The sequence below is a fragment of the Manis javanica genome, chromosome 6, assembly GCF_040802235.1.
Source record: "Manis javanica isolate MJ-LG chromosome 6, MJ_LKY, whole genome shotgun sequence".
In the NCBI taxonomy this organism is placed as follows: domain Eukaryota; kingdom Metazoa; phylum Chordata; class Mammalia; order Pholidota; family Manidae; genus Manis; species Manis javanica.
Window position 1 is genome coordinate 49823478 of NC_133161.1, and position 243793 is coordinate 50067270.

A 243793-nucleotide genomic window follows, 5' to 3' on the forward strand; every position below is an offset into this window, starting at 1 on the left:
AGAAGAAATAAACAAAATTGAGAAGAATAAAACAATAGCAAAAATCAACGAAACCAAGAGCTGGTTCTTTGAGAAAATAAACAAAATAGATAAGCCTCTAGCCCAACTTATTAAGAGAAAAAGAGAGTCAACACAAATCAACATAATCAGAAATGAGAATGGAAAAATCACGACAGACTCCACAGAAATACAAAGAATTATTAAAGACTACTATGAAAACCTATATGCCAACAAGCTGGAAAACCTAGAAGAAATGGACAACTTCCTAGAAAAATACAACCTCCCAAGACTGACCAAGGAAGAAACACAAAAGTTAAACAAACCAATTACAAGCAAAGAAATTGAAACAGTAATCAAAAAACTACCCAAGAACAAAACCCCGGGGCCGGACGGATTTACCTCGGAATTTTATCAGACACACAGAGAAGACATAATACCCATTCTCCTTAAAGTGTTCCACAAAATAGAAGAAGAGGGAATACTCCCAAACTCATTCTATGAAGCCAACATCACCCTAATACCAAAACCAGGAAAAGACCCCACCAAAAAAGAAAATTACAGACCAATATCCCTGATGAATGTAGATGCAAAAATACTCAATAAAATATTAGCAAACAGAATTCAACAGTATATCAAAAGGATCATACACCATGACCAAGTGGGGTTCATCACAGGGATGCAAGGATGGTACAACATTCGAAAATCCATCAACATCATCCACCACATCAACAAAAAGAAAGACAAAAACCACATGATCATCTCCATAGATGCTGAAAAAGCATTTGACAAAATTCAACATCCATTCATGATAAAAACTCTCAGCAAAATGGGAATAGAGGGCAAGTACCTCAACATAATAAAGGCCATATATGATAAACCCACAGCCAGCATTATACTGAACAGCGAGAAGCTGAAAGCATTTCCACTGAGATCGGGAACCAGACAGGGATGCCCACTCTCCCCACTGTTATTTAACATAGTACTGGAGGTCCTAGCCACGGCAATCAGACAAAACAAAGAAATACAAGGAATCCAGATTGGTAAAGAAGAAGTTAAACTGTCACTATTTGCAGATGATATGATACTGTACATAAAAAACCCTAAAGACTCCACTCCAAAACTACTAGAACTGATATCGGAATACAGCAAAGTTGCAGGATACAAAATCAACACACAGAAATCTGTAGCTTTCCTATACACTAACAACGAATCAATAGAAAGAGAAATCAGGAAAACAATTCCATTCACCATTGCATCAAAAAGAATAAAATACCTAGGAATAAACCTAACCAAGGAAGTGAAAGACTTATACTCTGAAAACTACAAGTCACTCTTAAGAGAAATTAAAGGGGACACTAATAAATGGAAACTCATCCCATGCTCATGGCTAGGAAGAATTAATATCGTCAAAATGGCCATCCTGCCGAAAGCAATATACAAATTTGATGCAATCCCTCTCAAATTACCAGCAACATTCTTCAATGAATTGGAACAAATAATTCAAAAATTCATATGGAAACACCAAAGACCCCGAATAGCCAAAGCAATCCTGAAAAAGAAGAATAAAGTAGGGGGGATCTCACTCCCCAACTTCAAGCTCTACTACAAAGCCATAGTAATCAAGACAATTTGGTACTGGCACAAGAACAGAGCCACAGACCAGTGGAACAGATTAGAGACCCCAGAAATTAACCCAAACATATATGGTCAATTAATATTTGATAAAGGAGCCATGGACATACAATGGCAAAATGACAGTCTCTTCAACAGATGGTGCTGGCAAAACTGGACAGCTACATGTAGGAGAATGAAACTGAACCATTGTCTAACCCCATATACAAAGGTAAACTCAAAATGGATCAAAGACCTGAATGTAAGTCACGAAACCATTAAACTCTTGGAAAAAAACATAGGCAAAAACCTCTTAGACATAAACATGAGTGATCTCTTCTTGAACGTATCTCCCCGGGCAAGGAAAACAACAGCAAAAATGAGCAAGTGGGACTACATTTAGCTGAAAAGCTTCTGTACAGCGAAAGACACCATCAATAGAACAAAAAGGAACCCTACAGTATGGGAGAATATATTTGAAAATGACAGATCTGATAAAGGCTTGACGTCCAGAATATATAAAGAGCTCACACGCCTCAACAAACAAAAAACAAATAACCCAATTAAAAAATGGGCAGAGGAACTGAACAGACAGTTCTCCAAAAAAGAAATACAGATGGCCAAGAGACACATGAAAAGATGCTCCACATCGCTAATTATCAGAGAAATGCAAATTAAAACTACAATGAGGTATCACCTCACACCAGTAAGGATAGCTGCCATCCAAAAGACAAACAACAACAAATGTTGGCGAGGCTGTGGAGAAAGGGGAACCCTCCTACACTGCTGGTGGGAATGTAAATTAGTTCAACCATTGTGGAAAGCAGTATGGAGGTGCATCAAAATGCTCAAAACAGACCTACCATTTGACCCAGGAATTTCACTCCTAGGAATTTACCCTAAGAACGCAGCAATCAAGTTTGAGAAAGACAGATGCACTCCTATGTTTATCGCAGCACTATTTACAATAGCCAAGAATTGGAAGCAACCTAAATGTCCATCTGTAGATGAATGGATAAAGAAGATGTGGTACATATACACAATGGAATACTACTCAGCCATAAGAAGTGGAAAAATCCAACCATTTGCAGCAACATGGATGGAGCTGGAGAGTATTATGCTCAGTGAAATAAGCCAAGCGGAGAAAGAGAAATACCAAATGATTTCACTCATCTGAGGAGTATGGGAACAAAGGAAAAACTGACGGAACAAAACAGCAGCAGAATTACAGAACCCAAAAATGGACTAACAGGTACCAAAGGGAAAGGAACTGGGGAGGATGGGTGGGCAGGGAGGGATAAGGGGGGGGAAGAAGAAGGGGGGTATTAAGATTAGCATGCTTGGGGGGGAGGGAGAAAGGGGAGGGTGGGCTGCACAAAACAGAGAGGACAAGTAGTGACTCTACCACATTTTGCTAAGCTGATGGACAGTAACCGTAATGTGGTTGTTAGGGGGGACCTGATATAGGGGAGAGCATAGTAAACATAGTATTCTTCAGGTAAGTGTAGATTAAAAATTTAAAAAAAAAAAGAAAGAAAGAAAGAAAAGGGGGATTACTCCTTAACAGGATAAAACTATTGGTAAATCAAAGATCAACGCATGCTTTAAATATCCTTAATGTTGATCACTTAAAGGGTGTCAGATGATCAGCTATGGAGGTACTCTTTTCTGATAATATTCCTTTCTCTTAATTAAAAAAAAAAAAAAAGCAGTTACTGTGTGCTGACCTCCAATGAGTTCTGCACAGTGGTATAGAGGGCATGTCAAAGTGTGGGCAAAGGGTCTGTTTGTTTCTACGCAGAAGATCAAGGCCTAGCTTGGATACCCAGAAAATGAACTAAGATACGATATGAGGAGGAGCTTCCGGCATCAGCACTCTCTGGAGGACTCGTGCCGGGGGATGATCATCAAAAAGCCTCCACAGGGATCCGGACGATGCTGCGGTTGTGGCTGCATCCAGCCCACCGTCTCCTGGACTTGCCATAAGAAGGAGGAGGGAGATGTCTAGGCTGGCATGTGCATACAGTGAGACAACGAATTTGACCGGATCTGTACTGTTGGAACTCAACCAGGAGTTGGGAGGGGTGCAAGTTGTAGCACCCCAAAATCTCATGACTATAGACTATCTATGGTTAAAAGAACATATGGGATGTGAACAGATCCCAGAAATGGGCTGCTTTAATTTGTCTGATGGTTCAAGTACAGTTGGAAAATATCCATCATATCATAGATAAATTTTCACAAATGCCTAGGGTGCCTAAATGGTTTTCTTGGCTTCACTGGAGATGGCTGGTAATTATAGATTTGCTTTGTTTATGTCACCGTATTCCTATTATGTTAATATGTGTGTGCAAATTAGTTAGTAGTTTAAAACCTATACATACTTAAGGTACTATACAAGAAGATATGTCAAAGAAATAATCAATCCTCCCACGTTTCCTTCATATGCTACATCTATAGCTTTTCTTCTTCCTTCCTAATTACAAACCTTAAATAGAATTCGTGCCTCATATCGAATTTACCGAGTATCATAATTCCTCCAGGTGGTAAAGATACCTCGAGACAAGTGCTGGGCATAGAAGCCACAGGGCATAAATCTGCAAAGAAGTAAAAAGCTAACCTTTGCAAACAATATGGCTTCTCTCTCACTTACCAACTTTACATTTCCCTGTATGGCCCCGGAAGATGACTGGTTAGCCAGAGACGGGTAAGATTCCTCAAGGGAGGAACAACCTAAGACAGGCACAGTCGCAGGGGGGCCATCAGGTGAGAATTTGGGGATCAACAGAGGTGAGGCTCAGAACCTCACCCCCCCTGCTTTGAGAGAAATCTTCTGCATCCGTGGATGTCTTGCTGCCCTTGTCTAGCCTGGATTAATACTTAGTCCATAGGCACACACCTGATCATCTGATCATCTACATTTGCCTTCTTACAGCACTAAACTATGTTTTCTACCTTTATCTTGCATCTACCTACCACTTCAGCATTTTATTAAAAATAAAAATAATAATAATAATAGGAGAAATGTGGGATCAACATATAAATCAAGTACAAAAATCAAATGAATATTCATATTTGACCTGATGGTTTATAGGTCATATTGCATGATCAAAACCGAAAGTTTCTGTGATGACTGCCCTTGTACTGTTCACCATGTAAGAATTTATTCACTCTGTAAGAATTCGTTCACCATGTAAGAACTTGTTCGTTATGCTTCAGAAGATTGGAGACTGACGAGAAAAAAAAAAAAAAAAAAACCAGGCAAAGACACCATAAAAAAATAAAATTACAGACCAACATCCCTGATGAACATAGATGCAAAAATACTCAACAAAATATTAGCAAACCGAATTCAAAAATACATCAAAAAGATAATCCATCATGATCAAGTATAATTCATCTCAGGGATGCAAGGATGGTACAATATTTGAAAATCCATCAACATCATCCACTACATCAACAAAAAGAAGGCCAAAAATCACATGATAATCTCCGTAGATGCTGAAAAAGTATTCGACAAAATTCAACATCCATTCATGATAAAAATTCTCAACAAAATGGGTATAGAGGACAAGTACCTCAACATAATAAAGGCCATATATGACAAACCCACAACCAACATTAGACTGAAGAGTGAGAAGCTAAGCTTTTCATTTAAGATTGGGAAGAAGACAAGGATGCCTACTCTCCCCACTTTAATTCAACATAGTTCTGGAGGTCCTAGCCATGGCAATCAGACAACACAAAGAAATAAAAGGCATCCAGATTGGCAAGGAAGAAGTGAAACTGTCCCTGTTTGCAAATGACATGATATTGTACATAAAACACCCTAAAGAATCCACTCCAAACTACTAGAACTAATATCTGAATTCAGCAAAGTTGCAGTATACAAAATTAATACACAGAAATCTGCGGCTTTCCTATACACTAATGGCAAACTAGCAGAAAGAGAAATCAGGAAAACAATTCCATTCACAATTGCATCAAAAACAGTAAAATACCTAGGAATAAACCTAACCAAGGAAGTGAAAGACCTATACCCTGAAAACTACAAGACACTCTTAAGAGAAATTAAAGAGGACACTAATAAATGGAAATTAATCCCATACTCTTGGCTAGGAAGAATTAATATTGTCAAAATGGCCATCCTGCCCAATGCAATCTACAGATTCAATGCAATCCCTATCAAAATACCTATAGTATTCTTCAATGAACTAGAGCAAATAGTTCTAAAATTCATATGGAGTGACTTGAGACCCCAAATAGCCAAAGCAATCCTGAGAAGGAAGAATAAAGCATGGGGAATTATACTCCCTGACTTCAAGCTCTACTACAAAGTCACAGTAATCAAGACAATTTGGTACAGGCACAAGAACAGACCCACAGACCAGTGGAAAGGAATAGAGAGCCCAGATATAAACCCAAGCATATATGGTCAATTAATATAAAGGAGCCATGGATATACAATGGGGAAATGACAGCCTCTTCAACAGCTGGTGTTGGCAAAACTGGACAGCTACATGTAAGAGAATGAAACTGGATCACTGTCTAACCCCATACACAAAAGTAAACTCAAAATGGATCAAAGACCTGAATGTAAGTCATGAAACCATAAAACTCTTAGAAAAAAACATAGGCAAAAACCTCTTGGACATAAACATGAGCAAATTCTTCATGGGCATATCTCCCCAGGCCAGGGAAACAAAGCAAAAATGAACAAGTGGGACTATATAAAACTAAAAAGCTTTTGTACAGCAAAGGATACCATCAGCAGAACAAAAAGACATCCTACAGTATGGGAGAATATATTCATAAATGGCATATTTGATAAGGGGTTGACATCCAAATTATATAAAGGGCTTACACACCTCAACAAACAAAAAGCAAATAATCCAATTAAAAAATGGGCAGAGGAGCTGAACAGACACTTCTCAAATGAAGAAATTCAGATGGCCAACAGGCACATGAAAAGATGCTCCACATCGCTAATCATCAGAGAAATGCTCATTAAAAACACAATGAGATATCACCTTACACCAGTTAGGATGGTCAACATCCAAAAGACAAACAACAACAAATGTTGGCAAGGATGTGGAGAAAGGGGAACCCTCCTACACTGCTGGTAGGAATGTAAATTAGTTCAACCCTTGTGGAAAGCAGTATGGAGGTTCCTCAAAAAGCTCAAAATAGAAATACCATTTGACCTGGGAATCCCACCTCTTGGAATTTACCCAAAGAATTCAACTTCTCAGATTCAAAAATCCATATGCACCCCTATGTTTACCGCATTTTTTACAATAGCCAAGATATGAAAGCAACCTAAATGTCCATCAGTAGATGAATGGATAAAGAAGATGTGGTACATATACACAATGGAATATTATTCAGCCACAAGAAGAAAACAAATCCTACCATTTTCAACAACATGGATGGAGCTAGAGGGTATTATGCTCAGTGAAATAAGCCAGGTAGAGAAAGCAAGTATCAAATGATTTCACTCATCTGTGGAGTATAAGAACAAAGAAAAAACTGAAGAAACAAAACAGCAGCAGACTCACAAAACCCAAGAATGGACTAACAGTTACCAGAAGGAAAGGGACTGGGGGAAGGTGGGTGGGGGAAGGGAGGGATAAGGATGAAAATGGGGCATTATGATTAGCACACATAATGTGGGGGAGGAAACGGGAAAGGCAGTATATACAGAGAAGAGAGGTAATGATTCTACAGCATCTTACTACCCTGATGGACAGTGACTGTAATGGGGTATGTTGGTGGGATTTGATAATAGGGTAAGTCTATTAACCATAATGTTGTTCAAGTAACTGTACATCGACAATATCAAAATAAAATATAAATAAATAAAAATAACAGGGAAAAAATGTTAGCTATTAAAAATTTGTCCAGTTGTTGTTTAGATTGTCTTTTGTTTTTAAAACAGAGTTCAGCATTTCGAGTTAAAAGGATGGGTGCTGCATGAGCAGTTCTCAGTGCTGGCTGTCCATTCTAATCACCTGCTGAGCTTTTATGAATGATCCCGCAGGTGCATTACTGGGGTTTTCATTCAGCGGGAAAGGGGAGCATAGGAGTTTAAAATACTACTCAGTTGATTCTAACGAGGAGAATTTGTTTAAATAAACAAATTTAAAAAGGAGCAGAAAATAATTAATTCAGTAATTCTGGGGTTGGGCCCCAAACTCTTGATTTTAACAAGTGACAATGGATTCTGATGCAGTGGTCCACAAACCACACTTGGAGAAACACTGTCAGGCATTAAGTTTGAGTCATACTGGGTTCGCCACATTCAAGCCACGTAACCTGGAGTAGGAGGTGAAACTTTCTGAACCCCCGTTTCCTATTATGAAAATGAGGATAAAACAGAATCCAGCTTGCCGAGTTTCTGTGAGATCAGAGGAAACATTGCACAGGTATGAAGTGTCAGGAGGTGTTTGTGGTCATCGTGTTGTCAGTGGGCTCAGAACCTTAAGCAATCTTGATTATTGTTCTTAAGGTTTTCTTGTCCTTCTAAGTTAAATGTAACAGTATAAGCCATCAATAGATTACTCGTTGAGGGACAGAGGGGTCCTTCCAAAAAACAATGCGGCATTGGTAGAGTTCTCAGAGGTTCCTGCCAGCCCTCTGTGGGTGCTGTGTGTTTACCTCTGCCCCTCCTACTGGAGGCAAGGCTTCCCCATAGCAAGTTCACCCCCACAGGACAGAATCCTCTTCTCTATCCTGTCAGCGCTTTGTTTACCTTTGTTGAATTGAATGATAGGTTTTATTAGTTTACTAGAGCTACTGTTACAAAGAACCACAAACAGAGTAACTTAAACAACAGAAATGTATCGCCTTATAGTTCTGTCTGCTACAAGTTCGAGATAGATAAGTCAGCAGGATTGGCTTCTGCTGAGGGCTGTGAGGAAAAATCTGTTCCAGGTCTTTTCTCTTAGCTTCTGGCTATTTGCTGGCAATCTCTGCTATTCCTTGGCTTGTGGAAGCATCAGCCCATTTCCACCTTGGTTTTCACTTGGTGCTCTGCTCGTGTGTGTATCTGGGTTTGAATTTTCCTCTTTTATAAGGACATGGGTTGTATTGGTTAGGGCTCATCCTAATGACCTCATTTTACCTTGGTAAAGACCCTATCTCCAAATTAGGTCACATTCTGAGGCACTGAGGGTTAGGACTTCAACATATGAATTTTTAGGGATAGGATTCAACCAGTAGAGTGATCCATTCAGTTGGAAATTGAATATTCCTTGCACAGCCAAGATACTGATTTTTTCACTGCAGAGTGAAGTACATTCTATTCTTGACACTCCCAACCTATATTGTGAAAACACAAATCCGTAATTGTACTTGGGGAAGTAAATCAAACCCACCATCAGTGCTAGTGGTCATCCTCTCCCAGAAACAGTCTCCAGAACTAGGGGCAGCACCTTCTATGCTGACTTGGCCAATGTCCCCACCAAGACACAATGGGATGTCTCTACATGCTTGCTGGCAATATGGGGTCTTCATTTCTCTAATAAAAAAATTGTTTGAAAATGTGACTTGTCCTCCATTAGCAAAGGTAATGATGGACCTATCTTCTTGGTTATTATTAAAATAAGAGCAAGTGCTTAAAAATACATGACCACTTGAATTTATAATTTGTGATGACTAATGACATGTGGGAAAGAGAATTGACAAGATGGGTGTGAAAATAATATATGCCATTGAAGGGTCTTTAAAAAATAGTAACTATATGGACTTATTATTATTTGATTTGACTGAAACCTCACTGACATGTCGGGTATTCTCTGAGCAGCCCTAGAAGGGTTTCCACACTAGCTCCCTCAGTCTAACTACACACATTTCCCAGCAAAACACTGCTTCATTTTCCTGAAGGCAGGTGTCCTGCCATGAATACACAGCCAAGACAGTAAAGAGGTCCTTGAAAATGCACCTGATCAGCCTGCTTTTAACCATGATTTTAAGGAGGTTAGGTAGGGTAGGTGAGTGGGTAGGTGAGCCACACTTCAAGAGTAGGGAAGATATGCAGAAGAGAATTAATGGCAGGACTAAGACACTATCTTTAGAAAAGCCTGCTTGCAAAGGTTGGCCTTTGGCTGGCACGAGGGAACTAGATGCAGTGGGGGTTCCCTCCATTCCCTAACTGCTAAGAGTGGCTCACTGTGCCTAAAGAGCTTGTGGAAACAATGTGGTTTATGTTGAACATCTACTTTTTTTGTGAGAGTGTAGAGTTTTAGTATATGCAGAGAATGTCTCTGTGACCAGCCCCAGAAATCTTGGACACATAGGTTCCCTGCTTGGCAGCACTTTGCATGTATTGTCACAATACTCATTGCTGAAGAAATTAAACATGTCTCATCCTGTGTGATTCCACAGGGAGAGGACTCTTAGGAGCAGGTATCTGCTGTCCTCCAGGCTTCACCCCATGTGCCTTTTCTCTTTGTTGGTTTTGCTTCCTATCCTTTTGCTGGAATAAATCATAGTCATGAGTATGACTGTGTGCTGAGTCCTGTGGATCCTTCTAGGGAATCCTCAGTGTGCAGGTGGTCTTGGGGTCCTTGACATTGAAGAGCAGTTACAGAAGTAAAAGAAGTTGGGATTACTATAGAACATATTTTACTGTTTAAAAAATTATTTTCTGGATTAGAAGCAGGAAAAGGCACCCAAACCAGTGTGAGACACTTTTTGCCTGTCATAGAATTTCTCCTTAGAAAGCCATGGGAGAGCTGTAAGCAGGAACAAACAAGCTGACATTAATTAGAATTTTTTTTTCTCCTAAATCTTTAAGTAGCATCCAATTTCAGGTCACAACTTATTGGAAAATTCAAGTTTCTTTTGAAGAGTTCGGCCAAGCCCTCTTTACTGGAGGGATAGGTACTACAGAAATATATATAAATGTTTTTATCTGAAGCTTAACAGCAGTCCCTGGAGAAAACTTTTAAAAGGATATCACTTTAGAGAACAACAAAAAACCACTTTAAGAAAGGGAAACAAAATGCATACTGAATAATGAGCATACAGGAAGCCAGGGATGACTGTCCTCAGGGATTACTTGCTAAATCTTTGATTTCTAATATGTGGTTCTCAGAGAGTCCCTAGAGTGAATCTCTCATCCAGCCTAGGTGTTTCAGTAGTTGGAACTCTGTGCTAAGCCCTGGAATTTCTCAGTGCACTTCTTGACCAATTGACTCATTCTCAGGACACTCAGGACAGATCCAGGAGCCAAATGGTCTGGAATGAGATGTACTAATGGGAGGTCCCCGCTTCTCCCATTTCCCCCCATCTATCGCAGAGCCCATACTGCACAGAGCCTGGCTGCTCCCGCATGGAGGGCAATCCTCCACTGTCCAACTCTAGGAATGACAAGTCCAGGAAGTTTCCAAGGCTTTTGTATAACTCATTTGCTTTCTCTGAAGAATGCGCAGAGAGCGGACTGTAGCTGCATTAGCTGGGAGGACAGATCCAGCTGCGATAAAAACAAATGCATTGCTGATAGCCTCTGGTGTACACAGCATGGCCTGAGGGAGGATGCTGGGACCCATGGAGAGAGAGGAACCATTCCTGGCCTTCGAGCTGTGTACAATTTGAAATGTATATACAAGGATTATCTAGAAGCTTGCATTATCTATTGAGGGATTGGTTATTTAATAATCCCAATTTTTCTGGAACTCAGAAACAAACTTATGTCACAAAATCCATCTGCTGTCATAGCTCTGCTGCTTTAGTCCCTGCCTAGGGTACATGTACTCTTACTTTATACAAAAAAAAATTCTGTCTTCAGCTTCTTAATAAAACTGCACTCTGTGGACATCAGTGCCTTCCTTGGGAAAATAATGTTCTTTCTTTTATGATCTGATCCTCTTAGTAGCATTTTTTAAAATGTTGATTCCTCTTTCCCTTTCTCCTGACTTTTAAAAATTACTTATTGAGGTGAAATTCACATAACATATAACTAACTGTTTTAAAGTGAGCAATTCGGTGGCATTTAGAATATTCACAGCATTGTGCAACTACCACCTCTATCTGGTTTCCAAACACTTCCATTACTCCACAGTAAAATCCCATATTCATTAAGCAGTTTTCCCCTATGCTCCCCTCCCCAGCCTGTGTCAACAACAAATCTGCATTCTGTCTGTGTGGATTCATCTGTTCTGGACATTTCCTGTAAATGGAGTCATAGAAAATGTGGCCTTTGTGGAATGCCTTCTTCACTTAGCAGAAGGTTTCTTCACAGTTCATCTGTGTTGTTGCATATTATCAGTATTTCATCACATTTTATGGTGAAATAGTAATCCTTTGTAGAGAGATTCCAAATTTTGTTTATCCAGTCATCAGATGAAGGACATTTGGGTTGTTTCCCCTTTTGGATATTATGAATAATGTTGTTGTGAATATTTGTATGTTCCCTGACTTTTGCCATCTCAGTTCCTCATCTCTACAATGGAGAGGATAATGGTTCCTACCTCAGAGGACTGTTAGGATGAAGTATTTAGCATGGTGCCTGGAACATGGTCAAAGTTGGACAAATCTTTGTTATAATTGTTTTATTATTTTTTAAGACATAGAATTCAAAAAGCATCAGGAGTCCATTTGTGTCAGGGTAGAGGATTTCATACATTTCAGTAATTCTTGAGGTCACCATTGAATCAGTTCAGTAATGTGTGTCTAACAGCTAAGGTGGAGTGTGTTTGAACCACAAGCAGCCATTACTTTAAAGAGACTGAGACCAGGACATCCCTGATGCCTACACACTCCTCTCAGGGTGGAAAGTAAACCCAAAAGACCTTAACTTTAAAGAATATGTCATGATTGCTTCCAGAGGCTCCATTTGTCATGGTGGATATTTGCCTTTTCCAGTGACTGCCTTACGTGTGAATGGGCATGTGTCCAAATTCTGGCAAATGAGACATGAATAGAACCATCCTGGGGGCTTTGGAATAATTCGTATCCCAACTAACATGAACTCAGAATAACTTTGGTGTAAAACAACCCACATAACACCAGCAGTATGTTGTGATATTTCAAATGACTTAAGAAGCCTTATATTATATTTAGTTGGGTGGCCATTTTATATTCCCTTCAGGATTATAAACTCTTTTTCTTATACTTCTTGAATGTCTTTCATTCACATTGCACAGTGTTCTGCACATAAAAGGCATTTTATCAATTGTTTATTGATAAATGCAAAAATACGTTTTCCTCAAAACTATGATCTAATGACAATTAGCAAGCTGGTAGAATTATATTCCTTATGTCTGATATAATACTTTGGCTGTAAGTAAGAGAAACCCAATTAAAAATCACTTAAACAAGTGGAAGATACACTACCTCACATAACGAGTCTGCAGACAGTGGCTTCTGCATTGGTTCATTCAGTAGCTCAACAACAGATCCAGGTTCTTTCTGTCTTTCTGCTCTGCTAAGTTCACCATGAGGGAGGGTCTCCTCCTCAAGCTGGATGTGACACAGATGTTGACAGTTGCCAATATCACATCCAGAGATAGAAAGTAACATCTCTTCTTAAGTCCCATTCCATAAAAAAGACAACCTCTTCTACAAACCCCCAGACAAGTAACCTTCATGATTTACTGGCTGGAATTGGGGTACATGCCCATTCATACTTAAAGCAGTCACTGGCCAAGATAAAAGTTCTGCCATGACTGCAAATCAAAACAAAACAAAACCCGGAATCCAATTAGCAAATGTGGTAGAGTGTTTTGCGTTTCACCAATATCCACTTGCTCTCATGGAGGGAAAATTAAACTCCTTTTCCTACCACCTACAACCCCATCCCCACTACACATTGAAATCAGTCTTGGCCATACTACATATTCTGGCCAATAAAATGCCAAGAGAAGCTTTGAGAGCCACTCCTTGCTTTGCTTCACCAGCATGCACCCCTACCAGAGGCACCGGCATATTCCAGTCACAGCAGCTCCATCTGCCCTGACCCCTGTGTAAGAGTAATGAGATACAGCATTGCGGACCAGGAGGGGATGAAATGTGCACTTGTTAGCACAAATGAGAAATCAACTTTTGTTGTTACATCACTGAGAGCTTGAAATTGTTACTGTAGCATATCTCAATCCATTCCTACTGCTACAGCAAGGGAAAAATGGGAAATGGATGCTAAGAAGGCAAGGAAGAGTGTTGACATATCTCTGATCACTGCTAAATAGGAAGTAAAACCTGCATGAATGTAGACGTGAGTGATGTGACACACCTGCCATCAGCCTGTCAAAGCAGTCCCTCATGCCCAAACTCAGAGCAGCAACCTTCCCACTCCCCAGCCGCCATTCAGGGCCTCCCTGCTCTTCCCTTCCCCAGAGCTCACAGCATCTTCCCTTCTGTTACTGATCTCGCTGCACTTACTATCAATTTTTCATACAGGTGCCTCCCAGCTATGATCTTCTTCATAAACCCAGCCACCTCTCAAGGATAACCCTCAACGCCTGTAAAAGTATCCATTTGGGTCTTCCTGCTTCCACTCAAATCTGTTGGGCTCAGAAATGTCAGTTTACGTCATTTGCAATTTTCATCACTCATTCCACTGCTTGAGAAATAGCACTCAAAGGCCCTTATTATCTAACTTATCATCTGCAAACTCATAGCTCATTACTTCTAAAAAGATATTTGTTGCAGGTCCCTGTAAGGCCACATTTATTTACCATACCTAATACCAAGTTTTGAAGGAAATCCATCAATGTGGTATCATACTCATTCCTGCCTTCTTCTCCAGAAAATACTAACTATAGTTTCACTGTTAACCCTTCACTTATGCCTCAGGGTCACTCTGCCTTACATTAATTACTGAACTGATACAATGTTTGTCTCAATAATTACTGAAATATATGAAATCATCTGCCCTGACACAAATGGACTCCTGATGCTTTTTGAGTTCTTATGTCTTAAAAAATAATAAAACAATTATAATAAAGATTGTTAAACTTTGACCATGTTCCAGGCACCATGCTAAATACTTCATCCTAATGGTCCTCTGAGGTAGGAACCATTATCCTCTCCATCGTAGGGGAGGAATCATTGAATGATACAATGTAAGCTGGAGTGGTGGTTGTTATTCTTAGGTAGGATTATAGGCAATTTTATTTCCTTTCTTTAATTTCTACTACTTTTGATATAAAGTTGTTTTTCCAAGAAATAAGAATGCAAACACTGGAACCTTATTCTCTGAGAATCCGACTTTCGTCCTCGTTTGTCCTCCATTTCATTGTCCCCACAAGTTGCACTCACTCTGAGGAAGAACATGGACTCTAGGTATTGATATGCCTGATTCCAAGTACATACTCTTTGCAGACAAGTTTATCTCCAGCTCCGGGAATTCAGTTCATTATATTAACAGTCTATAAAAGCCAGTGCAAGACAGTTACAGTGTCTTCCCTGAAGTGATAATTTCATCTGAGTGTAACATCTGAGTTGCTGTGGTTCAGTAGGGAATTGTTTATAAGTAATAAGATCAGAGAACCGGGGACTTTTTTTTTGATAAAAGGCACATGACACAAGTCCTAACAATACTGTGGAGAAATCAAGAGATTGACTCAAAGGTGAAAAACCCACTTCAAAGAAAGGTAAAAATATACACCCATTGAGGATTCTTAGTTTTCATTCTATAAATAGGGAAAGGTCTATGGGAATTTGGGCTATGGTGGGATGGAAGCAGCCAAGCTAAATCCTCCTCAGAAGTTGCTTTTGATACGGTTCGGTAGAGTTGATGTGGACATTCTAAGGAATAGGAGAATATATTAAAGAGAAAAAAGGATAAGGTAAAAATCAGTTACTTACGACCTTGGCAAAATGGTAACTAAGGAGACTGCGTCTTTCTGAAGGCTGGTTGCTGTAAGAGCGTGTGTATGACCTGAGCAACTGAGCAGTCTCTGCCTACTGAGTCTGTGATGGGTGCCCCCCACCCCACAATCCACCCTGCTACCACAATTCATCATTAAAGTTCATTTCTTTGGTATTCCATTTATTCAATACATATATTAAGGCCTATTAGCTGCTAGGTGTTGACACAAGCATCGGGAGACTAAAAACATACATGGTTTTTACCATGTGGAACCTATAATTCAGTTAGGGGGACAGAAATTAATCAGAAAAATCACAAAAGTAAATATAATTACAACTGTGATAGGTGCTACATACACATACTCTTCAGGTCTAACGAGAGCATAAGGTAGAATGATTTGACTTAATTGTGAAAGTCAAGAGGGACTACCCTGCGGAATCGATGACAGAAGGAGATGTAAAGGATGAGTCAGCTGCATTAACTAAATGAAGAGACAGGAGCAGCACATTTCAGGCAGGAGCACACCCACATCAAGGAAGGAGCAAATTCCTGGAAGCAGGTCAGCGTGGGAGAAACAAGTGAGAGGGAGGGGTGACAGGGCACAGATGAAACTGGTGAAGAGCAGCCCACCAGGACCCTGAAACCATGTAAATGGCTTGTCTTCATCCTAAGAACAATGGGAAGCTGTGGAAGGGTTTTATGATAAGATTTGGGTTTTAAAAAAAATCACTCTGGGTACAGAGTAGAGAATGACTTGCAGGAGAGCTAGAGTGCCTTATGGTAAGTGGTTGGAAGTCGGCTGCAGTTTTTCAGGCAAGAAATGATGGTGGCTGGGACTATGATGGTACTGCTGGTAGAGACTGAGATGGGAATTTAGGGGGAATGTTGAAATACTAGGCGTTCTGGCTTACTCTATGAAGACTGAAGCACATCAAAGAGGATGTATCATATAAGCTCTTTTTCTGCTAACATGTTTGTTGGAGATTTGAAGGAAAATATATGGTGGGTGGTGTAGCTTGGCTCACTCACTTTCTAACCCAGCCTCCTTCTAATGTGTTTTACTGCAGTGGCTGCATAGCTGAAAAATCACATTTCCCAGTCTTCCTCAGAGCTAGATTTGCAGATGTCATTTGGAATATACCAATCAGATGCATTCATGTGAGGCACAAATTAGGAAATGAGGTTATAAAGAAGCAGGATTCAAGGCAGGCATATATTTAGTGGTGAGGCCCTTAGCAGGAAGAGTGTGGTTTTGGCAGTTCTGTCAAGTCTTTCTTGGTTTCACAGGTAGCCTCCTGATCATGGCTGGAGTGGCAGTAATCTTGGCAGCCCAGTTGGGGAGTGCCTGGCACATGAATGTTTAATACATGTGGGCTGTTATTAGTTGTCACCAAAGGTTAGCAATTTTCCTCTAGAACATTCCAAAACATTAAACATCAGATGAAAATTGACTATTAGAATTACAATGAACTGTGACCTTTAGTTGCAGTGATAGTATCCACTTACACTAAGCAGGAGCTGTGTCTAAACTAGGAAGCCTAACAGCATTGCAACTTCCTCTGTAAGGATAACTTGATTGTAATAAAGAAGAATTTTTGGTCAAAAAGTTAAAAATGTCAACAAAGACATGTAGGAAGTGACTGTTTGCTCCTAATTCCCAAAATAAATTCTCCCTTTTCTGAAGACAATTTTGGTACTGTTTCTTAGGACATTTTCCATTTTTAAGCTTTATTGTAGTTATTTATGTCCATGTCTGATCTGTCCAATATATGAAACTATATTAAAACATTGAGGGCGGGGCACTTTGGCTCTCTTAAAGTGCCTGCTAAGAATGGTCCCTTATGCAAAGGGAGCTGTCAACCTATATTTAATAAAGGAATTGGTGAATTCTTGTGCAGTCCTCAGTCATGAGGACTAATACTGTTGAAAGAATGCTTACAAGGTGTTCTTGTGCAACTAAATACTTTGACTCATTTTCTAGATAAAAGTGAAGGAGCCAGAAAACACGTAGGAGTGTACAGGGTACGGAGGGCTACATTACTGCTTCAGAAGTGTTTTCTCCACCTCTCATCAGTGGTGGGAGTGGTAAAAAGAGGACACTTTAAGATGGTAGGAGACCCAGCCTCTCACCCCTCATTAGCTGTATGATTATAGTCAAGGTGCTGTAACTCTCTACCCCTCACTCATAAAGGGGTTTAATGAGGTGATGATTTAGAGTTCATTCTTATTACATTTGTCTTGTAGGCATCATTTCAGAAGATTGGAGCTATACTCTTATGACGACTTAAGTCTTAATCTTAAAATGGCTTAAAATTCATGTAGCCCTAGCATGGTAATTCAGCATCCTCTTAATGTTGGCCCTAATCTAGCAGTAGTAGCTTCCTAAAGCACTGTGTTGAGAAGGATTCTGAGGCCCTATTTGGACTCTGTGGGGAAGACCATCTTGACTTTATAGTGATGTCTGGCATGAAGCAAAGAGGGAAGTGGCAGCAAATAAACCAATATATGTCATCCTTGATACAATCCAGTGCCCTCACTTCACATGCCAGGCACTGTCCAAATTGCTTTTACATGCACACATTTATTTAATTCTCAGCCACTCTTAAGAAGTTAGCATTACTATGATTCCCATTTTACAGATGAAGTTTAGAGAAGCAAAATATGCCTGAGGTTCACTCTGGAAATCCCTATCTTTAAGTGCTTCCATATACTGCCTTCTAATCTGTGGGCACTTACATGCCAGGCTGATGTTACTCTGCCAGGAGCAATTTTGCCTTCTGGGGGACATCTGGTGATGTCCGGAGACCTACTGTTTGTGGAGGAGGGTGTTCCTTCAATCTAGTAGATAGAGGCCAGAGATGCTGCTAACTGCACAGGACACCCCCGACCCCACGACAAAGAAGTAGGTGGCTCAAAAAACCAACAGTGCTGAGATTGAGAACTCTGAGTTAGTCTGTGTGAAAGTTGTTTTCAGACTTGATGATAAAGCTCTTCCTGTAGCCCAGTAAGGTACAATTACTTCTTTCCTTTAAAGGAAGGTGCTCTCAGCATCAGTAAGTGGTCATGACAGGACAGGAACCCAGGTAGTCTGATTCTAGAGGCCTCTGGAGTTCCTCACAATGACTCTCCATTATCATCAGCTTCTCTTACTGTCAAAACACATAAACTCCAGTAACATCAGCTTTCCTATTATTAATTTCATTAGTTAAGAATGTTCAGCCAATGGAAAAATTCCCACTGTCTCCAAAGATAAAAAGTATTTGTTCAACAGTTCAAAGAAAAATGTCTTTAGAAGCTCTTATGATAGAACCATTGATATCGCTGGAGTAGACATTCAGATCTTGCTTTAAAATAAAACCGAGGAGAGAGCTAATTTAGGACATAACAAGCTTTTTCAAGAAAAATTAGCTTTGTGTGGGATTCAACTATTTTTCCTTTTGTTTTTAGGAGCTGGCAAGCCTGGACGCTTATTTAGGAATAGAAGAGGAAATGAAACTATGAAAAGACACAGTATGATTCCTCTTTTTCTTGGAGGCAAGGCACATATGAATATGAATAATACTCTCCACCTGTCCAATTAACTGCCAGAGGTACAAATAGAAAAATATATATACACACTTGATTATTTGGAAGAAACAGAAGAAAAAAGCAAACAACGGGGATTCTAATTACAACAATAAAACTCTATGCAAATAACTTCCTTTCAGATTTAAGGCTTTTCTCTCCCAGAAACAATGCTAATGAAACGATGAGGCTGGGGCATAGAGAGAGCAAAAGAAAAGGAGAAATAAATGAGCTTGAAGGAGGAGGGGAAGGAAAGAGTGAGCTTCTCTCTTGGAGTGGAATCCTGAAAAATGGAAGAAGAGTTGGGAAGACAGTGTAGGCTGCTCAGACAGTCCGGGCTGGGCGTGGGCAAGGTGTCCCCTTTAATTCGTAATGAAAGATCTGGGCGCCTGCCAGACACAGTCATCCACCACCCAGCGTTCGTTGGGCGCCGGGGATTTAGGAACCTCCCAGAGATTCGGTTTTAAATCTTCTCCAGTAAGGTACCTTGGCGTGCCGACGCGGGCATCCTGACGGTGGGTATGTTCAGCCAGCCGATCGGGATCTTCCAGCCCTTGCTCACCGCCTGCCATACCCAAGGTAGACAGTCCCAGACATTCTACGACGGGCATGGTTCCAAAAAGCGGAGCACCCAGCGCGATGAATAAAATGTGAATAGCACGGCTCGGGCAAGAGCCTCAGAAATCTTAATTTAGGATCGAGTGCGCAGACGGCAGGTGGCACTGGAATTTAACATTCTGAAGCCCCTGTCTGTGCCAGGCACTGTGCCTAGTGAACCACACTCCTTGTTCAGCTCGGTGAGGTAGGTTAGATGGGTCTTCAGGGATGCTGAATATCTTGCATTTGCCCTTCCCTTTGTCTGGAACGCTCTTCCTGAGACCGAGGTGTGGCAGCTCCTTTTACTGGTTCAGGAATCTGTGTAAAAGTCACCTTGGTGGAGAAGCCCTCAGCGGGCTTCGCAGCTCCCTATCACACACATCACTTTTGAAAGCTCTGCTCAGTCATAACCTTAGTGCTCAAAGTTCATCAGCATTTACTCTTTCGTTGACTTTTGTATATGTTCTTTGTTTACGGTCTGTCTCCCCACTAAAAAGTAAGGTCCGTACGAGCAAGAACCTTGGCGTGCCATTCATACTGTTACATGACAACATCAGCTCCAGGCGCACACAACAGGCGCTCAGAAAATGTTAAAGCGCTTCCATCCCGCCACCTGAGGCACCTGACTCATTTACAGTAGCCAGAATGACTTCACGTGATCAGTCGCTCGCATTCCTGCTAGGATCCGAGAAGGCCGAGGAATGAGTGGGCGGGCAGTCAAGTCGGTTGGACTTCTTCGTCTGTCAAGGAGCTCCTGCATTTTAACATTAACTGTGCTTTTCCTCCCCACCCCCTTGCACACGAACACCATAGAACAAAAAGACTACACTCCTCTCGGATCCTTTCCTGGGACCTTGGCACTAATGTGCATCACTGCCTCTGGATGTCAGGGTCACAGTCTCGAGCCGGGGCCCCATGCCGATTCTGTCCTCGGTCATCCCGTTCCAGCAATCCTCCCATCACCACGTATTTTCTCCATTCTCGATCTCTTCGACTCGGTCTGACTTCCTCAAGAAGTCGAGTCCACTTTGCCTGTTCCATCACTTGTCTGGAACCTTCTACTTAAACCAGCGCTTCCCAAGCCCCTGCCTCCCAACTTTTTCCTTCTTCTCTGGCCCGGAAACGTCAAGCGACGACACTTATTGAGCGCCTACAGCACGCACGCAGAGCGCCGGCCGAGGGGAGTCCCTCCCCGTCCAGGTGGCAGCTCTCACCCCCCTCCACCCTTCCCACCTGTGGGGGAACCCGGAGTCTCTTCTCCGTAGACTGCGTCATGGAATCCTCCCGCTACTTCCAGTGCATCGCCCCACCCCTTCCCCGGCGACGACTTCTGATTGGTGGGAGTGTGGGTCCCTCAGCAGCCCCTCCCGCCCTCCGAGCACCTCCGCTCTCTCCTCGTGTGGTCCCTCCCCTAGGGCGGGCGCAGGCTCCTCCTTGTCTCTCCTGCCGCTCGCTCCCACCCTCCTGCTAATCCGGCGGCGCGCGGAGAAGTTCTGGGCAAAGTACTGAGAACGGGCCGCGCAGTCGCTGCGCCGACGAGCCGTCCCCGGCTGGGGGACTTGAGCGCTAGGCGGCTAGTGGGCTCCACGGACGCCGGCCCCGCCGTCCGTCTGCCAGTGGCCGACCCTGTCTCCGTCTCTTGCGGCTGGTACAGGAACAGTCAGCTGTGCTTTGCGGGGGGACCGGAGGAACCTGGATTGTCTCCTCCCGGATCTGTGGGCCAACCCCGGAGCGGAGCAGCGGGGAACGAGGCGGCGTCCTCGGCGCCAGGGCGCACAGGTAGGCACCGGGACGGCCGCCGCAGTGGTGCTGGGATGTGGTGGGGGCCCGGTGGCGGCGCGGGCCCGGAAGGGCTGCGATTTCTGCGGGCGCCACCAGCCTCCACAGACCGAGTCTTCCTCCAGTCTCCGGGCCGGTGCAGCCGCGTGAGCCCGGGAAGTCGCTCTCGGTGCCGGCGCAAGCCTCCCGCGAGGTAGGGCCCCAGGGCTGCCCACCCTAGAGCGCCTTCCTCAGGAGCGCTGGGGCCGGGATTGACGGCGAGAAGGCTCGGAGCGCGGCGGCCTGGATGGCGGCGCCGGGGGATGTGGCGCGGAGGGGCTGTCCTGGGCAGCCGGGACCGAGGCGCTAGGGCGAGAGGCACAGGAAACCTGTTTTAAGAGGGCCGAGTGTGAGGCTTTACCACATCCGCGGGATGGGGCGTGCCGGGGGACGCGCGCGACGCTGGCCTGCTCTGCTCCCCGGCGCCCCGGCTGGGGGCCGAGGACACTGGCCCCTTCTGACTTCCCAGGGTCCTAGGAAGCGTTTGCAGCCTCTAGTCACTGATAAACTGGTTTTGTCGTAGATCGTCCAGATATTTAAGCCAGGCGCACTCCGCCTTCCTTCGGAAATGCAACTTGCCAGTCACTTACTGTACATTTGTACTGTGCCTCCTCGGTCTCGCAAACTACCAGTCTCCTTAGTCGGGACTCTGAGCTGAGGGTGCTGTGAAGCTGTCGCGTGTGACGTGTCTGGGAACCTGAGGCCTCTCAGGTGTTGCACTGACCCTCAGGAAGCTTGAATGCTGGGATGGGGGCATTTAGAAATAGTTTAAGCTGCCACTGCAAAAGTGTAGGTCAGATATCTGATAATCCAGTCTCTACAACAAGCATCATGTAAGGTGAGGTCCCCCTTCTGGCCAAAGGAGACCAGTCAGGCAGGCCTGGGCCGAAATGCATCCAAGCTAAATGACCTTCTCCTCCACCAGCTGGCTAGCACTCTCAGCCTGTTTGGTGTTCCTCATAGCCTCATGGTGTTCCTCTCTGAAATTACCTCCGTGGGCTGTTTACTATCTGCCTTCCACCACATCCCAGAATGGACGTTCCAAGAAAGCAGTAACGTCTTCATACTCCATCCCCAATGTCAGAAACAGTGCCCCACCCCCCACAGTAGGTGTGCAAGAAACATTTATGGAATAAATGAAAACTTCTCAGTGAAATGTGAGGAATGGTGACTTAATTAAGCTGGTTGTGATTTTCATGTTTGTTTATCCTTTTTTTTCCTACTCGGAAAATTAACAAATGCCAATAATTACTATGGATTGAACACTTACTAAGAACTGGATATGTACTAGGAACTTTGTATATATTGCCTCATTAAACGTTACAATAGTTGTATTAGCTAGGTATTTCTAACCAGATGGGAAACTGTGAGTCTTTAGCAGGTTAACCAATTCCCCAAGATTATCCTGGCATAACTAGAATTTCAGCCCATTTCTCACTATTGTGTTGTGATGCTTCCAAGAAACTAAAGAGGTTTCCATCATCATAGCCAATAGACATTTAGCTTTATTTGTAACAAATGCCATATTGCTTAGCCAAAAGAAGATCTGTTGTTCTATCATTATGGAGATATAATTTGAATAATAGCTAGTAGTTACATTGTAGGCTAGTTACTATCAGACTGCTATAGGCTGTATTATCTCATAGTCTTCACCATCTTGATAATGTTGTGAAGTTATTGCCATTTTTCAGATGAAGTAACTGCATCCAGGTTCAGGAATTTACATAGGGTCAAGAATAAACTGCTGAGCTAGATTTTGTTAATATTCTTTCTGCTTCGAAAACTTTAGTTCCTTCCACTACACCAAAATGTCTCCTGCTTAAACTATGTAATTAGATGTTAACTTGTTATGATAGAGTACAATGATACAATGTTTTTAAAACCATCTGAGGTTGGGCTATAAACTTTCTGCTGCCAGTATCAAGTGTTTGGTTGTACTATTGTCTGAATTGTTGAGACTCTTACTACCATTGATTTTTGTGGTTGATTTTATGGTTTGTGGGCCTGGTAGGTGGGAGACTTTTAATATGGGAGGAAAGGAAATTCTAAAGAGAAATCCAATGGGTTTTGCTACCCCTGTGGTAAGTGAATTCAGAGCACAGTAGTGCTTTATGCCTCTTAAGGAAAGTACAGGAAAGCCAGTTAGGTCCTCTGTTTCCTGTGTATAATGGAGAGTTAGAAACCACAACTAATTCCAAAAGCTTCTGCAACAACGTTTTAGTGAAATAACTACATTTCAACTCTTTGTACTCTTGCAGTGAAACTGAGGGCAAGGAGAAGTTAGACAATAATGTCACTGTTATCTGTTAAAGGACTAATGGCAAGATAGGGATGGAAAGGAATTAGGGATCTCTTTTTTCTTTTATTTCTCTTACAATTTTAGGGGATAGTACAATGTTTTCCCTGCATGAGGGTTTGAAGAACCCAGAGTTTTATTTATAACATGCCTCTCAGCAGTGCTGTATTTTCTAAATTGTGAATTCCATTTCAGGGGGTTCTCCAGGGAGAGTTGGAGAATCCTCCAACCTATAAAGCCCACAGAAGAGATGGGGGTGTGGGACACTAAAGAAGTTGGAAGCTGTTAAGTTGAAATAGCCTTCCATACATAATTGAGAATTGTTTATGGTTTCTTGTGAATTCCGTTCCTGTCTTCATCTTACTCATCAACTTTTTAGCCCACTCCTCTGTAAACTTCCTTCTTGATTTCCCAGTCCCGACTGCTAAGATCATGTTATGCTCTCCCCAACTTTTGTCTCTTTCTTTCTTAGTGTCTTTCATCCATCTCTTACCATTGTCCCTGCACAGTCCTAGTTCAAGCTCTTAGGGACTTCTGTTCTCTGTCCTAATGTTGCTCACAGGTGGATTTTTCTCCCTCAGTTTCTCCTTCATATCATAGGTAAATTCTTTAAATCCTGTCATTACATTGCTAACAATTCTTGAGTGGCTTATTTGGTTAATAATAATAGTAATGTTAATAACAGAAGAAGTGGCTGCTGAACTTCTTGTGCCAGGTACTGTCATAATGCTGTATGTGAATTCTTGTGTTTAATCCTCAGAGCAACACCAAAGCAAATGTTATTATACTCCCAGTCTCCAGATGAGGCTAGGTAAAGTTAAGTCTGCAACAGCTATACAACTAGCACAGGGTAGAGCTGAAACTCAAACCCAGATCCTTTCTCTCCCCATTTAAGTGTAGATGCCTCAGCCTGAAGTCAGGATCCAGCAGCCTGGGCTGGGTCTTTACCCCATTGTACTCTAACCCTGTGCACTGGCAGCCTGAATTTTACTTAGCATTTTGTCTTTGTCCATGCATTCTTGTTGTCTGCCTAGAAAGCTCTTTCATTGTCTCTTGTGAAAACCCAGGTCTTTCAAGGCCTAGTTTAAAAATCACTTCTGCTAGAATGATCTCTCTAAACTCAGTCTCTCAGCATTTAAAAAAAAAACTAAAAACATGAGAGCCCCTAGTAGGTTTCTGACCACTGAGTACGTTAGTTATTTATTTATTCAAATGTATTCAAATATGAAACAATTATGTTTGGTTATATTCTGTTAGACTACTCTGTGAAGAAAAGAATTGGAATGTGGCATTTTGTTTCTTTTTGATTCACAATAGTGTAATGCCTCTGTCAATTTATGATGAAATAATAGAATTTCTAGTTATTTAAATCCATTGAAAGCAGGTATTCTATTGTTTTCACTGTAGAGATTTTGCAAGGTCTCAAACCCACGCTCAAAACAAACATATTTGAGTATGTAAAATAAATACCTTGTACCTTATATGTAGTATTTTGTTCATATATATGGTAATGTTATTAAAGATTATTAAAGCTGTTACAAAATTTAAATTAATTTTTCTCAATATTGTACTGACCAATATAGTTCACATTTTTAACCTGACTTACTAGATGATCTACTCTGTGAATCAGCTCCAGCTCACGCTCATCACTCATTACCTAGCTCTGTGTGGTCCTGTCACATTGAACTAAATTCAGCACCCTACCTGTATCCTCAAGGCCATGCATAATATGTTCTGGCCTCTCAGTTTTTGCATAATCTGGACTCCATAATCCTTTTCTCCTCTCCTATTTTCACCTAATTCCCTCTCATCCATCATGTTTCAGCTGTGATGTCACTTGTCAGACATCTTCCTCTGCCACCTGTACCTTGAGATTGGAGGACACTCATAGCACTCTGTGCCTACCCATTTTATAGGGACCAGTTATCATACTGTTTTGTAACTGTTGGTCACTTGATTGAATCTTCCCTGAAACCACTGGCTCTCATTTGGCTAACATTAGAACCACCTTAGTATCTTTAAAAATTTTCCCTACCTAGGCTCCACACCCAGAGTTGCTGGATCAAGTGGCCTGGGAAAAGGAGGGTTGGTCACTGAAATTTTCATTTTTTAAGGAGTTTTCTTATTATTGTATCTGGGTAGTATTCCATTGTGTGAATGTAGTATACTTTATCCAGTTACTTCTTTCAAAAAAAAATAACATCTTTATTGAGGTATAGTTCACGTTTCATACAATTCATTCAGAGTATGCAATTCAGTGATTTTTAGTTTATTCACGGTTGTGCAATCATCACCATAATTAATTTTAGGACATTTCATCACCCCCAAAAGAAATATGCAACCATTAGTAGTCTTCCCCACTCGCCTGCAACCACTACTCTACTTTATGTCCATATATGTGTTTGCCTTCTCTGGACACTTCTTATAAGTAGAACCACACAGTATGTGGTCTTTTTTGTTCTTTCACTTACCATGTTGTATTCAAGATTCATCTCTGCCTAGTAGGATCAGTACTTCACTTCTTTTTATTGCCTAATAACACCCCATTGCATGTATATAATGCTTTTTATTTACCTACTTGCCAGTTGATAGAACTGGTATTGTTTTTTTATGCCTTTCTGGAGCAATATTAATGTGCTGTCATGAACTAAATCTGAAGTTCCTTTGAGTCTTGTTTGTTATTGTGTTTTGGGATTACAACAGTACCTGGTAATAAAAATCTGGATGAGTAAAAAGTGTTTATGTTGATGTCATTAAATAGAGATCCACATGGTGGATTGTTTAGATCTTATCTGAGCAAATCAATTGTTAAAAAGATTATGAAATAATCAGGAAATTTGAACGTGGATGAAATGCTATGGTTTTTAGGATTTGCTTCAAAATAATCTGGGGGTGGGGAAGGAGTGTAGAGGAAACAGTTGTCTGTGAGTTCATGATGACTGAAGCTGGGTGGTAAGTTCATGGATTGTTTAATGCTGTTCTCTATGTCTGCTGTCCAGTACGGCAGCCATTGACCACAAGTGGATGTTGAGCACTTGAAATGTGGCTAATCCTTACTGAGATGTAAGTGTAAAAATACACACTGAGTTTTGAAGAGTTGATATGAAGAAGAATGTAAAATTATCCCTCAAATTTTTTACTAAGGGTTAATATGTTCAAGTGATAATGTTTTAGCTATACCATGGTAATATATAATTAAAACTAATTTCACTTCCTTTTATGCTTTTTAATTGGCTACTTAAAAAATTAAAATTACGTATACTGTTCATATCATATTTTTGTGGACAGTGCTGCTGTGGACTCTTATGTTTGAAAATCTTCATAATGAGCTTAAAAAATTGAAGACATCTGAATTTTAGAAAAAGTTTGGAGTTAAATATTTTCATAAAGGACTTCTCTTATATGAGAAGATTGGCAAATACTGATTTATTCAAAGATGATTCTGTGTAGAAAATTATAGCAGGCAGACTGTGTAGCCTTCCAATGTCATTACTGGGTTTATTTCATCTATGTGAAAATTTAAAGTTTCTTTTATAACCAATGGAATAGCAGCATGAAGGGGCACAAGAGATACTTCTTTAGTTATTTATCTGATTCTTTTGTTTTGAAGTTTATGAGATATATCCTTCATCTTGGAAAAATGTAGAAAATGTAGTGATAATTTCATTGTTCTTCGTCACATTGTTTATACCCTGAAATTGCATTTTCCTGGACTTGCTTTAAAGAACTCTGCCAAAATCTGTTTGTTTGGGAGTCAGAATATAATTGTTTCTAGACTTGGCAAGACCCTTGGGATATGATTCTTAAATAATAATGTGTGGATTTAAAACTGAGAAGCAAATTATTTTCATATAAAATTTCTTTAGATAAACATTATGCCACTATCTAGATGTCTGTGTTTATTCACAAAGTAATAGCAGAGGTAATAAACACTGAGGGGTTGTGGGCTAGACAAATGACCTTAGAGGATATTCTTACTCACCTGTGATTTCTGAGATTGTAAGGGAGTGTACTTGAATTGAAAAATGGCTTGACTATAAAGAAGAACAGAATCAAATTGCGGTGAGGAGCCCAGCAAGAGATCATCAGGGGATCTGTGCCTGTCAGTATAAAATCAGGTTTATCACTTTGTTTACTCTCTGTCATTAAGATATTAAAATCTTTTTTTTAATGCGTAAGTCAAACACTTTTCCATTTACGTATTAAAATGCAGTACTATTAAAGATTCCCATACTTGTTTTCTGTCTTAATATCAAATATTGTAATACAAGAAACTCAGAGTTCAGTTTGTCTTATAAAACAGTCTTCTCCAAATCATTTGTGGTAGACAGTGATCTGAAATAGAAGTAGAAGCTAATACCTTTTTAAAATCTCACAAACATTATTAAACTTGAAGTAAATGCCTCCCTAGAATGAAAGAATGCAGCATGATTTTTGTTCATACATTTAATATGTATTTAATGTACAAACACTAATGAAAACACACTATCCCCCCTATACATTGAGGTTTTAATGTGCAGGGGATATAGTGATGAATTAGATGTGGAATCTCCCTTCAGAAAGCTTACAGGTTAGAAGGGGAATAGAGGTATTAAACAGTCACAGAGAATTTGTTAATTATAATAGGGAAATGTAGCTCAAAGAGAATGAGTCAGGATTTTAATTGGGACCCTGGGGAGAAAAGTCCATTTTTCTGTCTGTGAGGACTCAGGCTGCTGCTGGTCTGAAGAAGGAAGAGGAAAGGGGAATCCTCAGAGGATCACACAGCGAAGCCCTGCCCTTTTGGTGTGTTTCTGTTAATTGCCGGAGGCCAGGAGGAACTGGGGAGGAGGAAGGGGTTTTTAACTCCTTTTCTGAGGTTTTGAACTGCTCTCCCTGATGCTACACTCAGGTTTGTTTATTTCCTCCTGGGAACCGAATCCAAAGTTAAGTTTTTACCCCCTTTGTAACTGAAAAAGTGCTATCTAACAACCTATTCTCCTGCACAGCCATTAAAGTAGCATAAAATATGTGCTGGCTCCAATTCCAGTTGTAGCTCAGTTATCTAGCATCTGAGGTGAAATGAGTTAGGGGTATTTGAAGGCCTCAGAGAATATAGGGAAGACTCACTTTGTTTTTTTTTCACAGGTTCAGAGCTGCTTTAAGCAAATTTCTAGTGTATAGAGAATTAACTGAGATGTCCTCTGCTGCTTGTTGGAGTTGTTAGAGAATGGAGAAACCAGCTTGCCTTTAAAGGTGGTGATGATAATTATAAAGAACAGTAGTAGTAACAATGACAGCCAGTAATGGGAGCACTTTCTGTGTGCCAAGAGCTAAGTACTTTATTTACACTTTACTTAGTACATCATCCAGTAAGTTACAAGGTAGCTGTCATTATTCCTGTTTACCAGGGACCAGGTTAGGGAGCAATTACTTGCTCTTAGGTTGTACAACATCCATTTATCCTTCCTCATTTCCGTTTGAGGGATCACTTCTTGCCTTTGCAGATAGTCTGTTGGGACCAGAACAAGGGGTCCTGTTCTCCTCAGCCATTGGGTGGTCCTGTGAGTCAGGCCAGTCACATGCCTCTTGCTGGACTCTGGTCCAATCCCAAGGGTCATGGAGATTCTGCCGCTGAGGGTGCGTCCAGGTCAGATCATTCCTGTCCATACCACGTTGTGTTCTGGCTTCCAATCCCATGAAGCTGTGCTTCTCCAGCCTCCCTTTAGTTCCTTAAACTGGTATTTTCCCAAGACATTTTCTTTGGTTTCATTTGCCAGATTCTGTTGCTTCCACTCAAAGAACTGCCATAACAGGCCTAGAGAGGCTTAAGTAGGTTAACCACAGTCACAAAGAGAAACAAGTGGCAGAGCTGGGGTACAGTTAGGCCTTTCTACTTTTACCCCAAGGCCTTGACCAGAGGCCTCCTCAGTGTCTGGAGAGCACTGGACTGGGAGTCAGAGATCAGAGATAGAGCCAAACCAAGGGACACCTCTAACTCCGTGGCCTTTGGCCAATTACTGTCTTTTTAGGCTAAACTGGATGGACAAGATGAAATCTCTACACATACTTAAATGACACCCAGCTCAAGAGAATTTCTTCTTTCATGAGGTTTTTGGACGTACTATATCCTAGTTTATAAAGGCTTTCAATTTGAGGTTGAGGTATGATCTGAGACAGTGGCTTTCAGAGTGTCGTTCCAGAAGTTGCTCTGTCAGCATCACTTGGGAACTTGTTAGAAATGCAAATTCTCAGTCCCTACCCTAGACCTGTTGAATCAGAAACTCCGGGGAAGGGACCCAGCAATCTGTTTTTACAAGCCCTTCAAGTGAGTCTAACACACAGTAAAGTTTGAGAACCACCAGATTAAGGCATTTTTATTTTATTTAAAACAATTTATTATGTAAGGTGCTACCCAGAGGCAGGGAACATGTAAAAATTAGTCATAGTCTCTGCTCTCAAGGAACATTCATTCCAGTTGAGGACACAGATATAAAAACACAATTGTGAGAGACCAGGAGACAGGGAGGGGTGTAATACTTGCCTTAAACAGTGTTTTCAATTGCTGCAGGAGCACAGAAAGAGCAATGGGAGACACTTTAGCAGATAAGTGGGAGTTTGAGTCAAGCCTTGAAGGACGCAATAAGATTGACACAAAGGAAGGGAATGGAGGGCTATGTACAAAGGACATTCCAGGCAGAGAATGCAGGATGAGCCAAGGTGTAGCATTTTAAGGAGTGATGAACTGTCCAGTTTGAGGAGGACAGTTTTAAATGGCAAAAGTGACAGTATGTGAGAATGGAGAGGGGCTGAAGCCCAACTGGAGTAGATCCTGAATCCCATAGTAAGGGTTTGGACTTTATTCTATAGACAGTGAATAAATAGGTGACATGGTGGATGCTCTCTTAGAGAAGGTCAAAGGCTGGAAGTGCAAGCATGATGAGACCTGAACTGGGGTGGTCACAATGGTAGAAGATAGCAAAGACGACTTAGAAGTGTTGAAAAGTGAGGATGATAGCCCCTAGAAACTAGGGGACTGGGAGATGGGGTTGAGGGAGAAGGCAAAGATGATACTATGGGGTGTAATACTTGCCTTAAACAGTGTATTGAAGTGTTATAGGAGCACAGAAAGAGCAATGGGAGACACTTTAGCAGAGAAGTGGGCATAGAGAGAATAAATGGTGTTGGTATAATTAGGTTAAAAATAAAGCCATACCTCATCCCTTCCAGCAAACTAATTCCACATGGATCAAAACTTTAGCATTAACAACTAGGAAAACAAAGTACCATTTTAATGAAAGTGGAGTTGGAAAACCCTTTCAAGCTATGACACAAAATCCAGAAGCTTTAGAGATTGATTCATTTGATTACATATAATTTTTGCTGGGCCAAATTTTTTTAGCTATGTCAAAAGACAACCAACAAATTTAGAAAAGTAATTCTAATACATGCTGCAAAGATATAATTACATCAATATTTAAAGAACTACAACAAATCAATAAGAACAGTTTATAAAAATGGCATACAAATAACTTCTAAACATATGCAAACATTAACCTCACTCATAAAAAGGAAATACAAATTAAAACTTAGTGAGATGCTATTTTTCACCTACTAGATTGGCAAATATAACAAAATGTGATAACAGTGTTGGCAATACCTGTTTGAGGAAATAGGTATTTCTGAGTGGATGGAACTTCAGTTTCTCCAGGCTCTGTGTAGAACCAACCATTGCAGAGGATCCATCAAAATTGCAAATGCATGTACCCCTTACCTGCCATAACAGTTCTATGAATTTCATACTACAGTTACATAAATGTACACAATGATATATGTGCAAAGTTATTTATTGCATCATTGTTTGAATAATTAAAAGATTTAAATCACCTAATTGTCTATCAATAGGGACTGATTAATAAATAATGGACAGTTAAAAATGATGCAGCTTTATTTCTACTGGTTTGGGACAGTCTTGATATTTAGCGTTTAAAACAAAGCAAGCTATGTAGTACATACAGGCTTATGGCATGCATGTCATCTATACCAAGGTATGTATGGTATGCTTCAATTTGAGTAAAAGTATATCCACATATAACATTTTCTAAGTATATGTACAGAAACATGTACATATGTACTCATATGTATACATACTCACAAACTGGTGGGCTGAAGCCATCTTGCGCTGGCTTATGAGAACCAATTGTGTGCATTTCTTCCCAACTCCTTGGTCAATGACTTTGTGGTGGTAGCTTGAAATTGGCCATGGTAGGAGTATTTACACCATGGAAATTAGGAAAGGCAAGAACTCAGGGCTTTTGTGTGTTTTTGTTTCTGTTTTTCCAGAGAGCTGGTTGATAAACATTTACTAATGCCCACTGTATCATAAATATAAAATGTCTCTTGGAGGATACACAGGAGGTTGATAACACCAGATTCCCAAAGGGAGTATGGGTGGCAAAAGGACACATGAGACTTATATTGCACCTTTTGAATTTTGTTCCAAGTAAGTGTATTACTTATTCTGTAGTAAATATATAAAGCAAACAGGAAAAGTAACTGCAGAGTTTCAGGCCTATGTGACCATTATTTAATGTGCCATTGATGAGTATAGGGGAAAGTGGAAAGATGAATAGGTCTTAAGGAAAAGGAATGCTCTAGGTTTTGAACCTGCTGAGCTTGATTGTATAGGTGGTATCAGTAGAGATACAGCAGGTAACTCAGAAGAGAGGGCAAAACTGGTGATCACTTCTGGGAGTCAGCAGTTGAGGTGGAATGGCAGTTGAAGTTTCTAAGGGAGGCCCAATCTGTACAACCTTTTGGATGGGTTCCAGGAGAGAAAGGGGGATGCCCGTGGTGTCTTGGGAAATGCCACCCAGAGGGTAGGTAATGGAGGGATAACTAGTCACAGAGGAAGGAGGACCCTATCATGTTAATGACAGTAGCTTTCTTCTATGGATTGCCTACAAAAAGTGAGGTACTGTTCTCGGCACTTTTTGAAAGGACATCACCTGATTTAATTCTTGCCACCACTCTATGGGGGTGGGTGTTATTTCCCTGATTGCTAGTGAATGGGGGAGAGTAACTCCAAAGAATAAACCAGGAGAGAGCTCCTGGGAAGGATGTTAATAGAGCAGGGCCTTGCCATGCAGTAAGATTTTAAAGGTTATGACATTTCACGCAGAGGGGAGTGATGAGTGAAGACCAAAGAAAGCTATCTGAAGTAGTGGGAGGGTGGATATTCCCGGGAGCTTGAGAGTCATGCATGGTTACTCCATTCTCTTGCAGGTGGAGAACCATACATGTTTTCGAGCTAGAGAATAAGCTTTAATCAGTGTGAGTGGTAGTCAAATAAAAAAAATTATGTTTATTACTGGAACACCTACTGTGTTCATTGTGTTTTCATTGGTGGGAGGAGAGCTGGTAAAATTACCATAAAACTTTGAGACAGAGCATGTAGATGGCCTATGAGTACAGGTATTCAGTGTCTGCAAACAGGAACTGATGGCTAGTTCCAAGTCACTCTTAGTTTTTTAACTCAAGCTCAGTTTGTGTGGTAGTATATTGTTTATCTCTTCTGTTTATCTGTCAGTAAATTATGGGATGGGGACTATATTTTCCAGAAGACTGTGAATGGGGAGTAAGGAAAGTGGAGATGAATGAAGAAATGATTATTTGTTTACATAAATTTCTATGCATATGACTGATTTATGAGTTGTGCTGAGAAGTAATATTCCTGTCTCAAGACTCATGCAAGTCCTGCTTTTATTCTTTAGAGAGACTCTATTTGTAGTTCCTTTACCTTCTAAACAGATATATGTACACAGTGTAAAATTTCACCCTAATTAGGTCTTTCTCTAGCCCAGTAATGTGAAGTTTGTTGTGCATCCTTACACCTATAATGAGGTGTCAGAAAGGAAATGGGGAGTAGCTGCGGCATAAACGTGGCTCAGAAAATGATGGCATGGACTTCTTCATGCCAGCCTGCTAAGGCATCATACTCCTGACTTGTAAAACCTGTTTTTCTAGTCTTTGAGCCCCTGGGCCAGACTAGCATTCCAATTAATTAAGGACCTAGGAGCCTCTTTTGTTTTCTGTCATCCAAATGTTCTGCTTTCAATAGGGGTATGTAGATAGGTCTATATAGACATTTATATAAGATACCTGCTTTTCCTTATCCACAGATTAAGACACCTTTGTCTGACAAATGCCAGGGACCCAGAAGAACAGGAGGTTGGAATTTGGGTCTTTGTAAAATGCGTGCTTTGTGGTCCTAAGAGGTGCCCCGATATTCCTTCATTGCTAAGAACTTCACAGATTCATTGGAGAAAATAACCATGTTCTTCAATCTTGCTCTAGCTAGTTAACTTGTGCTGAGGTTTAGCACATCATGGACTTCCCTCCATCCCTGTCGACAATACTGTTTCTCCTCCCCTTTCTTGGGAGTTGTGTGAGAATTAGCCAAGTGTTACTAGATGCAAGGGGGTTCTGGAGGAAATGAATGTGGTTGCTAGTTGGTCTGGAAGCCAGCCGGAAGAGTGGGGCCTGTGTGAGTAGGACTCAGTTTCTCTGGGGCAGTGATTCTAAACTTGAGCAGCATCAGATGACCGCAGGGTTTGTTAACACAGATTGCTGAGCCCCCACCCCGAGTGTCTGATTTGGTGGGTCTGTGGTAGGACCCAAGATTCTGAGTCTCTAACAAATTCTTAGGTGATGCTGATGGCTGCCCTTTGAAAATCTAAGCAATGGTTCAATAGGCAAAAGGCTGAGCCTCTACCAGCCCTGAGTCCACTCTGATTTGGGGAAGAACCAGATTGGTTCTCAGGTCATCATAACGCTCATATTTTGTATAGTACTTCCACTTTGTACACCTCTTTAATATACTTTGCTTTTCACAACAGAACAACCCTGGGGAGTAGGCAAAACAGGTATTAATGTTATTGTACATTTGGGAAAAATCAGACTGAGGACCATGGGTGGTAAGGTGTGTGACTTATCTGAGGGGCAAAAGAGCTGAGACTGGCATCTACATTTTCTTACTGTAGAGCTAGTGAAAAACTTAAAGATCATCTGCTCTGATAACACTCAAAAACTTTGTCCTAATCACCCTAACACCCACAAAAAAAGCTCTTCCATTTAGAACAGTTTTAGATTTACCAAAAAGTTGTGAAGATAGTATAGAGAGTTCCCATGTGCCCCTTCACTCAGTTTCCCCCTTATATTATTATAAGGTTCATTTGTCACAATTAATGAGCCAATACAAATACATTTGTATTAACTAAAGTCTGTACTTTATCCAGACTTCCTCCTTTTTTCCTAATGTTCTTTTTCTATTCTAGGATCCCATCCAGGGTTCCACATTGTGGCTAGTCATCATGTCACATAAGGCTCTTCTTGGCTGTCACAATTTGTCAGGCTTTGCTCGTTTTTGATGATCTTGACAGTTTTGAGGCTTACTGGTCAGGGATTTTGTAGAATGTCCCTCAGTTGGGATATGTCTAAGGATTTTCTCAAGATTAGATTGGGGTTATGAGTTTCTGAGAGGAGGACCACAGAGGTATAGTGCCATTCTTATCACATCATATTGTGGGTACATACTATCAGCATGATTTATCACTGTTTACATTGACCTTGATCACCTATTTGAGGTTGTCTCTATCAGGTTTCTCCCCTATGAAGTAGCTCTTTCCCCAGCCCATTATGTGTAGCCCATACCTAATGGAGAATTGTTCCATCTCTTTGACGGCACAGTATCTACATAAATTATTTGGTTTTTCTTCTGCATGTCAGATTTGTCTATTCTCCCCCATTTTTAAATGTATTCAATTAATCATATTTATAGGACTATGGATTCAGTTATTTTACAGTTTGAATTATAATTCAGTATTACTTTATTTTTGTTACTCAGGTTGTTCTGGCTTTGGCTAGTAGGAGCACATTCAGTGGACTTCTGTGTCCCGTTGACATAGGCCCATCATTGTCAATTTTCTTTTTTTTTTTTTTGGGTTAAGTTTTTTTTTTTTTTCTGAGAGGGCATCTCTCATATTTATTGATCAAATGGTTGTTAACAGTTAACAACAATAAAATTCTGTACAGGGGACTCAATGCATGCACAATCATTAATTCACCCCAAGCCTAATTCTCATCAGTCTCCAATCTTCTGAAGCACAACGAACAAGTTTTTACATGGTGAACAAATTCTTACATAGTGAATAAGTTCTTACATGGTGAACAGCACAAGGGCAGTCATCACAGAAACTTTCGGTTTTGATCACGCATTATGAACTACAAACATTCAGGTCAGATATGAATATTTGTTTGATTTTTTATACTTGATTTATATGTGAATCTCACATTTCTCCATTATTATTATTATTATTATTATTATTATTATTATTATTTTTAATAAAATGCTGAAGTGGTAGGTAGATGCAAGATAAAGATAGAAAACATAGTTTAGTGCTGTAAGAAAGCAAATGTAGATGATCAGGTGTGTGCCTATAGGCTAAATATTAATCCGAGCTAGACAAGGGCAACAAAACATCCACAGATGCAGAAGATTTCTCTCAAAACGAGGGGGGTGAGGTTCTAAGCCTCACCTCTGTTGATCCTCAATTTCTCATCTGATGGCCCCCCTGTGACTGTGCCCGTCTTAGGTTGTTCCTCCCTTGAGGAATCTTACCTGTCTCTGGCTAACCAGTCATTTTCCGGGGCCATAAGGGAAATGTAAAGTTGGTAAGTGAGAGAGAAGCCATATTGTTTGAAAAGGTTAGCTTTTTACTTCTTTGCAGATTTATGCCCTGTGGCTTCTATGCCCAGCATTTGTCTTGAGGTATCTTTACCACTTGGAGGAATTATGATACTCGGTAAATTTGATATGAGGCACTTAAATTCTATTTAAGGTTTGTAATTAGGAAGGAAGAAGAAAAGCTATAGAAGTAGCAGAGGGAAGAAAACATGGGAAGATGGGTTATTTCGTTGACATATCTTCTTGTAGAGTAACTTAAGCATGTATAGGTTTTAAACCACTAGTTAAATTGTGCACACACATTAACATAATAGGAATACAGTTACATAATCAAAGCAGATGTACAATTACCAGCCATCTCCAGTGAAACCAAGAAAGCTGGTTAGGCACCCTGAGCATTTGTGAAAACTTATCTATGATATGGTGGATATTGTCTAACTGAATTTGAATACTTTGAGAAAAATCAGACAATTTAAAACAACACATTCCTGGGAACTGTTCACATCCCATATGTTCTTTTAACAGTAGATAGTCTGTAGTCTCAAGATTTTGGAGCGTTGCAACTTGCACTTCTCCTAATTCTTGGTTGAGTTCCAACAGTATAGATCCAGTCAAATTTGTTATTTTACTGTATGCACAGACCAGCTTAGATATCTCCTTCTTCATTCCAATGGCGATTCCAGGAACCAGTGGGATGAATGCAGCTATAACTGCAACAGCGCCAGGATCTTTGTTGATGTATTTTGATGATCATCTTCTGGAATGACTCTTCCAGAGTATGTTGATGTTGGAACTTCTTCTTCATATCGTATCTTATTTCGTTTTCTGGGTAGCCAAATTGGGCTTTGATCCTCTGTATAAACACAAACAGACCCTTTGCCCACACTTTGATATGCCCTTTATACCATTGTGAAGAATTTATTGGAGGTCACCACACAGGAACTGTTAGTCCATTCTTGGGTTCTGTGATTCTGCTGCTGTTTTGTTCCTTCAGTTTTTCCTTTGTTCTTATACTCCACAGATGAGTGAAATCATTTGGTATTTCTCTTTCTCAGCTTGGCTTATTTCACTGAGCATAATACTCTCTAGCTCCATCCATGTTGTTGCAAATGGTAGGATTTGTTTTCTTCTTATGGCTGAGTAATATTCCATTGTGTATATGTACCACATCTTCTTTATCCAATCATCTACTGATGGACACTTAGGTTGCTTCCAATTCTTGGCTATTGTAAATAGTGCTGTGATAAACATAGGGGTGCATCTGTCTTTTTCAAACTTGAGTGCTGCATTCTTAGGGTAAATTCCTAGGAGTGGAATTCCTGGGTCAAATGGTAAGTTTATTTTGAGCATTTTGAGGAACCTCCATACTGCTTTCCACAATGGTTGAACTAACTTACATTCCCACCAGCAGTGTAGGACGGTTCCCCTTTCTCCGCAGCCTCGCCAACATTTGTTGTTGTTTGTCTTTTGGATGGTAGCCATCCTTACTGGTGTGAGGTGATATCTCATTGTAGTTTTAATTTGCACTTCTCTGATAATTAGCGATGTGGAACATCTTTTCATGTGTCTGTTGGCCATCTGTATTTCTTTTTTGGAGAACCATCTGTTCAGTTCCTCTGCCCATTTTTTAATTGGATTGTTTGTTTTTTGTTTGTTGAGGTGGGTGAGCTCTTTATATATTTTGGATGTCAAGCCTTTATCAGATCTGTCATTTTCAAATATATTCTCCCATACTATAGGGTTCCTTTTTGTTCTATTCATGGTATCTTTTGCTGTACAGAAGCTTTTCAGCTTAATATAGTCCCACTTGTTCATTTTTGCTGTTGTTTTCCTTGCCCAGGGAGATATGTTCAAGAAGAGATCACTCATGTTTATGTCTAAAAGGTTTTTGCCTATGTTTTTTTCTAAGAGTTTTATGGTTTCATAACTGACATTCAGGTCTTTGATCCATTTTGAATTTACTTTTGTGTATGGGGTTAGACAATGGTCCAGTTTCATTCTCCTACATGTAGCTGTCCAGTTTTGCCAGCACCATCTGTTGAAGAGACTGTCATTTCTCCATTGTATGTCCATGGCTCCTTTATCAAATATTAATTGACCATATATGTTTGGGTTCATGTCTGGAGTCTCTAATCTGTTCCACTGGTCTGTGGCTCTGTTCTTGTGCCAGTACCAAATTGTCTTGATTACTATGGCTTTGTAGTAGAGCTTGAAGTTGGGGAGTGAGATCCCCCCTACTTTATTCTTCTTTCTCAGGATTGCTTTGGCTATTCGGAGTCTTTGGTGTTTCCATATGAATTTTTGAATTATTTGTTCCAGTTCATTGAAGAATGTTGCTGGTAATTTGATAGGGATTGCATCAAATCTGTATATTGCTTTGGGCAGGATGGCCATTTTGACAATATTAATTCTTCCTAGCCACGAGCATGGGATGAGTTTCCATTTGTTAGTGTCCCCTTTAATTTCTCTTAAGAGTGACTTGTAGTTTTCAGGGTATAGGTCTTTCACTTCTTTGGTTAGGTTTATTCCTATGTATTTTATTCTTTTTGATGCAATTATGAATGGAATTGTTTTCCTGATTTCTCTTTCTATGGGTTCATTGTTAGTGTATAGGAAAGCTACACATTTCTGTGTGCTAATTTTGTATCCTGCAACTTTGCTGTATTCCGATATCATATCTAGTAGTTTTGGAGTGGAGTCTTTAGGGTTTTTTATGTACAATATCATATCATCTGCAAATAGTGACAGTTTAACTTCTTCTTTACCAATCTGGATTCCTTATATTTCTTTGTTTTGTCTGATTGCCGTGGCTAGGACCTCAAGTACTATGTTAAATAACATTGGGGAGAGTGGGCATCCCTGTCTGGTTCCCGATCTCAGAGGAAAAGCTTTCAGCTTCTCGCTGTTCAGTATAATGTTGGCTGTGGGTTTATCATATATGGTCTTTATTATGTTGAGGTACTTGCCCTCTATTCCCATTTTGCTGAGAGTTTTTATCATGAATGGATGTTGAATTTTGTCAAATGCTTTTTCAGCATCTATGGAGATGATCATGTGGTTTTTGTCTTTCTTTTTGTTTATGTGGTGGATGATGTTGATGGATTTTCGAATGTTGTACCATCCTTGCACCCCTGGGATGAATCCCACTTGGTCATGGTGTATGATCCTTTTGATATACTGTTGAATTCAGTTTGCTAATATTTTATTGAGTATTTTTGCATGTACATTCACCGGGGATATTGGTCTGTAATTTTCTTTTTTGGTGGGGTCTTTGCCTGGTTTTGGTATTAGGGTGATGTTGGCTTCATGGAATGTGTTTGGGAGTATTCCCTCCTCTTCTATTTTTTAGAACACTTTAAGGAGAATGGGTATTATGTCTTCTCTGTGTGTCTGATAAAATTCCGAGGTAAATCAGTCCAGCCCTGGGGTTTTGTTCTTGGGTAGTTTTTTGATTACCGTTTCAATTTCTTTGCTCGTAATTGGTTTGTTTAACTTTTGTGTTTCTTCCTTGGTCAGTCTTGGGAGGTTGTATTTTTCTAGGAAGTTGTCCATTTCTTCTAGGTTTCCAGCTTGTTGGCATATAGGTTTTCATAGTAGTCTTTAATAATTGTTTGTATTTCTGTGGAGTCTGTTGTGATTTTTCCATTCTCATTTCTGATTCTGTTGATTTGTGTTGATTCTCTTTTTCTCCTAATAAGTTTGGGTAGAGGCTTATCTATTCTGTTTATTTTCTCAAAGAACCAGCTCTTGGTTTTGTTGATTTTTGCTATTGTTTTATTCTTCTCAATTTTGTTTATTTCTTCTCTGATTCTTATTATGTCCCTCCTTCTGCTGACTTTAGGCCTCATTTGTTCTTCTTTTTCCAGTTTCGATAATTGTGATGTTAGACTATTCATTTGGGATTGTTCTTCCTTCTTCAAGTGTGCCTGGATCGCTACATACTTTCCTCTTAAGACTGCTTTTGCTGCGTCCCACAGAAGTTGGGGCTTTGTGTTGTTGTTGTCGTTTGTTTCTATATATTCCTTGATCTCTATTTTGATTTGTTCGTTGATCCATTGGTTATTTAGAAGCATGTTGTTAAGCCTCCATGTGTTTGTGAGCCTTTTTGTTTTCTTTGTAGAATTTATTTCTAGTTTTATACCTTTGTGGTCTGAAAAATTGTTTGGTAGAATTTCGATCTTTTGGTATTTACTGAGGCTCTTTTTGTGGCCTAGTATATGGTCTATTCTGGAGAATGTTCCATGTGCACTTGAGAAGAATGTATATCCTGTTGCTTTTGGATGTAAAGTTCTATAGATGTCTATTAGGTCCATCTGTTCTAGTGTGTTGTTCAGTGTCTCTGTGTCCTTACTTATTTTCTGCCTGTTGGATCTATCCTTTGGGGTGAGTGGTGTGTTGAAGTCTCCTAAAATGAATGCATTGCAGTCTATTTCCCTCTTTAGTTCTGTTAGTATTTGTTTCACATATGCTGGTGCTCCTGTGTTGGGTGCATAGATATTTATTATGGTTATATCCTCTTGTTGGATGGAGCCCTTTATCATTATATAGTGTCCTTCTTTATCTCTTGTTACTTTTTGTTTTGAAGTCTATTTTGTCTGATATTAGTACTGCAACCCCTGCTTTCTTCTCGCTGTTGTTTGCCTGAAATATGTTTTTTCATCCCTTGACTTTTAGTCTGTGCATGTCTTTGGGTTTGAGGTGAGTTTCTTGTAAGCAGCATATAGATGGGTCTTGCTTTTTTTATCCATTCTATTCTCTGTGTCTTTTGATTGGTGCATTAAGTCCATTTACATTTAAGGTGACTATTGAGAGATATGTACTTATTGCCATTGCAGGCTTTAAATTCGTGGTTACCAAAGGTTCAAGGTTAGCCTCTTTAGTATCTCACTGCCTAACTTAGCTCACTTATTGAGCTGTTATATACACTGTCTGGAGATCCTTTTCTTCTCTCCCTTCTTATTCCTCCTTATCCATTCTTCATATGTTGTGTGTTTTGTTCTGCACTCTTTTTAGGAGTGCTCCCATCTAGAGCAGTCCCTGTAAGATACCCTGTAGAGGTGGTTTGTGGGAAGCAAATTCCCTCAGCTTTTGTTTGTCAGCGAATTGTTTAATCCTGCCATCCTATTTAAATGATAGTTGTGCTGGATACAGTATCCTTGGTTCAAGGCCCTTCTGTTTCATTGTATTAAATATATCATGCTATTCTCTTCTGGCCTGTATGGTTTCTGTTGAGAAGTCTGATGATAGCCTGATGGGTTTTCCTTTATAGGTGACCTTTTTCTCTCTAGCTGCCTTTAAAACTCTTTCCTTGTCCTTGATCCTTGCCATTTTAATTATTATGTGTCTTGGTGTTGTCCTCCTTGGATCCTTTCTGTTGGGGGTTCTGTGTATTTCTGTGGTCTGTTCGATTATTTCCTCCCCCAGTTTGGGGAAGTTTTCAGCAATTATTTCTTCAAAGACACTTTCTATCCCTTTTCCTCTCTCTTATTCTTCTGGTACCCCTATAATATGGATATTGTCCCTTTTGGATTGGTCACACAGTTCTCTTAGTATTTTTTTGTTCCTGGAGATCCTTTTATCCCTCTGTATGTCAGCTTCTATGCATTCCTGTTCTCTGGTTTCTATTCCTTCAATGGCCTCCTGCATCTTATCCATTCTGCTTATAAATCCTTACAGGGTTTGTTTCAATTCTGTAATCTCCTTCCTTGCATCTGTGATATCCCTCTGGACTTTATCCCATTGCTCTTGCATTTTTCTCTGCATCTTCGTCAGCATGTTCATGATTTTTATTTTGAATTCTTTTTCTGGAAGACTGGTTAGGTCTGTCTCTCTCCTCTGTGATCTTTGTCTGCCTGTAGTTTTGCCTTTTCATGGTGATAGAGATAGTTTGCAGAGCTGGTACGAGTGACGGCTGGAAGAGCTTTCCTCCTTGTTGATTTGTGGCCTTCCTCTCCTGGGAGAATAGCGATCTTTAGTGGCTTGTGGTGGGCATCTGCATGCAGTCAGGGCTTCTGCTTCCTGCCTGGCTGCCATGGAGTTTATCTCTGCTGTTGCTGTGGGTGTGGCCTGGCTCGGGCCGCTGCTTCAAAATGGTGTAGCCGCGTTGGAGGGGGAGCGGCCGGGAGGCTATTTATCTCTGTAAGGGGCCTCCGTGCTCCCTGCTGCCCAGGGGGTTAGAGTGCCCAGAAATCCCCAGATTCCCTTCCTCTGGACTAAGTGTCCCGCCTTGCCCCTTTAAGACTTCCAAAAAGCACTTGCCAAACCAAAACAACAACAAGAACAACAACAAAATAAATAAATAATTAAAACAAAAGCAAAACAAAAAAAACCCGCACGCTTTTCTTTTTCCTCAGGCGCTGGCCTCAGGCACCCACTCATCGGTCTTGCTGCCCTGGTTCCCTAGTATTGGTGTCCCTGTCCCTTTCAGACTTCCAACAAGCACTCGCAAAAAAAAAAAAAATGGTTACTCCCGTTTCTTTATTCTCCAGCATCAGCCTCAGGCACCTGCTCACCGGTCCTCCAGCCCTGTTTCCCTAGTATCCAGGACCCCACGCATGCACTGTGCCTGCGCTCTGGTGCGGATGGCTGGGGCTGGGTGTTCAGCAGTCCTGGGCTCCCTCTTCCTCCCCACTCCGACTCCTCTCCTCCCGCTTGGAGTTGTGGGGGAGGGGCACTTGGGTCCCGCCGGGCCAGGGTTTGTATCTTACCCCTGCGAGGTGCTGGATTCTCGCAGGTGTGGATGTGGTCTCAATGTTGTCCTGTGTCCTCTGGTCTCTATTTTAGGAAGAGTTGTCTTTGTTATATTTTCATAGATGTATGTGGTTTTGGGAGAGTTCCGCTGTTCTACTCACGCCGCCATCTTGGCTCCGCCCTCCATTGTCAAGTTTTTGAGCACGTCCTTACTCTCTGGCACTACAAGATGCTTTATACTCATTGTGTAAAATTCCCGTCTCAGCCCTAGAATCATGTTTTTAATGTTTGTCTTGATCCACTAAATTGATTTCAGCATGTACTACCTGAGTCACCACTCACAGTGAAAAACACTGATCTCTTTCCAGCTATGACATATTAGAAATAAGGAAATCTATACCTTGAAAGATGAAATGTCTTATCTAAGGTCACATGTAGTTGGTAGCAAAGTTGGGGCCAGGACCAGGTCTAGTCCTCTGGATTTCTAGTCTTGTGCCTTTTCCACCATTTTATGAGGCCAAATTCTTCCATTTTGAACCTAGCTCAGCATATTCCCACCTTGCCCATGTCTTTATATGTAGGCATTCAGATGTGAACTCAACTGGATGAGCTGCTGTCTACTCAGGACACCTATCAGCAAAAAGGGGCAAAGGGCACTGGCCAGATTCTTTGTGAAGATTGCCATGGCAGGTCTGTGTTTTCTGATCAGAATGGGGTTTGCAACTGAGGTCTGACCACTCATGACGGGCCTGTTTTGTAGGGAGGCTTGTAGAATCCACACACTCTTCATTTGGATTCTCCTCTTCTCCGTGGGGAAGGCACAAAGAAGTGAATTCAAGCAACAAAACCCTCAAATTTCATTTCATCCTATGAACTCCTTGGGATCCCCAAAGATAGAGCTGAACAGAGTTTTGGTGTTCTAAAGGCTCAAACAACAACCTGGTATTAGTATCTTGTGTGGATAATCATTTACACCAGGAAGCTTATTTTACATTGTGGGAGGAAATAATTCAGTTATTGAAAGCTTCCTAAGATGTAGGGAATAATAAAGGACAAACTTATTTCAGATCCATCCCTCAGAATGTTCCATTTAAAAGCTATTTAAAATTTTTTTGAAAATGGAACGTGGGTGCTCTGGCTGAAGGATTATACCTGTAAGGGAATCTAAAGGAGTAAAGCAGCCGTGATACATTAGGACATTTTGTTTGCATGTCACAGAAACCCATACAGCTTAAGAAAAATTTAAAATTTATTGGATTATGTTGTTAAAAAGTCCAAGACTGGGTCTTGCTTCAGGCATGGCTAGATTTAGGGCCTCAAATCATGTCATTAGGCCCTGCTGCTTGCCATAGTCTAGCCCTTTTCATCTAGCTTCCTTCTCAGGCAGACTTTCTTCACATTAGTACCTCTCAGCAGCTATAGGCTTACTGTTTAGATGCTCAACAACTCTGTTCTGCCGATGTTTGTTGCCTGTGTTCTCCCTGCCTTTGTCGTGACTCTAACCCTGAGCCAGGTACTGAGGCCAGATTTATCAAAGCCGTCACTCAACGGGCATGGGTCCGGTGTTCCCTGTGGAACCACGGGAAGGGATGGTTCCTCATAGGAACTTTGAGATGCTGGTACCAGAAGGATGAGTTGGCTGGACAAATAAAAATAATGGATATTCAAACTTTACAGTGTTGTGAACACTCAAGGTAAATGCTCAGCTCTGATGCTACCCAAATGTTTATTTAGTCCCTTCCAGGCTGCTCATTTATTTTGTTGACTTGTTAGTTCTTCTAGAGAGACCTGCTAGTCATTCCTTGATTAATGTACTAACTTTACTGCCAGCCCTTGTTAGGCTCTAAGCAAATGCTCTTTTTTCTGTTCCTATTGCTAATTACAAGACTAATTTCAGCTAGTCTTGGCTAGATGGTGAATCCTTTCTTGGAAACTGTTTAACCAGATCATTGTTAGGCAATTTATGACTAGCTTTGGCTGAATGGTCTGCAGAGATGCCTTTAATAAATCTGCTTTGCTATTTGGGGAAAGGAGATAACTTCCAATCTTCCTTTTACTCTTGATGCCATTCCTAGCTCAGATCATTAGTGGTTAATTCTAATCCTTCCTCCTGTAAGGGGGAAACAATTTTTTATATTAGTATTTCATGAGCCAAGAATTATTAGTTTGAGATTTAAAGAAAATTTTCTTGGAAGTTTGATTATTCAGATCCTTCGCTGATTTTTCTTTATTGCTACCTGCCTTCTGCAAATTTCCCTGCTTATTAGCACCTTTGCCGAAAGGTGGACAAGATAAAATGAAGGAGTATAATTAAAACCTTGACAGAATCCTGTCTTTTTATCTTGTTTCTTTTGGAGGGGCTACTTACTTGGTTATGTTTCTGTGCAAAAGTAGTTTTGTACATTGACCCACATGAACTGTGATGGATTATCTGTGAATTTCAGTAATCCTTTGTTTGGTGTCTCCTTTTCCAAAAGGAAGTTGAAAATTGGCTTCAAAGTCAGCTTCCTCTGGTGGTTGCCTAGACTTCAGATTATTTCCCTATGTTCTTCTTGTGTCCTACTGGGGTCAAGTTAAAAGTGAATTAATGCCAGGTCAGAAGAGAGCAAATGTGTGGGTCTGTTCATCAGTCTTGGAGTGCCTGTTATTTCTGTTTCCCAGCCAAACAGAAAATGTTTTAAAAAATCTGTCTCCATTGGCACAGATAATTGATTCAACTATACATTGATTTTATTTTGTCCATTTCTGTGGTTATTTGAAGCCTTGCTTGACTAGTTTGTTACCATTGAACTTTTTGTTCCTTTTTTAAACATCCATAGTATTTGTATCTGGGCCATGGACAAGATGGTCAAAAACCATTTTGATTAGGTTCTCATTCATTTATATACTTACACAAACAGGGCATGCTTTATGTTATGAGAATATTTTTAGAAGACTAATGAGGTGGAAGGATTTGTATTTCAATTCCCTTGGTTTTCCTCTGTTCAGACACCTGCATTTGCTATTAATTACTATTTCCATGGCACTCTCTCTTTCTTTGTTGTTCAGTGTTTTAAAATAATAGTGGGAGGGAAGCTGGGCACTGAAGCACATAACTGCATTGGAATAAATAGTCGTTTTTTTTTCTTAATAGTTCAACAGAAGGCTCATTTAGTAGTAATTAAAAGAAAGTAATTGCTATTTTAGTACTATTTTAAGGAGGCTCTGGGTTTATTTTTTCTATCTTTTTCTGTAATCTGTTTATTCCCTATAGCTGATCTCCTTTGGTCACCTCATTTTTTTCTTAATCAAACAATTCTGTGGCTCCAGCATTGTTTTAGAAATCGAAAATTGCTCTCTTTGGGATCTCTTTTTAGTAGTAGGCTCTTGGGTCATCTAGTATATAAATCACTTGGGTTTGCAAGTGGCTAATAATCACCATGACATACAAAACATTTATCCGTGAACGGTATTTTAAAAAGAATTTATCTGTTTTGGAGGTTTAGCCTGTCACTTTTATTTTGGGTAAACTTTTTATTGAAGTGTAACATACATGTTGAAAAGTACACAGAGCATAAACATATAGTTCAGTGAGTTTTCATAAGATGAACTCATCTGTGTAACCAGCATCCAGATCAAGAAACAGAATATTACAAACTCCTTAGAAGCCCCCTCAGATGTCCCCAGACCCTATGTCTACTTCAAAGGGGTATTTTGATTTGTAACACCATCAAATAAGCTCCGTCTGTTTTTGTCATTTATGTAAATGGAATCATAGACTCTGAGTCTGTGAGATTCACTGATATTTTGTTGTGAGTTGTAGTTTGTTCATTCCCATTGCCTTTAGAATTCTACTGTAGGGATATACCAGAATTTATTTATCTATTCTACTATTGATTACATTTGGGTTTTCTCTATTTTTGGCTACTAGGATTAATTGCTACTGTGAATATTCTTGTGCAGAGCTTTTGGTGAACAGTGTGTGCGTTTTTATTGAGTATATACCTAGGAGTAGAATTTCTGGTTTACAGGGTTGGCACACATGTAGCTTTAGTGGATCCCCCAAACGGTTTTCCAAAACAGCTATGTCAATTTGCATTTCCTCCAGCAGCACAGGAGAGTTCTAGCTGATCTATATCCATACTTGACATGTTTTGTCTTTTTTTCATTAGCCATTCTGTTGGATGTTTAATGGTATCTTGTGATTTTTAAATTGCATTTCCTTGACTAATAAACAAGTCAATCTGCTTTTCATGGGTTTACTGGTTGGTGGTACATTATTTAAAAAAAATACTTTGATATTAATTATGTTCTTTAGTCATCTAAGTTACAGCCAGGATTTCAGTGTTAAAACAAACAAAGAAACGTTAAACCAAAAGCCTTGAAGAATTTATCAGCATTTATTAAGGCGTGAAATGAACTTGTAGGCCAGAGAACAGGTCTCCAGATCTTCACTTTGTTTTATTCTCTCATCACTAGATTTCTGACATTGTTTTAGAAGTTTAAGGACACAATATGCAATTAGAACTTCATGGTCTTTATTTCTAATTCAGTCTTTCATTCCACATTAGTTGAGTGAATGTGTTGATGTCACAGGGAGTGCTAACATAGAGAATTTGGTTTTGAACTTTAAGAAGTTCATGTGTATGTAGCAGAGTGAAATGATGCTGTTATGAAGATCTAAAAATGTGTCCTGGATACCCTGAGGATGGAGTGGTTAAGTGTTGTGAGAGGAATACAGGAACATTTTATAAACATTGAAATGCCTTTGAACTTGACTGTCAACAAATTTTGTGACTGAAGCTGGAAGGAATGGACATATCCCCAAATATGTCCCATTTGGGGAATAGTAAGTAGCTCAGAGTGGCTGGATCATACATAGGATGTGCAGAGGAATACAGAGGAAGAAAGTTAAAGGGAATTAAATACATGTTCTTAATATTCAGTGAGACTATCAATCAAAAAAGGACCAAAAAACTCAAACTTGGAAAAAGCAAGTTAAAACACATGGAGATAGCATTTTTCACTAACCTTTTGGCTGAGATTTAACAACAATGTTGACAAATAATAGAAGAGATTATATTGACAAATGTGTAGAGAAATAGTCTCCATGTATGGCTGGAAGGAGAATATATTGCTATAAATCTTTGTGGAGGACAATCTGGTTGTCTTTTTTAAAATTGAAAATTTGTATACTTTTTAACTCAGCAATTCTCTTTCAGATGTACCCTACAAATATGCTTAAACATGAGCAAAAGGCTGTAATAGTAGAAGATTGGACATACCTAAATGTGGGAGATAGGTAAATCATGGTCCCTCTGTTCAATGGTTTCCCATGCAGCCAATGAAATGAACGAGGGGGCTCTCTCACTGATACATCGATATGAAACAATCTCCAAGATATATTGGCAAATTGGAAAAAAGAAGATTTAGAACAGTGAATAGTGTAATAGCACTTATGCAAAAATTGTGGGAAAAATCACATGTATCTGAAAAAATAAATATGAAGTTGATTATATTAGTTGCTTCTTGACTGGTGAATGAGGTAGTTGGTGAAAAGAATGGGGGGAAACTTTGTACTATACACCTTTTTGCAACTTTTGAATTTTGAAAGGTGTGAATATATTACCTATACAAAAGAAGTACAGTTGTTCCTCTCCCCACCCAAATAGGAAATGAGACCATAGAGGACTTTGAATTGCAGTCTGATAATTGTATTTTTTAATCTGTTAGGGTTTATCAAATCCTTCAAGTACATTCATTCTCTTTTTTAATCTTTATAGTAACCAACTGAGGAAGCAGGGTTTATTTCTGTTTTACAGATGAGAAAGCTGAGATTCAGGTATTTAAGCATTTGGCACAAAATCTTTCAGTGGTTAATACTAGATTTCAGAACATCAAGTTCATGCTTGAGAAATAACTTTCATTTACTAGAATTTTATTAGAAGGACAAAAGGCAAAACACTGGAGTATTTTTAGGCAAAATGAATATGTACTGAGTAATATTAGTTGAAACTTAGTGATTTGAAAAGTATTTATATGCAATTTTTATTTAGACCTTTATCTGCATACACTATTACTACTGTGATCAAGTTGCAGCTGTTCAATCCAGATTAGAGCTTGGTTTCGAACTATCACTGGGTGGAAAAGTTGAAATTCATTAAGTAAAAGGTAGTTAAAGGGTTGGTAAGTTTTTGCTTAATGCAACCTGTAGATTTATTTGTTTTGGGAGTCTGGAAGGATACTCTTTTTGTCTTAATGGAAAGGATTTGTTTCTCACAAGTTGATGATGGCAAATTTTTTGTTTTTGTATCTTTCTTATCATGATTCCAGCTAAGACCACATGAGTGGATTATGTTGCTTCAATAGGATTGGGCCCCTTCCTTTCAGAGCATTAAATTCCTCTTTTATCAGAAGCAAAGGGACTGTTCAAATAGAGTAAAACTTTCTAGAATGATTTGAGTAACAGTTCTACCCACTTGGTTTTATTAGACCTTCATGGTACCAGTCAAGACATACAGGACATGACTTATTCCAGTTACACTGATGACAGAGTATTCTGTTGAGTGTTTAGTATTGGTGGGCATGGTAGGGAGGGACGCATTGATGAGGAAAAATAATATGAAAGGATATATGTAAAATCTCACCACTTCAGTTAGTGGAGCTGGCCATGAACCCAGGAATTAGAAATTCAGTAGAAGAGCCTCTTTTGAAAGGGAATTTCAACACACCAGAGGAACTCCATGAGAAGAAAGTAATGGCTGAGGGGGAAAAGAGTTTTAAAGAAAAAAACAATAGAGGAACAAGTAATGTATCCTCATTGAAAAATAAAATTTGATTATTAAAATGAAATTACACAAGTAGCTAAAAGACAGATGGGAAAACCACAAAATGTAGAAAAAGGTCAGATTCTCTAGGAAGAATACAAAGAATCCACATTTTAAGTCTAACAATGAGACCAACTTTATAAACAGAAAAGCTTTTTGTGAGCAATATGCATCTGTGTGGAAGACAAAGATAAAGGCAGATGGTCATTTGATAGTAAAAAGAATATGTGAAAAAGGCAGCAGGGATTCCAGTGCTTTAAGCTGCAGTTCTTCATCACAGCAAATCATGGAGTGAACAGGTAGGAAGAAAGCCAGAAAACTGATGAAGGCTTTTAAAAACAATTAGCTATATTCTAATCTGAGTGGCCTGATGCCTTTGTCAATAAAATAATCCACCCGCTGGCATCTTGTGCAGATGTAGAAGTATCTCAGAAGGACAGAAAAGGGCAGGTTGAGAGGCCAGCTGACATCACAGAGGCTGGGTCAGGGATCGCCCTGGGGTAGGCTTTGCAGTATTTCAATGACACGGTAGTTTTTTTAAAGTCTTTACATGACTAAGTGGGTTCCCAGATGATGGGGGTAATCAGCATGGAATTCACACTCAGGTGTTGTCTGTGGGTCACTGTCATCCTGGAAGGAGTCAGTCAATATTTTCCATGTAGATTGATTCAAGGCCTGGTAAAAATGGACATTTTAATTAATGATCTGGAATATGAGGTGGAAATCATGCTATTAGTTTGCAGATGGTGCATCCAGTTGGTAAATTGGAGGTAGTTGGGGATTAGCCTGATCTCACAGCTGCAAGTGCAGGGTTTTCTCTGCAGGGCCAAGAGCTAGTTTGAGACTGATGTGGGGCCATAGTGACTAAGCTGCCCAGCAATGGGCATGCCCACAGAGCTCAACGATCACATGTTTTCAAAGACATTCATTCTGTAGATGCTCACTGAATGCCTGTGAATGTGCCAGTATTCTTGTGGGTCCTGGAGATAAAACAGTGAACAAAGCTCTGCCGTCATGGAGTTTGCATGATAAGCAAATAAACATATAAGCCAGGTGATACCAAGTACTGTGGAGAACATTAAGGAAGGGCTAAGGGGCTAGAGAGCACAAGGAACTGAGTGTTGTTATTTGATTTTAAGTAGAGTAGGCAAAGGCCTCCCTGATAAGGTGACACTTGAGCAGAGACCTGAGGAGAGAGAGGAAGCACAGACTACACAAATGTCTGAGGAAGGAGTGGTCCAGGTGAAAGAAAACAGTGCAAAGACCCTGGGGCAGGAGGATGTGTGTTTGAAGAATAACAAGGAACTGAGTGTGGGTTTATGCAACAAAGTGGAGAGAAGTAGCAGAGGAGATGAAAGAGGTAAGAGTAGGCTTAAATAATTGAGCATGTATAAAAAAAATGTAGAATATTTGTATATGAGGAGGAGTCAGAAGAGGTAGGTTTGGAAGGTAGAATGCATATGGGGGATTGGATGTCAGAAGATAGTGGCAGAATAATTAGATGGATTATCTTGAGTAAACATGTAACCAGGAGCAGCTTTGTGGGAGGTATATACAGGTAAGGAAAGGTGGCATCTACTTGTTATCAGAACAAAAGGCTGGTCCAGGGAAAGAGAGTACTTGTCTAGAATCATCTTTAAACCAAGGCGTGACTGAGACAGAACCATTTAGGCATGTGGAGAAGGAAGAGAGACTGGTGATGGAGACTTCCTTCCCTTTCAGAGTAGTACAAAGAGGATAGGAGAGAGGAATGCCTCCCTGTTCCTGGGGGTTACTGGGGCTGTCCTAAAGGCCAGAGCAGTGGAAGGGACTTGTGGAGTCAAAGGCTTGTCTGTGCCTAAGCTGGGACTCAAACAGAATGCTTTTGACCCTGAGTCAGTCTTTCCATTAGAGAAATGTATGAATACAAAATGAGGAAAATGATTCTGAGAAAAGCAGAATGTAAAATTATATATACAGTATGTACCCAATGAAAAAAATAAGTTAGAAAGGTGACTAGAAAAAATGTGGAGATGAAATGCAACAAACCTTTGATAGTTACCACTAGATGCTGAAATTACAGGTGATACCCATGTGTGTTTTTAAATACTTCTCTGCATTTTATAAAATTTCTAAATACCATGAACATGTATTACTTTTCTTAATCATAGAAAAGAATAGGCTTAACCTTCAGGTTAAGGTTTTGTTTAGATAAGAATTTCCATTATTGCATACTTAGGTACTGAGGAAGATTATGGTAACCGGACTTTCTGCCTTTCCTCCTGTTATTGTCCCTTCCCCTGTTTGAGTCAATCCACCTGTGCATGGAATCCCAGCCTTCCTTGCTTATTCAGGGGCCTTGCTATGGATTTATCCTCTCTCTCCTGCATTATCAATTTCTGCATCTCCTGAATTATTCCTATAACATCTACAAGTACTAAATATATCCTGAATTCAGTCCTTTCTTACCAAATCTCCCTGGTACAAGCCACCATTATCTCATCTTTGGACTGCACTAGCTTCCTAACTGACCTCTTTGTTCCTTCCTCCTCTTCACCCCAGCAGCCTGCCCTCCATGCAGGAGCAAGGAAGAGTCACTAGAATGGAAGCCCCATGAAGGCAGGAACTCCATGTCTTGTCCACCATTGTATCCCCAGTACCAGAAAAATTTCCAGCATACTGCAGGTGATGAGTATGTTTTTGTTGTTGGAATAAATGAATCCCTGAGTGCCACAGTGGCACTCACTCTCATTATGGGAAAGGTGTGTTTTTTGCCTTATTACTGGGGAACTAACTGGTAAATTAATGTTAATGACCAACGGACATCATGGGTCTTTGACATAATTATGGAGGGCTTGACTACAGTTTCCTTATCTGTCCAATTGCTTTATCTTTCACTCTGTGCTGATCCATCCCATTAATACCATTGGCAAGAACCCTTGATGAGAGGGACCACTTAACAGCACCAGCATGGTATTTCTTATGCTCTTTAAAAAAAAAACCTGTCGAAGTATCTTCCATCCCTACAATTTCTAGGTAAGAGTCTGGTCACTGTATTCCTGCTAAAAATTTCCAGGTTTAAATTAAAGAAAGTGTGTCAATGCAGAATGATTTTTTGTTTCTTTGCTTAGGGTTCAAGTTTTTAATTATTTTTACTGTGCTTTTTGGACAGAACCTAAGTTTATTTGCAAGGGGTGGGGTAAAAAGGATTTCAGGACTTGCCTTTTACACCCCACCCCTGCCTTATTTTCTGATCTGTGTGAGAGAATTGGCCAGGTGGCATTGAATTACATGGCTGGAATGGTGAAAGTGCTGTTTGTCTAAATACTTTTTCTTTGGAGAGAAATGCCCAGTTTAAATGGGTCTGTAGTGGATGTATTTATATGAATTACAGTAATGTAAATGATTCTTGGCATAAGAGTAGCTGTAATGACATTCATAATTACATGGAACTTTTAAAGCTATTTTGGTTTGATGTCTTACCTTGTGACTGAAAGATTTTGACATCCTTATGGAGAAAGGATTAAAAAGAACAATCTCTCTTGGTGTAGAGAATAACTTCATGTCTAAAGATAACCTTAATTTGCAAAGAATTATACAAAATGTTTAACTAGAAAGACTTCTTATAACTTAATAAAGCAGCTAGATGATTCCTGGGGTTCCGGATGGTGTTTTGGCTTGATGGAGTATATATTTGGACTTCATCTCTCCTTTGTTTGCTTACAAGAACTGTAGTTCTTGGGGAATGTAGGAGAGTGGAATACCATGAAAGAGGAGGAAAGGTCCCTTGGATGGAAAAGCGTTTCATGTGATCTAGTTGGTGCTATTATCTCCAGTGTTACCCAGACCCTTTCTTTGAGTGAGGAAGTGTTTCAGACTGTCAATCACTGATGCTGTGTTAATTAGCATGAAGATTATTTTTTTTGTGAACTGTTTTGTCTTAATATTTTGTAGCAAGAGTTATGCTGGGATTCATGATGACTTCTAGTCCAAGCCATTGGACATACAACAGCAGGCCAGATGGCATTGACCATATATAAAATGGAGCCTCAATTATGCCTTGATATAAAATGACTTGGAGTTTTATTTTTTTTCATTCAATTTATTCATTCATTCATCCATTCATCCATTCATTCAGCATTTATTGAGCATCTTCTGTGCCAAGTCCTGGCAGTAGATATAATAGGGAGTAGATATAAATTTGCAGTTTTTGTTTAAAGTGAGCTTTCTTCCTGGGCTTTGAACTACTTAATCAGTGATACAGTTTGACTGCTCTTTAATGTCCCTAATCCTTTTTCTGTTCATCTATTTGGTTTTCAAACAGAATAATAACAAGTGTTTAATAAATAAGCTTCTATTTAAGATGAAGATTGAAAATTTGGTCATAATACAACAGCCATGCAATACTTTAATAAAAGACATTACCAAGTTCTGAGCAACCTTTCCTGTAGGGATAGGAAATTAGAACTTGCTGGTATAATTTACCCTGAAAGAAACCCCAGGGAAGAGAGGTGCTTGTTTGGAAAGATAAGGGCTAACTCTCTGGCAAAGCTGACAAATGGTTAGATATCAGGATTGATATCTAACCAGGATTGAGCTGTATGTAGGCTTCCAGAACAATTAGAGTGGTGAAGCAAAACTGCTGAGGTGAAGGTTTTAATCTTTTCTTTTAAGGTAATACTATGTTTGAAAAAGCCCAGAGTTATTTTAGGTGAGATGGAGGAGGGGAAAGGGAATTTAAATGTTTTAAATCTGCAAATCCCAGTGATAGTCTTGTTTATCGATTAAGTTAATGGTTTGCAGATTGTTTAGGACTGGAGAATCCTGAGAATCACCTAAGCATAATCTCTTTAAGGTTGATGTACTTCATGGAGTTAAGAATGTTTTATGACTCTGTCTATGAATATCTGTATGTCTAGCATGAATTACATTGAACTAGATGAAAAATTTTAGCATTTAGTATCTTGAGGTTGCTCATGTGAGGCTTTTCTTTATCAGTAGAGCAACACCTAAAATTTCATCCAATTTCATGTATTGTTAAAGGATGTTAAAAATGATTCTTCAGACATGGAAGATTAAACTGTACCTACTGAAGTTTCTGAGGTTTCAGTCTGCTACAGTGTATTGTATTGAATGTCAAGCCAGACACACAGTAGATCTGGGTAACCAGGTATATATGGTTAGTGGTTACATGCTATTGGGCAAATCTTGAGCCTAAGGGCCTTAGTTTCTCTAAAGTAAAGTTTCACTAAAGTTTAGTTTCACCAAAGTAAAGGTTGAACTACTTATCTTTTGCTTAGCTTCTAAAATTTCATTCCTCAATTCTGTTTACATTTTTTATCCTAATCCAAAATAAATATTAGTCTTGTTGAATAGAATTTTGTGTGTCATTCTGGTGCCTGGGTAGTTCAAGTGCCTCTTGACCGCAGCATTCTAGAATTTTATCCACATCTGAGCTCCTTTTACAAAGTGTGGAAGAATGGCCTTGAGAAGACCTCCACATTCATTCCTGTTCTTCCTTTTATTCAGTGATACCATCCAGTTAATAGTGTCCCCAAGAAATGTTGCTATCAACAATACAAAAGCTCTTTATAGTCTCATTCATGCTTGAATAAAATGATTCCCTTTTATGTTTTATAAAAATGAAAACATTTGAGGTCTGGCTGGAAGTGTTTATTCATTCAAGCTTAAAGATGTACCGTGGGTGTTAAGCCTGATTTTGGAGAGCTTTTGCAGAAGGTTTATGTCTAGAGTGTTTTGTGTCTGTTTGTGTTTGTTTAGACTGAAATTAATAAAGAGCTTTTCTTGTAAACCATGAGGATAATTAATTCAGGCTTCTCCCCTGTGGTGCTTTTTGTCAGCCCTTTCATGGAAGAAGAAACTGAAAGAATATTTTTTCTTTAAGTTCAGTTCTTCTGTCTTTACCAGTAAACTTAGGGAACTTGGGGGAAAAGAAGAAAAGAGAACATTCTGTGTGTGTGTGTGTGTGTGTGTGTGTGTGTGTGCAATCAGAATGTTTAGGTCATAAAGATTAAGTCTTCTGGCTTTTGTAAACTAAATTTCTTTGCCCTCTCTAAGTGTTTTTTGTTTTTTGTATCCTTATTCACAGACTCCATGTATATATTAATATTACTGAGTGGCCTTTTTTGTTTGCATTTAACTTTTCAATTTTCCTTTTTTTTGACCGGTAGGGATATGACTTTACATGTAAATCCTCCATGCACAGTTTAAAAAGTAGTTACGGTTTACTTTTTACTTGAGAAAGGAGTTGCTTTTATTTAAAAGCATTTTTATTTTTAAGAAACTTGAAAAAAGATCACCTCAAGACCCACTTACGTTAGGCCATTAAAAAAGATTTTCACTGAAGATTTTAAATGATTGACAATCTATTTCCACAATGCCTGATTTCTTCATTCCTCTTCTCCTCACTTTTTATTTCCTGATGGCACAATCATCAATAATTGGTGTTAGGAGAGTTTTTCTTTTTCTTTGTTTTTTAGAGACTTTTAAGATATATTCTCTTAGCAATTTTCAAATATTCCACCCAGTATTAACTATAGTCATCATCTGTACATTATATCCCCTGACTTACTTATTTTCTAATTAGAAGTTTGTATCTTTTGACCCCATTCACCCATTTCCTCCATCCCATCCTCTGGCAACAACCAGTCTGTTCTCTGTATGTATGATTTTTTTCCTTTCTCTGCTTCTTTCTTCCTTCCTTCTTTGATTCCACATGAAAGTGAGATCATATATTCTTGTCTTTCTCTGTCTGACTTATTTCAGTTAGCATGAATCCCTCTAGGTTCATCCATGTTGTTGTAAATGGCAAGATTTCCTTTGTTATGACTGAATAATATTCCATTATATATATGTACCACAATTTCTTTATCCATTCATCCATCTATGGATGGTTAGGTTGTTCCCATATCTTGGCTATTGTCTATAATGTGACAGTGAACATGGGGGTACATAAATCTGTTCTAGTTAATGTTTTTGTTTTCTTCAGATAAATATCTAGAAGTGGAATTGCTGAACCCTATGATAGTTCTATTTTTATTTTGAGAACTTTAATACTATTTTCCATACTGGCTTCACCAATTTTATATTCCTACCAAGAGTGTACATCCTCACCAACATTTGCTTTTTCTTCTTTATGATGATAACTGTTCTAACAGATAAGAGGTGATACCTCATTGTGGTTTTGATTTACATTTCTCTGATTAGTGATGTTGAGCACCTTTTCATGTAACTGTTGGCCTTCTGTATATCTTCTTTAGAAAAATGTCTATTCAGATCCTTTGTCCATTTTTAATCAGATTGTTTTTTATTTTGCTATTGAGTTGTATGAGTTCTTGATATATTTTGGATATTAACCTCTTAGGAGATTTGCAAAAAGTTTGAGTGTTTTCTATTTATGGGAGTAGGGGGTCATGGTTCTTGATTTAAATATTAAATGGAACAAATATTGTGGGGTTTTGATATAATTTGATAGAAATGCAGCTTTGATCTATGAATTAATTTTTAAGACTTAGCTTTATACAAATATGAAACTAAATTTTTTTCAGCTGAGGTTTGATGTCTTTTGATTTTGTAACTTGACTGTTTGCTGTTGGGCATTTGACTTTAAATAGTCTTTTCTGGTGATCTGAGTTCCTAATTAAATAAACACTTAATTCTGAGCTTATTCTGAGCTTATTCTAAACACTTAATTCAAAAACTTATTCTGAATGGCCCTCTTTCTTTCCTTTTACTCTTATCTTTGGCCAAGAAGTTATATGTTTTGTTTGTTAAATTAAATTGTTTATATTTTGCCTTTGAGATTTTTGGTGAGTTTGGTTTTTTTTTTTTTACCTTTTTTGATTTCAGGACTAACTGTAAGGACTGAAATGAACATTGGTGCAGGCATTTTGATTCTTGAGAAATCCCCTTTTACCAGCATGTGTGTGTTTGTATGTATCTTTGTGTGTCTGTATTGGGGTGGGGTTAATATTTGTTCCTGGAGTCTTGATTGCATTACTAAATATTTTCTTTGGTAAAGAAATGCAGTAAGGTAGAAGTTAGGTGTTTCCTTAGGAACTTCTGTGCTTGTGCTTAGTACTTTTCAGAATAAATACTTCTATTGGTCTGGCTTGGGTACTTATCATTTATAATAGCATTTCTGTTGGAAAAACAAATTGCAAATTCTGAGTAGTTGATTGATGAACATATTTTTGAAACAAAGCTCTGGAAAATTGGTGGTTCTTTAAATAGTCCAGTGAGGCCGGGCTCTCCATTTGGGGTTGTACTGTATGTTAAGGACTTGTCAAGTAAGTTCATTAATGGATTATCATCATTTTTAAGCAGAACACCCACCAACTAGGGCAACTGTCTGTGGTTCTCTTTTCTTCTTTGTCTCACTTGAGAGTCCTGGTCCTATATTTGCCATAAAGTTTAGTGACTTTGTTTTATAATATCAGGGCTTATTGGTCTGATGGATCATTAAGCTTCAGGAGGAGGAGGCAGTTTGCTCTTTTAGGTAGAAGAGGTCACCCCCATGATGATATATAAAAGAAGATCCCTTGGAGTCTTAGAATGTAAGTAGGAAGGGATTTGTGGTTCCATTTTCTCATTTCACGATAAAAAAACTGAAACCTAGAAATAACCTGAATGACCACTGCCTTGGTTTGGGTTCCCATGAAAGCATAGTGGGAAAGCAAGGAGTTGAGTGTTGATAGTGTATTTAGGAGGCAATCCTATAATGGCCATTAAATGTGAGACACATCCAATATTTAGCATTTCCTAGAATTGATGAAACACAGTATATAATGAATATTATGAAGCTGTCCTGTAGGTCTTTATATTTTATCATGGAAAGATATCCAGAATGTGTTACTCAGTGACAACTGCAGAATACATTACATACAACAATATATAAAACATGATTAATGTAAATAGATTACATTAAGCTAATGTCAATAAATAGAACAGTAAATGCTAGGTACATTTACACCAAACTGTTAACATGAATTCTCCCAGTGTGGTGAAATCACTAATGATACATTCATAGTGAGAATGTATCTGATACAGTGAAACTGACAAAGAAGAAATAAAGAAGTAGCAGCAAAGTCATATAGCAGTAAATCACCAGAGAAATCATGACTTGTGGAGTCTTTTCGTAAATCATTGACAGATCATTGACAGATCATGAAAATCAGGTACAAAACCTTCTTCTGAGTATTGTTCAACCAAGCTGTTTCTGTTGATTAGGGAGTGTCATTGGTTTCCCTTGCAACCATACATTTTGGATACACATGTCAGAAAGCTTTTCCTCTGGGAGTCCTCTCCCCCATATGCCCTCACAGTTAAGATGTTTTTCATCCCTTCCCCACCCTTGATGATGGGGAGTCAGGGAGTCTAGCTGGCTTCAGTATAGGCCTAGGCAGACAAATAACCCAGATAAAGAAGTAAAATTAAGGATCCTGAGACTTTTAATAGATGTTTTGGGTGTTATTTACTCAAAGAAAGATGGAGACATCCTCTTCTGTAAAATGGATAATAGAATCTTAGGGTTGGAAGAAGGGATCTTAAATATCATCCAGTCCAAATATCATCTGATTCTGTAATCTGCACAATTTTGCTGACAGACATTATTTAGCCTCTGAAAGGTTTTTTGATGACAGAATTCGGTGACAGAATTTTGTGAAACCCATTTGGCTATTAGCTATCAAATTGTTAGAAGGGTGTTTTTTTTTAAAATAATAAAGTAAGTCTGCTTGTTTTAACTTCTACCCAGAAGGTTCAGGTCTACCTTCTAAAGTAGAATAAGTCTGATGTCCTCTGTGCAGCAATACTTCAAATATTTGAAATCAGCTACTTTGTCTGGATACTCTTTTTTAGGTTAACATTCGCAGACATGAAATCGCTTGAGAGTTTGCTGCCTCTTTGTGTCTTGGTAGCTACAGGGAGACCGTGATTCTCTGCCATCTGTCTTTGTTCTAGCTCAAGGGATTTCTCTGTAGGTCTGTGAGTTTGCTATATGGTATTTGATAGGTTTTCTTATTTCCAGGAAAAGATTTAGAAGTGAATGAACATTGGATATAAAAAAGAAATCCTTGTTATTATTCTTAAAGTTCAATCTGTGATATAGTCTCTTGCATCTTTGATATACCGTCAGTGAATGGAGTTCTTTGGGACTGTTATAGTGTCTGCCTGTCCACTGTCAAATCATCAACACCCACCCAGAATCTCATGCATGATATGTATGTGATGAATACACACACATACACACACACACACACACACACACACGTACACGTGCACACACACAATTGTATTCCAGAAGTTTAGTTTATGGCTTATTTTTTAGGTTCAAATTCTGTTTAAAAATATCCTTTGTTTCACAGGAAGAAATATTCTTCTATTTCCTTAGAAAAGTGACTTCTGATGTATTTGGCAATATTTGATTTTCTCTCTCCCCATATAAATAAGTTGCTGGTATGGTTAGGGATATAACATGCTGAAAATGTGACTGAGATCCATTCCTTGTTAATGACTGTGGAAAGGTATTTTCTATGACATGAAAGTATGTAACTTTCAGGGGTAGCCACTGCAGGAGAGAAAGCAGCAGTTGGAAATGCTTTTCTGGAGGTTTGTGGTAAGGCCAGATTGCATATATCTTGTGGATTGATTCCTTCTGTAGACCATTGAATTATATCTGTAAGAGCCCTATTCAGAGTTTTTTATGTGTCTTTTCCTCTATTTTAATACATTTTTTGGAAGGAGAATAGTGAATGGTAACATTTCACACATTTATGGGAATTAAGTTTTGCTTTTACTTTATAAATCCTATATTATGGAATTATGGAAGTCTTACTTAGAACAGACATTAGAATCTTTGATTCCAACTTCTATCTCATGTCATAATCCTCTCTTAACACCTTGACTAGACCATCATCAGGGATATTTTTAGACAGCTCTAAGCCTCTCTAGAATTTAGCAGTCAAGCCTCTTGTGGTACAGATTGTCTTCTTTATTTTAGTGATTTAGGGGTATGAATGGGGCAATAATAATAAACAGTAAGACTTATCCTTTTTACTTTGAGCATAAGCCAAGCAGTAAACCTTTATTGAGTGCTCTTGAGTGCTGTGGGAAAGAGAACTAAGACAATTCTTACCCTCACAAAGCTAATGATATTGATGGAGTCAATGCTGCTCTGTCTGCCACCTTTCCCCTGCTTCTACAATTCAGCAATCCAAAGTATATGATGAGAAGTGAAATGAGCAGAGGAGGGAGAAATCATTGCTACCTGGAGTGGGTAAGGTAGACCTGGAGCCTGCCCTTCAGAAATGGGCAGGGCTCCTATGCTTGCTTAAGAACCCAAAAGTCCACAAGCTGTTCTGTGACACTCTTGTTAATGCTAATCAATTAGTTAAGCTTGGCTTATTTAACAAAAGAAGATGTTTGGACTGAACAAAGTAACAAATAATACTTCCCTCATAAGGACTCATATCTAGAATGTGGTAGTCTACCCAACCACATTTCTTAAATAATTGAAATTTATCCCTTTAAAGAGCTGTGGTAGTTTTATAAAAAAGGCCAGAAATTCTCCTCACATTGATAGGTGAGGTCTATCTATCCTTCTCTTGGCTACAAGCCAGCTTGTGACTGCTTCAACCAATTGAATGTGGCAGAAATCACACCATGTGACTTAAAAGGTCATAAAAGGCCAAACAACTTCTGCCTGCTTCTCTTGGGATACTAGTTCTAGGGAAGCCAACTGCTATATAGAGATAGACTTTTATGAGATTTCCATGCTGGAGAAGCCATGTGTAGTCTTCTCCAGTTCCAGTCAACAACCTACCTTAGCTTCCAGCAGTCAACCAGCATCAACTACCAACTTTGTGAGGGAGCCATCTCCACATCCACTGAAATGGGCCTTCAGATGACTCCAACCCCACCTGGCAAGCCTTTCCTGAATTCTTGACATCCCCACCCCGCCTCCAAATTATGAGGCAAGTAAAACAGTTGTTTAAAGTTGTTAATATAATTTGTCACATAGTAACAGTAATTAGAACAAGTAGTAAAAAAATAAAGTATTTTAGATCAACTGTGTTGTTCATATCTCTAAAATGTATTATCTACATTTTTGAACAGTGTAGACGTAATTTGAACCTATTATGGACAGTGAACATCTTTCATCTTACACTGTGATTAATGTAGTAGTTATGGCCGCCAGCTATACAATGAGTTGCAAAGAAACTCTAGACTGCTCAGCTTTCCAGAAGTCTTACACATACTTTTAAGTTTTTTCTTTTCCCTTGCTGCCAGTAATCATTTTCTGAATGTGCCACTTAGAACATGTTAAACCACATTCAAAAACATTTTGTTCACATTTAGGTACTACATTTTATGAGAGATGTTTTAAAAAAATCTTCAGTGAGTGCTTACTTTATGTTAGAGATGGTTCTAGGTACTAGATGAGATGCTAAGCTTCGAGAGAGCAGCACCGTTGTTTGCGATGGGCCCCCAGTTCCGTGCATAATAAATAAATAAATACCTAGCTTTTGTCAAATGAATAGATATGGGACACTGTGTTAGATGGCCTGGACTGACAGTGAATTATGTCCCTCGGGGAGTGACTAGAATGGAGAAGGGGCAGAAACTTTTCTGTGGGAGAATGAGTGAATTAAATGGAAGTGTTCAGCATGGAAAAAATGAGAGTTGCTTGGAGGAGGAAAGGCTTGTCATATGGAAGAGAAATGGTGCTAAATTTGAAATCAAGTGGATTTTCTTTTGTCTCTTTAGTACCAAATAATGCCTTAGGTGGCATTTATCAAATAATTTGGCAGTGGCTGTTTTGGCTTAAGAATGTTGCTTGCTCTAATACAAGAAAAAAGCTCATGATGAAATTCACCAGGAAAAAAAATCAGATGTTGACTCATTGTGCCAGAATTATTGCTTCATGTTTTATAGTTGCTAAAGTATTTTTGATGATATAGATATAGGTTGTTCACTAATTTAAAATGTCACTGTTAAAGAGAATAAGAAGGCCTCATGGAGGAGTTCTGTACCTTGCCAGATGAGCAAAATACTTGTTCAGATACCACTTTGTGCTACAGACGTCTGAAGCACGCAGAACTCTTGACATTCATTCTCCTATGGGAAGGAGAGGGAGGGGTCAGGTTTATTGGGAATGCTGATTTTTAAATATTGCCATGGCATTTAGAATACCTGACCGTATCTTCTTATGAGCATCAGCACTGTAGTCTCAGTAGTTAAGTCAGGTAAGTTTAATGCAAATAAGAAAATAGAAGCTCTTGCTCAAAGTTTCGTGATACTTTCAGGAGGTAACTCCGTCACTTTCATAACCGGAATGTCATATTTTAGAATACAGAAAGTCTTAGCATCCCTCAAAGTCAAGATCATTTTTTAATCTTAGGTTTCTCAACCCCAAAATTATTTTCTTAAATCATTCTCAACTTCATATTGACAAATTTTAATTTCTTCCTTGGTTTCCTTTGTATATTAAAGGAAATTATTGATTACTTAACAATTTTCTATCCATACTGGGAAGACTGATTGAGTAAAGGATTCTTAATTTAACTATTATTAACCCTTCTAGTTTGTGTTTATCCTGAAACACACAGTAAACCATAAACTGACTTCCCTGGATATGATGATGAGTTATCAAGGAAGATTCAGAAGGGGCCAACCAAAGTCACATCTGTTTGTCATATTTATTCTGGGAGGTGACATTTTCAATAGTCCATCCCGATTTACTTGTGTCATAGTGAAGATATAGTCTGCATGAGAAAATATGAACGCTCTTCTCAGAGTCACATTTCCATTTTATTAAATTCTTAAATAAATTTATTTATAAATTATTTATATTATAAATATATAAAATTATGTATATAATATATAAATTATAAATAAAATCATTTATAAATTAATTAAATTGCCTGATTTTTTTCAAAATCGAATCTGTTTCTAGGCATGGCTCTAATATTAGATGGGTTTCCGTAGAGATAGGAATAGATACAGTGTTACAGTGTTAACCCTGATCTTATCTAGTTTAATAGAGTTCTTAGAAAAGTATATGCTTACTTTGGTCATTAAAATTTCTACACATATAGAAGTCATGGAGATAAGCTTTGAGAGAATAAATTTATGGTCGTGAATTTGGTGCTGCTGTGTTGCAAGGGTGATTTTGAAAGTGAGGGAGAGGAATGTGGGAAATAATGGCATTTTTAGGTATCACTACAGATAGGTCTTCCAAAAGGAACAGATCATGTGAATCAGTTTACCTGAATTCCAGTTCCAATCCCAATCTCAATCCCAGAAATTTAAGGAATTCATAGGCGTGCCAAAAGACAATGAGCATAAACAGACATTTTCTATTTAGGATAAGAGAAAAAGGATTCTGCTTTCTCAATTATAAACAAAAATGTAGAGGGGGCCTGAGAGGGAATTTGTGACATCTTGCTCAGAGAAGAATTGAGCAAGATATTGTTTTGTTTTTAATATTAGGCTTTGTTTCCTCCAACCTATGCTATGTATAGGTATGCCCAGTTATGCTGAAACCTAATTTGTAAAAGTGCATGCTGACGTCATACATAAATAAAGGGACAAATATGACATAAGTACTTGAGAACTGTTTTTACAGCCTTCAGGATGTTTTCTTTAGTCATGCAGTTCAACAAACGTGTACTTTAAAACTATTTTATTTATTTCTCTGAGGGTGCATATGCCCTATTTTTTTCTGGTTCATTTTTGCTCACTTCCTGTTGATTTTTAAACTTTATGGTGATAAACTTGCTGATTACTAAGCATCAGTTTCCAGAAGGCCAACAAAGTGGGTCCTAGGAACAGGGTGAGTGGGAGGGCCTCCTACCCTAGAATCTTTGTTGTGGGGGTGGGGGAGCAATTGAGAAACTAGGGTCCTTTTTTATTATCTTTGTTTTAGAATGAAATGACTGAATGAATGAACAGACTGAAATGTTACCTGTCATTTCCTTTAAATCTCTAAGATTAATAAGCAGATATGTAAAACTGCCTCTTTGGCATGAGCATTCTGTGTTGCTCTGTCATGGCGTACTGTAGTCTGACCCAGAGCATTGTGAAATGCGAGGGCCGGGTTCTCTAGCATGAGTGTCGCTACAGAGCACAGCGCACGGTGCTGCATGAGTGTAACCATGGAAGTGGCATAAGTAGGTTAAGTCATAAAACCCTGGGCTTAGTGATATATATATAGCACTTCAAATAACCAATAAATGGAGGAAATTGGGTAAGTTATGGAGGAGAACTTTCTGAGGTTACATTTTACATTTTTGGTTGTTGTTATTTTTGGTGGCTCATCTGATGGCAGTCTGACCTGAACTGACATGAAACTATTTATGGTCTTTATTCGAGTTGACAGGAATGTTTGTATATTTTGTTTAGTGTAAGTCCAGGTAGAGGAAATCCCAGGGCAAAATACCTCTAAAACTGAAATCAGTCAAAGGGAGAAGTAAAGTTTAAAATCCATTTATTGCTTACAAACTGCAGTCTGAGGCCATCTTTCTTCCTGTTCCAGCAGAAGCCAAACCCAGCACTTTCCTTACCTCTCAGGTTCAGATAAGCCCTCTGTTGCCCAGGTAATTACCCACTGATATGGAGATGAACAGCTTCCCACCCCTGAGGAACACCTGTTAATATGCAGATGCACTAAAGGCCATACTTCTCTCTACCCCTGAGGATGCACTAAAGCCAGGTGAGATATTCTGGAAATATTACAGCTTACCGACAATAAGAAAAATATTAATGTTTGACTATGAGATGCTGATCCAGGTCCTGCTGGAGCTATTACATGGTATACATATTGTATTACCTAAAATTAAAAACAAAAATAAATTCTAAATATTTCTGGCTTCTCTGAAACCTCAGGTTTCAGCAAAGTGACTGAGGAAAAAAATGGCCATCTTAACAGGAAGAAAATTGACCATTACCATAAAAACCCAGAAACTTCTGTGCTTTGTATTTGTCCTAATTTCACATTTAAGGAATCTCTCTTGTTAAATTGATAAGACCTGATAAACCAGGAGTTCCTATTCTGATGACCGTGGGCATGGACTATGGATTATCACGGGACAGAAAAGAGGTCTGCAAACGATCTAAATCCAGGAAATGAAAGAAGCAAAGTATTTGGATAGGAGATGGGCAGTCAGGGATTTAGTCACCCTTGATTTCAAGTGGATTTAGTGCTGTGGTCAGGAGGGATAGCCTTATTTTGAACTATGTATTCATTATACAAGCTGTATATAAGAGTGTCTATACTTAGATTGACTATCTAAAATTTGGAATAGTTAATTCCATATTGTGTGAATTCTGTTTTTTTCAAGTAATCTATTATTTTCTTTATGAAGTTGTGTCAGTGAACCTTTTGAGATTTTTAAGGGAAGATTCCTTGAGATAGGTGGACTCAACATACATACAGTACATGGTACAGATAAGCAGCAGCCCTACAGAACAAGCTTGTTCCTTCCTGTTGTGTTGTTACACAGAGAAATGTGAGCAAGATACAGTCTAGTGTCCTTAGAGTGGTAGTGTGAATGCAAATAACTATGAAGCCAGTCTCGCTTGCTTTGCATTTAGGATGAGTAGAGTAAAGTGTGAGAGAAAGTTGCAGAGGGAGGTTGGGTTAGAATCAGGGGCAGGGCCTCAAATGCCACCACTACATTGTTAGGCTTTATTTTGTGTATCATTTGTTCACAAGTTTTGCATGTAGAAGGATTCCATGTAATGATGTGTTACACTTCAAATAACTAAGTATTATTTGATAATAGATTAGATGTCTCTTCTACTAGACGTTAATATGGACAAGTGGAAGTTGGTTCCAAAAGTTACGAAAAAATGTGAAGGGAAATAGAGGAAGTATATCTAGTACATCTATTTTTTTTATCTGCAGTTTGAGAAGATTGCATCATTTCATTTTTGTGGTGGGAATACTTCAACCCATGTCATGGGATGTAGGGGCTGTAAGAATTTGACTTGAAAGCCAGTATTCTGGGCAATGATGAGTCACTGCAGGTCTTTGCACAGAAAGAATGATGTGATCAAGCGATGCTCCAGGAGGATTAATTTGGTAACTGACCATAGGAATGGTTTGAATGAGGAGAGCCAAGCAGTTGCCAAGCTAGGTTGGAGCTATTGCCATCATCGAGGCAGGAAGCAGTAATTGCTACCTGAACTTGGCAGGTCATAGTGGGAAGATAAACAAGGGAAATGCTGGAAGCAGGAAACTTTAAGAAATACCTTAAATGTAGTTGATTTGTTTCCACTTTTCTTATTTTATTCCTCAAGGAATAAATTGTTCTAAATTGATAAGAAGCAAGATGTAGTTAGAGGGAAGTTGTCTGATCTCAGGGTTGAGAGCCACATTTTACATACACCTGTAAAAGGTTATCTGCCCGAAACTATTGTCTAGGTTAGTAGAATTCTTCTTCTCAAGGAATCTTTGGATTCTACAAGTGTTCAGAAAAAAGAAGAAACATTAAGAAGAGTGGTTTGGGAGTGTCAACTCTGAGTTTGTAGCTCTCTCCTGTTTTTCTTTGAGATCCTGGCCTGTGCTGTGCCTGCTTTGGGGCTAACCTGACATCGTCATACAGTGTTCCCCATCTTCTGGGTTTTATTGACCTTTCCTTCCACATCACCTCGGCAACCTACTCAGTGGGCACTCTAGTACTCCCTTCTGAGATGGTTATTTCAGAAATACCCTTTCCTCTGACAGAGCACCTATATTGCTATCAGCTTTTTCTCGCTAAACATGTTCTTCAGACTCTGTGAATTCATTCCCTTGATCCCCACCTTGTTTTCTGTCTGGCCTTTACTTCCCCCACTTATTTCTCTTCTTCCCTGAGGTACCTGGACAGTGTAGCAACCATTTTAATTAATCTGACTGGTACAGTAATTTCCTCACCCCACTGATCATCTATAGAAGTACTCATCTCTTTCTCCAACTCTGCATCAACACAAGTATACTTCTTTCTCTGTACTCACTCTGTAACCAGTTACCAGCTCCCTTACATGTGTATGATTTTAAGGTTAACACAACCTTTGATGTTACTTGGAAATTTTTGCTGATCCAGTTTATATCCTTTTCCATATTCTGAAGCAGCTATTCCAGTCCTTTATTAGTTTCTTCAAGGATACAACTTTCACCCACAACCTCTGTAAGAATATAGTACTTTATCCTCCATTTACCCCATGGTCTCAGGCACGTAGGCTGGTGAAAATCCTGTCTGGACTTGCCTCACCTTATCTCTAAACATTCCGACCTGCCCCTAAGGCAACAGGCCAAGCGGTACTTTTCCACTCCTCCACTATAAAAGGCACAGTGCTCTGTATCATGCTGCTGCTCTCTCCCTGGGGGCAGCCATTTTCTCTTTCAGATAATAAAATCTCTTGAGTGGGCCCGTGTCTCCTGAGCTGTTCTGGGGTGAGGAGGGTCATGGCGAGATACCCTTTCATTGGTGCCATGACTCGGATGAGGTTCTCCCATTGACTTTGCTCTTCCTCCGGGAACCTGAGCTGCTTTGGGAACCCTCACTGCCTGATCCTCCTCCATGGGCTCACCGTCCATTTCCCCGGTTGCTCGTCTTCTCACCTAACACCGGCCTTCAATTTGGTAAGTCTCCCCTTCATGGTCGACTTAAATGTCCCTTTGGAACCTGGGAAGTGACCATTGAGAGTCTGGCACCCCCAAGGGCTCCTCTGGGACAGGGGCACCCCCACCCACGACTTTCAGAGTCACGGTTAATCCTCATAGTCGACCTTTCCTTGCCTTCCACCTTTTCCCATGGTGAGAATCTCTAACCCTTGGGGTTTGATATCCTTCTCATCTAACAAAATTCTGGTACCAGTATCAAACCTCCTCAGCGTTTTCACCTCGACCGCTCAGTTAGAGGTGGTGACGACCCCCTAACTGTGTCTGGTCTTCTCCATGACCTTCTCAATCACTCTGGGACACCTCAGCGACTTGTGAATGGTCTCATTCTCACCATGGGATCTGGCCCCTCCATTCCCGCAGATTCACCACTAGGGTGCTTACTCAATAATCTAAAATCCCTCCACCTCACTCCAGACCTCAAACCTTTTAAGCTTATTCACTACTGTAATGAGATCTGGCCACAATATTCCTTGGACAATCAGTCTAAATGGTCTCCCAATGGCTTTTTAGATTCTAAACTTCGCCATAACTTATACAACTTCTGTGAGTGCACGAGCAAATAGAAAGAGATCCCATATATCCAGGCTTTCTCCTACCTCCGAACCAAGCCCACTCTCTGTCTCTCTTGCAATCCTAAATGTCTTCTTCTCACTCTAAAAACTTCACCCCACCACCCACCAGTTCCCACCACGTCCTCTGACTTTGACCCTGCTGATGAACCTCTTCCCTCAAATCCCTACAGCTCCCGCTCAACCACCAGTTCCTCTCCCGCCCCAACCTCCTTCTCTGCAAGATCAAAATCCCAATCCTCCCAGCTCCTCTAGCGCCATTGTAGCAGCCGCAGCACCTCTTCCTCCTCCACAACCAGTTCCCCTTCCCTCACCCAGTCCTGTGCTAAGCCCTCCAGTCACTTGCTCTCAAACCCAGATCCTACCCCCACTACGGGAAGTAGCTGGTACAGAGGGCATCATCTGGGTCCATGTCCCTTTCTCTCTTTCCGACCTATCTCAAATTGAGAAAAGATTAGGCTCTTTCACCTCCAACCCAGCTACTTACATAAAAGAATTCCAGTACCTAACTCAGTCATATGATCTTACCTTTCATGATATTCACATGATCCCATCCAACACACTTTTACCTGAGGATTGTAGGCGAGTCTGGGAACAGGCTAGATATCATGCCAGTGAGGTTCACCAAACTACTCCAGCTCATCCAATTGGTGCTGAGGCGGTTCCTGACTGAGACCCTAATTGGGACTATAATACGGCAGGGGGAGTCACCAGTCGAGATCAGTTCATCACCTGCCTCATGGCGGGTCCCAGGAAGTCAGCCAATAAAGCCATTGACTATGAAAAACTCCAAGAGGTTATTCAGGATAAAAATGAGAATTCGTCTATGTTCCTAGACTGTCTCACTCACTTTTACAATATACAAACCTAGACTCTGAGACCCCAGATGGGAGACAATTATTAATGATCTACTTCTTCGCTGAGAGTCTCCCTGACATTAGGCTAAACTTAAACGTCTGGAGAAGGGACCCTTAACTCCTCAGGCAGAAGTCCTGGCAGTGGCCCTCAAAGTATGTAATGGAAGAGATGAAAAGGCCCGTAAACAAAAATATCAAATGCTGGCTAAGGGCTCTCAACCTACCCCAACCACTGGTGCTCGGGTGTCCTCACTTCCTAAGAAGCAGCCAGGAGGACCTCCTGGTCCATGCTTCAAATGTGGTCAAACGGGTCATTGGGCTAGAGCCTGCCCAAAACCCTGGAAGACCCCCGGTCCATGCCCTAGGTGCCATCAGGAAGTACACTGAGCTGTTGACTGTCCTCGCACACTGAGAGGTGCCAGGCCATCCAGCTCTAACACTCCACACATAGACCTTCTGGGTCTGGCAACTGATGATTGAGGGGGCCCGGGACTCCTCCACCCAACCATTATCATCACTGTACAGGAGCCCAGGGTAACCATTGTGGCAGCAGGTAGGCCCATCTCTTTCCTTTTGGACACTGGGGCCACCTACTCAGTCCTGAAGGAGTTTTGGGGACCTACCTCCCTCTTACTCCTCTGTAGTCGGGGTAGAGAGCACACCTTAACCTTTACAAACTCCCATGCTTCACTGCATCTTTAGAGGCATTGTCCTCTCTCACTCCTTTTTGGTGATTCCCCATTGTCCCATCCCCTTTATGGGAAGAGACCTATTACACAAGGTTGGAGCTTCCATTACTTTCGCTCCCGGACCACGCCTCAACCCCAGCTCGCCTTCAGTTCCACTTTTACTCGCCCTCCAACCTGCTGCAAACCCATCTCCCTCTCCTATTCCTCTGCCACCCCATCTGGTCAACCCTGTAGTCTGGGATACCCTCACCCCCTCTATCACCACCTGCCCCCCGGTAATTGTCAGACTTAAAGACCTCACCTCTTTTCCCTCTCAACCTCAGTACCCACTGCCCCTCAAGAGTTTGCTGGGCCTGCAGCCAATTATCCAGGAACTTTTATATACAAACGGCTACTATGACCAGCCAATTCCCCTTTCAATACTCTTATACTGGCAGTTAAAAAGCCTAATTCTTACAGGCTTGTCCAGGACCTAAGAGTAATTAATGCAGCTGTTGTTCCCATCCATCCTGTGGTCCCTAACCCCTGTACTTTATTGTCCACCATTCCTGCTTCCACCACTCACTTTTCTGTCCTTGACCTCAAAGCTGCATTCTTCACAATCCCCCTCCATCCCAACTCTCAAAATCTATTTGCTTTCACCTGGACCAATCCTGCCACCCAGACTTCTACTTAATTGACCTGGACAGTCTTTCCCCAAGGCTTTAGAGATAGTCCCCACCTTTTTGGACAGGCTCTAGCACAAGACCTCAAATCCCTTACTCTCTCAAGCTCCACCCTTCTTCAATATGTAGATGATCTTCTCCTGTGCTCCTCCCTACAAACCTCTCAACAGGATACTATTCTCCTTCTAAACTTTCTCTCAAAACATGGCTATTGGGTTTCACCCTCCAAAATTCAACTGTCCGCCACTCAGGTCACTTACCTGGAAGTTCAGCTCTCCCCAGGCTACAAGGCCATTACTATAGACAGAAAAAAACTTCTCCAAACCGTGTCCATTCCAAACAACAAAGATGAAATTCTCTCTTTTCTGGGTCTTGCTGGGTTCCTTCATTCATGGATCCCCAACTTTTCACTCCTGGCTGCCCCCCTATATGAAGCATCCCAAGGACCTCTTACTGAGCCCCTCTTGATGCTCGTGGCTAAGCCCTTCTATAGACTCCAGCTGGCCCTTCTACAAGCCCCCGCTCTGCACTTGCCTGACCTCACACCACGCCCCTTTTCTCTATATGTCTCAGAAAGGCAGGGCTTCACCCTGGGAGTTCTGGGACATATGTTAGGACCCTCCTTTGCCCAGGTTGGCTACCTTTCCAAAAAACTAGATTCTACTATTAGGGGATGGGCTCCTTGCCTGCGAGCCCTAGCAGTGACTGCCGTCCTCATTCAAGAATCCAAAAACTCACCTTCGGGTCACCTACAACTGTTCTCTTCCCCCATCATCTTTCTGAACTTCTTACCTACAAAGGCCTGCGGACTCTTTCCCCTGCAGGATTCTATCACTTCAGGTTGCCCTAGTTGAGGATACCTCCCTCAATTTCAAAACCTGTCCTCCCCTTAATCCTTCCACCCTTCTTCCATTACCTCCCGATCCACAGGCAGGATCACAACCCCCCTTTCATAACTATTTACAAGCTCTAGATGAACTCCTATCCTGTCCCTTCCACATTCAGGAGGGCACTGTTCCTCAAGGCACATATACCTGGTTTACTGATGGCATTTCCTTTATCCATGAGGGTGTTCGATGGGCAGGATATGCCATGTCTCTCTGGACAAAACTATCGAGGCAAAGCCCTTACCTCCTAACACCACAAATCAACAAGCAGAGCTGATCGCCTTTACCTGAGCCTTCACTTTAGTGCAGGGGTCCTCTCTTACTATCTATACTGATTCTAAATATGCTTTCCATATCCTACTGTTCCATGCAGCAATCTGGAAAGAACGGGGACTCCTCAACACCAAGGGCAGCTCTATCACCAACACCAAACACATCATACCACTGACAGAAGCCTCACATCTTGCAACAGCCACAGGCCTAGTACATTGCCGCTCCCATCGGTCAGATTAGTCATCCATCTCCCTTGGTAACAACAGGGCAGATGAGGTAGCCCGAAAGGCAGCATTAGCCCTTGTAATAGGTGCCCTCATTCCAGGCCCTAAAAAATCTGTTTCCACAACTACCAGCCCACCTTCCACTGAGGTCATACTCTCCTACTTACATCACTTGTTCCACCCTAACCTCCAATCTTTACAATGCTTTCTTAAAACTTACCTGCCTCTTTCTCATTCAGAAACTGCCTTCCTCAAAACACTCACCACTTCATGAGAGATCTGTCAAAAAGTCAATCTCAAGTCACCTTCTCGACCACCCACCTTTCCTACCCATCAAGCATGAGGGCTCATTCCTGGGACTGATTGGCAGCTCGACTTTACTCACATGCCCCCAGTAAAATGCCACTGGTATCTTTTAGTACTGGTGGACACATTTTCGGGATGGATTGAAGCCTTTCCCACAACTAACAAATGAGCCCAGACTGTGCCCAACGTCCTACTGTCTGAAATTATCCCATGCTTTGGGATGCCTACTGCCTTACAATCAGACAATGGCCCCGAATTTATCTCTCAAATCTCCCATCAACCACTAAGGCCCTTAATATTCCATGGCATTTTCACATCCCCTATCACCCACAATCCTCAGGTAAGGTGGAAAGAACCAACAGAACCCTCAAATCTATTCTTACTAAATTATCCCTGGAGCTCCACCTTGACTGGATAAAACTCATCCCCTTGGCCCTACTTTGACTCCGGGCCTTACCAAAAAAACCTGCTATACCTTCTCCTTTTGAACTCATGTATGGCTGCCCTGTGCTTCCTCCAGGTCTCAATTCTGAACCTCCTATCCTTCCTCCTCATCTCATCAACCCTTTACTTCAACACATTCACTCTACTCTGGTCCCATGCTGACCTCTATACACCAAAACCTCAAGACTCCACTTCTCCTACTTTTTATCACCCAGGAGACTCTGTGCTCCTATCCCCACCACACCAAGTGACACCATCCCTAACTCCCAAATGGCAAGGACCATACACAGTAATTCTTTCCACGCCAACTGCAGTTAAACTCCAGGGTCTTCCCCGTTGGATACACAACTCCCACCTTAAGCCATTTGTTTCCCCTTATTCCCCTCCCACCAAATCTCCCACAGGTTCCTACTCCTCCACCCTGACGGGACCTCTTACTCTCCGCATTTCATGATGCTCATCTACATTTCCACTCATCACTGAAGAAGTTTCCGCCAGCACGGAGTCCTAAGACCTTCCTTACAACCGCCATGCGTCATGCTTCAGGATTGTTAACCCTGGTCTCAACACCTATTCTCATGCACCAGACCTATCTTCCCAACACCAGCCTTTTCTTCTCTTTCAGACTGCCCAAAAGATTCTACCATCAAGGATTCCCTTTGCCCTACAGGTTGCTTTTCTGCCTATACATATGTCCCCAAGGAATGCTATAATTCAGCCACCCTATGTAAACATAGCAATCAGAAATACTGGACAGGGAAATCCAAATATAAGGCTAGGATAAGCCAGTGCCCCTGGAGAAATAGGGGAAATAGTGCCTCTTCCCGCAGTTATTGTTGGAGCTTCTTTACTCATGCAGGCATGTCAGACGTGGGTGGAGTACAGGATCAAGCCCACTGGGAATATGTCTTTACAGAATTGCCCCAAATAACTTCGCAATGTGTTCAATCCCACCAGGTGTCCCCTCAATCTGTCAATCAGATGAGAACCCATATCTAAAGGCCCTCTCCTAACTTAAATAGTTAATACTACCCATCACTTACTTAACCTTACCAATCCCTCTCTGGCTCAGGGGTGCTGGATGTGTTTGAGAGCAGGCTTCTCTCATTTAATAGCTAGTCCTCTACAATTCAACAGTTCAATGCAGCTCAGTGAGACTTCCCCAGACCTGGCCAATGTCTCACCCAGGCTTTCTAGAGTGCCCCTTTTTCAGTTCTCCCAGAGGTGTTTTACCTCAATGGGAAACACCTCTGTAGGAGAATAAGAGAAAGAATAGTGTAGACAATCTCACCTACTCACTATCCACAAAGGCTCACCGTCCGCCAGTCCCTGAAACCTCCCTCCTATGTGAGACAACTGTCTCTCTTTCTCTGGATGGAGAGGCACATGCACTTTGGTTCTTTTATTTCCATTCATAGACATTGTCCCAGGGGATGAGGAAGTCCCTATACCCCTCATGGGTAATGTAAGACCCCAACACAAACATGCTATTCAATTTATTCCCCTACTAGCCACCTTAGGGGTCATGGCAGGCGTAGCCACTGGAACTGCTGGAATAACCACATCCAGTACTTGTTATCAGCAACTAATCAACTAATAGGGGATATTCAACAAATAGCTGAATCCATATTAACCCTTTAAACCAAACTGCATTTTCTAGCTGCTGTAGTTCTCCAGAATCACTGTGGATTAGATCTCCTAACAGCGGATAAAGGGGGACTCTGCCTATATCTGCAGGAAGACTGCTGCTTTTATGGTAACCAGTCCAGAATAGTAAAAAACAAAATCAAACAGTTACAGGAAGATTTGGAAAAGAGAAGACAACAGCTATCCCCAATCGCCTCTTGGTCTATCCCTAGTCACTATTGCAAATCTTCCTCCCATTTGCTACTTCCCTTCTCCTAATCCTTCTGATCCTGCTCATAGCCCCTTGTTTTATTAATTGCATTCAAAAAACACTCCACTCCCAAATTCAAAAAATTTCTAACCAGACCTTGAACCAGCTTCTATTACAGGATTACCAACCCCTCTCCAAAGTCGATGATCCTTATTAAACCTGGAACACACCATCACCACTTCAGACCAAGGGCTCATCTGAGGACCACCCCCCATCAGTACAAAAATGAACATCATTGCCCCTAATCAGCAGGAAGCAGTTACTGAAGACTGACCTTCACACTTTCCCCAAGTCATCTACCACTTATAAAGCAGAAAAGGGAGGAATATAAGAATATAGTACTTTATCCTCCATTTACCCCATGGTCTCAGGCACGTAGGCTGGTGAAAATCCTGTCTGGACTTGCCTCACCTTATCTCTAAACATTCCTACCCACCCCTAAGGCAACAGGCCAAGCGGTACTTTTCCACTCCGCCACTACAAAAGGCACAATGCTCTGTACCACGCTGCTGCTCTCTCTCTGGGGGCAGCCATTTTCTCTTTTGGATAATAAAATCTCTTGAGTGGGCCTGTGTCTCCTGAGCCGTTCTGGGGTAAGGAGGGCTGTGGCGAGATACCCTTTCTACCTCATTCTTAGCATTTGAATTTGTCCCATTTTATCTAGAATCAGAGGTCATTAAGAAGCTTCCCAACTTAATGTACAACTCCCTGAATTACTGATATTTTCCTCTTTCAGTGATGAAACTCATTCCATTCTAAATCCTGTTTCCAAAAGCCTCCTGATGCCATCCTGGCTTGTCTGTAACTTTTGATACTGTTGACCATTCTATCACATGGTATGATTTTGACCGCAAATAATAGGAAACCCAAGTACAAGAGGCTTAAATCAGAGATTGCATAAATGAAGCCTGGAAGTAGGACAGTTCCAGATTCATGGCTCACAGTGTCATGAAGGACCCAGTTCTTTAGTCTTTCTTCCGTGCCATTTACAGCATGTTAAGTTGCTTTGTCTCTAAACGTGCCCTTGGGTTCCATTGGCAATAGGATTGCATCATATACCCTTGCCTAAGCCAGTCAGTGGTATTACCTGAATAGGAATGTGATTACCTGATAATGCTGAAATCCAGAGGATTAGAGTGAAAAAGCAAAGTAACAAAGACACCACTGGAAAAGTTCAGAGGCAAAACATTATTACAAGTTGAGCAGTGAGAAGTTTATTTAAAGGAAAAATGGGCACACTTGGAGAAAGGGGAGTGTGGGCTACCTCAGAGAAGAGGTGCCTCTAAGGGTTTAGGGTCTGGGGTGTTATAGGTGGTTGAGGATTTTCAGGAATGTGACAAAAGGCCTATAGGTGTGGACTTGTTAAGTGGTCCCAGAATGTTTATCCTTGATGAGACATTAAGTCTCTTTTCTTATCAGTCCTTCAGGTAATTCTGCAAAATTAGCTTAACACAAGATATTTATTGCTCTGATTTCTTCCCAGGATAGCAGCTTCCTAGTCTGAGAGCATATCAGTTAAGACCACCTCCCCTGTACCCAGGGTAGGCAGAGTTATTGTCTGTTTGCTAAAGAGTATGTTAAGAATCTAAGTTAACTTTCTGGTTTTTTTTTTTTTTTAATGCAATTTTAGTCTTGAGGTGGAATCTTCCTGTCTTTATTATGCTGTTTATACCTGAGTCTTTTAGCTAAAGTAAATCTTACAATGGCATGATCTAATTAACACAATGAAGACATGGGCTGTGCTCAGATACTTTTCTTTATTTGGGGAATATTCAAACATTCCAGGCCAAGTTGCCCATGGCCTTTTGAGCTTTAAGTGATTAACTCATTAATTCCGAGTCTGGCTTTCTAGTTTTAACTGGTTATCTCTGAGTTGTCTAGTGGGCTTTATTGGCCTTATTCTCTTTCCATCCCACTCATATCTATTTTTCTACCTAACAAACATATGTATAAATAATTGTGTATTCAATCAACTAAATTCTGAAGAGTTATCAAAGTGAAAAACCTACAACTGTTACATGTGTCATTATGGGTGAATCTTAAGAATAATGTTGAACAAAAAAGTCAAGTTGTAGTTTATATACAGTATGATGCCATTTATATGGTTTGAAAAAAATACAAATAAGAATGTATTAATTACTATCCTTCTCTATTATAATTGCTGCTCCTGCTCATTATTTTTCATCTGGTAAACTGTTAGGAGCTCAATTTCATTTCCCTTTTCCATTCTTTCTATTCCAGCTCACTTTAAACACTGCCACTAGACTAATCCTCCTCTGCTTAAGAACCCTCGGGTTTCCTATTGCATATAGCATAATGCAGTTCAAACTCTTAGCATGGTATTCAGGATTGTTTCTAGAACTATCTTCTTTAACATCTTCCCTATCCTGCATGTACCTGTCCTCTAGCTGATCCTCAAAGTTCCTTTGCCTGCAGGCGGTCTTTCTGACTGCAATGACTCTCTTCTCTTCCTCCACTCTTTTTCACTTGGCATAAACCCAAATACAAACTTTCAAGGTACAGATCCAGGGTCATCCCTTGTCCAAAATCTTTGCACTTGCCTGCTCCTAGGCTGAATTGGTTGTGTAAAGGAGGGCAGAGGGCATCAAGAGTCAGGAAAAAGGACTAATAACATTTAACCTAACTGCCTAAAGCATGGGCCACCCAGTTTTGAATAAACAACCCGAGGCTAAGCTTAGAAATGCGCCTGCTTTAAGTTAGATAACTAGAAGTGGGCAACAGCCTGGGGGCGTGATCCACGATAAGTCACATAGACGTGCTTGGGTAAGCAAGAGATAACAATTGAAGCGGTCAGGCAACTGGAGTGTTCCCTAAAAGGTTACAATATAGAATGTGTTTTAAAATTATTGGTTGTAGAAATGCGCGGGCTTCGGTGTAACGGCTGTGAAAATCCTATATAAGCAATACCTAAAGTTGCCTGGGGGTCGGCAGCTCGGACTCGGCCTGCGTGTCAGGGGAGGTGCTGTCAACCCCAGCTTGCTGGCTGAATAAAGACTTTGCCTGTACTTACATCTCCATGCCTGTGTGCTTTGTTCTCTCGGGAAAACCCTGAGTTCCTGGACCCTAACATTTGGAGGCTCGTCCGGGATCCGTGCGGCTTCCCTGAGAACAAAGGACAGCTGGAGGCAAGGTCTAATTGTCCGGATGGGGCAGTGCAATTCGAGGGTTGCCCCCTCGTGTCTGCATAAATCCATTATAAAGTGGGAGTTGCCATCCCATGTATGGTCTCGGGTTAGTGACCCCGAGTGAGAGAGTCCGGGTTGGTAGTCCTAGCCCCCAGGTTAGCGACCCTGGGTGAAGCCCAGGTAACCAATCCTGGCCCTAAGGTCCGAGTGACTCAGCCTTAGGAAGGCAAGTCCGATCGGCAGAAAACTGGCGCCCCAGGAGGAAAAGATCGAGCTCGTCACCCTGCGGCGGTCCGAGTGGACACCTTTCGGGAGAATAACGAGAGTTTTTGAGGATCCTGAAAGTGGTGAGTGTGGTGCGCACCAGAGTGAGAGAAGGACCGGTCCGAACAAGTGTGATCAGATGTGGTGTGTGTGCTTGGTGTTTATTTTACTGTGTTTTGGTTTCAGTTTATATTTTTTTATGCGCTTCTTATTTTAAGTTCCTTGTTCTAAGGCTCTCCTGCTCTCTCCGTTCCTCCTTTCTGCCACTACATCATTCCCCGCGGGCATGGGTCGGGCAATTAAGAGCCATTAGGGCGCCCGCCGCTAGAAGACTCCCGTGACAGGATAAGGGGGTCACAGCCGTGAATCCCAGATAAATTCGCGTCCCCCGCAGAAGGAAAACTGCAACGACAGGCACCCTTTCACAAGCACATATAACAGTCATCTTGTTTGAAGTGGCATCTTCATCCTTCGCCTTTGTCTCCCTCATATCCTTTTTCTTCTTCTTTTTCACTATGGGTCAGGCTCAGGCTACTCCTAAGAGTCTGATCCTTTCCCATTTCCCGGAGGTCAAGAAACAAGCCTTAAATATGAGCCTTGGCATCAAGAAGGGTAAGCTTGACACCTTTTGCTCAGTCGAGTGGCCTTCCTTTGGAGTAGGCTGGCCGACCCAGGGATCTCTTTCCCTGGACCTTATCGGCAAAGTCAAAACCATCATCTCCCGACCAGGCCCTGAGGGCCACCCTGACCAACTCCCCTATATCTTGGTCTGGGAAAATCTAGCTGAGAATCCTTCATCCTGGCTGAGGCCCTTTTTGGTGGGGAAACCTCATACTGACCCCCTAAAGACCTCCGTCCTAGTTGCTCAGGAAAAATTAGAGCCCTCTGATTGCAGGGCCAGAAATCCTGTGCGCCCAAGTGCGCCGCCTGTCCTCCCCTACAGTTCTCCTCTGTACGCCCTTCTGCCGATTGAGCAGCCACCCCCGTATGCGGAGGAGGGGGGGCGAAGCTGCCAGGAGGATAGAAAACAAGGCTGGGGAACCCAGTGGGAACCAGGCGGCTGCAGCTTCCCCAGACTCTTCAGCAGAGGAAGGCAGGAGGCCGGAAAGAGCTTCCCCACACTCCCCCACCCTGGCCCCACGCTGGGCGCCAGGTAGAACAGGAGGAATGCAATTAAGGCCTCAGGGGGCCAGGGAACAAGAAGGGGAGGCTCCCTCCTCCACCTCAGAAGGAGCAGTGCCGGTTCTGCCTGTGCGCACCATCGGTACAGGCATCGCTCAACAATATCAATACTGGCCCTTTTCATCTAGTGACCTCTATAATTAGAGGACTCAGAACCCTCCCTTCTCAGAGGACCCCAAGTGTCTTATATGTTTAGTGGAGTCCATTATGTTTACCCATCGTCCCACATGGGACCACTGCCAGCAATTGCTCTGCACTTTCTTCACGATGGAAGAGTGAGAGCGTATCCTCAATGAGGCCAGGAAAAATGTCCTCAGAGAGAATGGAAGACCCACTACCCTCCAGCCCATCATCGACGAGGCGTTCCCACTTACGCGCCCAGATTGGGACTTCGGGACTGCAGAAGGTAGGGAGCGTCTCTGGGTCTACCGCCAGACTCTGATGACCATTCTCCGGGCGGCCACCAGACGGCCCACTAACCCAGCTAAGGTAAAAACTATTGTTCAGGGGGAAATGGAAATCCCAGCCACGTATCTGGAAAGGCTGTTTGATGCTTACAGGCAGTACACCCCCATAAACCCAGAAGCAGAGGAACACAGATCAGCTGTAGTCCTCTCATTCATCAACCAGGCAGCCCCCGATATCCGGAGAAAACTCCACAAGCGGGAGGACCTGGGAGAGATCTCTATTAGAGACCTGCTGCAGCAGGCAGAGAAGGTCTTCAATGCTAGGGAAACTCTGGAAGATAGAGAAGAAAGGCTGAGGAAAGAGAAATGGGTAATACAGGAGAAAAATAGGAAGGAAGACAGAGAATTTCAGAAGAGGGAAAACAAGAAGCAGAGGGAGGAGATGGCCAGGATATTCCTGGCCGGGGTGAAGGAGGGCCCTAGGCCACCTCGAGGAACAGGACCCCGCCAATCCCGACTAGGATGAGATCAATGCGCCCTGTGTAAGAGATATGGACATTGGAAGAGGGAGTGCCCCCAAAGGGGGGAACAAGGAGGAGGGAACCCTGTTAAAACCCTGCACCTAGGAGAGGAGGATTGACGGGGACGGGGCTCGGCACCCCTTCCCGAGTCCTGGGTAACCCTGTGTGTGGAGGGGACTCCCATTGGGTTCATGGTAGACACTGGGGCACAATATTCAGTTCTCAACCAGGCCCAGGGTCCCCTGAACCCAGGACGCACAAGTATAGTCCAGGGAGCGACAGGGTCCAAAAAAATGTGCCTGGACCACTAGCAGAAAAGTGGACCTAGGAAGGCATCAGGTCTCTCACTCATTTCTGGTCGTACCTGAGAGCCCCGCACCGCTGTTAGGTAGAGACTTACTAACCAAGGTTGGAGCGCGCATTCATTTTGAACCCGAAGTGATAAAAATCATGGACAAAGAAGGGCAGCCCCTACAACTGGCGCATGTGTTAACTCTGTCCCTGGCCGACGAACATCATCTGTTTCAGGTGTATCAAGAAAAGGGGGGCCGGGGAGAAATAGACTCTTGATTACAGAGGTTCCCGTCCGCATGGGCCGAGACCGGAGGAATTGGTCTCGCTAAACACCTATCCCGGTCGTTGTTCAACTCAAAGCCGCGGCTCTACCCATCCGGGTCCGGCAATATCCAATGCCGGAAGAGGCTAGGAAAGGAATAGCACCCCATATCCATAGACCATTGGAGACAGGAATCCTTAAAACCTGCCAATCTGCATGGAATACGCCCCTGCTTCCAGTAAGGAAGCCTGGCAGTGGAGATTACAGACCGGTGCAGGACTTGCGAAAGGTCAATGAGAGGGTAAAAGACATCCATCCTACAGTGCCCAACCCTTACACCCTACTCAGCTACCTGCCACTTGCACATGTGTGGTATACTACTCTGGACCTGAAAGACGCCTTCTTCAGTATCCCACTCTCTGAAGTTAGTCAGCCTTTGTTTGCCTTTGAGTGGCAAGAACCAGGAGGAAGAAGAAAAGGGCAGCTTACCTGGACTAGACTGCCACAGGGCTTCAAGAACTCTCCCACCTTATTCAATGAAGCCCTAAGCCAGGACCTGGAGCCCTTTCGCAAGAGCCACCCCCGCGTGACACTGCTGCAGTATGTGGATGACCTGTTGCTGGCTACAGAAACCCGTGAGGAGTGTGAAGAAGCCACAGGGAACTTGCTGGCTGAACTAGGTGAACTAGGATATTGAGCCAGCGCCAAGAAAGCCCACATCTGTCAGAGGTCAGTAGTCTACCTGGGGTACGAAATATCTAATGGGGCCAGGTGGCTAACGCAGGCTATGAAACAAACTATCCTGACTATCCCCATCCCCTCCTCACCCCGGGGAGTGAGAGAATTTCTTGGCTCAGCGGGGTTTTGCAGGCTTTGGATTCCAGGGTACGCAGAAATAGCCCGACCGCTATATGAAGTGACCAAAGAAGGGCCGGGCTGGCAATAGACTCAGGAACGACAAGAGACTTTTGACAGACTAAAAAAAGCTCTCCTCTGGGCCCCCACCCTATCTCTGCCAGACCCAGAAAAACCCTTTATCCTGTTTATAGATGAAAAGAAGGGAGTGGCCAAAGGAGTCCTGGCTCAGCAGCTGGGCCCATGGAAGAGACCTGTGGCCTATTTGTCCAAGTGGCTAGATTCACTGAGATGGGCAAAAAGACTGTGGTATCACGTTAGATAAGAGGGCTAACATGGAAGATAAAGTACTATAAATCTTGGGGACATGAGGAAGAAGGCTCAACCCTCACCATTAAATTAACCGTGTTAGCTCCCACCGCCGCCGTAGGTACCAATCCGGTTATAAATCCCCAGAAACCTTCAATCCAAGATAAGGGCCTGAGCAAAAAAGATGAGAAAATGCCGACCAGGACGCTTGCTCCAGAACCCACGAGAGGACCAGGTCCATCGATCTCTGGGTTATGGGCCCAGCACACTCCCTCCGGGTTAGATAATCCCATGTAGGAAATGGTGCAGGCAGTAGTAGAGACTCTTAACCACACCACTTCCTCCCTCACCGATCCCTGTTGGCTATGCTACCCAGGTTCACCCCCCTTCTATGAAGCAATCGGGATAAATAGCTCCTACACTATCAACAACTCCCATCCCACTTACTGGGACAGGAGACCGTGGAGACTTACAATCGCTCAAGTCTCTATTGCTGGTACATGTGTAGGCACAGTCCCGACGGCCCAGAGCCAGTTATGCTCCTCCTATAATAGCACCCCGTGGGAGCAAGGAAAGTAGATTATACCCTCCTTGGGTTGGTGGCTCTGTTCAAAGACAGGCCTCACCCCGGCCCTATCCACCTCTGTGTTCAATACTAATAATGAGTTTTGTGTGCTGGTGGCCATTCTACCTCGCCTAATATATCGTTCTCATGACTCTCTCCTTTCTTATTGGGAAGAAAGGCCGAATCCCCACCGGAGCAAGAGGGAGGCTGTTACTGCCCTGACCATTGGGATCCTCGTCTCCCTAGAGATAGCAGGGGAAGGCACTGGGGTTGCAGCCCTCGTGACATGGGAAAAAGGGCTCACAACCCTGAGGTTGGCAGTCGACAGGGACCTAGAACAGCTCCGACAGTATCAAACCTGGAGCAATCCTTCACCTCCTTGGCAGAGGTGGTCCTACAGAACCGAAGAGGGCTGGACCTCTTGTTCTTAAAAGAAGGTGGGCTATGCACAGCCCTAAAAGAAGAATGCTGTTTCTATGTACATAAGACAGGTGCAGTTAGAGATTCCTTAGCCAAACTAAAAAAAGATCTTGACAGGCGGCGTAAAGAATATGAAAGCAGCAGCAACGAAGGCTGGTTTGAATCTTGGTTCAAGCACAAGCCATGGTTTGCTACCTTCCTCTCGGCCGTTGCAGGGCCACTGGTCATCCTGCTGCTTTTGCTTACCATCGGCCCGTGTATAATAAATAGGCTGCTTAAGTTTGTGCAAGAGAAGTTTGACACCGTCCAACTCCTGGTCCTTCGCCAAAAATATCCGGCCCTAGATACCGCTGCGGAAGATTCCTTAGTCTGATCAAGAAAAGGGGGGAAATGTAAAGGAGGGCAGAGGGCATCAAGAGTCAGGAAAAAGGACTAATAACATTTAACCTAACTGCCTAAAGCATGGGCCACCCAGTTTTGAATAAACAACCCGAGACTAAGCTTAGAAATGCGCCTGCTTTAAGTTAGATAACTAGAAGTGGGCAACAGTCTGGGGGCGTGATCCACGATAAGTCACATAGACATGCTTGGGTAAGCAAGAGATAACAATTGAAGCGGTCAGGCAACTGGAGTGTTCCCTAAAAGGTTACAATATAGAATGTGTTTTAAAATTATTGGTTGTAGAAATGCGCGGGCTTCGGTGTAACGGCTGTGAAAATCCTATATAAGCAATACCTAAAGTTGCCTGGGGGTCGGCAGCTCGGACTCGGCCTGCGTGTCAGGGGAGGTGCTGTCAACCCCAGCTTGCTGGCTGAATAAAGACTTTGCCTGTACTTACATCTCCATGCCTATGTGCTTTGTTCTCTCGGGAAAACCCTGAGTTCCTGGACCCTAACAGTTGTTTACTCCTCCATCTGCTCCCAGGACTTCATTCTCACTGCTGGTATAAGATCTTGGTTTATTATATCCCAGTATTGACATTGTTAAGAGCAGGGTCTTTTTCTTGGGTATCTTGACATCCCTGGAACCTTTTTGCATGATATATATAGTACATGGTCTGTGGTCATTAAAGGTTGTATTGAAAGAATGTAGTTGGTGTATTTTTTTCGTAAATTGTGGGAGGAAAAGTTAGCCCTATATACAGTCAATATTCAGTGTCTCAGTGTCCTTGGAAAAATTCACACATATTCTAACACTCTGAGTTTCAGTAGGAAGTCCTTTTCAAGTTCATCTTCAACTGGAACCAGTAGCATAAGGCCCCTTCATTGTAAGGTTGATTAATATTGTGTTTATGGGAGTGATAGGGAGGATTGTATTGAAGATATTAATTAACTTTTCAACCAGAACAAAATCTAAGAATGAAGTAGGTGGTGATTTAAAAAAATCTGTACTTGGGAATATACGTACCTCTTTTTGGGTCTTTTATACAACTTTATTGAAGTAATTATTACTGAAAAATATCAGAAAGCATGAAATAGAATTTTTATAAGAAAATTAAATATTGGTGTTTTTGGATTTCTTTCTCTGGGCATCTAGAGATGCATACTTATAAAAAATGGGTCATCCTAATCTGTCTTAACATGTGTCAATGTGAACCAATAGTACTTCATCACCATTCTTTTAAAATTCAGATGTAAATTATATTCTAAAGTATATAAATAATGAGTATACAGCATAATAACCACCCAGATCAAGATAAAAACATTTTTAGTACTGTAGCAGTCTCTGTTAGTTCCTTTGTGGAGCAGTCCTTTAGGTTAGTTGTAGTGGTGGTTACATGAATATATATATATATATTCAATAAAGTTTTACAGAACTATACACAATACACATACATGCACACATGTGCACAAAATGAATACATGTCAAAAACTGGTAAAATTTGAGTAAACTCTGTAGTCTAGTTAATTGTATTGTCCCACTGTTTATTTTCTGTTTCTGAGGAATATGTAAGTTATATGTAAGATATTACCATTGGTGGGAGCTGGGGGAAGGGTATACTTGCACTATTTTGGCAACTTTTTGTGATTCTGTAATTATTTTTTTAAGTTAAAAAAAATCTCCCTCATCCCTGTTCATTATTTTGTAATGGGTGTCCTATAAGTTATTGTAATGGGTGTCCTATAAGTTATTATTATACAATAACTTATTTAACCAATTCTCTATTCATTTTCCAGAGTTTTCATTATACAAACGTTGTGATGAAAAAAGTTGTACATATTTCTTAAAAGGGTCTTTAAAAGAGAAAGGCCTCTATAAAATTCTTGTGACTCATTTTTCAGTGACTACATATAATTTTCAAGATTATGCATTACGTAAAATAGAGATGCTGGGGTTCTTGTTCACGAAGCCGAAGAATGTGCTTCACAAACACTCCAGGTAGGAGAGCAAGGTACAGGCTTTTATTTAGAGATAAAGTGAGAGTATAGAGCCTCCTGGCTCAGAGTCAGTGGTTGGCTCATTGTCTAGGGGTTTTATGTGCGGTTGAGGATTTTCAGGAGTGACGGTAAAGGGTTAGGGGTGCAGACTTGTTGAGTGGTCCTAGAATGCTCATTTTTGATGAGTAATAGAAGAAATTTTCTGCTCTGATTCTTTCTCAAGATAGCAGTTTCCCTCTGGGAGTATGTCAATTAAGACCGCCTACCCTACCCTCAAGATGGGCTGGGTTGTTGCCTGTTTGCTGAAGTAAGTTAAGAATCTTACTTCTTAACTTCTTGGGCTGTTTATAGTTGGGCTTGCTTACTAAATTAGTCTTTTTCCTAGGTTGCAGATTACTTGGTTAGGATCAGAGAAGGAAATACAGCACATAGGTACGGTTAAAATAAGCTGGGCCTTTTAGCAGGCTAAGGTAGATTTTAGTGTCATGATTTAAATTGATACAGTGAAGTCACAGGTTATGCTGAGACACTTTTCTATATCTGCAGAACACTCAAAACATTCTAGGCCAAGTTGCTGCTGGCCTTTTGAGTTTTAACTGATCTCACTGAAGATGTCTATATTCCTAGTCTGGTATTTTTACCCTAGAGAATTAGTGTGATTCTGACTTTGGGTAATGCTTATCACAGAGTTTCAATAGGGACTTCTTTGCACATTGCTACATTGTTCTGACTGTAATGATCTTGCTCTGCTTTTTCTCCCGAGGCCCTCACCCTACTCTGCCTAATCCCACTGTCCCTGTCTCAATAGGAAAGTCTCTTGTCATTCCCTGTGCAGTAGGAATAATGAACTCTCCCAGGAAGAAGGCATGTCAGTAAAATTGTAATTTGTGGCTTTTCCATTTGCCTATTGCCTTATGTCCAGGGGTGTTGAACTCTGTACCAAGGAATGAAAGATAAAAATCAAAGTGCTCCTAATTCAAACAAAGGTCATTTACATTACTTCTGAAGGTTGAAATACTTCTAGAAAAGATTCATGCAAAGGTAATTTGCATGACAAACTCAGTTTTATAGTCCTTATTTAAAGGATAAAGCCATCTGAGTAGTTATTCTGAATTTTCCTGGTATTGTTCATCCTGATTTCTGATCAGATTTTTAGAAGAGCAGCCTGGCCACAGGCTTCTGAAAAACACAGTATACTTTATGTTACTCCTCAGTGGAAAAAGGATAAATGTTTTTTTGTGAAGCACAAGTTAAATGAGAGTTGTTTTCCATTTTGTCTCAGTAAGTACCTTATACTCTAATAGTTGCTGAAGGTATATTTTGTTTCTGTTTTTTGACAGTAGTTTTCATTTCACTTCCATTCTGTTACTGATAATTTTGGCATTGTTCTGAAGAACATTATTATTTGTCATTAAACTCAGACGAATGAGAGGAATATAATGAAAAGATTATTGTTTCTCAGATGCCCAGCAAAGAAGGCTTGCACTTTTCAATAAGATCACTGTTGAGCATGCTTTGTTTATCTGTGTAATTTCTGATTAAAATTTTGTTGAGGTAATTGCTACTGGTGTGTAGGTAAAATTGTAGTACTTCCAGGATATTTCACCTGGCTTTAGGACATCTGCATATCTATAGGCATTCCTCAGGAATGGAAGGCTGTTCATCTCCAAATCAGTGGGTAATTTACCTGGGCCACTGAGGGCTTATGTGAACCTGAGAGGTTAAGTGGATGGCTGGTTGGCTTCTCCTGGAGCAGGAGAGAGAAACGGCCTGGACTTCGGTTTGTAAGCAATAAAGGGTTTTAAACTTTATTTCTCCCTTTGACTGATTTCTGTTTTAGAGGTATTTTGCCCTGGGACTTACATGGTGTTTAACAAATGAGGCCTGCATTGAAGTGAAGATACTTATTTTTTCACATGATCTCACGCGTGAAAAAGCCTGATCTCACATGACCTTGTTTTCCATCATTTCCAAACTCTTACTTCTGACTCCAGCTGAGACAATTGACTTTCTCTCAGATTCCCATTTTGGAGTAATTATGCCTATAGTCTGTCTTCTCTCCTCAACCACATCACATTCCATCCCATCCTTCTTTTAAGTTTTGCTTTTCTTGTATTATCTGTGGAGCTTTTTATAGACTAACCCAATGTAATGCCAACAAATCTCAGCTTGTTAATTTGCCCTTTCTGTTTATGCCATGTAGAACTCTTACCTGTATCTTTGTATAGGTATGTTTGACTCTCTTTGGCTGAAATTGCAAATTTTGATAGCACAATAGATAATGTAGCTCTGTGAATTATCCATATGTTTACTGTTCTAATACCTATGTAAACATTTTGACTTTAGATGAGAACTGGGAGCATATGTAAATACCTGCCTCAACCAGAATTTAAGGTAAATGGATTTGAAAAAGAGAATTTTCTTCAATTTGCACAGCATATTTAAAATTTTGCCCAACTATCATTTTTCTTTGGGAATAAGAGTATAATCAGAAACATCATTAATGACCTAAGTGGTCTGTATTGGGGATTAATTTAGTTTGAATTTTTAGACTGGCCTATGATTGTATCTTTAGTTTTCTGGGTGATTTTGTTCTTCTTTACATGTTCTGCTTCTTTTAAACTATTTATAAACTTAAGGTACTGTTATACATGTGAAATTTTTCACTAAATTTTGGGACTCAGAGTTCACTGAGAGGGAAAGTATTCTAAGGGGCTTGTGTTTGCATGGTTGCTTTTTACCTTCATGGGTCTGTTGCTTTTGAACTCTAGGACAGTTTTAGTAAATTGTGAGCTGAATTGCCTCATACTGGACTTCCTTTTTGGGAATATGTAAGGTAGCACTAATGATCTTTCCTTGAACCTGTGTAATGAATGTCCTCTTTATTCTCCATTTTAACCTTGGGACTTGAAACTACCCCTCAGCTGGGCCGTGTTCTGCAAGAATTTGCCTGCATGGTCTGTTATTACTCCGTGAATCATTGCTGGCCTTGTTAAACTATTTTGGGCAGCAGCCTTTCCATTCTCCTCCCATGAACCATGAAGACTAGAGTTGCTGCAGCAGCATAGGCCCAGAGTGAAATTTGAATGTGAAAGGAAGAAGGTGCACTGGTTTCTAACAGCATTCTACCTTATGAAATAGTAGGGCGCCTGTTCACTGAGGCCATTTTGTGTATTGAAAGTTTTTCTTTTGTTTTAAAAAGTGATCTTTTGCTGGAGTCCAGCTCCAGTGAGTCCAGGAGTCCCTGAAGGATGGACAGGGTGAGTGACTGACTGAAATGAATGAGGACACAGTCACTAGCAAAAGCTGAGCCTGGCCTTTAATAAAAAGTAGCAGCTTGGTTATATACTCTTTGATTACATAACGTAAAGTACAGATATTAACCATTTAATTGACACATGGCACAGTTACATGAGTTTGGAGAATGAGATTAAGTCATTTGGCAGGTCTTAGCAGTTAACTTGTTTCTAAGTAAGCTTTGTTCTTAGTTATTGTGGCCAGAAAATCTTACAAAGGTTAGGTAGGTGCCAGACTTGGTTTCTTTACATATGACTATCTAGAGTTCACTATTCTATAATTTTTATGTAGGGTCCTCATTCTTTCATAGTTATACTCCCATTCTTTATCTCTGAAAGGAAAAAAAGAGGCTCCCTCTAAAAGAACATGATGACTTTTTGGTAGGCAGGGACAAATTTTATGGACTGTGCCTCAGACCCATTTGCAGTAAGACTTACTGAAAGGAAAGGAGCGACAAACAGCAGCAATTCACCGGAGAAATCCACTTTATTAGGGAAAGGTGCTGGGTTATATAGGAAGGGGCATGGGTGATTGTGGTGTTACTTCTACGGGGCTGTTGGCTGTTGGCTGGGTGCTGGGATTGGGAGGGGGCGAGAGGTGATTGGGCTTCAGGTGGCGCCAGCGGGAACCGAGGACCCCGAAGAGAAGCTGGAAGTTTGCCATCTTACTGGTGGGGGCCCTTCATTCCCCCCTTTCTCCTCTATGGGGTTGTGGACGTTGCTTTCTCTCTGACTGCTTCCTGCTGAACGGGAACGGAGAAGGGAGTGAGGGCTTGAGGATTGGGAGGAAAGGGTTGATAGGACTCCCCACAGTAAGGACGAGTAGATGTGGACTTCTTCAGGTTGGAAATCAATGAAGGTTCTCTGTAACCATAGGTCGAGGACCTGTTGATTCCAATGGTGCCAAGAGGATATGGGTGTCAGGAGCCAGGCATCTGCAGCCATTGTTTCCAGGAACAGTTTCCAGTGGAGAGAGGGGACCATCTCAGCGTGTGGTGAGGAGGTCACGTGAGGGTGAGGGATCTTCTGTGGCCAGAAGCTGGTAGTTCCTGAGTAAAAGCTGGTTGAAAGCTTGATTAGAGATTTTTCTGACTTGGGATTTGATGAACTTTATTATACAGGGTAAGAAGAGACAGGCGAGAAGAATGATTATTATGGGGCCTGCAATGGGCCAGAGCCAGGTGAGAAGGGGGTTTGTTAGTATTGAAGAGAATGGGTTGGAATTGGAAGCAGAGTGTAGGCTGGAGGCAAGGTCAGTGAGTTTGGTGATGTCAGTTTCTACAATGCCAGATTCATTGATGTAATAACAGCACTCTTCCCGGAGGAAGACGCAGGTGCCGCCCTTCTCGGCTGTACGCAGATCTAAGGCCCACTGGTTTTGAAGGGTGACCTTAGCTAGCGAAGTGACCTGTCTTTGGAGAGACGCTAGGGAATCGGCAGTGGATGTCAGGGCTCCCTCAAGTTTGGCATTGAGATCTCTAACTGCCCATAGAGAGTGACCCAAGGCTCTTCCTGAAAACCCTGCCCCAATGGCTGAGGTGGTCAAAGAGATACTGACCATGATGGGGAGGAAAGCAGCCCTTTTTGTGCGTGAGGGCAAGGGAGGTTGGAGCTCAAGAAATTCTGCCATGCTGTAAAGTGTAAGCTGTGGGATTAGGGTGACGAAAATGCAGGGTGTATCGGAGTTGAGACGCAGTGAGTTGAAAAGACTGCCATTACACCAAAAGAAGTGTCCCGGTTGCGTAAAAGTCTTAGAGCCGGAGGTAGGGGTGTAGATAGAGAGGCAGTGAAGTGTGCTGGAGGGGGGTGGAGTTGGGCCTACACAGTGGTGGATGGTGAGATTATCTGCGTATTCTGGTTCCCATAGGGGTGTGTCTGCCAGGGGGCGGAGGGGTTGTCCTTCTGCATGGAAGGAGTAGTTGGAAATATTAAGGGGCACGGCGGCCAGCAGTGGGCGCTGTAGTGATGCGCACAAGAAACAATTGGCGGTGTTGAGGGTGTGGTTGAGAAAGATGGTGGTGTCTTGAATGAGCTGTAACCAAGAGTAGGAGGAATAAGAAGATGAAGAGGCGCCGTCAAGAGTTTGGATAATGACTTTTTCGGAATGTCTGATATCTGATGCAACTTGAGAGATCTGGGAGCGAGAGGGAACATACTCTCGAGAGATATGAAGGGTACCATGGGGGGTCGAGGACCCCTTGTAGTAAACTGAGGCTGTTACTCCAGCAGCCCATCGAGAGTCCCAGGGATCTGGGATTGATAAGGAGAATGAGCCGTTGGGATATTTCATGAAACGGTTGGAGGAGTAATACTGTGGGTACTGGAAATTATCCATGTAGTGAATGGCGCAAGACCAGTAGGGACATCCCCCGTAGGTGTCTTGCCATCGCCTGCGATAGGCTTGTCTTTGGTCATAGAGGAAGCAGAGGTAGGGAGAATAAAGGTAGCTGTTATTGAACACTTCGGTGGAGGGAGGAAAGTGGAGGTACAAAGGCTCAGTGCAGCCTTTCAGAGGGCAGTCTGATGTGGCAATGAGGGTAGTAACTTTTGTTTGATGCTGTGTATAAGTCTGACTTTGAATCGCCATACAAAGGAGGTGGGGAAGACAATAGAAATAAGGAAAAAAAGCGAAAGAGCAGTAAAGGAGAAAAAAGGCCTGATTCAGGTATGGATGGCAAAGGGGGTGAACGGGATTTTGGAGGAAAGAGGACAGTAAGGTCAGGAGTCTGGAGGGAGGGAGAGTGTGTAAACTTTTGTAGGTTAAGAGATCTTTTAGGTGATGTGGGGACAGAATGGTAAGGGGCGCCCCGAATGTTAGTTTATGAGCTTCTTTCTGCAAGAGCTGTCCAGCGGCTAATGCCCGTAGCCAGGGGGCCCATCCCCGAACTGTGGGGTCTAATTGCTTGGAGAGATAAGCTACTGGGGCAAAGGATGGGCCATAATATTGGCCTACGACTCCTAGAGCTTGACTGGACCTCTCATGAATGTATAATGAGAAGGGTTTTGACAAATCAGGGAGATGGAGAGCTGGAGCTTCCACAAGGGTTTGACGGAGCTTAATGAAGGAGTGTCAGGGTGAGGAGGATAATGATTCTTCAGGGGGGGCCCTTGCTGAGGTCGTATAGGGGTCTTGCCAACAGGGAGAAGTTAGGGATCCACTCTCTAAAATACCTAGCCAGGCCTAGAAAGGAAAGGATTTCTGTCTTGGTTTTGGGAACGGGCAGGTCAGAGAGGAGCCGTTTTCTGTCTAACGTAATGGACTTTCTTTGTTGAGATAGAAGGAATCTGAGGTAAGTGACAGGAGGGGAAGATTTGAGCTTTGATGGGGGATACTCGGTAACCTCTGGAAGCTAGAAGGTTAAGTAGGGAGGCAGTGTCAAGTTGAGACTGTTCCCATGAGGGACTTCAGAGTAGAAGATTGTCCATGTATTGTGATAAGGTGGACTCGGAGTGATCATGATGAAACTGTTTGAGGTCCTGAGCTAGGACCTGTCCAAAAATATGGGGACTATCATGGAAGCCTTGTGGCAAAACTGTCCAACTAAGTTGTTCAGAATGTCTCGTGCATGGGACCGTCCAGGTGAAGGTGAAAAAATCTTGGGAGGAGGGGTCCAGAGGGATAGAAAAAAATGCGGCCTTGAGATCTAGGACTGAGAAGTGGGATGCCGAGGCAGGGATCTGCGATAAAAGGGTGTATGGATTTGGAACTAAGGGATGGATAGGGACAACGGCCATGTTGATGAGGCGAAGGTCTTGGACGAGGCAGAAAGATCCGTTGGTTTTTTTAACAGCTAATATGGGGGTATTAAATGGGGCGTGAGTGGGTCTGAGGCAATTTTTGTTCAAGAGATCTTGAATGATGGTTTGGAGGCCTATGAGGGCTGAAGTGGTTAGGGGGTATTGGGCCTGACAGATATACTGAGAGGGGTCACGTAATTTAATAGAGGCAGGGGGACATAGGGCCATGGAGGGGCTTGTAATGTCCCAAACTTTGAGGGCGGAACTGGAGCTTTCATTGGGTAGAGGGGTTCGTCAGCTATGAGGGTCATCAGAAAGGGAGTACTGGGGGCTGTGGGAGTGGATATAGTTATGGAAATGAGGAGGGAAAGGATGTCCTGTCCTAGTAAAGGGATGGGACACTGGGGCATAACCAGTGTGAGGGCCATGCCCCTGGCCAGGGCTCGGTCCCGGGGCTGATCCACCGCAGCTCCCTTGCCCAGTGGTAGTTCTAAGACCTAGTATTTTAGCCTCGTCACCAGCTGGAGAAGATGGCGCCTATTTCCTGCTCACCACCCTTTCCCCTCTTCCCTGTTGGGGATTGGCCCAGCAGATTTCCGTACCCGTGCACAGCTTGTGCTGCCCGCTTAGAGTGGCGCGTGACACCTATCCGCTTAAAGGTCACGCATGATACTGTCCAGGATTGGTTGGGTGACTGAATATAAGGGAGCCCGCCGGGAGGGAGGAGAGCTTCCTAACCACTGCTGTAACCACCGTGAGCGATTAGACAATAAAGCATAGAGAAGAATCAAGACCTTGGGCGTGTTGCTTCGGTCCTTGATGGGTCGCGACAAGTGGTGCTGAACCCCGGGAATCGCTAAACCTCGTCGCGACCTGATCCGCTGACCCTGGTGCCTGCCAATGAAGTAGAGCTTGTAACTCTTCAGGAACATCGCTGGACGCCGTTCGGTTGGCTGGCCAGACTGGGAGAGGGAACCAAGGAGGGTGAGTGGATCGGCGAGTAAACTGAAAGTATACGTGGCAGGGCAGACAGCAGGCAGTTGCGGTGGGTGTTTATGTGTAGTGTGTGTGTCCTGTTAGTGTTTGTGACATTGTTTATTATAATATATGGAATGAGGAGGCGCCAGTGAAGGTTCGCAGAGCAGCAACGAAATCAAAAGGTTCGCAGAGTGGCGACGAAATCAAAAGGTTCGCAGAGTGGCGATGAAATCAAAAAGTTCGCGGAATTAGCGACGTAGTCCATCTAAATTATAACTAGGATACTTGCCCCTTTAGAGAGAGGATGGGGACGGAGGCCTCTAGGGTTAGGGCCGAGGAACCTCTGAAAGCGCTCCTTAGAGCTAATGGAACCCCTTTGAAAACGAAGACTGCCAGGGCATTCCTGAACACTATAGAGAATTATGCCCCATGGTTCTTAGATGAAGGAAAGATCACCAGCCCTTTATGGGACAGGCTGGGGGATGACCTACGCCGGGCAGACAAGAGGGAGCCCCTTCCACCAGGGACAATCCCTATTTGGGGTCGAGTAAAAAATTGCCTGAAGGGACACAAGCCAAGCTGCCGAGAGGCCATCCAAGAGGGGGAGGAAATATTAGAGGAAGTACGAGAAGAGCGTGCCTCTGCAAAGGCATCGGAAGGGGGATCTGAACAGGGACTGCCATCTGATGAGGATGAAGATGGGGAACTTTCAGGGGACGAGCTAGAGAACAGGTTTAATAGCAGAGCATCACGCCCGTCATTATATCCCTCACTTGACCCGTTGAGACTCCAGCCAAGGGAGGAGGGGGAGGCTCACCACACCGCCCTAAAAGCAGATAATGCCAAAGCAGGGCTAGTAACTTCCTCAGCCCCCATCAAACCCTCACGATTAAAACCAGGACCATTCACTTCATGGCCCGAGCCGCCACCTTATCAGCACTGTCACTGTAAAGATGGCTGGGTGAGGTGGGTATGCAGAGAAGGGCAGGCAGCATTCCCTGTAATAGAAGACCCGAACACTCAGCAAAGATATCATCAACCCATAGACTTCAAAATAATCAAAAGCCTGAAGGAGGCCGCCACCACCTATGGGCCTCAGGCCGCCTTTACAGTGTCTCTGGTAGAATCAGTGGCTTCTTTGAACCTAACCCCAGATGACTGGGCCAATGTCGCCAGGGTGTCTCTCTCTGGAGGCCAGTATCTGACTTTTAAAACTGCGTGGCAGGAGTTTTCCCAGGATACTGCATGGCGTAATATTGCAGCAGGGAACCATCAATGGAAACTACACATGTTAATGGGCTCTGGACCCTATTTAGGGCAGCACAATCAGGTCAACTACCCTCCCGCGGTTTACTTACAGATTTCCACAGCCGTGGTCAGAGCTTGGAAGACCTTACAAGGCACAGGGGATCTACAGGGTCAGCTTTCTAAGGTGTTGCAGGGCCTAATGAGCCCTATGCAGATTTTCTCGCGAGGTTGATGCAAACTGCCGGTAGGATCTTTGGAGATGCAGAAACAGCCATGCCCTTAGTCAAACAGTTAGCGTATGAGCAAGCAAACAAATGGTGTAAGGAAGCCATTCGGCCATGGAAAAATAAAGACTTAAACACCTATATTAAGGTATGTAGAGACATAAACGATAGTGTAGTTCAAGGGCAAGTGATGGCCGCTGCAATAACTCAAGGACTGCGCAATGCGCGCGGCGGAGCCACCCCTCCAGGGGCATGCTTCTATTGTAAGCAGCCAGGTCATTTGAAGAGGGACTGCCTCGAGCTAGGGGGACCAGGAGGTAATGCCGCACCCATCAGGCAACCTCGACTGTGCCCTAGGTGCAGAAAAGGGAACCATTGGGCAAATGAGTGTAGATCAGTGGCCGATGTAGAAGGACGCCCACTGCCTCCACAGCAGCCAAAAAACGGGAGGCGGGGCCCCACACCTCAGGGCCTGCAAATGTATGGGGTGATTCAGCAAATCCCCCGAACACATCACCTGACCGATCAGAGCACTCACAAGGAGGCGGAGAACCAAGGAGAGCCACAACAGGGAGTGCCGGACTGGACATCCGTGCCACCACCCGCCTCGTACTGACCCCAGAAATGGGAGTTCAAGTAGTGAAGTCCGATTACAGGGGGCCCTTAAAGAGGGGGGTGGTGGGACTCCTTTTAGGCCGCAGTTCCACCACTAGAGCAGGCTTGATAGTCCATCCTGGAGTGATAGATCCAGATTTTGAGGGAATAGTAAAGGTGATGGTCTCCTTCCCACGAGGCATTACCACCATAAATCCAGGACACCGCATCGCTCAAATTCTCATGCTTCCCAGTAACCATGACAATTTTGACAGTAAGAAGGTCATAAGGGGGACCTCTGGCTTTGGGTCATCCGGGGCTCCACTAGCTTGTGTCACGCTAGAATTAGGGGACCGGCCTATGTATGTAATCCAAATTAGAGGCAGGGAGTTTGTGGGGCTGTTAGATACCGGGGCAGATCGCAGCATCATCAGGGAAGAAGAGTGGCCTAAAGACTGGCCTCTAAATCGAGCTGCACAAACACTGAGAGGTCTGGGGATAGCCCAGGCACCAATGTACAGTGCAGCCACACTGCCATGGAAGGACTTAGAGGGGCATCACGGTGTTATTCAACCATACATCCTAAAAATGCCTATGTCCCTATGGGGACGAGATGTGTTAACACAAATGAATTTTAAACTAACCACAGAGACTTTTTACAGTGAGCAGTCTAATGCCATAATGAAAAGACAGGGGTACGTGGATACTAGAGGACTAGGGAAGGATCTCCAAGGGAAAGAACAACCAATCCTTTTAGCAGGGAGACCGCCCAAAGGGCCCAGAGGACCAGGATTGGATTTTTCTTCAGGGCCACTGAGGGAAAACAGCCTATAGAAATAACATGGCAGTCAAAAAGGCCCGTGTGGGTACCTCAGTGGCCCCTCACCAAAGAAAAGAAGGAAGCAGCCCACACTTTAGTACAAGAACAGATAGCAGCTGGTCACCTCCAGCCCTCTACCTCGCCATGGAACACACCTATTTTTGTAATTAGGAAAAAGTCTGGCAAGTGGAGATTACTCCATGATCTCAGGGCAGTGAACAGACAGATGGAGCTTATGGGACCTGTACAATTAGGCCTTCCTCTCCCTGCGGCCCTGCCCAGAGGATGGAATTCAATAGTGATAGATATCAAAGACTGTTTCTTCTCCATCCCGCTTCACCCCAGAGACTGTCAAAGGTTTGCCTTTACCATGCCAGCAGTGAATCATAGTTGTCCCGATGAGCGATATGAGTGGATAGTATTGCCACAGGGCATGGCTAATAGCCCCACCATGTGTCAGATGTATGTAAAGAAGGCCTTACAAACTTTCAGGAAACAGTTTCCCCTCATAATCATCTATCACTATATGGATGACATTTTGCTGTGCAGTGAAGAGGAGAGACAACTGGAGTTGGCTCTCTGTTTCCTGCAGGAACATTTTGAGGAGTGGAACCTTAAAATAGCCCCTGAAAAGATCCAAACATCCAAAGTAAAGGAATATTTAGGAATGAGATTGGGAAACACAATGGCCAGGCCATTAAAGGTAACCATAAGGACGGATCACCTGAAAACTCTAAATGATTTTCAAAAACTACTGGGAGACATTAATTGGGTTCATCCATATTTGAAACTCACCAGTGAAGAGCTAAGTCCCTTATATGACCTCCTGAGGGGAGAACCTGATCTGGCCTCCCCTCGATCACTCACTGAAGAGGCGAGAAAATCTATAACATTGGTTCAGTCACGCTTGCAGTTAGCGCAAGTCGAGCGGATTGATTACTCCAAACCAATTGCCTTCATAGTGCTCCCTAGTAATCATAGCCCCACAGGTGTATTGTGGCAAGAGGGCCCTATGCTATGGGTCTACTTGGCACATTCGCCCGGGAAGATCCTGGATTGGTATCCCCAGAGTGTGGCCGAGCTGATCTTGAAAGGTGTCAGGGTATCCACAGAGACGTTCGGTGCCCCTCCAAATACCATCATTACCCCATATACTGCAAAACAAATTGAATGTCTTACCACCTGCTGTGATGCATGGGCTATCGCCTGCACCATATTTAGTGCCACCTTCGATAATCATTATCCAAAATCCCCCTGGCTCCAGTTTTGCCTAGCTAACCCGATCATTTTCCCTAAAACTACCAGGAGGGAACCCATTTCTAGGGCTAAGGTAATCTTTACCGACGGCTCTAAGGATGGCACCGCCGCAATAGTTACCAATGAACAATCATGGACCCTCACATTCCCGGCGACATCCACCCAGCAGGTAGAGCTGCTGGCAGTGGTGCAGGCCTTTAAATTATTTCCCTACGAGCCATTTAACCTCCTGTCAGACAGTCAATATGTAGTTAACTCAGTTACCATTATAGAAAATGCAGGGCACGTTAGACAGACATTGCCGGTCGCTGGAACACTTAGAAGCTTGCAACACCTTATCTGGGATCGGGTCCATCCTTTCTTTATTGGACATATCAGGGCTCATACTCCACTCCCAGGCCCGCTTGCCGAAGGAAATAGGAGAGCGGACAAACTAACCCGCAGCCCATACATCCTGGCTTTATCCAATCCGGTAGAACAGGCCACTAATTACCACAAGCTCTTTCATGTTAATTCCACCACCTTACGGATGAAATATCCTATTACAAGGGAGCAAGCGAGAGCCATAGTTCTCGGCTGTAAATGGTGCGTTGCTCTCCTACCCCTACCATCTCAAGGCATAAACCCAAAAGGACTACTACCAAACCACCTGTGGCAAATGGATGTCACACACATCCCCGAATTTGGGAACATGAAATATGTTCATGTGTCCATTGACACATGCTCAGGAGTAATCTTCGCCTCCTGCCACATGGGCGAAAAAGTCCGAGATGTTATTTCCCACTGCCTACAGGCATTCTCTGCCTGGGGCATGCCTAAACACCTGAAGACTGACAATGGACCAGCATATACATCCCGACCATTTCTGACATTTACTCAGACTCTAAACATTGCTCATACAACGGGCATTCCATACAACCCTCAAGGACAGGGTGTAGTAGAGCGCACACACAGAACACTCAAGGCCACTCTAATAAAACAAAAAGGGGGAATAGGGGCAGACTACAAATCCCCTAAAGATAAACTTAATATCATCCTATTTATATTAAATTTTTTGACATTGGACATAAACGGCCAGAGTGCGGCTGAAAGACACAGTCAGTCTGCCGACGCTGACAGGAAACCCAAAGTACTGTGGAAAGACGTGCTGGAAGGTAACTGGAAAGGCCCAGACCCAGTACTTATCTGGACCCGAGGCTCTGTTTGTGTTTTCCCGCAGGGCCAACACCAACCTATCTGGGTACCGGAGCGATACATGAGGCGAGTGGAAAACTCAAGGACGGAAGAACAGAATACTGATGCTGATAGCGCTCACGATCCTAGGGTGGACCCTGCCGCCAGCGAGACCCAAGCAGAGACAGCTATTGGGAGTAGTAAAGGCATGGCCATTGCCACTGCCCCTGAGTAACCTATCAGCAGAGACTTTGAACAGCCTGTCGCAAGATCTTGGTGAACCAGCGTGTGGACATTCTCCAGGAACAACTGGATTTGCTCGATCAGACATGGCATTTGGGCTGTGTCAGTTTCTACACTGGACTGTGTGTTTCCAGCATTCCGTTCAACAACTTCCCTCGGGCTGCAAACCTATCCCGACAGCTGGGACACTTGCTGAACACAAACTGGTCTAGCAGACTCGAGGAGCTTACCGCGCAGCTAAGATTAGAAATCATGAATGTTAGCTCCATGTCTCAATCAGCTATGACAGTGTTTGATGCCGAAAGGCTTGGTCTGGGGTGGGAGTTATGGGTGTGATTGTGATCGCTGGACTGCTGCTTCTTGGCAGGGCAATTTGCTCTGTGCGGCGGCAGCAATTACAGGATAGACGAGTGCTGTTGCAAGCGATGGCTTCCCTGGAAGAAGGCGTCTCCCCAAATATATGGCTTCAGATGTTGGATCAGTAGCCAGAGATGGGTAAGATCTGGAGCTGTGCATATCAACCTAAGACAGGGCACAGACCAGAGCTGTCTGCTGCCTGAGGACGGGTAAGAACGCTGCAGACTCTGGGCAACCTAAGACAGGCATGATCCAAAGGCCACGCATTATATCAAACAAAGAAGGGGGAGATGTGAGGGCTGGGCTCCTGGCCAGGGCTCGGTCCCGGGGCTGATCCACCGCAGCTCCCTTGCCCAGTGGTAGTTCTAAGACCTGGTATTTTAGCCTCGTCACCAGCTGGAGAAGATGGCGCCCATTTCCTGCTCACCACCCTTTCCCCTCTTCCCTGTTGGGGATTGGCCCAGCAGACTTCCGTACCCGTGCACAGCTCATGCTGCCCGCTTAGAGTGGTGCGTAACACCTATCCGCTTAAAGGTCACACATGATACTGTCCCGGATTGGTTGGGTGACTGAATATAAGGGAGCCCGCCGGGAGGGAGGAGAGCTTCCCGACAACTGCTGTAACCACCGTGAGAGATTAGACAATAAAGCCTAGAGAAGAATCAAGACCTTGGGCGTGTTGCTTCTGTCCCTGAAGGGTTGTGAAAACTAGGAAGGAGTGGGAGAAAGGTATGGGATTGTCTAGGATTGTGCATAAAATGGGGGGGTTTAATGGGAAAATCTGTTTACCTCCTACCCCGACCATAGGAGTAATGGCAGGCGTGGTAGGGCCCCCGTATTCCCGCAAGACTGAGAAGGTGGCTCCTGTATCTAGGAGGAAGGAGATGGGGCGACCGTCTACTATTAAAGTAACACTGGGCTCCTGTTTGGTGATGGAAATGATCGGGCGAGAAGCGCCCGGGCCCTGTCAATCTTCCTCTGCCAGCCCCACTACAGCGGGCTTTGGATGGGGGTTGTTCGTACAGCCTCCCCTTCGGGTGGTTGGGCAATCAGACCCCCAGTGGCCCTTTTTGTGGCATCTGGGGCATGGGGTGGTAGGAGATCTGGGGGAGGGGCACGGCCTTGACTAATGTCCCTCTTTTCCGTACTTGAAACAAGCTCCTGGGGGGGCTTGTTTGTAGAGGGGCGCCCAGGTTGTGGTTTTATCAGCTGGGCCAACGTTTGAAAATTAGGCTGATCAGCCTTTTGTTTACGGCGCTCTTTCTCCTCCTCCTGGTTATGGAAGACTTTAAAGGCTATTGTTAGGATCTTAGTCTGTGGTGTAGCGGGGCTCTGTTCTAACTTTTTGAGTTTAGCTATAATGTCGGGGTAGCTTTGAGGTAGGAAGTATGTCATAAGGACATGTTTTCCATCAGGCGTTTCTGGGTCAAGGCTGGTATACTGTAATAGGGCTTGAGTGAGTATATCTAAGCTACGTCCTGGAGGGGGGTGGGCGATAATTTTGGGAGGCCCTCAGGACCGAGTCTGAGGGGGACTGAAGGGTTCTGGCTCAGTCTGTGGGGGAGTGACGCGGTCTAGCCGCGCCTAGTCGAGCAGGTCCTGAAGTGCGGAAGGGTGGCAAAGAAAATAAAGAAAGATAGAATCGGACCGATGTGTCACCAGCCAGCAGCCCAGCTGCTTGCCTCTGCCACTCTAGTTGGGCTTGAACTCATGACTCTGAGGTTAAGAGTCCCATGCTCTACTAACTGCGCTACAGCAGGGCTCCAGTTAATTGCTTATGGAATGCGTAAACAGAATGTTCTTTGTTCTCTATTCCTGCCACATTGGCAAGTGTGGGAAGGGCATAGCTAGAAGCAGGGACGGTGTTTCTGCACATCTTCAAGGTTTCCCTATTTTCAAAGTGAGGCGTCTTGGCTCATCTTTGAGGACAAGATATGTTTTTGTGGACAGATAACTTCCAAGGACTGCACCGGTTGTTCTCTAGCTTGTGCTTTCCCATGCTGCGTTCAGACATGGGGGAAGGTGCTTTCCCATTCTCCCTACAAACATGTGAGAAGACAAAGGTGGTCCCTAACAGGGGAGAAACAGGTGATGAGGGCAAAGACAGAGGACGCCCCCGGGACCTAGTTAAAGGGGGGCTGAAAGGCTCAGGCTTAATCTGCAGGGGACGAAGGTGGAGGAGGTGAGATGGGGGAGGAGATGGTGGGGGAGGAAGGGAGAAGGGCTGTTGTAGGAGAAGAAGGGGAAGCGAGTGAACTGGAGGCTTCTGTGGGGGTGGTGGCTTGCAGGCTAGGAGAACTTGGGAGGGGGGGGAGGAGGAGGCAGAAAGCTTCCATATAGGGAATCTCCTTCCATTTTTTCAGGCGCTGGCAGTAGTTAAAGAGATTGTGAGTGATGTTAGGATCAAGAGTTCTCCCTGTGGGCCTTTGGTTGTTATTGTCTAGGGGGTATGTCGGCTAATCTTGGGAGCAATATTTACGGAGAAGTTTTGGTTTTATATCAGGCGTCAGGGAGAGGGTAGCCAGATGCTTAAGCAGGCATTCAAGAGGTGAACTTTCAGGGAGGGATGAGGAGGCTCCCATGGCTAAAGGACAGAGAAGGAGACAAACAGGGGAAGATGAACGGAGATCCTCGGACTGGAAGCAGACCGCAAGGAGACAAAGGGCATCCCTGATGATCCTTGGTGGTCTGCGGAAACTCGTATACAAGTCGGAATTTCTTAGGAAGTGTGGGTCGTCACCCAGACTTCCCTAAGAAGGCAGAGTGCCGGAGTCACGAGGTACCTAGTACTAGAAGTTTGTGGCAGACAGAACAGATTTCGGCAGATGGAACAGAAGGAGGAGGGGGGGAAAAAGGGAGCGTTCTCATCTGCAAAGGAGTCACCTCATTTATGGCTGTTGGAGAGGTGGCCTGAGGGTCTGCTGCCGCTGTGAAGGCCTGAGGTGGGGATTTATGGCTGTTGGAGGAGGGGCCTGAGGGTCCGCCGCAGCCGTGAAGGCCTGAGGCGGGGATTTATGACTGTTGGAGGAGGGGCCTGAGGGTCCACCGCAGCCGTGAAGGCCTGAGGCAGGGAGAGTTCCCTCCTCGTCCCCGAGCATCAGGGCCTTGCCGGACGATCACGGTCAATGGCACTGCGATAGCTCGGGGAAGAGTAGCCCACCCCGGGGAAATTTTGCTTAAAAAGTTTCAGCACTGATGGAAGGTACGTTGAGTGCGTTTATGACTGTCGGGGGAGGGGCCTGAGGGTCCGCCGCATCCGTGAATGCCTGAGGCGGGGATTTATGACTGTTGGAGGAGGGGCCTGAGGGTCCGCTGCAGCCGTGAAGGCCTGAGGTGGGGAGAGATCCCTCCTCATCCCTGAGTATCAGGGCCTTGCCGGATGATCACGGTCAATGGCACTGCGATAGCTCGGGGAAGAGTGGCCTGCTCCGGGGGGAAAACTTACCTAAAGGCCAGAGAGGAGTGGTGAGTGTGATGAGCCAGCGCCGGAAAAGGTGGACGAGGACAAGCTGCTGCTGGTGTCAGGGGGAAGACGGGGCCCAGTTGGGGTGTCCCGTCTCCCGGGTTTTGGCACCAATGAAAGGAAAGGACCGACACACAGCAGCGATTCACCAGAGAAATCCGCTTTATTAGGGAAAGGTGCTGGGTTATATAGGAAGGGGCATGGGGTGATTGTGGTGTTACTTCTACGGGGCTGGTGGCTGTTGGCTAGGTGCTGGGATTGGGAGGAGGGCGAGAGGTGATTGGGCTTCAGGTGGCGCCGGCGGGAACCGAGGACCCCCCCAAAGAGAAGCCGGAAGTTTGCCATCTTACTAGTGGGGGCCCTTCACTTACAAAGGAGATTTTTCTGATCTGGAGTTAGGTAGTGCCCTGTTCTCATTTGTTTTATAGTTTGCCAGGTTGTTCTTTGGTGGGCTAGCCAAAGAATATCATTTGTTCTCTACCCACCTGTCGCCATTAATCATTCAATACATTATTCGGAGGCCATGTAGGGGTGGAGGAAGGAACCTTGACCCAGGTAAATTTTTTGTATCTTTTTTTCCATAAGCTTGGGTCCAATACTCATGGAGTCTCACTTTCCCATCATTGGGGGTAGTCACAAGGGCAGTAGTGGTTTTTTCCAATTTCCTTTAGGGCTGGTACCTAAAATTTTCAGGGAGATTTGGATATGGCCTCTTCCCTGAAGGGGCAGCTTGAATTGAAACCAAAATAAGCAAATTTATTAGGAGGGGCATTTTGAGCAAGAGGGATATTGGGGTTGCTCCTCTGGGAAGGCCGCTGTGTAGTCCCTTCCATCTGACTGCCCAGACTGTGTCATCAGGCTGGTGGTTTGGACCAGCTCCTGACAATCTTTCCTTCTTTTGTTTTAAGAAAGCTCATTCTTGAATGTATAACATTTAAAATGCTTGACTGTAAGGCAGTTTAGTTTCCTTCCTCTCCTTTCTCTTTCATTTTCATTAGCATATCCACGACCCTGGTTTGTGTTCGTGGTCTTCTCTTGCTCTTGCTCTGTTTCAGCTCTCTAGGCCCATAGCATGAACCCTGACCAGGAAAGGCAGGGCAGTGTGGTGGATGAGAAGGTGGCCTCCAGTCAGTTAGGCCTGCATTTGAATCCCAGTGATGGTCAAATGACATAACTAACCCCTTTAAAGTTAAAATAGGGAGAGAGTGCCTAACTTTACAGGGTGGTATAAGGATTAAAGAAGAGAGGTAAGAACCAGTTAATGGGGAAACTGATGTTAGAATTATTCAGTAGAAAAGTCCTCTGGCCTTTGTTCAAGAAATATTATGATTCAGACAGTCTAAATGTTTCATTTTAAAGATCAGTCACTGGAGACTCAAGGACATTGTGCTTGCCTGGCTGTCACATGACTATACATGGAAGAGCGAGGATGAGAACCTGAATTTTCTAACTTCTAATTCATTATTTTTCCATTATACCTCATAACTTCTCCATATGTTGCCAGATTGGGCCTACATTTGACCTATTCTCAGCCTTCCTTCTGAAGGTATTTGTTGTTCATCAGAAATACTTTTTCCATATGCCATTTCATACTTAAGAAAGAAAGAAAAAGAAAAGAAAGAAAGACAGTATATTTGTCTCCTGTTGTCACTATAACTAATGGAATTGTTTCAAGCCACAAATTTAGTGGCTTAAAATATAAATTTACCTCCTTCCAGTTCTGGAAGTCAGAAGTCTGAAATCAACGTGTCAGCAGGGCTGCATTCCTTCTGGAGGCTCTTGTGGAAAATCTACTTCTTTGCCTTCTTTGAGTTTTAGAGGCTACTTGCATTCATCCCTTGGGTCCCCTATCACATCTCCTTTTCCATCATCACATCTTATCACAGTGCTTTCTGCTGACTGTGGTCTCCCATCTCTCTAAGGACCTTATAATTACAGTGGCCCCATGTGGATAATCTGGATAATCTCCCCATCTCAGGGACCTTCATTTTCTTTACACATTACGTGATTTGTTTAATAAGAAATTCTAGGAGAGACAAATTCATTTATAGTGATAAAAATCAGAATAGCAGTTGGCTCTGATAGAAGGGGTTGACTGGAAGGGGGCATGAGTGGAAGGGGGCATGAGAGCCACCTGGTGGGGTTCTGGAATGTTCAGGACCTTCATTTAATTATATCTGCAAAGTCCATTTGCCATATAAGGTAACATTCCCTGGTGTAGGGATTAGGATGTGGCTATATTTGGGGGCCAGTATTCTACCTACCACAGACAAACATCTGCCTTGAAACCCAGAATTCTCAAATTATCTTTTGTTTTGACCTATTGTTCTGACTGTTTCTAAATTAAATCACATTTATCAGTCTGTTTACGTTAAATTTTTCTAGCCATTTGCTTTCCTCTCTTTGTACACCATAATGAATTCCTTCCTATTAGAAATGGATGACATTACCCGCTGATGTTCATCCTCCTGGGTGTACCCTGATATTGAAGAGGCAGTGGTTGGGGAATAGATGTCTGGGAGCATTCCCACAGATCACTTTCTACTTCTGAACATGTACTTCCTGTGTGAGTGTTAAAAGTTGTTTGAAATTTAAAAAAAATCATCTTCAAATTCTAACATGTATGTATTTGCGGATTAGGAGAGGTTGCTCTTTTTGGATACAGGTCATATTTGAACTATCAGCATTTATTTCATTGGTGAATTCGTTTAATCAGGGGTCCTTCATCTAATCCTATAGTCTCTAAACCCTAAAAGTCTTCATGGAAGGCCTTCATGAAGCTGGACCTCTTGGGGCTGTGCAAAGTCATATGATAGTTTTTCTAGAAAAAATGACCCCATAAATTTCATTAGATTTTTGAAAAGATTGGTGACCTGAGAGATGTTAATGATCAACTGAATTGATGGCAGTTGGATTATTTTCCATTTCCTGAATAGGTAAAAGGCCCTTGGAAGTACACTGCATATATTTTTTAATACGTGATGTGATCTGTTTTTTTTAAATTTTTATTTTGGTATCATTAATCTACAATTACATGAAGAACATTATGTTTACTAGGCTCCCCCCTTCACCAAGCCCCCCCACAAACCCCATTACAGTCACTGTCCATCAGTGTAGTAAGATGCTGTAGAGTCACTACTTGTCTTCCCTGTGTTGCACAGCCTTCCCCGCACCCCCCGCCTCCCATTATACATGCTAATCATAATGCCCCCTTTCTTTTCCCTGGCCCTTATCCATCCCTTCCCACCCATCCTCCTCAGTCCCTTTCCCTTTGGTAACTGTTAGTCCATTCTTGGGTTCTGTGAGTCTGCTGCTCTTTTGTCCCTTCAGTTTTTCTTTGTTCCTATACTCCACATGTGAGTAAAATCATTTGGTACTTGTCTCTCTCTGCCTGGCTTATTTCACTGAGCATAATGCCCTCTAGCTCCATCCATGTTGTTGCAAATGGTAGGTTTTGTTTTCTTCTTATGGCTGAATAATATTCCATTATGTATATCTTATGGCTGAATAATATTCCATTATGTATATGTACCACATCTTCTTTATCCATTCATCTACTGATGGACATTTAGGTTGCTTCCATTTCTTGGCTATTGTAAATAGTGCTGCTATAAACATAGGGGTGCATCTGTCTTTTTCAAACTGGGCTCCTGCATTCTTACCAGCACAACCAGCTCAGCAGCTGGGAATCCCAGGGAACTCTGGGCGCACTAACCCTCTGGGCAGCAGAGCAGCTCCAAGGCCCCTCACGGTGATAAACAGCCTCTCGCTAGTTCCCCCTCCAGCACGGCTGGAGTGGAATTCCTAGAAGTGGAATTCCTGGGTCAAGTGGTATTTCTATTTTGAGCATTTTGAGGAATCTCCATACTGCTTTCCACAATGGTTGAAATAATTTACATTCCCACCAGCTGTGTAGGAGGGTTCCCCTTTCTCCACAGCCTCGCCAACATTTGTTGTTGTTTGTCTTTTGGATGTTGGTCATCCTTACTGGTGTGAGGTGATATCTCATTGTGGTTTTAATTTGTATTTCTTTGATGACTAGCGATGTGGAGCATCTTTTCATGTGTCTGTTGGCCATCTGAATTTCTTCTTTAGAGAGCTGTCTATTCAGCTCCTCTGCCCATTTTTTAATTGGATTGTTTGCTTTTTGTTTGTGAGGTGTGTGAGCTCTTTATATATTTTGGATGTCAGTCCTTTATCAGATCTGTCATTTATGAATATATTCTCCCATACTGTAGGATACCTTTTTGTTCTATTGATGGTGTCCTTTGCTGTACAGAGGCTTTCAGCTTGATATAGTCCCACTTGTTCATTTTTGCTTTTGTTTCCCTTGCCCGGGGAGATATGTTCCTGAAGAAGTCACTCATGTTTATGTCTAAGAGATTTTTGCCTATGTTTTTTTCTAAGTTTCATGACTTACATTCAGGTCTTTGATCCATTTCGAATTTACTTTTGTGTGTGGGGTTAGACAGTGATCCAGTTTCATTCTCTTACATGCAGCTGTCCAGTTTTGCCAGCACCATCTGTTGAAGAGACTGTCATTTCCCCATTGTATGCCCATGGCTCCTTTATCAAATATTAATTGACTATATATGTTTGGGTTAATGTTTGGGGTCTCTATTCTCTTCCACTGGTCTGTGGCTCTGTTCTTGTGCCAGTACCAAATTGTCTTGGTTACTGTGGCTTTGTAGTAGAGCTTGAAGTTCGGGAGCGAGATCCCCCCCCACTTTATTCTTCCATCTCAGGATTGCTTTGGTTATTCGGGGTCTTTGGTGGTTCCATGTTAATTTTATAACTATTTGTTCCAGTTTGTTGAAGAATGCTGTTGGTAATTTGATAGGGATTGCATCGAATCTGTATATTGCTTTGGGCAGGATGGTCATTTTGATATTAATTCTTCCTAGCCAGGAGCATGGGATGAGTTTCCATTTGTTAATGTCCTCTTTATTCTCTTAAGGTCCCTTCTTGCTAGTTTGTGGCCTTCCTCTCATGGGAGAACAGCGACCTCTAGCAGCTGTGCGCAGATTCGGTCTGATTATTGCCCGGCTGCTGTGAAGGAAGCTCGGCACGTGGTTGCTGTGGGCGTGGCCTCTGCTGCTATGGCATAGCCGTGCTGGAGGGGGAACCGGCGAGAGGCTGTTTATCACTGTGAGGGGCCTTGGAGCTGCTCTGCTGCCCAGAGGGTTAGTGCGCCCATAGTTCCCTGGGATTCCCAGCTGCTGAGCTGGTTGTGCTGGTAAGCCTCCATCCAGCTGTGGGGTCCCTGTCCCTTTAAGACTTTCAAAGGGCACTCGCTTTTCTTTGTCCTGGGGTGACCTGCTCACAGGTCTTACTGTCCTGTTTCCCTAGTATTCAGCACACCACGCGCTGTGTGTCTGTGCTCTGGTGCGAATGGCTAGGGCTGGCTATTTAGCAATCTTGGGCTCCCTCTCCCTCCCCACTCTGACTCCGCTCCTCCAGCCGGGAGCTGAGGTGAGGGGCACTCGGGTCCTGCTGGGCCACAGCTTGTATTTTACCCACTTCGCCAGGTGCTGGGTTCTTGCAGGGGTAGATGTAGTCTGGCTGTTGTTCTATGTCTTTTGGTCTCTCTTTTAGGGATAGTTGTATTTGTTGTATCTTCAAAAAGATATATGTTTTTGGGAGGAGATTTGCGCTGCTCTACTCATGCCTCCATCTTGGCTCCATTCCCTGAGGTGATCTGTTTTTAAGCTGCAACTCAACTTTCAACCTTCCCCCTTCATATTGAAATAGTCCTCACATTGAAGCCTGTGTCTTTTTTTCTGTTAGCAATAAAAGCTTTATTTTGTTTCTGCTGGCATATTCTGAGATATCTTTAGAAAAAATTATGGGAAACCTTTGTTAAGTGTAATCTGAATCTTGGATAGGCAGTATATAATTTGTTTGTTTAGACAGGAATTGAAGATAAAAAGTGTTGTGGTTTTCTTTTTTCCCCCATATACTCCTGAACACCAGATATTTCCTTTTCAAATTTTTCTTTCAGTACATATTTCTTTAGAACTGGGAACTAATTTCCTTTAGTGTTTTGTCATGCATTCCCCCCTCACCTTTGATCACTATTGACCCTTTCTTCTAAGTCCTCAAGTTTCCTTCTGAATTTAAGGATATTTTCCTGCCCTTGTTGTTACTTGTCTTTCCCCTTTACTTTACATCTACCTTGCCTTATGGGAATCCAAAGGATGGGCACTAATTTTTGGAATTTTCTTAGTTTCCATACATTGCTAGATACATGAAGCTTAACAATAGGAAGGAAATGTTGTCTATGCATAAGGCAAAATAAACAAAGCCCAAAGATTTGCTAATTGAATCACAACTTAAAGCTTAGTGAGCAAAACATAAATAACCAAAGGTGATTATTTCTGCTTGTTGCACCAAAAAGTTTTTAAAAACAGGTACAATTTGGAATTAAGCTCAGATAACTATGAAAGGGAATTCATTAAGGGTCACTGATTTGACAAACCAGCCTCAAAGCACAGGCAAAAAGAAAGCCTTATTTTGAATGGAATCCCCATTCTTGATGGGTTCTTGTTCCTTTTTTTTCAACATGTGGTATTTTGGAGAGAAGTATTACTTTGGCATTAAATAGGGTACATATGAATTATCTTTGAAAACCATCAGACCTTATGCAAGAATATGCATAACTGTTATGAAAGGAATATGTTGCTTTTGATAAAACTTGTTTATGTTTATTTAGAACAAGAATTTTAGTCTCATTTGGACTGACTTAACCATTCTACAAAAAGAAAAAAAATGAGTTAATGATAGATGGTCTTTGCTACATTATGTAACTATTAAGCAACAGAGTTGGTTAAAAAAATTCAAGACTCCAGAAACTGACCCAGTGACCTTTCATTGTATCATATTTTCAGTGTTCTGTAGAAAGAGGAAAAGATTAAATGTTGAAGGAAACAGAAATTTCATACCTTGGAAGTTAAACCACAGTGAGGTGTAGCTATATCCACCAACATGGCTAAAATGTAAAACTCTTGACAATACCAAGTGTTGTCTAGGATATGGAGCAACTGTAGTTGTCAAGCATGGCTGGTGGAAGTATAAAATGACACAGCTACTTTGGAGAGTGTTTTGGCAGTGTCCAATGTTAAACATACTTATCCTATGGCCAAAGAGTTGTGCTCCTACCTGTTTACCCAAAAGAAAGGCCAGTATGTGAGTGTTCATTGAGCTTTATTACAACAACTAAAGCTAGAAATAGCTCATATGTTCATCTGCTGGTGGATAGATAAATTGTAGTGTATTTACACAATGGAATGCACTCAGCAATGAAAGGAAGGGACTGCAGATACAAGTAACACTGGCTGGAACTCAAAAACATGATGAGCAAAAGAAACAAACACAAAAAGAGTATATTCTGCATGATTCCATTTATAGGAAGTCATGACACAGACAAAACTATTTGGTAGTATAGAAAGCAGAAGGGTGAATGTTGGAGCTGACTGCAAAAGGGAACTTTTTGGGTGAGGGAAATGTTCCCTGTTGCTTGGGGTAGTAGCTACATAGGCATATATATATTTGTCCAAACTCATCAAACTGCACAGTTAGAAGAATGCATTTATTATATGTAAATGATACCCCAATAAAGTTGATTTTTAAAAACTAGGAGGATAATGAGAAGCTGAGATGTTTAACAGCAAAACATAGTTAGTATAAAACATGAAATATTTTCCCCATGCCATTGAATTTTCTCTGGTCTCATTTTCTTTCTCAAAATTGTGGTCCTTCTGTCCCCTTACCAATTGTATGAGAACATAGGCATAACTACAAGCAAGTGTACCATTCTGAAAAGAAACTGAACAGTCTGCCCATGCACATTTCCATGAGCAAGTTCTGTGCTTGAGGATATTTTGCCAACTTAAGCAGTAATCATGAGAATTTAGAGCTTCAATTATCAATTCTTTAGTTACCAAATTTTACCAGCATAACTATATATGCAAATAAAGTATCTGTAGAAATGCCAAGTGCTTTTCTCTTCTTTAGGAGAAAGATTAGAGGATTTATAGACTGAGTAGTTAAATTTATAGCCATAGTCTCTTCTAAAAAACCTAAAAATGAAAATGTTGGCATCACAGTTGATTTCTGAGTCATATTTTAAATCCTGTAAGCCTGTAGTTTAGCAAAATTCTATTCAGAAAACTCTAAACTGCATATACAATATATCTCTGTCTTGCCAACTCCGCTGCCACCTTCTTTCAGAGATTCCTTTCAGTGATGTCTAAGACCAGAACTGAACTCATATGAGTCCCCTTGAAATGAGTTCGGGATATAAGATGAAATCAGCATTGCTTCTGAGTCAGAGATTCCCAAGATCTCTCTCTTTAGTGTGCTTGAGGATTATTAACTAACTTGTAGAATCTACAGCACATTATGGAGAATCGAATCAAATAAAAATTAGTGATCATACTCATTCAGATTTTCTTTTGCTCAACTAAAAATAATGCCACCGGTATTCTTTGTTGTACTTGGGCTATATTGCTTTCACAATGGCATGTATTAGTTAATTCAATGAAAATTCATTGAGTGCCTATTGGATGACCTGTATTTTGCCAGACAGCAGGATGTAAAGATAAAAAAGAACAGTGTCTGATTCCAGGAGCTTACAATTCAGTAAAGAGACTGACATGCAAAAAAAAAAAAAAAAAAAAAAGCCCACACCACTTTTATTATAATACATATAGTTGCTAGAAAAAGTTACATGCAAGGGCAGCCTGGTGTGGCCAGCCTGGGAATGTTAAGTCCATCTGGTTTAATTTGTCATTTAAGGCTGATGTTTCCATATTGATTTTCTGTCTGGATGATTTATCTGTTTATACAAGTGGGATATTAAAGTTCCCCTACTATTCTTGTATTGGTGTTTATTTCTCCCTTTACATCTGTTAACATTTGCTCTCTATATTCATATGTTGGGTGCATAAATATTTACAAATATTATGTCCTGTTGGATTGACCCCTTTATCATTTTATAATGACCTTTTTGTTTCTTATTACACTCTTTGTCTTAAAGTCTATTTTGCCTGATAAAAGTATAACTACCCCAGATTTCTTTTGGTTTCCATTTGTGTGGAATATCTTTTTCCATCTCATCAGTTTCAGTCTGTGTGAATCTTTAGGTCTGAAGTGAGCCTCTTATAGATAGCATATAAATGGATGTATTGTTTTTTTTAATCCTTTCAGCCACTTTGTGTCTTTTGATTGGAGAATTTAGTCTATGTACATTTAAAGTAATTATTGATAGGTATGTAATGATTGCCATTTTGTTAATTGTTTTCTGGCTGTTTTTTAATTCCTTTGTTCCTTTGTTCTGTTCCTTTGTGATTTGATGATTATCTGTAATGGTTTGCTTGATTCCTTTATCTCTTGTGTCTGGGAATGTTAGTGAGGAATGGCTAGAAAGGGCCATTTGAGCTACAGCATGGATGATGGTTACTCTACAATGCCCACAGTGGGGGTAAGAGTGGCTGCTGCAAAGGCTCAGAGATAGTTTGTGGGGAACAGCAAGTGGATTGATGTTGAAAGGTGCAATGTGAGGTGGATTGTTATGGGAATTGAGGCTTATGTGTGACTTTTGAGACTTCCTTTTGTAAATTGGTAGTCCTTAATTCTGTGCATTTTAATTATCTGGGAAGTTTTTTTAGAAATGTTCACAGCTAGATCCCAGCTAGAATTATATAGAATCTTCAGGAAAAGGATGTGGATGTATTTTTCTTTACCATGTCCATGGATGGTTCTCATTTGCAGACAGATTATCTGTTATTTGTAGTATCCACTGAAAAAATTTGTATGGATTTGTGTAAGTCCAGGGAGAGGAAATCCTGGGGCAAAATACCTCTAAAAACTGAAATCAGTCAAAGGGAGAAATAAAGTTTAAAACCTGTTTATTGCTTCTGAACTGCAGTCCAGTGCCATCTCTCTCACCTGCTCCGGAAGAAACAAGCAAGCAAGCAAGCCCCTCCCCATAACCTCTCAGGTTCAGACATGCCCTCAGTTGCCCAAGTAATTACCTATTGACATGGAGATGAACTTCTCTCCACCACTGAGGATATGCAAATGCACTAAAGCCAAGGGAGATATTCTGGAAATGTTATAGTTTTACCCACAGTATGATAGGATTTGACATGTTCAAACTGAAAATTGGAGAACTTTATATGAGCTGATGTGCATCGAGTAAACACTGCTTCTGTAGCTGCAAATAGGTCACTATCATTTTCCTCAGTTCAGAACATCTAGGAGGTAATTGTTCTAGACATAAAGAAATAACAGGTTCCTGTTACCACTGCATACCAAGCCCTGTTATAGGAGCCCACCTAGTAATTGTGTCTGCCTCTTCATCACACCAGGGCAAAACTGCAGGCTGGTAAGATTTCACTCTATAGCTATTTAAGGATCATTTTAATGTAGTGGAATAAGTTTTTTATCTTTCTAGCTCCAGGTGTGCTATCCTGTCTTGAAAGTGATCCACTGAAACCAAAACAGCTATTCTACTCAGTCTTCCAGGTCACAAATATAGGTGAAATAATGGCTAGTGGAGTTGGACTTGTCGAACTAGCCAGCTCTGTGTACTCTAACCACATTAAAATGTACCAGAGAAAGCCTGATTTAAACACGCCTTTAGTAGAACCCACCTCTCTTCCTGTTTTTCTTCTCCTCTATGCATTCCAGTGCTGCTGTTTGCTACAAATGGTGCTAGAGAAAGGCAGTGAAATGTTCCCATATGAATAAGAACTGCTAAGTACATTTTTAGCCCTGAGAGGCTAGAGAATACTCCTATAGGGAAATTTTCTTCCTTAGGAATTTAACTTGGAAGGAAAGCCATCCTTGTAGAACTCATTTGAGACATTTTGGTACTCATTTCAAGCAGGCCTGCCTATTGGCCCTTGGAAAGGAGACAGTTTTTTATTATTAATTGAGAGGCCAGCAAAGAGAGATGTGGAAACTGTCTTAGGTCTTAGAATATTTGTGCTGGAATTGTGGTATTTCTTCCATTTTTGAAAAGGCATGTGGCCACGTACAACTTACTACAGGTGGGCATCATTCCTAGTGTTCCAAGGCCCAGATAACAACAAAGTCAGATAAGTATACTTACCTTACCACCCTTCATCTACGCATGTTTCTGGGGTTTATGTTGAAAGGGGTAACTTAGAGGAGTTTGTTATTATAGGTGTAGGTCAATGAAGAGCCTACCAGGATAATTTCTGTTTCACCTGTTAGCTCCTTTTAATTGGACCCTGTGCTCATATATATGGCATTTAAAACTCTAAACTCTGGTCATGCCATTCACTAATCTTTCACATTTTTTGAATGTTAATTATATGTATAGGTCACTGTTTTTATGCTATAAAGACCTAAAGACATACATAAAAACTGTAAATTGCTATGCTGCTCACCTTGTCCCCTCTGTGTATATGTATGCATGCGCATAAAAAGGAAGTGAAAAAGAGGACACTAGTAACAGATTCACCATTTGTATTTGTATTCTAAATTGTATTCTGATTTGTATTATCCCTAAAGAAAAGAAAACAAAAAATCCACCTGTGCCAGGAGAAATCTGATTCCTGGACAGAACCTTGAGCAGTACAGCTGTACATCTAAGTACCTGGAAGAAAGTGACTCTTACTGGAAGTGGACCAGCCCTCTGACTATCATCAGGATAGTGAGCTGCTTAGACAGGCCTCAGGGCAGCTGATGCAGCTGGAGATCACTGACACCATTAAAACATTTGCAGTTGGAACTGGCTGCCTCAGAAAGTAATAAGTTGCCCATCAGATTATAAGCACTAGTTAAGTGCAGTGAGATATGAGGTGGGGCAGACATTGAGGAAATGTTTAGTAAATAAATGTCAGCATTACTGATGCTGGGGTTCTAGTTTGCAGAGTCGGAGAATGAACTTAGCAAACACTCAAGGAAGGGGAGCCAGGGAGAGGCTTTTATTGAGAGATACAGTGAGAGGACAGAGCTCCTGGCTAATGCCAGGAGGGGATAAGAGAGCCCAGGGTGGTGTGTTGTGTAGGGGATTTATAGGCAGTTGAGGATTTTTGGGAAAAAAGGCTTAGGGGTGTGGACTTGTTAAGTGGTCCCTGAATATTTAGTATTAACTTAAACTTCCTGCTCTGATTTCTCCCTGAGATACCGGCATCTTGGTCTGGGAGCATATCAAACAAAGCCGCCTGCCCAGCCCCCAAGGTGGGCTGAGTTATTGTCTGTTTGCCAAAGAGTAAGTTAAGAATTTTACTTCTTAACTTCCTGGGTGTTAAAATGCAATCTTATCTTTAAGATGGAATCTTTCCTGCCTTTTACTATGTTGTTTACAGCTGGGTCTACATGCTAAATTAGTTGCCCAGTTTGTAAAATCACCTCATCAGTTCTGAAGGAGGAAAGAGCCTGTAGGCCTGGGACTTTTAGCATCCTAACGTGAATCTTACACATGATTACAAATGATTGGCATAATAAAAACATGTGCTACTCTTCTTTATCTGGGGAATATTAACTGATCTCACTGAAGAATGACTTGAGAGCTTAATGCTTAAGTTTTGGTAGGGAGTTTCCTTGCATGTAGTTACACTGCTTTGACTGTAAATATCCTGCCTTGCTTTGTCCAGAGGCCCTTTCCCTATTCTGTCTAAGCTCATGGTCCCTGTCTCATTACAATATCAGCAAAAAACTTAACTGGGTTGCCTTGGTTCTTTGAGTCTAATTCTGTGTAGGAATCCACGCTGGGTACCAGAGTAATAGGAAAGTCACAACTTGAGAAAAACAAGTACAAAAGTGTGAGGGATAGACTCTCACTACATTTCCTCCCTTCATGTTAAGTAATTAAATATGTCATCTTGAATATAATCTCATTATAAAAATGTTGAAAATATATAAAATTATTAAGAAAGAGGGGGAAAACTCCCTCTGATTTTGCATCCAAATGTAGCCCTGTCATCTCTTTGGGTATTTCCTGAGATCTTTATTTTCAGTATGCACTTTTACATAGTTCTGTGCACTTTTATATTTAGCATTTTTCTTTTACCGTGAACAATTTACATGTTACAGTCTTTTATTTTTTATTTTGGTATCATTAATATACAATTACATGAGCAACATTATGGTTACTAGACTCCCCCCATTATCAAGTCCCCACCACATACCCCCATTATCAAGCCCCCACCACATACCCCATTATAATCACTGTCCATCAGCGTAGTAAGATTCTGTAGAATCACTACTTGTCTTCTCTGTGTTGTACTGCCTTCCCCATACCCCACCCCCTACATTATGTGTGCTAATCATAATGCCCCTTTTTCCCCCTTATCCCTCCCTTCCCACCCATCCTCCCCAGTCCCTTTCCCTTTGGTAACTGTTTGTCCATTCTTGGGTTCTGTGAGTCTGCTGCTGTTTTGTTCCTTCAGTTTTTTCTTTCTTCTTGTACTCCACAGATGAGTGAAATCATTTGATACTTGTCTTTCTCCACCTGGCTTATTTCACTGAGCCATAGTACCCTCTAGCTCCATCCATGTTGTTGCAAATGATAGGATTTGTTTTCTTGTTATGGCTGAATAATATTCCATTGTGTATATGTACCACATCTTTTATCCATTCATCTACTCACGGACACTTAGGTTGCTTCCATTTCTTGGCTATTGTAAATAGTGCTGCGATAAACAGGGGTGCATATGTCCTTTTGAAACTGGGCTGCTGCATTCTTACGGTAAATTCCTAGGAGTGGAAATTCTGGGTCAAATGGTATTTCTATTTTTAGTTTCTTGAGGAACCTCCATACTGCTTTCCACAATGGTTGAACTACTTTACATTCTCACCAGCAGTATAGGAGGGTTCCCCTTTCTCCGCATCCTCACCAGCATTTGTTGTTGTTTGTCTTTTGCTTGGTGGCAATCCTTAACTGGTGTGAGGTGATATCTCATTGTGGTTTTAATTTGTATTTCTCTGATGATTAGCTATGTGGAGCATCTTTTCATGTGCCTGTTGTCCATCTGAATTTCTTCTTTGGAGAAGTGTCTGTTTAGCTCCTCTGCCCATTTTTTAATTGGATTATTTGCTTTTTGTTTGTTGAGGTGTGTGAGCTCTTTATATATTTTGGATGTCAACCCTTTATTGAATATGTCACTTATGAATATATTCTCCCATACTGTAGGATGCCTTTTTGTTCTATCATGTTATAGTCTTCATAAATATTTTTAGAGGCAATATTATTCATGGTATGAAGTAGGATATTCTAGCCTTAATTTGCTTAACTTCTCCTCTCCTGCTGGGCTTTAAGGTTATATACACTTTTCCCTGTTACAAATACTGAGTAAGAATACTTCGTAACATTTTGATAACAGTTGCTAAATAGATTTCCCTAATATGTTTACTTATTTATACAGCTGATTAACAATTTGTGTCAAAATTTGCCAATCCTTCCTCTCATTGGGTACTGATATTTAAAATTACTTTTCCAATTTCATACATGGGAAATTGTATCTGAAGCTGGATCAGCTAAGGGAGGATTTTATTGGTGTGATGCAGGGGTAGCTCATAGGGCCCCAAGGCAGAAAGCAGGAAGTGAGGTGGAAGCTGGCAGGGCCTTAAACAGGGCAGAGATCTATCAAGTCCTCCCTGTTTCCCACTAGATTGCCCATGTACTCGCCTCTCCATCTGATTCTCTTTGTGTGTCTGTTTGACCCTGGCTCTGTCTTGCACTTGTATGTTGTTTGTCTGTCCTTCTGTGTGTCTCACTGTACACTTCTCTGTGTCTCTGGTCTGCTTGTCTCTTTTGTCTTTCAGCCCCTTGCCTGTCTTCCCTGCCATCCCATTTTCTAATTTCTGCTTTCGCTGCACATGGTTAGAAGTAGCGTTTCAGCAGTTCCGCTTGCCTTCTAAGTTCGGTTGTCATCAGAGTTGGCCTCAGTTCCTGTGTCTACCTTCCAAATTCTGGACTAAGACAGTCTGGTTGGCTGAGCAGTGCAGTAGCTGCCTTGGTTAGGAAGGGGTGGTTTTCAGAAGGGTTCTAAGGAGGGGAGCCCCTCTTATAGGTATCTATACTAAGACTGTATAGTCCTGACCCCCCAGTCATGATGAGCTCACTCTGCAGAGATAATTCAACAAGTGTGCCTTGTATTTTTGTGGGCCTGTTAGAGAAAGAAGTGAAATTAGTGAAAATCCTCTCTTGGTTGATGTTCTATTACATTTGAGGGAAACTGTCTCCAAGGAGTAGATTTGCTATCCCTGAGGTGAAGGAGAATTTTCTTAATTTGTCCCATCTCTGGTAGAGTGTGTGTGTGGGGGGGGTGGGGGCATGCTACAGGGTATCTCTGTAGGTCATAATTACATGTTTTCGTTTTCTTTCTGCTCCTAAAACTGTAATTCAACTCTCCCTTCTTCTTGTTTCATTCTTTATTGACCCTGAGGTAGGTAATATAAGCTTACTTCATATTTGGAAAAAAATGTGTGGTTTTTCCTAAGAAGGGTTACCCATCACTTTCACCCTAGAACCTCTGGGTCAGTGAGAGTGTGGCAGTTTGTTGGATGGAGGTTGGGGACAGAGATCCTTGACCTGAAAATCTGAACCAGGGCTGGGGCATTAGGTACAAATAGGGTTGACAGCAAGGCCGTGAGTCAGAACCAGGTAGTCAGGCTAGAATGATGTCAGACTGAGGACTGGGGGCTGAGCTGGCAACTCAGTGTAAGATGAGAGGCAGGAGAGGGGACAAGGATGCTGGGAGAAGGGCTGGGGAAGGTGGCCTGAGTTACTATACCTCCCAACCCTCATTTGGAGCCATTACAGTGATGAATCATGTAATACTTTCTGTATGAATGTTGTTTTTCAACAAAAAGATTTTTGAAAACCTCATAATTTGAACTTTTTTTGTTTGCTTTCATTTCCAGATAAGCAGACATTTACTGAAATTAGAACTTCAGGGAATAGCACAAAGCCATAGACTCTCCTGCCTTAGAGATCCTTGTGAAGGAGTCTTATGTCTGAATGGGAGTGGGGTGGGATTCCCACTGTGGACCATGGTCTGTATTGGTTACCAGTTAGGATACATACATGGCAGTGTTTCTGAGAATTAGAACTGTAACCTTTTTTTTAATGTGGGTCTGAGTCATTGCTAAATGTAAAGCAAGCATTCAGAACAAAGATCAACTGTTTCTGAGTTTGAAGGTCTTTTTAACGTCACATCTAGATTTGGGTTTTAGTCATTCTGTTAGGGTTTTAATTAGAACCCTCATTGCTTGTAAATGTTCTAAGCCGGTACTACCTATCAAGATAGAAGAAAGCCTTTGAGATCTTGGAGGACTCTGTTTCATTTCTGGATGTGATTGTCAGTGACCTCTCAAATGAGTATGGTTCTCCGTGATGTATCTGAGCTCTAGGATGACTAATGTGGCAAGCAGAGCTGACAAGTCTTGTCATAATTTGTATAGTGTTTCCACGTGTTGAAGTTGACTTTGACCTTTGAATTTTGTTATTTCATTCTTTCCTTTCCATTAGTTCACTAGAGCATATAGACTGAGAAGGCTTTACAACGTGGACTGATCTGAAATTATAGCTTCCCAGGTTGATACTTTTTTCCTCATTTGTTCTCAATTGAGTATACTATTTTAAAGTAAATATGAAGAAGTTCTCAAAAACCTTCCCTAATAGAGTTTATCTTTTTCAGAGCACAGAATAGTTCTTTGAATCTTAGGACTGGATCCCAGTGTCATGTATCTGACTCAGCAAAACTGGATTCACCTCAATGCCAGTAGTTTTGGTGGGAGAAGATGGATAACTGCATATCTCATTCTAATTGATTCAAAGATTATTTTTAGTAGGGGAGAATTTTTAAATTGATATATAATTTACACATCACAAAATTTACTCTTTTAGAGTTTATAAGTGTAATTTTGTAAAGTACATTCCACAACATTGTTCAACTATCACCACTATCTGATTTCAGTACATGTCCATCACTCCAAAAGAAATCCCGTACTTTCCCATGTCCCTCTACATCCAGGCCCTAGTGAACACTGCTTTCCGCTTCTATGAATGTGTTTTGTTCTGGGCATTTGATATAAATGAAATTGTATTATATATGACTGTTTTGTTTTTTAAATCTCTTTTCCTTCACTTAGAATAATGTTTTTAGGGTTCATCCATGTTGTAGCACAACTCAATGTTTTATTCCTTTATATAGCTGAATAATATTGCATTGTATGGTATCATAGTCAATTTGGGCTGCTGTAAAAAATTGCCATAGACTGGTTGGCTTAAACAAAACATTTATTTCTTACATTTATTTCTCTGAAGTCCAAGATCAAGATGTTGGCTGATCCACTGACTGGTGAGAGCATTCTTCTTGTTTTGTAGGTGGCCATCTTCTGGTTATGTCCTCACATGGCTAAGAGCAGAGATAGGAGGCAAGTTTTCTTTTTATAAGGGCATTAATCCCATTCATGATAGTTCCACCCTCATGACCTAATTACCTCCTAGTGGCCCTACCTCCAAATTCTATCCTATTGGGGAATTAGGCTTCAATATATGAATTTTGGGGTGACACAAACATGCAACCATTATATATGGATATTCCACTTTTTGTTTATCCATTCATCAGTTGATAAATTTTTGGGTTTTTTCACCTTTTACTTTTTGATGATTGTGAATTATGCTACCACAAACATACTTGCACAAGTTTATGTATGGCATATGTTTTCAAGTCTCTTGGGTATATACCCAGAATTGTTGCCTTATATGGTAACTATATTTGACATTTTGAGGGCCTGCCAAGCTGTTTTCCAACGTATACATTCCCACTAAAATGTATGAGGGTTTTAGTTTGCTCAAATCCTTGCTAATACTTGTTATTGTCTGCCTATTTGTTTGCTTATTTGTTTATTTATTATTGTAGCCATCCTAGGAGTGTGTGTAGTGGCATTTTTTTGTAGTTTCAATTTGCATTTCTTTTATGGTTAATGATGTTGAGCATTTAAAAAATGTTTTTATTGACCATTTGTGTGTCTTCTTTCGAGAAATGTCTATTCAAGTCTTTTACCCATTTAAAAATTTGGGTTATTTGTTTTTTCATTGTTGAGTTGTAAGAGTTTTTTATGTATTCTGGATACTAGATCCATATCAGATGCATGATTTGCAAATATTTTCTCCCATTCTTGGGTTGTCTTCATTCTCTTAATGTCATTCTTTGAAGCATGGAAGTTTTAAATTTTGATAAAATTCAACTTACTATTTTTTTTCCTTTTATTGATTTTGCTTTAGGTGTCATTGATCTAATCCAAGGAGGAAGTTTTATCCCTACATTTTCTTTTAAGAGTTCTATAGTTTTAGATCTTACATTTTGGCCTTTGGTCCATTTTGAGTGAATTTTTGTATCATTTTGCATGTGAACACCTACTGTTGCTACCATCATTTCTTTTTTTGGTATCCTTAATCTACAATTACATGAGGAACATTATGTTTACTAGACTCCCACTTCACCGAGTCCCCCCCACAAACCCCACTACAGTCACTGTCCATCAGTGTAAGATGCTGTAGAATCACTACTTGTCTTCTCTGTGTTGTACAGCCCTCCCTGTGCTGCCCCCCAGATTATACATGTTAATCATAAGGCCCCTTTTCTTATTCCCCCCCACCTATCCCTCCCTTCTCACCCATCCTCCCCAGTCCTTTTCCCTTTGGTAACTGTTAGTCCATTCTTGGGTTCTGTAATTCTGCTGCTGTTTTGTTCCTTCAGTTTTTTCTTTCTTCTTGTACTCCACAGATGAGTGAAATCATTTGATACTTGTCTTTCTCCACCTGGCTTATTTCACTGAGCCATAGTACCCTCTAGCTCCATCCATGTTGTTGCAAATGGTAGGATTTGTTTTCTTGTTATGACTGAATAATATTCCATTGTGTATATGTACCACATCTTCTTTATCCATTCATCTACTCATGGACACTTAGGTTGATTCCATTTCTTGGCTATTGTAAATAGTGCTGCAATAAACATAGGGGTGCATCTGTCTTTTTCAAACTGGGCTCTAGCACCATTTTTTGAAAAGATTGTTCTCTCCCCATTGAGATGTCTTGGCACCTTTGTCCAAAATGAATTGACAATGTATGTGAGAGTTTAATTTCTGTGTTTTTTATTCCATTCCATGTATCTCTATGTCTGTCTCTATGCTAGTACACACTGTCTTGATTCCTGCAGTTTTGTAGTAAGTTTTGGGAAAGTGTGAGTTCTACAAATTTTTGACCTTTTGATCTATTTTGTTCTATTTTTTAATGTTTTGATATCTGATCTTTTACCTCACAAGCTTTGAGATATCTTTTCTCTGCCATCATATTAGAAATGTTACTTTGATGTGGGCAAAAACTTAGATTCAAGTCTAACGTCACTATTCTTGTACAGAAAGTATAGATTTGGAGTCAGACGTAATACGAAAGTTTCATCACTAGCTCTTTCTCAGTTTTTATAAAATGAAGCTTAAAACCCAAGTCAGGATAATTCTGAGAATTTAACAGTGAACATATATAAAAACATCTAACATGCTGCCTAGGAAATAGAGATCCAAAATAAATACCTGTTGCCTTTCCCATGCCCTACTCATGGATGCAAAAACTTTGTTAGTACCTTGTAGCATGGTTCTGAATTCTTTCCTGAAAGTCAGATGTAGGCCAATTAGATACTGTTTTCCCCAGTCATATGGATTAATTAGTATTACTGAATTTTCTAGTCTGTTCTGTTGTATTGTTTTTAGTGTAGTGTTTCAGACTTTGTTCACTGCTTTATCTCCACTGTCCAGAATTGTGCCTGACCAGTAGTATGTGATCAGTAAACAGTTGTTAAATGAATACAGATGTTGATGCCATTTTCTTGTTTACATGGATGAATATAGTACATATTGGAGATATGTTTTTAAGTAAGTCAACACAACAGTTGTGTATTTAATTTCTGAAATATTTTTCACAAGATTTTTTTTTTAGCAGTTTGTCCAGTGAATTTAAATGAGTGCTACTCCCTGGAGTGGCACCTTTTTCCTTCAAGTGGTGGTGTTCCCATTTAGATGTTTCCCCGTAGGGTAATTTCTGACTGAAATACAAAGGATTAAGTCTGAGTAGTAAACTTTAGAAAGCAAGGGGAAAGGGGATTGGAGAAGTCCGGCTTGGGATAAGATATGAAATAATGAGAGAGACTTTTAGGGAAGGTTGGGTCAAATAGGGAAGTGTGTTCCCAGTATCTGGACATTGTTTATGTTTTTTTAATGTAATAATCATGGTTTCTCATCTCTAAAGTTTAGCATGAAGCTATAAGCAAAGAGTATCCAAGTGTTATTACAGGCTGATTCATAACCAAGAAATGCTGCCTGTACATGGTAAGCTATTATGTACATGATGAATAAAACAATTTTATTTATTTATTTATTTATTTATCCCCCCCCCCCCCATTTTTTAGACATCTTTATTGAGACAAAATTCACAGACCGTAAAATCACACAATTCAATGATTTTCGTATATTCACAGAGTTCTGCAGCCATGACTCTAAGCCGAGAACATTTTCATCAGCCCAAAAGAAACATCCACAGCCATTAGCAGTCCTTCGCTAGTCCCACCCACTGCTTCCCTGGCCTAGGCAGCCAATTATTTACTTTTTTTTTTTTTAACACTGAAAGTGGCTCACAGTATATTTTTAATGTGAAATCCCATTGTTGAATGCTCTCAAAGTATCTCTCACTTCATAGGATTTCTTTATTTATAATTAAATAATTATATATTTAATGAGAGGGAGGAAAATAATTCCTGTCTGCTAAGGAGTTTTCTGAAACCAGCATGGTGGTTGATTGGGTTCCCTTTTTTTTTTTTTTTTTGAGAGGGCATCTCTCATATTTATTGATCAAATGGTTGTTAACAACAATAAAATTCTGTATAGGGGAGTCAGTGCTCAATGCACAATCATTAATCCACCCCAAGCCTAATTCTCATCAGTCTCCAATCTTCTGAAGCATAACGAACAAGTTCTTACATGGTGAACAAATTCTTACTTAGTGAATAAGTTCTTACATGGTGAACAGTACAAGGGCAGTCATCACAGAAACTTTCGGTTTTGATCACGCATTATGAACTATAAACAATCAGGTCAAATATGAATATTCGTTTGATTTTTATACTTGATTTATATGTGGATCCCATATTTCTCCCTTTATTATTATTATTATTTTTATTTTTAATAAAATGCTGAAGAGGTAGGTAGATGCAAGATAAAGGTAGAAAACATAGTTCAGTGTTGTAAGAGAGCAAATGTAGATGATCAGGTGTGTGCCTGTAGACTATGTGTTAATCCAAGCGAGACAAGGGCATTAAAACATCCACAGATGCAGAAGATTTCTCTCAAAACAGAGGGGGTGAGGTTCTAAGCCTCACCACTATTGATGCCCAATTTCTCACCTGATGGCCCCTCTGCAACTGTGCCTGTCTTAGGTTGTTCCTCCCTTGAGGAATCTTACCCGTCTCTGCCTAACCAGTCATCTTCCAGGGCCATACAGGGAGATGTAAAGTTGGTAAGTGAGAGAGAAGCCATATTGTTTGAAAAGGTTAGCCTTTTACTTCTTTGCAGATTAATGCCCTGTGGCTTCTATGCCCAGCATTTGTCTTGAGGTATATTTACCACGTGGAGGAGTTATGATACTCAGTAAATTTGATATGAGGCACGAATTCTATTTAAGGTTTGTAATTAGGAAGGAAGAAGAAAAGCTATAGAGGTAGCAGACAGAAGGAAACATGGGAGGATTGATTGTTTCTTTGACATATCTTCTTGTAGAGTAACTTAAGCATGTATAGGTTTTAAACTACTAATTAAATTGCACACACACATTAACATAATAGGAATACAGTTACATAACCAAAGCAGATCTATACTAACCAGCCATCTCCAGTGAAGCCAAGAAAACTAGTTAGGCACCCTAGGCATTTGTGAAAATTTGTCTATGATATGATGGATATTGTCCAACTGTACTTGAACAGTCTGAGAGAAATCAGACAAATTAAAACAACCCATTCCTGGGAACTGTTCACATCCGATATGTTCTTTTAACAGTAGATAGTCTGTAGTTGTAAGATTTTGGAGCGCTACAACTTGCACTTCTCCTAATTCTTGGTTGAGTTCCAACAGTATAGATCCAGTCAAATTTGTTGTTTTACTGTATGCACAGGCCAGCTTACATATCTCCTTCTTCATTCCAATGGCAAGTCCAGGAACTGGTGGGATGAATGCAGCTACAACTGCAGCATCGCATGGATCTTTGTTGAGGTTTTTGATGATCATTTTCTGATATGACTCTTCCAGAGAGTGCTGATGTTGGAAGTTCTTCTTCATATCGTATCTTAGTTCATTTTCTGGGTAGCCAAATTAGGCTTTGATCCTCTGTATAAACACAAACAGACCCTTTGCCCACACTTTGATATGCCCTTTATACCATTGTGTAGAACTCATTGGAGGTCACCACACAGGAACTGCTTTTTTTTTTTTAAGAGAAAGGAATATTATCAGAAAAGTGTACCTCCATTGCCGATCATCTGATACCCTTTAAGTGATCAAAATTAAGGATATTTAACGCATGCATTAATCATTGATTTACAGTTAGTTTTATCCTATCAAGAAGTAACCCCCTTTTCTTTTTATCCTATCAAGGAGTAATCCCCCATTTCTTTCTTTCTTTCTTTTTTTTTTCTTTAATCAACACTAACATGAAGAATATTATGTTTACTAGGCTCTCCCCTATACCAGGTCCCCTTTATAAACCACTTTACAGTCACTGTCCATCACCATAGCAAAATGTTGTAGAATCACTACTTGTCTTCTCTGTGTTGTACAGCCCTCCCCTTTCTTCCTCCCCCCCTATGCATGGTAATCTTAATACCCCCTTTCTTCTCCCCCCCCTTGTCCCTCCCTACCCACCCATCCTCCCCAGTCCCTTTCCCTTTGGTACCTGTTAGTCCATTTTTGGGTTCTGTAATTCCGCTGCTGTTTTGTTCCTTCAGTTTTTCCTTTGTTCTTATACTACACAGATGAGTGAAATCATTCGGTATTTCTCTTTCTCCGCTTGGCTTATTTCACTGAGCATAATACCCTCCAGCTCCATCCATGCTGCTGCAAATGGTAGGATTTTCCCTCTTCTTATGGCTGAGTTGTATTCCATTGTGTATATGTACCACATCTTCTTTATCCATTCATCTACCGATGGACATTTAGGTTGCTTCCAATTCTTGGCTATTGTAAATAGTGCTGCGATAAACATAGGGGTGCATCTGTCTTTCTCAAACTTGATTGCTGCGTTCTTAGGGTAAATTCCTAGGAGTGGAATTCCTGGGTCAAATGGTAGGTCTGTGTTGAGCATTTTGAGGAACCTCCATACTGCTTTCCACAATGGTTGAACTAACTTACATTCCCACCAGCAGTGTAGGAGGGTTCCACTTTCTCCACAGCCTCGCCAACATTTGTTGTTGTTTGTCTTTTGGATGGTAGCCATCCTTACTGGTGTGAGGTGATATCTCATTGTAGTTTTAATTTGCACTTCTCTGATAATTAGCAATGTGGAACATCTTTTCATGTGTCTGTTGGCCATCTGTATTTCTTTTTTAGATAACTGTCTGTTCAGTTCCTCTGCCCATTTTTTAATTGGATTGTTTGTTTTTTGTTTGTTGAGGCGTGTGAGCTCTTTATATATTTTGGACGTCAAGCTTTTATCAGATCTGTCATTTACAAATATATTCTCCCATACTGTAGGGTTCCTTTTTGTTCTGTTGATAGTGTCTTTTGCTTTACAGAAGCTTTTCAGCTTAATATAGTCCCACTTGTTCATTTTTGCTGTTGTTTTCCTTGCCCAAGGAGATATGTTCAAGAAGAGGTCACTCATGTTTATGTCTAAAAGGTTTTTGCCTATGTTTTTTTTCTAAGAGTTTAGTGGTTTCATGACTTACATTCAGGTCTTTGATCCATTTTGAATTTACTTTTGTGTATGGGGTTAGACAATGGTCCAGTTTCATTCTCCTACATGTGGTTGTCCAGTTTTGCCAGCACCATCTGTTGAAGAGACTGTCATTTCACCATTGTATGTTCATGGTTCCTTTATCAAATATTAATTGACCATATATGTTTAAGTTCATGTCTGGAGTCTCTAATCTGTTCCACTGGTCTGTGGCTCTGTTTTTGTGCCAGTACTAAATTGTCTTGATTACTATGGCTTTGTAGTAGAGCTTGAAGTTGGGGAGTGAGATCCCCCCTACTTTATTCTTCTTTTTCAGGATTGCTTTGGCTATTAGGGGTCTTTGGTGTTTCCATATGAATTTTTGAATTATTTGTTCCAGTTCATTGAAGAATGTTGCTGGTAATTTGATAGGGATTGCATCAAATCTGTATATTGCTTTGGGCCGGATGGCCATTTTGACGATATTAATTCTTCCTAGCCATGAGCATGGGATGAGTTTCCATTTGTTAGAGTCCCCTTTAATTTCTCTTAAGAGTGACTTGTAGTTTTCAGGGTATAGGTCTTTCACTTCTTTGGTTAGGTTTATTCCTAGGTATTTTATTCTTTTTGATGCAATTGTGAATGGAATTGTTTTCCTGGTTTCTCTTTCTATGGGTTCATTGTTAGTGTATAGGAAAGCTACAGATTTCTGTGTGTTAATTTTGTATCCTGCAACTTTGCTGTATTCCGATATCAGTTCTGGTAGTTTTGGAGTGGAGTCTTTAGGGTTTTTTATGTACAATATCATATCATCTGCAAATAGTGACAGTTTAACTTCTTCTTTACCAATCTGGATTCCTTGTATTTCTTTGTTTTGTCTGATTGCCGTGGCTAGGACCTCTAGCACTATGTTAAATAACAGTGGGGAGAGTTGGCATCCCTCCCTAGTTCCCGATCTCAGAAGAAAAGCTTTCAGCTTCTCACTGTTCAGTATAATGTTGGCTGTGGGTTCATCATATATGGCCTTTATTATGTTGAGGTACTTGCCCTCAATTCCCATTTTGCTGAGAGTTTTTATCATGAATGGATGTTGAATTTTGTCAAATGTTTTTTCAGCATCTATGGAGATGATCATGTGGTTTTTGTCTTTCTTTTTGTTGATGTGGTGGATGATGTTGATGGATTTTCGAATGTTGTACCATCCTTGCATCCCTGGGATGAACCCCACTTGGTCATGGTGTATGATCCTTTTGATATACTGTTGAATTCTGTTTGCTAATATTTTATTGAGTATTTTTGCATGTACATTCATCAGGGATATTGGTCTGTAATTTTCTTTTTTGGTGGGGTCTTTGCCTGGTTTTGGTATTAGGGTGATGTTGGCTTCATGGAATGAGTTTGGGAGTATTCCCTCCTCTTCTATTTTTTGGAAAACTTTAAGGAAAATGGGTATTATGTCTTCTCTGTGTGTCTGATAAAATTCCAAGGTAAATCAGTCCAGCCCTGGGGTTTTGTTCTTGGGTAGTTTTTTGATTACTGTTTCAATTTCTTTGCTTGTAATTGGTTTGTTTAACTTTTGTGTTTCTTCCTTGGTCAGTCTTGGGAGGTTGTATTTTTCTAGGAAGTTGTCCATTTCTTCTAGGTTTTCCAGCTTGTTGGCATATAGGTTTTCATAGTAGTCTTTAATAATTGTATTTCTGTGGAGTCTGTTGTGATTTTTCCATTCTCATTTCTGATTCTGTTGATTTGTGTTGATTCTCTTTTTCTCTTAATAAGTTAGGCTAGAGGCTTATCTATTTTGTTTATTTTCTTAAAGAACCAGCTCTTGGTTACGTTGATTTTTCTATTGCTTTATTCTTCTCAATTTTGTTTATTTCTTCTCTGATCCTTATTATGTCCCTCCTTCTGCTGACTTTAGGCCTCATTTGTTCTTCTTTTTCCAGTTTCGATAATTATGATGTTAGACTATTCATTTGGGATTGTTCTTCCTTCTTCAAGTGTGCCTGGATCGCTATATACTTTCCTCTTAAGACTGCTTTCGCTGCGTCCCACAGAAGTTGGGGCTTTGTGTTGTTGTTGTCATTTGTTTCTATATATTCCTTGATCTCTATTTTGATTTGTTCGTTGATCCATTGATTATTTAGAAGCATGTTGTTCAGCCTCCATGTGTTTGTGAGCCCTTTTTTTCTTTTTTATTTCTAGTTTTATACCTTTGAGGTCTGAGAAATTGATCGGTAGAATTTCAGTCTTTTGGAATTTACTGAGGTTCTTTTTGTGGGCTAGTATGTGGTCTATTCTGGAGAATGTTCCATGTGCACTTGAGAAGAATATATATCCTTTTGCTTTTGGATGTAGAGTTCTATACATATCTATTAGGTCCATCTGTTCTACTGTGTTGTTCAGTGCCTTTGTGTCCTTACTTATTTTCTGCCCGGTGGATCTATCCTTTGGGGTGAGTGGCATGTTGAAGTCTCCTAAAATGAATGTATTGCAGTCTATTTCCCTCTTTAGTTCTGTTAGTATTTGTTTCACATATTCTGGTGCTCCTGTGTTGGGTGTATATATATTTAGAATGGTTATATCATCTTGTTGGATGGAGCCCTTTATCATTATGTAGTGTCCTTCTTTATCTCTTGTTACTTTCTCTGTTTTGAAGTCTATTTTGTCTGATATTAGTACTGCAACCCCTGCTTTCTTCTCACTGTTGTTTGCCTGAAATATGTTTTTCCATCCCTTGACTTTTAGTCTGTGCTTGTCTTTGGGTTTGAGGTGAGTTTCTTGTAAGCAGCATATAGATGGGTCTTGCTTTTTCATCCATTCTATTACTCTGTATCTTTTGATTGGTGAATTCAGTCCATTTACATTTAGGATGACTATTGAGAGATATGTGGTTATTGCCATTGCAGGCTTTAAATTTGTGGTTACCAAAGGCTCAAGGTTAGCCTCTTTAGTATCTCAGTGCCTAACTTAGCTCACTTATTGAGCTGTTATATACACTGTCTGGAGATTCTTTTCTTCTCTCCCTTCTTATTCCTCCTCATCCATTCTTCATATGTTGTGTGTTTTGTTCTGTGCTCTTTTTAGGAGTGCTCCCATCTGGAGCAGTCACTGTAAGATGCTGTGTAGAGGTGGTTTGTGGGAAGCAAATTCCCTCAGCTTTTGCTTGTCTGGGAGTTTTTTAATCCCACCATCATTTTTAAATGATAGTCGTGCTGGATACCGTATCCTTGGTTCAAGCCCCTTCTGTTTCATTGTATTAAATATATCATGCCATTCTCTTCTGGCCTCTAGGGTTTCTGTCAAGAAGTGTGACGATAGCCTGATGGGTTTTCCTTTAAAGGTGACCTTTTTCTCTCTAGCTCCCTTTAAAACTCTTTGCTTGTCGTTGATCCTTGGCATTTTAATTATTATGTGTCTTGGTGTTGTCCTCCTTGGATCCTTTCTGTTTGGAGTTCTGTGTATTTCCATGGTCTGTTCAATTATTTCCTCCCCCAGTTTGGGGAAGTTTTCAGCAATTATTTCTGCAAAGACACTTTCTATCCCTTTTCCCCTCTCTTCTTCTTCTGGTACCCCTATAATACAGATATTTTTCCTTTTGGATTGGTCACACAGTTCTCTTAGTATTGTTTCATTCCTCGAGATCCTTTCATCTCTCTCTATGTCAGCTTCAATACGTTTCTGTTCTCTGGTTTCTATTCCTTCAATGGCCTCTTGAATCTTATCCATTCTGCTTATAAATCCTTACAGGATTTCTTTCACTTCTGTAATCTCCTTCCTGGCATCTGTGATCTCTCTCTGGACTTCATCCCACTGCTGTTGCACTTTTCTCTGCATCTCTGTCAGCATGTTCATGATTTTTATTTTGAATTCTTTTTCAGGAAGACTGGTTAGGTCTGTCTCCTTCTCAGGTGTTGACTCTGTAATGTTAGTCTGCGTGTAATTTTGCCTTTTCATGGTGATAGAGATAGTTTGCAGAGCTGGTATGAGTGACGGCTGGAAGAGCTTTCCTCCTTGTTGGTTTGTGGCCTTCCTCTCCTGGGAGAATAGTCACCTCTAGTGGCTTGTGCTGGGCAGCTGTGCGCAGACAGGGCTTCTGCTTCCTGCCCGGCTGGTATAGAGTTTATCTATGCTGTTGCTCTGCGCGTGGCCTGGCTCGGGCCGCTGCTTCAAAATGGTGGAGCCCCTTTGGAGGGGGAGCAGCCGGGAGACTATTGATCTCCGTAAGGGGCCTCTGTTCTCTCTGCTGCCCGGTGGCTTAAAGTGCCCAGAAATCCCCAGATTCCCTTCCTCTGGACTACGTGTACTGCCCTGCCGCTTTATGACTTACAAAAAGCACTCTCCAAACCAAATAACCACAGCAACAACAACAACAAAAAAGATTAAATAATTAAAAACAAACAAGCAAACAAAAAAAACACACAATTTTGTTTTTCCTCCGGCGGCGGTCTCAGGCGCCCGCTCACCGGTCTTGCTGCCCTGTTTCCCTAGTATTGGGGTCCCTGTCCCTTTAAGACTTCCAAAAAGCACTTGCCAAAAAAAAAAAGAAAAAAGGAAGAGGGAAAAAAAACCGGCCGCTCCTGTTTCTTTGTCCTCTGGTGCCGGCCTCCAGTATCCGCTGACTGGTCCTGCCGCCCTGTTTCCCTAGTATCCAGGACCCCACGCATGCACTGTGTCTGGGCTCTGGTCCCGATGGCTGGGGCTGGGTGTTCAGCAGTCCTGGGCTCCCTCTCCCTCCCCGCTCCAACTCCTCTCCTCCCGCTGGGAGCTGGGCGGAGCGGCGCTCGGGACCCGCTGGGCCAGGATTTGTATCTTACCCCCTTTGCGAGGTGCTGGGTTCTCACAGGTGTGGATGTGGTCTCAATGTTGTCCTGTGTCCTCTGGTCTCTATTTTAGGAAGAGTTGTCTTTGTTATATTTTCATAGGGATATGTGGTTTTGGGAGTAGATTTCTGCTGATTTCTGCTGCTCTACTCACGCCGCCATCTTGGCTCCTGCCTCTTGGATAAAACAATTTTAAAAGTAAATGTTTGAATCATTTCATAGACTCCAGGGATAATTGAGTTTTAAGGCTAGACAGGATCATCAGTTGGAAGGAATGTTGGTGTCACCTCAAAATATAGACTCCATGGTTAATCAGGTATGGAATGAGTTCATCCAAGTTAACAGATTTGGCTTTTGTTGATGTTTGTTTTTACTACAGGACTGCTCAGAGCCTTTAATGTGCCAACATGTATCACACAGTGTCTTCAAGGATTGTAAGAGCAGTAGTCTCTCCAAGGTGACTGGTCTGTGGGTACTTATTTTTTCTCTACAGAGGGCCCTGTGGGACTGGCAGTTCTAGAACACATTTAAAATAATTATGATCCAGGGTAACATCTTTTATTTTTCAGGCAGAAGCTCGATTTCTTAGTCTTCTAGAGTTGCTGTTTCTAGGAAGGGCTATGCCTGCTGGTACATTCCATAGAAGCTGACTGTGTCCATTGTCTAACTAAGAGAACTGTCCAAAAGTGAGAATTTAAATTAGAACTTACAATCAAACTCCTGAACACTTGTGTGTATAATTTATTAAGTACTCTATCTTCCAGGACGTGAATGTTTGTTTGCTTATTTTTAATCTGTTACTTTTATAACTTGGTTCTTGTGGTGTCTAGTAATCCCTGATCTAATGAATTTGAAAATCCAGTGTGTTGGTGTGTCATCACTGTGGAATAACAACAGCACAGACGGGACTCCTAGTGTCAGTAGTTTCCAGCCATTCCTCTACTTAAGAGACCCAAGACTCTGTTTTCTTACCTACATTCTTGGGGGTTTCTGCATCCTACTTGATGACTGTAGGGAGGCACGACATAGGCAGATCCTATGTCTAGGAGCATAATGTTTCTCCAATAGTAGAAACACAACCAGAGGAAGAAAGTTCAGAGAATGAGGAGGATTGCAGGGGGTATTTAAGTCAGAATCTGTATTTGGTGAATGTTGGGGAAATAAGGAAAGCATAGATCAGGGGACCATTTTAGGAAAATGAACCATGCTGATCAGAAAACTACTGTTTTATTTTACTTTATTATGTTCCTTTTAAAAAAATTAAGCAAAACAAAAAATATTCAAAGGAGAAAATTAAATATTACCCAGTATCAACCAGGCAATAACCAGTGTTAACATTCATTTTGGGCTTGCCCTGATATACCAGGAGAGCTAGAGGAATGGAGAGATAAAGGATGGGCAGAAATAACTGTGTACGACTGAGCTCAAACTAAACATAGTTTTAAAAGGAGAATATTCTATTTGATTTTACTTGGATTTAACAAGAGGGAAAAAAATGCATCTTCTAAAAAATTTTTCCTTATCTGAAGAGAATTAGTTGTCTTAGTTCACAAGAGAGATGAAACCCTCTAAGAGTTTGGGAGTCAGAATGGGTTGAGCATGCTACAACAATGTAATAAGCAAAAACAGCTTTGCCCAATGTCCCTCCCTTGATTTCAGGTGGTTTCATATGTTTTATTTTAATTTTGTTAGGATTTATACTTTCAATATGCAGTGGCTGTAATTCCCCTGGTTATTCCCCCACTTATTTAATCTGAGTCAATGCACTGTTAACGCTTAGTCTTTTTTTCATGACTTTGTAATTCATGATAGTTGGACATTAAGTGGGCTTCATCTTCATTAAGATTTTTTTTGAAAGAGCTTCTGGATGCCGTATTTCCTGAGTTGTTTCATCTTTGGGAATTATTGCCTATTGCCTTTATTTTTGAAAGATAACTGTTCTGTTGCCAAATTGTCTTCTAATAAGGTTGTGCCAGTCCATACTCCACTAGCAGTTTATGAGAATGCCTTCTTGAATGGGAAACTTTTAAGAATTTGTTTTCCTGAATTGGTGTAATTATATTAGGCAGTGGCTGAAGTAAGTTTGAGTTGGCAAATCAGATACCAGGTTATGGAAACACTTGAATGTTGAGAAATTGTATGTTTTTTGGTTGAATTTCTCATTTCCTTGCCAAACTAACAGCTTTCCTACAGGCCAAATGATCGTTATGGGGCAGCTTTGTGCAGCTGTTTTTAGGACTTTGTGAATTGTGGGGAACCATTTTAAAGGCTTTCCCCTTTCCCTCTGCACTGTCTGTGAAAAGGCACCTAGCTGGCTGAGGGTAGATTTTTGTTGCCATCTGAAGATAGTAGAAAGTGGTAAATATTATTATCTACAAGAAAAATTGGCATCTGATAACAGTTTGAATTGATAACATTTTCTTTGTTCCGAAATATCTTTTGCCTCATGTTGCAACTTACTGTCTTAAAACTGAGCAGCTATTATAAGCCTTTCCTAAATGACAAACTTCATATATCTTTTTGTAACATTTCTAATGGTTTTTTATTGAAACTGCATGATGTGAAGAGTCTGATCCATCTAGGGAAGCTCATCTCTGTACTGGCACAGTTTAAAGTACATGTAAATTTAAGTTGGGCTTGTTACTAAAAATCCCTGCTGACTGCATCTCATAAACAAATCGTCTGTTTCACACTTTAAATCATTCTCTCCAAGTGATGGAGGGAATGGGAAAGAAATTTTCCCAGATGATACGTTTAAATTTTGGCCGTCATCCTTTATGGCGATTCATCTGCACACCAGCAATTGGCTTTTTCAGAGTTGGTAGGGGGAGAGCGCACCTGAGAATTTAAAGAGGCAGAAATGTCCTGAGGTGTTCTCACTTTGTGCTGGAGGAAAGGAGGGAGAAAATAAGTGGTTTAGAATGGTGTGGTCTGAAGCTGTGCTGTCCCATATGGTATCCATCAGCCACATGGGACTATGTAAATTTAAACTACTTAACATTAAATAAAATTTAAATTCAGTTTCTTAGTTACACTGGCCACATTTCATGTGCTCAATAACCATGTGAGATTAGGAGGCTGCAGTATCAGATGACACCTTAAATTATTGAATAACTCTGGTTTATATGCTGATCTTTTATTTCATGATCATACAGGGTTTTTACAGCTCTGATGAGTTGGCATCCTGTCTTTTCATCTTCCCTCCCTCTGATTTCAGTCATTCTGCTCCAGTGCAAATGATGCACTCTCTCCATATTGTCTTGCTGGTGTCCTCTGGTTTCTAGGCATGTGTAGCCCTCAGGGCATCGGGTGTATGGTCCAGACTACATGTTTACACTGCAGGATTAACTAGACAACTGCCCAAGATCCAAGAGTTAGTCTTAACCAAATGATTGAATGATGCTTGGAATTTTGATTCTTTAACAATAAAATTACCTTTAGAAATATTCATATGTATCTACTTAGAACTTCTACTTTCAATTCCCTTTTCCTCTACTGGTTGTGTGGAGACTATAGTCCTAGGTTCTGTTGTAGTTGTACCCCCAGTGACTGACCCTCTGACTTTAGTAGGACAGTTTCTCTGTGGTTCAGTGCCAGTTGAGAACTCACTCCATACCACTGCTTAAGGTATTGGAGATAAATGCCCAATGATAAGTGAGACATGTTGAGGTCTGTGTTAAAATATGCATTTAAAGGGCTTTTAAGGGGTTTGTCTTTTCATTTTTGTGCCCCGTTTTCGGTTTCTGATGTCCCACTTGTGGTCTATCACTATTAGACACATACCCATCTTGATCAGCAATTGTCCTGTACACTGGACTGTGTGCTTCATGTAAGTGACTTTCTAAGGGAGGTCTGGCTTCTTGGCCAATAAACCCTTTTCCAACTCTGGAAAAGGAGTGGGGTGCTCTGGTAGGAGAAGCCTACTCTCCTGGGGATCCGGAGAAGGGGGCATTGCTGCTGATTGAACTATGAGTCTTTCAGACCCCATGTTCTCTTGCTTCTGACCTGACTGGGCTGGAGGTCAGCCCAGGGTTCCTGCCTAGTGTTGCAGTTATCTAATGCTGTGTAACAAAGCAACCCCACAGTTTGGTGGCTTAAGATAATGACATTTATTTAGCCCTCAGCTCTGTAATTTGGGTAGAGCTCAGTGGGGAGAGTGGGACTCTGTTTTACTCAGTCTCAGCTGGCATCGTGAGAAGCCTGGGGTGGGAACAGATGAAGGCTTGCTGGTTCTCAGGCACCTGTCTGGGAGTTGGCTGCTGGCTATTAGCTGGATATGGGGAGGGTGTCTTGCTTCTTTTCCAAGTGGGCCGCTCCATGTGTTCTTTCCCATTGCCTAGTTTGGGCTTCCTTACAACATGGTGGCTTAGCTGAAGGGCAAGCATTGTGGAAGAGACAGAGCATCAAGTGGAAGCTGTATTACCATTTCTCACATAGCCTTAGAAGTCACTTAGCATTTCTTTGGCCATAATCACACACCCACCGAGGTTTAAGGGAACAGAATATAGACCCCACCAATCTATGGTGAAGTGTCTGTCAATTTTTTAGAAGTGCTTTGGGATGAGGTATATACTGGTATCATAATCTTTGAAAAATACATCTTTTACACCCCATCATGATGAATCAGAATGGGCATCAGCTCTCTCTAAGCCATAAATAAGTCTTGAGGTCTGACCTGAGTCTGGAAACTGGGGCATTTCTCATTTTCAGGAGGTATGATTTTCATTGCTCTGTGCTGGAGCTGCTCTGCCCTTGGGGGTCAGGGTTGGGGGGTTGCCATCTGCATAACATGGGCACTTCTTTGAATAAAGATACTATCTGAATACAGTAGTCCTTCCCGTAAGAGTGAGTGAAACTTCCTGTAGTCCTTTACTCCCACCTTCATTCACTAAGCTAGTGATTCCTTGCTTTCTTCTGGGTCTCTCTCAAGGCATTGTTCATTATTGCCTCTGCAATTCTGGAAGGACACGCCCAAAATATAGCTCTGGAAATCTGTTTTATAGAATTTGTTTTAAGCTTGGATTCTCAGTCAAAGGGTTATTTTTAGTTAGGTTGACGAAGCTGAAGCATGTATGTCTGACACATTAACCACTGGGTATTTAGTTTCTTGTTATTTGAGAATGTTCACTTAGTGCTTGTGGAGCATTATTCACTCTTAGCTTAATGTTTACATTTCTGAGAAGAAGATTAGTAGATTTTTATGGGAGATAGAGAAGTTTTTTGAGTTCATATTAACATTGTATAGTGATTCAATTGATATTCTTTCTAGATAAGTAATGAAATGCAGTGTGTGGTTGCCAATTGTTAAAACTCTACCCTGCTTCCACCAGCAGTTGTCAGTTAAGGAAAGATAACAGCACCCACTGATAAAATTCAAACCACAAGTTCTAGGGTGGTGCTCTCCTTACCTTTTAAACTGCTAAGTCACATCCTGCTTTGCATTTTAATTTGGTGTAAATTAGATGCAGTAGAGGTAGGTTCGGCATTAGATACTAAAATGAAATTAAAATACAAAATAAAAGAAGGCAGTTCTGTGGAGTAAACCTTTCTATCATTTCTGGATGCAGAATTTAGGGTTGTAGTTCTCAGCCCTCACTGTGCATCAGAGTCACCTAGGGAGTTTTTCAAAAGCCTTTGCCTGGGCCCTGGGCTCACTCCAGAACGTCTGAATGAGTTGGCTTGGAGTGGGGCCAGACTGGTATTCTGTAGAAGCTCCTCAGGGTGATCCTGTCATGCAGCCAGACTTAAGAAATGAGGTGTCCTTCCCGCTATCCACCTCACCTCTACCTAGTCAAGTCTTACCTACTTTGTTAGGGTTCCCTGCAGGCCACCTCTTTCAAGCTTCTGCCCACAACTCCAGCCCTCCTGAGCAATCTCATTACCCACAACACCTGCTAGATATCCCACCCTAAACTGTGCTCTGGTGTTCGTTTACACACATTTTATTTTCTTGATCAGAGTGGCATCCTCCTTGGATTAAGCTTCTGTCACTTGGCTTCCATGGTTTGGGGATTAGACAGCTGTGGGTGCTTACTAGGTACTTTATAGATATATATCAAGTTGGATTTTCATCAGTGTGGCTGTTCTTTAGCCTCTTGTCTTTTCACTGCAGCTTCCTTTATTAGCCTACATTTATCCCTAAGTGTTTCTTCCTCTTGAGACATGGCAGGATGAGTAAGAGTGACTAAACTGCAGGAGAAGGAAACTCAGCCCATTTCTGAGTTTACCATTCAAGAAGGGAGGGATTGGCATATAACTTGTGGGCACAACCTCTCCAATTAGAACATTCAGCTCCTCTGTGCTTGAGAGCTCTCTGGACAGCCTGGGTGACAAATGCAGCATGAAGGGTGCTGTCCTGCTGGAGAAAGTGAAATGCTTTGAGGAATGGACCTCCATCACAAAGCCTCCTGAAGATTATGGAACTGTATTAGGAGAAGATAGTATACTCTGAGAACCTGAAAGCAGTAGCCTTCTTTGCTTCGTCAGTGAAGATTCTTACTGCTGGTGTTTTAGGGTTCCTGTTTCTGGCCCAGGAAACTGACCAGGGGAGGGATGGATGGCAAATTCCTGTTGAGAGGTGTGGAAGTGACCCAAGAGTCCTAATTTTAAGGCATGCTACCTTCTGAGGGTATATATTATTTGCACTAAACCTCTGTAACTTGAAAGACCCCAAAATTAAGTGAATTTACCAAGATTAAAGCTTATTTCTCTCTGATATAACTGTCCAGGTATGGTTATTCCTGGGCTGGCACAGTGACACTACCATCCTCAACCAGTGGCTTTCATTTCTGGGTCCACTTGTCACCATCTGTCAGTCCTCAGGAATTGGGAAAGGACAGGGAGCACATGCACATCTCTTTCAGCACAGCTTCTGCTCACGTCTCATTGGTAGAACTTACAAGGCTCCCTACCAAGCTGTAGAGAAGGCTGGAAATGCAGCTTCTAATTAGATGACCTTAACCTTATGTCCAGTTAAGACTTGCGAGTTCTATTATTAAAGAAAGGGGGGAATGGATATTGGTGAACAACAAGCAAAGAGTTTCATGATAACCTGCCAAAATACAGATCTACCAACAATCGCTCCTGTTCATTGGTTTGGATAAAAATAGACTAACTGTCAAAAGAAATCTCAAATGTTCCCCAAGTCCCATGAAGTCATGGTAGGGACTAACGGTCTCGAGGGGGACATGTGGCATTTCTACCTTTCAGGGGAAGGTAGACTATGAGTTGGAAGAAGATATGAAAAGTGTACAAATAACTGTAGAACAGGTAGTGTTAATAAGAAGTTTGGTTTGTGGGGAAGGCTCTTGGCATCGTGGGACAAGGTGTGTTTGGCAAAAGATTTGCTAACCTGATCACAAGCGTTGAACTGAAATTTAATGGGAGGGAAAAAAACATTCAAACTTGATTGGATGGAGAACAAATGGCATAACAAAGATAAAAACAGTTAACAGAGGAGGAGAACTTCCATGATTCACAAAAACACCTGGGAAACAGGAAGCTTCTACTACCTGTAGCTCTTGGTTGTCATATTGCCTGCAAGGAATAAGCAAAGTAAATTTGAAACATTAAAACTTGGGTATATGTAGGATCACCGGATTTGTCTCACCAAGAAGGTGAGGCTGGTTCTTAATGAGAAAAATGTGATTCTAGATGGGAATAAATATTTCACTTTACAAAAGCAGGCCTATGAAAATCCAGACCCTGCAGGTGAATCACTGGGTAAGGGGGAGAACCCCCCACAGAAAGAAAGGTCATTGGAGGAGGATCAGTATTACACGTTGTCTGACACAGGTGGTAGATGATGCTCTCTCCCCACAGACTGTAATTCTAGAATGGATGCCAAACGTGCTGATAAAACCTACTGAGAGTTTCTTTCTGTTAACTTCAGATGAGCTCTTGCCTTGTTTTGCTGAGCTTTTAATTTTTAAGAAGGCAGAGAAAATAATGCAAGGAATGTTCTCTGGATTTCTTTCTAACCAACAAAAAATTGGCCAGTGATATGAAGTGATAGCCAGGAGATGAAATCCCTAAAGAAGCATGCTTTGGGCATAGCCATGTACTCCAAAAACATTTCAACAGTTCAGACAGAAGCAAGCAATGATCTCTTTTGTGGCCAATGACATAATGGGAAGGAGACCTCAGTAGGGAGGGCTAGGTGAAGTGTTGTGGAGCACACAGATAATCCCAAATGATTCCAGTGAAGAGGAAAGGAGGAAAGCTCCTATGGAAATACACAAATATGCTCACACGGAGAATTTTTTTTTCCTGTTAACTCAGTTAATAAAGGATATTTAGTCTGGCTTAACAGTTATTGCTACCAATCTTTGTATGTTACTTTCCCACTGAATGTAAAGATGAGTAGAACACAGTCCCCACATGAGATGTAGGCCTAACATCTGGTCAAGCTATGAAGAGTAAGTCAAAATGCAGGAAACAAGACAGACTTTCAAGAGAGCACACAAGTAAAGCAGGGGTTCAAAACTAGTGGTGGGGGCTGGTTCAGAAGTAGTTTCCTGGACAAGGTGATGCTTCAAATGTTGTCTGGAGGATGGAGGAAATTTCCCAATATGGAGGAGAGAAAGTGGGTTACAGTGTGCTTTGCAGAGAACTCGTAAGGACCAAGGCACAGTGGTCTGACTGCATGAGAGAGTAGAACATAAGGCCTGTATATGTGACTTTGGAGACAAGGTTTGAGTGTCACAGCTAAGATATCATTGAGCAAAGTCTGCCAAGTGCTATGTTGAGTGCTTTATATGCTTGCTTCAGTTGGTCTTTACAAAAACTTAGCCCTATTTGTCCCTTTTTCATATGAGGAAACAACTCAAGAGCTCAGCAACACACAGTTGGTAGATAGAGCCAGAGTCTAAAGCCAGTTAAATTTAACCGTATTGGGAAAAGCTTAGGATTTTTAACCTAGTATCATGACCAGTAGTATGAATTTGGATTAGTACAGATGTTGGAATCTTTTGGGGAAGGTGAACTGGGCAAAGGAATGCAAGGTAGTTGGAAGTGATGGGAGAGAAAAAGTGGAGACTTCCCAGTATAGGGTTTAAAATGGATTGGTGGTTTTGGGGATGGAACAAATAGAGGGTGATGAGTTGAGTTCAGAGCAAAGCTAGACTCAACAGTTCTGGGGGCTCTGGGAGAGGGAGTTGAGTGTACCAGGAGAGGGTGGGTGGCTTACTCAGAGTCAGGAAAGTTAGTTCAGGCATCAGCATGAGGGAGTGATGATTCGCTCATGAAGTAAGCAGTAGGCTTCACATTCCAGTGATAAATCCAGGGGCCATCCACCAGGCTGTGGACTGGAGGAGGGTAAAGATAGAAGAGTGGGTAGATAGCTGCCTTACCGAAGTCATGGACATGGATGAAATGACCAACAGCTAATGCTCATAGAAAGAAGTGGGGGAAAGAATGAACTATGATAAATGCCTACATAACTGGGAGGGGAAAAGAGCCAGCAAGCTACACTTTAAAGTTAAGTTGAACTAATTAAGAGAGTTACACAAACTTGCCAGAATAGTCTGCAGAACTAACATCAGGAATGAGGTTGCAAAAATGGTTAAAACTACAAAACAGCTTTGCAGACATATCCAGAGCCAGATAAACAAAAAGATAAGCTTCTGGGTGTAGAAACTTTCTCTTTACAAAGCATCAGGAGTCAAAAGAATTGTTCCAATTCTATTTGTCTTCCTTTTTTTTTTTCCCCCTAAGGAGAAGTAGTAATTGAAAAGAATACACACAGAGAAGAGGAAATTGAAACCCAAGACAGGTGAAAACATAGGAAACGTGTACCTTACTCTGTTAAACAGGTTCTCGATATCAGTTCAGCCCAGAACACCAGGGACTGAATTACTTCAGTTCTCACAGAACCTCTAAGAGTACACTTTGCTAGGTGAAAGAGCTTGACATAGGTATCAGAAGCCTAAAAATGGTTTGATACTGTCAAGATTATTAGAAAGAGAAAGAGGATTTCTGAAAATTCTAGACCAGTGATTCTCAACCCTGGCTGCACATTGGAATCTAAGGGGAGCTTTTGCAAAATACAGTTGCCCAGTCCCACCCCCTAAAGTTTGTTATTAAAGTGGTATAAGGATATTAAAGTACCCTTAGGATATTCTGACAAGCATCCAGTGGTAGGAATCACCATTCCATAATGAGTTCTGTCCATCTGCTGCAAAATTCTTGCATGTAGGGTTACAAAACAGCTGAACTGTTCACATTTAGAAAAGGAGCCAGTTTGGATTCACTGAAGACAAAAATGCAGAATTACTCTAGTTTTCCCTTGTGATTGGGTTACTGGATCATAAAAATGTCAGACACAGTAGATCTTATTTCTACCAGTTGACACCTGAGGACTGGGGTAAAGTCATCCCCAGCTCAGGAACTTGTCTCAGGATGGTTGGGATGGAGCAGTAGGTGAGAGCTACAGCACTGGGAACCACAAAGATAAAGAACATTCCGTGAGAACATGGTAGCTGATGAGGATGCAGACTGATGAAGTAAAGCCAGCAGCAAAAGCTGCTATCCAAGGGAAATCTGTGATTGACGATGGGTGTAAGTGCTGTTAGTGGAGCCCATGTGATAAGGCAGAGGGGCTCAGCATTGGAGCCAACCCATAGGCATCAAAGTAGCTAGCTAGTATCACCAGGCAAGAGTGTTTATGTATAGCAGGCCTCTTTCCCATTTTTAATTAATTAATTAATTGATTGATTGGTTGATTGATTTTGATATCATTAATGTACAATTACTTGAACAACATTATGGTTACTAGACTCCCTCCATTATCAAGTCCTCCCCCACATACCCCTCTTTCCCATTTTTTAAGGGGAATGTCAGATTTCTGAAAAGTCTATTTGAAGTATTCATTAAAGTATCCATCTTGTGATATACTTATGAGCAAGGTGGAAAATTACAGTCTGAGTCAACAACAGCTTCCCTCTGGTGAAGGACAGGAATCATCTAGCTGTGTGATATAGAATTTTCATAATAAGTGATTGCTCCTAGAAATCCTACCAGCTTTGAATTGTCTGCCTGTAGACTTCTGAATGGCTAGTGGTCTAACATCAGGAATGAGGTTGCAAAAATGGTTAAAACTACAAAACAGCTTTGCAGACATATCCAGAGCCAGATAAACAAAAAGATAAGCTTCTGGGTGTAGAAACTTTCTCTTTACAAAGCATCAGGAGTCAAAAGAATTGTTCCAATTCTATTTGTCTTCCTTTTTTTTTTTCCCCCTAAGGAGAAGTAGTAATTGAAAAGAATACACACAGAGAAGAGGAAATTGAAACCCAAGACAGGTGAAAACATAGGAAACGTGTACCTTACTCTGTTAAACAGGTTCTCGATATCAGTTCAGCCCAGAACACCAGGGACTGAATTACTTCAGTTCTCACAGAACCTCTAAGAGTACACTTTGCTAGGTGAAAGAGCTTGACATAGGTATCAGAAGCCTAAAAATGGTTTGATACTGTCAAGATTATTAGAAAGAGAAAGAGGATTTCTGAAAATTCTAGACCAGTGATTCTCAACCCTGGCTGCACATTGGAATCTAAGGGGAGCTTTTGCAAAATACAGTTGCCCAGTCCCACCCCCTAAAGTTTGTTATTAAAGTGGTATAAGGATATTAAAGTACCCTTAGGATATTCTGACAAGCATCCAGTGGTAGGAATCACCATTCCATAATGAGTTCTGTCCATCTGCTGCAAAATTCTTGCATGTAGGGTTACAAAACAGCTGAACCTTGGCCACTTGGGTCTCTCTCGATCTCCTTTTCCTTTCTTCACTAACCAGTATCTTTGGTACACTACTTTCTGATTCTGTGAGCTACAGGTTATGTGTGTGTCCCTCCCTCCCTTCTCACTGTTCTAGGATGGTTGAGGCAATGTTTGGAGCTGTCAGGCTAAGGCTAGGGCTCCCTCAAAAAGAAATGGAAGGCATACTAGAGTAGGAAGCTGAGTAGGAAACTACCGACTATCACAGCATCTTGCCAGCAGTCCAGAAGCAGCTTGTATAGCTTTCTAGAAGATAACTTAGTAAAGTAGTGTCTTATTTCATAAAATATTTGAAATGGTTTCCAAGAATACACACACTACCCAAGGAAACAGTGGGTAGTTGGAGCACAGTGACAATGAAGGTAAGCCAAGCACACAGAAATGCTCATCTTCTCCTATTGAAGTCTATCAACATTAATCTGACTCCATCCATCCTTGTCCTCCAAACAGAGAGGGCTATATTCTCATATACAAATTCTCAGTACCTTAAAGCCATGAGCAAGCTCATCATTTAGGAGTGATAGTCTGATACCGAGACCTGAACATTTTCTCATAAAGGACTTTAAAAGAAATCTTTGTCTTGTGGTATGGTCATTCTGAGGAGCAATTTGGAATACCTAATAAAACTAATAAAACTAGTTTTACCTTAAGATACAGCAGTTCCACTTATTTTAGAAAATTACACCATAGCCTAACAAGGAGTAGATCCTGTAGCATTGTTTTTCATAGCAAAGAAGCAGAAACAACCTAAAGGAAGAATTAAAGGCAACAAGGCAACAAGGCATATTCTTGCCATGGAACTGTGATGCAGGAATGAATGTGAGTGTGTAATAATTTTGAGTGAAAATATGCCAGCTTCAGAAAGAAATGAATGGTATGATGTTACTTATTATGCAAAAATTTTAAAAAGCCAGACAAATGGTGGGTGTATATGTTTGTATAAATAATGATGGAGACCTTATTAATCTTGGGTGGTAGGAAGATGGATATTTGTATATATCCTTTTTATTTGTTTGAGTAGAAAAGAAAAGCATCCACTATCATGTTATACATGAGAGTGACCACAACATCCTTCACTAGCTAACTCATTGAGAGGTGACTGCTCTTCTATGTGCTTCTATAGGGATTAGTACATCTAATTATGTCAACACCCATTTGGGGAGATCCTTTAATTATTTCCATTTGTCAAGTGAAGCACTGAGGATCACAGAGGCCAAAACCTTGGTTAAAGCCACTTAGTAAAGCTAGCTTTGAAGCCAGGCAGTTTGAGTCCAGAGCTGTGGCCTTAATTATTACACTACTCTACAGAATTTCCCAGTGTCATTGGGTGGACTGTTTGGTTATTTGTTTATATATATATATATATATATATATGATCTCTAATTGGAGGCCAAGGGCATAACCCCAGAGGGCACTGCAGGAAAAACAGTTCTTCGAATAGTGCAGTTCCACCAACTCATCCATCTGCTCCTCTGGCTTGAGCTAGGTGCACACATTTTGTCATCCTTTTAGATCATTTAGTGGTGCCTGTCAACCCTGGTTCCACGTCAGGATCACCTGTGGAGGTTTTAGGACTACCAAAGCCTGACCCTACCACAGGTGGTGGGTTCCACATTCTCCTGCAGTGAAGCAGAGTTGGGATCTGGCCTGCCTATCAGTGTTTGTAAAAGTTCCCCACATAATTCTGATGTGCAGTCAGCGTTGAGATCCACTGCTCTATGAAGTCTGGACAGTACAGGAGTCAAGGTTATGATGTTGACAAGAGCCTAACATTAGGTAGCAGTAGATATTTTATGTTAGTGATCAAAGACAGATCCATATGTGGTGACCCTGGTGACCAGGCTGCAGTTAATGTCTTATGAAATTTAGGCTCCTAATTAGGATAAGGGTAAGCATATGTCTCTGTCCACCCCACTATGCCCATGTGGATCTGAGCAGGATAGGATCTGTCTGGCTAACTCTTGTCTTTTAGTTTTTCTGAGAACTATTTGATAAATTTTGCCCTAATGATTAAGCATGGGATAGGGACTGGAATGACAGATATCTGGTGTTTGCCATTCCTGACTTACAGGAGTAGCTAAGCAGTGGGACAGAATCTTACCCAGAAAAGACCTCAGTGTCTACTCCAGTCCCCTAACAAATGTATACCAGAGACCTCAACATTTTATGCCATGGGTAAATTATGAACCCATGGTAGTGGTTCTTAAACTTGTGCATCAAAATCACCTAGAGAAGTTGTTAAAAAAGGTTGCTAGGCCCCACTTTCTGATTCCACAGGTCTGTTATAGGGTCTGAGAATTTGCATTTGTAACATGTCCCACATTGTGGTGATGTTGGTTTGAGGACCACTTTTTGAAAACCACAGGCCCAGGGGAATAAAAGAGGGTTTTGGTTTGCTACCCTCTCTGCTACATCACAAATACACAAATGGAAGGATTGACTCACGGTAAGTTAAGAAGGGCTGAAAACTACTGATTACATCAGGGGTTCTCAGCTCTAATATGCACAAAAATCACCTGGAGAATGTGTAAATGTTCTGATTACCATGCTCGTCCCTAGATATTCTGATTCAATTAATCTGAAGTAGAGTTTACAAAATATGCATTTTAAACAAGACCTTGAAGAAGGTGGATCTGGACACTTTGAGAATTTGGACATGACTGTACAGTTAGAGGATTACTGTGGGTGACAAATTTGGACCCAGAAATGTTAATTAATGAATAAATTGACTTCAGACTCTGGGGAAGACATCATTGCCCTTGGACTTCTTCTTAGTAATCTCCCGGTGTGACTTACTTGGGTGAGGACAGAATTCACAATCTACACAATCTGTGATATTTTATGCTTTGACAAAGGAAAGGGCCAAATACCTTGAATGACAGTTGGTCCCCAGGCATATCTTGACTGACTGGGATCATGGATCAAAATTAATATGAAGTAATTCAATAATAGGAAAAGAACAATTAAGTCCTGAATTTCAGCTAAAGGAAGAATAGGAGTCCTGTTCAGAACTAAGGAAGCCCAGCTTCTCCAGTTCTTCCACATCAGAGTCCTAGAGGACTAGAAAGACAAGTGAGTGCTGGACAGAGGTGTGGGTGTCCCCAAAGGTAAGACAAAACTCAGGCAATATGAACAGTTGCAGTGTGTGTTAAGGCAAGGGAGGTGAGTGCTCCCAGCATTCCTGCTCTTGCCAGACCACACCTGGAGCTTGCTTATAGGTCTGGCTCTGTTTTTAGAGAAACATAGACAAATTGACATATAATGAGTTGGATGACATAAGAAATGGCCTATGAAATGTGATTGGTCTGGAGAAGAAAATATTTGCTGGCTTGGAGGTGGGAGTGGTGGTTGTTCCAATGCAGGTTGTGGTGAAAAACAAAGATTAATCTTGTTTTTTCCAAGACACAGGGTAGATCTAGTACCAGTGTGCTAGTGAGGCAACTTTCAACTTTAAATGAAAAACAATCTAGAATAGGTATTTAAAAAAAAATGAAATGGGGTGCCCTGTTTCTATCATGGGAAGTGGTCAAGCTGTGATGATCTGGCAATGTTACAGAAGGAATTCTTGCTCTGGGTAAGAAGTTAGGCTTGAATTCACTCTTAGGTTCCATGACTGTGCAGTGATTGAATTTGTGTGCTTTCCATTCTAGCAAGTAAATGGTTTGGGCACAAACTTAAAACCTGGTGCCATTTTTGAGCTTTTTGCTTCACAGAAGCTGCCATACTTCAAATATGTGTCCACATGCATTTCTGTTGCTGGATTGAGTTCTGAGCAATAACTAATTCTTCTCTGAAGAAGTGGATTGCAAAAGGCATATAACACCTTTTGCATGGATTGTGAGGGGTTAGAAATGGATACTCTGTTTAAAAGTGTGAGAGTAGGGGCGGAGCCAGGATGGCGGCGTGAGTAGAGCAGTGGAAATCTCCTCCCAAAAACACATAGAGCTATGAAAATATACCAAAGAAAAATCTTCCTAAAATAGAGACCACAGGACACAGGACAACATCCAGACCACATCCACACCTGCAAGAACCCAGCGCCTTGCGAAGGGGGTAAGATACAAGCCCCGGCACGGCGGGACCCGAGCGCCCCTACCCCCGGCTTCCGGCGGGTGGAAAGAAACCGGAGCGGTTTTTTTTTGGCAAGTGCTTTTTGGAAGCCTTAAAGGGACGGGCCCCCGTTGCTAGGGAGGCAGGGTGGCGGGACTGGTGAGCAGGTGCTGGGACCGGCGCCTGAGGACAAAGAATATCCCGCGTTTCTCCCTGCGGGACCGGCGGGCAGGTGCCTGAGACCGGTGCTTGAGGACGGAGGAAATCGCGCGTTTTTCCCCTTTTTTTTTTCTGTTTTTGGCGAGCGCTTTTTGGAAGCCTTAAAGGGACAGGGACCCCGGTGCTAGGGAGGCAGGGTGGCGGGACTGGTGAGCGGGTGCCTGGGACCAGCGCCTGAGGACAAAGAATATCCCACGTTTTTCCCTGCGGGACCGGGGGGGGGGGGTGCTGGGGGCCTGAGACCGGCACTTGAGGACAGAGGAAAACGCGCGTTTTTCCCCTTTTTTTTTCTCTTTTTTGCGAGTGCTTTTTGGAAGCCTAAAAGGGACAGGGACCCCGGTGCTAGGGAGGCAGGGCGGCGGGACTGGTGAGCGGGTGCCTGAGGACAAAGAATATCGCGCGTTTTTCCCTGTGGGACTGGTGGGCGGGTGCCTGAGACCGGCACCTGAGGACGGAGGAAATCGCGCGTTTTCCCTTTTTTTCTCTCTTTTTGGCGAGTGCTTTTTGGAAGCCTTAAAGGGATAGGGACCCCGGTGCTAGGGAGGCAGGGCGGTGGGACTGGTGAGCGGGTGCCTGGGACCAGCGCCTGAGGACAAAGAATATCGAGCGTTCCTTCCCTGCGGGACCGGTGGGTGGGTGCTTTTTGGAAGCTTTGAAAGGACAGGGACCCTGGTGCTAGGGAGACAGGGCAGCAGGACCAGTGAGCGGGTGCCTGGGACCGGCACCTGAGGACAAAAAAAAAAAAAAATCGCGTGTTTTTTCCTTTTTTTTTTCCTTTCTGTTCCCTCTCTCATTGCTGCTGTTCTTGTTTTGGTTTGGAGAGTGCTTTTTGGAAGTCTTAAAGGGGCAGGACAGGTCACTTAGACCAGAGGCAGGGAATCTGGGGATCCCTGGGCACTCTAACCCCCTGGGCAGCAGGGAGTACAGAGGCCCCTTACGGAGATAAATAGCCTCCCAGCCGCTCCCCCTCCAACGGGGCTCCACCATTTTGGAGGAACAGCCCCAGCCAGGCCACGCCCACAGCAACAGCGGAGATAAACCCCATAGCAACTGGGCAGGAAGCAGAAGCCCTGTCTGCGCACAGCTGCCCAGCATAAGCCACTAGAGGTCGCTATTCTCCCAGGAGAAGGCCACAAACCAACAAGAAGGGAAGCTCTTCCAGCGGTCACTTGTACCAGCTCTGCAAACTATCTCTATCACCATGAAAAGGCAAAACTACAGGCAGACAAAGATCACAGAGACAACACCTGAGAAGGAGACAGACCTAACTAGTCCTCCTGAAAAAGAATTCAAAATAAAAATCATGAACATGCTGACAGAGATGCAGAGAAAAATGCAAGAGCAATGGGATGAGATGCAGAGAAAAATGCAAGAGCAGTGGGATGAGATGCAGAGAAAAATGCAAGAGCAGTGGGATGAAGTCCGGAAGGAGATCACAGATGTCAGGAAGGAGATCACAGAAGTGAAACAATCCTTGGAAGGATTTATAAGCAGAATGGATAAGATGCAAGAGGCCATTGAAGGAATAGAAGCCAGAGAACAGGAACGTATAGAAGCTGACATAGAGAGAGATAAAAGGATCTCCAGGAATGAAACAACACTAAGAGAAATATGTGACCAATAGAAAAGGAATAATATTCGTATTATAGGGATACCAGAAGAGGAAGAAAGAGGAAAAGGGATAGAAAGTCTCTTTGAAGAAATAATTGCTGAAAACTTTCCCAAACTGGGGGAGGAAATAATCGAACAGACCATGGAATAACACAGAACTCCCAACAGAAAGGATCCAAGGAGGACAACACCAAGACACATAGTAATTAAAATGGCAAGGATCAAGGACAAGGAAAGAGTTTTAAAGGCAGCTAGAGAGAAAAAGGTCACCTATAAAGGAAAACCCATCAGGCTAACATCAGACTTCTCGACAGAAACCCTACAGGCCAGAAGAGAATGGCATGATATACTTAATGCAATGAAACAGAAGGGCCTTGAACCAAGGATACTGTATCCAGCACGACTATCATTTAAATATGATGGTGGGATTAAACAATTCCCAGACAAGCAAAAGCTGAGGGAATTTGCTTCCCACAGACCACCTCTACAGGGCATCCTACAGGGACTGCTCTAAATGGGAGCACCCCTAAAAAGAGCACAGAACAAAACACACAACATATGAAGAATGGAGGAGGAGGAATAAGAAGGGAGAGAAGAAAAGAATCTCCAGACAGTGTATATAACAGCTCAATAAGTGAGCTAAGTTAGGCAGTAAGATACTAAAGAAGCTAACCTTGAACCTTTGGTAACCACGAATCTAAAGCCTGCAATGGCAATAACCACATATCTCTCAATAGTCACCCTAAATGTAAATGGACTTAATGCACCAATCAAAAGACATAGAGTAATAGAATGGATAAAAAAGCAAGACCCATCTATATGCTGCTTACAAGAAACTCATCTTAAACCCAAAGATAAGCATAGACTAAAAGTCAAGGGATGGAAAAACATATATCAGGCAAACAACAGTGAGAAGAAAGCAGGGGTTGCAGTACTAATATCAGACAAAATAGACTTCAAAACAAGGAAAGTAATAAGAGATAAAGAAGGATACTACATAATGATAAAGGGCTCAGTCCAACAAGAGGATATAACCATTCTAAATATATATGCACCCAATACAGGAGCACCAGCATATGTGAAGCAAATACTAACAGAACTAAAGAGGGAAATAGACTGCAATGCATTCATTGTAGGAGACTTCAACACACCACTCACCCCAAAGGATAGATCCACCGGGCAGAAAATAAGTAAAGACACACAGGCACTGAACAACACACTAGAACAGATGGACCTAATAGACATCTATAGAACTCTACATCCAAAAGCAACAGGATATACATTCTTCTCAAGTGCACATGGAACATTCTCCAGAATAGACCACATACTAGCTCACAAAAAGAGCCTCAGTAAATTCCAAAATATTGAAATTCTACCAACCAATTTTTCAGACCACAAAGGTATGAAAGTCGAAATAAATTATACAAAGAAAACAAAAAGGCTCACAAACACATGGAGGCTTAACAACATGCTACTAAATAATCAATGGATCAATGAACAAATCAAAATAGAGATCAAGGAATATATAGAAACAAATGACAACAACAACACTAAGCCCCAACTTCTGTGGGATGCAGCGAAAGCAGTCTTAAGAGGAAAGTATATAGCAATCCAGGCACACTTGAAGAAGGAAGAACAATCCCAAATGAATAGTCTAACATCACAATTATTAAAACTGGAAAAAGAAGAACAAATGAGGCCTAAAGTCAGCAGAAGGAGGGACATAATAAAGATCAGAGAAGAAATAAACAAAATTGAGAAGAATAAAACAATAGCAAAAATCAACGAAACCAAGAGCTGGTTCTTTGAGAAAATAAACAAAATAGATAAGCCTCTAGCCCAACTTATTAAGAGAAAAAGAGAGTCAACACAAATCAACATAATCAGAAATGAGAATGGAAAAATCACGACAGACTCCACAGAAATACAAAGAATTATTAAAGACTACTATGAAAACCTATATGCCAACAGGCTGGAAAACCTAGAAGAAATGGACAACTTCCTAGAAAAATACAACCTCCCAAGACTGACGAAGGAAGAAACACAAAAGTTAAACAAACCAATTACGAGCAAAGAAATTGAAACAGTAATCAAAAAACTACCCAAGAACAAAACCCCGGGGCCGGACGGGTTTACCTCGGAATTTTATCAGACACACAGAGAAGACATAATACCCATTCTCCTTAAAGTGTTCCACAAAATAGAAGAAGAGGGAATACTCCCAAACTCATTCTATGAAGCCAACATCACCCTAATACCAAAACCAGGCAAAGACCCCACCAAAAAAGAAAATTACAGACCAATATCCCTGATGAATGTAGATGCAAAAATACTCAATAAAATATTAGCAAACAGAATTCAACAGTATATCAAAAGGATCATACACCATGACCAAGTGGGGTTCATCCCAGGGATGCAAGGATGGTACAACATTCGAAAATCCATCAACATCATCCACCACATCAACAAAAAGAAAGACAAAAACCACATGATCATCTCCATAGATGCTGAAAAAGCATTTGACAAAATTCAACATCCATTCATGATAAAAACTCTCAGCAAAATGGGAATAGAGGGCAAGTACCTCAACATAATAAAGGCCATATATGATAAACTCACAGCCAGCATTATACTGAACAGCGAGAAGGTGAAAGCATTTCCACTGAGATCGGGAACCAGACAGGGATGCCCACTCTCCCCACTGTTATTTAACATAGTACTGGAGGTCCTAGCCACGGCAATCAGACAAAACAAAGAAATACAAGGAATCCAGATTGGTAAAGAAGAAGTTAAACTGTCACTATTTGCAGATGATATGATACTGTACATAAAAAACCCTAAAGACTCCACTCCAAAACTACTAGAACTGATATCAGAATACAGCAAAGTTGCAGGATACAAAATTAACACACAGAAGTCTGTAGCTTTCCTATACACTAACAGTAAATCAATAGAAAGAGAAATCAGGAAAACAATTCCATTCACCATTGCATCAAAAAGAATAAAATACCTAGGAATAAACCTAACCAGAGAAGTGAAAGACTTATACTCTGAAAACTACAAGTCACTCTTAAGAGAAATTAAAGGGGACACTAATAAATGGAAACTCATCCCATGCTCATGGCTAGGAAGAATTAATATCGTCAAAATGGCCATCCTGCCGAAAGCAATATACAGATTTGATGCAATCCCTCTTAAATTACCAGCAACATTCTTCAATGAATTGGAACAAATAATTCAAAAATTCATATGGAAACACCAAAGACCCCTAATAGCCAAAGCAATCCTGAAAAAGAAGAATAAAGTAGGGGGGATCTCACTCCCCAACTTCAAGCTCTACTACAAAGCCATAGTAATCAAGAGAATTTGGTACTGGCACAAGAACAGAGCCACAGACCAGTGGAACAGATTAGAGACCCCAGAAATTAACCCAAACATATATGGTCAATTAATATTTGATAAAGGAGCCATGGACATACAATGGCAAAATGACAGTCTCTTCAACAGATGGTGCTGGCAAAACTGGACAGCTACATGTAGGAGAATGAAACTGGACCATTGTCTAACCCCATATACAAAGGTAAACTCAAAATGGATCAAAGACCTGAATGTAAGTCATGAAACCATTAAACTCTTGGAAAAAAACATAGGCAAAAACCTCTTAGACATAAACATGAGTGACCTCTTCTTGAACGTATCTCCCCGGGCAAGGAAAACAACAGCAAAAATGAGCAAGTGGGACTACATTAAGCTGAAAAGCTTCTGTACAGCGAAAGACACCATCAATAGAACAAAAAGGAACCCTACAGTATGGGAGAATATATTTGAAAATGACAGATCCGATAAAGGCTTGACATCCAGAATATATAAAGAGCTCACACACCTCAACAAACAAAAAACAAATAACCCAATTAAAAAATGGGCAGAGGAATTGAACAGACAGTTCTCCAAAAAAGAAATACAGATGGCTAAGAGACACATGAAAAGATGCTCCACATCACTAATTATCAGAGAAATGCAAATTAAAACTACAATGAGGTATCACCTCACACCAGTAAGGATAGCTGCCATCCAAAAGACAAACAACAACAAATGTTGGCGAGGCTGTGGAGAAAGGGGAACCCTCCTACACTGCTGGTGGGAATGTAAATTAGTTCAACCATTGTGGAAAGCAGTATGGAGGTGCATCAAAATGCTCAAAACAGACCTACCATTTGACCCAGGAATTCCACTCCTAGGAATTTACCCTAAGAACGCAGCAATCAAGTTTGAGAAAGACAGATGCACTCCTATGTTTATCGCAGCACTATTTACAATAGCCAAGAATTGGAAGCAACCTAAATGTCCATCGGTAGATGAATGGATAAAGAAGATGTGGTACATATACACAATGGAATACTACTCAGCCATAAGAAGTGGAAAAATCCAACCATTTGCAGCAACATGGATGGAACTGGAGAGTATTATGCTCAGTGAAATAAGCCAAGCGGAGAAAGAGAAATACCAAATGATTTCACTCATCTGAGGAGTATAGGAACAAAGGAAAAACTGAAGGAACAAAACAGCAGTGGAATTACAGAACCCAAAAATGGACTAACAGGTACCAAAGGGAAAGGAACTGGGGAGGATGGGTGGGCAGGGAGGGATAAGAGGGGGGAAGAAGAAGAGGGGTATTAAGATTAGCATGCATGGGGGGGAGGGAGAAAGGGGAGGGTGGGCTGCACAACACAAAGAGGACATGTAGTGACTCTACAACATATTGCTAAGCTGATGGACAGTAACCGTAATGTGGTTGTTAGGGGGGACCTGATATAGGGGAGAGCATAGTAAACATAGTATTCTTCATGTAAGTGTAGATTAAAAATTAAAAATAGAAAAAAAAAAAAAGAAAGAAAGAAAGAAAAGGGGGATTACTCCTTAACAGGATAAAACTATTGGTAAATCAAAGATCAACACATGCTTTAAATATCCTTAATGTTGATCACTTAAAGGGTGTCAGATGATCAGCTATGGAGGTACTTTTTTCTGATAATATTCCTTTCTCTTAATTAAAAAAAAAAAAAAAAAAGCAGTTATTGTGTGCTGACCTCCAATGAGTTCTGCACAGTGGTATAGAGGGCATGTCAAAGTGTGGGCAAAGGGTCTGTTTGTTTCTATGCAGAAGATCAAGGCCTAGCTTGGATACCCAGAAAATGAACTAAGATACGATATGAGGAGGAGCTTCCGGCATCAGCACTCTCTGGGGGACTTGTGCCGGGGGATGATCATCAAAAAGCCTCCACAGGGATCCGGACGATGCTGCGGTTGTGGCTGCATCCAGCCCACCGTCTCCTGGACTTGCCATAAGAAGGAGGAGGGAGATGTCTAGGCTGGCATGTGCATACAGTGAGACAACGAATTTGACCGGATCTGTACTGTTGGAACTCAACCAGGAGTTGGGAGGGGTGCAAGTTGTAGCACTCCAAAATCTCATGACTATAGACTATCTATGGTTAAAAGAACATATGGGATGTGAACAGATCCCAGAAATGGGCTGCTTTAATTTGTCTGATGGTTCAAGTACAGTTGGACAATATCCATCATATCATAGATAAATTTTCACAAATGCCTAGGGTGCCTAAATGGTTTTCTTGGCTTCACTGGAGATGGCTGGTAATTATAGATTTGCTTTGTTTATGTCACCGTATTCCTATTATGTTAATATGTGTGTGCAAATCAGTTAGTAGTTTAAAACCTATACATACTTAAGGTACTCTGCAAGAAGATATGTCAAAGAAATAATCAATCCTCCCATGTTTCCTTCATATGCTACATCTATAGCTTTTCTTCTTCCTTCCTAATTACAACCCTTAAATAGAATTCGTGCCTCATATCGAATTTACCGAGTATCATAATTTCTCCAGGTGGTAAAGATACCTCGAGACAAGTGCTGGGCATAGAAGCCACAGGGCATAAATGTGCAAAGAAGTAAAAAGCTAACCTTTGCAAACAATATGGCTTCTCTCTCACTTACCAACTTTACATTTCCCTGTATGGCCCCGGAAGATGACTGGTTAGCCAGAGACGGGTAAGATTCCTCAAGGGAGGAACAACCTAAGACAGGCACAGTCGCAGGGGGGCCATCAGGTGAGAATTTGGGGATCAACAGAGGTGAGGCTCAGAACCTCACCCCCCCTGCTTTGAGAGAAATCTTCTGCATCCGTGGATGTCTTGCTGCCCTTGTCTAGCCTGGATTAATACTTAGTCCATAGGCACACACCTGATCATCTGATCATCTACATTTGCCCTCTTACAGCACTAAACTATGTTTCCTACCTTTATCTTGCATCTACCTACCACTTCAGCATTTTATTAAAAATAAAAATAATAATAATAATAGGAGAAATGTGGGATCAACATATAAATCAAGTACAAAAATCAAACGAATATTCATATTTGACCTGATTGTTTATAGGTCATAATGCGTGATCAAAACCAAAAGTTTCTGTGATGACTGCCCTTGTACTGTTCACCATGTAAGAATTTATTCACTGTGCAAGAATTCGTTCACCATGTAAGAACTTGTTTGTTATGCTTCAGAAGATTGGAGACTGACGAGAATTAGGCTTGAGATGGATTAATGATTGTACATTGAGCATTGACCCCCCTATACTGAATTTTATTGTTGTTAACAACCATTTGATCAATAAATATGAGAGATGACCTCTGAAAAAAAAAAAATAGTGTGAGAGTAAGCATTTGAATCTCTAGGTTCTTTCACCCCTTGATTCCCAGAAGGGAGAGAATACAACAAAAAATGGTTTGTGGAGGGGTTGTTTGCCCTTAGGGAGTGGGCTGGAGACTTTTTTCACTATGAGTCTCAGTACTTGTCCCCCAGAAACAGATACCAGCGTCCCTGGATGAGGCCATCCATCCAGAGAATTAAGGCAGATTGGCCAGCATTTAGCTCAGAAGTCCAGGATGAGCTGTCTGAGGGCAGTGTGATTAGAACCTGCCCAGAAATCTCTAATCATTTTGGAGCTTAGAACCAAATAACCAAAGCCCTTTGGATCACTTAACAGTTCGGAAATCAAGGTGTTTCTGAGGGCATCATTTCTAAGAAAAGATGCATGTCCAGGATTTGAATAATTTTCGTTTACCAAAGAAGAGCAGAAGATGGTAGACCAGAAATGGATATTCCACTATAATTTTTTTTTGGTGTTAATTCAGGACATAATTTATCTATGTATTTTACTGGGAGTTTTTAGATTAATTGGAACTATATGCCATCTTGTTCTGATGTGAGTTGTTTTCAAGAATAATGGAATCAAAACTTGTTTCTTAAGCAGTTACATGACCAAGAGTGTGAGTGCAGGGACCTCCCCAGGCCTAACAAAATAATAAATAGCTGTGTTACATGGCACTATTTCAAACCTACTAGTTAATATGAAGTTGCTTTTTTGGACAGCCAGTGGTGATGAATAATGTGGCTTTTATCTTTTTGCATTTATGTCTTGTTCCAAAGTATGCATGCTGCTTTGATGATTTAAAAATTTGTTCACACTTGTGTTATGAATTTAGGGAAATGTTAATAAGTGGAAAGACAAACATGTTTTACAATTCTATAGACTCCTTATTTGTTTTGGGTTGCAAGAGGAGCATAGGATCTTATCTTGTGCTGCATATTCCATTTTCAGGAAACAAGGAGAGGAGGAAATGGAATGAACATATGTTGAGTGTATATGATGTTCGATCGAGATACCTTATCCTCATTTTCTCATTTAATGCTCACAATTCACCATTTCTTATGTAAAAAAACCTGAAGATCAGAGGGTTTTTCAGGGTGCACAGAGTTTGTAATAAGGTAGCACCAATTCAAACTTTGGTTTGGCTTCTTCTGAAGCAAATACATCTTGGTATATACATCTCCTTTGCATCTTTTCCCAAACTGTGTATTCTTTACTAAGTGAAAATTTCTAATGTAAGTCTTAAAATCAGCCTTTGTTTCCAAAATGCTTGGCAGTGCCTCGGGCATTTATTCTTCTTCATGCTTGGTAGAAATCAGAGTTCTCTTTCCCTAATGGAAGCCTCACGACAGCATAAGTTTGTATGTCTCTGCCCACTGGACTTTGAGCTGGAACACTGTTATCACCTGGGTCTGATCCATCAGCTTCCTCAGGTGGGTGGCAGTGGTGAGAGAGGACCCAGGTCATCTCAGAGGCACAAGGAGGGCATGTTTGAATTGACCTAATTGCACTGGGATTTTCACACCTGTTGGTTTGCCTACCAAGTGGTTTATTGAAGTGAAAGCAAGTCCCAGACTGAATTCTGGCCCACATCAGTTACTTGTAGTAAGCAGAAGGCACGAGAGCAGTGGTGCACCTGTGCCTCTTGATAAACTGGGGAAGTCCCCACCCGCCACCCTGGGCCATGTTGGCAAGCGCTTGCAGGAGAGGCTTACCAGGGCAGGTACCATAGCGGACAGCATGAGGTGCGGCTCCCCAACCAGTCAGATCGGTGGCCAGGACATGGAGGAAACTTCTGGGAGGCTTCACACACTCTATTTCTTGATCCAGGTGGTGTTGGTATCTTTGCAAATTTAAAATTTCATAGAGCTGTCTATGTGTTTAAGATTTGTTCACTTTACTTTATATGTTAAATTGTACCTCTGTAAAAAATAAGAGGAGAAATAAATTAAGTTGTGAACTGTGTGAGCAGGGAAACGATTATATTTTGTTCAAACCAATAAACCCCTTAAGTTGGAGGTTTACCAGGGATGGGTCACTGGGAGGGGTGAGAGCACCGTGGGTCTTTATCCACCTCAACATCTCACATACCCCTGAGTCAGTGGCCTTGACTCCTGTACAATATGTGTGTCCCTTAAGGGCTTTATCCTCACCATTTCACTAAGTCAGCACTGTGATGTCAGGTAGTTAGAGTAGAAAACACCAGGCATGTGTGTGAATCTGCTTTATCAAGGTCTGCTTTCTTGGGGCTCACATCAAGGCTTCCTTATGGTGACACACAATGAGGTCCCCAAGGTTGGACACAATAGCAGCCTTATTTCACGTGACTGTCTTACCCCTGGGGTACCTTAGTCTTAGGCCACTGCTACCTTCATTCTTTATTCTGCCCTGATTCAAGCATATCCTTTCCCCAGAATTTGACTTACTTTGCCCTCTAAGCTGCCCTTGGTACTTTCAACTGAAGGGTCTAAGGGATGAAACAGATACATTTCCCTAGGCAGTCACCCCAGATTCACCTGGGATGGGTGTGGGAGGGGCTGTGTATTTCCACCCCTTCTTTTCCCTGAAGGAAAATGAGGTATCTAGTCGTTCTTACAGAGTCCTTATCTCTAACAACTTAAATGAGTATGGGCTTTAGTCCCTCTCAGCCCTGGCCCTGGTAACTGTTGCCTCCAGAGTGAGGTTTGGCAGAATTAAGCGGTAAACATGACCCTTTTTCACAGTCGTGTTGAGACAGGGTGATGGTGTGCCTGCTTTGGCACAGTTTCAGAATTCCTGTGACTCTTATGGCTCAGGTGCTCTCCTCTCTCCCTTCTGTATGCATCACACACCACCTCTCATCCTGTGTTCTTACTGTCAAAATCTCAGCCCCAAAAAACCCAAAAGCCACTCACACACATGAATAGCATCCCTTAGCTGGTATTCCTCATGCTGTCTGGAATTAGTTGTCATAGCAGTGGCTGCCCACACACCTTTCCTCCTTTGGGGTTCCCATCAGGTTTTGTTTTCTTTGTTTCCTCTTACACAGCAACGACCAATGCTGCTAAACACAAACTGTTAATACATCCTCACAGCCTCTCTCCACAGTTTTTAACTAGATTGCATTTGCTTCTAGCTTCAGGTATAGTTGGCATGTCCTGTAAGTAAACCTAATTTTATGAAGAGGCTGGTGTTGGCTTGCTTTTTGGGGGCTTCTATGAAAGCAACACGGGAATTGAGTTTTACAGCTACAGGCACCTTAATTTCATTTTCTTAGATTCTGGTATTTCTTTTCATTGTCTCAGTTCAGTTTATGGCTTTAGCAGACGCATTTCTGAAAGAACTAAGTGTAACTAAAAGTCATAGAAGATTTGAGTACTTAATAATTAACCAAAAGTTTGATATCTAACTAGCTGGTTCCTGGACTATTATGTAACATCTTTCTCTTGAGGTTAGACCATAAACAGTGAGAACCGAATCGATTAGATACATAATTGAACTTCGTGTGTCAAATGAAAGTCTGGCTCTCTGAGCCCAAAACAAACATGTTAGTCCCCATTAACTCAGGGCTGCTGCTTCAATCCTGAGTTGCTGCAGGGTGGCGGGTAGGCAGCCCAGCCAACTACCCGTCAGGGATATCCCTGTCTCTGCCCAGGTCAGTCCTCCTCCCCACCATAGCTACTTTGCCATGTGGAGACGCCATCTTGGGAAGACATGAAGCGTCACCTCTTCAAAGCTGGCTTCTGATGTGTTCCCTCCTGAGTCTTTTCATCCAGCTCCTCAGTTCTCTTAGGTTCCAGAGACAGGAAAGTAGCTATTATTACTTTCCTCTTACCTCTATCAGATCAGTAGCTAGATCTGGCATGCTCATTTCCAGCACCTAAGTTAAGGATCTAAGCCCAGATGCAGTCCCTTGCCGGGTGAGTGAGTGGGCAAGTTACTAACTTCTCAGAGACTTGGGCTTCACCTCTGTAAAATGGAGAGAGTACTTTCCATCACACTACTGATTGAATGAGACAACGTGTAGAAAACTTATTGTAGGGCTTGGCAGAGCATAGTGTGGACGCAATAAATTATCATTTTTATTACTAATATACTAATAAGTGATAGAGAAAATTCTGCTGTTACCCAATTTTTGTCACCCCAGGTCATAGTTTTTTAGACAATGTCTCCAAAACCCTTTGGTAAAACAAAACTTCTATCCTGTCCCCCCAAAAAACAGCGATTTTTAAAAATTGTAGTGGAATACATATAATATAAAATTCACATTTTAACAAATTTTCAAGCGTATGATTCAGTGACATTTAGTACACTCACAATCTAGTGCAATTCTCACCCTTGTCTAGTTCCAGAACATTTTAATCACCCTCAAAGGAAACCCATAGCGATACCCTATTCTCCAATTCCCCCCAGCCCCTTAATTTGGCTTTTGTCTCTATGTATTTGCCCATGCTGGTTATTTCATATAAGTAGAACCATACAATATGTGGTTTTTTGTGTGTGGCTTCTTTCATTTAGCATAATGTTTTCAAGGTTCATCCATATTATAGCACGTATCAGTAATTCATACCTTTTAATTCCTGAATAATATTCCATAGTATGCATATACTGTCTTAGTGTGGGCAGCTTTAACAAAGTACCACAGACTGGGTCACTTATGGGAAAGAAATTTATTTCTCATAGTTCTGGGGGCTAGAAGTCCAAGATGGGGGTGCCAGGATGCTGGGAGGGCCCTCTTTGGGTTGCAGACTTATCACTGTATCCTTACATAGTGGAAGGGTAGGAGCTCCGTGGGGTCTCTCTCTTTCTTTTTTTATTGAAGTATAGTTGATATACAGTATTATATTGGTTTCAAGTATACAACACAGTGATTCAACAGTTAGACACATTATTAAATCCTCTGATCCTCTGTGGGTACTCTTTAATAAGAATACTAATTCCATTCATAAGGGCTCTGCCCTCAGGACCTAAGCACCTCCCAGAGGCCACACCTCCTAATCCCATCACATTGGGCATTAGGATTTCAACATACGAGTTTTGGAGGGGGACACAAACATTCAGACCATAGTGTACACCATATGTAGTTTATCCATTCATCAGCTAATGGACATTTGAGTTGTTTCTACCTTTGGCTATTGTGTTAGCATGGCTGTGAATGTTCTTATACAAGTTTTTGTTGGAATACCTATTTTCAATTCTTTTGGGTATATACCTAGGAGTGGAATTGCTAAATCCTGATAATTCTGTTTAATTTTTTACAAAGCTGCCAAACTATTTTCAACTATGGCTGCACCATTTATATTCCTACCAGCAATGCCAGAGGGTTCCAGTTTCTTCCAATACATGTTACTCTTTTTTTCTTTAATTTAATTATACCTAGTGAGTATGAAGTGGTATCTCATTGTGATTTGGGATGGTTTTTATAGTACTGATTTTGTATGTGCCTGGACTCAAATTTTCTTACTACTATTCTTAAGACTGTCATATTGCAAAGCTACATGAAAAACCACCTACATATAATTTCAATAAGAAATAGATGTAAAGCATGTTTTCCCTTTACAGCCCCTGATGTGTCTAAGCACTGTGGCTCTGTAACCTGCAGTGTAAAGAAAATAATCAGTGGCTAATTAAAAATGATGTCTGATGCCTCTTACCCTCTCTCTAATTCTTTTCTTTGGTTTTTAGGCATTTCCTCTGGGTCATCCAAAATGCTTTTAAAATGTGTGGACGTGTGGAGTAAGAGCTGAGCCACCTGCTTGTGTGGGACTTTCATACTCTCTGCTCCACTGTCTTCTCATGACATTTTGACTGTATCAAGACCACGTGACTCTGCTCATGATGAGTGATGAGAAGAACCTTGGTGTGTCCCAAAAATTGGTCTCACCTTCAAGGAGCACAAGTAGCTGTTCCTCCAAGCAGGGAAGTCGACAGGTAAAGTTTAACTAATGCAAATCTTAAGATGCAAATTTAAATCAAGAAGCTTACAGATTAAAATGTGGGCATTTACTTGGGAACTTCTTCTCAGTTTAAGAGCATTTGCTTTCAGTTGAATCTTAATTATATGACAAGAATAAATTTTAGGTGATTTTAATAATGCAGCTTGAGTGCCTACCAGATGGGAACAATTGTATTTGACTCTTTGCATTGTTTTATTCAATCCTTGCAACTGTCCTTCAACACAGATATTAGTATCCCTATTTTCTTCATGAGGAAGCTGAGTCAGACCAACTGAGTTATTTGACCAAGGACACACAGCCAGTTGGCAGAACAAGAAACCAAAGCTCAGTTTGTTTAATTCCAGAGCCCATACTTTCCTTTATACCCAACTAATCAAAACAAAAAAACAATAATTTTTCCAGTAATTATGAATTCTCCCACCCTCCTTTTCCTTCCCTTTGCCAATCACAGATTGTTCTGTTAGTTACTTTGATTTTCACCTGCTTTATTTCTCTAGTGGATGAGGGAATGAACCAGCAGAGAAGTAGTCAAGAGGAATTAAGTAGGAAAAAGAAAGAAGTGAAACAAAGGACTGAATAATTAACTCCTAAATAACTGTCAACTAATTATATGTTGTTTCTTTCCTTTCTAATAAATCTCTGTTGGCAGAATTTGTTGGGTTTAGATCAATGGCAGTAAATGTACATAATAATTCTTCCACCTTTAGTTAAGAGTGGGCTGTCAAAACACTGTAGATTCACAACTAAAGTGGTCTCTGCCCCTTTTCAGTGTTTGCTGATTGATTTGGTTTTCAACATGGCTTCTTTTGAGGTGTCAACATAAAGAATAAGAAGAATGTGTGCCTAAACTTTTTTCTGACTTAGAATGGTTGGTCATTTAGCCATTCATTCATTAAATGGTAATTTTTCTATTTGGGATCTCCCATTTAAATATGCATGTAATGTTGCTTTATAAATATAAACACTTATTTTTACTCTGTGACAGAAAAGATAGAGAATTTATTCAGTTTATTCCAATTTATCTTGAGTCTAGTTATAAAGCCTATGTTTAATTTTCAGGGACCATTTTCTTAATCTATCTGCTTTCCCATCATTCTATCAAAGAAAGGTTTTCTGTCACAGCATTGGCTTAGCTTTTCTATCTGTGTTGACTACCCTGACAATCCATATCTATTCTGTCCTCCCAAGCTGCATCAAGATTGTCTTTTGGTCTCAAAGGTTCTACAAAGGAAGCTCTTACTTGATGGCCCTCAGGGAACGCAGCCTTATCCAGTGATTTCTCAGATGCTTAATACAGTGGTGAGACTGTGTTTCCACTCACTTCACTAGAAAGTACAAGTTCAACATTTAAAATTTAAAGATTTATGTAATAAATTTAATTTGAGGAATGTTAAAATATAACTGGTAAAGATAGTCTGTACAACAACCTGCTTGTTTTGAAGCTTCAGTTAAAGTCATTTTCAGGCTGCTCTGTTCTTTTCATTTCATCTGGAGGGTGTTGATATTATTGGCCATCTTTCTTAATGCTAGTTTTCTCATGGGCTTTTGGAAAAGCACTCAAGCATCATCTTGAGTTTGCTTCCCTCATGTTCTTTCTTTGCACTCTCTCTACCTATCAGGGATTTGCTATTACCTACTTCTACTTCGGAGGACCCCAGTCCAGAGTCAAGTCTTATATTTGTAGCTAGGGGTTTCTGTTCCATGATGATAGAATATCCAGGATCACACAGGATGGTCCAAGAACTGGTAGTGAGGCTGTGTCTGCCTTCTGCCACCTCCCTGTATAAACAGATTTTTAAAGCCCCCTTTCATTGCGGTGTGGGGCCTACCCCTCCACATTCTCTGGTTTCCAGCAGTAGGCCTAGCTTAGGTCCCAACTTTTTCCTGGGGATATTTTTAGCCCCATTAGTCCACAGAATTAGGGCTCCTACACACCTCTAATATATTTAATCATATTTTTTTTTTTAATCACACAGACTAAAAAACCTGTATGTTCATAACTTTGTATATTTTTGGAGTGGGGTGGTAATAGGGAAGGGACACTAAATATAGGAACTTACAATACAATCTTGGCTGAAACGCTTGGTCTTCTTAAGTCATTTTCCCATAAATTCTCACCAACATTGCCAGTTGACATTAAGAGTGTCCTATTCCAACTGCATTGGCGTTCTTTCAGCTCCTTGTCCTTGTTTCTTGAACTAAATTTGAACTTGTCCTTCCTATTCCAGAGCCTACTCACAGTGTAGATTAAATTAATGAATGAATAAATGTGAAGTTGCTAGGTAGAAAAATAACTATGACAAAGCTCTGTAGATATATTAAGTAGCTTAAAGGATATCTAAATGGGAAGAGAGCATTGCTATTTCAAAACTCACAAACTATGAGTAATTTCCTCTTCTCTTTTTCCCACTGCCCCCTTACGTTTCCTTCCTTAGAACTTTCAAAGTAACACATTTCAGAAACCAGATTGAGCTAGATAAAGATGAATAGATTTAGTCTTTATTGAAGGAGTCCTCTGTGCCCTAAGCTTTTTTTATTCAACCAATATCTGTTGAGAACCTATTGTTAAAAGACCATGGGCAGGGAGAAGTGAAGCTGCCAAGGACAGGACAGCTGAACGAATCACTACAAATAGGGCATTAACTTGATTGGGAACACTGTGTATTGTAAAGAGAGCATGGCTTCCATTCTTTTCTCATGTACTGTTAGCATTTGCTTTATAAATCAGAAAGTCACTCCTTTTGAAATAATTGGCAAGTACTTCACTCATGATTGCAGGGGATTTGAATGGAGAGATCTGCTAGATGAGTCTCCATACAGTTCTGCAAATTGCTCATCACTCTGTTGTACCTAGGCTAATCTAAGGTGGGTTTGAGCTCTCCCAGGGTCACCTGATGAGAATTTATCTATGCAGGCTATTAGATTATGCTGTACTCCAGGGAACCCAGGCTGCCTGGGTTTGGTGCCAGGACCATAAGACATGGGTGTTGAATGGGAGAGAATCTGCCAAGGAGTGAAAAGTGGAAAAAAATGTAATGTGCAGGTGCTTATAATCTCAGCTGTTCGGGTATTGAAAATGCTCAGTCCCACTTATTTCTTCTAATTCACCATGTCTTTAGAGATACTGAGATTTACAAGCTGCCTTTTATAAGAATGGGCTGTATAAATGCCACCTTAAAGACCAGGTGGGTAGGAGGGAATTGGGAATGTCATGACTGTGTCACATTCTGTGATGGTTACAGAAGATGAGAAGCCATAAGCACAAACTTGCACTGGGAGTTAGACAACTTGACTTTAAATCTTGGACAGTTTATAAGCTGTTTGACTTTGGGCAAGTTATTTAACATCGCTCTGCCTTGGTTTCTTGTAAGGTTGTGCAAATTGCTTAGTTAGAGAACCTACATGCAGTAAGTGGTATGTATATGTTAAACCATAAGAAGGAGTTTTCTAGCAGTACCACAGGGTGACTGCTTCCTGCTGCCTCCTTTCTGCTTGGAGGAGGAGGCACAATGCAGTTAGAGGGCTTGGCCTCTGTCTAGGCTGGGCTGAGAGCAAGAGTCAGCTAGGGGCTTTAGATGTTAACAAGAATCTGATAGCATCTTTACAGCTCTTAATATCCTTTCATGCTCTCCTTTGGAGTTTCAAAACAACCCCAGTGAGGTCTGTTACTGTTTTCTACACTTTAGATAGAAAACATGACTCAGAGATTTTAACTGACTTTTCAGAGTCACACAGCTAGTAAGCTGTAGGGGAGCAGGCAACCATCTATTTGGAGAACACCAGATTTCTTTAGGTACTAGAAGGCCTCTTTAGAAGTTCATTTAAGTTCTATGTGCCTTATGTACAAATGATTGTTATTTAAACAAACCTTCATAAACCAATGCCTCTATGAATGCAAGGACAAGAAGAACATGGATGAGTGACGTGGCTTTAAGGATCCCTAAGGTCTCTTTGTCTGGAACTGTTCTTTATCCTGGCAGACCCAATGGAGAAAAATAATTAACAAAATTATTTTTAATGTCTATTATTTTAAAATAATTAACACAAATAATATATTTCTGTCTTAGTTCTCTAGATTCTCATTTTCTCGGCCTCCTACTTACTACCTAACTTTTGGTCACACCTATGGTTGTGACATTATACACTGAAAGTAGGAAGGCAAAGATACAAGACTCAATTCTCAATTTATTTCCACTCTGAGTAAGTCTTGTAAAGTAGAAACAAATGTTTGATATGGTAAGAGATAAAGACAGCTAAAATGACATATTTGACTCTCCAGGCTTCATGTTACTCTTCATGTCCACAAATGATACGCCATCAGCTACATTCCACACTCTGAAGAGCAGGAGAAACTGAGCTTTTAAAACACTTCCAGAAGTTGCTGAATTGTTGTGTAGATCCATATATTATAATGCAGTTCCAGGTGACAAGCACAGAAATATATTTTGGTGGGTTTTAGAAATACTACTTTGATAGAAACTGCAAGGGCTACTTTCAACTTCCTAACTAAGAAGATTCTACTACCCAGTCTGTAGTATTTTGTTTAGCAGCCTGAGCCAAGACAGACAGTTTTTGCCAGAGCCTCCAGAGTCAGCATTGCCTTGGTAACACCTTAATTTTGGACTTCTAGCTCTGAACTGTGAGAGAATAAAGTGCTATAGTTTTAACCCACCTAGTTGTCAGGGTAGCCTCAGAAGTCCTGCTCTGTGTCCAATTTTCTTTGAGTCCCAGCTCAAGTCCTCCTCCTAAGGTGAGTGAGCCCATGGTGATTGTGCCTGCCTGAGAACAGCTGCAGCAGGCTTGCTTGACTCTCCCATTCCTCATTTTATACATTTTCAATCTGTAGAGTCAATTTGGACAATGTTTGTTGACTTCTTGTGGAGGCCAGCTGGTTTTACATCTTTGTATCTCCAGTACCTGGTACTGAGCTCATAGACCTCTGAGTAAAGGATGTCCTATTAAATAGAAACTTAGTTTTGAGCTAGAATGTAATCTCCTTAACACTAAAATCATTCTCTGATCTATAAAACTCTCAAGGATTCTTATCCTGCCACTAGACTGTCATCATGAGAACCAGTTATTCTTATGTAGTACTGTGAGGAAAAAAATCACTGATGATTTGGATCCAGAATAGGAAAAGTTCATTGTGCTAAGCTTGTACCACCTACTCCTATGATTCTAAATGAGATATACATTAATTAGCGAGAATATGTCTGTAACTGATTGCAAATTTCAGTTAGCTCTGAAAAAACAGTTTTGAGTACACTTGTCAGTGAGAACACTTTTTTTTAGCTAGTACTCTCCAGCAATGGATTGGGTTTTCTTGAGAAGTTGTGGCTGCCCTATAATTGGAGTGCTAAAGTGTTAAGTCTGAACAGAGAGTTTGTGATTTTCACCAGTGTTCAGATGCCAAAGAGCAGAGCTCTACAATATGCTGAAGAAAGGATGATTTTTTAAAATTAAAAGGTAGTAAAGATAAAATATTAAGACAATGCTGGAAGGTATAAAATGAAGAGCAAAAGTTCCTCCGCCAGCCCAGTCCCATTCACATAGGAATCTGTATTGGGGATTTTCCCTGTCAGTACCACATGGTACATGCCCAGGAGCTCCTCCACAGGGCTGTCTTTCCCTGTGGGAATAAGGTAATTCTTAGAAAGTGGTAGCAGAAAGGGCAGTGAGTTGGAGTTAAAGACTGGATCCTGTTCCTCAGAAGTCCTTCACTCATTTTAAGTGATCCCAGGCAAATCATTAAACTTAGATTCCTTATATCTAAAATGGAAGACCTGGGTTGATGCCTTCAACATTCCCTTTCAAACTCTGAGGTTTAAAAGAAATACACCATGACTCTATGGGAGAAAACAAATCATGACAGTATATTCTAGGTGGGGGGAGACCCACAAGAGACTCTTGAGCCCCTTGGGTAGACAGACTTACCTGTCATCACTGGCTAACACATGTGTGTGAGGTGTGGGAACATGCTGCCAGTGACAGGCATCTTCTGCTTGTGGAGAAAGCAATGCTGCGGGCTGAAGGGCTGAAACTGGCAGGGAAGTAGGTGGCCTTGGATGGAGTCTAATATACTTGTAGGCACGCTTGTCCAGAGTGGATGTTGATCAGGGAGGTTTTGTGTGTGGTCTCTAGTGCACAAATGAGGCCCACCACCTAATAGTTTGTGAATTTGGGTAAACTACTTTGGAGATTTTCCTCATCTGTAAAATGAGGATAATAATACCTTCATTATAGAATCATTGCAAGTCACATACAAGATACTCAGTAAATACTCTTACATAATCACTACCACAATAGTAGCTATTAAAAACTCCACCACCACCCTGGTAGGCTGCATGGCTAGAGCAGAATGACATTGATGGGTTGAGTGTCACCATCTCTTATAGCTAAGGTTCTCATGAGTCCCTTGGTGACAGAGTATTACAGAGAGAAAAAGTGCATAAAAAATGCTATCCATAGTTGTGAAGGGCTTGCATACAATTAGGGGGATATTTAACAAATATTAATAACCCACAAATTATTTGAGGAGGCTACAAAAATACCAGTGTAATTGCAACCATAAATGCTAGGTGACTGATCAGCAAGGTAGAAATAATCATTATATGTGCATTAAAGTTTTTTATTAATATATTTTAATTACAAATCCATCTGTGGTCAACATACTTGGAAAGAATTTTCTCTTATTTGGAAACACAAGATAAGAATGACCTCAAGTGGAGTCACCAAAAGAGCTGACAGCTCATATGTTTTTTCCCCCCATTGAGGCACCCCATTTTTGGTCTGTTGACTACGCAAGTAATTAAGACTTAGAACGTTTTGGAGTATAAGTCATCTGGATATTTGCATCTCCATCCCTGGTGGGGGTCAGCAAACTACATCTCTGCGGTGTGCAGGGAGAGGAAGGGCAGTGCCTGTAGGCAGGTCATGACTGTATTCCCCATGTAGCCCTCAGAATGTGGGTTCTTTGCTGTTCAGTCTCCTTTTTAATTTTCTCACTTAGATTCTGAGGTCAGGGATTGTACCTGAGGTTGGTAGACTAAAGCTAATGCTGCTGTTTCTTGGTTTGTTTTTTAGGAGACTTTGTCAGCCAATATTTTATTATTTTAGTTCATATTTTCTTTATTTAATTTTATCTTAACAAATAAATACCATCTTAAATGTTTAAATGCACAACACAATATTATTAACTATTGGCACAATGTTAAAAGCAGATCTCTAGAACTTCCTCATCTTGCATAACTGAGAATTTATACCTGTTTAATAAGACATGAGTTTATGATCTGGAAAGGATCTTATAGCTCAGTTATTCTGACCTCCTTCCTAGTCTGGGAATTCCTCTGCAGTACCTCTGCTAGCTTCTGATGCAGCTCTCCAGTGACTAGGAATCTTGCTCTTTCACAGAGCAGCCTGTGCTGTTTTTGTTATTTTTCATCACTCTAATAGTAATCAAATAGCCTGTCCTTATGTAGAGCCTTATGGGATCCCTTATGGGATCTAGGGCCTTAACAATTCTCATCCATTAGCCCTGGTTTTGCTCTCAGAACCTGTCAAGTCAAATCCCAAATTCTTCAAGAGAGCCTGCTGTCCTGGAGGGTGCCTACTGTGAGGGGCCCGTCCCCAGGAGGGGCCTCGCCTGTGCAGGTGCAGACCTGAACTGAAGTCTGCGTTTTGATAAAGATCTTCTGTGGGTGATAAGCACAATATAGCTTGAGAGGCACTGGATTAAATCACAAACACTGCCACCCCCTTATCCCTGTCACCCCCCCGACCCCCATAATGTGTTCTTTTTTTGAAAAATTGCTATTGCTATCAGGCCTGCTGGTGTTCAAGAAAATCCTAGTTGAGTAAGAAGCAATTGATAAGAAGCAACAACTCTCAGCTATTGAAGATAAATACAGAATTGGTCTAATATCAGTTAAAGCTATCATTATATTAACTGGAAATCATTGACAAGTATGTCCATGTGTTCACAGTATAATAATAAAGGATGGCATTGATGATCCTGAGATTGTAGAAGATCACAAATGCCTTTAAAATCATTAAAGACATGTTAAATTATGCTACACGTGATTTAATGCTGGGTATTGCCTTGAGATTTTTTGAAAACCTGCTGAAGAGACTAAATAAATAATCAGAACACCCACTCTCCACAGCCACAAAACTTCCTTCCACAGACTCTTCAGCTGCAGGAAGAATGAGTTTTAAATAGTTTTCTATTCCTGACCTCACTGCAAGGGCTGAGAATCCAGCATTTGAAAGGTGCAGAGGAGATGCACACTGTGGAAACAGCTGTGCTGGACGGAAATGCCTTCAGTTCGTGCACTCAGCAATATGGAAATGAACTTTGCCAGCTTGTGTGCATGAATAAATGCTTAGCTGCCTTTCCAACCACAAAGCAGTTTTCTATATTTGGCACTTTTTAGACATTTAGTAAAACAGACTGAATTTAATGCCAGCTGACAGTGCCAGACTGTCTTCAGTTTAACTCCTCAGTTAAATGAGCTTTAATTTAAGACTGACACTCCATGGTGGGACATCAGCCCAGCTGTGTTGGGCTAAGTCAGCAGGGCTTGATCTGCCCAGGGGCCCAAGTCCACCTGTACTGTGTATCTGAGGACATTCATCTCAAGGTACAGGTCCTGTTCCCAGGTCACAGGGAGTGTGGAGGGCAGGTGGGCCACTCCCCAACACCCAGTCCCTTCATCCAAGAGGAACTGGCATATCTGCTTTTATCTGCTCGGAGTACCATTCACCCAGACACGTACATGTTGTTAAAGTCTTTCACCTAAGGGCTCTATGGGGTGCTTTTATATCCTCCCTGCTCCTCAGACTCATTCATTCACTAAAAACTTTTTTAGGGCCCTATTCCCAGGTAGTGAGATTATAATGAATAAGACCAGCCCTGTCCTCATGGAATCCACATTCTGGCTAGGGAGATAGGCAATTTAAGTGGGTTTGTGTAAGTGCTGAGTAGGAAGGGAATTTCTGCCTGGAGGAAGAGATCTGGAGCTAAATGAGAATTCACTGGCTGAGAAGTAACTAAGGTAGGCATTTTGGATACAAAAAAATCAAATGAGCAAAGACTTGGTGGCATGATTTGATATCCTGTCCTAGTTGGTGGAGCTACAGGATAGGAAACATGGTAGCTCTGAACAGGATCTGAGACCTTGCTTATCTGCATACATAGGGGAGTGCTTCTTAACTCCTTCCAATTGCTTCAGGATCCTGGCCACTTCTTGGATTTACCCACCATAATGCCCCTGCCCCATGGCAATTACTTCATCATCATAATTTACATATTTAAATTGCAGTATATAGAACATACAATATGTATAATACTATTGTGTGTGTATAATACTATTGTGTGTATGTATATATGTGTACATATAAAATATAACATATATAGCATAAAATTACAGCCTATAAATAAGATAGCAGAATGATTAAAAATGTAGGTTCTGAAGTCAAGTGGCTTTACCACGTGGTAGCTTTATAGCATTGGGGAAGTTATCTAATACTATCTTCCACATCCATAAAATAAGGACACTAATAAATCCACCTCTGCAGGATTTTGCAAGGATTACATGTAGTAACATCAATATGGTGTTTAGCACACTACCTGAAAGATAGTAGATGTTTAATAAATGCTAGCTATTGCCATTGCTTCATTAATTCAACATATTTATTCATATCTACTATATACTATTAGGAAGTGAACAAGACAAAAAAAGTTTCTGCTTTAATGGAGCTTAAAAGTATTCCTTGCTCATTTTATCTTATTATTAAGGATAGTATTTCCTGAGGCACCTTCCTTTTGTATTTAAATATCAGGCTGTATAGAAGTGTGGATACAACTTAATCCCACCTTATTAGCCACTATCCAGTGCCATTTAATTGGTTTGAGAACTTAATCCATTTCCTTGGTTTGAAACCCCAACAATTAATAAATCTAGGAGAATTCTTTTATTTCCTACTGTATATTTAGTTCTTTACTGGGATTCTAAGCAAGTTGGAAAGATAGTCTTTATAACTATTTGAGGAGAAAAGACCAGAGTCCTGAGATTAAAAGTAAAAAAAAATAGTAAGTTAACTAAACATGTAATGCAGAGTAATACTACAGTAATTTACAAGAATATAAGATTGATGTGGCTCAGATAATTTAGGAACTTCATGGAAGAAGGTAAAAACTGAACTAAAATTTTGAAGGGTTTGTGTGGGTGGAAAGGATCAAGGGAAAGTTTTGGGAGTCTGCAATAATAAGTAAAATAATAAGTAAATAAATAAAACACATAAGTGGAAGTGAACACTAACATTTTGTTATATTCATTTTTATAATGTATAGACGGTAGGACACAATGGGGCCTCATAAAATGATTGTAGAAGTGGAGAGTCTTGGGAAACCAGGTTCGATGAGAGCCTACGTCAGGCTGGTGGTTGGAGAACAGAGAGGAGGGGACATAAAAGATACACCCAGTCTAATTCTCTTCCTCCACATGGGCTCATCAGTAGGGATGTCCTGTGTCATTGGAGTTCCCAAGAAATCTAGTTCTAACACAAATCCTTGAAACATTTTTGAAATTTATTTCTTGTTTTTTTTTTAAACTACCAGTATGATCTCATTCCATTTTTTCTTTCAGTTTTTGTAAAGTATGTAGTAACATCTAATCCCTCTTGGCATTTGCATTTTACACAACTGAATGTGGTAAGCAGATGTACATGATTGTCTAGTCTTAGCACAACATGTTGTCTTCTGCTTAGGAGTCTTAAAATAAACAAATCAAATAGATTTAATTCCTTTAGAGTGTTTTCCAGAAGATTTTGAGCCTTAAATTTTTATTTAACGATGATACATACACATCCTCTTTCACAAATATGAATGCACTGTATTTAATATGTAAATAGTCATTTGACCCAAAGATATTGGGTACACTTCAAATGCATGCCGGTTTATGATGTTACAAGAACATAAATCTCTTTGCAGTATTATTTCAGGATAAGGTTTATTCATTTGCCAGTTGGATGCATAATGTTCACAGAACAGCAGGTTAGGCATTGTGAAGAAATCATAAATGAACTAGATAGTTAATAATCTCAAGGAATCTATTATACAGTCTGGGGATGATAACATTTCATATATAATATCATAAGTAAGTGATGAACCGTTGGAAAGGTAAGGTGGAATACTGATTTGAGTCTCTAGGGATTAAATAGTGTGTTCCTCTTAAGAAGGTTTCCTGAAGGACGTGGAATTTTTTATTTACCTTAAAGATTCATTAAAAATTTGACAGGTAAACCACTTTAAATTTTGAGTGGTTTTCTCAACTGAAATAAATATGAGCAGAATTTTTTTTGTGTGTGTGGCTTCCCATCACTTAATAATATGCATTTTCTGTTGTCTGGGTATAATTAAATGGCAATAATTGGCAATAATTGCTATAAAGAAATATCGTATGAAATTATTCCTTTTCTATGTTCCATCAGAGAAATGCAAATTAAAACCACAGTGAGGTATCACCTTACACTGGTTAGGATGGCCACCATCCAAAAGACAACAACAAATGTTGGCGAGGATGTGGAGAAAGGGGAACCCTCCTACACTGCTGGTGGGAATGTAAACTAGTTCAACCATTGTGGAAAGCAGTATGGAGGTTCCTCAAAAAACTCAAAATAGAAATACCATTTGACCCAGGAATTCCACTCCTAGGAATTTACCCTAAGAATGCAGGAGCCCAGTTTGAAAAAGACAGATGCACCCCTATGTTTATAGCAGCACTATTTACAATAGCCAAGAAATGGAAGCGACCTAAATGTCCATCAGTAGATGAATGGATAAAGAAGATGTGGTACATATACACAATAGAATATTATTCAGCCATAAGAAGAAAACAAATCCTACCATTTGCAACAACATGGATGGAGCTAGAGGGTACTATGGCTCAGTGAAATAAGCCAGGTGGAGAAAGACAAGTAGCAAATGATTTCAGTCATTTGTGGAGAATAACAATGAAGCAAAACTGAAGGAACAAAACAGAAGCAGACTCACAGACTCCACGAAGGGACTAGTGTTTACCAAAGGGAAGGGGCTGGGGAGGGTGACTGGGGAAGGAGTGAGAAGGGGATTAAGGGGCTTTATAATTGGTATACATAATGTAGGGGGGGCATGGGGAAGACAGTATAGCAGAGAGAAGACAAGTAATGACTCTATAGCATCTTACTACATTGATGGACAGTGACTGTAATGGGATATGTGGGGGGGACTTGATAATGGGGGGAGTCTAGTAACCATAATGTTATTCAAGTAATTGTACATTAACAACATAAAAAGAAATTACTCTCTTTCTGAAAAAGCCCTCTAGTTTAAGAGCTGAATATAAGCTTTGCTTTTTTCCATTGAAGAGTTCCCTTTTACAACTCCAGATCCTGGGATACTACTGCCAAATTTTAAAATTCCAGAATGTACCTTTAACTACATTCACAGTAAAGTTCAATCAGATATAAGGCAGATCCACCAGAATTGCTATGTAGAGTTCAGTTGCTAAAATAACAAGGTGTCTTGTTACCAGTTGTACTGAATGTGAGGACAGCACAGAAAGTGAGCCAGAGCATCCAGGATTCCCTGTGGTTCACATGCCCTCCCCATTAGACTGTTTCCTAGGACTTGAGTTAAATTATTTCTCCCTGAGGCTGTTCTAGACTGTCCATGTCTTCTCTGGCCTCTGCCTGTACCCCCCACCCCGCCTATAGGTTGGATATTTGACTAAGTACAAGTTAGTCACCATGAAATCTTGGCGAAAAGGGTATGTTTGTCTTTTAAAGAGCTATCTACATCTACATGTTCAATGCAGCATTATTCATAATAGCTAAGACATTGGAAACAACCTAAGTGTCAATCAAGAATGGATAAAGAAAATGTGACACACACACACATGAATATTATTCAACCATAAAAAGAAGGAAACCTCACCTTTTGCAGCAGTGGATAGACATGGATGGCATTATGCTAAGTGAAATTAGAAGACAAATATTGTGTATTCTCACTTACATGCAGAATCTAGAAGAGCTAATCTCTTAGGAAGAGAGGGAAATGGTGGCTATAAGGTACTAGGGGAAGGAAGGGGAGGGCTAATGGGGAGATGCTGATCAAATGGGACAAACTCAGCTATAAGTTGAGTAAGTTCTAGGGATCTAATGTACAGCCTGGTAACTATAACAATACTGTATTATATACTTGAAAGTTGTTAAGAAAATAGATCTTAAATGTTACAACCACAAAAGAATTGGTAATTATGTGAGCAGATGGAGGTGTATCAAATCATCACATTGTAATTCATAAACTTAGATATGCCAATAATAACTCAGTAAAGCTGGGACAGGAGGGTGTGTGTGTGTGCAGGGGGGACATTTTGTCAAAACTTAATAATCTTGTGTTGGAAATGTTTTTCTCTGATCTGGATTGGTAGTCACTAGAGGGTGTAGATATATAAATTCACCAATTTGTACTCCTAAGTTCTGTGCATTTCATGTATTTCATATAATAATAAAAAAGTATAAAGATAATAAAAATTCATTATCTCTGCCATTGAAGTATTACCAATTTCGGTGTATCTTGGGAAAGTTTTGCAATGGTTTGTGCATTTTCAAGCATTTCAGAATAAATTTTCAGAATTTTTAGTGTTTCTTTTATATTCCTTTTAAAATTATTTTTCAATTAATTGAAATAATGTAATTGCCAATAATGGAAGATTAATTTTAACAACTGTTTGTACCTCTTCAAAACTGCAAACAGTTGAACAATAATTTGCCTGAAATACGCAAAAGGTTTTGAAACCAAAGAAGGCATGGACAGGGACAAGATTTCTGGGAAAAGAGGCAAAAATACTCGTTGAAAAGGCACCTTTTTGATGCTTTAGTAATTTCCAATATTTAGATTCCTGGAATTTGAAAAGATACTAAACCATTAATTTGACCCACATTGTCACATTTACCAACCTGCATCCACTCTCCTACTTTGGAGACAATTTGTAAGCCAGTCAACCCATTTTCCCACATGATGTCTGTAGCTTTTGGTTAAAATTCAGACTGAAGTCTAGCGGTAAGTAAACAGTGACTGGGATGATGTCAAAGAGACAAAAATAGAACTTAGAGTAAAAGCTTTACATTTAGGTGGGGTTGTCAAGGTACAAGCACCAAAAGAGAAAAACATTTCCTTCTAGGAGAAAGCTTTTGGGAAGAAAAATCAAATTTGATGCCATTAAATTATAGCGTTAAGTCTGAAAAGTCTAGGAACTGTAGAAAAATTAAATTTTATTTCCATCTCCCCAACTAACCCAGCCAGGTTCACCCTCTTGGATGGATTTACGGATAGGATGAAGAACAACATTGTATTACTTTTAAAGAAGGACATTTAGCATGATCTCTTTTTTGGAACAGGACAGCTGGGAAGTAGTGGAAGGACTAAGAGGAGAGATGAATTACACCCAGGAGCCACCAGTTCAGAAAGGATTTTTGCTTAAGAAGAGGAAATGGCCCTTGAAAGGCTGGCACAAGGTAAGATGCTGGCCTTGGCCTCACCTGTATTGGTACCCACCACCCCCGTCAGCACCCGGTTCTTAGGCACTTTTGTTTCATTTGAAATTGAAAGTTGGGCTCCAGGGAAGGATGGACATTTAAATGCAAGTCTTACTGAATTATACTTTATTTTCCACAGAGATTCTTCTATCTGGACAAAGGAATCTTGAAATATGCCAAGAGCCAAAGTGATGTAAGTCTTCCGATTAACTCAATATGCCGCTGAAGGATACTGAAGGGCTAATTACTGTTAGCTTATGAATGAGATTGTACACATATGGGATTGCATAATCATTCCTTCACAAGGAACAGAGGTGCCAGTCCCCCACTGGCTCAGCTCTGTCTGGATGCCATGTGGGCTCCGTCCACCCACCAGGTGGAGGTGTGAGGACCCCTCGCAACACCGGCTGGGTATCCAGGTATCTGTTCTGATGTTAGCTTGTGTTGAGGGGTTTCCTGGGTGGGGGAAGACATTTTTGCAGTGAGATAGCAGAACCAAAACAGGCAAATGGCTGCCCCAGTATTATAATGCTGAGGGATTTGGTAGAGAAGGCTTTTGAAGTTGATGTGAGGATCTCATCCCTGAGGGCTCGGAGTGATTGTTAGTCCCACTCCTTGTAGCAGTCCTTCTCTCACCTGGCACTTCTCTCCTCCTCTCTTCCTCTCCTTGCCACCTTGTAGGGTTAAGTATAGAAAACTTGGTATGATGCCTGACTCACAGTAGCCTACCTTAGCTTCCTGCCCCATTCCTCTTTCTAAATCACTTCCAGATGAATTTAGACACTGGAAACAAATTCCATGGGGGGCCCTGTAGTTGACAGGTGAATTGGGAATCAAGCCACGGAGCTTACTGTCTTGCCTCTTCACTCTCTTGCTTCCTCACTTATTGGCTGTCTAAACTGCTTAATACATAACCCTCACAGCTTAAATAAGATGATGCATGTACAGCACTTAATTCAGTACTGCTTCACACTGAGTGTCTGTTAAGTCATAGTTACTATGTTTACTACAAGTCATAGTTATTTTGTTTACTACTCAGTGGATGTTAAAGGTGAGTCTACTGGAAAGGAGTGTCAAGGATGTTTCCACTATTTTTAACACCGTGGATCTCAAATGGCCCTCTTCCTGCTTCTGCAGATAGAGAGAGAGAAGCTGCATGGCTGCATTGATGTTGGGCTCTCTGTGATGTCTGTGAAGAAGTCATCAAAATGCATCGACTTGGATACTGAAGAGCACATCTACCATCTGAAAGTGAGACTGCTTCCCAGCTGCTGTCCTGTTGCACAGAGTTCCTTTATACTGGGAAGGGACTGGCAGTTGTAGCACTTGCCTTTTGAATATTTCAAAATACCCAGCCAACATGTAGGCCTTTATTTTTTTTATTAAGGTATCATTGATATATAGTCTTATGAAGGTTTCACATGAAAAACATTGTGGTTACTCCATTCACCTATATTATCAAGTCCCCCCCATACCCTATTGAAGTCACTGTCCATCAGTATAGTAAAATCCATGTAGACCTTTATTATGAAAGTATTTCTAGTGGACGCTGTTGATATTTGGATGGGACAGTACATTGTGCAGGACTGTCTCTGTCACTGCTGAAGGTTTGCCCCCTTATCCCCTAAGTACCTCTTCCCTGTGACTGGGACAAAATCAATAGCAAAAAACTTCATGTATCCAAATAAGCCGCCCTCTTTCCCTAGGCAGTATCATCTTTAGTGAAGAATCATGTACTGAGGTTAAATTATGTTTCTTGAAATGCAGTATTTAATATTTAGTCTGTCATATAACTTTGGCCAATTTTATAGGGATTCCTTAAAATTCTCACATTACAGTGAAGGTCAGGAATTTTTCCCTGAAGTGTGGGCCTCCCAAGTTGTGACTACCATCTTCTGCCCACTATCCTGCAGGTGGTATAGATAGTTAAAATATGTTGTAAGAGCTTTGGAGATCCAAGATCTGGTCCAGATTTTGACTTGCCCACTTACTAGCTATGGGCCTTTGGCAAATTATTTAACAAAAGTCTCAGTTTTCTCACTTCCCACCCCAAATGGGAGTTGTTATCTTGTAGGGCTGCATGTAGAAAACTTGGCATAATGTCTGATCCATAGTATGCTCAGTAAGTTTAGAAGTTGTATGTAATTATTAGGTGGTATGCAAATTTTAGAAATTTAGAAAATTTTAAGACTCTATTCTTACTTGGGAAAGTTACTTGGAGTATTGAGAATGGGGGCTGAGATTTTGCAAAATAAAAGCATGAGATTATGAGCTCCATGTCTTCAGGTGTCCCTGCCTCCCAATGGCATGCATGTGGTGCTTAGGTAAATGCATGTGGTTGATGGCACAAGGCGGTCAAATCCATACTGTTTCCTAGTCTAAGCCCCTCTACCTGTGGGTGTAGCTAGTTAATTCTGTAAAGTGGGTGTCTCACCTTTGACATCATTGATGTGGGGGACCTAGTGAATTCTTTGCTTGTGGGGGCTTGTTCTGTGCATTGAAGGATGTTGAGCGGCATCCTGGGCCTCTACTCTCTAGATGTCAGAAAAAACCCCCCTTCAGTTTTGACAACCAAAAAATGTCTCCATACATGGCCAGCTGTCTCCTGGGGGGTAAAATCACTCCTGGTTGAGAACAACTAATGTGAACCAAAGGAGGGAGAACCTATAATCTTAAAAAAAATTTTTAAGAAAGAATATCCACCCCCTACCCTAATGGTCAGTTGCCTCTGGAATAGTTTAAATTATTTCTCTGTGTACTTACAATGACTCTTAGTTCTGTGTTTTGATATGGTTAGGAATAGGTTCTTGTTCATTCACTGTTCTAATTAATAGAATCAAAGTATTACTAATTCCTAATTCTTAAATAACTAGAATACCTTAAAATACAGTGAATACTTATACTGTGATAAACACAGTTTAATATTTCTCTGTGTTGGTTGACTTTATGTTCTGTTTGTGTTTTTTGTTCATTCTTTTGAATATCAGTTGTGACTCTTGACATAGGTATGTGTAGCTATCTGAGGGTTCTGGTTAATAGCCTCAGAATCAGACAGTTTTTAAATTTGGCTATCCAGTCTCATTCTCTTATAGATGAGGGTCTGGGCAGCAGGGAGGTTAAGTGGCTGTCCACCCATGGTCCTGTAACTACTTGAGGGGCTGGAGCAGAACTCTGGTCAGTTATTTAATAAAGTGCTTTCAGTCTTCTACCTTATTTAGCCAATAAAAAATAAGTCCAGATGAATGGTTTGGGGGCACTGATTTTTAAGGGTCTCTGAGACTAGATCAGTACAAAGGATGACATAAGATTCCTGTAAAATTCCTGTTAACCATGTCTGGAAAATTAAATACATTTCAAGAACAGACTTTAGGGGGAGACAAATAGATATGGGTCTGTTTGTATTGTTTCTTCCTGCAAATGACACATTCAGTAGTACCCAAAGGGGTGTAAGTTTGTGTTACTTATAATAAACACAACAAACATAAGAGCCAACCTAGCAATTCCTAAATGAGTGATGCTGTTGACATTCATTCACATCCTTGCTCTCAGCAGTGGCCTTAGTAAAGATTTTAAAAGAATTGATCTGGATTTTTCTTCTTGGAAGTTAACCTACCAAGCATCCTTTTGGGTTTTTTTAAATTGCTGCTTCATGAGTCTCTTTGTCTTAATATATAGGTATTTATCATTTTTCATTTTGTAAATGTTAATACACCCTCATACACACAAAAAATACTATTAAGAAATACCTAGTACATAGATATTTGTTATATTCCTTTTAGTACTTCTATGAACATTTAAGATGTTTAATAATAAAAGTTTGTAGTTATAAACATTATTCTTCATGGAAATTAGACTGATAAATACTCATTTATGGAGGGTCTGGCTAGATGTTTACATATGTGTGTTTGAAAAACCCTAGAAATCATCAATAACACTTTATCAGATTTGTTTCTGTTTCTGAGAGCAGGAAAAATGTTCTTTGAACTAACCTTCGCATTTATTAACATATATTCTTCAGCAGTGTGTTGTCAAAGATTAACAAGGTTAAATATTTTAGGAAGAATCTATGTATTCATTTCAGTTCAGAGAAGACTGATCTGAAAAGGAGATTATAAAACAGTTTATAAAGAAAGATGTTGCTAATATTTTCAGTAGGGATCGGAGAAGCTGGGACAAGAGAACCTGGAAGAGCTGGAAGAGACAGATAAATAAAAATTACAATTTATTTGTTATTTAATAGACCAGGTGCTGTTTTGCTTTCTTAATAATAGCATAACAGTGGGACCCTTTTTTCAAGAAAGTCTAAATATGTAGTTTATGAAGACCATTGTTACTCTTCATTTCCTCCTCAAACTTGCTCTCAGAGACCACATAAATGTAAACTAAGTCAATAAGCTTGTATTTCTACATGGGCCAGTGTGAAAAGAGAGGGTATCAGGAGTGACCTCAGTTTGATGAATAATTGTTCCTTTCACTGAGTAACACTCATTTCCTTCTTTCAATGTAACACAATTTAGGTAAAGTCAGAAGAAGTCTTTGATGAGTGGGTATCCAAACTTCGCCACCACAGAATGTATCGTCAGAATGAAATCGCCATGTTTCCACATGAAGTTAATCACTTTTTCTCAGGAGCTACTGTCACAGACTCTATGTCTGGGGTCTTGGACTCAGTATCAAGTAGGAAGGTAATAGTTTGCCAAAGGTGAATCTAAGAGAAGGGAATGGCTTTGTGTGTGGGAGTCCCATCTGGAGGACAGTGCGGAAGGAAAGGTTTGTGGGGAGGAGCAGGGTAAGCTTGAGCTGGTATTTAATAATCTGCCCAGTCAGTCAGAACCAGGGCCAGGAGAGCATCTGTTGTCACTGGGAGTAACTGAAGAAGAGCACATAAGGAGGAATTTAATTGCCCTAAGGGCTCCAGCTTTCTCTTAACCACTTCATCTTTGGTTTTCTTATCTGGTGGTAAAGTACAGTAGATATGCTTAATAGCCATACAGGATCACAAAATTTCCCAACATTTACATCATGATTTTGGTATAATTATCATTTGACAGAAGAAGAAATTAAGGACTGCCGTCCAGTCCTAGCATGGTGTGGGCAAGTTCGGGTGACAACCAGAGCTTAGATTCTCCAATAGAGTGCTTTGCCAGAAGCTTCTTTCCGATTACAGGCAGATGGCTTCTATTAGTGGCTAACCTACTTTGTTATCCTTTACCCTAAAGTGTTCCCACTGGGATGTATTTTCATTTGTAATGTGCTTTTGTTGTCTGTGTAACAGCATAGCAGTTTATCAAAGCAAAATTCATTTCAAACTGGAAGCAATTTACCATTTTCTTGTGGTGGTGAGACCCGAGTTCCATTCTGGTTACAGTCTTCAGAGGACATGGAAAAATGCTCAAAAGGTAGTGACTTGAAACCTCTGCTTCTCCCTGACCTGGCTTTTAGATATTACTGGTTTAGTATTTACACCTCAGATGAATTTATACCCTTCCTCATCACTTGCCTGCATTTCCTTTCATATTTTCTTTATTAAGTTTGCACTTGTGATTGACAAAATACACCTCCCTTGCAGAGCTCTGTGTCTTTACCTGGTATGTATGCAGACAGATTTCCTTTTCTGTTTACATTTTGACACCTGATTTCCTGATGGGCCTACTAAGTCACAGGGGTGGGGTCTGCACAGCTCTCTATTTTTGTTAAATGCCCAAAATATTTCTGATGCACATGCTAGGCTGAGAATCACTGTTCCAGAGGTGATTGGGTGAACCAAATGAACATCTCCACAAAACAGGTGTTCTCTACTCTGACTGCACATTACATCTACCAAGAGAGCCATTAAAATACAAGAGTACCCATGCCCAGTCTTCTGTCCAGAAGAATCTCTTTAAATTGGTCTGGAATGGGACCCTGGCATCATTAATTTTCCAGACTTCTCCAAGTTGTTCTTATAAGGAGCCAGGGTTGAGAACTTTTGCCATAAAGAAACCAGTGTTCTCAACCTTCATTAGCTAAGACTCACCCAGGGAACTAAAACCCAAAAAAGTCAACAGTGGGATTGGGGTATTTTGATTTAATCATTTTAGGATGGCACTTGGACATAAGTAATCTTTTAAGATTTCTCCAGTTGAGTTTTAAAATATAGCCATAATTGAGAACTATTACTAGAGAAAGAAGCCAGGTGGTGGCCTTGAAAATTACATTTTCTCCAATTGAATGCAGATATTTTCTGCCTATAGCTTCAGAGAGGTTTGCTTTCCCAGTAAACATCATGAGCTTCCCTGAGTGACAGTTTGGGACAGTAGTCCTTGAAGTGTTGTCTCTGGACCAGCAGCTGTGGCTTGGCCTGTAACGTATTAGAAATGCAAATTCTCAGACCCAACCCAGACAGACTGAATCAGAAACTGGTGGTGGATCCCAACAGTCTGTGGTTTACCAAGTTCTCTAGGTGATTCTGATGATAGCAAAGTTTGAGAGCCACTATCTTAAGGCATTTGACTCTCAATTCCTCAGCAGAAATAGCCACCATCATCCAATGAGTAGCAGATTAAGAACCATCTTCTGAGTGACTGAGGAACCGGTCTGAGAATACTTTAGGTCCTCTCAGGTCAGTCTGTGTAGGATGATCGTGGTCTCTTGTAGGTCTGTAGTCGATAAAGTAATCCTTAGAGACCAATGCAGCTTTCATTTTAGTTTCATTCATTTAACTTGGGAGGGGTCCTTATAAGTGGATAGTGACACCTGGTTATTGCAATATTAGAAATGATGATGAAAGTGATGATAGCTATTTTATTTAGTGCTTATAATGTGTCAGCACACTAAAACATGTTGTATATATTAACGCATTTAACTCACAACTTGTCTGTGAGCTAGCTGTATAAATAATTTCCACTTTCCAGATGACATGACTGAGACACAGAAGTTATGTAATATGCTGAAGATTCACAATTCATTAACTGTAAACAACCCAAAGGTGTCTGGTTCTCCAGATCAATGCCCTTAACTACAGAAGTCTACAGCTTCTCCTGTAAAAGGGGGAGTAAAGCATCTCATCCTTACAGATATAAATCAAATAGTACAGACAAATAAGAAAAGTAACCAGCACCAGCATAGTGAAGCCCGAGTGCTGAGACAAGTGCTTATGAATCCTCCTTGTGCCTTTCTCCCACAGACCTGGAACACTGTCATGCCTACCTGGTGGAAATGAGCCAGCTTCTACAAAGTATGGATGTCCTGCATAGGACATACTCGGCGCCAGCTATCAATGCCATCCAGGTTAGCCAGGTCCCTCTCCTGTTTGCTTTCTGGTGTTCTGCTTGCCTCTCTCCTCCCCAGACCTCAATTAAAATTAACAGTGGTATGTTGTCTGGTCAGTTGCTTCAGCCACATTTAAGGGATGGAGGCAGTTGCTTGGCTGTGCATGTTTCCCTATTGGTTTGGTGGACCTTACTGTCTGTACTCTTTCCCATTTTGAAACAAGGGTGGAGCTTTTGAAAGTCCTAAAAAGGAAAAAAGATCACACAGGAGGTGGCGGTCCCGGGCTATTGGCAAAGATGCTAAAGGAACGCTGCAGGTAACCATCGCTTCTCCCACTAGCCTGGTTTCTTCATTGGCCCTGCTGTCCCTGCCACCTGTGGGGGGTTACTTGGTCTCAAATAGAAGAGACAAGTGAATTTTCTATAGTTATTGTCTCAAATAACCTGTGTAGAGAGATGAACTCAATCACTTAGATTTTCAGGCTACTAGAATAAGCATGTAATAGATATTGGCTAAGGGAAAATGGCACAAGGTTGGAGGGACTGCAGCAGTTTCTAGGTCTTTGGTTTCTCCCTATTTAATGCTTAGCCTGCCTGCCCCCTTCTTGCTTGGATATGCAGTCTGCCCACCTCTTCTGCTGCTTCTCAGAGGATTCATCATCCTTCAGAGCCCACTGCTGGCATGGGAGCAGGACATTGTGCAGACTCTTTTTTGCCTCTTGTCTCCAATCTCCCAATCCTGCATGAGAGGTTCACTGTGTCACACTATTCACTGACTTTCCCAATGCACAGCTAAGCCAGTGGCCAAGTTTTGTAGCTTGGCCATTGCATATTAAATTGTGACACTGTTAGGGTCAAAACAAATCGGAAACTTATGGATAAGTCATCTGCTGTTCTGTTGTATACTTTTTGGTTCAAAGCACTTTATGGATTGAACTTAAATACTTTCAAAGTAAAGAGTGATTTACATACAAACATGTGAGAAGTTAGTTCATTTTGTAGAAGCATAGGTGCAAATAAAGAAAATATTTTTAAAAACTATCCGCTATTAACAATCTACATACTGGTGATTATTGCCAGGAGAAAGAAATTGAGTATAAAGGAGAAAGAGACTGGCACCTTTAGCTGTCATTTTCAACCTATAGCTTAATGCTTCTATCTTTTCCAAAAGAATATGTGATTTCTCACCCATTTTTATTTTGTGAGAAGCCAGGGAAAGTTGCTGTAGAAAGTGCTTTCCTGAGTTTTCACTTATTTTTCTTATCACTCAGTAGAAAGACTTTCCTATAAAGTATTCTTCTCTTACTACTTCCCAATCTTAGAAACAAATAAATAGTCTAAGCAACTTGTATCTAAAAAGAAATATTTCCTTTTGATATAACTTCAGGTTCCTAAACCTTTTTCTGGCCCAGTAAGACTGCATGCCTCCAATCCTAATTTGTCAACACTAGATTTTGGAGAAGAGAAAAGTTATTCAGATGGCTCTGAAACCTCATCAGAGTTTTCTAAAATGCAAGAAGATCTTTGTCATATTGCCCATAAAGGTAAGTGAGTTTTCTTTCTTCCTAATGTGTTTGATGAAAATGTTAAATGCATGTTGGAATGTGAGATGTCCTTGGAGAGAGAATCTTCGTTGGTTCATTTTCTGTTCTACTAGGATTTTGGACAGCCTGATTTTTATTTTATTTCCCTGCTAGTATAGAGCATATTGGCAAGATGTTTCCTTTGAACCCCTTAGGGGAGATATTGAGAGCATTAAGTATACTTTAAAAGCTGAGAAATTAATATACTGCTAATAGAAACGTAAAGTGGCACTTTTCTGGAGGGCAATATGACATGATGTTTCAACTTTAAAAAAATCTATATATCCAGCAATTCCACTTTGAAGAACTCATTCATGGGCATTAATTTAAAATTTATCCTAATAAAGATATTCATTGTAGCATGTTTATCTTATCAAAAATTAGAAATAAATGTTCAGCATCATAATCCTTTGAGGAAATGCAGATTAAAGCCATGATGAGATGTTACTGTATCCTACTAAAATAACTTTAAAAATTTTTACAGTACCAAATGCTGGTGAGGATACAGAAAATCGGTGTCTCATACATTGCTGGTGGTAATGCAAGATGGCACAGCCATTCATGACAATAATTCACTAGTTTTATATAAAACTAACCATGTACTTACCATGCAGCCAAATGTTCACATTCCTGGGCATTTATCTCAAAGAAATATAGACTTAAGTCCACACAGAAACCTATACAGAATTGTTCAGAGCAGGTTTATTTGTATTAGCCAAAGACTGGAATAACCCAAAAGTCCTTCAACAGATGCATAATTAAGCAAACTATGAGGCATCCATGCAATGGAATATAGTTCAGCAGTAAAAAGTAACAAATTACAGATAGACACAGCAACTTGGATGGATCTCTAGGACATTATGCTGAGTGAAAATAGTCAATCTCAAAAATTTGCCTATTATATGATTCCACTTAGGAACACTTGAAGCAATACAATTATAGAGATAGAGAAGAGATCAGTGGTTGACAGGGGTTAGGGACAGGAGGGAGGGAAAGAGGATGAATATTGATGTAATTATAAAGGGGTAGCAAGAGGAATCTAGGTGAAGATAGAAAGTTCTGTATCCTGATTGTAATAGTGGTTCCATGAATCTACACATGTGATAAAAGTGCATTGACCTGTACTTATACCCATATACAGAAATGAGAGAATGGAAAATTAGTGAAGTCTGATTAAGAGCTGTAGATTATTCCAGTATCAATTTCCTGGTTTTGATACTGTACTATAATAAACTAGTGAAGTCTGAATAAGAGCTGTAGATTATGCCAGTATCAATTTCCTGGTTTTGATATTGTACTACTGTAGTTATGTAACATGCTGCCACTGGGGGAACTGGATACAGGGTTCCCAGGACTTCTTTGTATTGTTTTTGCAACTTTCTGTGAACTTATGATTTAAAAATAAACTTAAAAAAAATTAGAAATAACCTAATGCTCAGCAATAGGAGGATTGGATTTTTAAAAAATGCAGTATAATGATATAATAGAATACTCAATAGCCACAGTAATATAAATGGCTACCTTATGTTAGCACATAGTTATTGTATCACATATGCACCAGGCTAAGCACTTGACATGCACTATTTCATTTCAGTCTAGCTGCAACCTACGGAGGAGGTATTACTGTAGTCACCACTGCACAGATAGGAAACCTGAGACTTGACTCCTACCCTGCCTGCCCCCAGAGTCTGTGGTCCTCACTGGCTGTCTCACTGCCTTTACAGGTGGGGTGGCCAGAGTTATGCAAAGATGTTAAGAACATATCATTGAGTAAAAATAAAGGTCATAAAATGTTGGTTGATCCCACTTTTATGGAAAAAATAAACTACATAAATCTGGCATATATAGGCACACTAAAAAGTCTGAAAGGATATATACTGGCATTTTAATGATCGAGGCTGCAGTTACAGAACTTATTATCTTCTTTCTCTTATCTTTAAAAAAATGTCATACATTTACCATTTTTTTTAAAGGAGAAAATGGGTTTAAAATTGCTAAACAAGAGGGCAGTGCTTGAAATGGGAGGACGGAAGCTATACCCTCTGTTTCCTTTTTCTCCTAGCCCTGTGATTTTCATCCTTCACATTATTGATTCTTTCAATCTCTTTTCTCAGACCCTACAAACCTAATACATGTTGGTTATGAGGAAACAATTTCATGCTCATTATAAATTCCCACCTCAAACTCTTGTCCACATTACTGTTACTCCCATCTGTAAAATGGGAGGAATTACCCGCCCCATCCCTTCAAAGCTCTTCCTACCCCCACCTCACCCTCCATGTGTTCTTGAATATTCAAGGAGCAGTTGTAATTAGGGCATTGCATTTTGTGGGAGGAAATTCCAGTAAAACACCATTGTTTTTTAGTAATATGAACTGTCTTTTTAAAAATGAGAAGCTAATGCCTCCCTGCAGAAGGAAAATACCTGAATAGCATCTCCATTGCACATGCTGCTTCCTCAGCAGGACAGAGGTTGCCATATTAGGCTGATCCATTGATCCCATCCCTCCCCTGCAGAGGGCTCAACCTTGTGAAAGTCTATAATGTGCCTCAGATAGGTGGGTTTTTTTTCAGGCTTTGTTGAAGACAGCTGGGTGCAGAGCTGCCACATACCTAGACTAGGTCAGAGTATGTGTTTCCAGAAAGATCCAGGTGCTCTTCCTCAGCAACAGCCTGTGCCCCTTGGGTTTACAGACAAAGAATGCCACAGGAGCCTAACAAGCTATGTTTCATTCCTGTGGCTTAAAGTACGCTTGCAGAGACTGAAGGATCTCTGGGAGTCCCTTTTACACAGGCTGTAAATCAGAGCTTGATGAAATAAAGACAGTTCTCAGGTTTGCCCTAACTCCGGTGACCTTGCATGCCTTCTTACTTCCATACATTCAAACTTGAAGCAACTTGACCTTTCTTCATGTGTAAGCTTGATTTTGTTGCTGATAGTTCTTATTGTACTCTGACTATATCACTGATTTACTGACTGATTTTGGAGCAAGTGAACCAAAGCAGGAATTTCACTGATACTGTAAGATAGTCTTTATTATCTACTTTTTCTGCAGTGTATTTAATAAATCAAAATTCTCTGTTTTTTTGTAGAAGTTAGAACATATGGTAGACAATCAATATATACCCATCATAGTAGAAAAAGTTCTTATTTATTATAGATTGTATATTTGATTTTTATAGCATATCATTGAAGTAATTCTCATTGGTTCATGTGTCTGGCTTTGTGTGTATGTTGACATGCATGTGAGCAAACAGAGATGCAAAATGTACTAAAACTTAGAAGTTTTTAAGTAATTTACATTGCACATATCAGTATATTTCCCAAAATATACTTTATGGAACACTTTAACCAAAAAATGCTTTAAAAAGCAAAAGAATTCCAGGATTAATTATATTTGGAAAACACTGCTGACTGTGGTGCTCTTGTATATACAAAAGAGACAGGAAATATTAAGGACCCTGAGAGGTCCTGAAGAAAAGTCTATTAGCTTTAACTCAGTGATTTTCACTGTTATTTGGGAAACTTTCTTCCTCTTCCCCAATAGCTATTAATACCTTGGAACTAACTTTCCTGAGAAACGTACTACAGGAAACTTGCAAATAATAAACATTTTTGGAGAGCTAACCCTCTCTGTTGACTGAATCAGAAGACAGGCATTCCAGGCCACTTCTGTTACTGACTATGGAATTTTGATTTCATCAGTTAGCTTATCTGGGCTTGAGTTGCCTCCTCTGTTAAATGTCCTAAAGTAGTTCTGATTCTCTTGAGTCTCAAATTCTGTAATTAGTTTCTATGATTTATTATTTTGTACTGAGTAGAAGGAATTCATAGTGCTGCTCATTGTTACAAGCAGGTTTTATGAGTGTTCTATTTTGTAGCAGAAACAGAAATGAGTTGAATATAGAGAGCAGTTTTAGGGTGAAAGAGCAAGGAATAGGGTAAGACCAGAGACAAGGTGCTCCAAATGAAAGTAGATATTATGTTCTACCTTGGAAAGAAAAAAAATGAGGTTTCATGATGGTTATGCTGCCACGTCCTGTAGGTATTTTCAGTGAGGGAAATCCTCATTTATAAATGTAAAGGTTAAAAACAAAACAAAATTACTACATCAAACTAAAAACCTTCTGTGCAGCAAAGGAAACTATCAACAAAACCAGCAATCTGCTGTATGGAAGATATATTTGCAAATGATATACCTGATAAGGGGCTAATATCCAAAAAATATAAAGAACCCATTTAACTCAACACCAAAATATCCCCAAATAGTCTGATGAAAAAATGGGCAGAAGTCCTAAATAGACATTTTTCCAAAGACATACAGATGGGAAACAGACCCTTGAATAGAGAGAGGGTCAGCATCAATTATCATTAGGAAGTACCAATCAAAACCATAGTGAAATATCACATCACACCAGTCAGAATAGTTAATATCAAGAAGACAAGAAATAAAAAGGTGGTGAGAATGTGGAGAAAAGGGAACCCTTCCTTGTACACTGCTGGTGGGATTGCAAATAGTGCAGCCACTATGGACGAAAATATTGGAGGTTTCTCAAAAAACTAAAAATAGAAATCCCATATGACCCAGGATTCTACTGGGAATTTACCCCAAAACAACAAAATCACTAATTTGAAGATGTACATGCATTTCTACATTTATTGCAATATTATTTACAAAAGCAAATATATGGAAACAACCTTTATGCCATCAACAGGTAAATGGATTAAGAAGACGTGGTACATATACACAATGGAATATGTAACTCCGGGGAGAGGAAATCCTGGGGCAAAATACCTCTAAAAACCGAAATTAGTCAAAGGGAGAAATAAAGTTTAAAACCCGTTTATTACTTACAAACTGCAGTCTAGTGCCATCTCTCTCCCCTGCTCAGGAAGAAGCAAGCAAGGAAGCCAGCCCCTCCCCTTAACTTCTCAGGTTCAGACATGCCCTCGGTTGCCCAGGTAATTACCCATTGCCATGGAGATGAACTTCTCTCCACCCCTGAGGATATGCAAAGGCACCAAAGTCACCTGAGATATTCTGGAAATGTTACAATTCTACCCACAGGCCACCCCTCCAGAAATCTCACTTTACAATCTGCTCAGTTTACCCTTCTTCAGCAATGGTTTCTGGGTGAGAAAACTGGAGCATTGTGACCAGACTAATGACATAATAGCAACAGCAATAAAATCATGACAGTCCTCAAGCCAGAGGATTCAGATAAATTCAAAGTCTTAATGCAGATTAAGTCCACAGCTCGTCCATTCCATAGGCAGGCAGTAGCTGAGGGTTCAGAGCACTCATCATGTGGCAGCTGCAGCCAGGGGGCACGTTCAGGCCACAAGGACTGTAGGAGAAAATAACCTTAAGGGCAGTAAGATACATGTTTTAATTACACCAGCATAGGCAAATCTTGTCCATCAGGTAGGATACATGCAAGAGAGTGGTCTTGTGATAAAACAGTGGCAGGAGTGGGATCTCGTCCTGGTCTAGTATACCAGACTTTCACTCCCCTCCCTATGGGAGTTACAAATTGGTCAATATACAGGGCTGTGGGAGGTACATGCACTGGCCATAAAGATAAAACAAAACTTCCTCACAAGATGCTCTTACCTCCTGGATGTTTTGGGTACACTACCGTGACCTCTGGTGGCCATTCAGCTTTTACTCCAGGAATACACATGAGACCAGCTTCCAGGCCTTTCCCACAAGGTGCCAGAAGGGCCAGCCATCATTGGTCCACGTGTTGAAATATCCAGGGCCAGGTCCAGTCAACAGGGTCTCCAGGGCTTACTGCAGTAGGAGCTGGCAGCAGTATATTGCTCTGCTGGCCATATCCTGGCTTCAATAACTTTTCTTTGGTTTGGACGTACAATTGTATAGGAGAGGCAGCAAGGTGTGTGAGCATATCCACAGGGCTCAAAGCTCCTTTACATGGCTTCTCATTCAAATGCCTCAGCACTGTCCATAGGCAAACTGACCAACCCCATAGACTACTGGTGTCCGACTTCAGGCCAGATTTCAGCAAACTGTTGTACCTCTCTATCATGCCTGTCCCAGTAGGATTATATGGTACATGAAATTTCCACTTTATTCCCAATTGCTGCACCCATTGTTGTAACGCATGTCCAGTAAAGTGGGTGCCTTGATCACTCTCAGTCACCTGTGGCTGGCCATAGGCTGCAAAGAGATGCTCCAGGCCTCTCTTGGTGGTTTGCTGATCTGCACCATGTGCAGGAAAAGCAACCAGTAGTACAGTGGCTGTGTCCACACAAGTCATGGCACACTGATGTCCTTCTGATAAGGGCAGAGGCCCAATATAGTCTATTTGCTACCTGACAAGGAGTGTTGGTCCCCTTACTATTGTCCCATGTTGCTGTGGGACTCGGTGTAAGTCCCTCTTAGAGCACACAGGCACTCCTTCCAGGCTCTGCTGACTTCTTCAAAGGTCGATGGCAAGCCTCACTGACAGGCTACAGCCCATATTGTTTTTTGCCCCAAATGCCACAAATGCTGATGTAGCCACTGGGCCACATCAGAGGCAGGCTTTCCTTCTAGCCAGCACACCTGGGCCAATGTGTCTGCTTCATCATTCCCTGGGGATGCTAAAGGCAAATGGCCAGTCACATGATATACAGTGAAAGTCTTAGTTTGACCAGAGGCCCATAGGTCTTGCCACAACTCTTGCCCCCAAAGGGGTCGATGACCAACCATCCAGTTGGTATGATATCATGTCAGTAGCCACAGGGTCAAGCCCTGATAGACAGCCCAGCTTTCAGTACAGACAACTATGGGGGAAGGCTCCTGGGTGATCACGAGCCATACTGCCCATAGCTCATCCCATTGACTACTCTTCCCCTCTCCATCCTCCATTCATACTGTCTCAGTCTTAGGATGGAAAGCCACAGCCCTCCACTTTGTGGGCTGCCCATGACTGGAGCCATCTGTATACCAAGCATCTTCAGGTATAGGGGCTTTTCCCTCCTGATAAGGAATCTCTGCTACCAATGGCTCAAAAGCAAGTTCTTCCTGCTTTCCACTGGTATAGGTCACTGGCCCCAATAAGTGCTGGAGTTCTCCACTTAAGGGGCTAGTAGAGAGGGTGCTGCGTTGCTGTAAACATGCGCCCCATTTGGCCAGTGTAGGTGTCCGTGCCAAGCCACTCCATGGCCTTTGGATCCAGTCTCGCATCCACCCCACAATGGGATAGGTGGTTATTACCTTGGTCGGAGCTGTTCCAGCAATGGGCTTCGTAGCCAGCAAGGCGTGGTACACAGCAGCCGGTTGCTTCTTTATCAAGGTGTACCAGACTTCTGCTACTTTCCATAGCTGTGACCAAAATCCAATAGCTTGGCGTGTCCATTCAAGCTGCTGCCAAAGACCCCATCCATAACCATCTTCGTTTACATGAACATCTAGTTCACAGGGCCTTGTTGAGTCCATTATGTTCAAGGCCCGTATGGCCTTGACTGCCTGCCTGGCAACAGTAAAAGCAGCTGCACATGTCTCATCCCAGTCCCACCTGATGCCCTTTCGTACCAACCGGTATAAGGCCTTCAGAATTTGTGCCAACTGCAGGACAAACACTCTCCAGTAGCCCAAAAGACCTAAAAAACTCTTGTAATACTGCCACAGTGGTAGGGGTGGGGAAAGCCTGGACATTGTCTGTAACGGCTTCAGGAACAACTTTAATTTTACCCAGCCAGACAACCCCCAAGAATTTCAGACAAACCAGGTCCCTGAACCTTGGTGCTGTTCCCTCCGTGCCCTTATTGTTTCAATCTTCCCCAGATCTGCTAAAGTACAAGTAGCCTCACTTATGGGTTGCCATAGGTGGGGGGCAAGAGTATTCACTAGGGACCCAAAGAGAGATGTGGGAGCTGTATGCAGCACCGGATTTCTCATTCCTATAGTGAGCACCACCTCATCAGGGTCCTGGGGGTCCGTATTATAGATAATATTTTTCATATCCATTTCCCACAGTACCAGTTAGAGCTCTGAATAAGTTTTCTAAGGTCCATATTATAGATGATATTTTTCATACCCAATTCTCGCAGTACCTGTTAGAGCTCTGAATAAGTTTTCTAACTACTGGGAAAATATGGTAAATCACCCTGATTAGGCCAAACTATGCTGATGGCAGCTGTCAGCCATTCCAGGAGTGTCTGCTTCCCTGAGGTGTGACAGGCATTTTGCAACCACTGCGGGAGGGAAGGGTGAGTCGTCAGGGAAGCCATTCTACTCATCTCAATACCCGACATAACAATGCTTTCCACCCCCATATCCCAGAGACATAAAAGCCGTGTAGGCAGAGATTCTGATGGCCTCTGCCTATACCAGATGCCCATGTCCACCAGCTCGTCCTGGGTATAGGGGCGGAGCATGGAGTGCTCCACAACCTGGGGAGGGGGCTGCTCCTCCCCCTTAGTAGCCCGTGGTTGTTTCGTTTTTATTGTCTTAATTACAGCTGGGTGGGCCTTTAAAACAGGAGAAGATGGTACGTCCGGCTGTGGCCTGGGTAGCAGATCCGCCAATGGCCCCACTGCCTCCTGTTCTCCCTCGGGCTCCTCCTCCAACAGCTCCTCCTCCACCATTTCTGGGAGTGAGCCACTACTCTTTCCTCCCCGTCCCCCACAGCCTCCTGTAACGTGGCTTTTCCTGCTGTTTCCCCTCTCTCCGCTGCTAAGGAATCTTCTAGGAGCATAACCTGCTTTTTCAGTAACTGTTTCTCTTCTTTAACAGCATCCCATAGGTTATTGCCCAGCTCCTCCGAGTGAGGCTGAAGTGTGTCTTTCTCCCGCCTAAGTTTCTCTCTCTCCTCACTAACCCTCTTGATAATCCTCTCTTTCTCCTGTATAACCTTTTTCATTATCTTGATGAAAAGAGACCCTACACTGTCAGCTGCTACACTGCCCCCAAGTTCTCCAAGCAGTCTTCCAACTCAGAGGGCTCATTCTGCAGCTTCTGGTGTTTCCACCATCCCCAGTTCTGGGGAAGGCCTCACCCCTCTAGGAGGTACTTTACCCTAGACCAGTTCCCCGCTAGGGGTTCCCAAATTGGAAGCCCCACAGCTGAAGGAATAATAACAGGTGAAGCAGCACCCTCTGCTGCTGCATCCACTGGGGCCTCCCCACCATCCACAGGAGCAGCCTTCCCAAAGGTTGCACCCATTATGACAGATTTCAGGTTCAGAGGCATCCTACTGACTTCCAGCAGATGTAAGTCTGAGGAGAGGAAATACTGGGGCAAAATACCTCTAAAAGCTGAAATCAGTCAAAGAGAGAAAGTTTAAAACCTGTTTATTGCTTACCAATTGCAGTCCAGGGCCGTCTCTCTCCTCTGCTCTGGAGGAAGCAAGCAAGCAAGCAAGCCAGCCCCTCCCCTTAACCTCTCTGGTTCAGACAGCCCCTCAGCTGGCCAGGTAATTACCTGTTGACATGGAGATGAACTTCTTTCCACCCCTGAGGATATGCAAATGCACCAAAGCCAGGGGAGATATTCTGGAAATGTTACAATTTTACCCACAGAATATTACTCAGCATATACACAATAGAATATTATTCAGCCATGAAAAGAAGAAATCCATTTGCAGCAACATGGGTGGACCTGGAGGGTATTATGTTAAGTGAAGTAAGTCAGACAGAGGAAGACAAATACCTTATGATTTCACTTATATGTGAAATCTAAAAAACAAATAAGCAAAACTGAAAGAGACTCATAAACACAGAGAACAGACTGGTGGTTGCCATAGCTGAGGGGGGCGGGGAGGTGGGTGAAATAGGTGAGGTGGGAAAATAATTAATGAAAATGTTGATATCTTGATCTGGGCAATAGTTAAATAAATGTATATATATGTCAAAATTCATTGAGCTGTATTTTTAAATGTATTTTATACATTTACATATACACAGATACTAAGATCTGTGCATTCTGTTGTACATATTACAATAGAAAAAAATTTTTTAAGTAGAACAAAATTAAACTATATTCCATTATTTGGTATTCTTTCATTCCTGAATTCTTTTCCCATGTTGAATTTTAATTGTTAAGTGGTCATTTTCTGAACTGTTTTGAGCTTATGGAAGCATTTAATAAAAAGTCAAGTATGTCACAGTGATACCACTTTTGTAGATTAAAAGCTAAGAGATACATATGACTTAATGAAAAGCCAGATCATTTAATCAAACATAATTTAGAATTCAGCATACAATTGCAGGGCAACTGTGTTTATGTAATTTATCAGTAAACAAGTAGGACCATTTAATTGAACTACCTTATGTATCTAAACTGAAGCACTGTTTGGATAGAATATGGGTTAGAAAGTATTTTACAATCATGGATATCCTGTGAGATTTGAGTTAAAGGAAGCAGATTACAGAAACTCAAACTACCACAGATATTTTAGGTATATTAACATTTTAAAGAAAATTGACCAAAAGTTGGTTTTTATTAAAAAGAGAGAAAGAAAAATAGCGATTCCTGCTGTGGATTGAGTGCTATCTGATATTGTGTTTTCTCACTGTTTTCTTAAAGCACTCGAGATGTGGGTATTATCTACATATATACAAATGTGGAAATGAAGGGTTTGTCTAAAATCTAAACAGCAACTAAATGATAGAGGTAGGATTTCAGTTCACATTTGCCTTATTACAAAATGTCTTTCCCTTATACCACACTGCCTTGGTAGAGGTGGTGTCTGTGCCATTCCTAACTGTCTTCCTCAAGACCTTATTCTTTTGTGATACTGAGAAACTGTTAGAGAAGGAGCATATTGAACAGTAGAGCTCAGGTGGGGTACAGGTGTCCTTCAGTACCACCTATCGAAACATGCTGTCTGTGTTGTTACCATTTAACTCGATAAAACAGCATGGAAGCCTGTAGAAATGCGAAGGGTAGTGATCATCAGGAGTCAATTGTATGATGCTTATGGTGTTCCATTCCGTCAAAAGCTCAACCTGTGACCCCCTTTATTAGGACAGTGAAGGGGTCTGAAAAAGGCTAATGACAGTCTGGATAAGCACATGAGTAAACAGGCATGCCATAATTGAACACCCCGTGAAAGTGGAGGCAGTTCTGTTTGCCAGTGAGGAGACACTGAGGGAAAAGTCGACTAAGGAACAGGAAGGATTTTCTTACCTCCGGAAGAGTCTAAAAACAGAGTGGACCACTTTAGGAGAAAGTACATGCTCTGAGAAGCATGGGCCCTGAGATCCTTTGGCCAGGAAATTTGAAGATGGAGAGGACTTGGTTGTTCTATGTGGTGGCTGGCCTTAGCCATCTTTAGGGTTTTTTTTGTTTTTTGTAACTCTGAGCGTGGAAGACTTTCTGTGTGGTTTTGTTTATTATCAGATATCCATAGATGTGATAAACTCATTTGGTTTTTTTATTTTTTTAAAGCTTTTTCTTTTTCTCTACCATCATTTTAGAAATTATAGTGAAAACACTTATGTCACAGAGAATATTCCTGACTTCTGGGATCCTGTGTCTTTAACAATTAATATAAGTATTATCTTCCACGACCAGCCTATAATTGTTCCTCTGTGTATAACTGTTTTGTTTTATTAAGGTATCATTGATATACAATTTTATGAAGGTTTCACATGACCAGCATTGTGGTTACAACATTCACCCATATTATCAAGTCCCCCCACACACCCCATTCCAGTCATTATCGATCAGCATAGTAAGATGCTATAGAGTCATTACTTGTCTTCTGTCTGCTATACTGCCTTCGCCATACCCCCCCCCTACATTATGTATACCAATTATAAAGCTCCTTAATCCCCTTCTCACTCCTTCCCCAGTCACCCTCCCCAGCCCCTTCCCTTTGGTAAACACTAGTGCCTTCTTGGAGTCTGTGAGTCTGCTGCTGTTTTGTTCCTTCAATTTTGCTTCATTGTTATTCTCCACAAATGACTGAAATCATTTGCTACTTGTCTTTCTCCACCTGGCTTATTTCACTGAGCATAATACTCTTTAGCTCCCTCCATATTGTTGCAAATGGTAGGATTTGTTTTCTTCTTATGGCTGAATAATATTCTATTGTGTATATGTACCACATCTTCTTTATCCATTCATCTGCTGATGGACATTTAGGTTACTTCTGTATCTTGGCTGTTGTAAATAGCACTGTGATAAACATAGGGGTACATATGTCTTTTTCAAACTGGACTCCTGCATTCTTAGGGAAAATTCCTAGGAGTGGAATTCCTGGGTCAAATGGTATTTCTATTTTTAGTTTTTCCACAATGGTTGAACTAATTTACATTCCCATCAGCTGTGTAGGAGGGTTCCCCTTTCTCAGCATCCTAACCAGCATTTGTTGTTGTTTGTCTTTTGGATGTTGGGCATCCTAACTGGTATGAGGTGATATCTCACTGTGGTTTTAATTTGTATTTCCCTGATAATTTGTGATGTGGAGCTGTGTATAACTATTTTTAATGTCCTATAATTGGGCCTAACCAGTCATTTAAGAAATATAGTGTGTAGAAATTTAAGGGACTTCAGAGTCCCCCTGTAAGGTGGTTTGAAAAGTACTTTTTACCTTAAAAAATTAAATATAATGATTGTATGAGTTTGTTTCTCCTTATTTTATGTCTGCCATAGTCTTGTCAGCTATACATTTGAACCAAATAGTGTATATTCTTCCAACTGAGAATTTTTAATAAGAATTTTCTAGTTTGGTTGAATGCCTTGTTTTACTGCAGGCCATCTGAAAGCTAGAGGAATTGATTTGGTATAGTGGCAGCCAGCTGAGTACCACATTTATTCAATTTAGAGTAGTAAACATGACAGTGAAAAACAATTTTTTTTGTAACTGTGTGGTGACAGATGTTAACTAGACTTATTGTGGTATCACATGGCAGTGTACACAAATGTTAAATCATTATGTTATACACCTGAAATGAATACAGTATTAATATCAATTATACCTCAATTTAAAAAAAGAGTTGTAATAATAAACTAAGGAAATTTTAAACACACACACACACACACACACACAATGTGAGTCAATATTCCCCCAGCGACTCAGATGGGCGTAGGTATAGGTGCAGTTGGAAAGGTTGGAGTGGAGTATCTATCTAATAATAGAGCAGAAAGTTCAGTGAGTTAACTGTGGGAATTGTTGCTCCACAGCTGAGGCTGCTTTAGTTCTCATCAATAGATTCTGGTCCATCTCTAATTCTTAGAGCCTCTGCCTTGCATGCAATATTTTATAAGCATTCTCCTGGCAAGACACTAAAATACCTCTGAAAACTGCTGCGCATATTTCTCTTGAAATATGACTGAAAGCAGTCACCACCACTTTCATCCTCATGTGTCTTTTTCATCACCATCACTATTATTACTGCAGTAATATTATATGCCATGCATTAGGTTAAGTGCTTTGCCTGCATAATCTTAATTTTATCCCCATAATGATCTTATAAAGTAAATGTTATTATTATCCCCATTTACAAATGAGGAAACTGGAGTTCAGGTCATCATATACTTACCCAAAGTCATGCAGTGAGTCAGCGATGGAGCTGGGAAGAATCCAGGGCTGGTTTGGAGCAGACACTATTGGTCACTCCGTTGTGCTGCTCATTATTTTACTCAATTGAGGCATTTAAATCAAAGTACATTTGATTTAAAGCTAAGTATGTTTCATAGACATTGTTAGAACATTTTTGTACCTGTGGACCTTTGACGCCTGCCTTCTGTCGACAGAAGCAGCATGAGTTGTGTGTGTTTATGTGTTTAAACAAATTGCTTATTTGTATCGTGACTTGTGGAGATGTTCTAAATCCATCACTAAATGCTACGACTTCAGACAAGTTCAGCAACAACCTGTATTAAACAAGTTCATTTGTTCTTTGTGGCTGTGAAATGAGGAAAGTCAGTAATGCACGTTAGGTTATGTGGTGCTGAATAGGCCACTCTTGAATAACAAAACCTCTAAAACTGTGTAATCCCTTGGAATCCACTAATATGCCAGGCCACTTGAGAAGTATGTCTCCATCTCTTCCTTCTTCCCACCCTTTAAAACAAAATATGATAAAAGAGATTGGAAAGATAATACTCAAATGTGATACCCATGATCATTAATTTAGATGGCAGTTTCCTCAACTCTAGGAGATAATATATGAGGTGATGAATTTTTTATTAATGATTTTTAAAACCTCAGTTCAGCATCTGAGCACCCAAGAGTGCTAAGCTGTCACTGTACCAGAGTGCTCACTGAAGTGAACAGAGTCGCTGAATGCTAAGTTCAGAGGTGGGGAATTCAGTCAGGATCAAGCAGCTAGAAGACTAACAAGGAGGAGGGTAGGTACTCATCATTTTGAAATAATTTCAAACTTACCGGCAAGTTGCAAGAATAATAAAACGAACTCTCATATATACCTTCCCCAAATTCATCATTTTAAATATTTTGCCATATTTATTTTATCTTTTTCTTTCTACACACACATGTACTTGGGTATGCATGCTATTGCTTTCACATTTATTTTTCCTAATGTTTATTCATGTGAGAGGCAGAGTCATACACCATGTTTTGTTTTATGCCTTGTAGTGTAGTGTGTATTTCCTAAGGTTAGAATATTCTGTTACTTAACCACAGTTCAGTTATGAAATTCAAGAAATTTAGCCTTGAAACAGTACTTCATCTATTCTACCTTCTGGGTATTCAAATGTTATGAAGTATCCCAATAATGTCCTTTAATAGCACTTTTCCCTTTAGTACAGGACCTAGTCCATGGCCACATCCTGCATTTAGTTGTCATGTCTCCTTAGTCTCCTTTAATTGGGAACAGTTCCTCAGCCTGGCTTTCTCTTTGATGAAGCTGACCCTTTCGAAGATTACAGGACAATTAAAAAAAATAAGATGGTCCTCATTTTGGGGTTGTCTTTTGTTTCTTCATTCTCAGATTCAGACGGTGTTTCCCTAGCCAGAGTACAACAAAAACAATGGTGTGCCGTTTTCAGGTTATTAGACCTAGAGGCATACAGAGTCCATCTGACATTCACGGGTGATTAATTTTGGCCACCTGGATGAAGGTGGTGTCTGGTTTCTCCACTGCATTGTTACCATTTTCCCTCTGACAACCAATAAGCTTTGCTTTCAAACGTTTCCAGTCTTTGGGGGATACAAACAAAACTAAATCTTGATCATTGAAATTCAGAAGTATAGTCATTTCAAGTGTTAGAATGTCTTGATGATAAGTCATAAAATCATGAAATTTTATAGTGCATATTGGCTTTGGAATTGACTAATATATGTGATTTTTACATTTTAAATTGACTTTATATTTAGAGCAGTTTTAGGTTCACAGCAAAATTGAGCAGAAAGTACAGAAAATTCCCTTATACTCATCCCCACCCAACTCCACACACACTCACACACAACCTTCCTCACAGTTAAAATCCCAAATGTCCATTCTTATCACTCATAGTTCACAGTTCACACCGGGGTCACTCTTAGTGTTGTACATTCCAGGTGTGTTTTTTTAAAGTCAATTTAGAGTGTACATTTTCTGTACTCAAAATATTAAGGGCTGTTATTTTTCTAAGTTCTTTTATAAGAAATATATCTCTCTGTATCTTGTTCTTAATTATGCCTCTTCCTGTGTTCCTTTTTGTAACGATTATATTTTTATAGTTTACTTCACTTTAAGGTCAGCTTTTAATACCATATCAACGGAGAGAGAGAAACTGAAGCAGCTGATGGAGCAGGATGTCCCCTCCTCCCCCTCTGCCCAGGTCATTGGTCTGAAGCTCGCCCCGTCATCCGTAAGTCACATGTCTGTGTCACAGAGATGCCTGACAGTGTGTCCAGGCTCATGAATTTTTCATATTTTCCACATCTATGGTTACATTAAAAATTAATGATTTCCATGGTTGTGCTGAAAATTCATGAGAAAACCAAGCAAATTAACCAAATCATATTCTAAACTTTCATCAGATCTACTTCCTCTGAACACCAAAACTGAGGCTACCCCAAATTTTAACAGCTAGTATTTTACTGAGCATTAGATACTTTGGTTTCTTCCTATTTTATCTTGATTTCTCTGTTTCTGTAAATCTTTTGTTGTGTGTCTGTTTATGTCTTACAGGTGTTTGTTAAAGCTTACAAAATCTGACAGTTTGGAGATTTCTGTGTATAAAACTTAACAAGATTAGATTGACTTTCCAAATGACAGCAGAGTAAAATTTTGAATTCACATGCGTATCTTCCCTGCTGTACAGTGCTGATCCTAGTTACTACTCTTTGAAAGACTTGAAAGTTATTTTATTTTATTTGATAGTACAAAACACTCAGTTTTCTTCCCCCTATGGGCACAAAGAAATGAGTTATAATCATTATGACTTGAGAACAACAGAGAAATCACTGTCAAGCTTCCAGTGTTTTTCAGTAAGATGTTCTGTCATTCCCTCTCTCCTTTTTTTTATTGATTCCAGTTGGGCTCCATTTGAAATGCAGTGTCCTAGAACTCTGTTTTGAATAGCAGATGTTGTTTGGTTCCTTATTCTGTATCTGTTGAAAAGGTGGAGAACTTTTAAAATATCTTACTTATTTGCTCCTATTTTTTGCTTGTCCTTTGTAATTCCTGCTATAAAAAGAGAGAGTGTGCTCATGTGTGAAATTGCCATCTGAAGCAATACTGAACTTTCTGTTGAGGGTCAGGTGGGGGAGAGAAATGTTAGGGTCTTGTTTGCAGAAGCCAGTTCAGGCTTTGAGAAAATTAGAGAATATTGATTCATGTTTTCTATTCATCATGTTACTGAGAAAAAAAAGTAATGCTCTTCATGTAATATTAATGGTAAATATATTACTAGTAGTATATATTGTTATTGTAAAATGCTTAATGAATATTTACTCACTTGTTTCCAAATGTGTTATCTTTGAAAAAAATTTTGAAATAACAGTCTTAACTCCATATACAGAGTCTTAATGTCTCTGCCTTGAGGAGCTCAAGTTCTCTCAGGTCAGAAAAGAAATACCCCCTTTTGGATTGTAGTGGACCATCAGTTGTACACTGGTTACTACTTTGGTTTGAGAGAAGCAAGGTGGTTGGTGTTTTTTTAAGTTCATTTTGTAGTGGTAAAAGCATTTCTTATTGTCCCCAGTAGGTTGGCTTTTAGTGCCTCTAGAAGGTACCTCTGTGGGGCTCCCCCACGTCCCTTTCATTCTGGGCTTCCTCTCTCCTGCCCTCCTCCCATGGAGGTCTGGCCTCATGTTGTTAATGTTTCTCTGGTAGAGGCCATTGAGACCCATTTGGCCATGGAGCACTAGGCCAAAGTTCTTACCTTCACTAAGGAATTCACTTTCATCCATGTTCAGGGTTTTGGAAACTCAACATAAAACAGGATGATCCTTTCATTCCTTTTTGGCTTAGATTCCTGATTAAACCTGAAGACTTTTTGTAAAAATAAAACTTTTACAGTCATCTCAGGGCTATCAACATAGATATGTATTTACCTTTTTTTCTATCTGTGGCTTACAAAGGAAGGAGAAGCTACAAAAATAACACATTTTTCAGGCCATATTAAGATTCTAGCCACTGGTATAGATTCTAGCCACTTAAGCTAAGATACCAGCAAAATATTGGCCAGAATAAAGTGATTGCTCATCACTTTATTCTACTTTGGAAGAAATTGATACATATAGTTGTGTGAATTAAGAAACATTTGTTTACTATGTCCTAAATGATGCTGAAGAATTTCTAAATAACCCATTCCTTGCATGGATACTAAAAAGTAAAGCCAAAATCCTTGTTTGAATTCCAGGCACTGGAATAGACAGCGCTACATCCTTCTGTGCTCTCAGCCGATAGACCCTGTAGGCCCTGATAGATGAGAAAGGTTCTGATCTTCTTGGAAGAGAGTCAGGAAGACAGACAGACAGGATGAATATGTTTGAAAGCACCTGGGGAGCTGATTTGAGAGGGTCTAGGGGGACATTCAGGGACTTTTCCTTCCCAAAGATGCATCATTTGGAGAACAGTTGGTCATGGAGCACAAAGGATGTCAGCATGAAGGAAACATCTTTCTTTACCTTCAAGCCCATTCATTCCTACTTGGGAGGTTGGGATAGGGAATCAGACCTGCCCAGGGAGAAATAAAAGAGGTCTGGTGTGGGCTTACATGTGCTCACATCTCATATACCCCCCAGCCCCAGGACCCTGGTTCTTAGCCTTTATCCAGGTAAGTAAAAGTTAGTTATAATAATAATTATTATTGCTATTATTTAAGACATTATTTAAATAAAATGACTTAGTCATGAAGAATGAATAAAACAATTGGAAAAAAATGAAATTAATCCCACAAAATCCTATTTTCTAGTACATTTTCTAAGATCCAGTTTAGTGTGAAAATTAAACAACATTAAAATATGTCCAACCACAAAGGGTGGGACCAGCCTCACCTTTGAAGATGAGAGGACCTTGGGATCAGTAGGGAGGGATCTGGCCTCTCTGGGGATGAGGAGGGGCCAGGAAACCCTTAGTTGTAACCAGAGCTGACATGTTTGTGATTTCTTTCTCCACCAAAAGGAGAGCTTTACTAACCCCTCCTTCCATCGCTGGGAGTGTGGTCAGGGAGGGGCCACTACTTGCAGAGTAATATCCTTTCCCCTCTCAGCATCTCAGAACTCATGTCCCATTGGATGGCATTCAAGCAAAAGCCCAGGAAATGCCCCCTCGGGCGCCCTCACTACTGTGCTTTTCTGAAACATTCATTCATTAACAGAGCCCCACTATTTTTAACATGTTCCAGGCCCTAGCACAAAACACAGATCTTAAAGAACGTTTATGCAGAATCCATGCTGTGTCTCTGCTCCTTGACCCCCCTGCAGCTGCCAAGTTGGGTGACAGTCTAGCAGAGGTGGGTAAAGCTTCTTGTCTGGTAATGTGTCTGCGACCACCACCCCTCACATGATGCCCTCTGTCCAGCCACTCTGTTTCCCTGTTTTCCCTTTGTAAGTGGTGCTCCCACAACTGCCGCAGAGGCTGGGAGTCATGCAGTCTGATGTTTTTCTTGAGTATGCTGCTAACTGCATTTAAAAACTGCTTTTCCCCCCAGAACTCCTTGTCCCTTTGTATTTCTTTACCCATTTTCTTCTTAAGTATCATCCTTTTCACTAGGTATTACTGGAGTGGGAACTGCAGAAAGACAAACATTTTCTCCTGTCACTTCTGAAGACTCTGCCTTTCTCTGACCTATAGCATCCCAGCTACCTGCCAGCGTCCTTTGTGCCCTCTGTGAGAGCCACTCTCCCTTTTGTTCCCTACTCCTTTTCCTGTGATTTTTTTTCTTTTAAAAAGCATAGCTGAACCCTCTGAGGGAAAAAAATACTGTGTTACAATTAAAGTGTCTCAGTTAATAGTATGTTAAAAATGTCTTTTCTCAAGACTTGGACTGTTAATTCAAAATATTCTTTGAATGTGCTTAAACTGAGAAATTTCAGAAAAATATGAGTGGAGTACTTGCAAAATAAGTAGAAAAAAGTAGTGAAGGTTAAAACTGGCTTTAGATATCTCTTATGGTACATGCTTGCCACAGCTGTGTTAAGTTTTTCATTAACAAATGTCTTAGGCATAGTACATTTAAAATAAAAATAAGGAAGGTAAAAGACAAGAAGGTATGTGTGTAAATTTGTTAGACGAGTTTCTAATGTTTAATCTTACCCTATCTTTGTCTTCTCCTGTACTCAAAAGAAAACAAAACCCTTGCACAGTATCTTCACTCCCTGGAAAGCTGTGTGTCAGGTGATGAGAGTACAAGAGGCTGAAAGCAGTCAAGTGCACAGCCTGTGAGGCCTCCTCATCTGCAGCCATTTGAATTAGAGGTGCTGCCACCTGCTGACAGGGGCCCTGTCTTCTGATGAGGGAGATGTGCTCTCTCTGCAGTGGCTGCAAGGCCTCTTAGTACTTCTGAGACATATGTCAGTGGTTGACTATCACACTGCCCTTCACACTCACCCCCAACAAGAGATCTTTTCAGTCGTTTTAGCCCACACCGGAACTGGGTTACTTGCAGGATTGACAACCTAACTATGACCTGTGATGACCTCCATTTTAGGCCTGGGCAAGGAAATATGCTCACAGATGGACTCTCTAGAATCTGCACGTTTGCTAAAGCAGGACCCAGTCTGCATGACTGGCCATCACTGAGGATTGTCTACTGCCAAACTCTGTCACATTCTGGAGGGCTTCCTGCCTGTTTCCAGGCAGTACTTACCTTTTAAGTGGCATTATTGCCTAATTACATGTTGATCCTTCATTTATGGTTTTATGAATTTAAGTTCAGTGTGTATACTTGGGGCTATTTGTGTTCTAGAAAGGAAACCAAAATCACAAGTCTTTTAAAATGCATGTTTTTAAACTGATCTCACAGATAATGTACCTGAAGCTTAAATGCTGTAAATTGTCCTTGAGGAGAAGCGATAACATCCTTCAAACTTACACCTCCAAGACAGCCTTCTGGAGTCTTGAATTGATGATGCAGGTGTCTCACTGATCTAGTTCCTCTATCTGTGATCTTCTGTTTTCCATGTTTTATCCTGCTTTTCACTGAGTGACTCAGGCTGACTTTCCAAGTAAGGGAAGAGCCATTGTTGTCTTCAGGAAATAAGAGAGTGAGTGGAAATAGTTACTCCAGATCCTGAAAACTTGACTACAGTTTATTTTTCTTAGGGAGCACACAGGCACCTCAGACCCTGTGTCAGGGATTGGCAGCTCCTGTGGGGGGCACAGCCCAGTGCCCTGGTTCTAGGACCTCACTTTCTTTGCTTACCTTCTGTTTCCCTTTAATTGTACACATTTCCCACCTTTGGAGTTGGACTTGGCTGCTTGGATTCTTAAATATCCCCTCTCCCATGAGGAATTACTCCCACATGCTATCAAGTCCTCCTGCTTTATATTTCTGATTATGAACATTTAATATTACCAGCTTATTAGTTCTTATATTATTTTAAATTCCAAATGAAAGGCTAAGTCACTTTGAGGGATAACATGCTACTAAATTTGAAGTCCACTTAAGAGACTAAGTAGGCAAGAACTTAACAGAAAAGTCTAAAGAAGAAGAAGAAGAAGAAGAAGGGAACTTAATTCTTTCAATTGCCTGTCTGATAGCTATATTCCATATGCATTTGAATGCATTTGCTCACAAAATTCTAACCACAACTCTGTGAGGTAGGTGATCGTAGTTTCATATTAGAGGCAAGGAAACTAAAGCCCAGAGACATTAAATAGCTCCCCACCAGGGCACACAGCTGGTAAAAGACAGACATAGGATTTAAATCCATATGTAATGAGTCCAAAGCATGTATTTTCTCAGTGCTAAAAGTGAGGGAAAGACATGCCAAGCCAGAAAATATAACAGAGAGAAGCTCTGATTGTGCGTATATGGTGGTGCTGGTGTGAGAATGAGACAGAATAACTATCCTAGGCATAAACACCATTTCATATATAAAATAAATAAATATATGAATGAAGAGTCTCAAAAGACAATGGGAAAGGGATGGCTTGTTCAGTAAATAAAGTTGGCATATCTCAAAAGCAATTTGGGGAGCAGTTTAAATCTTTCTATTACACACTAAATTGAATCACTAGTGAATTAAAGTTAAATACAAAAACACAAACTGCAAAATATTGATTTAAATAGTAATCAAATGGCTAGCGTAGAGCCGATTTCCTAAATTTGGAAGGAATAGAAAAAATTACAAAAAAAATGTTGGTAAGATTTGAATTTTTTTTTGAAAAAAAAATGGTATGTATGAAAAAATGATGCAAATAGACTAGAAAAAAATTTTCAGTGAAAACGATAGACTTAGATAATGTTAAATAGGCAATAATGTCTTTAATATGTAAATAGTTAATAAGTAATAGCAAGTAACTTAAGACTACAACAGATAAATGGGAAAAAGGACACAATTCACCAGAAAAATCAAATGCAGATATTATTCTTCTACTTCCCATTTTTTAATACTTGTAAATTCATAAAACTGTGCAAAGAAATGCTGAGGGAGGGCCCATGCTCCTTGGCCTACCCTCCCCCGACACATATTGATACCTCTATAGCTCATTTTTTAGAAAGGCAAAAATGTTCATCCTAATTGTTAAAGAAGAAATTAAAATTAAGACAAATTAGCACACATTTTTTCTAAATTGTAGTATTCCATGCCCTTAAAGATGCAGAGAAAGCAGAGGTTCTCTTATTTGTTCCTGTAATTAGGTATATATATATTTTGCCTTAAACATTTTTAATAATTATACTTCTGAGAACTGATTCTAAGAAATAGTGAGATGCAAGCAATGATATATTTACAAACATGTTCACCATCTTTACAGATTTGGAAACACCCTTAATCTCCAATAAGTGAAATGGTTATTCTGTGGTTATTCCAATAAATGAAATGGTTATTATATATAATAAAATATTATCTACCAAATAAAGCTCATTGTCTCAAAAAACTTAACAGCCTGGGGAAATGTTCACAGAATAATGTTAAATGAAAGAACAGACAATATAAATACTATGTATGGGGTGATCTCAGTTTTTCAAACTTAAAAGATATACGTATTTTTTATTAAGAATATTAAGTATTTTAATATAATGTTTTACATTATTTTAATATAGTTTTAATTTTAACATAAAATATTTTAAGGTAAAATATACCAACAGGTTAATAAGAGCCACAGCTGGGTGATGAGACTTTTAGTGTAACTTAATTACATTTTTATGTATTTTCTAATTTGAATACATATTACTTCACCTTCAGAACAAATGTTAATCAAAAAAATCATGATACAGTGTTGTTTGGGGGAAGTTTATATATTTATATATACATATACACACATATATTATTACAATTATTTCAAAACAAAAAGCAAAGCTCTATGTATAAAAAGAATGGGAGAAAAATGTCAAAATGCTTATAGACGTTGTTTTAGTGTCATAGGATCATGAGTTTTCCCAACCTTTGCTTTTCTGTTTATCTTTTTCAATGTAAAAAATAGATAAACAACCACTCAGATCTTAAAAATTTGTGGGAAAATTACGAATTGAACTGACTAGGTTGATGTTTTAATAAACGAGGTCCTACGTGTATAAGATGTTGTGCTGGGGGCTTGTGGCTGCTGTAGTCTGGTTGAATTTTCAGTGGGTATTAATAAGTTTCTGAGAGAGTGGAACACTGGAAGAGGCTAGGGCTAGGTGTGTTATTTTCATTGCTGATCAGCTAAGAAAACCTCTCGCCCTTTGGTCTAGGAGGAGGAAGATTGCAAGAGTGTGTAATAAATTAATGAGTAGAATAAGTAAATAAATCATTAGAGTCTTATTTGGCATTGACACACCAAAGATGCAGGACAATTCTGTTGTTTCACTGCACATTAAAGGAGCTCAGTTATTCACCATGGCGTCTGCTCTTTTGAGAAAAGAGACCTTTCCCTTGAAGGGGACAGCTGTGATACTTACAGATCCTAAAGTGATCTCTTTGTTAGGGCAGAGAAGCAGCCTGCTTTTCAGGAGGCTGTATGAGTATTAAAATGAGTAGGCTCTTTCAACAAATACCTTGGCTATTTTATGTAGGAAGAATCCAAAAGGATGGGATACACATTTAAATATGCTCCTGAAGTCAACACTTTGTAAAGGGACCACTAATTACTAATTATTGAAATATGTTGTGGCCCTCCTGTTTTAGCATCCCCATCTCAGGTATAATTTGTTTATGAGACTGAGGAGTATGTCCTAAATTTAGAAACTTCTTGGAAAGTCATAATCTGCCTTAACTTTTATTCCCCCAGTTATTCAGGATACATTTATCAGACACATAATGATACAGAAGCAGGTCCTTTATCAGCCTAGTGAGAAATGTGAAATGTCAGGAAGTTCAGGGCAACAATCTTTTCTGATTGGAAGAGATCGAATTATCTTGTCCTGAAACTCATTTCTCAAGGTGTGTTCAGGTGTCATCTTCTGGGAAGCCCTCCCCAAACCAAGGGCCCTCTAAGAGAATCAGTCTCACCTTCCTTTCCACTTCCATAGCCCTTCCTATTCCACAGTCGTGGTCTTGAATGTTGGGGTACATTGTCTGCCCCACTCATTCAGGCCAGATGTTGTCTTATTCATTGTTGCATCCCTTCACGGCCAGCACAAGACAGTTGCTCGGTTTGTTGAGTTGAATTGTATTTTTACCTGCATGTTACATAGGAAGCACATCCCAAAGTATTTAGGTCCTTCCCAAAGGAAAAGTCTCGACCCAGTGAAGTAGGGAATGGCAGGCCCATACAAGATGAGAAAATCGTGATACTCCATTGTGTTGTTTGTAGAGAGGCACAGAAAGGGGACTCTACTGCAGTCTTTGTGGTTGGTGAGAGAGAGGGACAGAGAATTTATCTCATTCATCCATGAATAATGAATGATCTGCCACCAGGGGCACTTCTGGACGAAAACACACTATTTGTCAAGGGACACCTCAAAAGCAGCACATTGGCAGCGTGGAGACAGAAGAAAGCTGTGTTGCTCTGAACCAGCCATGCAAAGACATGCATTAATTACAATTCAGAGAGAATTTTAGGATGAAAAGAAACATCCTGCAGTGGTAGAGAATAAGAGGATATGATTCAGAGAGGGTTGGATTTTTTTCCCTCTTAAATGTAACAAAGACTGACCTGGACAGTCTTATTTTGCTTTGAGATGTGTTGCATGTGCCTGAGCAGTGTTAGTGCTGGCAAGTGAGGTGCCCGTGTTGGGGAGACCTGCATTTTTCATTTCGCTTTGTGTCGAGTTTGCTTCTATTCAACTTTGGAGCTGACCACTGCTTTGAGCACTTGTTTGCATGGGCCTGTGACCTTGTGTATTGTGCAAAGAAATCAGTTGTTTGCTTCTCTTGAGACTCCTTCTAAATATGTGCATCTTTGTTTTTGTGTTTTTAAATAGGAAAACTCCAGAGATGACAACCGAGCTCTGGTGCATCAGCTTTCCAATGAAAGTAGACTCTCCATCACTGACTCCCTTTCAGAGTTCTTTGATGCACAAGAAGTTCTGTTATCGCCAAGCTCTTCAGAAAATGAGGTTTGAGCACTGTTTTCAGTTAGGTGCCTCAAAATCTCTTTTGTTGCTTTACCCCTTCAGTAAATACCTGTATATACAAACACTAATTTCAACAGTCCCTTTCTACCCGTACATTATAAGGATCATCTTATAACTTATACACCAAAGAGCAAAAGAACTTAGGGGCGATGCAAAAGTAAAAGGTGTTAGGCACTTCCTCATTTCTGTTATTACTTCAATTATGGGTTAATGATTTGACTATTAACTATTTGATAATGTAATATTTCTATTACAGTGCCAGAAAACAGTCTCTTGAATATTTTTTAATCATTGAATTTGACTTATATTAACTTATAACATATAATTATTATATTATTATTATTATCCTAACATGGTTATTATAATAAGTCATTGATATATATAATGTTTTAAATTGATGCATAATAATCATATTTTCCTAAATAAACAGGTATTATAGTTTGCATTGCTGTGTGTAAATGTGTGTTGATAATTTTACCCCTCCAGTGTAGAAGTACTAATCTTGTTTATTAATTTCCATAGAAGATTCTTTTTTCTTTTTTCACAAGTAGCTCAAAGACAAATCATAACTCATTTTACCCAAACACCAAAAAATACTGAAAATGCAGCCTAAATTAATAAGAATTTTTATACTAACTAAAATCTTGAGTTTACTAGTGAGAATGAGTCAAGAAGGTATAACAATTTTCATAACAGGTGTTTGCTGTGAACACCTAGGCAGACTGGTATGTGGGTCTCTATGAAAACAGCATCCAAAATTATTTGAGTTTGCAATGTGGGTTTCAAAATGTTTGATGATTTGGTCTAAAGGTTTTATGAATCTGGCTTGTTCTTGCTCTAATGTATATTGTTTCTCCTTTCCCATAGATTTCTGAGGATGATTCATATGTCAGTGACATAAGTGATAACCTTTCCTTAGACAATCTCAGTAATGATTTAGATAATGAGAGACAGACCTTGGGTAAGATTTAAATTATTTGATCTCTGAGAGTTTCCATCTTCACAGAATACTAATACACTATATATGGAGTTCCTGCTGGTGACAGAGAACTGAAGCAAGTACTATATAAGAAAATTAAGACATGGTCCCCACTCTTGAGGTTTCATAATCTAGGTGGGGAGACAGAACTCAAATGTAAAAAGTGTATTCCTTCAAATAAATTTTCTGCTTGTGCAAATTTCTATTTTATAAAGTAAGGACTACACCAATTATCATATAAATATCAAAAATTGAGTGCAACAGACATTTCTTATGTGATCACACATTCTCTCTAAAAACATATTAGAATATAGATTTTTATTTTTAAGTATCTACTAGTTGTCATGATTTAGGAATTCTGTAAGGCTTATATAATACAAGTTCTGGTCTAAGTGGTAATTCAGCTTCAGATTTTCAAGATAACATTTGAAAGTAACAAACCTATTGCCTCCTAGAAGGAGGGACCCTCAAGGTATCCTAAGACGTCCTTTTACTATTGGTTGATCTCAAGAATGAAAAATAATGCCCAGGCAATGTTAGTTTGAATTATGGCTACCTGAAGCAAGTGACCATCCCCAAACAGCAGGAGTTCAGTAAGTAGACTGAAGCCTGTTTAGGAAGGTGCCTTTAAGAAGAATCTGTGCATTGGATTGTTCTCTGCATGGGTCCTGTAGCATCAAATACTCCCAGGCTTGGTACTCACTGTGCCTCAGAGTTCCTAGGTTTGTCTTTGCCATGCATTCAGTACCCAGAGCACCACCTATTTCATATCTACACAGAGGACAGGGGCCATGTCAGATCCTTTTTGATATTTCAGTGCTTCCCTGCTCAGTAAGTGTGTATGAAATATGAAGACTATGAGTTGTTATCTGAATGCCAAATAGTGTACTCTTTGGGGACCACAACAAAAGCAGGTAATTTTACCGTCCTCTGAAAGAACATCTTTCAGCATCACATCTGCTAGACGTCAGCTGCTTCATTATGCTCTATCTAGCTTGAAATGTTTCTGGAGAAATGAACCCTTTGGTGGAAGAGTCTGAGAACCAGTGGTTCAAGGAGAATACCAGTCATACAGGAGCTACTTGTTTTTTCTAGAAAACACACTAAATGGCACTCCTGTTTTGCATGAGGAAGATGGACAAATGCTGAAGCCCTCCTTCTCTTTGAGACCTTAGGGAGGGGGCCAGACACAGGGGGAGCACAGGGACCAAGGGTCAGTTGTCAAAGTTGGGAACAGAGGACTTGCCCTAGAACCTATGGCTGCAGCTGTGCTGAGTTGTCACCAGTCAGAAAAAATAGCACATAAAAGGTAAGGGCTGGTTCTGTCTTATTCCACAGTCATTTTGCTAGAATGCTGACTAACATTGCCTTAGCTTGAACGAGGACTGGGCCAAAACTAGCTTTCTTCTATGGCAGGATTTGGAAACAAAAAATAGATGTCCTCCAGTCTTTGAAGAAGATTAGGTTTCTAAATGTCAGTATTCTACTGAAAATATAGAATGTAGAAATAACCTTTGCATCTGATGACACAGTTTGGCCTACAAAAGGAAATAGGATTAGATATAGGTCTTGATAAATTATTACACTAGAATTTCTCTGAACCCATCATAAATGTTAGGTATTTGATGCTTCCTATTAATTTCTTCCCCCCAAAATCAGTAGACACATATTAAAATCTGTCACTCTAATGAGTGTGGCGAGGTTAAGTGGTTAGAAATGGAGATTCCTGGACTAGATTTCCTTGGTTAACTGCAGCTCTGCCACTCATGAACTGTGTGTTCCCAGGCAAGTTACTTAACTACTCTGTGCCTCAATTTCTTCATCTGTAAAATGGGGATAATAATACTGTTTACCTCAAGAAGTTGTTATGAAGAGTAAGTGAGATAATATATATAAAATGCTTGGAAAACTTGCTTCTACCAAGTAAAAGCTAGATACATTATTAGCTGTTAATAATAATAGTCATACAGTGTTCTTCCAAAATTTAGATTAGTGTAATTAAAGAAAATATTTTGAGGTTACATGGAAAACTCTTCTTAAAAACTAGTGTCATTTGTACTTTTGTAAATCAGGTTTTTGCCCAGGTTTATCATTTAAAAAAAGCATTCAACAATTAATTGGATGCTTAGATTAACATGTAACTACGAAGTATGGCCCATTTCATACTTCTTTGTTCATCAAAGCAGCCTGTTTATTCAGTGATTGCCTTTAAGTGAGCAAATGTTAAATATTTATTTTTAATAAATTAATATGTACAAATAAAATACCACTTTCTCATATGTTGGTGTAATGCAAAAGATTTTACTTGAAAATAGGCTTAGTTGGGATGGGAAAAGAATTTAGGAGCGTGAAACAATAGAAGTGACAAAAGAAAAGATTGATAGGTGTAAATACCTGAAATGTAAGTGTTTTATTCATCAAAAAACCACAGGGAACAAATTGAAAGGTAAATGTCAAAGGGGGATTAAGTTGTGAAACAAATAGAGAAACAAAATATTATTACTTAATATATAAAAAGGAAAGCAAACAGTTCATAAAAGAAATGTTCATGAAAGCAGTTCAAACTTACATGAGTTATTTTTTAAATGTAAGTTAAAATAAGGAGATAATACTGTCCATGTAGCAGTTTTCCAAAAATTAGAAATGAATGATGACAAGCCTGCAAAGGCCTCCAGAGATGGACACTCACATATGCTGCTGATAAATGGGAAATTGATACAACCTTTTTGAGGAGCAGCCTAAATCAGAGTCTAAACATGTTTATTGTGTTTGATGTAGTAGTCCCACTTCTATATATCCTAAGAAAATAATCAAAGATACAGTAAAATATCTAAGAATATGAACATTCACCAATTTTCTTTTGTGTCATAGTAAAATAGTGAAACAAATCTAAAAGTCTAACATTAGATTAATGATTCAGAAATTATGGCATATCCTGTAACATGGAATATTTTATTGTCATTAAAAGTGAGGTTTTAAGAATTTTGAATAGCATGGAAATATAACTTATTTTGACTTAATAAGCAGAACAGAAAACTAGAAATAAATTATCAGCTATATGGATGGAGAAAACACTAAATGAAAATATTCTGAAATATAAATGGCTATTATTTCTGGGCAGAAGGATAATGGATGACTTTTATTTAACCTTTATATATATATAGTTTTCCTATGATAAACATAACTTTTTATCAGAATTTGAAGTGGTATTTTAAAAAGAGTTTAAGAAGTTTGAAAGTATAAACAGTAACCTGCTATGGGCATAGAAATCCAGTTTCTAGTTTTATTGTAAGTGTATATAAGCTAAGGGACCTAGATTTTGAGTATGAACTTGAAGATCTCCCTGTGAATAAAGCCCATGAGTTTTAATGAATGTAATTTTTGGTATTTAAGTCAGCTGCCAGAATTCTTTTTATTTTTGGATTTTCAGTCATATTCTAGAGAACTGAGATGAATAGTAAAATTTAGTGCTGCTAGATAAGGTATTATTCATGGACTTTTTTTAAATGATAAAAATAAGGTGAAAAGCCTTATAGAGACCACCAGGCTTATTTACCTTTCAGAGCCTGTTCTTGAAAGTGGTGGAGAAGCAAAGTCCAAAAGAAGAACTTGCTTGCCGGCGCCGTGCCCCAACACCAGCAACATCAGCCTATGGAACATTCTAAGAAATAACATAGGGAAGGACTTGTCTAAAGTGGCCATGCCAGTGGAGCTAAATGAACCACTGAACACGCTGCAGAGACTCTGTGAAGAGCTGGAGTACAGTGAGCTTCTGGACAAGGCCTCACGAGTTCCCAGTGCCCTGGAAAGGATGGTGAGCAATTCAGCCTTCCAACTGCACTGTCCAGCCTCATGGACCCGGCAGAGCTAAGTTGGACAGAGCCAGGGTCTTGTCCTCTCTGGTTTTCATTTGAATTGTTACATGGCTTCATTTCTCTGACATCTGTTTCCTCTCTGCCAGACCGGTTTCAGTCAGATTTTCCATTTGGGGAGTTTCTCTGTAACATCCAGTGCCTGGGGGTAGTTCTGCTCTGTGCTTTTGTGCTTTGTCTTTCTCCAGAACCTCTATGTGATAGTTCTGATATACCTGGCTGGAAAACATGTCTTGAGGTCTGTCTGTGTGTATATTTTTACTATCCTGGGTGGACAGAATTTAATTTCTTGAGTGCTTTTTCTTGTCCAGGGTAAATTTTCCCTTGAGAATGTTTTTATTTTTGGAATTGTCCCACCAGCAGCTAGATTTCAGAAAATAATGTTCAGTAAAGAAGTTTTCTTGTAAGAAAGATGCTTGTTTGTCCCCATCCTCCCCCCTTATTCTGTAGAGGAAAAAAAATAAAACTCATTCTAGAATAATTCACCTCCTATTCTCTACTCAGTATCACTTTTAGATCACTTTAGGTAGGGGTACTTACTGTGGTGGTAAAACTGGTCAGATTAGCCCTTTCTGTGGCTGTGGCTGACTTTGTTCTTCAAAACAGAGTGCCTGTTCCTCTTTTTGCTTCCTTATGTTTTACCTGCTCAACAGGAAGGTCACTTTGTATGGCAGGCTGGGACTTCAATGTCTTCCCCCTAAATTCAGGGTCTCTGTCCTGGGCATTTGATGATGGGCTAAAATAGAATTGACATGCCCCCTCCACTACACAGAGCTGTCCATAAGTCACCCTCTCACTAAGGGAGGACACCATTCTTTTCCTAATTCTAAGCATTCTGCAGTTTTAACCTTCATAAACTTCATTCCTTTAGTGATTTGAAGATTAAGGGAAAATCTAACTACTGGTAAAGAGAGGCATCCCATAGTCATTCCACACACAATCTCCAGGGACTTTCCACACACAGTCTCCAATCAGAGACTTTCTTGATAATAATGATAATAAGGGAGAAAAACAAGCTGTGTATTTTTAAAAAATCTTCTTTGTTACTCTTCCCCAGAGAATTTTTGCTGAACAAAGGGAGGCAGATAGCTTCTCAAGCAAGTGTTAAATGTCCACATTTGCAGACAGCTCTTTTTCTTTAAAGGAAATGATTGGCTTTGAAGATGAAAATATTCTTTAAAAGCGTTTCATTCTTGTGGCAATTTAGAGACCCTTAGGATGTCAGCCAATTGATGGGTATAATTGACCTTGAGAAGAAGTTGGAGGAAGGGCTTTGCATTCCAGCACAATACTCGAGGAAGGGAAAATACAGGAAATCTTTGAGTAGAAACTGTCTCCCTTGGGTTGTCTTTACTGTGGGGAGGGTCAGCTCAGCCCCTTCTTGGTTCTCTCTTCATGTTGTCCCCTCGCTTTCTCAAAGGAGAATGCTTCATTGTGCCTGCTCCCTCCCTCTCTTCTCCCTCCAGCTTTATGATATCAGGTCCTTTTATACATTTTGTTATATTTTAACCTGTGAAGGTGATTCAGGGTTGATTCAACATTCCATATAGACAGTGGAACCTACCGTTAACAGGTAACAAATATATGAGGAAGCAGAGAGAGGAACAGATTTCAAAACAAAGACTGAATTGAACATAGTGAATTGTTTTTCTAAGCTATCCGGCTGCTCTAGAGTGTTCTGTAGTGTGAGGTGTTAAGGTGGGTCCTATTTGCAAAAGACTAAGAAAAGTGATATGACTAGTAAACATTTATGAAAGACATTCCCCTTTTTTTCTAATATACGAACCTTCATGAAATATGCTGGGCAAAGGAAACATCAAGATTGTTTTCCAGTGTTAGGGAAACTTACACTATCGTGACTTAGGTGTAATTTTTTATTGTCTTTCCCACCTGCAAAAAAAAAAAAGAAAAAATAAGATGTCTCCAGGGCCCTGAAGGGGGATATGATAATACTGAGAACCTTGCAGTAAGGGCCATGAGGATCTTCTTCATCTCATGTCTACCTCTAGTTTTTCCTTCCTTTTCCTTTTTGGGTTTTCATTTTCCTTCCAGAAAAGCAGAGCTTTTTTTTAAAAACAGCACTGTGCTCTGTCCTGTGGCTTGTTGCCCAGGCATGGGAAATTACTCACAGATTTCTTTTTGTCAAAATGAGTTTTTAGATTTCTACATATCAAATTGGGAATGGTTAAACTTAGGATGCTTATTCCTGAATTTTGAGAAGAGTCTGACTTTTTCTTTTTTTTTTTATGCCCATCCTCTCTGAAAGCCTTAGCGTGCAATCAAGATTCTCAGATATTCTCAGGTTTGGTGTTACTAGACTCAGCTTAACAGTTCAAAAGCAGTGTAGTTCTTTGGTAAGTATCACCATCTTAAAAGTGTTGATGGACTTTTAGACCTCAGAAAAAATGGATAGTTTGAAAATGTTTGGCTCGTTTGTCTCTGGGACAAAATGAACAATATTTAAGTTAGTTTGGTTGTCCTTAAACCAGAAGCAAATCTTTGGCTTTCCAAAATAAACCTTAGAGAGAGAAATAAAGGTTTTATTTTGTTCATGTCTTTGTAAACATGACCTTTGTGGTGACAGAGAAATAATGAAGTTCTCTCCTTCCTCTCCGTAGGTGTATGTGGCAGCCTTTGCTGTGTCAGCATACGCATCCAGCTACTTCCGGGCTGGGAGCAAGCCCTTTAATCCTGTTCTTGGAGAAACGTACGAGTGTATTCGCGAGGACAAGGGCTTCCGTTTTTTTTCAGAACAGGTGGATATACGTTTGTGTTTGTTGTGTGCACTCTTTTTGTCCACTTGCATTAGAGAAGTTGCTTATGCCTCTCATTACATGTGCTTTTGAAATATTTATGTTCCACCTCTCACTAGCTTCAGAGCAACTGAGATAATTGCAGTGCTTTTACACATAAAGAGAGGGATCAATTTCCCTTCCACTGAAACCTAGCCACCACCAATGGGCATAAAGGTGTAGCATTGCTGAGCATTTACTTGGCCATATGCATTGCCAGTGCCCTTTCTGTTTAAAGTCAGGGTGAGATACGTTTTCAGAGTATGAGGCATTTCCCCAAAGTGTGATTCAGAGGTTTAAAGTGTGTAGCATTACTCTTTCCCATCGCTATTCTAGAGGATGAATGCCCCCATCAGAATGGGTAGCATCAAATAAATCCATTATTCGTGATTTTATTTAAGAGGAATCATTCATTCATGTAATTATTCATTCCATCAAAAAAAATACTTCTTGAACATATAACCCATGCCTGGCATTATTCCTGGTTCTGGGAGACTGCAGTGGGATGGGATGGGGGCTGGGGCAGATAAGAATATCTTTATACTTATGACATACTTTATACTTAGATAGCCTGAGTTCCCTGAGGCTCCAGGAGATTCTTACCACCTAAGAATTAGCAAAGAATAATATTCAAGAATGTGTCTCCGGAGCCCCAGAGCCTAGGTACAAATCTTAGCTCAACCTCGCCACTAGGTTTATAACCCAGGACAAGTTGCTTCATCACTCTGTGTTTAGTTTCTTCTTTAAAGTGGAGATGATGATAATGGTCCAGACCTCTGATGGCTTTGTGAGGACTAGCAGAATGAGATACTCTCTACAAAACACTTGGAGCAGTGTCAGATAGGTGAAGTATCAAGTGTTATGTGAGTGTTTGCTGTCATTGTTGACCCATGAAAGCATAATTTGCAAGAGTGGAATGTTTGAAACATCCAAAATATCTGTCAGTAAGAATTATTAGGTAAACTAGGGTGCACTGATAAGAAAAAAAATACTTAACCTTCCTACTAGTTAAGACAGCAACCGAACATGTCCACCCTCCATATATCCCTAAATGTCAGCCTAGAATCCTTAAACATGATTGTTTCAATACCTTTCTCTTCTTCCAATTATTAGAAAACTGAGGAACAAGGGGTGGGTTGCTAAAATATAGTTTTCCTTCTTGTTATCTTATTGTCCTCTTTATCAATGGATTTGCATTACTGAGGGGTAGGAAGGGAAAGATGGTATGGCTGAGAGACTTAGGAAGATGGTGCTTATCTTAATAGTAAATTATAAGCAGTGGTTTCTGAAACTCAAAGGAAAATGAATATGCAATAATTCCAAAGCACATTTGCAGTAGCTTTCCAGTTAGAAGCTAAAATGAGAAATACTGATGTTGGGGAGGTAGGGGTTAAATCAGTAGTTAAAAGGGTAAGAAAATCTAATGCAAATTCAACTTGGTTATTTAAATACTAACCTAAAACGGAATGAGAATAAGTGAAAATACAATTTGGTTACCATGGCATTACATGCACTCATGTGAAAAAAAAACATCAAAACCAAAAATAGCCCCAGACTACAGCAGACAATCAGGACAGGATGAATAGGTAAGAAAAGAGTAGTAATGTGAGCTTGTATAAAGCTAAGCTTCCATCCCATGAACCCCTGAAGACAGGGCAGGGACAAGTTGAGTATCTGCTTATGTATCTTCAGTGGTGGCATGGAGAGAGGCAGCACAGCTCATGGGCACATGTGCACAGAGACAGAAAGGAGCGTTACATAACTTAGTCTCTAGTTCCATGAAATGGATGCCAAGGAAATAAGCAAGAAAGAGATCTGGTCATTGTTAGTAGCAAAGGGTGTGCTGGGTATAATGACCTGCTTTCAAATCTTAACCCCACCACTTACTCTGTGTGTGGCTTTGTATAAACTACTTAAGCTTCCTGAGCCTCGATTGTTTCTTTATGAAATAAGAATGATCATGCTTAGCTCATGGGTTGCAGTAAGGCTTAAGTGAAATAATATACTGATATAAAAAGTACTTGCACTCTTCATTACATGGTCATTGCTCTCATATTTAGAGGCGACTTCAAAATGCTTTTTAATATACAGTGTTAAGAGTAGTAAGAACAGTGTAGATAGAAATAAGATACACTATGTCTACTCTATTCAAGTGGTTTGAAGGGGGCATAATGTTGCCAGTGAGTCTCTGACAGAAAGCTAGCCGTGAGACAGCGAGGAGTCCTCATGGCGGCTGGCTTCGTCATGGTGCTACCACCAGTTCTGATCACGATGAGGTGCTTCATCTGTCTGGAATATAGGCTTGTGGCCTCAGTTAATTGGTTCTTTTAATACACCCAAGAATATACCAAGAGACACACCGAGTTTTTCAGGGATAAGTCACACTAGCTAAGCTTAAAATAGACTGATACATAAACTAGAACGCTACTGTGTGCATTTATTATGAAAAAGAGCCCTGCCCTGGTCCTACCCTGGGGATCAGAAGGCTTTGCTGCATGACCAGGCTTACATTCCCCATAGACAGATTGCTTGAGAAGCCAAAATTGTGATCATCAGGTGAATGTACAATGAGGAGAGGCAGCTGTTTAATTCAATGTGCTGGCTGCCCACTGCCCCAGGCGTGGAAAGGATTTTGGCCAGGGCCCTCCTTTTCCAGGTCAACAGGAGACACATCCATTTAGCCCCCCAGTCCCCATCCTGCCCTTGTTTATGCTGACCAGCTGACCTATTGTTCATGAAGGCCTTCTGATTTAGCACATCTAAAGACAGTGCTAGAGCATTTATTCTGCTTCATGCTGGTACCTGCCTGTGTAGCTCTTTCTGTTTCCAACCCAGGAGACATTCTGCCTGTATGGAGATAGCATGTATGCTGTTACCCGTTGTGTGTAGGTGATAAACTACAGCCTCCAGGGCTTGGGGGAAGCCCAAACCCTTTTTTTTTCCTTTCTTGTGCAGCTCCATCATGAGTAGAGATTATGGAATGACTAATGTAATAAACTGGGCAGGGCCCCCAAGTTAATATTTTCGGGAGGAATTTTATTCTAACAAGGACATTAATGGACTCATATATCTCTGAGTGAAAGGACCTGGACAAGAACAACGGTAACTTGACTTTTCTCCTGAGTTTTCTAGACATCAGAGTCAGGTGACTTGAAAACTGGCAAGTCCCCTTTTCCTTCAAGCCCTTGGGTTTTGTTGCTTTGTGGTTTTGGTGTGTATGTGGATGTTCAAAGTGGTCAGTGGCCAAGGAAGTTGATGTAGTAATTGCCACTTCACAGAGTTCAGTTACATCACAAGCCTGCTCTTCTATCTTGTTTCTAAAAGACCCAGAATTGCAGTATCAAAATGACTCACGTGGTCAGAAACCAGAGAAAGCATTTTCTGGTCAGTTTTTCCCCCTAACAGTTAAGCAGAGGTTGCAGAGTGCTTTATGCTTTTCGCGTTTGTACAGGGTCTTTTCTGATCTGCAGAATACCCCTGTGTAGCAGGTGAGGCTTGGCTCGGTTATAGATGAGACCCAGGCCTAGACCATTAGCACCCCCCAGTGCCCCTCAGCCAACACACTCTGTTTCCATTCCAGTGCGCTTGCTTCCTCACTATTTTTTGGGTCTCATGTGTAGGTTTAGTTACTGTGCTCAGAGCTGTCAGTCATCAGCTGCTGATGTGAAAAGAGCCTTTTGCATACTGTTCAGATCATGGGATTTTGCCTGTCATTGTCACTTAAACATTTCATCCTCCAAACTCCTGTAGGACTTTGTTCCCAGCTCCCATTGCGGGCTGAGGAGTGGCCTTGGTGTCTGAGGAACATTCAGGAGTAAATCATCAACATTACTGGCCTATGTTCTAACCTCTGGCTGTTCCACTTTCTCAGGATAGGAGATGTCTTTGTGCCAAGAAGTCTGATTCAACCGTGGCTTTCTAAATAAGCCCAGAAAAGGGGGACTTCAGAAAGAAAGGGCTTCCTTTCTCTCCTCAGGAACTGAGTATCCTGCTGGCAGGTTGATCTCATTTGGTTCCCTTCTGCCTGGCAGAAAGCTAACAGTGGCCCTGAGCTTTAGGGACTGGAGATGCATCAGAAAACTCATTTTAGTTAGCTAAGCTTCCCTCTTTGTGCCTTTGGAAAAGGCTTGGTGTCTCAAGGATATGCAGTTAAGCTATTATTTGAAGTGTCTTTTCCTAATTACCTGGAACTTCTGGTGTCAGACCACTGTCAAATCATTGTAACTGTTTACCTACCCAGCCACATACTGTGGAGAGTTTGTGACAGAAAAGCCAAATGGACTTGTGAAAGTTTCTAAAGTACAAGAGAACCTAAATGAAGTCTTTTTTCCTTTGATTTATGGGTTTGCTTTTCTGTGACTCATCAGGAGAATTCTGATATACATTCTTGGATAGACTTTAAATACCACACCTATCACGTCTCTCCAGGCACACTCACTTCACCTCTTCAAATAGTTCTTTTGTCTACTCATAGGCAGTTATTTATTACTGATTAAAGTGACATCTTATTTAAAAACATTATCAAAAGGGAAATTCAAGCTGTTCAAATAAAACTAGCAATAAGTCAAATATAAGTGAACTAAACCCATGCTTCTCCATTTCTAGGCTATCATTTAATGTGTTTCTGTTTCTGTTTTTGGCAAGAAGCCATGTTTGTCAGTAAGTGATTAATTGAACATAGAGAAGAGAAAATAATTGGCGAGTGCATTCTCCCCCAAATCAGGCCAGTATCTTGGCGTCGTCCTTAATAACTTTCTCAGATAACCCATATCCTGTTCACCAGCTAAGCATGGAGCCTCCCCCCAGAAGCCTTCCTTCTGAAGCCAGCCACGTTCCCTGTGTCTTGTCAGCAGTGCTGACCACCAAGCTGCCTGTGGACGGCTCTCCTGTTCCCATGGTCAGTCCCTTGCCCCTCATCCAGAGGGATCGCTGCAAACAGGGGCAACATCTGTCAGCCCTCCAACAAGCTCCCATGTCACCTGGAATAAGATCCTAAGTCCAGGCCATGACCCACAAACTCCTCCAAGCTGTAGAAGTCATACATTGATGGGATATTTTTCTAAATCTGAAAAAGAAAATAACAGAATACAGAAATATTGAAATAGTTTGTCATCTGCCTCTCCCCCTTACCACCTGCCTTTTGTATAAAGTGCATTCAAAGCATAAATCAAAAGTGATGAGGATAGGGTGAAGAAAGAGCTCAGATACACAAATGAAGACAAGAATTTTTAACCACCAGAGGGACTTAATGACTTTGAGCTTATAGAAAGAAACATACATATAAATGCATGCATAATAAAAACAACATATTACTAATTTCCTGAATGTTTGGGAAACCTTACCAATCAGAAATTGCTCCTATTTGATTGGGATGGAGAGGAAGTGATGGAGAAGAATACTAAAAAACAGTCTGAACTGGCTTTACCCAGTGGGCTGATAGAGAGTGTCTGCTCTGGGACTCGGCCCATTCCAACTCCAACTCGAGAATCTAATGTCTTTCTGGGTTACATCTGGGTTACAATGTGAACAAAATAGAAACTCAACAAATCCCACACTAACACAGGTTAGATTGTGCTCATTTTATTCTCTACTCCAGCAGATTTTAGAAAGATTGTCCTCAATGAAGATTAAATTATGAACCATGAATTACCCCATTTCTATGAGCATTCAGGTTCGTCAAAGCCTTAGCATTAATATTTTCCAATTGGCTGGCAACCACTGATGGTGAAATTTGAAGACTATATCAAAATATTAGAATTACAGCATTACATTATAGAAATATGGACCTTATTTTACAAAGAAATAAATGAGACTAAGAGTTTTGAAAGGTCAGACTCAACAAATTCTTTCTCTTAAGTACCCGTGAGACCTTAATGGTGCACGGAGGCTTTAGGGAAGGACCAGAGCCCAACTTTTGAGAGCAGCTGGAGCATAAAAGAGCATTGGATTTGAAATGAGAAGACCTCAGTTTAAAGTTCTTCCCTTGTCACTAACTGTGTGGCAGGGGATGATTCTTTGATTTGTTTCCTTATTTGTAAAGTAAGCATAATGAAGACTCACGGTTACCATGAGAACTGCATGGAAATACCACTCATGAGAAATGACCCTCCTACTTCATAACAGCATATGACCCTGGTGTTTTTACATGTTGTCATCAGTGTTTAGTTTGCAGAGTCAGTGGTATCAGCCCTGTTTTGCAGATGAGGCAGCTGAGGCCCAAAGGGTTTAAAAACTTGATCAAGGTCATACAGCCAAAGGTGATACTGCCCAGTTAGGGCCTTATCTGTGGGACTCCAAAAGTTCTCCCTCATTCCCTGATGCTAGTGCAGCCCATGGCAGAAGCTCCAGAAATACTTCATGAACAAATAGCTGTTGTAAGGAAATAAGTCAAAGAAAAAATAAGGCATAAATTTAATTTCCCTGGAAAGCTCTGTAAGCTTCTTAAAAGCAATGTACACCAAATAAATCATTCCCAAAGACCTTTTTAAGCTAGAATAAAATAAGCAAAATCATTGGTATTCGAATGCTGAGATTTATTCATTCAGAAAACATCCTTTGAGCCCATCTAAAGGCACTCGCTAAGCAGTAATACACTAATTGGACACAATAGTTTTAAAAGGCCAAAGTTGCATATGGGACATACATATACTTTATGGTATGATAAGGCTTCTTTTATAGTTAATATGGACAGAATATTTATCCCTGTTTCATGGAATTTAAAATTATTACAGTAAAGATTTATAGCTTTATACTGTATTTGGCTTTGATGCTTACATTTGGCCACTCCCAATAAAATGCCAAATTCCTGATCAAGGCTGTGGTCCCTATATTTTTTACTACATAGATTCTGTGGGAATAATACTACATTATTTCTGCCTTATAATATTCTACTTTAAAATATGCCTACATTATGAGGAAGGGGGAACATCCCATAGCTCCGCCCCCACTGCACGGGGTAGGGGGAGGTTGGTGGGGAGATATTGTCTTGCCCTGGTTTAGTTTTATAGGATCCCAGAGTTTAACAGTCCCCCAGAGAGTTTGCACTGAGAGCTGGTGGAGGAAGGAGGCAGAGATGGGTGCAGCATGTTGTGATATAAAGTATCTTCAAGGAGTTGGATTAAAAAGAAGACAATGAAGGCAAGCGGCTAGTTGCATTTTAGGAGTTAGATTTCTAAATTGTGCTGGAAATGAAAGTTACCCCTGAGAATCCCATAGGCTTTGGGAGGTGCTGCATTCTTAAGAGTCCATCTCATATTGGATCTAGGATGTATGTTCACTGAGACCTGAAAAATACCTGCACTATTTAAATCTGCCTCTACTTTCTTTGGGTTAAGCTGATATAGTTAAAATTACATCAGTTAAATGTGTATATGGCATGACTCGAATATCCTGTCCTGCAGTTCCTAACCTAAAGGAGTGGCACACAGAGAAATGGTTTTCAAGTCATGATTATTGCAGCTGAGGGTCTTGAGCAAGATGGGTGGCTAGGAATTTATCACATTCCTTCCCCTGAAAACCATTGTTGTGAGCCCCAAATGCTGGCTTTTACCTCGGCTTCTTCTCTACCAGTGTATTTGGGAAACATGACTTCATCTTTCTGGTTTCAGTCTCCTTATTTGTAACATGAGGGCTTTGGGCTAGATGCTCTAAATATAAAATATTCTACTAAGAACCAGTGAAGTCAGAGAAATTTCTGGAAATGCTGCTGGCAGCAGTACTTTGATTTCACTGATACTAATTATAACAACTACGTGTATCCCTCATGTGCCTTGAGTTATGAAGATAATAAGAAAATCTAACTGAGGAGCCATTTTTTTCTTCAGCTTCTTCATTAGGAATAAAACAGAAACAATGACCCCAGCAACAAAAGGCAGGGGAATGTGCTACTGCCTCTATTAGAGAGGATTCTCTTTTCTAGAACATAATTGCATTATTTACTCAAGATATTTTTATCTTGATAGAAAATGAAAAACAAATCTTTTTCTTAGCAGTTGACTAACATTTCTTCAATAGTTGTTTAGCTCTTTTCTTACAGAAACATTATTTTTTAAAATTATTTTTTATATTGAGGCACATACAATACAATGCACAAGTCTTAGTGTACAGCTTGATGAATTTTGACATGTGTAGACACTCATGTAGCCATTGCTCATATCAAGATGTCAGACATTCCCACCAGTTTTTTCCCCTTCATCTATTTCACACATCCCCGCATCCCCCTATTCTTTTCAAAAAATTATCTCAGATCGTTCTTTTTGTAACTGATTTGAAAAGAGGCTGAACTTCTTGATACGATTTGCAAAAGAGTAAAATCTGCTGAGCCAAAGAGCATTTTGTGTTGCTTACCTGTACATTTAAAAATATGTACTAGTTGACTTCTTAATTAAAACGTTTATAGGAACTTTCAGAACAGCTGCAGAGATTTTGACATTGGTAGCCAGTGGATTGTAGGGTTTCTGAGCAGGCAGTCCTTGTATGTTCCTGTTTTTATTTTCACATCTTTCAGAATGAGTCTCTGTCCTCATCACTCACCACTGGCTGCTTTCTCCAGGGCTTCTGGAGGCTTTCATTCATCCAATTTCTTCTCACCCACCCCTAAGTGAACTTGAGCAAATGGGCGCTGACTGTATCACTAGCACCCTCTTGAGGACAGACATGTTAAAGGAAAATTAAAACAGTTTTCATTCATTTAGACACAGCACTGTTACATCTCCATGCAAGGGAGAAGGAATGGTGTTCATGAGACACAAAGTTAATTAATTTTTTGTTTTCTGGTCTTTGTTTCCATCAGGTCAGCCACCATCCACCTATCTCTGCATGTCATGCTGAGTCTGGAAATTTTGTTTTCTGGCAAGGTAATGTGCAGATATATTTGACCTCCATCATTTTTTGTAATATTATAAATTTATTTTAGTCAGGAACTACTGTAAATGCTTAGTTCAAAAGTGGGCCCTGAACTTACCTTGTTGGAAGGATTTTTACCACTTGGTGTTCTTGCTCTCATCTCTGACCAATAACTGTTACTTGTCTACTTCATAGTTAAGGATTCAGGAGAATAATTTAGTTGTTCCCTTTAAAAAAATTCTCACTCTTTGTCTGAGCTACCACCATTTATTCCTTTCACTTTTTCTCTCTTTTATTCCAGCCGCTTGAAATGCCTCACATATTTTAAGGGATACTAAGTATTTCCAGTTATTTGTCTAGAGCCTAGAGAGTAGAAGGGTTTTTTTCTTTGAAAAATTTAAATTTTATTTCTAAAATTAGATTTTACATTGCTGACTTTTTTTTTCCAGCTTTGGGGTTGTTATTCCTATATTCTGTTTATATTTTGGATTTGGGAGGGGCTGGGTTGTTCTGAAGAGTAAGTAAGGCTTGCACACACTTCCTAAATGGATTAACAAATTTTGCTGATGTATTTCTTTATTAAAAAGTTGGTGTGTACTATAGAAAAAAAATCTGAGCATCCCAGGTTTTCAAATAATGAACACACATCAGCTTTTAAAACATTTTCCTCTGCTAACAGTAATAAAACCTGATTTGCCACACTGTCTTTTTAAAAAAAAATACATCTATAAAATGTTAAAGATATGAAAAAGTGTTTTGTAAAGACTCTTCCTCCACCCCAGTTCCCAGCCACCCAGTTCCTTTCTCTAGAGGCAAAATCAGTGTTACCAGTTCAGGTTATGAAAACCAGTGTCCTTTCTGAATCTTTGCTACTAAAGTTTAGAATTGAAGCTTGATTAGAAATTTTTCTAGCTTTCACTGAAACTCTCTGCAAATAATTCTTATAAGATCTCTCACCCCCTAATCGCTAAGTGTCATTGACCCTGCCAGCACTTCATTTAAGTTACGTACCATGTAATCAGAAGAGTCTTCTTGAAGTACCTCTCGTGTGCTCTTTATGTTACTCATGGCTTCCCTCCTCATCAGCCTTTTCCTGGACAATCCCACCTGGTCCCATAGGTCCATGACTCCCAGATCCTGCTTTCTTATCCAATCTGATGTTTTTCTTTTATTGCATTATTTAGACCATTTACATTTTTGTAATTATTGATGTAGTTGGGTTTAAATGTGGCCTCTTGTTATTTATTGCATCTGTTCTTTGTTCCCTCTTTCCTCTTTTCTGCCTTTTAGGCTGAATACTTTCTATGATTTCATTATCTCTTTTTGTCTTATTAGCTATACCTCCTTGTTGAATTTTTAATTGTTACTTTAGGAACACATTGTATTTCTTTAATGTATCACAGACTATCTTCAAGTAACATTATGTCACTTCACGTTTAGTATAAGAAACTTACAAAAGTATACTTCCAGTTCCCTTCTCCCAATCTTTGTGCTTTTGTGGATATACATTTTATTTATGTATGTTATAAACCCTGTAATATGTTATTACTGTTTTTGCTTTAAACAATTAACTTTTTGGGGGTAACAGCTTTGAGATATAATTTATATCCCATACAATTCACCTAATTAAAGGGTACAATTCAATGGTTTTTAGTATATTAACAGAGTTATACAATTACCACTAAATCAATTTTAGTACATTTTCATCCTTTAAAAAAACCCTTTAGCCAATATTCCTCACTGCCCCAGCTTCCAAATTCTGTCAAACTCTTCTGTCCTTAGGCGATCACTAATCCACTTTTTGTCTCTGCATATTTGCCTAGTCTGGATATTTCGTATGAATGGGATCATGCAGTCTCTGGCCAGGGGCTTCCTGGTCTCAGTGCCACCTCTCTCCTGGACCATGGTCATGGCACCCTACTTGCTTCCCTGCTCTCACCTTTACTTCCCTACAGTGGATTTTCGTGCAGCAATCAGAGGGATCATCCATCTCTGCCATTTTTTTTTCTGTTCTCTGTTTCCCTGTTGGCACTACCATTCCTACAAGTTAGAAAAAATGAAATCATCCACAAATTATCTCTGTCTTCACCAGTCTGCATTTGATTTGTCACCCAGTTCTATTTCTGCTTCTCTAGTGGTTCTAGGATTATTCCCTTCCACTCCATCCCCCACTGCTGCTGTCTTGGTTCACTTCACCCTCATTTATCCCTGGAGCAGCTACAGTAGCCTCATAACTTGTCACCTTGCTTTTCATTTCTGCTTCTGGTCCATTCTCCATATCGCTCCCAAACATTGTTGCAAAACCTGTGTCTAATCATATTAGTTCTCTGTGTAAACAATACCTTATTTCCTCCCCAGTGCACACAAAACAGACTTCTTAGCCTGGTTTTTGAGCCCACTGAGTTTTTGTATTCAGTCTATCTTTCTGCTCTTCCCTGTAGACAGTCTGAGACCTACAGGACAGAACTACACCATATTCTCTTATGTCCCCTTGGACAAGCTGTGTCTTCTGCCTTAAATTACTTTTTCTCCACCTGGTGAACTCTGGCTTGTTCTCCAAGGCCCAGTTTACATGGCCTCTGCAGACAGGCCTTCTCTGCTGCCTTGCTCAGGCATGGGAGTCACTCCTCCTCCTCGGGCTCCATGTCGCCTCACCGTGTGCACAGTTGCAGCCTGTGCCTCACCGAGGGGGCATTGCTTGTTTTCACTTCTGTTTGCCTTTCATACCATGAGTTCTTCCAAGGGAGGGACTTCATATTATAAGTTTAGTTTCCCTGATTCTGTTCTGAGTACTCTGTTGGTACTTAAAATGAATGAAAATTATCCCATAAGACAATGGATTTTATTATGAAGAGATTGTTCTGTATCGTGATTAATCATTTATCCAGCCTAAGAACTCTTTGATCTACCTAGCTCTCTTGATAAATATGTAATAATTGGTATTTCATTTCAGATGTGAGATGGAAAAACAAATTCTGGGGCAAATCCATGGAAATTGTTCCCATTGGCACAACCCATGTGACTCTGCCGGTGTAAGTTCTTCTGTGATTAGGAACTTCATGGAATTTAGGGCCAAGACAGAGATTTAGGAACAGCATATGGCTGGCCACTGTCCCCTGTAGTGTCGAGCATCTGTTCTTATCTTTTAGTTGGTTTCACAGTAGGTTCAAATGTACTTCATTTTGATAATCTTGCATTTTCTTTCACTCAAATGGGAATGCTTCCTGGAGGACAAAGTTCCTGGAAGCGAAGCTGTTTTAAAACTTATTTCCACTTTCTAACAAAATTAAGAATGGTAGTTTTTCTTTAATATTGGTTGCCATGCCTTGCTGCCACTATTCCTTTTATGAAGGATATGGCCTTGATCCTATAGGGATTATTAATATCATTTATAAAGCAAAATGGCTGTGAGCATGGCCTCTGGAACTGGGCTGCCAGGACTTAACATTTACTCCACCACTTACTAATTACAGCTTCTTGGGCAGGTTCCTTAACCTTTCTGATCAACAGTTCCCAATATATAAAATGGGAATAATAAACCACCTACTTCACAGGGTTGTTGTGAATGTAAAGCACTTAAAATAATACTTGGTTCATAGTATATATGCCACATAATGTTTGGTCTTCTTACCATTGTCCTCATAATTATTATTTAGCTCTGAAAGTAGTATCTGAATACTTTCTCATTGTAAAAGATTTAAGATCAATGGATCTTAAGATTTGTATATAAGATAGATGTGTGTATGTATATATACATAAAATACATGTGTATGTGTACATAAATATACGTGTGTGGAAACAAATATGTATGTGTGTAGGGAGAGCAAATTGTAAAAAATTCCCATACCTTTCCCATTGGCACTTCCCTTTCCTAGTTTGGTGACTTTAGGCAAGTCACCTCTGGCTCTCAGTTTCCTCCTCTATCAAAGGAGGGAATGGGTTGACCAGGCGACCACCAGCTTCTGCTGAAGTCCCTGGCAGCCTCCAGAGCACCCCAGTGTGACTGCTGTCACCCCCTGGTGGGCACGTCTCCTTGGGTCGTGGAAGCTCAGAATGCCCAGGGCAGCTTAGGCACTCAGTATTGGTTCAGAAAGGAAGGAAGGAGTAATTCATTACATGGCTTATTTTTTAAAAGAGCAGTGTTTGCATTTGCTGCTGGCTCTTCTGGGAATTGTTACTTTTACTTTTTCCTCCTTTTTAGTTTTGGAGATCATTTTGAGTGGAACAAAGTGACCTCTTGCATCCATAACATCTTAAGTGGGCAGAAATGGATTGAGCACTATGGAGAGATTGTCATCAGGAACCTGAGTGATGATTCCTGCCACTGCAAAGTGAATTTTATAAAGGTAACTCAGGTGACCTTGTGAGCTCTGACTCTGTAAAGACCTTGGCAGAGCTGGGGTCTCAGGGCTCAGGGTATTCAGGGAATTTTATCTTTGCCTTCGGGTCAGTAGACAAACAATGCCAGGGGCTCCCTGGTTACCCCCTGCCTCTCTCCCCTGGACCAGGGCCATAGCCTGTCTTGGCCTTCCTCCTTTCATCTTCTTCCCCTGCTGTCGGTCCTCACTGCAGCCAGAGGGACCTTCTGAAACCTAGGTCATCATGCTACAATATGGATAAACTTTGAAGATATCATGCTGAGCAAAATAAGCCAGACACAAAAGAACCAGTATTGTGTGTCTCCATATTTATGAGGGACCCAGGGAGTCAAATGCATAGAAAGTAGAATGATGATTGCCAGGGGCTGAGGGGAAGGAGGGCTAGGGAGTTATTATCCAGTTGGGTACAGAGTTTCAGTTTGAAAATTTGAAAAGGTTCTAGAGATATGTGATGGTATTTGCACAACATTGTGAGTGTTCTTAATGTCACTGAATTGTACACTTAGAAATGGCAAAATGGTAAATTTTGTTATGTATGTTTTACTACAATTAAAAAAAGAAAGTTATGCTGTATTTCACCAAAATCCTCCAACAACTTCTGTCTGCCCTTGAATAAGGCCTGCATCCTTACAAAGGTCCACAAGGCCCTGCACAGCCTGTCCTCCCCACCCCTGCACTCACACTCATGTACACATAACCACATGCACAGGTACATGTGCACAAATGTGCACACACACACACACACAGCACACACACACTCCCCTCCAACCTCAACTCCTAGCATCCCCTCATCCTCTTCCTTCTTCACTGTCCTCTGGCCTCATCGGTTTTCTTTCTCTCTCCTTATTTCCTCTTGCTTGGGCCCTCTCCCCAGATCCTTCCATCAGCAACCCTGTCTTGTTAGTCACTCTCTATTCCCTATTTTCTTCAAAGTTTTTATTAACATCTGTAGGTAGCTTGCTCACTGTTGGTTTGCTTGTTTTCTTTCTGTTGCCTGCGTTCTCCTCACTATGCCTGACTCCATAAAAGCAGAAGCCTGGTCTAATCTTGTTCACTTTGTGATGCCTGGAAATGGTGCCTGGCACACAGCAGAGGCCTATGAACATTCATAGATAAATAAACAGATTGGCCTGAGGCAAAAAGCACCGAATGGTCTGCTACCTTTCCAACTGCCTTGATTGGTGCCTTTCCACCTTCTCTTGCTCCTTAAGAGTTTCTCTTGCCCTTAAAAATCTCATATGCTTAATATGGCTGTAAAATGTTACCCTCCTCAAGGAACATTTGCTTTTAATTAAGATAAAAATCACAAGCCAAGAGATTAGGTTTTAGTTGCAGAATTCCATGCAGTATCTCTGCACCACCTGTAGCTGGTCGGGGGCATCATGGAGAGGTAGTTTGGGTTCTTTATTAGACCCTAGAAATCAAACTGGGTTATGGACAGATAAAATGCTAGTAGTGATTTGGAGTAAGATGAAAGTGACCCTGCCTTAAAAACTTCATCTAAGCTCTCTGCAAAAAGAAACAGAAGACATGTGAAACCTTCATAAGAGTGTATATTAATCATACCTTAATTAAAAATTAAAAAAAAAAAGAAGCAGAACACAGCATGGAATAGGTAGACTAGATAAGAGCCATCTAGTTCTTAACATTTTCCTCAAGGAAATGTGCGTGACTCACATTTCTACCACCCACCTGGTAGTCGTTCACTTAGGACCAGAGAATAGATTTTTGTAGCTGTGAAAGTGACAGGAATTGGGAAGTTGGATACGCCTCTGGCGTTGAAAGAAAATGTGAATGCAGGTGCAGACATCGCTTGGGAGACACAACTACCTCCCTCTGTGGTGTCCCACCACGGTGCCAGCACTGGACGTGTTGGCAAGTATCTCTAGCAGAAAATCTGACTGTTGCTTCGGAAAAAATCTAAGAGCCTAGTTGGTGCTTGTTTCCCCTTCCTCCCATTTTTACGTGACTGGAGAATGCAATATTACATTTCTGATACGGCCCGGAGATGGTGCTCTACTCTGCCTTTCCTCCCATTTTCCCCACAGACGTGGAATGGAGAAATGAAACCACCTGAAGAGGCCTGAAAACGCCACTCAACTTTATGATTTCCAAACATGGGTTCTGTTTTGGCTGCAAATAGTACTAGGATTCTTGATTTATGAATGAATGCTTTCTGTTCTCTTGTAGAGGGTTTTAGGGCAGCAAGATAGTTGGGAGAGCTAAAAAAAAAAAAGCAACTCTAGGGAGTTAGAGCTCCCTCTGCTGGCCACCCTGTGGGACTGTATAAAACCCACAAGGCTGAGCTGAGCTGAGCTGACCTGGTCTCACTCAGACCAGGACCAATTTACAATGTGAGTATGAATTGAGTAAGGTTCCTATGGGTTAGATGAACAGATCTAGACTGGGGACAAAAGTAATAGAAGAAACTGAAAATTGATTGGTTTACAAACCAGCCTCTTTGGTTGGTTTACAAAGGACTGTCTAGTTCCTTTAGAGAAAAAATTATAAGAGTTGTATTTCTTTTAAATTGCAATAGTCAGAGCCACAGTGACAGCTGTCAAACATCTGTTCCAGGGGAGGGGGCTTAAGACCCACTCACACCACTTGGCTGATGTGTGAGAACTGAGCAAAAGTAGGGGAAAATATATCTTTCACAAATGTTAGTTGTTGAGTTACAAACTATAAATAAAGGGTTAGCTGATAATTTGTATTAAATAATTAACACATGATTTTTTTTTAAGTCGGGACCCAGAACTGTAAACTGTATGTGATGTAGAATCATTCTTGTTTTTTTCTCTTTCCTTCTTTTTCTCTTAATATCTGTAATAAGTTGACACTAAAATATAAACAGAGAAGTCTCATTTGAATCCTAGGCAAAATACTGGAGCACTAATGCCCATGAGATTGAAGGTACAGTATTCGACAAGAGTGGAAAAGCAGTACATCGGATATTTGGAAAATGGCATGAAAGCATCTATTGTGGTGGCTCCTCTTCATCTGCTTGTGTCTGGAGAGCCAGTTAGTATCAGCCCTGGGCAGAGGGTGGGGGGTGGGGCATGGCCAGAGGGACTGCAGGTGGCTGGCATCAGTACCTGTTGTCTCTAGCCTCTGCCTGCTTTGAACCGTCTTCAGGTAGTGGTCCTACCTAATCATATTTCAAACTCAGCCTCATGCTTATCAACAAAACCTTAGTTGGTCTAAGTTCTGCTTTTTAATCTCAGAACAAAGCCGTTGCTAATCCAGGGTCACCCTGAGGAAGCCTTCCAGTCCGTACACATCATTCCTGAGCCTATGCTGAGCACTAAGAAGGAATGTCAGTGAAGCACAAGAAGTCATTCTAGAGTAGGAATAAAGGGAAAACTTACTAGACAAGCAGAGTGGCCTGAGGTTCTACAAGAGCTAGGGGTCCCCCAGATATTCCCGGCACCATAAACCACTCCAACTTCTGCTGTAATTCCAGAAGGATGTTGTGTCCTTTGAGCAGCTGTGGGAGAAGGACTAGAGAAGCCAAACCTTCATAATATGTCCCCAAAACATGTTAAGACTTTAGTTCATCTTCTAATATGATAAATATATTTCTAAGGCATGGTCATATTGTACCATAGTTCTGAGATACCACCATTGGTATGTTTTAGGCTGATCAAAACAAAAAAGAAAAAACATTCTAAAGGTGGCTTGAGCCATTAGATGTATGCTGTTTCTTAACAATTGAGGGGATGGATAGCCCCAGGTTTGTTACATAGGTAACTTACCTATGTCAAGAGCACAGATCATTGAGGACACATTCTAGCCACTCCCCAGTACAGCAGTGATATTTCCTCTCATGGATGTAAAATGGTTGTCATGCTTCAGTATCATTTCCTCAAGTGGCAGCTCACTAAGAAGAGATGGAAAGACAAAATAGCTTTCTTCTCTTGTGCCTTCCTCTTTTCAGGAATGAACTATTACCTAGGATCTCCCAGCAAATGTCTTTATAAGTTGTCATCCTGAAGTGGGTCCAAACTCATCCCTAAACCAGTCATGGGCAACTGGGTAGGCAGGAGAGGTTCAGATGGGCTTAGATGCATCCCCCAGGGGAGGGCACAATGCCACCTGAAAAGATCAGCTTTCCATTGGCAAGTAGAAAAGGGAAATGACTAGAGTAGGCAACAGCAGTGCCTCCTTCAGTGAGTAGCAGTCATCTCTTCCACCATCACAGAGATTCCCATGATGCTATAGAATGAATTGACACATGTGGCCACCTTCCTGGCTTCAGATGTTCAGAGGCACTCTTGAGATTTTGCAAGTGAGACACTTGCTCTCCTTTGCCTAAAGCATAGCTCACAGATGAGAACTGCCATTCTCTCTGGATGTTAAAGTAGTAGCTTGACAAAAGAAAACTCGGTAAGCTGTTATTCTGGTTGTTATTCACTGACTTTATGTTTCTGCCTTGGCACCCTGCTCTTCTTCAAGAAAAGCCACTGTCTTTAGTTTGGTGGTTGGGAGACTGGAGTGGATTTTAGAAAACAGTGGGAAATTTTGCTATTATTTTCACCCTATGATATATAGAGAATTAGATTTAAAATTAAACAAAAAGGACTTCTGAAGCTTTAAAAAAATGGGTCTGTAGTAGAGTTCGTGGAAAGCATTTGTATTGATATTTGTATATGAAAACAACTAGAGCTGAGGCTGTGAGTGGATTCTATTAGCCTATATTTGATTTACTTGATGTGTAAATTTGTGTATTTTTAGCTTCATTTTTGGCTGAAATTCAAGTTAGGGAAATATACTTACCTTAGTCTGCTTGTGCTCCTAAAATAAATATCACAGACTGGGTAGTTTAAACAACAGGAATTTACTTTTCTCACAGTTCTGGAGGCTGGGAAATCAAAGATCAAGGCGCTGGCAAATTTGGATTCTATTGAGAGCCCTCTTCCTGGCTTGCAGACAGCTGCCAGATCAGGGCCCAGCCCCTCTGACCTCGGCCTTAATTACTTCCTTAGAGGCCCCAAATACAGCCATACTGGGGTAGGGCTCCAACATATGAATTTGGGGAGGACACAAACATTTGGTCCATAGCAGTTAGTTCCTGGCACCCCCTCAGCCATTCCCTTCTCACATGCAAAATATATTTATCCCATCCCGACAGCCCCCAAGTCTTAACTCATCCCAGCATCAACTCTTAAGTCTGAAGTACAGAGTCTCATTTGAATATCACCTAAATTGGGTATAGATGAAACTTAAGGTATGATTCATCTTCTCCAGCTGTGGAACAAAAATGTGCTTCCAAAGCACAATAGTGGGATAAGCAGAGGATGGATATTCCATTCCAAAGGGGAGGCATAGGAAAGAAGAAAGAATGGTAGTTCCCAAGCAAGTCCAAAACCTAGCACAGTGGATGCTACTGGATGTTAAGACTAGAGATCATTCTCTCTGATTCCATGCCCTCCAGACGTACTGGGGCAGTGGCCCTCCCTCCGTGGCCCCCATGGCCCTGGGTGGTGGCAGCCTGGCATGTTGAAACTATGACAGCGGCCCCACCCTTTGAAAGGGAGAGGCAGCCTTGCCCACTGGAACTATAGTCTGGGCCTGTGGTGGGAGTGGCAGCCTGGAGGATTTCTGACTCACCTTCAGAGTCATCTTCTTTTTACTTGAAGGATAACACATATTTGCAGCTGGATAGCATTAGGGAGCCAGCTTATGAAACACCAATAGTCCAAGAGCTTAACTTCATTCTGTCCTATTCTCTCTGTCTCTTGTGGTTCTGGCTGGCAGTATTTCTGCTGGTATAATGCCGTCCCTATTCCTGGCTTCTACTGAGATGGTTTTAAATTTAAATCTGTAAGATTTGGAGAGGCAAGAGTTGGTGTAAAGAGGGGCAGAAAAGAAAGGAATAACAATGACCACTTGCCCTGGGTTCAACAGTATTCTGGGTACTGGACAGAGTTCCAGGAGAATTTGACACTTCTTAAATGAAAAATGGATTCTCTAGGGTGAGAGTCTTCTTAGCCAGGAAAAGTGGGTCTGGAATTCTTTTTAACAGGTTTATTTTAGTAACAAATTATTGTTCTAGTTTCCACAGTATAGAAACTTCATGGCATTGCATGAATTTGCTGTATAGCCACACTTAAGAGGCCTTATCCTTGTAAGCAGAAGAAAACTTATAGAGAAGAAAATTTAGAGAGAAATATTCAGTACCTATTTGTTAGCCAGAATATTTTTAGTAGAAATAGAAAAGTTTAGAGTTGAAAGAGAAAAATTGTAGCTGGTCCTAGATGAAAAAGGTGAAGGAATTAAAATATAAAGAAAATGAAATGCAAGTTACAGACGAATGGCTTCTTTTTCTTTTAGATCCCATGCCGAAAGGTTATGAGCAGTATTATGGCTTCACACAGTTTGCGCTAGAATTAAACGAAATGGATCCATTATTGAAGTCTTTATTACCACCTACTGACACTCGATTTAGGCCAGACCAAAGGTAAGGGTTTTAAAATCTTTATCTCCAGAGATGTAAAACTCTTTATAAAAAGTCTTGTCCCAGGCTACGAAAAGAGCCTGAGTGAGATAATGTCATCACGAGTAGAGATCAAGGGGGACTTTGAGTCCATGGAGGGAATGGAGCCCAGCTTAATTCTGTGTGGCTTGACCTTTATTCATTAGTAGAGCCCTGTTTCTGTTGACATAGCAAAAAAAAAAGTGTTTATTTGTAAGAGTCTTCCTGCATATAATAACATAGAACGTGTTGTGTATTCAAGAGTGAAAAAAAATCCAGCTGCCTTACTCCTCGAATTTGAATTATTTTGGTGCCCTGAGATCTAACATCTGATCCTAGGTTTGCTGCTGACAATCTGTGTGACATATGGTAAATATTTTTAGTCTTAGCCTCAGTTTCCTGTTCTGTAAAATGGAAATAATTATCTCTGCTCTAAGGCCTTTCTAATTAAGACTTAAAACTCAGGAAAAAAATGGATAAACATGACTTTATTTAAAAACAAAACATCCTTCTTCATGGTAAAGTAAATATATATATATACTGAAAGTCTAAAGATAAATGACAAACTGGGAAATCTGTATTTGCAACCCATTTTATGAATTGGTTCTAGAAATTAAGATCACAAAAAATTCTTGAAATCATTAAATCATTAAAATCATTTAAAACATGGACATAGGGAAATGAAGAGTTCACAAAATAGGAAATACAGATATCCCTTAAACACATGAAAAGATGCTCAATCTCATCAAAGGTATTCAAGTTATTAAAGCCACATTGACATACTCTTTATTAACCTATCATATGGCAAAGATTCAAAAGTTTGATGTGATCTGAGACTATGTGAAAAAGGTACTCTGATAACATTCTGGTGGGAATGCTATAATGCTATTTTTAAAAAGTCTATAGTAAATTGCTATAATCCCCGTACTACAAACTCACTTTTTAACCCAGGATTCCACTTGCAGAAGTTTTTCCTACAGATATACTAACCCATGTACAAAATGATAGATATATGTGGTCATTAACAGCAGCAATTCTAATATTAAAAAATTAGAAACATCCCCAGTGTCTTTCATAGGGAATTGTTTAAATAAATGAAGGTATATCCACACAACTGAGTATTGTACGCTATTAAAAAGTGAAGATATTTGTGTCCTACCAAGAAAGATCTCCAAGATATATTGCTAAGTAAAAAGTAAAAACAAGAAACCAAGGTATAAACAGTATGTGCACCATGCTACCATTTATATTTTAAACAGGGAGGGAGGTGTAAGAATATATATTAACACTAGCTTATATGTGTATAAATCTCTAGAAGGATGCACAAGAAACTAGTAACAGTGGGTTACCTGAGGTGGGGTGGTGGTGGTGAGGAAACAGGTAGAATTAGAAACAGGGATGAAAGGGAGACTGTGCCCCAAAGTCCTTGGAGTATTTTTAAGGGTTGGAGAGGGGTCTTATGTATAGGAAAGCATTTTGAATATCCAGTCTCAGGCACATGTAATCCCAGTAGTAGTAATGATTGTTATATTTTCTTGGAATTCATGTTCCCTTATTTTTTTCCTCAATACTTCAGGTTTCTAGAAGAAGGGAATATAGAAGAAGCTGAAATACAAAAGCAGAGGATTGAACAGCTACAGAGAGAAAGGCGGAGGGTCTTAGAAGAAAATAACGTGGAACACCAGCCTCGGTTTTTCAGGTGTGTGCAGGGACTGTGTGGGTCATTACTCAGTAGGTACTGGCAATACCTGATGCTCCCACTGTAAGGAAATTGAACAGGGGTGTCCTCTACCCAAATGAGAGGGTTCTGGATGATTTTCCTGCTTTGGAGTAGTTTAACCTCACCTCTGTGTGAGGGCTGGACTTTCTGTGGACACTTGCCTCTGGGCTGTCCCTTCCTCTGTCCTACACAGGAGCAGCGTCCCCTTTTCTGTATCCCTTGCCCTTTTCCCAGCTGCCCCTCAGTGCCTCACCCAGTAACTTTGCAGAGGAGGTGCTCAGTAAGTGCCTGTGGAAGAAGCAATCAGACTACCCCAACCCGTCTCCCAATACCAGGCCAGCTTTTAAAACCCATGTCTAAGGTGGGTCACCTGCCTAGGTATACTTCCCAGGCGACAGAGATAATTAACAATTACCCACTGGTTACCAAAACAGAAATCCAAGTAGTCTACTTTTTTAATTGCAGATGCTCCAATGTGCTTAGACTTAAAACATTTATTATTAATTTTGAAATAACTTGCCAAGAAGGTCTTGTTAAAAATAGACTGAAAGATTTAAAAGGGGCATTGTAGATCATCAGCCCTTCACCCCCTTTTACCTTAACTAAAAGGAAGTGAAGGCCCAAAGATTATAGGCGGTCCACAGAGGACCCGCCACACTATCCTGGCTCGGGCCCGGCTCTCCTGACTGCAGGCCAGAACTCTATACGATTTTAGGGCTGATCTAAAAAATCAACGTTAAAACAGGCACATGAAGGAAAGTGACAGGCTCTTGCCTTACCCCTTCCATCCTAGCCTTGCTTTGAGGGCAGCCAGGGCCTTGTTTGGGGGTAGTTTGGGTTTGCCATTGCTTTTTAATGGGCAACAGGAATACTTTTAAGAGGAATTAGCTGCTATTCTATCAGTAAATTATAAAATATTATTTCCAAGATAGCAATAGTAACAAGTAACAGTTTATCCCTAAAATATATATAATGCTCTTTCCCTTAGAGTTGATGTGGTCTTTGCCAGATCCCTTCTGATCACTTCCACGAACTCAGGATATGAGTGATTAAAGATCAACTGACCAGAGTTTTTTCCTGAAATATTCATAACTTCTTCTTATATCTAAACAATAAGATGCCTTAAATTACTTTTCTGAAAAATGCAAGGCATAGATAAATGGATAGCTTAATAGACTGATCAATTATAGATACATGCATATACCCTCAAGGAGACTGTTTCTTTTTTTCTCTCTGATAAATCATCTAGTGTTGCTTTAAAAACAAGGAAAATCTATATTTACACAGATGTTCATTACAGTATTTTTTAGGATCATTAAAAATTGTGGGTAACAAAACTGTCTCAAGAACTAGGTGAGGAGATTCATCAACTTGATCTAATATGAAAGCAACAAAATGACTTCACAAAGTCTTTGCAGCTATGTGGGTAATGAATCAACGTTTAAATGCAGAATATAAAATACTGTCTAGGTTGTCATTGCAGCCATCTAACAATTATGTCTGGTATGGAAAAGGCCATGGCTCTTCCTCCTTTTGATTGCCTGTATTATTAGAGTGTTGGATATGACAAATAAAAAGTTGGAGAAAAGGCAAGAGTTCTTCAGCAACAGCAGTACTGGCAAAGAGGTGACATAAAGGAATGTGGGACTTAGATGTTGCCATTAACACTCACTCAATGACATGAATTCAAACAGTTGCCTGTAGTCTTTTGTAGGGATTGACCACAATTTAACAGGTACTCTATGGGGGAGGGCACTAAGGAGGTTGTTTTCAATCTCTAGCTTCTATAAATATATGTTTATAATAATATAATAAACATAAAGTAATGTTATTTTGTATATGCATGAGTGTAGTTAGATTAAGAATTCCTGTAAGTAGAGATCAGAGTGTGTGCTTTTGTAATGTTGGCAGATACTGTCTTACATCTTCAAAGCAAAAGGAGAGCATGCCTGTTTCTCCATACTCTCAGGAACAGATTTTTGTCGCACTTGTTTTCCTGTTCTAACAAAGGTATATGCTTGAAATGAGCCAGTTTGCCCAATTCTGCCAAGCCATAGAAAATGAGGAGCCCCTTAGTACCAGAGTCACCAAACTTTTCCAGTAGAGGGCACATAGTAATATTGTTAGCTTTGCAGGCCATAAGGTCTCAGTAGTGATCACTCAACCCCGCTGTGCAGGGTGAAAGCAGCCGTACACAGTGCTAAAGTGCATGGGCATGGGTGTGTTCTAATAAAACGGTTTTACAAAGACAGACAGAAGGCTGGCTTTGGCCTTTAGGTTTGGGCTGTAGTTTGCTCCCTTATTGTGATGATGGAAAATGATCTCCAATACATACTATGTCAAAAATTCAAGGGATAGATAGGAAAATATAAAAAATGGGAGAGGGGTGAAGGATGTGTTCATACACATTCATACATGCATGAAACTAATCTGAAAGAATAAAGTTGATAAGATCAACTTTGAAGAGAAGAAATAAGAGGTGGAGAGAGAGGAGGAGAAGAAAACTTTAAGCTCCTGCCCTTTTGTGCATCTTTTGAATTTTGATCCAGGTAATATATTATCCACTCAAAGAATAGTGAACCACGGTCACTCGCTCCACACTGTTACAGCTTCCAGTTCCTTTTCTTTTGAATGTTAAATTTATCACTTGATATGAACAATGTGGTTGATTTGTAGCTTTTACATATTCATACCCAAGGTGGTGACTATCATCCCAGCCATGTTTTGACTACAACAAACTCTTCCTTCACTTATGCTTCTCCAAGAAGCACTATTTTTTATGAACTCTGAGAAGTCAAAGTCAGAAAGAACAATGTGTTTGCCAGACTTCCAGTCCCTCACAACTTCAGTACTGGCCTTTTAGGGACATTGCATACATTTGAGAATGATAGCCTGGTAGGCGTGGGAGGGAGGGAGAGGGGAAGCTAAAGAGAGAGACCAGGACAGTATTTTCAAGAGCCTTCAGAAAGTATTTCCTCTTTTCACAGGAAATCTGATGATGACTCTTGGGTGAGCAATGGCACCTACTTGGATCTTAGAAAAGATCTTGGCTTTTCCAAACTGGACCATCCTGTCTTGTGGTAAAAGGAAAAAAAGAATGAGACATCCTTGTACTCTCCTATGTTTGCTTTCTAAAGCCACAAACCTGTATCTGTATATTTAAAAGGTACTATCTAGGTTGATCACTTGTGCTTAGCTTAGAATTGTAAGTATTTAAGGATATATTTTCTTCAATAGATTCTTTACAATTTTAAATGTTATCACAATCATTTATATGAATGTAGAACACCTTGATATTTCTTTTTATATATAAACTATTTAATAAAAATGAAAGATTGAATGTTAATGTGTGGGTTAAAAAAGAAGCTTTAACACTAACTTTCCAAAGGTTACAAAATTTCAAATTAAATTTATGCCTTATAGAATTATGTTGGAGAAAAAATCCATCTCTCCCTGGTGCATTAGGAAATAAGAACACCCAGGGTTACGCACCCATGCATAAGCTACCCAAGTTTAATTTGATAGCTCGGATATCTTCTTGCCTCCAACAGCTCTTGAATCGCCCAGACAGAGCAGTTCTGCCGAGGCTGCTCTGAAGAACATTTGTGTTTGCATCTCGGTAGTTGGGAGGATGGAATAATTTTAGTGGAGTGTATATTTTTATATGAGATGGATATGAGACCTTCTTGAAGTGGAAGTATTTGAGCTCATCACTCTCTATAGTTTTATTGCCTATGTGCCAATTTGTACAGTTACTCAGAGCA

At 40.7% G+C, this 243793-nt stretch overlaps 1 protein-coding gene across 5 annotated transcripts; it reads left to right on the forward strand.

Annotated features, from left to right (window-relative positions):
• Window positions 1-20985: 20985 nt before the first annotated feature.
• On the forward strand, window positions 20986-243369 carry OSBPL3 (oxysterol binding protein like 3). Of its 5 annotated transcripts, none has more exons than XM_037027466.2 (23): window positions 20986-21364; window positions 162211-162456; window positions 176922-177038; window positions 177199-177252; window positions 178197-178310; window positions 181577-181744; window positions 182335-182458; window positions 184225-184328; window positions 184534-184626; window positions 185697-185853; window positions 201535-201665; window positions 204651-204758; window positions 210816-210950; window positions 211836-211929; window positions 215511-215761; window positions 218438-218575; window positions 227403-227466; window positions 230409-230487; window positions 231657-231801; window positions 234711-234855; window positions 238168-238294; window positions 239886-240008; window positions 243017-243369. In XM_037027466.2, exons 2-23 carry the CDS (start codon window positions 162361-162363, stop codon window positions 243111-243113), a joined length of 2664 nt encoding a protein of 887 aa, XP_036883361.2. In that variant the 5' UTR covers window positions 20986-21364; window positions 162211-162360; the 3' UTR covers window positions 243114-243369. The 5 variants fall into 5 exon arrangements, with proteins under 5 accessions (XP_036883361.2, XP_036883357.2, XP_073094784.1 ...); XM_037027462.2 differs by lacking the exon at window positions 204651-204758 and adding an exon at window positions 206271-206381; XM_073238683.1 differs by lacking the exon at window positions 204651-204758 and having other exon boundaries at window positions 231657-231810.
• The last annotated feature ends 424 nt before the right edge of the window (window positions 243370-243793 follow it).

Bases quoted from the DNA above. Each gene is read 5' to 3' on its own strand.
- OSBPL3 (XM_037027462.2), top strand. From the start codon at position 162,361: ATGATGAGTGATGAGAAGAACCTTGGTGTGTCCCAAAAATTGGTCTCA. The intron at 211,930-215,510 runs GTAAGATTTAAA...TTTACCTTTCAG, and splicing joins TAATGAGAGACAGACCTTGG to AGCCTGTTCTTGAAAGTGGT. The intron at 227,467-230,408 runs GTAATGTGCAGA...ATTTCATTTCAG, and splicing joins AAATTTTGTTTTCTGGCAAG to ATGTGAGATGGAAAAACAAA.